General features: G+C 39.4%; 1 protein-coding gene across 8 annotated transcripts; it reads right to left on the bottom strand.

The window, feature by feature from the left end:
• Positions 1 to 46337: 46337 nt before the first annotated feature.
• PCNX1 (pecanex 1) lies at positions 46338 to 210297 on the bottom strand. 8 transcript variants are annotated; one of them, XM_078448070.2, is made up of 37 exons: positions 209934 to 210297; positions 171416 to 171624; positions 160733 to 160838; positions 155245 to 155290; positions 154110 to 154199; positions 144730 to 146439; positions 134366 to 134498; positions 128641 to 128825; positions 116141 to 116231; positions 114370 to 114427; positions 112091 to 112308; positions 105515 to 105668; positions 102886 to 102918; positions 99590 to 99761; positions 98803 to 98913; positions 95610 to 95701; positions 88530 to 88639; positions 88039 to 88144; positions 85078 to 85170; positions 84280 to 84430; positions 78897 to 79038; positions 78007 to 78184; positions 75281 to 75389; positions 74265 to 74394; positions 71440 to 71498; positions 69636 to 69851; positions 63083 to 63336; positions 61139 to 61369; positions 60390 to 60490; positions 59464 to 59614; positions 54116 to 54346; positions 53022 to 53296; positions 51196 to 51401; positions 48302 to 48744; positions 47757 to 47897; positions 47511 to 47547; positions 46338 to 47362 (listed from the first exon to the last, which is right to left on the bottom strand). In XM_078448070.2, the coding sequence occupies exons 1-37, from the start codon at positions 210084 to 210086 to the stop codon at positions 47076 to 47078; spliced, it is 7212 nt and encodes a 2403-aa protein (XP_078304196.2). In that variant the 5' UTR covers positions 210087 to 210297; the 3' UTR covers positions 46338 to 47075. The 8 variants fall into 8 exon arrangements, with proteins under 8 accessions (XP_078304196.2, XP_078304198.2, XP_078304197.2 ...); XM_078448072.2 differs by having other exon boundaries at positions 112091 to 112293; XM_078448071.2 differs by having other exon boundaries at positions 134366 to 134495.
• Positions 210298 to 226928: the final 16631 nt, after the last annotated feature.

Below are 226928 nucleotides of genomic sequence, written 5' to 3'. Positions count from 1 at the left end.
CGTCAGGCTCTGGGCTGATGGCTTGGAGCCTGGAGCCTGTTTCCAATTCTGTGTCTCCCTCTCTCTCTGCCCCTCCCCCGTTCATGCTCTGTCTCTCTCTGTCCCAAAAATAAAAAAAAAAGAAAAAAAAGAAAGAAAAATTGTGGTAAAATAGAACATAAAACTTACCATTTCAAGCATTTAAAATTATTTTTTTAATGTTTATTTTTGAAAGAGAGAAAGACAGTATGAGCAGGCGAGGGGAAGAGAGACAGGGAGACACAGAATCTGAAGCAGGCTCCAGGCTCTGAGCTGTCAGCACAGAGCCCGATGCGGGGCTCAAACCCATGAACCATGAGCTCATGACCTGAGAGGAAGTCGGACCCTTAAGGGACTGAGCCACTGAGGCGCCCCACTTCCCCTTGATTTTTTATGAAGTCTTCATCACAAAGGCAAGATTGATTAAATCGTTGGCCTTTGATAATGGATTCAACCTCTAGTCTCTCCCTCCTCCCCTCCCCAGGTCAAGGGACTGGGACCGAAAGATTCAACCTTTCAATTACATGATTAGTTCTGCAGGCAACCGCTCCCATCTTTGGGTGTGGTCCAAAAGTTACTTCATTAGCATAGCAAGAGAAATCTTTATCGCTCTCATTATAGCACATTCCAAGGGTTAGAAGCTCTTGTGCCAGAAATGGAGACAAAGACCAAATATGTGTTTCTGGTTATAAATCACTATATCGCAGTATTAACTAAATGGACTTTCAGTTTATCGTCCAATTCCTCTCCTGCCCACACTCACTCCACTTTGCAGGAAGGGACACTGGGGACCGTTAGCCGTGCCCACAGCTGGCAGTGGCTCAAGGGAGAATGAGTGGTTTGCTATTACTCAGGGTGCTGCTGGCCAGCATTAGTGCTGGGGCAGTCTCTGCATGCAATTTCCTGCCCCCTCCACGGACACAAGGGTGAATGGGCTCCCCTTGGGCATCTACCCAAGTGACAGGGTAGCGACTGCAGAGGCAGCCTTAGGAGCTGCAATCTTCAGTCACCCCGACCCTATCCCGAACCCCAGCTCCATACCCAGCCTGGAGGGAACAAGACCTCCCTCTCTCTTTCCTTCCCTGCCTTCCATTCTTCGGAGAAGCTGAAAGAGAAATACTAGTCCTATTTCTCTAAATTTTAAGAGGCTGTGGGTGGGTGTCAGGAGGTCCCCCATAACTCAGTCCACGGCCTCCAGCTGTGGCCCGGTGGCTGAAGTCCACATTTCAGCACCTGCCAGGGAAGTCCGCCACTTTCTCAGGTGGGAGAATTGCCCAAAAGCCCTCCTTCCTTTCCAGACTCCAAATACAGGGATTAGGCTTTCCCAGGGGGTGGGGCTGAGAGCAGGAGCCAGCTTCCCTTTTTCTTTAGGCTTGGGGGCTGCAAATGGGCTCTTTATGGCCCATATCCTCTGCCCCCTTGTCTCCCTTCCCAGTTAAACCACCTGCTCTTCTTACTGGACATAAGTGAGACAAGCAGGTAACATACTTTCTATAATGCTTAACATAAATAGTAGGTGCTTGGGAAATGACAGTTTCACTCTTGAGGGCTTTTGTTCATCTGCTGTTCAGGAAGAACTCTGATGCGCGTACAATTAACAGGAGACCCAACCCACAGGCTTAACACACAGGACTCGTGGTCTCACATAACAACAGTCTGAAAGCTCACAGTTCTACAGTTACTTTAGTAACTCCACGATATCATGAAGTTCCCAGGTTCGTTGTTTCTCGCTCTCAATTATCCTTGACAGGTGGCTTTTCATCTGCATGCTGTGACCTAATAGTCACAGGAAGACTGCCACAGGTCCTGCTATGGTGTCTGTTTTCAAGGCAGGAAGAGTGAAGGACAGGGTAGGACCAGACATGTTTTTCCTTCTGTCGGAAAACCAAGAGCTTTGGCAGAAGCCCCCCAGCAGAGCGTCCCGTATGTGTCTGTATTAGTTTCCTATTGCTGCTAACAATTATTACCACCAACGTAGTGGCTTAAAAGAACACATTTATTCTCTTCCAGTTCTGGAAGTCACAAGTCTGAATGGGTCTCACCAGGCTAAAATAAAGGTGCCGGCAGGATTACCTTCCTTCTGGAGGCTCCAGGAGAGAATTCATTTCCTTGCCTTTTCCAGCTTCTAGAAGCTACCCCCCTTCCTTGACTCGTGGCAAGCTACCATGTCCAATCCGGCAACACCTGGCCAAGGCTTTCTCATGCTGCATCCCTGACACTGACTCTGCTTCCCTCTTCCGCATTTAAAGACCCTTCCGACTTCATTGGGTACATCTGGATAACCCAGGATACTCTCCCTATAGGTCCGCTGATTAGCAGCCTTCATTCCATCTACAACCTTAACTCCTCTTTGCCATGTAATCTAACATATTCTCAGGTTCCAAACACTGGGACGTGGACATCTTTGGGAGGTCATTATTCTGCACCACACCGCAATGTCCTTGGCCAAACAGATCTCATTGGCCACCAAGGGAGATTGATATATCAATTAGCCGTAAAAGGGAGCAGGAGAGTCATGGTTGGCTTAGACAAATCATGTTTTGTCACCTGAATCTGTTCAACTTGTTAAATCAAATCAGGGTTGTATTAGCAGGGGAAGGGGGTGAAGGAATGGACATTGGGTTGGCCACTGCCTGCCTGCCGCAGCGAGGCGCAGCTGACTTTGTGCAGACTTTCCTGGTTACACGTTGTGTTTGCACTTTGTAATGAGATGGGATGGGAATCGTTAACGTGGATGTTCCTAGGGTGTGCCCGACTCGGCACACTCCAGCAGGCTGTCAGCCAGAGCTTTCATTCCCTCTCCTTCTCCTGCCCCCAGCCCTCCAAAGAAAGAAACTGCCCAGACAAAATGGTATTCTTGGGCAAGGAAGACCACTTATAATGGGCAAAAGGGAGTGAATTAAAGACATGGGGGAGGCAAGGAAAAATTTACTGGGAAAGCGTGTCAGTGTACCTCATAAAAGTCTGATAGGATGGGGGGGGGGATAAAAAGAACAGGAGTAGAATTAGGAAGGTCTGGAGGTGGTTGAGAAAGTTTCCCAAGGATTTTGAAGAGAGACCATAGAATCTGGGAACCATAGCTTTACCGGGTTAGAAAAATACAAGTAAATATCTTGAGTATTTTGGAATTACGTTGGGTTGGACAGTTGACTGGGACTCCACCCCAGAACTCAACCAAATGGTGGATTTAACATAAATTATTACACGTATTACACGTATTACACGTAACTGCCACACCCCATCTCCTTCCCCCAGTACTGACTTGCTATCAATCAGGGCAAATAGTTCGCACTGACTTCAGAGGCTCATCAGTAAAACGGGTATTTGGACGGGGGTTCTCTGAGTCCCCTTCCAACTCTGATAATTGACGATCCTGTGATCATTACATGGAGTCCAGGTCAAGCTCTCTTCTGTCCCCTCAGCTGTCTGGGGAATCGCTTTCTTGTGTTCTACACAATGGGCTCAGAACTTGGAACTCTACACTCCTAAGATTACCCAATTTCTCTTAGCTTCAGTTTCCTCAAATGCAATCCCTCAGTCATACCCAACTTGGAGTGTTGATGTGAGGAAAAAAGACAACATACGGAAGATGTTATCACACATAGTAGGCACTCAAAGAATTTTTATTCCTAAAAAAAAAAAAAAGGGAAGAAACACAAAAGAAAATGATGGTCTGTGACTCAAGGGAAGAAAAGGTTGCCAATAAAAAATTATCAAGAGCAAACATCTTGGTCCTGGTCCTTGGTCCTGGTCTCAGGAATATTCAATTTTTTCCATTCTATACTTTCTACCCTCAAACTGATGGGTCATCCCTGCATCTGTGTTGGGGAAGGTCATTGAGAGGACATGACCACAGTTGACCTATGAGCTGAACTTGGGCACTCAGAGACCTGTCCCCTGTCCTTAGAATGTGGACTCCACTTGCCTTCCCTGCTCCCAGCGGCTGCTCCAAGAACACGGCCTTGAGATGCTGATGTGCTGAGAACACCTGCACGGTGTACGTGACTGAACCCAGATAAGGTCTCTATACAAACTTTTAAGATTTGGGGGGTGCAGGGATCTACTCATCTTACTGCAGCCTAAGATAAGCCTCATATGTAAGTTCCTTTTGCTTATTAAAATGGCCCCCTAGTGGTGCCTGGGTGGCTCAGTTGGTTAAGAGGCTGACTTTTGATTCCAGCTCAGGTCATGATCTCAGTTTGTGGGATCAAGCCCTGCATCAGGCTGTGTTCTGACAGCGCGGAGCCTGCTTGGGATTCTCTCTCTCTGCCCCTTCCCTGCTCATGTGCGCGCTCTCTCAAAAACAATAGATAAACTTTAAAAACAAACAAAGAGGGGTACCTGGGTGGCTCAGTTGGTTATGCGTCCAACTTCGACTCAGGCCATGATCTCACAGTTCATGAGTTCAAGCCCTGCGTCGGGCTCTGTGCTGACAGCTCAGAGCCTGGAGCCTGCTTCGGATTCTGTGTCTCCCTCTCTCTCCGCCCCTCCCCTGCTCACACACACTCTCTCTCTCTCTCTCTCTCTCTCTCTCTCTCTCTCGAAAATAAACATTAAAAATATTTAAAGACAAACAGACAAAATGTCCACCTACTAACCCGGAATGGCCTGCCCCTCTCTTGGGTCTCTCTCTGTCCTCTGAGTATAGGGATTCATTTCAGATCACACACCCAGGAAGCTCCTGAGAGGGTTGCAAACCAGACTCTGACAATCAGCAGGGTTTCCAGAACACCTCACTGTTAGTTGGAGAGGGGAACACGTGTGCTTGTCCCCTTTGAAAACATCGTAGGGACGCCTGAGTGGCTCAGTCGGTCCTTAACCAACCTCAACTCAGGTCATGAGCTCACAGTTGGTGGGTTCGAGCCCCACATCCAGCTCTCTGCTGTCAGGGCAGAGTCTGCTTCGGATCCTCTGTGCCTCCTCTCACCCCCTCCCCCGCTTGTGCATGCTCTCTCTCTCTCTCTCTCTCTCTCTCTCAAAAATAAACATTAAAAAAATTAAAATAAACAAACACATTGTATAAGATTTACCCGCTCTATATGACCGGGGTCCTGTAAGACCTATAAGGTCTTATGAGACCTATAAGACCTATAAGACCTAATGTCACATAAGATTTGGAGGACTGTTTTTGTGTTCCCAGATTTGTGTGGCCCTTCATTTTGATCCACGATCCTCCAGCCCTGCACTGTCCAATACAGCAGCTACTAGCCACTTGGGGGCCAATGAAATTTTAATGAATTGAAATTAAGTGAAATGAAAAATTGAGTTTCTCAGTCACATTGGTCACATTTTGGGCACTCGATAGTTACAGGTGACTAATGGCTGTCACCCTCAACAGACCAGATTATACCATCATCACCGGAAGTTCTACTGGACAGTGCTGCCCCAGGCTGATCCACCTAGCTTTTAATAAAAATAAACCTAAAAAAAAAAAAAAAAACAAACCCCAGCCTGGCAGTTGAAGGATTAGTCCTGATAAAAGAATTGTCTGCGGCTGTGGCAAGGACCGTTTTCCCATGAACCCACTGCGTGGGAGGAGTCAGCCTGGTCATCTGCAGGTGGGACAGATTTCATAAGGCCCATCTCCCTTCATAAGGGCTTCACTGGGATTGCCTTTCCGTCCAGTTGTGTGCCAGCAGCTTCGAGACGGATAGCTTAGCTCGTCACCGCTCCCAAGGGCGGACTCCATGAGTCATGGCTCAGATCCAGGCCACAGATGGGAGAAGCAGCGTCCAGTCAAAAGCCCCCCCCCCCCCCCAGCACCCTCCACGGGAGCAGTCGGAGGCCTCCGGCTTTCCTCACACTCCTCCCAGGCCACAGATGAGTGGACAGGCACATCCTCACCACCTTTTCTGCCTGTTGGAATCTCCTCGCCCCCTTCTCCACTTTCTCAAATGCCACCTTCTTCCAGGACCTCCCTGACTCCCTGGGATGCCCCGCTTAGCACTTTCTTCATAGATGTCCAAGAGCACTTTTGTATTGCGCCTTCCCCGTGAGGTGTCCGTGATGGCAAAGTCCTCGGGGGGCAAGGCCCGTGCTTGTCACCAAGGCCAGCACGGGGTGCCGTGTCTCAACATGGCAGACATGAACTAGCAGGGCTTGATCCTTGTAAACTCTGGAGGGTCCCTGTGAAGAGTTTTGCCCAGTGGATCTGCCTGTTACACTTGCCACAGAGAAACCCTAATGGTGGCCTCTGTGCTTCGGGGGGCACGGTGACCACAAGCTCAGACCGCCACGGTGTAAGCCCTGCAGCCACCCCTTACGTGCTGGGCGACATTAGGAAAGTTATTCTACCTCTCAGGGCCTCATTTTCTCAGGGGATACAAAGAGTGTACATCTCCTGGAGTTGCCGTGAGAAATAAAATAATATACTTCAAATAGATACAAAAATGTCTGGCAAACAGTAAGCACTCAAGAAACTATAGCCGCGCATTATCATTATCATTCTCTGCAACAGCCCATGTGTCCTGGGAAATAATTTCCTGCCTGTATTTGTGGCCATATTCCTGTCTTTGAACTTCACTTTCCTCACCTCTGTCTCTCCAACCAAGCATCTCCCAGACCCTGCTTGTCTTGGACAGCCCAGCCCCCATCATGAGCACCTCCCTGCTTCCCGGGACGCCCGGCCTCCTCCAGACACAGCCAGCTCGACACTGGTTAACTGGTGTCTTCCATGGGCTGAGGACACTCAATAAATGTTGACTGGTTGGAACGGCTGTTCTCGGAAAAACTATCTCCCTGGAGACGTGTTGGGCTGATCCCTGAGCGCCGGCTTCCAGAGGGCTGGCCGCCTCCACCTGAGCTGGGGGAGTGTTTTCAGGAAGAATGGGAAGGGTGTTCGGAAGATGAGAAGGGTGACACTCTACTAGGAGTGTGTTATCAGGAATAACAAAACCAAAAGTATAAGCCGATTCTGGAAGTTTTCACTATGATGGCATTCTGCGGAAAGAATTTGAAATCCCCCAAACCGTCAACGATCAGAAAACAATGGTGGGCAGTGTTGGCAAGCATGTCACGTCATGGGTATTCTCTTCGTGACGGGCCTTCAAAATGTGGAAAGAGAAGTCACAACATAGTGTCTTGGGCATTTGGGTCCTTATTCTGAGGTCTTTTGGGGCAAATGGCCTGCCATGCCGATATAGAAATGCTTCCCTCATTGCGGCCTGCCACACTAGAACATTCTAGAACGACTACCAGCCCTTAATGGGGCTATGCAGGGGAGCGTCCCGAGCCCGAGTTTTATTAACCGCCGAGAAGTCCTACCTCTGCACATGCCATATGCAGTGCTGAGCAAACACAGATACAGCCCCCTCTCTTAGCTCTGGTTATCAAATACCGTCAAATAATCACACTAAACATTTGCAACTTAAAACTCACCAGTTCCATGGAGGAGAGGAGTATGAAGTGATCTCTGAAATTGTGTGACAACAGGAATGACAGGCTGCGAGCTTTGAGACACCTTCTCTGAGTAGGTGACCCTTGAGGAGGTGAGCAGTGTGGACAGAAGAGGGTTCCAGGGAAGGATTTATTATGTCCCCGGATGCTTGTGCACTGGCTTGTTTGCGTGTGAGCTTCCCCCTGCCAAGAAGGCCCTCACCGGGCCCGGGTCCCACCGCACTGCTGACCAGCTCTGAGACGGCAGGTGACCTGGCCACCCCTCCTCGGACATCTAAGGAACCTACACATCCCATTCCCATCCCAACCTATGCCTCGTCTAGCTTGGATTTCGTTCCAGTCTCTGTCCCCGAGACACCTCCTCACTGTCTCAGCTGCATCCAAGTGGCACGCTGATCCAGGGTACAAGGAGGGTGGCAGCTGGCACCCCACTGTGCTCGAGAATAGAGCCGCGTGGCTCTGTCATCCCCAGCCCCACGCATGCTGCCTTCTGGTCTCAGCAGACTCTCTTCTGCTGCTGCTTAAACACTAGGACGGAAAAATCAATCCTCGGAGCAACGCGACATAACGAGAGCTGGGGCGGGGAGGGCCAGGGACTACCGTGGAAGCCAAAACTCAAGGATGGGGAAGCCTATTCCAAACACCCCTGGGAACCACTTATTTTAGTCAGCGAGCCGCATTCCCGTGTAATTTGGAAAGGAAGAAGCATTCGCACCTAGCTCTTAGCAAACGTTTGCCGAAGGAAGGCCTTAATGGATGGAAGAACACAAGTCCTGCCCAGTCCTTCCTGGAGAGTATCAAGGACGTGGGAGTGGGGAGAGGTGTTGCCCAGCCGGATCCGCTGAGCCCAACTGTGCTGTTACTTGGGGTTGGGGCCTCTCGCTTGGGGAGGGAGTGAACCGTTCGGCATACTCCCCTGGAGAGAGGCTTCTGCAGCTGCTGCTTCCCACCGGCCCCTGAGGCCCCCTCTTCTTGTGTAAACTTCGCTGAAAATTCATCTGTCTCTGCAGGTGGTGAATCCATGCTTTGTTGGGTTTTCCCCTCGGCGTGAAGATATAGATGGTGCCGTTCAACAGACAGTTTGAGGAATAGAGAGAGGACAAGACCCCCCCACGCTGCCACCAACCTAATACCGCCCTCGTCCTCCATGTGTTTGGTCTCCACAGCCAGCCCAGGGCCCTGGGCTCTGCACATCACTGCCCACCCCCACGCCCTCCACTGTTGCATCAAAAAACCCAGCCCCTGTTCCAGGCTGGGGGCCAGGCCTGGGCTAAGGTGGATGGGGAGAGCTGGTCCAAGTGTGAGGGCTTCTACAAAGGCTGCGGGGCTCATCTCCCCCATCCCCCCACCCCACCCCCTATACAAAGGGGAACATAGCAGGCAAAGGAAAGTACTAGATGGAAAGGAGCTGATTACTGGGGGAGGGGCCCCACTGGGGACTGGATGGCTCAGGGTCAGCTTAGCTGCACCAGGTCTGTCCCAGCTGCCTCTACTGGGGTATTCCCCCCGCCCCCAGCGCACACATACAGGGGTGCCCAAACCCAAGCCCTACCGGGGGTGCCTGCAATTCTCCCTCTGGCTGGCTCTACCTCTCATTTCTCAGGTCTTCTGTCTCCCTTCGCGAGGGGCCTCAGACAGAGTTCTGGCAATTTCCAATGTTAGTTCCACCTCCCCTCCCCGGCAGATAGTTGCTGATGGCAGCCCAGGTGGATGAGAAAGGTAGCAATGCTGACCCACTCTCTCTCCAGGGCCACTGGGCCTGGCGGACGCTCTCCAAGAACCTCCTGACTCAGTCTTGGGCCTAGTCGGGGACGGACACAAGGAAGGCTGGAAGAATCCCCATTTGAGTTGGCTGCTCGCTGTACATGGCATGTGCCAGTCACAGAGGTTTGTGCAAAAACAAAAACCAAACCAACCAACCAAACAAACCACGAGGCAGTAATAACAATAACCATAACTCGTACAGATGCAATACTTTATAGTCTACAAAGCTTGGGAATCAGATGGTGCTTTCTAATGAAATGAGAACAGTTAGGAAGGAGTAACATAGCCATGTAACTTTGGGCAAATTATTTAACTTCTCCAAGCAGCAGTTTCCTTCTCTGTAAGCGAGGGATAAAATGTGGTCTACTTGATATTTTCCAAAGAAAGGAACCAGGGTTCCTGGGAGAAACAGCTGGTTCTAGAGCTGGGGCAGGAAATACACCCGGAGCCTGGACTATCGTGTAGTGCCAGGAAGTAAGGAAGCGCTGAAAAGACAAAACACAACCCTGCTCGCCCCCACCGCCCCCCCGCAGCTCACAAAGATGGGGCAAGGGGGCGGTCTGTCAAAGGGACACAGGGGGCAAGCAAAAGAACTCCCAGTGACTAAAGCTGTAACAATCTGAGCAACAAAAGAGAGAAAGTAACATCAGATTATAGCCCAAAGTGCCAAATCAATTTCCATGAGTCCATACTGATATAAAGAAATGATTGGATAAATAAATAAATGGGCAAGAAGAGACACATTTTCCATGCAGAAGAATTCCAGATAATTTATAGAGATGTGCTGCCCGGAAGGAGGTGTGTGATGTGCACTGGGTCTTCTTTCCAAAGAGGACCATACAGAAAGAGGGAGAAAAGTGTAACCACAGTGGAGAAAACTGACAAGTCCTACCTGAGGCCGAGTGACCAAGACTAACACCAACAGCAATATGTCGTATTAGCAGCATGTGCCCTTGATTTGACAGGATTAGAAAGGCACATCTGTGGTCTTCCTCCCCAAACACAGTACGACTGGTCTAATCACAAGAAGAACATCGAATTACAGTAGCGAGATAGTCTACACAATTTCTGAACAGCACTCCTCAAAATCGTCAAGGTCATTAAAAAAACAAGAGAATTCTGTGAAGCTATCATAGCCAAGAGGAACCTAAATGTGATGTGACATTCGAGATGGGATCCTTAAACAGAAAAAGGACATTATATAAACACCGGGAAAATCTGAACAAAGTTCCAACTTTTGTTAATATTATGTATCAATATTGAATTATTCATTGTGACCAACGTAGCATACTAATGTAAGGCGTTAATAATAGAGGAAACTAGCCGTGGCATATACAAGAAGGCTGTGAATTTTCTTTGTCATTTTGCTGTCAATCTAAAACTGTTATAAAATTAAAAAGTTTATTTAAAAAGTATTACCTACCTCGCAGCGTTGTGAGGATAACTATGATAGTGCATGGAAAGTACTTAGCACAGCTCCTGGCAGATATGGTAAGTGCTCAACAGATGGCAGCTGGGTTATTATTAGGTACCAGGGAGGAGAGAAACCAGAGGAAGAAACACACCGGAGACTGCATGAATATGTGAATTACGACTCTTAATTCCCAGTGCTGGCCACAGCACCTTAGCAGCAACTCTGGAGAGCGGCCTGCCTCCCGAAAAGGGCCATCACATCTCAGCACAATATGGTGGCCGAATCTGCACCGCTAGGAAAAGCAGTAGCTCAGGGGACAGGTGGGGGTAGCTGTGTCTGCTGATGCTCGAATCACAGCCAGGATCCACGTATCCTCAGGCCTGCTGATTCGCGCCAAGTCAGAACGAGGGTGTGAATATCAACACCCCCAGAGAGAGGAGATCCCCCTACACAACTTCCAGAGCTGGATGGCACTGGCTCCCCTTCTGGGGTGCACACTGCCTCTTGATTAAAAATGGAGACTGGGGCGGGGGAGGCTCCTGGGGGGTCTCAGTTGGTTAAGCTTGACTTCGGCTCAGGTCATGAGCTCACAGTTCGTGGGTTCGAGCCCCGCGTTGGGCTCCGCGTTGAGAGTGCAGAGCCTGCTTGGGATTCTGTCTCTCTCCCTCTCTCTGCCCCTCTCACCCTCTCTGTTTCTCAAAATAAATAGATTAAAAAAAAAAAAATGGAGACTGGGCAGAGCCTCTGGGTTTTGTGCTCTACTTCAATACTTTGCGAACAAAGGCATCCGTCACACCAGCCACCATGCTGTGCCAGCCACCTGCATGCGGGGAGGTTGTCCACACCAGCTGGGTACCATGGGTCACTCTAGGACTTCAACCTTTGCAGCTTTGGCTCAGTCCTTGCCCCCAAAGTACTGTTATCGGCCAGGCATACACCAGAAAGATCAGGGAAGGTTCTAGTGGGTAGTCGATGGACACTGCAGAAATCCAGGTCTTGGAGGAAGAAACCCAGAGGGAAGAAACCCAAGAGTCAGGGTGTAACCTTGCATACTTGGGGTTGCAAGAACGGGAAACCGAACTCAGCTAGGTTAGGGGTGCCAGGAAAGGACATGACATTCCGTAGAAAGATAGAAATTAGCTCAAACAGTTGGGCCTGGATTAGCGGAATGAGGGCTGCTCCCCAGATCACCTGCTGGAACCAGGACCCCAGTGCTGTCAGGAGGCACTTTCCATGGGCTTCTAGAATCTGCTACCACCCCTCCCCCTCCTGCTTGCTGCTTGTGCTCTCAGGCCTACTTTCTCCAGCCGTAGGCAGCCCCCAGTCCCACCATCACTGTACTTTACCACGGAGAGGAGAAAGTCACCTCTCACCTTCCTCCTCTAGCCATGCTTCAGTTACAAAGTTCACAGGGAAGGACCCTGTCTAGTTCACCTGGACAGACATGCTACCCCCAAATGGCAGGAACTGAGGAGGCGGGGCCCTCAGAGGTCCATTTAGACCACATATGGGAATCATCGCAGTCAAGAGACAAAAACCACATCTGTTATTTGAACAGAGACAGTTCTATAAAAATTTTTTAAAAAATTATTTTAAATGTTTACTATTTATTTTTGAAAGAGAGAGACAGAGCACGAGTGGGGGAGGAGCAGAGAGAGGGGGAGGCACAGAATCTGAAGCAGGCTCCAGGCTCCGAGCTGTCAGCACAGAGCCTGACGTGGAGCTCCAACCTACAGACCGCAAGATCATGACCTGAGCCAGAGTCGGACACTTAACCGACCGAGCCACACAGGCGCCCCTCTATAAAGAACCTCTCATTACGTGTAAAGTTGTTCAATGGATAACTGGAAAGGTAAAAAGGGAATTCAGTTGGATCACGGAGCTACCTACTGCCTGGAACAGCGACTAACCCTCGGGCTGGGGACAGGAGGAAGATGCTGGAATTATTCATGTTTAGGAATGTGGAGAAGGACCCTGGGCGCTGAGACCCAGCCTTTTGAGGAGGGCACCCCATCTCGGGGGGGGACGCAGTGGAGCTGGGTTGGAGAGCTGCAATGGCAGACCCGTGTGCCTCACTGCTGATGGGGCAACAGAACGTGGTGCGTCCACACAATGGCGTACCATTTGACAGTGAAAAGGGGTCAAATAGTGATGAATCAATCTCGGCGACATTTCGTGGAAAGAAGCCAGACACAAGAGGACAGATTAGATGCTTCTATTTTTAGGAGACATCCAGAAAAGGCAGATTTATAGAGATGGAAAGGAGATTGGTGGTTGCCTGGGGCGGGGTGGGGGGGTGGGTAGTGACTGCTCACGGGGTTTCTTTCCGGGCTGATGACAATGTTGTAAGAGAAGACTGTAGTGCTGGAAGTGCAACTGCTAAGAGTGAATTCCCTCGTTTGTAAATTACATCTCAAGAAAAATAGTAGGATGCAGGGGCTCTCTACCCCTCGGGTGGTACTCACTCCGCAGAAGGTAAGTGTATCAAATCAACACGTCATATACCTTAAATTTACACAACACGTCAATCATATCTCCATAAAGCTGGGGGCTGTGCAGAAAGCAGCTACTGGAGCCAGAAAACCGTAAGCAGCAGCAAGTTCCTCCGCCCTCCCGCCCTCCTCCTGCGTCTCAGTGACACCCCCCCACCCCTGCAAAGTCCCCTCTCTGCAGACCTGAGCAAGCAAGCTTTGCAGTAGCAAAGTAGAAATGTGTCTATGGAGTCCCAGCCCCAGCACCCCGAGCAGGGTGTAGAAGGGTAAGTCTGAAACAGAAAGACAGGAAGTATCCTAAGGAGGTGAGTGTTCCCCAAAGGAGGGAGGGTTCTGGTTCCGGAAAAGGGGCCGGAGGAGATGCCAGGCAAATGGCACAATAAATGTCCACAGCCGAGGGCCTGGAGGCTGGAGAGATAGGACAGGCACTCAGCTGTGAAAACACAGGGGAACGGGAAACTAGGGTAAGAGCCAGGTGCCTCGGGGGGGGGGGGGGGGGGGGTGGTTAAAGTGCAGGACGGGAGCTCCTTCCATTCCCCCTGCCTAGATTCCAAGATCAAGTGCTGGCTGGAACGTCTGCTCTGAGGCCCAGACTGGCAAACAGGGAGCATGGGGTTCTCGAAGACACCACATCCTGATTTTCAAGGAGCACGGCAGCTCACCCGTGGGGTGAGTTTGTGAGGGCCTCAGGGTCCCAAATATCCCCTTTAAAGGTTCGTTCCTTTGAGGTCACTCCCCTTCCTCTTACAAAATGCAAATGCACTGAAAATGGGAGCACATTTGTTTTCCTTCTAAAAGACTTATTATATGCCTACTGTGTGCATTTCTACACCATTTCTTCCCCTGGCAGGAGAAAGCAGCAGCGGGTGAGCCCTGTAAGGGTAATTGGGAAATCTGGGTCAGGAAAGTGCTCGAACTCAGTTTTCTGGACACTTAGGAAAATAAACTAGAGGGACAGGAAGTAGACTAGTGGCTACCAGGGGGTGGGGGTGGGAACGGGGAGCGACTGCAAAGGGGCACAGAGGTTCCTTTTTGGGGTGATGGGCATGTTCTGAAATTAGACTGTGGGGATGTGACGCGACTGTAAACGCAGTAACAGTCATTGAATGGTGCACTTAAAATGGGTGGGGTTTATGGTATGTAAATTATACCACAATAAAGCAGTTTTAAAAGAGTGAACGTGTCTCAAAGAAAGTTTTTGTGGACACTTGAGCAGGTAGGGACAAGAGGGTAACCGGGGACTCTGCCACAGGGTCTGCTGTCGTTAACGGCCTGTGACGCTGGCTATCTTCCACCACACCCTCCCTCCGGTGCAGGGGAGCTCACGGAATCCCAGTTGTCACCTGTTTAAAGTCTCGCACAGTCTCTGCCATGCCTCTGGGTGGCCCAGAGGGCACGCGGGCTCAGGGTCAGCCCTCGTGGGCCTTGGCATTCAGCTCTGCCCGCAGCTTCATTTTTCTGTGCAGCCGGAGACCCTGAGTCAGGAGCCGGGTGAGGGACTCGGGCGCTGGCCTCCTAGCCAGTTTTCGCCTCAGCTCTGCAAAGACAGTAAAGACGTTACTGGGTCACAGCTCAGCTATCAATTCCTGTTCTGTGCTTGTCACTCTCGAGGGTGTAACAAATCCGACTGCATCTGGGCACTTCCGGTCTCCAGCCGGGCCCCCAGTGATATCGCCTTAGGACATTCCTGGTTGACGTATCAGGATGTTCCATTGCAGGGGTTCCAAGTTCAGACCCTGGGTCCGCACCGGTGGGGCTGATCGCCTACTGATGAGCCTGGGATTAACTAAAGCCTTGCTTTTCGCACTTACTGCGCGCACGCGTGGCTCAGGGGATCTCCCCGAATGCAGGTTCGGACGCAGAAGGCGCGGGTAGCGCCCCAGACTCTGCAGCTCTCCTCAGCTCCAGGTAATGCGGTGCTGCTGGTCCATGCACCGCACATGGAGTAGCTTGCTTCTAGAACTTCACCGCCTGAGCTGCAAAGCCTCGACTGCTTCCCCTGTAGCATCCAGCTGCAAAGGAAGGCGAGGCCTTTTTCTGGCAGAAGCTCACAGGAGCCACTGGGCTCTCTGGGCGTTCAGCGAGGGGCGCTTGCCTCTGTATCAGGCCCGGCTCCGTGTCCTGGGTTTGTTGCGGACTAGGACAATAGCAAAGGCAGCAAGCAGCCGCCTCCCCCCTCGTCCCCCAGTACAGAAACGAAGAGCTGTTGATTAAGCATGAAAGGACGTGCTCCAGTTATCAGCTGGTTGCCATGGACTCCTACTGTGGGAAAGGACAGGCGCCATGTGTCTCCTGCTCAGCACCTTGGAGGCCCGAATCCTGCACTGCCCACAGCAAACAAGAAAGAACTTGCTTACAAACTAGAAACAGCCAGCCCTGAACTCACTGCTGTTCTCTGAGTCAGACAGCACTTGTTAGCATCACTAGGTGCAAAGCCCTGCCCGGGGAACATCAAGGTGATTAATACCTGGTCTCTGGAAGCCCCTTACCCTGGGGCAGTGTGAAATGTGAATGACCCATGAGACACAGCAGGATGAGGTGCCCCCGGGTACAGAGAAAAGCCGCTTGCGAAAGAGGGAATCATTGCAAGTAGGGAGAAGACTCCCCCTCCCCCCAACGAAGGACGTGGAAACAGAACTGAGTCTCAAAGGCTGGGTGGGGTGGTGACGGGTGGGGGTACAGCCTTGGGTGGGGGGAGGCCGAAGGCGGAAGCTTGGAGCAAAATATCTGGGGCCCGAGCCTTGATACCTCTGACCGCATATGATGAGGCAGAGATGTGTGGCTAATGGTGTCTATAAAGCGTTGACTATGTGACAGACACTTTGTAGATGCTGTAGGGGCTGCAGGAAGCCACAAGAAAGCGACTACGTTTCAAATGCTAGCACATTCGTGCTCTCTAAAATATACAGAAGCCACTGGCAGAGAGGCCACGAGGAAAGCACAGAGCAGTGCAGGGGTTCAGAGAAGGGACCTATTCTTCTGCGCCCTGTCTTTGGACAACTGTGGGTGCACAGGAAACGGACAGGCAGGAGGACTAGCCAATTAACCAGGGCCTGACCTCCTGCTCAAAGCTCTGGAGCTGTTGACAGAAGGGGAAAGTTTGGCCATTTCTCGTTGGCATTCTACGTCCACTGTCAGCAACTCCTCCCTCCCCTGCCTGACAGTGAAGGATCGGTCCAGGGCCCCACGGCTGCGAGGCCATGCCCTTGACCAGCTGCTTTGGCTGAAAGGCTTACCTGACAAGTGCTAAGAAAAACTATCCAGAACCTGGAAACAAGGCCGCGAGGATATCTGCGTGTCCTTTCAAGGCCATGCTGAAATATTGCTCACCAGGCCCACCCAAGGATTATTCACGTTCTGGGAGAACGTATGCTGGTTTGACTACACTATTGACGATTAGTTAAGGGCTCAGGGTTTGTGAAAGTTGGCTGTTAGCTTGTAGAGCTGTGTAGATGCCAATGATTCCTGTCCAGTAGAAAAGATAACCTCAAAGTTTAGGGTTAATTGCCCTGCAGGACATTAAGCAGCTTTGTATCTTAACCTATGCATCCAATATTCTTTCTTTAATAGGATTGTGTGGCCATCAATGCTCTCTGAACCAGCCTTACCATTTATTGTTTCCCTCATTAATGAATGGGTTAATGTTTTTTACATGTGTCCGTTCTATTTGTAAGAAAGTCAGGCTTTTAACTTTCGAACATTATACTTGCCCGGTTGTTAGAATGATGCCCGGGTTCTATGAATTATGAGAGACAAAAGAGTGTGAACGGATCCTGCTAATATTACTAGAACTTCCTGATAGGCTAAGATGCTCCGTACCAGGGTCCAATGTCAACAAAAGGAACCAGAGACCCTGAGAGGAAACGCATCAGAAGGACGAGCTCAGCAGGGGAGTTCGGTCTGTTCCTCCATGAGGTTGGGATTGTTTTTCTCATGAAGTGTAGCATGGGCTAGAAGCCCCCTCAAGACTTGCAAACATGGGCACAACAGTCAGCCTAGGACATGGACCAGGTTGAGTGTCATCCCAGCAGGGCAGGGACCGGGTCACATTGGGCTTTATGGGACCAGTTTTCATCAAGATGCCATGTGGCACAACAGAAGCAATGACAACGAAGACCTCAGTCCTGCTAGAGGCTGACAAGACACCCCACCCTGGTCTCCCTCTGCCTGACGTTTGAAAGGAGGTTAGCCCTTTGGATTGAGCTCTCAGTCCAAAGGACAATTCAAGGCCTCAAGAGGAAGGTGTTAGACTTCCTACGGGGAGGCATGTGAGTGATATACATATTTGTACCCCAAACTGGTAAACTGAGGCTCAACAATCAAATACACATGAGGATATGTAAGCAATTTTCTTTAAAATCCAAATCCATCGCTGGAAAAAAGGAAACATTGGAAAAGTCTGTTCTGCAGGGAGGGAAGGAAAGCCTCACAGAGCATGGGAGTCCTCCAGTAGTCTCTTGGATCATTCTACAGAGCAGACCATGGAGGCTAGGATGGGACAATGTATCAGTTTGCCACAGGACAAACTTGTTCACGGTCACTGGCATAAAATAGCAATCACTCGTTATCACGGATCTGTGGGTTGGCCGGACGCCGCTGGCGATCTGGGCTGAGCTCAGCTGGCATGACTTTGGTCCTCACTGAGCTTTTATGGGCTACTCTGCTCCACCCTGTCTTCAGGAGGGGGCCCAGGCTGAAGAGGCGGGAGTTAGCTATGCAAGAGGACAAGTAGAGGCATCCGAAGGCATCACTTCAATCCGCATCCTTGGCCAAAGTCAATATTTAGGGAAATGCCCTTTGCCTGTGTTAAGGCCAAGACAAGGGTCTGGATGCAGGGAAGGGTAAAGGATTGGGGCCAATCATTCAGTCTGCCCAGAGAAGAGGCTGATGGCCTTTGGAAGCCCACCTCCCGTGTGTCTACCTCTTTTTAGCCTGCCAAGCAGGCAAGCGTCTTATTAGCAGATAAACATCTACCACGTTCATTTTGACTACTGCACAGTACTCCACTGAGCAAATATATTATTCGCTATTTAGTCAGTCTCATACTTGTAGATGTCATTCGGATCATTACTAGGGTTTTACCAATTATAAAAATGCTGCAGCGAACACCCTTCTGCCTACACCATACCTGTGTATCTGGGTGTTCTGGCAATTGCTCAATGGTCTCTGTTAACCAAACCCCTCTGCTTTCTTTGGTCATACAGCCCCTGAATTTTAGTAGACACATGGCTGCCCAGAATAGAGACTGTATTTCCCGGCATCCCTGCATTTAGGTATGGGCATATGACTGAGGTCTAGTCAATGGGATATAATAGCAGGATGCGTGAAACTCTGGGACTGTGGCCTTAAAGGAAAGAGATGTGCCCCCCAGCCCTTTCCTGATTGGTTTTGGCTGGAATGTGGCTACGGTAGGGAGCTGCCTTCCACCACGTGAGGAAGTGAAAGCATTCTGGGATAGAGGAGTAACAAAAATGGAATGTATGCCCCCGATGCCATGGAGTCATCCCCCCACTAACACACACACACACACACACACACACACCCTACCCCAGCCCTAGATTAATCAAGCTGGGCTGTTATGTTCCAGAAGGAAATATATCTCTAATGTGTTTCAGGCACTGTTAGTTTGGGTATTGGAGAAATCAATCCAATATCCTAATTAAAAATAATATATTCACAAGACAAACTCAGAGCAGTGGAATTGGTACATCAAAAATTATATGCATTTAACAAATTGGTCTTTAATGCCAAATCACCTTTCACAGCTATTATACTAATTCGTACCCCCACCAACGGCATGCCAAGGGCCTGCTTTACCACAGCCTTGCCAATGTTGTCCATTACCGGAGTGAAAATGTTTGCCCAGGAATGGAAAAATATCTCGTAACTTTAAAATTTGCATTCATTAAATGATGATGGAAAGTCACAGCCTTTGCTATGTTCATTATCCTTTTTATACATTATCTTCGATCTTTCTTGCACTTCTATAGCGTGTTGTTATTACCCCCATTTATAGTTTCCCTCTAAAATGTTAAGTCACTTGTCCAGATCTCACAGCCAATAAGTGATGAAGCCAGCTTAGAATCCAGGTTGGATTCGCTCCAGCCCAGAGACCAGAGCACTTTTCCCAAGCATACCATTGGCCTCGCCATGGCTGCCAGCAACCCCCCTCCCCCGCCCGACCACCTGTTCATTGACTGAACATGAACTTTCGTCCCAGAAAGACAAACTGGATTCCACGGCCAGGTCCGACTGGGCCCACGGGGGGCCTGTAAAAGAGTACCGTCAGCTCTGACCTACAGTGGCTGGGACTCGTGAACTCCTGCATAAGACAAAGGTAGCTGTGCGGTCTTCTTCTGCCTTTCCCTTCGAGCCAGAAGATCACCAAACTTGACCATCTCAAAAGCATCTTCAAAAAGTTTTTACCTGAGGTTTTGTTTACTATGTATTGTGCTGATGGAGAAAATGATCTTTCCAAGAAAAGGTTGTAGCCGCAGGTCAACAGCCGACATTCTAGGCAAAGAGAAGAGCCTCCTGACCGGAAGGAGAGGCAGCTTTTCAGCTCAGTTTTTTCATCTTTATATAGAGAATAATTATAGCTTTTTATCACTGGTGTGTGTGTGTGTGAGAGAGGGAGAGAGAAGAGGAGAAATAATAACTGTAAAGTGCTTTGCATATAGTAGAAAGTGCATAAGTTGCACCATTAAAATTCTTTTTTGTGTTTATTTTTGAGAGAGAGAGACAGAGCATGAGCAAGGTAGGGGCAGAGAGAGAGACACAACATCCAAAGCAGGCTCCAGGCTCCGAGTTGTCAGCACAGAGCCCGATGCGGGGCTCGAACTCACAAAATGTGAGATCGTGACCTGGGCCAAAGTCGGACGCTGAACTGACTGAGCCACCCAGGCGCCCCATACATTGTACTGTTTTATTATTAGGGCTCCACTCCCTTCCACACATCTTTGCAGCTCACACACATGGGCAGTGTAGTTACAGTCACCCTCTTTTTCCAGCCTCATGCATTTATTCCTCCAGAAAGCATCCGTGGCTCAGTGTTGACATCTTCGGGCACCGACAAGAGGATTAACATACTCTGTCCTTTCCTTGTGCCGACGCACCTGATCGCAGCCACAGCCCTGAGGCCGGGATCCCCACTCTTCAGCTTGGGGAGTCTGAGTTCAGAGGTTGTAGTGAGCAGCACCCCCACCCCAGAGGTAGGAAGAGGGGGAGGTGATGGTCTGTCTGGGTGGACGTCTTCTGCTTCCTCTGACCGGGGCAGGCTCATCACCATTCTCAAACCGCTGCCCTCAGATGCCCCTTGCCATGGAGAATGTCCCAATCACCTTCCCTTCTGGGCCTAGTTCTGGCCTCACCTTCTCCTTGTGGCCTCCTCCCCTCCATCTTCTCCATTCCTGGCTCTGCTGCAGGTATTCACTAAGCCCACACAACCCCACCATCAGCACTGGGAGCTCCCCGAGCGCAGGGATGTGTCTGACTCACTGGGGTACCTGGGCCTTGGTCTGGTCTGGTCTAGTCTTCTAGTTCAGGACGAACCAAGACTGGGGATGGAAGGGCTGAAACTGCGGGGCATGGGGCTCCTTCACGCTCCCGACGTGAGCCTGCTGCAGAAGGAGCTCACCTCCCAGGGGTAGGGGAGAGGAAGAGAGGGCCCGCAGGTGCAGGCCCGGGAGCCCACTGTGCTGTAGGCCCGGCAAGAAGGTCTGCGGCCCAGGGCCCGGCCGAATGGTCCTGGAGTCCTCAGGGAAGCGGAGGCCAACACTGAATGAGCATGAGGGCACAAGGCTGCAGCGGGGAGGGGGGCAATGGCACAGGTGTCTCCCCACTCTAGGAACGCATGATGAACTCCCGGGTCAAGAGGACTAGAGAGAAGACTTCTGCAATGGTGTCCAGATTCTTTGGGTTGTGGCCTCAAAGACGGGACAGAAGGGCTGGTACCATAGCAACCAGGGAGCCAGGAAACCTCGTAGAAACAGGGAGGAGATCTGCCCTTTGGAAGACTTCGGACTCCCCGCTCTGAGTCAGAGGGGAGACCTCACAGGTCCCTCCGACCACAAAGGCTGTGGGATGAAGCACCCCCTGCAGCCCCTGGTCAGGGCTGCATGGAAGAGGAGGAAGGGGAGGAAGATGGGGTCATGTGGTGGGAGGAGAGCAGCAGCCCGCCCCGCCATTGGGCCGTAAGACCTCAAAGGTGACAAGGCAGCAAACAGATCCCTTAGCTGTTTTCTCCAGACTCAGTTTAGGCCGGACACATCTGCCCTGTTAGTACTTTGTGTTTGGGGAGCTGTTTCCCACAGATCATGTCCTGGGACAAGAGAAGCAGGGGAAAGATTGTTCCCAGGGCCCCTGCCCCCAACCATAGGCCCACCACGGATGGGCCACATGTCTGCCTGGCATGTCCAGATCAGAAGCCAATTCAGTACAAAGACGGAAGAGTCTAAGGAACTGCAGTCTGACAACAAATTATCAAGTTGTGATGGTTTTGCCAGGTGTGAACCCAGGTAGATTTCCAGGATCTGGGGGAGGAGTCGGGGCCAGAGAGGAACGCGTTCACGGGGCTTTGACCTCAACCTCCAGCCAACAGCACTGGACCAGGGGTGCTGGTCCAATCAACTGGGCATCCTTTGGGACAGGGATGGAGTAGGACTCTTTTTTGGATCCCTAGCCTTCAGCACAACACATGACATACATTGGATTATTATTAACTTTTCACTGATTGAGTTAACAAATGGCTGGAGATGGACGAACCGAATGTGAACAATTCTAGTGTAAAATGGTATCGTGAGCGAGACCACCCTCCCATCACCTCCTAGTCAGTGACTTGCGCCTTATATTCACACCTTCTCCTTTCCCAGGAATCTGAAGTGCTTCAAGAAAACAGACCACACTCGCTAATGTAAGATGTCCCAAATTCTTCCAACTGACACGTCAGGGAACAAGAGAATTTGCAGGTGGAGGGGCTGGTCTCCCCAGGGCCAGCGCTTCCGAGATGAAATCATTAGGGCTTGTCAGTTCTGGAAAGAAAAATAACTCTACGACTTGTTTCCCAATCTGCAAAACGGGCGTAAAAATTACCACCAGCTCCACCTGTCTCCTGAATTAACGGAAATACTTCTTATAAAGGGCTGAGCCTGGTTCAGAGCACCTAGCAAGCTCCTCAGCAGGTTAGCATCATTGTGGCCGTCATCGCTGGTGGTACAGACACCATTTCAGTGGACTCTAACTCCTTCTACTTTCTGTGTTACGTGAGAGAATGGGACTTCCCCACTGCTGCTCTTGCCTGCTGAGCACAGGTTTCCATCTCTGAGAAGGATAGAGGCCTCTCTCTTTGTCTTTGAGACAGAGGGAGACAAAGCATGAACGGGGGAGGGTCAGAGAGAAGGAGACACAGAATCTGAAACAGGCTCCAGGCTCTGAGCTGTCAGCACAGAGCCCGACGCGGGGCTCGAACTCACGGACCGCGAGATCATGACCTGAGCCGAAGTCAGCTGCTTAACCGATTGAGCCACCCAGGCGCCCCGAGGCCTCTCTCTTTGAAGGACAGAGCCCGGCAGGGTCAGTGGCTGGTAACTGTGTCTCCAGCATGTGTTCAGCCCAGTTCAGGCCGGACTGTGGGGTTGTGCACCCTGGGGAGACCAAGCAGGCAGCTGGGCCAGGCTTCACCTCCCTGCCTGGTGTCTGCCTGATGGACCCTCTGGACTCCCACCCTGCCCCCCTACACACACACAGACACACACACACACACACACACACACACACACACACACACACCCTCCCCGGCCTGAGGCTCTCAGTGAAGGCTCCAGTGGGGAAGGTGCCCTCACTCAGCCCATGAGACTCAGTCAACTCCAGAGTCACAGGGTAGACACTCTTCCAGGCTGTCAGCAGCACCTGTCCCCAGCACGGACCCTGCAGGCCTCCCTATGTGACCTAGGGGACTGGGGTCAAACCATTCAGACAGATGGGACTTCAGGCCTTGACTAAACAAGATACAGGGTAGAGCCTGAGTTACTACCTTCAACGAGCGCGATGCCCACTTAGGTAAAACAGGCCTAGCAGGAGAGCATTTTGTTGTTGAACAAAACCTGGGTTGATCTGTTCTGACCCTCTCGTTTCGTAGTTGAGGGCACCAGGAGCCTAAGCTGTGCCCAAAGTCAGAGAGGGAGTTTGGGACAGAGGCAGGACCAGACCCCAAGTCTGCCCTCATGACTCTACTATGCTTTTTTTTAAGGTCTAGCTTTCATCACAGGGGAATTATCACACCTTGTTCAGGCAGGCAGGAACTTGGAGGTTGGTGCTGCTGGCATCTAGCGGGCCGAGATCAAGGGTGTTGCTAAATACGGTACAACGCATTATTAGAAGCCCCCGCAACAAAGACCTGTCATGCCCAAGATGGCAGCTTGGTTCGCTGTCAGTGGGGGTAGGTTACCATCGAGGCTAATCATTCAAACCTCCAGGAAAAGTGGAATCGCAAGAGGGGGGAACATGGATAGCAGAAACAGGCTATATAATTTGATGATTCCACTATTTGGTGAGAAAACAGTACCTTTTTTCTGACACCAAATCTATGGAGTCTCTACACACGGACAACCAATTCTCTGACAATCAACTGGGCGCCCGGCGATGTAGCTCAATTTGGACACCGCCTGCCAAGCTGGAGTTAACACAGACACCACAGGTTAAGGGCTCAGTCCGACAGAAGAAAATGCACGAACACCAAGGTAAGCAGTGAAACTGTGGGTCATTCTGTGTTTTAGAAATCTGATATTTGCAAACCTGCAGACCTGAAGAGCCAGGGTCTTCTAATGAAAATCTGATACACAAGAGCTATCCAGGCAGAGCCGATTCATTAGGTGTGATGGACCTTCACAGAAAGCCCCAAACCCCAAATTTTTCACATCTAAATTTTGTAGACTTCGTTAGATACATTTTTTTGTTAAGCACTGTGTGAAACAATGGGATTTCTGGTTTCTTTCTCCACCCCACAGTGACTCACATGCAACTTTTATAATGTGCCCATGCCATGGTAGTCCGCTTGCAAGGAAGAATGTGTTAATGAGTCTATTTAGGGATTTTCGAATGGAAGCCCTTCCAGGAATGCAGACTCGCTGTTCTTTTTTGCACATGGAAGCAGGTGAGCTCCAGTCCTCATCCCCAGTCAGCCAACCGGGTGGGAATGCTGCGGTTACTGATGGGGGCAGAACAGAGACAGAGGGAGTCTCCAGGCGAGGACCCATCTTTTTTTAAATTTTTTTTTTTTCAACGTTTTTTATTTATTTTTGGGACAGAGAGAGACAGAGCATGAACGGGGGAGGGGCAGAGAGAGAGGGAGACACAGAATCGGAAACAGGCTCCAGGCTCCGAGCCATCAGCCCAGAGCCTGACGCGGGGCTCGAACTCACAGACCGCGAGATCATGACCTGGCTGAAGTCGGACGCTTAACCGACTGCGCCACCCAGGCGCCCCGGACCCATCTTTGAAGAAATCTCTCTAACTCCTAACTTGACCCAGGTGTGCCAGGGTGACCCAGGTGACCCAGTAAGACTCCGGGTTTGATGGGGAAACAAAAAAACGATCATTTTCTGATTCCCAAGACTCCTCCCCGTCTCTCCAAATTTTCAGTCTGACTCAGCTCCGAGCAAAGCAGTAATGGGTCTGAGCTGATCAGATGGCGAAGGAAGGGGGTATCTTTCCTGGTGCCTGCTTGCATGCCGTGAGAAGGGCTCACGTTGGTCACTCCACCTGTGGCCATCTTTGACGCCGACTGCTCAGCTGGAACCCCAGTTCTGCTGCTGACTAGCGGTGGGACCTGTGGCAAGTTCCCTCACCCTCATGCCTCAGTTTTCGCCTTGTCAAAAGAGGTCATGTGGCAGCATTACTCACGAGAGCCAAAAGGGGGAAGCAACCTGAATGTCCATCATCAGGTGGATGGATAAACAAGACGTAGCACATCCACACAGTGGAATATTATTCAGCCGTAACAAGGAAGGGGATTCTGACACATGCTACCACACGGATGATCACTGAGGACATCATGCGAAGTGAAAAGACAAATCCTGTCTGAGTCCATACACATGTGGTACCTAGAGTAGTCAGATTCATAGAGACAGAAAGCAGAATGGCGGCTTCCAGGGGCTGGGGGAGGAGGGAATGGGGAGTGAGTGTTGAATGGATGCAGAGTTTCACTTTTGCAAGATGAAAAGAATTCTACAGATGGTTGGTGGTGATGGCTGCACAATGGGAATGCACTTAATGCATTCTGTAGTAGATCAGACGTTCTCTACCACGGTGCCCCCCTCTCTCTGCCTTCAACAACGACCTCTCAGGCCAGAATGTCAACAGGTAGGAGGAGCCCTAGTAATAAAGTTCCGGCACAAAGTAGCTATCAGTAATCAGCTGCTGCGATTTTTATTTAGTTTGCATGAATTTATCATGTGCCCGCTCCAAAGGAGACCGTTAACTGATGCGGAAGCACCCAGTTGGGCCACCGGTGACAAACAGGGCTTGAGGGTGAGGCCCGAGTGTCCAAGGGCACACGGCAGTCTGTGGTCATCAGTTGAACCAGAAAGGCCTTTCTCCACAAATTCAGGTTATTGATTTTATATTACTTTATTTTCTCTAAAGCACATTAATTTGGACCGTAAACCGTTCTCCCTCCGGGCAGGTGGCAAATTCAGCCTGTCCTTACCGGTGCCTCCCGCTGCACCCACCCTGGGCAGAGACAGGGCCAGGCTTCCAAGGAGCTCCTCCGGCCCGCAGGCTGCCCCGGGCTGGCCCCAGCGGCCCCCGGAAGGCCTAAGGTGCTGTTTCTGCCTCTCCGCTGCCTGGGAAGCTGTGATCAGGAGTCCCAGGGTTGGGGTCCCAGCCTCCCCACCCCTCATGAGGTCATCGTCCTGTCCTCCACGGCTCTGGCCAATCTGAGCAGAATTCGGTCACAAGCTGGGTGGCAAGCCAGCCTTCAGCGTGGGCCTACCTGGAGGTGGCTCAGGGCACAGCTGCCTGGCCAGGGACTGGTCTGTCCTTTTGGCTCCCAGATCCCCTCCCACACGGCCCGTGGTACCTTTCTCCTTTGTCAGCTGGCTGGACAAGAAGGGCCCGAGGGGGCGTGGAAGGGAGGAGGACAGGGAGGCACAGCGCCTGACTTTTCAGCCTCGCTCCCCCAAAGCCCTTTTGCAGGCGGCCTTTCTTCAGCGGTTTCCCCCCTCCCAGCACGGGCACATGCCCAGGGGTCCCCGCAGCTGCAGGGGTGGGGGGGTGGTGCTCAGAGCTGGAGTTGCAGCTGAGCCAGGCCCTTCCTCCAGCCCAGCGGGTTCTGAGAGCACCCACCTCTTCCCTTTGCTCCTGGCCCGGGGACCGTCCTGTTCCTCCCTCTCCCGCTCTCATCTGCAATGCCCCCGATTACAGTCACTGTGAAACTGTCCAGTGAGGTTTCTAGCTGCTGTCCTGAAGCGGGGTGTGTGTGTGTGTGTGTGTGTGTGTGTGTGTGTGTGTGTGTGTGGCGGGCATGCCTGCACGGTCCCCATCCAGCACACGCAGAGCAATGATGTGTGGACTGTGCTGTCGTCCCAACCGCCCAGGCCCAGAATGATCGTTTTGGAGCTGTTAGAAGACCACCAGATGGTGGGCTTCCTTCGCATCAGCGCGTTCAACTCGTCGCTGTCACCTGTCCGGACTGTCAAGGTGCAACAAGGCAGTTTGCTGTTTGGCCTGCAGAACTTGCTCTCCCCTGAAAGGCTGATGGCCTGCAGACACACAGTGTTCCTCTTGGGTCCCGTGAGAAGCACCAGCCTTACAGCCCCAGGTGACATCTCTCGAGAGGGGCAATGTAACGAAGGACGGAAAGCGCTTTGCACAACACCCAGGTGTTTTAAGAGGCAGTCTTTTTTTTTTTTTTAAAGTTCATTTTGTGGGGCGCCTGGGTGGCGCAGTCGGTTAAGCGTCCGACTTCAGCCAGGTCATGATCTCGCGGTCCGTGAGTTCGAGCCCTGCGTCAGGCTCTGGGCTGATGGCTAGGAGCCTGGAGCCTGTTTCCGATTCTGTGTCTCCCTCTCTCTCTGCCCCTCCCCCGTTCATGCTTTGTCTCTCTCTGTCCCAAAAATAAATAAAAAATGTTGAAAAAAAATTAAAAAAAAAATAAATAAAAAATAAAGTTCATTTTGTGATAGAGAGAGAGGGAGAGCATGTGTGCATGTGAGGGAGGGACAGAGAGAGAGAGAGAATCCTAAGCAAGTTCTGTGCTGTTGTGCAAAGCCCCACGTGGGGGGTGGGGCGCCTGGGTGGCTCAGGTGGTTGAGCGTCTGACTTCAGCTCAGGTCATGACCTCATGGCTGTGGGTTCGAGCTCTGCATTGGGCTCTGTGCTGACAGCTCAGATTCTGTATCTCCCTCTCTCTGCCCCTCCCCTGCTCGCACTCTTTCTCGCTGCCAAAATAAATAAACGTTAAATTTAAAAAATTTAACAAAACAAAACAAAAAAACCAAAGCCCCACGCAGGGCTTGATCTCAGGATCTGTGAGATCGAGACCTGAACCGAAATCCAGAGTTGGATGATTAACCGACTGAGCCACTCAAGAGCCCTGGGGGCAGCCTTGATATTAAGGTTTATGATTGCAGGGCCCACATTTAGCCAGTGGAAAGAACTCAAAGGGGCCAAATGTAAATAAGGACAGGAGACAAGCAATACGTGTGACTCTTGGGAGGCTATAAGAAGCAGCACGTGGCCAGGGGATCTACCAGTGTGTAAACCCCGATTTTAATAGGTTCCAAGAGTCGTGTCACTCAGTTTTTTGTTCCTCACACCTCTTCTGGAACTTCTGTATGTCAGGGGTACCAGCTCCACCCCGATACCAACCCCCAACCTCCCCGCACAGGCTGAGCTCCTGCTGCCATCTTGTGGCAGTTTTTATGAGGGACACCAGACAGGCAAAGGCACTGCTCCCCCCTGGTTAGGCTTTTATTTGCAGATTGGAAGCTTTCTGGACTCAGCTCTTATTTCATTTATAAGCAGAAGGAAAAGCCGCTCCTAGGCACATACTGCCCCTTGACAGGGCCTCACTTTGGATGGAGCGCCCACCCTGCTCCTGCCATGGGACTCGCAACAGTCCATAGTCGAGGGCTCCTTGGAACCCATCCACTGGCCTCCAGATCGATATGACCCACTCCCAGCTGCTTGAGGACCACTCAAAGGCTGCTCATCCCCTTCAGTCTGCTCCCACCTCCTCTCCTCACTACCTGGCCAACAGCTGGTCAAGCCACACCCCCACCTGGCCAAGTGCCAGGTCTGCTAGGGAGGAAAGAGGCTTCGTGTTGAAGGAGCTCTAAGAGCCCATCAGTGCGTACTGGCAGAAGCAAGGAGAATAGATAAGAGACTGGATCTGGAGGGTGCTGAGTTGAGAGAAACAGAATATAAAGTTGGATAAGAGAGTTTATCACTATGAGAATGCTCTCCTATGATAGAAAACTGATACCCTGGCAAAGACCCTCAAAAGTATGGAGATATGCTGTTAGGTTGTTTCCTAAGAGCTTGGAAGAGGCAATAGTCCATACTAAGCACACCAGAAATGCCAGAATCGCCATGGTAAGTGGTGGAGAAAGGAACCCAAGGTCCGGAGAAGTGGGTATGTTAAAATGGGTATATCACCTAAGGTCAGAACACCCCCCCAAAAGAAAACCCACCAACTATGTTCCATGGGAGGGAGGGCCAGAAGGAAGCTTTGTTTAGCAAAACGATAAGAAACGTGTTGGTGATGGTGGCACGAATACTACTGAAGCAGCTCTGTGGCAGCTGTCCTCTGTGGGCCAGCGCTGAGACAAGGAGATACCGTCACAGAACTAGCTTCCCTGATGGCGAAGGGATGATAGAGTCTCAAACTGATAGAGGCTGAGAAGCATACGGCAGCAGAAGCAAGGTGGATGCAATTTTTGTTATAAGGAGCAAAGTCAGCTACGATAGCCGAGCGCAGAGAGAACACAGAAACGGCTAATAGAACAGGGCATTCTGAAGAGCAGCCAACAAGGGTATCCATGCAATCTATACAATCAAAAGAAATCAAGGAGCAGGAGGCAAGTACCCCAATTAAAAAAAAAATCAGAATCTGCTGCCTAATTCCTGAACCTGGAACTCAGTGACTCGAAGGGAAAGCTAGGCCCTCAGAAGGAAGTACCCTGCAATACCACACAACACCTATGACCAAGGCAGTGGGGATATGCCCCCGATAACCAGCTTACAGAAGAGAGGAAAACAAGCCACGTTTGGTTCACAGATGGACCATATCCAGTCACTCACCTTCTGTAGAAACAGAATAAGCCTGAGGCCAGAAATAAAACATAAACTCACGGAAGTGGCAAATGGCTTGGTTGGTTGGCCAGGTGCCTAGAAGGAGAAAGAGGGTGAGGGACAAGGGTAGAGGCACATGGATGGATGGATGGATGGATGGATGGATGGATGGATGGGAGTGGATATGGAGTATAAGGATCTTTGAATGCATGTTCATCGTCACCTGACCGCATCTACTATGGAAGAGGCACCAGCCAACCAAATAGTCCAAATGATTCAGCCAGTTGATATCAGCCATTTCTTCATCAGCCACTCCTGTGCTGGCAAAATGGGTGCATAAAAGGAGTGGCCATTGTGGCAGCAATGGAAGCTATGCAATGGGATTCCATTTACCAAGCCTGACGTAGCTCACGATGCTGCCAAACCTTTAACCCGAGTGTTAACAGAGATCACTGCTGAGCCCTTGATACAATACCCATCCCTCAGGGAGAATAAGCATCCACTTGATGGCAAGTTGACATATTGATATATGTTCTAGGTATGGTTCTTGCCTTTCTTGTTTGTTGGGCTTCAGCACTATGATCATATGAGGGTTTACAGTGTTAGACCCATCAAAACAGGGCCCATGTAGCACTGAATCAAACAAAGGGACTTTACAGCAGAGAGGGTAGAACAGGGGCATGTGGCCGTGGGATCCATGGTTGTATCACATACGGTAGAAGCTGCTGGTCAGATCAAACAATTCAATGGGCTTTTAAAGGTGCAGCTGAGGTACCAGCTTAGAAATTATATCCTGTGAGGGTGGGACACCATCTTTCAGGATGCAGGATATATCCTCAATCAATGGCCATTCTAGTGGTCCTGAGACCCCAACAATACATGAGACTGGGAACCAACAGGTAGAAATGGGAATGGCTCCATTTACCATCTTCATCAATGACCCACTTTGGGAATTTGTGCTTCCTACTCCCACAGCTGTAGGCTCTGGGTCTAAAGAACCTGGTTTCCAAAGTGGGGGAAACTTCCACCAGGGGATACAGCAAGAATCTCATTCAATTTTAGGCTCTGTCACCTATTCACTTTGGCTTCTTTGTGCTAAGAGACCAGTGGGCTAAGAAAGAAGTCACCACCACACTGGAGGTAATTGACCCAGATCATCAAGAGGCAGGGCAGCTGTCACACAACAGGGGCAGGAGAAAACACACCCACAATCCAGGTTATACACTAGGGTTTCTCCTGGTAGTCCTTTACCCAATTCAAATGGAAAAGAGTCAAGTGTAGCAGTCACTGCTTCAGAAGAGCACGGCAGACCAGGGGCTTAGAGCTCTCAAAGATGAGGGAGTCTGGATCACCCCAACTGGTAAACCTAGGGGTAAGAGCAGGGAAGCAACTAGACTAGGAGAGGTGCTAGTCAAGGGAAAATCTCCAAAGGGCAGAAGAAGAGATCTGTGGATATGAGCAGTACAAGAAGGGTAGTGGATGCTGTGGTGTTCTGCCCAGATTCCACTTCAGGATGGGCGTCATCTTACCCCCAACCTGCCAGGAGTGTTGTCTTCCCCAGGAAGTGTGCCCTCAGTGTCTTGTTTTGATTGAGAATATCTCAGAAGGGCCACCCAGCTCCAGATCTCACCCATGGACTTCGATTAAAGCCGTTGCTCTGACTGCATCACAGTTCAATTTCTTCCTCTGTTCAATCCAGCTTCTTGTGCTCCTTCACGTGTACTGTTCCCAAGAGCAAGACCCAATACACTTCCTTGCAAAAAGCAGGCTCAGAGTCCGCTTCCACAGAAGCTAACTCACTACGGCCACCAACTTGGTCCAGGCCAACTGCCTCAAGACTGAATTACCACAATAACCTCCAATGACCTCCTCAAGACTTCCCTTGCAATTCAAACGTCCTGTACACTGCTGGGTGGGGGGGGGGGGGGGGGGGGGAGGGCGAGGAATTTGCCTCCACCATGCCACTATTACATGTATTATCTCAGGTGAATTACTGAACATCAGGTAGAAAACACTTGGATGTTAATGGAAAACTATATGCATAGTCTACAGCACACCCTTCTGTCTTAGATTCTGATTCTATGGGAGTTATTTTATAACTTTATAAGCTGTTGGTAACTGGTAAGACATAAATTCTGTCCCTTCTAATAGAGGTTCAAATTACTCCCTCTCTCTAAAACAAAAAAACTATCTCTAATTTACAATTCATTTCAATGTTCCTTTACTCCCTGTAACTGTGCTTTTTTAGAAAACTTAACTTTGAACCCATTATAACATGTGGTTAGTTCTCCAGATTAAGGCATCAGATAAAGTCTTGAACATGTGTACATTTTTATACCTAGGAGTCATGATTTTATCCTTTCCTGAAAGTTACCTTTGAACCCTTAATTTCAACATATGTAAGATAACAGTAAAGACACCTGGCAGGTTTGTTGTGAATTATCTGTACACAGTAGGGACTCACATCTTATTGCAATCAACCCTTTTCAAAGAAAATCATTATAGCATTATAGAAAGTCCTTTCACTGTAACTTGCAGTGGAAATGGAATGTTATTTTCCAGAATCTTCACTCTGGCAAGAGTTATCATATATCAGTCCTTTGCCATAGACATGCCAGGCTTTTCTTTTCACTGACAGATCTATTGGTCCAATCAGCCTACCGTTGTAATTTATTCTCTGTTCTTGAATATGGGATATTTCCAAGATCAATGTATTTACAACAATCCTTTTCAGGCTAAATGGATACCCATTTTAAACTTCCTTTTTAAAAACACACTTTACTTTTAATCTCTTAAGACATGTATTTGCTCTTAAAGTTATGAATGAGACATTCTTTGAAAAAGTCCTTCCTCTCCCTCAAATTCATTGCATTTGGAGAAAGTAATTAAATTCTTCTTGGTTAGAAATCTAATAAGGTAGGAGTTCTAGTAAATTTATGTCATCTGAACTACAATATAAAGATTTCCCAAACTTAAATTGTAAAACTCACACCTGTAGTTAAGACCAATCCTCCTCAAGGGCAAGGCGTTGCAGTGATCCATTTAAAGTGTCCAGGCAGAAGTGGAATCGGAATGTGCGAGAAAGCTGGAGCCTAGTACAGTCGTATTCACATAGCTGAAGAATATGACAATAGGAGAAATGTGGTCTGCTTGGGAGTCCGGAAAAAGCAAACCCAAAATTCGATAGTATTTCCCACCACAGAATAAAAAAACTAAAACTAACAAACATAAATATCACTAGAAAAGTAGAAAAATTACAAAGCACATGTTCTAAGCCAGGAAGAAAACAAATGATGTTTAGCTTCCTTGTGCTCTAACTCTATGGCCATAGACTAATTTCTGATGGTCAATGTGGCCTATCATCTATCTTCTGATGAAGCTGGGAGTGCCCTGTTTTTTTTAGAACTGTAAGTTAATAAATTGGCATTTTGATCAACATATTTATCTTCTATGTTCATTATCATTAGTTAGTTCTGAAGTCAGGTTCTGGAAAGAACAAGGTTTCCACAAACGTAGGTTGTGACAAAACCAAATTTATGTACTAACTCCTAACAAATTGTAAAGCCAACACTATTTGGATAGCCAATTTACCCCTCCCTAGAACATCTCTAAATTCTAGCTCTTCTGCCAATCTTACTCCCTTAACTAAAACACCCTTTGTGTAACTTTATCTACAAAGTGATGCTGATGACAATTTCACTATGAAAACAAATGCATCCTTTGCATAATCCCCTCTGGTTCCATCCATGTTGTTGCAAATGGCAAGATTTCATTCTTTTTCATTGCCAAGTCGTATTCCATCATAAATCTTTATCCATTCATCAGTTGATGGACATTTGAGCTCCTTTCATAATTTGGCTATTGTTGATAGCGCTGCTATAAACATTGGGGTACATGTGCCCCCTATGAATCAGCACTCCAGTATCCTTTGGATAAATTCCTAGTAGTGTTATTGCTGGTTCATAGGGTAATTCTATTTATAATATTTTGAGGAACCTCCACACTTTTCCAGAGTGGCTGCACCGGTTTGCATTCTCAACAACAGTGCAAAAGGGTTCCCCATTCTCCACATCCTCACCAATACGTGTTGTTTCCTAAGTTGTTAATTTTAGCCATTCTGACTGATGTGAGGTGGTATCTCAATGTGGCTTTGATTTGTATTTCCCTGATGATGAGTGATGTTGAGTATCTTCTCACGAAATAAGTCAGAGAAAGACAGGCATCATATGTTTTCACTCATATGTGGAAGTTGAGAAATTAAACAGAAGACCACAGGGGAAGGGAAAGAAAAGAAATAGTTAGAGAGAGGGAGGCAAACCATAAGAGACTCTTAAATACAGAGAACAAACTGAGGGTTAATGGGGGGAGGCAGGGAAAATGGGTGATGGGCACTGAGGAGCACACTTGTTGGAATGAGAACTGGGTGTTGTATGTAAGTGAAATCATGGGAATCTATTCCCGAAGCCAAAAACACACTGTATACAATGTATGTTAGCTAACCTGACAATAAATTATATAAAATAAATGAACCTTAAAAAAAAAATAAAAAATAAAATTAAATAAATAAATAAGAAAACAAATGCATCCTAAATTTGACTTCATTCTCCACACTATCTAGAAACGTGGGGCTGAGGATCTTGCATTTTTTTAGTCCCAATGCCCAATTTCCATGAGGCTTGCTGTGCTGGCCATGGGCAGATGAGCCAGTGTGTGTGGCTTGGTAGCTATACCATACCATCTAATTACGGGAGACATAGACGCTCTCCCAGTTTCGGTACTTGTCATTTCTTTGGCCCTCTCACCCATGGCCCAGATCACCGGTGCGTTTTCTTTCTGACCTGCATTTCCAGAGGGTGACCTAATATGCATTGCAAAATAGAGCTGTTAACTAGGGACGTGTCAGAACTTGTGGAAGTGGAGAGTTTTCTGGTTTCCAGAAAGGAAAAGTTAATATTCAAGTGGAGCTATTATTTTTTGCCTCCTGTTCTCTGGCCCCATATTTCTAGTCTAAGGTCACACAAAATAAACCATAAGCCTCTAGATGGAGTGGTTTTCAGTAATTAAACCTCTTGATTTCTCCAAACACTCATCCCACCCTGCTCAGAAAAAAGACAGATGAAGTTTCTTTAATTTTGGCCTGAAAACACATTTTAGTGCTTAGGCTACCAATGGAGATGTTGTTCCGTTTAGAATGAATTGAAAAGTTAAAGTCAGGGCTGGAAAAGGACTTTGGCTATCTGTTGTCCCTGCTATTACTGCTGCTGCTATCACCCCAGTGTGTCACTTCTGATACAGGAGGGTCAATAAGGACCTCAGGCCAGGAAAGTAATTGCCTAGAAATGAGAACATGGAAAAACCCACTGTGCCGTGATGGAGAGAAAACACTGATTTCTAAATAAAAAATAATGTGACCTAGTATTTAATCAGAGCCTGCAAGCATGCAAGATGTTAATGAGACCCTGTTTTATCTGAGGTGTCTGGTCTACCTTTAGGATACACTTTGTACTAGATGGGACACAAACTTCAGAAGAGCTGCCACACTCGCACATTCTGAGGCCACCGATCCTATTTTCTCTCAGGTCCTGGTATCTCCGTGAACTCGGTTTATACCATGAGACCATGGGCACTCCAGTCACCACCTCCAACCCTCTCTACCATAGGTGGATACATCTGCAGGTTAGCTAGCAACGTAAGACCAGGCTGACCTTGAAATACCACCACAGGTAAAATCAAGGTAAAGGCTAGCCAAAGTGAAGTAACATAACGCTAGGATATAAAGAGGTGAGTATGCTGGCTGATCATAAGGAGGATTAAAACTTGACAGGGGAGATCCACCCCCGTCCCCGCCCCCCCCCCCCCCCCCCCCCCCCGCCAATAATGGCAAATAAGTTGCAGAGCAAATCTTCAATGAAAAACAATGCAAAGGACTGTATAAAATATAAAGTATATTTGAAGGCACTGGGAGCTACTACCATTAACTTTATAGGCTAAGACCCCAGAAAGGAAGCCCAGAGAGGTATGACTGATATTTGGTGCCACACCTGCCGATTTGAAAGCAGTGGCTGAGAGGCTGAGAAGCTGAACAGAGAGCTTCTGGACTCTCACAAGGCTGGGGTGTCAATAATTGCAATTCAGGACACCCCATGGGTGAAACCCCAGACTTTTAGGTTTGGATATCTGAAGGGCTGTGGCACAGGGGTAAAGGTGAACTAGAAACAGCAGATTAGCCCTCAGGAGACTGAAGTCCAGTTTCCAAAAGCTCATTCTCTAATTTCCAACCTGGTCTGCCAAAAGTAAAAGTAAACCTTCTTGAGGAAGATAATATCTAGGGCCTCAATTATCTATACATTTTCATATACAAGTCCACACCAGAAATGAACATGTACAAGAAGATAAAAACTGAGAAGAGAACAAAGGAAACATGTTCAAGAGATCCAGATATTAAAATCGTTAGACACCAACTTTAAAATAACGGTAGTTCACATGTTTAGTAAATTAAATAATAAGAGAATATGTCAAGAGTTTACTGAAAACTATATTAAAAATGGGAACTGAAGAATACAGTTACAAAACTTGAGAACTCAATAGATCAGTTTAAGAGAAGATTAGATACAGGTGAAGGAAGAAAGGAATAAATGAGGGTAGATAGAGGAAAATAACTCTGACTGAAACATGAAAAGACTAAAGACAGGAAATGCAAAAGAAAATATAAGGGATAAAAACACAGCAAAACTTTTAGGTTTAATATATTTTGTCATTGCAATGTGAGGAGAGAAAGACAATCTGTCAAAAGGAATGTCTGAAGAGACAACGGCCACGATTCAAGGGACAGTAAGAAAACTTTGGCAAGATAAATACGAAGAAAACGACACAGAGGCTACATATGGAAAACGACTAAAAACCACAGATGAAAATGAAATCTTAAAAATAACCAAAGGCATAAAAAGGTACTGCCTCTGAAAAGAACAGTTAAGACTAGAAGAAACCATGGAAATCAGAAAACTGTGGGTAATACTTTTGAAGGGCAGAAAGAAACTGCCAATTCAGTACTCTATGTCCCCCCTGAAAAAAAACTGAAGACAAACATCTTCATACAAGAAAAATAAAAACTCACGGGATTTGTTAGTAGCAGACCAAGAAACTGTAAAGGGAGTCCTTCAGACAGAAGAAATATTATCCCAAATCATGAAAATATAAGCAACAAAGAACAATGAAAAGAGTAAACATGTGGATAAATCTAAATTAATATAAATTATACCAAATAATTATGCCCTTGAAATTTAAAATACATACAGAGTTCTGGGTCGTCTGGGTGGCTCAGTCAGTTAAGTGACTGACTTTTAATTTTGGCTCAGGTCACGATCTCACAGTTGTGAGATCAAGCCCTGTGTTGGACTCTGGGCTGAGTATGGAGCCTGCTTGAGATTTTCTCTCTCCCTCCCTCTCCCTCTCTCTCCTCCCCTCCACTGTCCCCTGCTCATGTTCTCTCTCAAAAAGAAAAAAAAAAAAAAAGGTAAAATACATAACTGAAAATGCATGACAAAACAGCATAAAAGACACAAAGGCAGAAATAGAGTCAGTCCCAAGAGGTGGTAAGGTACCAAGTACGTAGGTAAGCTTTAATTTCAATAATCACTAAGAGGATAATTAAAAAGATATGTAGGTAATAATCAAGAGGAGGGGTATAACAATTCAAATGACTTATTCCAAAATGTGGCAAGAGAAAAGATATACGGGAAAGGTAAGACGAAAAGGAACAAAAAGATGGTAAATTTAAGCTCCCCGCCCACCCCAAATCAGTAATTATCTTAAATGTAAATGGACTAAATACTCCCTTTAAAAGACAAAGATGGTCAAACTGAATAAAAAATCCCAAGTACATAGTGGTTTATAAGAGTACACTCTAAAAATAAGAGATAGAAAGGTTGAAACTAAAAGGACAGATACAGTTAAAATACACAAACTTTATCCTAACATCAGATAAAATAAATTTTAGAGCAAGAGGTATTACTAGACATGGAAAAGACATTTCATAATGATTAAGGGAATCAATTGGTCAAAGCAAATCTTCCAACTTTATACACCTAAAAATGTAGTCTCAAAATATATAAACCAAAATTTGATAGAACTAAAAGGAGAAATGAATCCACAACTATAGATTCCCCCAGCGGAAAAAAAAAATCAGTAAAAATATACAGTATCTCAATAAAAATAACAAAGTTGACTTGAGATATATATATATATATATATATATATATATTTGAGATATATATATATATATATATATATATATATATATATATATATATATATATATAGCTGTCCTAACTGTAAAATACATGCTTTCCCACCAAATGCCCACTGGGACATTTACGAAAATTGAAAATATACAGAGCCACAAAGGAAGGCTAAACAAATCTCAAAGGATTAACAGGACAGTTGCTTTGACATGGTTATTAAGCAATAACTAGAAAACGTTAGGTAGAAAGTCCCAAATATTTGAAAGTTAACCAAAATGAGTCTAAGTAACCCATGGATAAAAGAAATAATGGAAATTGTGCAGAAGGTGTGGGGAGTAAAACTACAGACACCTCAGCAGGAATCAAGGCAATGGCACCAAAGTATATCACTAGCCACTGCATTCTATACGATCATGCACTCACAGGGGAAAGTCAATTTCACTTAAGAATATCCTTGAGGAAGCAATACAAATTGTTAAGTTTATTACATCTCATTCCCTCGAAACACATCTTTTGAGAATTCGATGTGGGAAAATGGGAAGTATTCACAAAGCACTTCTTCAGCATACCCAAATACAGTTTTCTCAAAGAATAGCCCTTTTGTGATTGAGTTATGAGCTAAGTCACTTTTTTTTTTCTCTCCCATGGAATGCCATTTTGACTTGAAAGACTAAGAGACAAACTATACATATTCAGACTTCAGTACTTGACAGATATTTTCTCAAAACTGAAATGAGACTGTTGCTTCAAAGTTAACAACTGACAATATTTGTTCCTGAGGATAAAGCTTAAGCTCTCATTAAAAAAATTTTAGAATGCTTGTATCTGCCACTACAAGCTTTCTAGCTTCCCAATAAAGTTGTATCTAACTAGACTGATGCTGACATAAACAAAAGTGATTTTTTTATAATGCATAATGAAATGTGTTAACATTTGGAAGATCTGCATAACTTGGGAACCATTATTTTTCTAAATAAATGATGTTATAATCCCACACACAGGTAAAAGATCCATTCCAAGTAAGGTACGACAATGGATTTTAAAATAATCCAGTACAAATGGGATTCCACACTGCAGCTAACCTTTAAGAAACTACCACTTGTCTAATTTTAGTGAAGCATTTATGAGGCCAGGCTTTCCTCATATGCTTCAACCAAAATAATATAAGGCAATAAATACACTGTATGTAGAAGCACACAGTTCAAATGTCTTGATACATTTTTTTTAAGTTGGAAGCATAATTTTAAATAAGAATGTTAACAGGTAATGAATTTATTAATTCGTTTAGAAATAACTTTAAAATGTGTTTTAATTTCGAATGCAGTAAATATTGTATAAACTATAAAAACAAAAGATCTTTGGGATGGGGGAGGGAGGAATCCTCAGTAATTTTTTCTGAGTATTCCAAGACCCAAAAGTTTGAGAACTGCAGTTCTAGAAAACCCAACCTACCAAAACTAATAAACAGAAAATCCAAATCCCTAATTGAAAGCTTTTCTCTAAAGATCAATCCAGGTCCAGTTGGCTTCACTGGTGAATTCCACCCCCCACCCCCACCCCCCGCCGCCAATCTAAGTAAGGAAACAATTTAGACGGAGAACAGCAAGAATGTCATGAGATGTAAGGCAGCCCCTAAGAAAAGAAGAGCAAACATCTGGACCTGTGTCTGCCTAAGCTTCTGCTAACTTTCTGCTCTAAATCTGCTACAGATGCAGCTTAAAAGAAACACCTTAATTCTTAGGTGGTCTGGGTCTCTGTTTCTTGAAAACAATACTCTGGAGAGCTATATACACATCTGCTGTGGACATTTTAGTCAACACTTTTATATGCACTATGTAGCAACCTTACAGTTTGGGGACTGGACTCCAGCTTCAAGGCTAGCTCTGATTTGTCTGAGCCAATCAGTCATGGTAATTCTGTTTCTCTTGTCCATGACTGGTTTAGAAAATCAGGACATAGGGACAGGTTAAGGATCTTGCCTACATCAAATCTTACATTAAAGAGATGCAAGGAGAAATACACCGAGGCTTCTGGGAAATTTCCCCATGTGAGAGGTAACTGGAAGCGTTATTTCTTTCTGTTTGATGATGTGTATGGAATGGGGTCCAGAACTACAGCTAGCTAGCTCCAGTCTGCAAAGGAAGGATACATAGCATGCATATGGAGTAGAGAAAATCACAGATAGAGTAACATGAACAAAACAACCCTGAAAGCCCAGTCTACCCTAAACTTTGTAGTGAACCAGTTTCCTGTATTCAGCAACTTTGAAATGGGTTCTTTCTTGCAACTATAAGCATTCCAAGTAAATTTGTATTTTGAAACTATTTAAATGAATACTATTTCATATTGCAATTGTACGAGGAGTCACTCCCAAATGTATAAGCTAGACGGAACCTGCATTCTGTCTAAAGAAAGGTACACCTTCCATTTGGACTACACTGTGGAACATTTGTGGTACATGTTATTAATTGATAGAAAACCAAGAAGTTGTGGGTGGTGTGTGAGAGCAAACCCATTAAGAGTATTATGAACACAGAGGTACTACTTGGTATCTGCTTAAATTCAATGTTATCTTGGGATGTTGATTTTCCCTGATAAAGATAGGTCAAGACTGTGTGCTTCAGAATTGGAATGGAGGCCTGAAGTATTCTCTTTTTTTAATGTTTATTCGTTATTAAGGAGAGAAGGGGAGGGAGAGAGGGAGAGGGAGGGAGGGAGGGAGGGAGAATGAATGAGCGAGCAGTGGAGGGGCACAAAGAGGGAGAGAGAGAATCCCAAGCAGTTCCACGCTGCCAGTGGAGAGCCCAACATGGGGCTTGATCTCAGGAACTGTGAGATCATGACCTGGGCCAAAATCAAGAGTTGGCTGCTTAAACTGACTGAACCACCCAGGTGCCCCAAGACCTGAAGTATTCTTATATGGGCCAATTATTATGTATTCATACAATGTTCTGGGGAACAAAAGGGAGCCCTGGACTAAAGGAAGACTTTTCCCTTTTGGCACAGTTTACTGCATATTGACACTGAATCGTTTTAAAAGGCTACCAGACAAGATGGATTCATCTCTAGCCATTTGCTGTTACTGTGTATCCTATGAAGTTACAAAGCAATCTAGGGATCCTCTTGTACCAAATTACATTTTCCCAAGTATGAAGTTTAGTTATACCTAATTTCCTTCAATAAGTACCTATGAAGGGGGGAATAAAACAAATATTGTGTGTAACAAGTGCTGACTGAATACGTAAGAAACCACCATTTGGGTCATGCCCTTACTTCACAAGGTGCTTTTTGCCTTCCCCACAGGAAAACGCATCTACCTAGTGAGATTTAGTGGCTACAGGTCAGCAAAACTTTGGGATCCTTTCTTTAGTAGGAAAAATCCTAAGTAAACTGCGCTTTAAGAACAATGAAGAACTTTTATGGGACTCAAATTTCATGTCTTCGCCCTTTCAATCTCTGGCTGTAAGGCTGATGCAGCTCACTTACCCAGCCTATTTTCTTTGAAGATGTGTCTCACTTAACCTCCAGGTTTCTTGTCACTAGAAAACAATGTCCTTTAAGACTAAATACTACTACGTCCCCAGTTGTGCCATTGTGATCCTGGACAGGAAGACAGAAAACTGTCTGGGACTCTGATATAGATGGCACATAATCAGCATCCTGATGGTTTTGATTGTTACTAATAGTTAAAATGACTCACTAATGGCTCAATAAGGGTTTTAATCAAGAGTATATCTATTCTCGGGCTGCCTGGGTGGCTCAGTCAGTTAAGCATTTGACTTTGGCTCAGGTCATGATCTCACAGTGTGTGAGCTCAAGCCCTGCATCAGGCTCTGTGCTGACAGCGTGGAGTCTACTTGGGATTCTCTCTCTGCCCCTCCCCGACTTGAGCTCATGAGCTCTCTCTCAAAATACATAAACTCAAAAAAAAAAGTATATCTATTCTCATTCTCAGCTTGCATTTTCTCTTAAGTATTACACATGTAAACAACAGGTTAGTTTGTCTGATTTTGATGACCATAATCCAAATGTGCACTCCTTTTTCTATATTGTAACTTAGTGTAATACAGTGAACACATACACACATTTATTACCCTAGGTTTTCCATCTAATGTTGTATCATTACTATAACATATTCAGATAAATTCAAAAGACATAAAGTACAACCTTTCTACCAAGTATGAAAAGATGTGTTTTTAATATGAAATATGTACATTTCTCTTATAAGCTGAATCATGTTTATAGGCCAAAGCTTCTGATTAAAATGATTATTTCAGAACCAAGTACATGTTTTAAAATATGCTATGCAGAGCTTTATATGATTTACTCTATTTTTTCTTGACAAAAATGGACAGAAGGCAAAATGAAAAAAAATTTATTTCCTCAGTGTTTTATCCACTGTCAATACTGTATTTTTGATGCAATATATTTGCAAAGAAAAAAACAATCTCAGCTTTTATTTTCCATTTTAAACAACTACAATATTTACAAGCTATTTAGAATAACAAACACTCAGACGCACACACACTCACAGACCCACGCGAGTACATATATTCTTATCTCTGGTTTATACTGAATGCTGGTAAAGGCAATGAATACTTTCAGAGCCCATGATCAGAAAAGGGAAACCCATTTTCCTTCCTCACATACACCTTCCTGAATCACTTGTAGTATTCTTCCTTCCATTTCCTCATGCAGAGCTCATTGTATAGGGTTAAGGTAATCAGTTTTTACAATTTATTTTCACTTAAACCGTAAGCTTTAAAAAGCATAAGCAGACAGGATTTTCCCCACGTTTCTGTTATTTTGGTTGTGGAATCAAGCTTCATACATAAAAAAAATCTTGTTCAACCACAGTTACACTAAACCCAGGAGTCATCTGGAGCAGCCATCTCACTTCCGACAACTACTCTGGTTAGAATTCCAGGATGCCCCTTCGCCTGCACAAGTAACACCCAGGAATCCATCCTCGCCACTCTCACACGACCTTTGTTCCTTCTAGCTTGGCTCCACGGAACCATAAATTGTCAGGTGCAGAGCTGAGGCGTAAGAAAAAAGGTATAACCCTACACAACAGGTGTAAGTCTTAGAGCAGAGTCGTCACGTAACCTTGCGAGGACAATCAGTTCTGCTTCCCCCAAAGAATGCTGTGTTGCTTCCATAAAATGGCAGATGATAAAGTTCAGCTCACAAATAGAACTTATTTACTCTACTTCAGAAAGAATATGTGGGCTGATAGGCAATAAAGAGAAATTCTTATCATACATAGTTCTTGACAGAGGACTCTGGTGAGGAGATTCAAAGCAGAAAATATACTTCTGTTTCAAGCAAAATTAACACTCTACTCACATACCTATCAGATCTATTTGTATAATAATTAATTCCTTTCCAGTTACAATTCTTACCTCAACATTTCGCAAGTCAAAAATGACAAGGCCTAAATAAAATAAAATAAAATAAAGTATAATTTTGCTGGATACAGAAAAAAAAAAAAAAAATGACAAGGCCTAGGTATATATCAACCAGATTTTTAAAAAAGAAAAATGAAAAGAGGTTGGTTTTAAAAAACTTAATTAAAAGAAAAAAAAAAAAACCCTGCAGATTTCCAATGTATTATTAAAACTTATGCTGCACAAATGCATGGTCAGAAGACTAAAACAGAAAGTTCAAAGTCCCTTGACAGGTTCCAGGTATCATTTTAGCCTTGATTGACATTATTCTTTCCACTCATTTTAGAATTAAAGGAAAAGCCTCTAGAATAAAAACTGATGTTTTATACTTCACCCGAACAATTTATCACATCAAAGGGAAAAAAATGCACTGGGTCTGTGTCCAGGCAAAGTAATTCTGTATGATTATATTACACTACAAAAGAGAACAAGAATGAATACTGAGGACTTAAAAAAAAAAAAAAAAAAAAAAAAAGGGAAGGGATTGTCTATATTAATGAAAGAATAAGGAAGATAAACACAAAATTAATTAATCTGGGTAGCAGTTTATAGTTTAATAGCTAGTGAACATAAATTCAAAGAATTCTTATGCAAAATTACTAAGGTATCTTTTTCTCAAGTCATATATTTAGAAGGAAAGATTTTTGAAACTAAAAGAAAAAGATAATTTTAGACTCTGGGCAAATCCGTAAGTTTAAAAGATATCTAGTTCTGGACCGATGCAGCAATCCACCAAATGAATTTCTAAGCAGAGGCAGAAGGACGTTGCATGGAAGCAAAGTGGAATTTATTAAGGCTAAGTTAACTACTCTTGCTTAGGTTTGAGGCTGTTTTTTATATTTTGATAGAAGACAGAAAAATAAACCAACCCAAGAAGAAAAACCCATCTTCCTTATAAACTTAGTTTCTACATAAAAACTTCTATGACCTGACATTCGGTACACAGAATAATCTTCCATACCTCATTCAGGATAGAAATACTATCTGTCTACTTCTGTTTCAAGGACTAGTAGAAGTATCTCAGTTACACTTGAAATATTTTTAAAACGACTTCAAATCTAAGGGAAGCTCGCCTTCCAATAATAGAAACTCAAAGAAGGCAGAACACTGGTGAAGACTGTTCATTAATTTCCTGAAAGGTAATTAATCTCCTCTTATCTTAAAAACAGACAGCCTCACCACCTACTCTCCCAAGTCCCTTAAATACCAACATCTTATATTAATCTATACTCTTGGAAAATTTAGATTTCTTTAGAAAAAAATGAACATTTAAACTTCTATCAAGTACTGAAAATGATGTAAAAAAGAGGGCTCACACCAAGTTATAAGCTCGAAGATTAACCAAAAACTTAATTTTGAGTTGTAAAATGATTTTTGCCACTGAATGAGAGGAAATGAGAAAAGACAGTAACAATTTATAATTCACTCCAGGACTCTCTCTCAAAAGAAGGGAAAAAACAAACTCAAACAAGACAAAGACCAGAAAGGTATCAATGAGACTCTGTTGAAGGGAAATGCAGAAAAAGCTAGTGTTTTAATGACATATTCTTACTTTCAAATTATGGAACTCTGAAAGTTTTGGCAAATGTGAACTGAAGACACTAGTGTGTGTATGCTGGAGTCTTGTACACTAATGAAGACAGCTAAGCAGGGAATCTAAATAAGCAGTTCACTATTCTCCAAGGGGGGCTGGGAAAGGCAGAATAAGACATGTATGATCAATTTACTCAATGAAAGCATGTATATTTCCACATAATAATTTAGGTCCAGTTGTTAAGACATGAGTCTTCAATTATCACTGCTTCCTCTGCCGTAATTATTAGAAAAGTATTCTGACTTTTAAAAGACCATCAGGTTTAGACTAAAAAATAAAAACAGGGCTCCTGTTAGGGTTTCTATTCCATAAATTCCCTCAAGGGTTATCTGATAACAAAATTCAACCTGTTTTGAGAAGAATGTCCACAGTTATCATGCCAAATCAAGACCCAATATATATGTTCCATATAAAATCTAGTCTTACATTTTTAGAGCGTGTAATGTGTTTAACAATTGGGGGTAGGGGGTGTGAGGCTAGGAACAGCCCTTCTGACTGAATCATCTGAAGCTCAGATTTTTTTTTTTCTGTGTAGGAAAATGAATTATCTTCCATTTAGGACTGAAAGGATTCCACTTATCTTCCCATCTAGGTAATGACCATGAAAAGATCATATTCATTTCAGAAAGCGAACAGGCAGCAGGAATCATAATTCCTTTGAGAAGATTTTAAATAAATATAGATGGTTAGATAGACAGATCATATATTCGGTTTCAGAAGAGAAACATAAAAGCCTTGGACCTTAATGACGTACTGTAGATTTGCCAAAATGCGGCAAATACAGAATGTAACAACAGTATCAATAGGAAAATACGTTTTAGTTGGTCAATTTAGAAAGGGTACCTTTGTGTAAAGGTTCAGTAAATCACTTGACAAATGTTTTTAAAAAGTACATTTGGCAAAGCGCGAAGTCTGGAAATGTCAGCACGAGGTACACTGGATCCTGAATAACTACGAAAACTGTAAATTAGAAAAGGGCAAAATAACCACACTGTGGAATGGAAATGTAGTCGGATGTTAGTTTTCATTCCATCTACGGAAGTGTTATGCTATACTGTGAGAGCGACAGTAGGGGTTAGTGCGGAAACAGCTTCTCTCTCCTGTCACCTCATCAAAAGATACTTTATACCTGTGCCGTCCAATACAGGAGCCACCAGGCACATGTGGCCGGTGAGTACCTGAAATGTGGCTAGCGCCACATGGGGAAAGAGTAACACTCTGGATGTATCAGACTAAATAAAATACACATTGAAGATTAACTTCACACCTGCTTTCTACTTCCCGTTTGCAGTGGGGTGGAAAGATGGCTGCTCCTAAATGCTCAGGAGATGTATATATATTCTTTGGAGTTTCACACAAAAGGGGAAAGTTTTCGGAAGGATTTAAAAAATGCCGGAAGTTGAAAATTAAATCTAAACCACAGTTTCCACCTAGCCCAATTGTAAATCTGAATTATATATTTCCCTGAATACACGCATATTTAAAAAAAAAAAAAAAACCAATAAAATTTAAGTTATGAGACAACATATTAAGTCAATTTCACAGTTATAAATATTTCAAATTACACCTACACACTATAAATTACAGGAAATAAAATTCAAGTAATAGAAAAAGAAGAGAGGAGCAAAATAAGAGGCGAGGTTATTGAAGAGGGACATAACAAGAACTGCACCATCTGGATAATTTCGTTTGAAAAAATTTTACTTGATTAACTGAACTGCATGTAAGTAACTTCAAGAGCTAATGACTCTGAATAGAAAAGCAATCGATCCTTTTTTTAAGTTCCTGGATGCTCATCTTCTTCTTTGAAAAATAAAAGTATTTGCTTCCCAGAACTGACCCCAGCAGAGCTTGCCCCAAGAGGAGCTGGGGCACACCGGTGCTGGAGCGCCTCCGATGTGTGGACACAGGAGCTGGCAGTGGTGTTCACAGGACCGACGCACTGACCGCTATCTCCAACGATGAAGCTATGTATCTCTTGACCCTTAACGTTCATTTTAGAGAAAATACCCAATGTACTGGCATGGAGTATAGGTTACTGACAAAAAAATGAGCAGCACAGTTCCTGCTATGTACGTTTAAGGAAAGGGCAGGGGTTAATCCCAAAGGCAATTTAAATAATGGTATTTTATTTTTATATATAAATAAATGTTCTGAGAAATCTCAGACTTTAGTGCATTGTTGTAAAAAATTAGTGCAGTTTTCTCATTAAAGTTTTTAGCGCTCAAGGAATAAGATAAATCTATGTCTGTTCATAGTCTCTTTCACTGTACATGAAACTTTCATACTGCTAAACGTCAAAGTGAAGGTTTCTACACTGGTCTGTTTTTAAAAATCAAGGTAAATGGATTTCATGTTCTATGACAAAACATGGCAATTATTTTTGGCAAAGAAATTAGAAAAATATGAGATCGTAGTTTAGAAATGAAGAGTTTGTTGATTTAAAGCATAGGCAATGCATAGGAAAAAAATTTTTGTAAGGATGTAATTTAACAGAACTTTATCCTTCATGCAAAATGTTTTGTCGGCAGCTAACTTAAAAAAATAGTTCAGCTTTATTTGGGGATGGAGACAGTGACAGGAGTCAGGGTGAAGGGCGAAGGAGAGGCGCTTGGCCGAGCCCACTCTACATCCAAGTATCTCCCACACAGGAGCAGAGGAAAACCTGCAGGCGTCTTCTGCGCTCTCCTCTCTTTTTCCAACGTCTCGGAATGGAGAGGGAAGAGAAATGTAGTTATAAAACACTGGCTCACACTTCAGCCCCAAGTTCTAGTACCCCGGTTTCAATTACAGTCACATATTTATCATCAATCTGGACCAGAAGTACTGTCTTGTCGATGTGGGATCTAGTACCTGGATCTCTGCTGCAAGGCACCCATCGGTGAATCACCTAATGATTCAGAATAAAATAAATTAGTGGCAGGGACCTCGGATGTATTTGCAAACTTCACTTAAAATTAGAGATAGTCATTCTGTTTGATAATTCAGCAAAAGGTGCATTTAAAAAAGCATGAGCATCAATTAGCTAAAAACGTGCACACAAGTCGGTCAGGCTACACAAAAAGTGAGAGCAGGGGTCAGCTTCGTAAGAGAACTCACATGGCCTTCCATGCCCTCCTGAGGACTCCAGTCTTTCCAGCTGTTTCTCCCAGCTTTTAACCGGACACCCTCATCAGGCCACTGCAGCTCTTTCCTTTTTGATAGGTTGATCCCATCCAGAACTTGACTGGGATCCACGATCTGTATTGTAAATAAACATGGGTCATTTCTAATTCAATTTTTTTCTTGATGATGACAGATTATATAATCTCAAGTAAAATCTCTTTCCCAGACTAAGTCTCAAGTTCTCCATGGCCTATAACTGGACAAAAAACAATCCGAAAGGCCACCTCCTGAATTCCTTTTAGCCTACAGCAGACCTTACTGCCAGGGCCACGTGACAACAGCTGAGTGCGGAACAACAATCGCCACTGAGAAACTACTTGCCTCCAGTTTTCAGGCTGGCAGAAACTTTTTTCAACATTCAAAAACGTCCTAGTCTTCAGACTAAGTAATATGAGGTATGTTTTCACCAGCATCCTCCACTCGACAAACGAGAAATAAACAAACAGGTGAGACAGTGCCAGAACTGTGGGCTTACTCACTTGGACTCTGTAAATCACTTCCCCCCTTTTGGCGTGTGAATTATTGGCAGGACTTAAGGGGTTGCCCGGCTGGGCGTCGGCGGCACTGCTCTGACCTCCCTCTGTCCCAAGAAAGCCCACGAGAGTGTGATGTTTGCAGGCCGGGATGCTCTGGCTGGAGCTGCTGGAAGAGGGGAGGCCATGCTGCACACAGCCCACGCCGCTCTGACCGGAGGGCTCCATCTGGTTCACCATGGAGAGGCGGGACTGGATGGAGGACGGCAAGTTCCGGAGCGATATCTGACTGGTGGAAGAGCGCCGACAGGGCACGAACCCCGTGGTGGACATCCGGAGAGACGAGTGCCGGCTGCTGTAGCAGTAAGACGACTGGCTGGCCACTGAGGCCCGAGCAGGGGACTGTCTGACCAGGCTTGACTGGACAGAGTGGGAGCTGTGGCTAGTGCCTAGCGAGGGAGAAACAACAGCACTTGTTCCAGATGGCGTGATTCAAACACGGTTCTTTTCTTTTTTTTCCCTAAATCTTCTTCCCTTAAGCAAAATGACTTCAATGTACTGAATTTAACGCTTATATTCAAAACTTTTTAAGTTATCAAAAATAAATATTTGAGATCGGTTTTCTTGGGTGGTTTTGAGAATATCATTTTAATTTGCTAAAGCTTGTCAATTCTTTTTTAAAGTTTATTTATTTGAGAGTGAATGGGGGAGGGAGGGAGAGAGAGAGAGAATCCCAAGTAGGGTCCACACTGTCAATGCAGATCACAAACTGTAAGATCATGACCTGAGCCAAGATCAAGAGTCAGTCACTTAACTGACTGAGCCATTCAGTCAGTTTGCTGCCCAATTTGCCCAAATTGCTACCCAATTTGCTAAAGCTTTTTAAAAATTAAAATTCTGGAGTAAAAGAAAGACACAAATAATTTCAGCAAATATCTGGATTTAATGCTGGGATAAATCCTAAAATATCTTCCACAGAAATATTTCAGAATAACAAGAATAACTCCTTAATACTTCAGAAATTAAGTATCTCATGGAAATGAGACGACGAGAAATATTTACTAAGGATTCATGTGGCAAGATCCATAACTATTTCTCAAGGTCTAGAATTAGTGGCCTTTCAATCCATTCCAATGACACACTACACGGTCTATAGAGAGATGATGATACCACATTGCAATCTTCGTATCCATTACAGGCTTGCTACTATACATGAATTATCAGTGATACTGAATCGCAGGTTCTTCTGTGTCCTTTTTCAAATTGCTTGATAGAATTCCTCAGGTTTGTCTTTTTCCTGACTCCTAACAGTAATGTGAGAATTAGAAAGTAAGTTTTAACTCTAATGAAAAAATTCCTCCATGTACTTTCTATCTGAAAACACAAAGAGCTGATCAAAGAGCATGTAAAAAAGCATACTGAAAGTTTTAACTTTTCACTCAGAAGTTAAAAAAGAACCACAAGATGTTGATAATATACCTATTTAGTCTTGATTACAATGCTATTGGATTTTTTTTTTAACATAAGTAAATGTCTTAAGACTTCATCTCGTTCATAGAAAGCAGCGGGGGGGGGGGGGGAGTAGACAGCACTGAATCAACCAATCAGCCATATGAAAACAGATTAAATCTGATTCCTACTGCATACCATGTGGATTGCAGATATCATGTAAAAGGAAAATTAGTAAAAAAAAAAAAAAAAAAAATACCATCAGTGCCTTGGGATAGGAAAAAATTTCTTAAGTAGGATACAAAAAGTACTAATCAGAAAGGAAAAGATCAGCAAATTGCTCCACACTAAAACCAAGAACTTCTTGTCAAAAGAGAAGCTACTCGGGGTGCCTGGGTGGCTCAGCGGGTTAAGCATCTGACTCTTGGTTTCGGCTCAGGTCATGATCTCACAGTTCTTGAGTTCGAGCCCTGCATTGGGCTCAGTGCTGACAGCATGGAGCCTGCCCGGGATTCTGTCTCTCAAAATAAATAAACTTAGAAAATTAATTATATATATATTTATATAACATAATATATAATAATAATCACATATAAATTAATTTATACAATATATTTATATAATATATAATTAATAATTATATATGCATATATATATATAAAAGAAGGGGAGGCACTCTTCACAGAAAGAGAATCGAAAGTCAAGGGATAGAATGGGAAAAGACATTTGTAGTACAGAAAACTGACAAAGAACTTGAATACAGAATATACAAATAAAATAAAAAGACCAAATAGAAAAATGGGCAAGAGATTTAACAGGTACTTCAAAGAGAGAAACAGGTGATAAACTCAGTTTAAAACCTTTCAATCTTGGGTATCAGAGCAATGCAAATTAAAACAATGAAATTAAAGACCACCCCTTCTCCTGTTCTTCTGAGCAAGCAGGGAACCGATAATACTCCGGGTCAAAGTTTACAGGATGGGCATTCCTTTGTATAACTGGTGAGAGTACCAACTGGTTAAAAAAACAAAAACAAAAACAAAACCTTCCTGGAAAGACTTTTGGCCTTATGTGTCATGAATCTTAAATATTCCCATAAACTTTGATTTAGTGATTGCATTTTTAAAGTCTCTAGCCCAAGAAAACAGCAGTCACAAAGTTTATTTGTAACATTCGAAGAAACCAAATCATTGACCAATGAAAGAGAAGTTAATCACATTATAAACTAGATTATTATTAGCCTTTAAAAATTATACTTTCAAAGACATGACATTTCAAATTTTACATATATATAAAGGGATAAATATAAATAGGATAACATCCAACCAGGAATCAAACAAAATATTTTTTACATATTTCCAAGTAGGTAATCTAGAATTCTCTTTAGACATGCATACTAACTGAGCCCCAGAGCTAAGAGGCTTAGACACATAAGTTTGTTTTCACATTACCTAGTGTTGGAGGATAAGATGTGACAGGTGGATGGGGTCCTGCTCCCGACCCTTGCCCTGGATTTGCAGTGCTTCCCTGGGACACATTGCTATGGGGGTCACTGGCACTTGTTGCATTGTTACTAGTGCAGGAAATTCCACCTCCAGTGTCGGAATCTTCAATATTGCCACCACTGTTACAGCCAGCCCCACACCCTTTCCTTAACCTGGGAACAAACACCAAAGTAAGCAGCATTATCCCACAATCACCTCAAGATAGGGGTTTTATTCTATTTCTAGCTATTCAGAATGTTTAATGCTACTAACATTCACCTTTCAGTCTTTACAGCATAGTCAGTATGAGAAACAAAAAAAGGTCAGTTATGTTTTCAAAGGATGGCCTAAGAACTATCCCCGTTATACTCACTGCCTCAATTCTTCCCAATCTACCTTCACTTTTATATACTCTATCATCTTTTCTGATCTTGCCTTCTTTCCTGAACCATAATAAACTGCACATAACGAAACTGCACCATTAAGATTACAGATGGAAACAGAATTCTTGGCAGTGTCTGTTCAGCGCCTCTGAAGTGTGCACCCCGGAAGACCTCATCTCTGCTGTAGCACACTTGGATGAGCACTGCTGTAATCACTGCCTCGCCCCTGCCTTTTTAATGTGGGGTGACCAACTATCCTGGATAGCCTACAATTAATTTTCTCAGTCTGGCACTGAACGTCTTGCTTCCCAGGAGACCTCTCAGTGCTGGGCAAACCAGGGCAGTTAGGCACTCTAATCTCTATACCATTTCTCTCGGGGGAAGAGAACTCAACCTCTTCAAGGCAATTCCAGCACAACGGATAATTTTGGAAAGAAATTTCTTCGAACGCCACTCTGGTTTATTTCTTCTTTCTTGTATTAAAATGGTGAAACTTTTTTTTTTTCTGAATATGCCTAGAAGAAGATGTCTATTTGAGAGTTTGCCACCCCAATTCCACATCCTGTTTTTAAGTTCTGTTATTTAACGATCTGAACAAAAGCTTGTAAGAAATTGAAGATACTCCGTGACTTTTCTTCACCAGACACCAAACTATGATGTTCCTATACAAAACACCATAATTTACTAGACAAAGGAAGAGAAAAAATTCATGTGCACACTTGAAGACACCACAGATTCGAGATCTGAGTGATGACTGGATTGTTAAAATGGCAGTAGTATCTCCGCATCGCACAAGCAGGAGTTTCAGCAAATACAGTGTGCGCCCCCTACTGCTAGAATGGAATAAAACAAAAGTAATCAGCTTGTTCAGGTTTCCTACGTTTTTCTCTAATTTGCCGTTTGTTGGCTCACACATCCTAATAGTGGCACTATGCTGCAATATAGAGTAAGAAAAGCTAAAGAAAAGGGAACTATTCAAGATTCTACCAAATGCTGGAGGAATGGTTCTTTTTTTTTTTTTAATTTATTTATTTTGAGAGAGAGAGAGCACGAGCAAAGAAAGAGCAGAGCACCAGGGAGAGAATCTCAAGCAGGCACAGAACCTGATGTGGGGCTCAATCCCATGAACAAGGAGATCATGACCTGAGCCAAAATCAGGAGTCAGACACTCAACTGACTAAGCCACCCAGGTGCCCCTGGAGCAGTGGTTATTGACCAGAGTTGTACATTTGATGTACTGAATAAGAGTTTGAAATAGACTACTTCCCGAAGTTCCTGACAGAATAGGTTTAGATTGTGTCATGGCATCTGTATTTTTTCTAGAAGCTTTCCAGGTGATGCTCATGAAAACTGCTTGGATGAAGATGGTCAGGACACACCATCACTGAAATATGCAACCCCATGGCTCACCTGTGCCAGGTTGACACTATGAAGTTTCTGATATTGCCCAAGCTTATAGGTCCCCCAAGGATTTCTTTAAGCTGTTCGTGGCTGTCAGAGTAAGAAGTTGTCAGGGGGGAGACAAAGATTGGGTAGCCAATAGGTTGATCACAAGATGAGTTTATCATGTTTCTCAGAGCTTGTTTTGCATTCTGGATGCTCCCTCTCTCTGGATTACGGTTACGTAGAAACACAAGCTCTTGCTGTTGTCCTGCCCAAAGACCTCGGACACATTCCTTATTAACCTGAAAACCAGAACACATGGGAATTAGGTTAAGGGGCCAAGAATGAAACTCATATAAACAGAAGAGTATAAATGGGAGAGATACAAAAGACCTATGATAACAGTGAAAAGCAAGAAATACAAGTACGTCACATTTGAATAGGAGCTCTTCAATTTTCCATTGTCATTCGTAGGCTGTTAAATAATAAGCAGCCATGGTACTCTCTTCCCTGGTCTGCCTTACAAAAATACCAAGTTTACCAAATTGATAAAGTGTTGCATTTTGCAATCGGGGTAATAAGATATTTTTGATAGAAATGAGCAGTAACAAATATTTAGAGTTAAAAGGATGTTTGTGACTTTGCAGGTTGGTTAAATGAAGTAGATAAAAAGCAAATCGTTATAAACTATTAAAATAAAATCTCAGAAATTAAGCTACCTAAAGCCATGAGATGTTTAAAAAATCAAAAAATAAACAAAAAACAGTGAAAAGTACAAACTATGGTATTATTTTGCAACCTAGGAATCAGATTAGCAATATGGTGCTGATATTCTAAGAAGAGATGCTGATATTCTAAGAAGAGATAGCATATATAATAGATAAGACTGCCACAGAAAGAAAATAAGCAAACATTATAAGACTCTATCATACTTGAGAAAATTTCAGAGGACAGAATAAATTACATTAAAATAAATCAAATTAAGTGCTCATAAATAATGCTAATGTAGTATGGTCATTTTTTTTGTCTATAAAAAGAGTTTCAATGACTTTTTAAAGTTAGGACAAGGTTATGTAAGTTCCTTTCTTCTTTTTTCAGACACAAACACCTCAAAAACTTACCTTAATGACTCTGAAGCTCAGGTATCGTCTATTCAGCATTATGATCTTATATTCATTGGTGCCATCATCCATGACATGCCGCAGAGCAAGCAGGGAGGGAGAATTGGCAAGAACCGCGCTCCGCCACGCAGGGTCCCCTTCATGAGCTATTACGAGGTTCTTTTCATGAGACACAATGGCTTCATAGAGCACAGTAGGGTCATCATACTCATCTGGAGAAGTGAAATGATCCTAAACAGAAATTAAAAATGTGGTTTTTTTTTAAAGTTTATTTATTTTGAGAGAGAGACAGAGCACTAACAGGGCAGAGAGAGAGAGAGAGAGAGAGAGAGAGAGAGACAGAGACAGAGAATCCCACGCAGACTCCACAGTCAGTGCAGAGCCCCATGTGGGGCTCAAACTCATGAACTGTGAGATCATGACCTGAGACGAAGTTGGATGCTTAACTAAGCAATCCAAGTGCCCCCAAAATATGGTTTATAGGAAGTGAAGGACTTCCAGTGTACTGATAAAAGCTTCTATAGTTACTACTCAGTTACTAAATGAAAATTATTAAAAACTGGTTTAATATGAATGTTTCATATCCATACATATTGTTATTATTAGAGATAAATCAGAGATTCTTAAATTCAATCAGACTAGGGATTAGCTCATTACTGCTGTACTACTTTTGTAAATTCTTCAATCCAACCCTATCCTCTAAGTTTTAAATAAATAAATACTTTTCCCATTTTTATGTATTTTCTTTTTCTCTTCATGTTGGGTTTTACATGTCTTCATTCACATATAATTTTTTTCTGTTCAAGAACTGTCTCACTGGTATCAGTTAAGGAAGGCTAAACTACATAAAAATTCCCTCTTACATACAACTCTAATATACATAAAAGTTCCCTCTAATGTAACTCTTGGTGACACTGACACTCCAGAACTCACTCTAGAATTCAGCGGAAGCTAGAATTCAGCTGAAATACAACTTTTGTTTAGCTTCTTCCTTGCTTCTCTCCCTTCCTTACAAATTCCCTGGAGGGCACCCTGTCAATCTCTTGCATAGGAGTCCTGGACTCTGACTCTGTTTCTAGAGAACGTGACCCAAGCCACGTTTACAAATTAACAATACCTCTGTACACCAACCCTCCTAACCTTTCCTTTAAATATTAAGCTCACTTTCTCATATCAGCAGATAACCAGATATCATATAATGCACTCTCTTGTAGCTAATAGTTCCTCTAGGGAAGGAACAGTTCCTTTGTATGGTAGTGTTGGTATAATTTTTGAATGGAAAATAAAAGTGCAGACATAGGGAATAATTATATTCTTAATAAAATGGACAAAGTTGGAAAATATTAGGCATGTCAAAATGGAGTATGTTTAATCTTGTTCAAATATTTCTTCTCATTGGGCTGAATGAATATTGCTTTGGAGGCAAAGTATTTGAAACAAGCAGAATGTCCATGAATACAGAAATTGCTAAGTAAACTGTAGTTAAAAATCATACCCTGAAATACTACAGAGCCATTAAAAATGTGATGTGCCTCTGTATGTGCTGGCTATTCATGTTATATGTATTTTTTAAGTTTATTTATTTTGAGAGAGAAATAGCACACACATATGTGCACTGAGCAGGGGAGGGGCAGAGAGAGAGAGAGAGAGAGAGAGAGAGAGAGAGAGAGAGAGAATGAATATCCTCAGCAGGCTCCTTGATGTCTGCACAGAGCCCAATACAGGCTTTGATCTTACGAATTGTGAGATCATGACCTGAGCCAAAATCAAGAGTTGGACACTTAACCAAATGAGCCACCCAGATACCCCATCCATGTTATATTAAATAGGGGGGAAAGCATATGCCACAGATCATTTTATGTAGCACAATTATATTTTTAAAAAGGCAAATATTTATACATATAGATGGAAATGTCTATGAACTTAGGGAAATCAGAAAAGATATACATCAAATTATTGGCAGTAGCTGCTTCTTGGAAGGGCTGTACAATGGTATGGGGTGATGGGAAGATACTCTTGGGTGATCTTTTTCATTATGTTTCAAATAAAAAGAGCAAATGTTCCCAGTTCTGGCAAAAGTTTTTCAAAGGCGTTTTAAAAATACACTTGAGAAGTTATAAGCCAATGCACAAGATATATTTTTTGAAGATAATGAAACTGATTCATTTAGCATTCATTGGCGGCCAAGCATTGTGCTAAGCAATGATGATGTAAAGACAAATAAGAAATATGGGGCACCTGGGTGCCTCGGTCAGTTGAACATCTGACTCTTGATTTTGGCCCAGGTCATAATCTCAGGGTTGTGAGACTGATCCCCATGTCAGGCTCTCTGCTGAGCAGGGAGCCTGCTGAAGATTCTTTCTCTTTCTCCTTCTGCTCCTCCCCTGCTTTCTCTCACGCACACACTCTCAAAACAAAACATCTTTGTCCTCAATCACAGACTGACTGTAAGATTTTCATCATGTCACTTATAAGCCAAACTGGATGTTGAGACTAATGAAAATGGTAAAATAAGGAGGTAAAGTGTTTTACAAAATGATTAAATAGAGAAGAAAACACATGAACAAGAGAACACATAAAAAAGGCAATTTGCTTAATTTCTCTGAGTTCTTAGTCTTCACCTACCAAATTGGGATTTAAATGATTTTCTGGGTTGGGGCGCCTGGGTAGCTCAGTCAGTTAAGGATCAGACTTCGGCTCAGGTGGTGATCTCACGGTTGTTCGAGCCCTGTGTGGGGCTCTGTGCTGACAGCTCAGAGCCTGGAGCCTGTTTCAGATTCTGTACCTTCCTCTCTCTCTCTGCCCCTCCCCCACTCACCTTCTGTCTCTGTCTCTCAAAAATTAAATAAATAAATGGGTTTCCCCCCCAGTTTACTAAAAAATAGTAACAATAATGATAATTTTCTGGGTTGTGGAGACATCATGTATATAAGAGCACTAATATGCTGTACAACAGTGTAAAATTATAAATACTACACAGATTATAAATTTTAATTTATAAAGTAAAAACATAATACACTAGATTGGAGAATTAAAAAATCAAAAAAGAACTGTAAAGGAAAAAGCATAAATTAAACACACCTACAAAGTACTAAACACACATTAGCAAAGATTGAGAGGCAAGGGTTAAGAGAAACTTTATATTTCTAGCTTTCTGGGAAAAAAACCCTTTTTTTAAGTTTGAAGTAAAAGTTACATGTAACAAACAATACCATTTTAACCATGCAGTTAGAAGCATTTTGACAAATATGCACACCGATGTAATCACTGCTACATTCTAGATATAAAAGTTCTCCCTCATTCCCAAACACTCCTTCCTGTCTTTTGGCATTCAATCAATCTCCACATCCCAAGGGACCACTAATCTGCTCTCTGTGGCTACAGACTAGTTTGGCTTTAGATTTTATATAAATAAAATTATACAATATGTACTCTTTTTATGTCTGGCTTCTACTCTGCATAATGTTTGAGATTCATTCATGTTGTGGAGTCTAACAGTAGTCCATTCCTTTTTATTGCTAGGTAATATTCTATCATGTAGATATACCATAGTTTGTTCGTCTGTTGATGGACAGTTGAGTTGTTTCCAGTTTGAGGCAATTACAATTAAGACTCCAATGCACACATGTGTGTTCTTTGTACAGACATAAACTTTCATTCTCTTAGGTAATTATTTCTGGGTTCTATGGAATGTGTATGCATATCCTCTCTTTTAATATTGTTCGCTTAACATTGCCCATTTTTTGCTTTTGGGAGTTTTCAGGAGTATACAACATACAAACCTTGGAGATTACCTATTTACAGATCTATCTTTTCTTGGCCTGAGAGTCCCTCATGGGCAACCCAAATTCTGTCTCAAAATGATGCTTATAAATGGTTGTTTCTTACCACTGAATGGGTCCACTTCAGCCTTCTCAAAGGTGTGTCAGAATTATGGAATTTCTCCAGGGGCACTTGTGTTCCCTACCTTCCCCTCACCAGCCTTCCGTGGCTCCTGGGTTCCTGATTCCAACCCCTTACCCCCTGCTTGTCACTGTTGTTGTCAGTCACGGCTAATGAGAGTGAGTTTACCCAACTGTGTTGGGCCATCATGTAAGGTAGAGAAACACTGTCACAGGCAATAATGCCACCGCCAAAGGAACATGTAAGGAAATGAACGTGGCAGCAACAGGTAAGAGCACCTGTAGGGAGAGATGGGGGCAAAGACCTATGGTATCAGAAAATACAGATACCCTGTGCCTCAGTTTCTTCTCTGACAAATGGAGATAAAATACTTGTCATAACTTTTAGAATTAACTGACGATCTCTCTATTTGGAGTTGTTAGATAATCATGTTATGTAAAAGAGTATTTCTTACAGAGCAGATGTATTAACCAGTGCCTTTTGAGAAATTCTGAAGTTTTAAAAACACTTTAACCTAAAGTCATTATTTTTTTCTTTTTAAAGACACTGAATTGTCTCAAAACCAGAAAGCCAGTCTGAAGAACAAAGACAACTCTTTGTTCCCAAATGTACATTTTCTCCATGATCCTCAAAATACTATTCCATTTTCAACAGAGACTTTCAAATAATATATCCCTGATCAGTAATCTCCTAAATAATATGGGACATTGACTTTATTCCAGCAGTCTTAGATTATAGTAATATCACTTGCAGAGTAATTCACCCGTTATGTGGGGGGAAAAATATTCAAACAGATTTGAGTATAAAAGATGCATTTTAATGAGGCTTATCAGGCAGTCTTTGTCACCAGATCTGATGACTATTGTCAAGTGGAATGATTAGGGCAGCAAGCACCAGTTCTTAATTTCATAATACAGTCTTGAAATGATCCAGGGCTTTGGAAACGTATTTGGGGGTTACATTTTAATTTTTATTACCCTATTAGGATTATTTAACTAAGGCTAAATCTGTCCTGACCATCTATCGTTCTATATAACTTGCTACACTAAACACAGAGTTCAGTAATAGCAGCACTTACAACTCTGCCGAAATGCTACTCCACTGCACTGGGAGTTGGCTAACATTCAGCTACGGAAGAGGCTTGAATCACATGTGAAATGTAAGGTCAAAACAAGAATTCTAAGGGTGAGGGACCTTTATTTCCAGTTTGTCACTGCTTACAGTTTGCCTCAAGTTCGTGCCCAGATCATTTACTCTTTAATATTAATATTCAAATTTACTCTTAGAAACATACGTTCAGGCTTCTAAGATTTAATATCTTGCCATAAATCATGTTTTTCTGTTTTTCGAATGAAATGTTTCTCAAAAGTTCCCCAGGAACATAATTTGGAAGTGAACAAGCACCATTAAACACCAGTAATACATTATAGTTTTCCTTTTCTTACCTGATGAAGTTTAATGGACATGCGGATCCCCGGGACTACTACTTTCCTTAGTAATTCCATGTCAGCAAAGATCCATTCATCTCGAATTGAAGAAATACGGAAATCTCCCTTAAATAGGGCATGCAGTCCATAGAGGAATGACTCTAAATTACTGTTAGGATTGGAGATAAAAGTTTACACATTTTGACAAAGATCTTCCATCACACTGATTCTTACATGTGGTTGTACATCAGAATCATCTGGGAGTGTTTTGCAAATACAGATTCCAAAGACTGTACTAATGCCAGAACCCCTCAATCAGAATCACAAGGGATATAGGCCTGTTTGAGCTGGGATCCTTGTTTAGTAACCACTATAACAGTGAGTCCATGAAAATCAACAACGAAGAGTATATAAGCTACAAAAACTTAAGGAGGGCCTATTGGAAAACATATAGTAATCACAAAAGAATCTAAACCAGGTAATATTTCTTAATTCTAATTCATTAAGATGCGTATGTCAAGAAATTCAGTTTATATTTATACTCCCTAAATCTAATGTACTAGATTAGCCATATTAAAAGCATAAATGCTCTGGACAAAAACTACATGGATATATGGAAAAATAAAAAGAGGTAAATCATTAGAAAAACAGATATAAAACAGGGGGAGACCAATAAACTTTATGGGGTGATTATTAAAAATGACTTAACTCCATTAAATTTTTGTTACCAGTAGTTACCCACACGTGTGAATTTTAAAAGCCAGCTATTAACCACTTGAGAGAACTCAACTATGTTCAAAGATCTATAAAAAACCAGTATCAGAAGAGACTTTTGCAATAAATTAGCATAGAATAAGCATTCTGAAAAGCTATTTCAGATTTTTCAGATTTATGTTATATAACTCCCCCTACTCTTTTCCTGAAAACAGAAATGCCTTCCTTGCCTGGACATATGGTGGGATGCAGTCCCCAAAGCTCTCCGTCCCAGAACACAAAGTCCATAACAAAGAGTCACCAGGGATGAATCTTTGTCTACATCCAGTGGCTTTAAAAAACAAAGAACATTAGTTATCAGAAAGGTATAAAGGTATTTTAACAAATCAGAAGATATTTAACAAATCAGAATGAAGAACTCAACTAGCATACAATTTCCATGTCTTCAAATAGTTCTAATGAGAAGAAGCTTAGCAAATCAGTATAAAATGAAGTATCAATATGTATGAGGAGGCTCTTTGAAACCTTTAAGTAAAATAGAATACTTTATAATAGCAGAACAAACTTAAAAAACTGGCTGTTTTATAAAGTATAAGGACCTTAGCAAAACATCTCAAAGTATTTACTGGTATACACCATTACTGATAACGTCCTCTCCTGAAAATACAATATTCTATCTATTAATTAGTTATTTCTGGACATAAGCTGGCTATTAGTGACGGCTGTATTACCCTCCCAGTGACTATAACTATAGTAAAGAAAATCAAATTGCTATCTGGAGAATATTGCTTCCCCTCAACCTCTGAGTTGTTTTTTTTTGTTTGTTTGTTTGTTTTTTTTTTAACAACTGCAGATTCTCTTACTCAGATGATCAGGAAGAGGAAGATCTGGAAAAACTGACCTCATAATAACAAACAGGGATAGTCTTTCCATCTCTGAAAAAATAGGCTCAAACAGTTATAAATGAAATAACCTCTACCTTTGCTCTTCGGGAAGAGCAATACTCTATCCAGTTGAGGTAAATCACACAGAAACTCTCCCTGGATATGCCAGCTAGTCGATGGTCATAGTCTTCATCAATGTTTGGATTAAATGTTGGGTCTACATCAACATAATTTCGATCTGCACACAAACGCAGTCCCTCCTGCATTGTCTCATTAGCTAGCCACTCCTCTAGCTTAGAAGAAGTTGTAACATAATAAATGATACCCTAATGGGGAAAAGATTTAAAAAAAAAAAAAATCCAGGTTAAATTATAATTTGGATTAACTCCAATTTCTCACTAAATAAATGCCAACAGTTTATACTGATTGTATAACTTAATATTTTATTCTAGCTCAATACTGTAAGAATACATTTTAGGAATGCTGTAAAAAATGTACCTCAGGTCTTTCTGGATGAACAGTTAATTTAATACTTTAAAAATCACAACCATAAATTCAGCAAGGCAAATTCAAAATAATTCTATTGATTTTAGAACTTTTGAGTTTAGGGTATTTTAAGAGAGGCAGAAAAACTTTACTGTGATGGATTTGAGAAATTGCTCATAGAAAGTTATTAAATCAGCTTGTGATACTAGGTCAAGTTATAGAATTATAATAATAAAGCGACAGAAATATATCTATTTAGAATCAGAATTGGAAAATCCCATATACACATGCAGACGCACAGCATGTAAAAACTATAAAATCTATCTCCCTGAGGTTGGGTTTAACCAAACATTAAATATAAGATTTAACATTCATCCCAATCAGCACAAATAAGGTGATACATAGAGGAAGTAAAACAGATGTGGAAAATCCAGACATGGGTCACCGAAATTTATCACACATTTCCCTCTTGAAAATATTGGCTTTGTCTGCAGGCCGCCAAATCATAGCTGTGCTGTAATCTTGTAAAATCTTCAGCAAAAACAGAATACCGGTGTAGTAAAGAACTAGCCTTGCCCAAAGAGAGGTTTGGTATCTGCCCTTGGGTCCTGGGAAATAACTTCTACTCCCTTGGAATGCTTTGGCTGATTAAGACTCTTTGTTCACTTGGGGCTTAGAGCCATGACCTCTGGAGGAGCTGGAAACTAAGGCTGGCCGTGTGGGTGGTCAGCCACATTTAAGTGACTGCACTCCAATAAAAACTCTATATACCGTGGCTGAAGCAAGCTTCCTTAGTTGACAATACTCTGTGAATACTGTCACACATTTGCTGCCGGGAGAAATGGGCATTGTGTGCACAACTACACCGGGAGAAGACAACTGGAAGCTCATGCCTTGGTGTTTCTGGACCCTGCCCTATATGCCTATTTGCATGGCTGATTTTAATCTGTATCCTTCCACCGTTATAAATCCTAATCAAGAGTATAATGGCCTTGCTGAGTTCTGTGAGTCCTTCTGGCAAATTACTGAATCTGAGAGTGGCCCCTGCAGCTGGTGTCACAAGTGAGGGTGGTCTTGGGGAACTCCCAGATCTTGCAATACTTTTATTCAGTTTATTGAAAGCAGTGCAAAGCAGTGGTCAACAGCAAGGGCTCAGGAGTCAGACAAGCCTATGTTTTAAATCCGTAACTCCACTTGCTAGTTAGAGGACTTGGGACGGGTAACATCTGATTTTTGTTTACTTGTAAAACAGAGATGTGATACTCCCTTAGGAAACTGGGTAAGATACATATATTTGTATATATGCATATTCCTTAGCCTGGTGCCTAAAACACATGAACTACAAATAATAGCTATTATTATTAATAAACAAATGGAGTAAGCTCAACTAAAGAAACAGCAAGACCTTTACAGGTATACTTTACTGACTTACTGGATGCTAGAGAATTTAAATCACTACTTAGAAGCAAAGCACAGGTACAAAAAATATACATACGTCTTTCCCAAAAAAAACTTCCAACTATCAGGAGATCTAACGAGGCACATTCCCTTACCTTGACATAGTAAGTGGTGAGTACTTTCCGAAGATCAAAGACTTGAAGCATAGAAGCAGCACTATTGTCAGTGATGCTATACCCCTCCAGAATATACTTAGTGACTATCACTTCCCAAGCTAGCCAGCGCTGGCTAAATGCAGCATTAAATGAAAGCACATGAGGAATATGACCAGGTTCACAACAGCAAAATCCTTCATCTTCTTCAACGCCTTCAGTAATGGCCTCTACTTCCCGTTGTTGACAGTAAGTACCTTAAAGAGAATGAGAGAGAGAGAGAGAGAGAGAGAGAGAGAGAGAGAGAGAAAGAAAGACACGAGTGAATACAAAGGAGAAAAAAAAATATGAAATAGAAAAATAAGTGCTTCAAAGACACAAGAAATTTAGAAAAAGGACACCTTTTATAGTAATTGAAAGTATGTGACTGATTTGCCCTGGAATCTTCATTAACAAACTGCAGGAAGCTCCAGCAAGTAGACATATTATATATTCATTTCCTGAAGAATCACAACATGCATTAGTGCACTGAAGGTTCTGAAAATTTGCGCAGTAACCTTCTTAATTTTGATTCACTGATCCCAAACTTTTCAAATTTGGGTTTACAATAGCATTTATGTCAAATGAAGGCCAATGAGTAAAGGGACATCTCATGAAGGTTTGAGTTAATTCAATAAGGGAAGGACTGAATTAGAAGTAAATAGTCACAGGACACACAATATAGCCAGACATGCAGAACTCAAAAGAATCTGAGCTCTGTTTATCAGTATCATGTCCGTACTGCAAGCAGGAATATTATGTACATCCTGCTTATTTGGATATATAAACTGTAAAGGTTCATGATAATTTAATCTTAAATACATAATTTTTCTGCTGCCAATTCCAACAATAATTTGTTAGAGTTATATTATTGGCATTTGAAGCTTATCTGCTGATAAAATTTAATTAGTTATGAGATCTGATTATTTGGCACTAGCAAACAATTCTTTGAAGTTACATTCTTTTATACAAGATACCAAACAGGCATTTCCTGCATTAGTGTTACTGAAGGGAAAATACAAAATTGGAATACACAATTACATCCACAGCAATCTAGTGCCAGTAAGATATCACCTGTCACACTGATGTTAATTTTTATCTTATCTTGTTCTGTGGTCTTGCTTCCACTTAATTAGTAAATTCCTTATATAAGGATTATAAGGGGATTACACGTAATTTTATAAAGGCACATATTTAGGCTAAATAACTTATACGAGACTTTACAATAATTTTTTTCTTTAAACAGAACATATACACCATCCAGGTTTGAAAAACACTGCTCTGAGAGAAAAAGATGCCATGAAAACCAACCCGGGTGGTGGTGGTGGTTTTTGGTGGTGGTGGTGGTGGTGGTGGTGGTGTGAATGATAAGGCTGAAGAGGTAGGCTGGGACAGGGCTCAAGAGCCATGTTGTTTATCACTCTAGAACTCTGAACGGCTCTGCTGTTTCATTTCTTACTCAAATACATTGCTGAGTACTTCCGGAATAATGTCACACCGTGGTAAAAAGAAAAACCCTGGCTTGAACCTGACATTAACAGGAATGTCTGCTGCAGCTGACCACCACACACGCTCATGACTACAGATCTATATTCACAAACTTTTTTTTTTCCCTTTTCAGAATAAGGATGTGTGTGATTTTAGGAAGTATTTTTCAGACCAATAAAGGAAATGAAATTCAATCAAAAGTCTCCTAGCATCTTCTGGAACATCGTATTTTATTGTCTTCTCCTATAACCTATTAAAAGATGAATTCTATTAATTTGCTTTCTAATACTTAATTTAAAAAATGAAAATGACTCAACTAGGAAAAGGAACCTGAAAAAAGGAACTCCTGGTTTCTGCTGATTCTGGGTTCTGAAAAATTTTGCATCTATGGCCACATGTGGGTTAAACTAGTTACTTTTTTAGTCAGTTTAGTTGTATTTTGTTATCAGTATTACACTGGCTTTGTAACAAGCCTGGAGAAATTCTCCTTTTTCCATGTGCCAGAATAGGCTAGAGAGGGCAAAGAATTATTCAGTTTCTAGAAGAAACATCCTGAGACTGGCATTTTAAAAGTGTGGCATGAAGCTGGGTCTGTTCCTTAGATTTTATGTTATTACTTCATTTTATTCATTTTGTCATCTTTCTGGAAGGTCTGACTAGACCAAAGGTTTTTAAGTAAAGGAGAGACACAATGAAAGACAGCTCTACTCTGTGCAGATCACTTTGTGAGCAGTATATAGAAAAAACACATGGCAAGAGGGAACTTGGGGATGCTGACATTTATTGAGGAGACAGAATGAGACCCTTGTTCAGAGCAGCAGAATAAAGTGAACTGAGTAACTGCATTAACGTGGGGTGTTTTTACTCTACCATGCAAATCCCAAGAACAGTTCCTACCCCAACATACCCTAGTAATACATTTGGCTTAGAAAATAAAGTCATTAAAAAGCATAGGAATTAATACTAGCAACTGAAAAAAAGAACGCTGAGACCTGGAAAGGGATTCCAGAATACGTTATAAGGAACCCATTACCAATTATTTCCTGGATTAGCTATGTCTTTCAGTCACTTCATAGTGAATATTACTGATGAAATTAAATAAAACTGGCAATTATGAAAAACAGACATGTCAAAAGTAATTTGAGTAAAAACCGAGAGGAATTCCATTAGCATAATACATTTTTTACCTATAAAGTTTGACCCGGAAAACTGTGCTTGGCAGAAGTAACATTTACAAATAAAAAGTTAACACTGTAGAAGTTATAATAATAAAATTTTGGTAGACAAAAAAGTGATTGATAAATCTTTGACATAAAATTTACATGGAAAAGAATATTAAGAATATCAGTAAAATAAAAATGGAAATGAAATAAATATAAAGGGATTTAACCAAGATGTATAGCAAACTGATCAAGAAATCTGTTTAAATGTCACTTAATATTTAGAATCCACTACGAGACACAGTAAAATCAAGGAATTAAATTGGCTTAATGGACTATACCCAGAAGATACATCAAAATGCTCAGCAGATCCAAATATCTTTTTGGCAAAATACTGACACTCTTGATTAGTATTTTGAGAGGCAGTAGGTAGTTGGGACAGGGGATAACACTGTGAAGGAAAGAAAATAACGAAAGATCACAAGATATAGGCAAGAACATAAACAGACCTCATGAGAATTCTGGAATAAAAAGAAAGGAGAAACAGCTATACACTTACTTGATCATTCTACAAAATTAACTAATTATGTATTATATGCTAACTGCTGAAGTAAGTACTGGATACACAGTAATGAATACAGCAGACAAGATTCCTGCTCTTGAGGAGCTTACAACCTACTGCAAAGGTTTGCAAAATACAGCCCAGGGCCAAATCCAAACTAAGAATGGTTTTTGTTTTTAAAGCATTGTTTAAAAAAAAAAAATCAAATAAAAATATGCGACAGAAAATGTGCATGCTTCCAAAAGCCCAAAGAGTTTGCCACCTCTGGGCTAAAGGAGAAATACACCTCAAACAAACACAAATAAAAATGAAATTATAATCATGCTGAGTGCTAAGGAGGTATAAATGGCAACATGAGATAATCATGTGGGCTAGGTGTTTAGAGAAGGCTTCTCTGAGAAAGCGATATTTAGGTTAATGCTTAAAGATAATTAAGGAATTAGCCAGGTGGAAGACTGGTGGGAGGAGGGGGGATGGCTGGTACGTTTTGGGCAAAAGGAAAGGCAGTAAAAAGTCCTTAGTAAAGAACAGCACAGTTAAGACCCTGAAGGCAAGGCCAGTGTGACTAGAGTGAGTGAGGACGGTGGGATAAAGTGGGTTTGGAGAAACTGGCAAAGCCAGATAACAAACAGTGTGGTAGGGCATGCTAAGGATATGAACTCTATTTTAAATGCAGTGGAAAGCCGCTGAAAATTTTAGGTCTGAAAGGTATATGATCAAATTTGCCTGTAAAGAAAAAATCACTGGGGCACCTAGGTGACTTGGTCAGTTGAGTGTCCAACTCCTGATACCGGCCCAGGTCATGATCTCACAGTTCATGATATCGAGCCCTGTGTCTGCCAGCGTGAAGCCTGCTTGGGATTCTCTCTCTCCCTCTCTCTCTCTTCCCTCCCCCAAATAAATAAGCATTTTTAAAAAATCACTATGGCTGAGTAAAGAATTATAGGTATCTCTTGCTATCCAAATCCAGCACAAATTCAGGTAGTAAGACATACTATGTTCCCACATAAGTTTGAGTTTTGTTTGGCAAATAGTGAGAGTCTGAATGGTAAAAAATCTGTCCAAAATTTTATTTGAATCTACTCGGTACCAGAGAGTGAAAGTTGGAAGAGTGAGAATTTGGATCAATTTCTGATTTGGAGAGTTTCTGACCACTATGGTGAAATTAGCAGATCCTAAGAAGGGCCCCCTTCTGACTCACACATACAGAAATGCTAGATAAAATATCCTCCCCACACACATTTGTTTAAAAAAACAAAAAAGTTAAAAAAGAAAGGTGAATTCTTTTTAAAAAGTTAAGGTCATGGCAGTAGTAGGTGTCGTGGTGAGGGGGTGCTGACTTTTGGATGAGTCTAGTTGGGTTAGTTCTGAACATTAGATAAGACTCTAGAGAGATGGAATTAAGGTCTTGGGCTCTGTTGGAGACGCAGAAACAAATCATAAAACAAGAATAGGACATTGTGAAAGAGAGAGATTGGATGACAAACATCATAAATGAATAACAAACATCAACATTTAGTGCCTTAATTTGAGTGTCACACAAGTACAATCTTACTTTCAGTGAATGGAAGAATTTTAGAAAAGCACTTGCTCCATTAGCAAAGATATTACCTAACAAAGGTCCAAACCTTCTGATTCAATACCAGGGTGGAAATAAAGCTATAGGGTATAAACCTGATTTGATCCTCTATCTAGTCAAATGCTTTCTTATTTCCCATTTCAAGTCAAAAGCATGCAAGGCACTTCTTAGAGTAGATCAAAACACAGCTTGGATGTTCTCTCTAAAAACTCTCAAGTTCAAATGTTCCCTAGATTGAAAAGCTACACATTAATATGACTTTCCTCAATTCCTATAAAACAAGTTTCTATTCATGTTTACAAAATATTCAACTTATAGCAGTTGATAACATCAAGTTGGTATGTTTCTGACACATGATTTTCTGTGTAGAAACAGCTTCATGTGTCGTTATACAAAATTGTTGAGGGCTGGTAGGGGAATAGGGAGTAACCGCTTAATGGGTGTGAGGTTTTATTTGTGGTGATGACAATGCTTTGAACAAGACAGAGGTGATGGTTGTGTAGATGGATGAAACGGGGAGACTCCAGGTCCTGAGGCCTCGACCCAACATGTCCCAAAGATGTGGCTGAAGGCTCTTGGTCTTGTCACCACAAAGAATTCGAGGACAGGCACAACACAGCACATGAGCAACACAAGAAAGTTCATTAAAGCAGAAGTACACCCATGAGATTTGAGTGGGCAAATGCAAAAGAGAGAGACAGAGAATGAGCAAGAGACCTGCACCTGCAGGGGGTTGGGTTTCTATCACTTAATGACAGGTGTTAACTTGGGGGAGGAATATTCACTACTTGAGGTGGGGTTTTCTTGAAAGCAAGGTTTCACACTTTTTTTTCATATTTGGTCAGGGGTCACTGGCCTATTTTGTCAGTCATCTTGGGCATATCTGGTTTGTTCGGGCTTCTTGTGGCTTTGTTTTGAGATCCTGCCAGGACAGGCCTCTGACTTTCCAGCCAGCCAGCCCTGGCTTCTTCTTTACTGACCTCCAGGTACCCTGCTTGAACCTAGCCAACTGCCTACTCTAATAGTTGTACAACACTGTGAATGCACTAAATGCCATTGACTTGTTCCCTTTAAAACTGTTTTGATGTTATGGGAGCTTCACTTCAAAACAAACATTTGTTGAGGACAAAGGCATGGTGTCTACCTGAAAGCACCTGGTTGGGTACTCTATGCCTCACACAATACAGCATTCTAGATGCTGCTAGCCATCTCACAAATATATGCAACTTCTCACAAAGAAAATGACAAGACAGCAAGCAGAAAGCAACAGAAACTCAACATCACCAGGAACATAGTCAGTTATACACAAATGATGCTACCTTTACATATTTTGGCATACCACAAAAATGATTCTTCTCTGGGGCACCCAGGTGAATCAGTTGGTTAAGCATCTAACTCTCGATTTTGGCTTAGGGCATGATCTCATGGTTCATGAGTTCGAGTCCTGCATTGGGGTTCTCCACTGACAGAGTGGAGCCTGCTTAGGATTCTCTCTCTGCCTCTCCCCTACTTGTGCTTATATGCATCTCTCTTTCTCTCTCAAAATAAATAAACTTAAAGAAAAGATTCTTCTCTAAATGTGAAATTTGGAAGAGTATCTAAAAATTGTTCTTTTAACAACTCTTTTCATTCCACAATTCTGAAGACTAAGGATCTAATTTTATGCTGATTTTTGATCTGAGATGTAAACACATAAAACCCAATAGAAATAAGAGGTGAATGTCTTACCTCTGAATTCAAGTCCCCGCAGCTGGAAAGTGACTAGCCCGTTGCCTATCTCTATAAGGTGTACTAATGCATTGAGGTAGTCAGAGGCAAGAATGAAACAGTCCCCCGTACTGTAGTTTCCCCACCGTCCTAGGAGCAAATCACCACAGAGACTGTGTTGTAGGGATCTGGTTAAATGTTCATAAAAGATGGAATTCAGATTGTTGTCATCTGATCCTGTAAGAAGGGATTAAAAATGTTACACTTTACCCTACATCTCTGTCACGTCAACAAGATTGTTAAAAATATTAAAGCTAATTTCTAGTTAGGGAAATTTTTTTTGACAAGAAAAATAATATTAATACCCTAACAATTTCTATTTAAAAATGAAACAGGGTAATGAGAAGAAGTTCAGAATTTAGAGTTACAGGGGTGCCTGGGTGGCTCAGTCAGCTGAGCCCCAAATTCTTGACATCACTTCAGGTGGGACTGAGCCCTGCATCGGGGCTCCTCACTGAGCATGGAGTGTGCTTGGGACTCTCTCTCTGCCCCTCCCCTGCTTGTGCTCTGTCTCTTTCAAAATAAATAAATAAACTTTAAAAATAATATAAAATCTTTAAAACATTTTTTTAAAGTTAAAAAAAAAAGCATGCATATTAATTCAGGATTTGGCCCTTTTTAACATACACAATGGCATCATTTGCATCATGAGAATTCCAAGCCCCTTACACAAGGACGTATTCCAAGCACATAGAGCTGAGATGGCTGTTTTATCTACCAGTATGTGGTGACAACAGTCGTTATTATCAAGTAACTAGTCCTACGTAATCCAATTTTAGAGTTACAAAAACCATTTGATTATTAATTAGGTTTCTCAAGTAGACAGAGTATTTGAAGGAATCTGAGAGTCAAATGGATACAAATACTTCAGTCTACCTTTGAGTTAGATTTCTTTTATTAAATTAATACATTGGAATTCTGGTTAACTTCTTACAGTTGGATTAGTGAGATTCACCCTCTATGTGTCCAATTACTAACAGATGGGCTGACAAAAGGATGTTTCCCCAATGACAAAACTAAGGAGCCAGACTTTAGATAATGGTACCACCACCCAAATACCACGTACTGAAGCTCTGTCTTGAATGGTTCCCGCACATGACATCTTTATACACAATAAACTAAATGAAATTAAATGAATATTTACCTAAATATTCAGGGAAGCAGGGGAAGCAAATATATTAATAAATATACCTATTGGTCAGATTGCATATTCTTTGATACACTTGACCAGTTTTACTTTAACTGTTCTACTTTTTAACCTCTGGAAGACAGTATCTTTCAATGGCATTTTTAATTCCTCTGAGCATTCTTAAAGTGCACTTTATAAAAGATGGGTATATACATTGTAGATACTCGAATTCACATATACTTTGCTAAAGCAGAACAAAAAGCAAAGGATAGACAGTAAAACCTTGGACCATGAGTAACTTATTCTGCAAGTAGTCCACAAGACGAGCAAACATTTCTAATAAATTTTAACTTGATAAACGAGAGATGTCTTACGATATAAGCAGTACATGACGCCAAATGTCACATGATCACAACCGAGCCAATGGTTCTTGAAATTCACTCTGATATACAAGTGCTTTGGATCACAAGCATGTTTCTGGAATGAATTATGCTCACACACCAAGGTTTTACTGTATACTCTTTGGGAAATGACAATTTGGAACTGACAGAGGATTCCCAATCAGTTAGGAAGCGAAATATATATAAATAACACATTTCTTAGACTTGCTTCTTTACTCACAAATGGAACTTTTACCTGGATTTCTATCAAGCTGGGAAGCCAATCTGGTATTCGAATGATCCACTCGTTTTGTGCTGAAGAGGGCAAAACAACATTTTTACTAAGCCTTAATTAAAAAGGAGAAAACCATATAATTGAAGTTAAGTATTATCACTTTATGTATATCTCTGAGAAAAATCTATGATTGGCATATTGCTAAAACTCCTCAGTAGTGTAGTTTAGGGGTAAGGTTTTTTACTCTCCCACCTTCATTATACATAAACACAGCAGTTATCTCCTAACATGTTAAATTGAACAGTGGGTAGAAAGACATTAATGAGTTTAATGCAAAAAAAAAAAAATTGATTAAAAATGTGTACCATATATAGTTCTTAGAGATATACAGTGCATGAAACATGTTTGCAAGGGGAAGGTACATCTATTAATGTCCAATGGTACAGTGTTCTTTAGAACAGTCGTTCCTAAAATGTGGTCCACAGAACTGGAAGCAGGGGCCTCAAGACCCTTTCAGGCAGTTTTCCAGATCAAAATGATTTTCATAACAATCTTGAGCTGTTACTGACTTTTTTCACCAGTCGACAAGTGCATTGATGGTGCAAAAAGTAACGGTGGGTATGACTACCAGCACTTCAACTTGAATCAAAGCATTGGTATCAAACTGTATTTTTTACTGCCACACATGCACAAGAAAAAACAATAAACCAAAAATTCACATTTCAATTGAAAATGTCTTTAATGAAGCAATAAAAAAAAATGGTTTTATTAAATCACACCTCCTTAGTATAGGTCTTTTTCATATTGTGTGATGGTTGTCTCAAGGGATTGCATTTGTGCCACTGTTTGAATTGCAAGCTGCACTTGGTACTTTTTTTTTTTTTCATGGAACATCACTTTTATTGTGATTATTCAGACTTGCATACTTGAGAGACATTTCTCAAAAATGAAGAAAGTGAGTCTGTCCTGTTGCCAATAACAAAATTCAAGTTTTTCAGCAAAAATCAGAATTTGGGAAAATGTATATTTACTATAATGAGTTTGATAGCTTACCAACAAACACATTCCTTACACCTCCTTTCACCTTCTTATTAATGATCTTCTCCCCTTTGTATCCTAAGACCCTTACCTCTCTCCTTAGCTCATGTAAGTATCACGCTACATGTCTCTGGAATTTCCACATCTGTGTGGATTCCACATATGCACACTATTAAATTTGATTTTCTCCTGTTCATCTGTCTCATGTCAATTTGATTCTTAGTTGAGCTAGAAGGATCTTGAAGGGTAGAGGAAATTCTTCTTCCCCAACAACAGATATGGTTTTAAGATTCCATATTGCAACTAATCTTTAGGAAACTACCATGTGTCGACTTCTAGTGAAAGATCAAAGAGAAATATCCACAATTGTTTAAAAAGGCTATTAAAATACTTCTTTCTTTTCCAGCTATGTGTCTGTGCGAGGCCAGATTTTCTCCATATAATTCAACCAAAACAACATATTGCAACAACAGATTGGTTGCAGAAGCAGTTATGAGAATCCAGCTGTCTTTTACTGAGCCAGACATTAAAGAGATTTATAAAACTACAAAAACAGTGACACTCTTCTCACTGATTTTTTTGCTGGTATAGAAATTACAGTAATTTTCATTAAAAACTGTTATTTATATTAACACATAATGGGTTTATTGTTGCTATTGTTAAACTAATTAATAAACATTTGAATTTTTCTGAGTTTTGATTTCTAACACAGTAAGTATCTGTAGATAAATCCTGTGTCAACGAAAACTTCTGACATTTCAATAACCGTGAAGAGAGTAAAGGGGTTCTGAGACCAAAACTGCTGCCACAGACAATATTTTGGACCAAAATTAAATTGCCTGAGAACATTAGTAACACAGAAATTCATCAAAAAGAGAAACACCAAGTGTGGTTTTAGATAAAAGACCAGAGCAAAAGCTTCCAATCCACAAGCTATTCCACTGTTTAAAAGGTGAGACCACTATTTTCACCCATTAGGTGCACTGATGTGTGAAAGTGTAGAGAGAAAAGAGGCAGTCATGGAGATGGCCCATAGAATTACAAATTAGTATAAGCTCTTTTTGAATCAATGTCAATACATGTTAAACGCCTTTAAAATGTTTGGGTTCCGTGACTCAGTAATTCCCCTTTTGGATAATCTTTCCAAAAGGAAAGAAGGAAGGAAGGAAGGAAGGAAGGAAGGAAGGAAGGAAGGAAGGAAAGAAAGAAAGAAAGAAAGAAAGAAAGAAAGAAAGAAAGAAAGTAAGTAAGTAAGTAAGTAAGTTTGGAGAGATTACACGTAAGGATAGTTAGCAGGCATCAGATGAAACAGCTAGCCAAAGAAACTAAATCTAAATGGAGAAAATACTTTATGCACAGAGATGGTCATTAAAAAGTTCTGCTCATGAGAAACCAGATGTAATCTATAGAAAATTTAGCTCTACAAATAGATATTTCTCAGGAAACTATGAGATAACTAGTTATGACTGCTATAATGACATAACATTGTATAGCATAAAGTTTCAGAGCTGTATTAATGTGGAACTCTAAGAAATAGCATTAAAAGAAAAAAGACAGAAAAAGGAATATGTTCACCAAGAACTAGGTTTTTAAAAAATCTCAAGAAAAATGGCAGAGAAAATATAGAACAGTTACTCTGACTCTTCTAATTTTATGTGATTTTGAAACTTCAAGAGTATTTATAAAGTTTTAGCAACATATTTCAACAGAAAAATTATTAACCACAAAACATTTATGATAATGCTGTTGATAGTTTTTCCTAGTAAAAAATAGATAAAATTGGCTTTCAAATGCTTTATTGTACTCACTTATAGTCTCTCTCCCAGAATTTGACAGGTCGAACATACGAAGTGATGAATATTGCACTTCCTAGAAAGGGATTTAGTGGAGTAGAAAAAAAGGCCGATACAGCAGCCTGAACAAACAACATGGCTGAATCTATAAAAAGCTGGTTAAGGACTTTAACATTCATTTGAGTGAGCACTCACACACACACAAATACATCTCACAAACACATTGCCATTACCGCAATGAAAACAATGTGAAGTTTGTCACAGGAATACAGAAGAGGGTGTCACTGGACAATATAAGGGGGTACAAGTAGGAAGACAAGCCAGGATAGTACAGCCTGGCATGATGCTTTGAAGGGAATCAAATAAACATCTGCTAATACGTATTTGGGAAAAGTCCATATATTACCCTGGGATAAAGATGCTGGCTTTAATTTTCCACAAGATAAAACTAAAATTTACACAAACAAAAAATCTGTATTTCTATCCACGTAGTCACTAACCTTTACTTTTATTTAGAAAGTACTTTTAAGAAATGATGAGATTAGAAAATTTTAGACATAGTTAAATTACAATCATGATTATGAAAAATGTTTGTAATCTTCATTTAGAAATATTTCTAGGGGTGCCTGGGTGGGTCAGTCAGTTAAGCGTCTGCTGTTAGTTTTGGTTCAGGTAATGATCTCACGGTTTGTGGGTTCAAGTCCCGCATGAGGCTTTGTACTGACAATGCGGAGCCTGCTTGGGATATATTTTATCTTTCTAACTCTCTCTCTCTCTCAAATAAGTATTTAAAAAATATTTCTAAACATCTTGTATTTATTAAAAGTACTCATATCTGTAAACATAAAATTTTAAATCAGCATTAATTATAAAACTTTAATACTGTCCTCATGTTCAGATGATCTGTGGGTGCACCCAAAGCACTGAGAATATTTGATAATTTATCACCTAGTAATTTAAATGTCTATAAACCAACATTCACAATAAGGATATGACCGCCCTTTCTTATACAACTTTTATTGGAAGGATACGGGGTACTGCAAAGGGCTGAGCAAAAGCATGGAAAGCAGAACCCCATGTAATTTGCCATGGGGCAATGTAAGTGTACACAAACTGCAATTTATAAAGGAGTTCCCAAAGCTGTAGGAGGAAAAGAAAAACAATCAGTAAAAAACTTATCAGATATTTGAATTAGAAAATGAAAGACCTTTAAAATGTATTTTTTTCCTATAAGAAAATGGCACTGAAAATATCTGCCATTTGCATAAAAGGAAAAGATAAATCAACTGCCAAAACACTGAATATATACTTAAGTAAAGACAGCTAGCTGATTTATGGATTTGTGTTTCATCTGTTAAAAAAAATTCTATGCCCTCTATTGGCTATATTACTACTACTACAAGCAGAATTAAAAAAAGGTAGGACATTTAGATGTTTGCAAAGCTTAAGTAATTCATACATATTTTTATCCCTAAGACACATTCTCCTCAAATTGTAGTGCTTTGGAAACAGAGTATGTTTTAAATGCAATGTCAGAAGAAATTTGAAACCAGCCAGGCAGGAAATAAAGTTGTAATACAGTTGTCACTGCCTATTCGCCTAAGGATTTAGTAGTGCATATTAGGCATCTGATCATAACCTCAATTGGTATGGTCAATGGAAACACAACACACGTTTTAATTTTACGTAAATTAGTATTTGTTTTGTTGTTGAACACGTCTTCAACACTGAAACAGAATTACTGTGTTTGTCCAAAATTGCCTCTGCATGGCAGGCAATGCAAGGTCCAATTCACAAAACAGACACAGAATCTTAAAAACAAGAGGTTCAGACTAACTTGGTGCCATGATTCAGGCATCAAGCACCTCAATTAACTGAACGATTTCAGTTAATTTGCAAATGAACCTGTTTAACTCCCAATTAAAAAAAAAGAAACCTCAACTTCAACCAATTAGAAAAAGCAGATGAACTCCTGCATTCTTCTCCGTGACTCAAATTTATGCCGGTAATCCTTGATGCTAACGTGATCAGGATGTCAGGAAGTAAAAGCAGTGTGTGTATTATCAAGATGCCATTATTCATGGTCTAAAAGCAGTGATTCAGAAAACTTCAGATTCTAAATATGAAACAGACTGAACTCAAATTTTGACTGTAACACTGAGGAAAAAATGATACGCAATTACATGGATAAGTGGGTAGTGGATAAAAATTTCTGTATACATTCATAGTAATTTTTTCTTGTAAGATTATTAAATTGATGGTGCATCTTACAATGATATCTTAAAAACTATATCTAGAAATCTCTTAAAAATTACTTGCTTACTATCATTGTTAAATTCTATCACCTAACCTTACTAATGCAAACCCCTTAAGGGCAGAGCTTTCTCTATTTTGTTCACTGATGTAGCCTCAGCATCTAGAACAGCTGTGGAACACTGTATGCTCTCAAGAACAATTTGCTTAACAAATGAAAGTATTAAGAAAATCCAAACTAATTCAAGTTAAGACTATTTCAAAGACTGTTTCTATTTTATTGCAACTTTCAATTTTTCCCCCAACAGTATACTAAGATGCCCTACAATTTCCAGTCTAAATATTTAAATTTGTGAGAAACCACATGCTTCTTTATACAAACAATTCTTTGATTAACTTTCTGGCTTCCTCCTTTGGTTACCCATGCTCACTAGAAGAGGAAATAAATGATAAAAATGCATACAAATTAGTGACCGAGCAAACATAATACTGCAATATTCTAGAAGCTACTTAGTACAACATTTAGCACAATATTTTGAAATGGACTATCACTAAAACCTGTTCAGATTAACGTTTTCCACTTGTACTATTCCCATCCTAGGTTAGACCTCTATCACATCTCAATTACTGTCACAGTCTCTTAAACTGTTCTCCATACCTTTGGGTTCTCTCTTCCCCAAGTCATCCCAATGTAGCTGACCAGGCTAACTTGCCTAAAATTGGGCTTTCATTGTGTTTTGTAGCTGCTCATATGCTTCAGCTCTCTGTTACCTATCAAATGGGATAATATATGTCAAAGTCCTTTGTATGTGGTCAGCGTTAACATGAAATCTAAACTCTATTTAATTTATAAATAATCTGATTGCACAACTTATTTCATTGAGAAAGGTAGTAGTATGGTTCAGCAAAAAGATTCTTGGAATGGGAGGCAGAAGACCCAGATTTTGTCATCTCATTTGTAAAAGGACTAAAAGTACCTCTCTTATGGGTGGATAATAAATCTCAGAAGCATTTTGTAATTTTCAGAGTATTCTGCAAATGTCACCATGAAACTAATTTCTGATTCCTCCCACACGGCCTCACTGCCTTCAGTATTTACCATCTTCATTCAGCTATCAGGTTATTTCCTCCCTCCATCTATCTAGCAGCCCACAGCCCAGTGCAATTATTACCCCATCTATTTCTAGGATTATTCAAAACCACATCCACTTTTGGAAGATCCTATGGACTTAAAAATACACAGCTAGTGGTGTTTCTCTAAATTTTCTATATAACTTAATCTTATCTTCCTAGCTATATAGCAAGAAACACGTCTTTTATGGATCATAGTGAGTAACATTGGTTAGGGATTCTACTATGTTTCTAAATGACTGGTTGATTGAAGAAAGATATTACTTAAAAGACAGTGAAGCAAATGGAATGCAAGCAGAATCCTCACTAAATGCTATATTACTTAGGGAGCTACTTTTTACCGATAGGGATATTCCTTTCAGTGACAAATTACCTTGTTGAAGAGTATAGACATGAAGAAGAGATCCAACAACATGGTCTCTGAAAACGCTTCATAGTCGATTTTGAAAAAGAGCACAGTGAAGAGGACTGTGACATACTGATATGTAGGGCTGCTGAAAGAGGATCGTAGCAACTTCAGACCAGCAATGGTGATCATTAAAGCACCTAATCTATAAGTTAAAGAAAGCACAACTCATCAATCAATGGCTGAAAACTTCAGAAAATCTACTAACTTCAGAAAAATCACTATTTCATTTACTATGCTTACGATACATTTACATCCAAAGTGAACTTCTAAAAATGATTTATACACCAAGCAAATCACATCCTAAAATAAACTCTTACATTCCCTTTTAACAATATGTATTATGATTCTTATTTCTTTATATAAATAAGCACACTTAAAAAAATAAATAACAGCATTGCATTTCTAATATATGGTTCTCCAGTTTCTTAATATTTGTATTGCTTTAATAGTAATAGCATTTAGCACATAAAAAACATGTATTAACGCCTACCCAACAACACGTACCTAGTCTAGTGTGTAGGCCTATACGATGACCGTATAGGCGAGTGACCACCTACATAGTCTGGTTTACACAGTACACAAAAACAGACATCTCTCTAATTGACCATCTAATAACAGAAATGAACCTTATTCAATAAATGTTCTCTCATAAAATATTAGTTGACAATAAGATGTCTAGAGTAGTGATATACAAGAGCAGGAACAGATGTTCAGGAATTTCACCTCACTTTTTTATCTTACAGTGCACTGCACTAATGAGACACTCAATTATTTGTTACTTGATCAATGTCTGAAGACACTGCCTATGACAGCCGCTAGTGGTTAAACATAGATGAGAGGAGTACTGTACTTACTCTGTATCCAGTTTTTTTGGACTAGCAATGGTCTCTGCACTGCTACTAAGTTCATTAAGAACAATCAATGGGTAGATGATATTCTTCTCCACAAAAAGAAGCCACACATGAAGTTTCTCAAACCACATCATAGTGGCTGCATCTAACAAGGCAATGTAAGAAGATCACATCATCTAGTGTACAAAATACAGGCATACCTCATTTTATTGAGCTTTACTTTACAGCACTTGGCAGATACTGGGGTTCTTCTTGGTTTTTTTCTTTGTTTACAAATTGAAGGTCTGTGGCAACTCTGCACTGAGCACGTCTATCAGCACCCTTTTCCAACAGCATCTGTCACATTTTGGTAATTCTTGCAATATTTAAAACTTTTTCATTATAACTGTATTTGTTACAGTGATCTATGATCAGTGACCTTTGATGCTATTGTTGTATTTGGGGATAACAAAAACTGGACCAATGTAAGATGGCAAACGTAACCAATAAATGTGTGTGCTCTGACTGCTCCACTGATCCACTGTTCCCCCACCTCTCTCCCTCCTTTCGGGCCTCTCTATTCCTTACGATTAAAATTAGGCCAATAACTCTACAATGCTCTTTAAATGTTCAAGTGAAAGGAAGAATCACACATCTCTCATTTTAAACCACAGGCTAGAAATTATTAAGTTTCATGAGGAAGGCGTGTTGAAAGCCAAGACAGGCCAAAAGCTAGGCCTCTTGTGCCAAGCATTAGCCAAGTTGTGACTGCAAAGGAAAAGTTCTTGGAGCAAATTAAAAGCGCTGCTCCAGTGAACGTACGAATAATAAGAAAGTACAGCCTTATTGCTTACATGGAGAAAGTCTGCGTGGTCTGCATAGAAGATCAAACTAGCCACAGCATTCCCTTAAGCCAAAACTTAATCCAGAGCAAGGTCCTAACGCTCTGCAATTCTGGGAAGGCTGAGAGGTGACGAAGCTGCAGAAGAAAAGTCTGAAGCCAGCAGAGGTCGGTTCAGGAAGTTTAAGGAAAGAAGCCATCTCCACAACATGAAAGTGCAAGGCGAGACAGCAAGTGCATATGTAGAAGCTGCAGCAAGTTCTCCAGAAGATCCAGCTAAGATGATTCATGAAGGTGGCTCCACTAACCAACAGATTTTCAATGTGGATGAAATAGCCTTTTATTGGAAGAAGATGCCATCTAGGAATTTCATAGCTAGAGAGAAGTCAATGCCTGGCTACAAAGCCTCAAAACTCTCTTGTTAGGGGCTAACACAGCTGATGACTCTTAAGTTGACACCAATGCTCACTGACCATTGTGAAAATCCTAGGGCCCTTCAGAATGATGCTAAATCTACTCTACCTGTGCTCTCCAAGTGAAACAACAAAGCCTGGATGACACACTTATTCATGACATAGTCTACTGAATATTTTAAGTCCAATGTTGAGGCCTACTGCTCAGAAAAAGAGATTCCTTTCAAAAATAGTACTGCTCGTTGGGGTACACCTGGGCAGCTCAGTCAGTTAAGTGTCCAACTTAGGCTCAGGTTATGATCTCACAGTTCGTGAGTTCGAGCCCCATGTCAGGCTCTGTACTGATAGCTTGGAGCCTGGAGCCTGGAGCCTGCTTCGGATTCTGTCTCCCTCCCTCTCTCTCTCTCTCTCTGTCTCTCTCTCAAAAAAACAAATTAAAAAAATTAAAAAAAAATACTACTGCTCATTGACAGTGTCTGCAAACAACATCTATTCTGTAGCCCATGGGGATTCAAGGAATAATTTTGACTTTCAAGTCTTATTTAAGAAATACATTTTATAAGGTTATAGCTGCCATAGACATTGATTCCTCTGATGGATCTGGGCAAAGCAAACCGAAAAACCTTCAGAAAGAATTCACTATTCTAGATGCCATTAAGGACATTTGCAATTCGTGGAAAGAGGTCAAAATATCAATATTAACAGAAGTTTGGAAGTTGATTCCAACACTCATGGATGACCCTGAGGATTCAAGACTGCAGTGGAGAAAGTCACCGAAGATGTGGTAGAAATAGCAAGAGACCTAGAATTAGCAGTGGAGCCTGAAAATGGGACTGAACTGCTGCAGTCTCAGGATAAAACTTGAATGGATGAGGAGCTGCTTCCCACGGATGAACAAAGAAAGCGGTTTCATGAGATGGAATCTACTCCTGGTAAAGATGCTGCGAAGACTGTTGAAATGACAACAAAGGGTTTAGAATATTACGTAAACATAGTTGATAAAGCAGTGTAGGATTTTGGAGAACGACTCCAATTTTGAAGGAAGTTACTTACACTGTGGGTAAAATGACATCAAATAGCATGCTACAGAGAAATCACTCGTAAAAGGAGTCAACTGATGTAGCAGACATCATTGCTGTCTTATTCTAAGAAATTGCCACAGCCACCCCAACCTTTGGCAACCACCATCCTGATCAGTCAGCAGCCATCAACACTGAGGTGAGGGCCTCCACTAGCAAAAGGATTACAACTCGCTGGAAGCTCAGATGACGGTCACCATTTTTTGGCAAGAGAATTTTTTTAAAAAGGTATGTACACTGTCTTTTTAGACAGAATGCTCTTGGCACACTTATTAGACTACAGGGTAAACATAGCTTTTATATGCATTGGGACACCAAAAAATTGACTTGTCTTGCTTTATATTGTGATATTCACTTTATTGCAGTGGTCCACAACCAAACCAGCAATATCTTCCAGGTATGCCGATAGTTTGGCAAAGTGACGTGAAAGGAAAATCTTACAGCACAAATTTGTCTCGGCTATAAATAAATAATGTAAGAAATCCAGTATTTCAATCACTTGCCAACTTCTATGAATTCTGATACACGTTCAGTTTTGCAACTTAGATGTGACTTAAATTTAGATGAGGGGCGCTAGGTGGCTCTGATCTCAGCTCAGGTCATGATCTCTTTGTGAGTTTGAGCCCTGCATTGGGATCTGCACGGTCATCAGATAGCCTGCTTGGAATGATATGAATTCCCTTTCTCTTAGCCCCTCCCCTGCTCATTCTCCCTCTCTAAATAAACTTAAAAAATTTTTAGACGAATTTCCTTTTAAATTTTAATTCTTGGGGCGCCTGGGTGGCTCAGTCGGTTAAGCGTCCGACTTCGGCTCATGTCATGATCTCACAGTTCGTGGGTTCAAGCCCCGCGTCGGGCTCTGTGCTGACAGCTCAGAGCCTGGAGCCTGCTTCACATTCTGTGTCTCCCTCTCTCTCTGCCCCTTCCCTGCTCATGCTGTGTCTCTCTGTCTCAAAAATAAATAAACATTAAAAAAAAAATTTTTTTTTTTTTAAATAAATTTTAATTCTTGAAACCTCAGTTTTTAACCATAACTTTTTCTCATTTATGCCTATAACTTCTGGAGAAAAGTTAGTAAGATTATGAGACTGCCCTTTTTCCGAAAAAGAAATAAATGACCTATTAAAATTATCTGTTTTTAAAATCTTAAGGTACATGTGTGTGTACGGGCATATGTATGTGTGTGTATATTATGTACATCTCAGAACATATATGAAAGTATGATATGTTTTAGATTCACACACTTCATAGAAGTCATTGCACTGTCAGTAATGTTTTTTATAATACTTTCACCTTATTTCATTGGGGAAAGTATCTAGGATAAACTGAAAGATTTAAAATAAGGTTCTCTAGCTATCTGAAAACATAGCTGGCTTCAGGAAATGCTCTAATGAATAATCTTTTTCTTTCCATTGCTAAAGTCAATAGAAGTGAAAAGAAATAAACTTTGCTAATACCTAGTGCTTTCAATAAGTCAAACATGTTATACTGATTCAAAATTTATAAAACTTTAGACTAAATATTTTGTTAAGATCAAAAAAGAAATAATTATGATCAATGACTTACTGTAAGGAAAACTGCTCTTCAAAACAAATTGGATACACTTGCTATTTTTTGTATATGAAAGCAATACTAACAGTTCACTATGAAAATAATACATCATTCTACTAAGTTCTTTTCCTGACTGTATGAAAGAACCAGTACAGATTGTCATACAGCTTTATGTCATTTTCTCTTAATTTTTTAAATTTTTGTTTATTTATTTTGAGAGAGAAGAGGAGGGACAAGGAAGGAGGAAGGGAAAGGAAGGGGGGCGGAGAGGGAGAGGGAGGGAGAGAGAGAGAGAGAGAGAGAGAGAGAGAGAGAGAGAGAGAGACAGACAGACACACACAGAGGGAGAGGGAGAGAGAGAATCCCAAGCAGGCCCCGCACCGTCAGCACAGAGCCTGACGCGGGGTTTAAGCCCATCAATCATGAGATTATAACCTGAACCGAAATTAAGAGTCAGACACTCAACCGACTGAGCCACCCAGGTGCCCCATGTCATTGTCCCTTATTAAAAGAACACATAAGAAGTATGCACAATGCCATTACTGCAACCTACAGGTTAATGTTTCATTATCTCTTCAGGATCAAACTGGTGACCAAGGTTTCAGTCCCATGATGCTCTAAGCAATTCTACTAAAAGGCCCGAGAAATTTGCTTTGAAAATGCAAAGTTAAGTTTGTAACAGAAAACTTCCAAAGGCTTCAGAGCTCTCTAAACAAGTTAATTTATCTTCAAACAATTGAAGAATTTACTCTTTATAGTAATTCATTAACTGAAAAAAAGGTTTGAGGAAAAACCACTGGTTTGTTTAATCATTGATATAATGAATGATGACATAGTTATGAACTTTTATTATTTCCCTAAAACGAGCAAGTATGGGATATTGCAAGTCATGGGGCCAATGAAGAAAGACCAAATACTTACAATAGGAAAGACAAGTCAGGATTTAAAGTGGACTGGCCTTCTACCTCTTTCTGAGTCATTTTATGCTTTACCCCAAAATCTGAGCAAGTAAGAACAATTACAAATGTTTTAAATTTCTTTTCATCTCATCAACTCTTTCCTACCTTTCTCTGGTAGGACATAGTGTCTCTGGTGGAAAGAGGAACAAAATTCTCTCTATTCCCCCTATGCTTTGAGCTAAAAATATTTCAAATAGAAATCTTAAGGAGGACTGGGTTGCCTGTACATAGAAAAGATGTAAGGAAAGGGTAAGGACTGGAAAGAGAAGCCACAAACATGCACAGAAGGATTTGTCAATGAGAGGTCTATGAAGAACAATACAGAGAGGAAGTAAATTTTATTCTGTGGAAGCCGGGATGGTAGCATTGACATTTATCCTTCAACTGAAATTAAAGCATCCTGAAAAAGGTTTGACTCATCACAGCTTCAAATATAAGTATAATAAACACAAGCCACAGTGTTACTTAATGATACTTATTTAATGGTCTCCGTTAAAGTGTAAAAAAAAAAAAAAAAAAAAAAATCCACAATATTAAACAGAGGAGTATTAATGAAATACTTACTCCGAACTTCGTATTGATTATACTCCACTGTCTTCAGCAGAGGGTGAGAAAAACAGTGCCATGGTAGCTGTTTTCTAACTTGAGGCAGCACATAATGGGTTACAAAACCTACAAAGCCGACCAATGCATATAACACATACTTGAGAGCAGGCTAAAAGAAGAATAAAATTGAGAAAATTAAAAGTGATTTTGAGAACCATAGAACTCCTAATGTGTCAGTCCAATTTCTACTTATTAATAGAAAATAGCAAAGTCAATTTGAGAAGGTAAGAACTAAAATCTGTCAACATTTTACATTGTTTTATTATGTAGTTTTTCTGAAACTTGTACCAGCGTTGCCCCATACGATCCACCGATACAGAGAAAAGTGGTGGTATGTCACATCCGACATCAATTACTAAATGATGTCTTGGGCTTTCTCTCTCTAGGATCACTGGCTCTGGGGAAAACCAGCTGCCCTTCTGTGTGGATACTCAAGCAGCTAATGGTAAGGGCACATGGAAAGGACCTTAGATCTCTGGCCAACGATCAGTAAAGAAATAAGTCCTACTAACAGCCTCAGTTGATGGCAGCCCCAAATGACTGCAGCATCATAACATATCCTGAACTAGGACCATCTAGCTGAGCTACAATTATAATCAGATTCACGACTCAGAGAAACCATGAGAAAATAAATATTTGTTATTAAAACCAAACAAAACATCATATATTTCAGCATTATGGACAAATATTATAATCAAAAAATTAGCCTAAACAAAATTATTTTCCCCCAATCAAAAGATCAAAATGATTCCTTACCTGCAACACTGTGAACACCGTGCTTACATGAATAGCAAAATATAGCACACCAATTACAATGCATACTACTAGGTCAGATTGTAAACGCTCACTCTGTGGAAGAAAACAGAATTAGCCAACAATTACATAAAATTTTAAAAATATGTATTTTTTTATTCCCAACTGGCAAAATATAAGAAATAATTTTTCATTGACCCTATTCTTCTAGATAGCTCTTATACATAACAATTGGCTATAAGTCTTTTCTTCAATTTCCTGATATCTTGGTTTAATACTGCAATACCAAGGAAATTAAGCTAGTTCCACACATGGAAGGAAAACTTCCAAACTCTTTCTATGAAGCCAGCATTACCTTGATTCCAAAACCAGACAGAGACCACACTAAAAAGGAGAATTATAGACCAATTTCCCTGATGAACATGGATGCAAAAATCCTCAACAAGATATTAGCCAATCGGATCCAACAATACATTAAAAAAATTACTCACCACGACCAAGTGGGATTTATACCTGGGATGCAGGGCTGGTTCAATATCCACAAAATAATCGATGTGATACATCACATCAATAAAAGAAAGGACAAGAACTATATGATCTTCTCCATAGATGCAGAGAAAGCATTGGACAAAATACAGCATCCTTTCTTATTAAAAACCCTCAAGAAAGTAGGGATAGAAGGATCACACCTCAAGATGATAAAAGCCATATATGAAAGACCCAATGCTAATATCATCCTCAATGGGGGAAAACTGAGAGCTTTCCCCCTAAGGTCAGGAGCAAGACAGGGATGTCCACTCTTGCCACTGTTATTCAACAGTGTTATTCAACAATTGGAAGTCTTAGCCGCTGCAATCGAACAACACAAGAAATAAAAGGCACCCAAATCGGCCAGGAGGAGGTCAAACTTTCACTCTTTGCACATGACATGATACTCTATATGGAAAACCCAAAAGATTCCACCAAAAAAACTGCTAGAACTGATTCATGAATTCAGCAAAGTTGCAGGGTATAAAATCAATACACAGAAATCGGTTGCATTCCTATACACCAACAATGAAGAGGAAGTGAAATCAAGGAATCAATCCCATTTACAATTGCACCAAAAACCATAAAATACCTAGGAATAAATCTAAACAAAGAGGTAAAAAACCTATACACTGCAAACTATAGAAAGCTTATGAAAGAAATTGAAGACATATAAAAAAAAAAAAAGGGAAAAATATTCCATGCACCAGTATAAGAAGAACAAACAGTGTTAAAATGTCAATACTACTCAAAGCAATCTACATATTCAATACAATACCTATCAAAATAACAACAGCATTCTTCACAGAGCTAGGACAAATAATCCTAAAATTTGTATGGAACCAGAAAAGACCCTGAATAGCTAAAGCAATCTTGAAAAAGAAAACCAAAGCAGGAGGCATCACAATCCTGGACTTCAAGCTGTACTACAAAAGCTGTAATCATCAAAACAGTATGGTACTGGCACAAAAACAGACACACTCAGATCAATGGAACAGAACAGAGAACCCAGAAATGGACCCACAAGTATATGGCCAACTAGTCTTTGACAAAGCAGGAAAGAATATCCAATGGAATAAAGACAGCCTCTTCAGCAAGTGGTGCTGGGAAAACGGGACACTGACATGCAGAAAAATGAACCTGGACCACTTTCTTACACCATACACAAAAATAAACTCAAAATGGATGAAAGACCTAAACGTAAGACAGGAAGCCATCAAAATCCTCGAGGAGAAAGCGGGCAAAAACCTCTTTGATCTTGGCCGCAGCAACTTCTTACTCAACATGTCTTCAGAGGCAAGGGAAACAAATGCAAAAATGAACTATTGGGACCTCATCAAAAAAACAAAGCTTCTGCACAGCAAAGGAAACAATCAGCAAAACTAAAAGGCAACCAACAGAATGGGAGAAGATATTTGCAAACAACATATCAGATAAAGGGTTAGGATCCAAAATCTATAAAGAACTTATCAAACTCAACACTCAAAAAACAAATAATCCAGTGAAGAAATGGGCAAAAGACATGAATAGACACTTCTCCAAGGAAGACATCCAGATGGCTAACCGACACATGAAAAAATGCTTAACATCACTCATCATCAGGGAAATACAAATCAAAACCACAATGAGATACCACCTCACACCTGTCAGAGATTCAGAAATATCCTACTATATTTAACATGAAATGTCCTTTGACAACATGGAAACTAAAGCCAGAAAAAACTGAATTCTATTGTGAGGCAGTTTTGTACTTCTAAAGTTTTCTGAAGAATGTGTTAACAGCTCAAGTTCAGTAAAGGTAAGTAGTATAACTCATGACTGATATAAATACAGTTTTTCACAAATGGAAATAATCTAAAATAACAGAAAAAGAATGTTTTATGCTATCTCCATAAAGCTGATAATTACTAATACATAAATTCACTAAATTAGAAAATTTTTAAATTACCGTATTTTCTTAAATATATTTAATTAGTACAGATAATTGCTCTCCCCTTCAATCTGAAAAATAAACACACACACACACACACACACACACTTTTCAGGTTGCTCTTGAGAAAGAAAATACACTAAATGAGTAGCAGATGATTTACAAGGACATAGTTTTTAACAAGAACAACACAAAATCTGATTTATGTTAATACTCATCTTTCAAATCCCAGTTTAACCTGAATAGGATTAAGAATTCTATAAACAATGAAATTACTTCATTTCACCTAATCTGAAAATGAATGCTTAGCACACTGTTTTAATTACATAGAAACAAACTTGGAGGAATGAGCATTTCATTAACAGGTTAAAATCTGACATAAAGGTAATCAACAACATACAACTATACAAACATTTTCTCCCAGTTACAAAAGGCCTTCATGAGACAACATGATGAACTGTCTAAACTTTACATATTTCAGGTGATTGTAAAAAGTTAAGACTTACAACAGAATTTCTAAGTTTTTCAGGCAGTGGATCTTTTACTTCAGACAGAGGATCTTCTGGATTTTTCTCTTCTGTTTTTGGAAAAATCTTAGATTGCACCAAAGAGCTTGAAATTTTAAAAAATGAAAAAATAGTAAGAAATACATTCATAACTTGAAAACCAGTACTTAAAGGCAAATGAAACTTATGATAAAAAATGAAGTGTTTCAAGTACATTTAGTCATTAGCAAATGAAAATGCCTAAAAAATTTAAGATGTTATAAATAAGCATACAATGAGAATTTTTATTAAAATATAGTTTTAATACTTTTTAGGAAAGAAAACGCTAACAAATATTCTCAGCCAAATTGGCTAGAATGTTCCAAAGTTAATATATTTGAAACTTAATATAGATTAAGTGAACGGTACTTTGACAAGGCAGTGGGAAAGTTAAACTTGAAAGAAATGTGAACTTCTATTTCTTTAATTCGGTAACAATTGATTTTACTTACAAAAGTACAGAGGGATCACTGCTTTGTCGACTGAGATGATAGGATATTGCCACTAATAAACCACAAAAAATGGAGAAAAGTACTGGAATATGCTGGCCATCCCAAGAATCCTGTTGGGGGAAAAAAAAAAGTTTCACAGAAAAATCTGCTTCTCACTTATCATCTATCATACAGTCCTTTTATGTCAGTATTTTGGAGGAAGATAATTAAATTCAACAGAAACTTGTCAGCTATATTATTAATTGCATTTTATTCCACATAAATTTAGATTTATTATTTTTTAATGAGCTAGAATCTAGCTAACTAGATCACCTTCAGATAGGAATAATACATTTGCTTCTGATATGTCCTGCTGTCCAATTCTTTCATATTTTAAGTGGTATTAAGCTTATGGTAAGCTATGTTCTCCCTTTAGAAATACCAAGTAACTTGGTACACCACATGTTTGATTATATATAATAATAAATCAGGGAAAAGGCAACAGATGGTACAACACATTAGGTACAGAAGAATATTCGCACTGGTGTGCTTTTGTCCTGATACCTTTGCTCATAATATGCCATTATATCTTCCAGAAAGTTGAGTAGGCATTCAGTGCTCTTGAATAATGAACTCCATATTCCCCATAATAAATAATGCAAAGGCTAGCTTCTAAAGCCAACCAAACGTGGATGTGGATATGTCATGTCATGTCTGCTCACTGCAATTATCTCTGGAGTCTACTGGCATGGGAATTGGCAGACAGTAGATAATACTGATAAAAGGAATAGTTAGAAGTTCTTAAGTATGGCCTATGATGTAAACAGCACTCTATTCCTTCTTCTTTCTCTGGGGATTCAAGAAGGGAGAATGGTAGGAGTGGAAATCCAAATTGTATTTTATTATACAACTTGCCTCCCCCCACCCCATTTAATAACAGTCTTGAAAATTATTACATATCATAACATACAGACCTTTTTTTAATGGCCACATCAAAATATCATTAGCATCATATTGAACATTATGTGTCAAGCCCCATTCTTAGATCTATGCTAAGTATTTCTTAAACAATTCTCACTACCATCCTTGAAGATATGTTCTATTGCTCCCCAATTCATAGGTGAGAAACTTAGGCACTTCTAGAGGATACAAGTAATTTGTTAAGTGGTAGAGCCAGGAACTGAACCTCCAGATTCTGGATTTGCTGAGAAGGAAGTTAAACAATATAGAAGAGTTTGAGAATGAAAGAGAGATAAATACTAAGGAAAAAAAGAAAAAGAGAAAACAAAATGTTATGTAGGCATAGCATTTGCACAGTGATAATAAGGGAAACATATGAGGTGTACAAGAGAGATGAGGAAGACCATAAGGTAGAGATGTGGGGTGAGAAGTGAAAGATAAGTTAAGCCTACAATGGCCATAAAGCACAGTCCATGGGTAATACCTAAAATTTGACAAAATATAAGAAGTGTGAGTTAGTTAATTAAACATAGGGAGGTAAATACCAAAAGAATCAGCTCAAAGAACTGAAAGTGGTAACTCTGAGGCAGGGATAAACAGGTAGGAGATTTTTGTTCCTAGCGATAAGTCTTGTAGAAATACCTGACTCTTTGAAATATATACAAGAAAAACTTTACTAAACATTAAAACTAGGGGTGCCTGGGTGGCTCAGTCGGTTGAGCGTCTGATCCAGGCACCCCCAAATTTAGCTTTTAATGAGCTAGAAAGTTCAAGGAAAAATGGAAGAGTAACACAAGGAAGCAGAAATCAGAAAATAATAATGTAAAAGTCCATATTAATGAATAGATAAAAAGGAAAACCATTTCTAAAGGCATGCAGTGATGTCTCCCAATGTGTCTAACTGCCTAGAAGCAACTATTGTTGTCAATTTCTTGTATATTCTTCCATAATTATTCTATGTCTATACATACAAGTCATTGGTGTGTGTGTGTTTTAATATTTTTTAATGTTTATTTCTGAGAAACAGAGCACAAGCGGGGGAGGGGCAGCAAGAGAGGGAGATACAGAATCCGAAGCAGGCTCCAGGCTCTAAGCTGTCAGGATAGAGCCCAACGCGGGGCTCAAACTTGTGAACTGTGAGATTATTACCTGAGCCGAAGCTGGACACCAACTGACTGAGCCACCCAGGCGCCTGTGTGTGTTTGTGTGTGTTTTTAAAGCACAAAGGAAACATCCATTATGGGGCATATACTTTCCTTCTGATTAAAAGAAATATATTACCTTCCTTTTTATTGAAAACACACACACTCAAGAAAATGTGATATATATATATCAATCACACACATTCAGGAATATTATTCAACCTTAAAAAGGAGGAAAATCTTTTCATTTGCAACAACATGGATGAAAGTGGATGGCATTATAATAATTGAAATAAGCCAGACAAAGGCAAACACTGCATGGTGTGTGTGTGTGTGTGTGTGTGTGTATTTTTTTTTTTTTAACCAGAAAGTGGAATTTATAGAAACATAATACAAAAGTGGCTGCCAGGGATTGGGATGTGGGGGAAATAGGGACAGGTTGGTAAAAGAGTACAAATTTTCAATGAAGGTCTAGATGGAGGGTGCCAGAAATGAGTGCAGGTAAAAAGGTATGAACACTTCCAGTTATAGGGTAAGTCATGAAAATGTAATATAAACCATGGTGACTGTATTTAATTTTTTTTAATGTTTATTTTTGAGAGCGAGAGAGACAGAGCATGAGTGAGGGAGGGGCAGAGAAAGAGGGAGACACAGAATCTGAAGCAGGCTCCAGGCTCTGAGCTGTCAGCACAGAGCCCGACATGGGGCTCAAACCCACGAACCATGAGATTATGACCTGAGCTGAAGTTGGATGCTTAACCAACTGAGCCACCCAGGCACCCCTGTGGTAACTATATTTAATAACACAGCATTGTGTGTTTGAAAGTTGTTAGGAGAGAAGGTCTTAAAAGCTCTCATCAGGATATACATTAAAAAACCTTTGTAGGGGCGCCTGGGTGGCTCAGTCGGTTAAGCGTCCGACTTCAGCTCAGGTCACGATCTCGCGGTCCGTGAGTTCGAGCCCCGCGTCGGGCTCTGGGCTGATGGCTCAGAGCCTGGAGCCTGCTTCCGATTCTGTGTCTCCCTCTCTCTCTGCCCCTCCCCCATTCATGCTCTGTCTCTCTCTGTCTCAAAAATAAATAAACATTAAAAAAAAAAAATTAAAAAAAAAAAAAAAAACCTTTGTAACTGTGTGCTGAAAGATGTTAACTTGACTAACTGTGGTGATCATTTCACAATACATACAAATATCAAATATACATTGGAAACTAATATAATGATATATGTCAATTATACCTCAATTAAAAAACTAAATAAAAATAAACAAAATCTTTTTTTAAAAAGGATAAGGTCTAAGGCTCTACTGTGTAACAGGTCTAGACCTGATAACACTGTATTATATAATTGAAATTTGCTGGGAGTAGAACTTAAATGCTCTCACACACAAAAAAGATATGAGGTGATAAATGTATTAATTAACTTGATGAGAGAAATCCTTTCATAATGTGTATGTGTATCAAATATCACATACAATTTTAGTATCTTACAATTTTGTCAATTATACTTCAATAAATCTTGAAAAAAAACAAATGGTTTCTCTTGAAAATCATTCCATATTAGCACCTAAAACTCTGTTTTAAATCTGCAGGTTTATTGTAATGGGTGACACCTAAAAGTAAAATGTCTAATGGAAACACCACATCCAATAACGAAGGAAAATAATTTATCTTCCTGCCTGCCTTTAGGATACAAGGTTCTGGTTTGCAGTTTTCTAATTGCTAGATAATTATAGTTAAACAGCCCTTTGTGCACTGGGCTAGAAAAGTTATCGCACTGCTGTGACTGCAACTTCACAGTTGTAGTCAGTTTCCAAAACGACTCAGTTTCCAAAACAGGACTCAAAGCACAGATCTAAAACCTTTACACCAGGATGGTTTACAGGCAGTACACCTGGGAGAAGCTTGCATTTGGATTTCCTTGCCTCTAATTGCTTCCTGGGATTAGCCCCATCAAGTATTTCCCTCTCTACTGGGTTTTCCCTCTCCCCTTATAAATGTAATCAAGTCTTAGATCTTTCTAAAAAATAAAAACTTGAGGGGTGCCTGGGTGGCTCAGTCAGTTAAGCATCCGACTTTGGCTCAGGTCATGATCTCACAGCCGGTGGGTTGGAGCCCTGCATCAGGCTCTGTGCTGACAGCTCAGAGCCTGGAGACTGCTTCGGATTCTGTGTCTCCTTCTCTCTTTGCCCCTCCCCTCAAAAATAAACATTAATATACATAAATAGCCCCTCCCCTCAAAAATAAACATTAATATACATAAATAAATAAATATAAAAACTTGGAAACAACCTCCACTATGTAAAAATTTCCCAACTATATTTTAGAAAGAGTATCTTACAGGGCACCTGGGTAGCTCAGTCGGCTGAGTATCCAACTCTTGATTTCAGCTCACTTCACTGATCTCAGTCTGTGGGATCGAGCCTCACTTTGGCCTCTGTGCTGAAAGCAGGAAGCCTGCTTGGGATTCTCTCTTTGCCCCTCCCCAGCTCACATGTGTACGCATTCTCTCTCGAAAAAAAAAAATTTTTTTAAAGCTTTTAAAAAGTATCTTACCTTAATCCTTAATATTTTGCAAACTCAAGCTTATATTAATCTAGCTTCCTCAGCCAAAACACCAAAGAAGCTGTTTTATTGAAGTCACCCATCACCTATTAACTGCCAAATGCAATAAAAGCTTTTTTTCAGACAATATTGCCTCTGAAGTTTCCTTTGTGGGATTCTGTTCTATCCATCACTTAAATACCGGCATTTCCCAGGGTTCTATTTGCATCCATTTCCTTGTATCAATCCAGGTTAGCAGTCTTTATTTACACTTTAATGAATTCTAAATCTTTTAACCATTACCTCAAACCTCTCTACATATCACTTCCTACTATGCATCTCTAGATACCCCATAAATATCAACAAATAAATCTGTCCACATACATAAACAACCACCTTCCTTGCTAAACTCAAAGATTTGTAATCTTAGGCACAAGTATCTCTATCTAACCATTTGTTCAAGCCAGATCCTACCCAGAAGTCATACTGGACCCTCTTCTTTCTTCTCATTATCCATAGAGTCCCTAAATATATTCACTAAATCCAATTTTAGTTAGGTCCCTCTTAATTTCAAGATTGCAATACAACTGACCCACTTCTGATCCTTCCTGCTTATATTTCAATCTCCTTCACACCAGAGACCAAGTAATCTCTCTGAAATGCAACACTGATCATTTCTTTACCTTACCTTGAATATTCGGATGGCCTTTCATTTCCACCCCAAAATGTTCAGGATAAAAGATATTTCATAATGCAGCCATTGCTTTCCTTTCCAGCCTTACCGAAGCCATCTTTCTGCATGTACCCAAACCTCCAGCAATTCCAAATTATTTGCTGTTTCCTGTACATAACACACTTTCTTTACAACTCCATGGCTCTTCATCCCTTGTCTCAACTAACAAATTTCTATTTGTCTGTCAAATTATTAGCTAATTTATATTTGTCTGTCTTTGGAAAATTATCTTTAATCCCTTTTGATTGAATAAGGTAGTATCTTAACTTCTGTACCTGTACCACTCTGTTTTCATAGCCTTCCTCATCCTCTACTGAAAGTGCTGGCTGACTCATGAATCATAGCTAACATATAAGCAACTTAAAAGCAGGAAATGGTGTTTAGCACAGTACTGGGCACATGGTAAATACTCCCTAAATGCAAATGAATAAATGATGCAAGAAAGGATACCATGAGGCACTTTTCTTAGTCCTTGCAACCCTATCATTCTCTGATTATCTTGCATTAATTATAAAAAAAAATAATAATAATGCCATGGGTTACGAGTTGTGTACAAGAAATCTGGGGCACCTGGGTGGCTCAGTCGGTTAAGCATCAGACTCTTGATTTCAGCTCAGGTCATGATCTCACAGCTCGTGGATTTGAGCCCCACATTGGGCTCTGTGCTGACAGTGCGGAGCCTGCTTGGGATTCTCTCTCTCCCCCTCCCTCACTGCCCCTCCCCCCACCTCAAAATAAAGAAACTTTAAAAAAAAATTTTTAAGAGTTGTTTACAAGAAATTTAAATTTTTTATGTTTACAACTTGGTGATAATCTTCATTTAATTTTATTTATTTTGAGAGAGAGAGAAAGAGAGAGCATGAGTACACAAGCAAGGCAACAGCAGAAAGAGAGGGAGAGAGAGAGAATCCCAAGTAGGCTCCTCAGTGTCAATGCTGAACCTGATGCGGGGCTGGATCTCACAAACCATGAGATCATGACCTGAGCTGAAATCAAGAGTCCAATGCGCAACTGACTGAGCCACCCAGGTGCCCCTGATGGAGCTAATTAAGGCTCATCCAGATCCTTCTAAACCAATAATGACATTAAATCTCGCTGCATAAATTTTTACTGGAATTATCTTAAATTGCAGTCCTCGTGCTTGTGCCTACACATTTTAAGAAATCTTGATATGAACAGTAGTTACATTTTGTATTTTGTTATTACCATGCCCACCTCTACCCCAGACCAACCTAGTTCTAATAATGTTTCGAATTTTGACCTATAATTACCGTGTGGAAAAGGATTTACTTTTTTTTTTTTTTTTTTAATAAATGTTTATTCATTTTTGAGAGAGAAAGCATGAGCTGGTGAGGGGCAGAGAGAGAGGGGGACAGAGGCTCTGAAGTAGGCTCTGCGCAGACAGCAGTGAGTCTGATGCAGGGCTCGAACTCATGATCCAAGAGATCATGATATGAGCTGAAGTCAGATATTCAAATGACTGAGCCACCTAGGCGCCCCCAAAAGATTTACTTTTAATAATGGGTAACTATGAAACTGCTTTTGAATTCAAAGTAAATGAGAATGAGAATAATATCCAACACATGAAGATCATGGAAATTAATGCTAAAGTGGTCTGAGGGAGCATGGGGAGAGGGAGGCTTAAATCATTATTAGTCAATTTAAAACAATCTCCATAAAGAAAAATAGCCTTAAAGACAAAATCATACTACAATGTACCACTCACCTTTAAAGCCCCGTAACACAATCCATACAGTAAGGCTACCGCCACAATGCTACAGATAAAACTGTAAAGTGCTGCAAGCAAGCTTGTAGTGGCTAGAGGGGAAGGGAAAAAGATTTAGTATTTTATAAACATTTATGGAAAACACATCTGAAAAGGTCACTGAAAAATATTTAAAATGGTATAATATTGACTACAATGAAATATCTACTCATTTCACTTTTAAAAATTCAGTTAGGTCATCTTATCCTTTCCAGAGATTTTGAAATGACAAAGATGTACTATCCACAATTTTTGATACAAGACAAAATATATTCACCTTGTAAGTAATGAAAATTTACACATGGCAGAAGAAACTGGACCTATATTATGCTTCAAGGATGTACCTTATTATTTACAGAAGTATGGGAAAATGAAGCTTGCAGAGGCCTAAAAAGGAACTGGTGATAGATTAGGTATTCACTAAAACTATTAGTCTCTGTAAACAGAATGTGCATTACCCAAAGAAGTAAATTTATACTCTCATGTGTTAATTCTCACAAAAAAGTACAGATATGACTAATTACTAACTAACTAACAACAACAACAACAAATAGATCCACCTCTTCAATAAGTGGTGCAGGGAAAACTGAACTAAGTGCAAAAGAACGAAACTGCGCCACTTTCTCACACCATACACAGAAATAAGCTCAAAATGGATTAAAGACCTAAATGTTAAGATATGAAACCTTAAAATTATAAAAGAAAACATAGACAGCAGTCTCTTGGACATCAGTGTTAGCAATATTTTCTTGGCTCTGTCTCCTCAAACAAAAATAACAGAAGCAAAAATAAACAATTGGGACTACATTAAACTAAAAAAGCTTTTGCAGAGTGCAGGAAACTAACAACAAAACAAAAAGACAACCTACTGACTGGGAGAAGATATCTGCAAAGGACATATTCGATAAAGGGTCATTATCCAAAATATATGAGGAACTTATACAACAGAGCACAAAATGGGAGAAAAAAAAGAAAATAATTCAATTAAAAAGTGGGCAGAGAACCTGAAGAGACATTTTTCCAAAGAAGATATACAGATGGCCAACAGACTCATGAAAAGACATTCAACATCACTAACCATCAGGGAAATACAAATCAAAACCACAATTGGGTATCACCTCACACCAGGCAGAGTGACTAGTATCAAAAAGAAAAGAAAGAACCAGTGTCAATGAGGATGTGAAGAAAAGAGAACCCTCGTGCAACTACTGATGGGCTATAAATTGGTGCAGTCGCTAAGGAAAACAGTATGGAGGTCCTATAAGAAATGAAAAATACCATAGGATCCAGTAATTCCACTTCTGGGTATTTACGCAAAGAAAATGAAAACACTAATTCAAAAAGATATATTCACCCTTAGGTTTACTGCAGCATTCTTTACAATAGTCAAGATATGGAAGCAATCTAAATGTGCATTGACAGATGAATGGATAAAGAAGATGTGTGTATGTATACTATGGAGTATCATTCAGCCACAAAGAAGAATGAAATACTGCTGCTTGCAACAACTTGGATGGATCTACAAGATATTATCCTAAGTGAAATAAGTCAGACAGAAAAAAACCAAATACCATAGGATTTCACTCGCATATAGAACCTAAAAAACAAAACAAACAAAACACTGAAACAGACTCGCAAACACATAACAAACTGGTGGTTGCCAAATTGGGGGAACGTGCAAAATAGGTAAAAGGGATAAAGAGACAAACTTCCAGCTAGAAAATAAATAAATCACAGGGATGAAAAGTACAACACAGGGAATATAGTCAATAATGTTGGATAACTTTGTAGAGTGACAGATGGCAACTGCGTTTATGGTGGTGAGCATTTCTCAACATACATAATTGTTAAATCACTGTGTGGTGCACCTGAAAGTAATATAATATTCTATGTCAACATACAACTATGCTTCAATAAAAGATTGAAAATTTTTTTTTAAATTCTGTTCTTACAAGTGGAAAAAATAGGTCCAATGGAATTACTAATAATAAGGACTAGGGAATGGCTAAGATAGCTATCTTTTATTTTTAAAATATAGATAAAATACAGATTTTTGTTAATAGTGATTTTACATGGTAAACATTTTTAAAACACCTACAGGAAAAACTTTTCTTTAGGAGATATTTAAAAAACTAACACCTTGCACAAGTTTGTAACTGACCATATAATGACTACTATAAATTACCTACTTGAAGCCCTCTCCATACCCTAAATACTGAACTGTCTTCCACCCATTAAGTTCTGCTGAAATTCACACTCCTTCAAAAACTTTTCGAAAACTTAAAAAATGCCCTAGATACATATCAACATAGGAAATGCTTAGTTTCTATTTAAAATTTAAGCCACAACAACATTTTATCAACATAAAGAAGTCTGAAGAGAAATGGACCATAAAAGTTACAGTAATTTCTTACCCTTTCAATATGTTTTCCCTAGTTGTCCACTCATCTTTCAAGTAAAATTTTAAATGGTTAAAATAAATAACAATGTATTTTAACCACAGTGTCTGCCAATAAAATTATTTTCAAGTTCTGCAAACCATTACCTATTTCAGAGTAATACTGGCATGGTCTTTCTCATTTTCAAAATAAAATATAAATGTAAGAGGGGAATAAATTTCTAAGTATATCAGTTCACAGCCACATATTCTACTCTAAAAACAGATACTTCTAAAAATCCTATCTAGTTAAATACTTTTACTAAAAGCAGCTGGTTTTGATGTTCCCATTCTAAAGAAATAATAAAGCTCTGAAACCATACTCAGAGACATACCAAATATATACACTAGTTCAAAATCCAAATACATTGGCATGTGTCAGGGGTCAATCTATTTGGGATAGATAACTTTTAAATATTTCATACATCTATACAGATTCTACCTAAACTCACTACAGCTTCTAGTTTTTGACAATAGAACGCCATCACTTCTTACAAAGTAACTCCGCTATTCCTGGATCTTTCAATAAAGTGGCAGACTTTCCTTTTTTCTATCTACAAATTAATTCCTGCTCAGTCTTTATCAAATAAATGCCTTTTTTCTTTCTAATTGAAATTCTAAAATGAAAACTGGAAAAGTATTTTAATGTTCAGTTTATTACTTAATGACCTGTAAAAGTAATACTGTAACCTGTTGTGTTTAAAAGGAAGTACTCACCATTACCACCAAAGATATGAATATCCAATTGTTCACAAAGGTACATAACAAACGTATTCACCTGAGGCAGGAGACCAATGAAAAACACTATTGGGAAACAGAGTGTAAACACTACAGAAGAAAAGAAAAGCATATTAAAAACAGTATACACATCCATCCTTCTGTTCATTTTAAAATCATAAAATGATTTAAAAAATCCAAAATGAATATAAACTACTAAGCAATTTTTAAAAAGATACCATTTTAAGTTATTTCTCTCTGCGTAACTTCTTGGATTTTAAATAATTTTTTTCTTTTATTGAAATGTTTGAGAGAGAGAGAGAGAGAGAGAGAGAGAGAGAGAGAACGAACCCCCGAGCAGGCTCTGCATTGTACACTGTCAGTGCAGAACCTAACACAGGGCTCGAACCCATGAACCAGGAGGTCATGACCTGAGCTGAAATCAAGAGTCAGACCCTTAACCAAGTGAACCACTGAGCCACCCCTAATTTTTCAATGGCAAAGAACAGCTTTTAAAGTTATTTCAACCATTTTCATATAATAGTAACCTGCAATACAGAATCCAAAGGAAACCTTCCATTGCATCTGTTTCAAGAACAAAAGAATTACTATAATATGTGTTCATCATTAATTTTTTTCATTCATAATAGCCCTACAGTTTTGTTCCTCACTGAGAAAATTATAATAAACAGCAAAGTAAGCTTATTAAAACCATTTTACCTATTTATCAGGGAACTGTTTGTATACAAATAAATTAGTGTTAAGATCTGAAATAAAGACGACTCACCTATAACTAAATCCCTGGCTGATATCAGCACCAGTGGATTAGTGAAAGTTATTCCATATAATTTGAACTTGGTTGTAGTAAGGTTTCTGCTACCATAATCCAAGAGCCAAATAAGACCACAACACAAACAGAAATAAACTGGTCTACTGTAGGCAATGATACGATTATGGCCCTGAAAATGATACAAAAACAAAGTCAAGTTAATTGATTTTATGAATCACAACCAGCTAGTGAGATCTGTGATGGCTTATATTCTAAGGATTCAAAATGCATCCATATGGAAGCCAAGTTTCTGACTGTGGCAGAAGGGAATTACAAACATGGGAAGGAAGAAGAATCAAATGAACCCTGTGATACTGGGCTGAAATTCGAGGTATCAGTATGAACTTATTATTATTTTTTAATTTAATAGTATTTATTTATTTTTTTAATGTTTATTTTGAGAGACGGAGAGACAGAGTGCGAGCAGGGGAGGATCGAGAGAGATGAGACACAGAATCCAAAGCAGGCTCCAGGCTCCGAGCTGTCAGCACAGAGTCCAATGTGAGCCTCAAACTCACAAACCGTGAGGTCATGACCACAGCTGAAGTCGGACACTTAACCAATGAGCCAACCAGATGTCCCTGAAGTTATTATTTTTAATACACACATAACTAAGATATAAGATGTGTGTATACATGTATGCATGCACATATGTGTATACATAAATATATTTCCTAGCTTTATCCAGAGAGGACCTAAAAGCAATGGCATTCAAGTAATAAAAATTACTGGCATCAAGATCTTAGTTAAAAAAAAAAAAAAATTAATGCTTATTTTTATTTTTGAGAGAGAGACAGAGACAGAGACAGAGCGTGAGCAGGGGAGGGGCAGAGAGAGAGAGGGAGTCACAGAATCTGAAGCAGGCTCCAAGTTCTGAGCTGTCAGCACAGAGCCCAATGTGGGGCCTGAACTCACAAACTGTGAGATCATGACCTGAGCTGAAGTTGGATGCTTAATCAACTGAGCCACCCAGGCACCCAAAAATCTTAGTTCAGAGATAGCATTATTTGTTAAAAAACAAAAACGAAAAACCAGGCCTTCACAGAGAAAAGGCTGATTTGGGGCTAGGGTTAGGGAAATTATAAGATAAGCCTGGAACATATTATTGTGAAAAGGAAGGAAGTACTTAAAGAGTGATAAAGATATGTCAAAGGGACAGAAAGGGCAGGTTGGTGAGCTCCCAATGGCCAGATGAGGAACAATTTGTGCATCAAAATAAATAATGTTACTAACATTGTTGTCCACTGAATAAAATATGAATCCATGATTCCATACCAATACAAGTAAGTAAAGACACAAGGGAAAGTTCTTACAGTAAGAAGTCCACTAATGTGGAAGGAATGATGGAATTAGAAAACTACTACTTGGCAACCATCAAATGATAACTGATTCAGACAAGAAATATCAGTAAGATGTTTACTGAAAACAAGCAGGTGGAAGTTTCCAGGGCAAGGAGACATATATAAAGTCTCTCTATGAGACACATATTAACTCTAGAAGAAAAACAGTAACATTATAAGAAGAAGTGGTTCTCAAGGGAATGGGAGGAAATTTTGTCCTTCAGAGGCAAAATTTGTCCCTAGAGGACATTTGGCAATGTCCAATGACCAATGTCATTCTGGTTGTCACAGGTGCGGAGTGTGCTACTGGCATCTAATGGGTAGAGGTCAGAGATAATGCTATACATCCGATAATGCACAAGACAACACCCCTCCCTCCCACCAATTCTCAACAAAGAATTATCCAGCCCCAGATGTTAACACTGCAGAGTTTGAAAAACCCTGAAGATACTACCCTTAGCCAAAATATGAAAGCACACTAATGCTAACATCACTAGTAAAAGGATAAATGAACATCAAGTGCTTCCTGATACGAGGCACTGAGAAGAACGTATCATTTTCATAATTTTCCTTTCAAAAAAGCAAGTCCTATATCTAATCAAGAAGAAACATCGGACGAACTCAAATTAAGGGATGGTCTACAAACTAACTGGCATGTACTCATCAAAAGTGTCAATATCGTGAAAGACAAACACATACTAAAGAATTGCTCCAGATTAAAAGAGGCTAAAAAGAACAAATGCAAAATCAGGCATTTTCTATTGCCAACCGAGTCAACAGGAAACACCGGAGTAACATCTGTAGATTCGTACATAGTATTCTATCAATGTTTAACGTCCTGATTTTAATAATTATATTGAATTAATAATATAAAGGAATGCCTTTGTTTCTAGGAAACATACATGGCAGTATTTAGAGGTAAAGGGACGTGTGTCTACAATTCACTCTTAGAAGTGTGTGTGGAGCCAGGGGGGTGGGGAAGGGATGGAGAAGAACTAGAAAGAGAGTAAGTAAATATGGGAAAATGTTCACACAGGGATCTGGATAAATGGCATCAGGAATTCTTTGCATAATCCTTACAACTTTTCCCTAAATTTCAAATTACATCAAAATTTGAAATTAAAAACAATGCTGCCATATATCAATACACTTCAAAACCATTCTTACAAAATACTAAACAATCAGTTGAAAGAAAACCATTTGCCTCCTTGTTTTGTTCACCTACACTCTATTAAGTATTCCAGTGTATGGGTAGAAATAATATTCAAGAAAGAAGCATTATCATAAACCGTTCTTGGAGTCTGTTTTTGAACTACTTTAAAGAGAATGCCCTTTGGACTTTCTAAGTATTAAATAAATACTCTATGGTGAGTTCTAAAATTGGATCATACTTCACAAAAAATACTGTATCAGCTAATACTATTTTTCTAAAGTCACAAAGTGAATAATAAGGTTTTTAATCTCCTCCGAGTCCACAGGTCTAAACACCAGATCAACGTATTACTTCTTTCTTCTTCCTCCTAATGGCTACCTAAGCAAAATAATGTACAGTTCCCCCTTCTTCAAAATTCTATTTTTTAATACTTACTCATGATTTATTCTTCAAAATTTACTAAATGCAAGTTATGAAATAACTAAGAGTTTTATGAACCATGTCGACCTGATTATCTCCTCCTGAAACAGGCTGTCAGAAAATGAATTATTATGCTCATTTTCAAACTAGATTCAGAGTCCACAATTACAATGCCATTTTACTTCATGCTAATACATCGCCTATATTTCTAGTAGAATGTCAAAACTTAGATGAGAAAATAATAACATAAATCTTAATTCAATCTGACATATAACAAAAAAAGGGGGGGCTTTGATAAATGTTAGGAAATTACAAATGACAGGCATATTAGAATGACTTACATGTCTGGGAGAAGAAGAATCTGGTTGAACACTCTAAAAATGAAACAAAAGACAGATTATAGTACTGAGGTCCTGATAACTTTATAAGCAACTTTCAAAATGCATGAAATAATTTCAAGTAAAATATTCCACAGGTAAGAAATGACCTATATTAATTCTGTTGAAATATCAACAGCAGATGAAATATCAGCTCCAGATACTGGTGTCACTGTGGTGTCAGAAGAGATCTCACATCTTTCCAGACTCTTAAGCTTATTGTGGTTCATTAATAATTTGCGTCGAGCTTAACATTACTGAGATGGCATATGGTAGACAGGTCCATCTTACTCCTTGGCTCATTACCACACTTAAGTATAGTTAAGGTACAATGCTTTCTTATATGACACCACTCCATTCAGGAAATAAGAATTCTTATAAGAATTCTAGCTCTGTCCACAAGTTCCAAGCTTACTAAATAATTCCATAGTATTTGTATTAAGCATATTATCTGCATTTTCAAAATCATTTTCGTTTTCAAAATCAAGTTAAGCTGTCTCCCGATAAGAGATTTTATCAACTTTCCATAAAAATGTTCAAAAGGTATTTTGCAGCTACTTCCCAAATCAGGGCTTTTCTCCCAAGTTCCAGTTCATTTCCAATAGCATGCCAAACAATTTCACTAGGATTATCTCTTACCACCCTACAACTCTACAATGGACCAAGCTCACTGAGTTTGCCATGGCCCTTGGTTGGACAGGACACCAGGTAAGCTCTAAACTCTTTCAATTCCAACATCTGGCCTCTAAAAGTCTCTGTTCCAGTCCTTCTGTTTATGGTATTACTATGCTTCTAGTCAACAGACTTTTAAAATCTAAAACACTTTAAAATCTCAGTCATCTTTTACCTTTCCATATCTAACCAGATTAACCTGAGAACAGTGAGCAAAGTTAACGCGGGACAAGAGACACTGAAGCAAGAATTTAAATAGTTTAAGGCAATAAAGGGATGGATTATAATGGTTAGAATGAGAAGAATAAAGGCCAGAAATTTTGACAGAGAATCACCAAATTTAATCAAAGGGACTTGGTTACTTGTTATTACAGACTGAGGAGTAAGGGATAGAGGCTTTGGTATTTGGAGTCAGTATACTATTGTCAAAAGCATAGGAGCTGGGAAAGAAAAACATTTATCAGAAGATGATGATGTGCTATTTTTAAAATGTGCTCTTGGGGTGCCTGGGTGGCTCAGTCAGTTAAGGGGCCAACTTCGGCTCAGGTCACGATCTCAGGGTCCATGAGTTCGAGCCCCGCATCAGGCTCTGTGCTGACAGCTCAGAGCCTGGAGCCTGCTTTGGATTCTGTGTATCCCTCTCTCTCTGCCCCTCCACCACTCATGCCCTGTCTGTCTCTCCCTCTCTCCCTCTCTCTCAAAAAAATAAACACTGAAAAAAAAATGTTTTTCTTAATGTGCCCAAATGCCTCTTAGTATGCCGAACTAACGCTTGTGAGAAGGATGAAGACAGTGACACATAAATCTAGACATAATCCATTCAAAGGGGTAACAAGGTAATAAAAAAGTGTGGCTTCACTGGCAAGGAGTTGCAGGCTGAAAAGAGGGCCAAATAAAACCCTAAAAAATTCTCATAAACTAAGAAGTAGTCCAAAGACCAAAGAAGCATCAACAAAGGTAAATAAAGTTATCTGAAAAGTATGATGATCATCAGAGTAGCATAAAATCACAGATCAACAATGAGGATAATATAAAAATGGAAGATATTATTCACAAGGTACTAAATGATACAGCACTCACAAAGAATGAACAATGAGAAAGGACATAAATTTGGCAATTAGAGATTATTAACTCATACAAACTGTAATAATTTCAGTAGTGCAATGAGGAAAAAAGTATGGATGGGTCTTGAAGAAATGGAGCAGTTGACACAGGCAGCTTATTCTAGATGTCTGTCTATAAACAGAGAAAGTACAGCTGATGGTATAGACAGAGCTAAACAAATAGTTTTCAGGACGGGGGAGAAGTTCTGCCTGTTAGCATATATTGGGCAAATAACCAATACGAGCAAGGGTTTTTCCTAGCTCAGAAAAAAAGCAAACAGTCCGCATTGACAAAATCCACATTGATTTTGCATGGAAGGTGAAACATTAGGTATTTGAGGCTTCCATTTTTAGAAAACTTAAAATTAATAACATTTGGCACTTTAGACCTACTGTTTAAATAGCAAAGGGATATCAATCTTCTGCTTTCAGTGTCCCAAAGAATATATATACTAGTCTTGGCATTTCTCTACCTAACCGATGATGGATTTTAATAAATTTCACCTACAGAAGACTTAAAATATTGGGAGAGGTGGTGTTGGCATTTTTAAAATGAATTTCAAGAATGCTAATTCTTATTTTTAACAAATGACCAAATATTTTAATACCCTTGCCAAAAAAATAGTTCAAGGATGCTTCATTTACATATCATTATTTTTTAAAGTTCGTATGTCCTTTGGTTCCCTATCTGATGTAAACATCTAGGGAAAATAAATTTAAAAATTAATTATCTTACTATAATGCATGAATGATACAAAACCTCTGCCTTTTATCACAAATATCACTCCCTAGTCGGAAAACAAGAGAGATGCTGGTACCTTAAGTAGCGAGTATTGACAGCTGGCTATCACTAGGCAGAACTGGAAGACCCAGATATCTCTGAAGAAGCCTTGTATGAGAAGAACAGATCCCAAAAAAGCCACAAGAATAGCCAGGATGACAGCTAACACATTTTCCAGAATCTCACGATTTCTGTGCACAGAAAAATATACAAGTAAGTACATCATCAATGTAAGAAAGTAACTAGAGCGAAAAAAGGGAAGACCTCAATAACAAGTTGATACTGTCCTTGCTAACATGTTTTTTTGGTGCTGGTTTTGAATAAAGTTTTGGATCACACTGAAAAAGAAACCAGTTTGTGTGGAAAATTAACACAAAATCTTATGTGCAAATAAAGCATGCTACAGTAAATTGTGAAGTTCTAATCATAATGCATAATTTTAATTTCTATTTTAAAAGTTTACGCGTAACATCTGTCACATTTTCTGCTACATTTGTTGCCAAATAACTAACCAACCTGAATAGCAAATAAAAGGAGACACACAAACAAGTTTGAAAAACAAAATCTCAAAACAGTCTCTAGAAAGTTAAATTGAAAAGTCGTTTTATAGGACAAAGTTTGTAACCAAATTTTGACACCAAGTGATTTCATTTTCCACATCTCGAAATCATCTGAAATAATCTCAAAACTAATTTACTAGAATTACTTCTATACAAGCTATTACATATATTGAGAATGAAGACAGTAATAAAAACCACCAATGCTGCCTCTATCAAACCTGCTGAGACAGTTCCAGATTTTATTAAACTGATGCTGCAAAGAAACAGTATGATGACCCAGATACTATATATAGCAATGGAGAGGATTTTTATATGTCACAGCAAAAAAGAAGAATCTATCTCAATTACTTCTTGGGGAAATTATATTCACAAAATGTTAAATATTTACTAAGTCTTATTTTTAAGAATCATTTACTGACATGGGAACAAGCTCAGTACATTTACTATGCAAAGAAAGCAGGACACAAAACTTTATGCATAGGAAGATGTACGCTGTTATTTAAAAGAATACACATATGGGTTAAAAAAGACGATATATCAAAATGACACTACTAACAATGGTCTTCTCTGGGTGGAAGGATTATGGTTTGCCCTTGTTGTCTTAAAATCTTCCTGCATATTTCATTTTCTAGAATGGGTAAAGAAATATCTTTATAATAAAAAAATTTTTTTTTTATTGTTTTTATTAAGTCAATGCCATATTTAAAATCAACTGACCTAAAAAAGTTAACAAGTATCTCTGTACTAGGTTTGTTTCATAGTTCTCTCAGATTAAAACAAGTTCAATAGTATTTTCAAATCAATAAACACTAGTATTTTCATTTGTTCTTATATGGCAGTTGTGGAATTCTAGATTTGTCAAATCCAATGATCCTTGGCCCTTCCACTACATTACATACTGTTTATAGTTCTCGTCACTCAACGTGTGCTCCCCTTCAGTCTCTGCTAGTTTTAAATTTTGATGAATCCAATTTACCAACTTACTCTTTTACTGTTTTTGGTGTCACATGCACAAAATTTTGCCTAATTCAAGGTCACAAAAATTTTTCTTCTACTATGTTTTGTTTTTTTCTAGGAATGTCATTGCTTTAGAGTATACATTTAGACCTAGGATCCATTTTGAGTTAATTTTTATAATTTTATAATATGGTACAATGTAAGTATAAAAGGGTTTTTTTTCATATGAAAATCCAATGGTTACAGCACCATTTGTTGAAAAGCCTACCATTTCTCCACTTAACTGATTTGGGATATTATTTTGATGCCATTTAGGCCTGGAGTTTTCTTTGTGGGCAGGTGTTTATCTACAATTTCTATTTAATAGATATAGTACCATTAAGGTAATGTACCATTCAGAATGAACTATGATGATTTATATCTGTCAAGAAATTTGTACATTGTCAAGTTTATTCACATACAGCTGATCATAATATTCTATTATCCATTTAACACCTGTAGAATCTATAGTGATATCTTATCTTATTCCTGTTGCTGGCAATTTGCACTTTTCTTTTTTTCCCTAATCAGCCTTGCTAAAGGTTTATCAATTTAATTGAGTATTTGGTTTCCTCCATTTTTCTCTATTGCTTTTGTTTTCTAGCGGATTTCTGCTTTGTTCTTTACTATTCTCTTTCTTCTGCTTACTTGGGCTTAGTGTATTCTTCTTTCTCTAGTTTCTTAAGATGGAAGGTGAAGTCACTGAATTGGCCTTTCTTCTTATTTAGGGCTATAAATTCTTCTGAGTAATGTGTTACTGTCAGCCCCAATACTGTGACATGTTGTGTTCATTTTTATTCAGTTCAAAATACTTTCTAATTTCCCTCCTAATTTCTTCTTTGATCCATGAGTTATTCTGAAGTATTATTTAGCTTCCAAAAATATTTAGGGACTTTCCAAGGGTCTTTTTGTTTTTAATTTATCGTTAATTCCACTACAGTCAAAGAACACACTAAGTATGACGTGAATCCTTTTAAATTTGACCCTTATTTTATGGACCAGAATATGGTTTATCTTGGTAAATGTTCCAGCTGCACTTAAAAGAATATACATTTTGGGGCGCCTGGGTGGCTCAATCAGTTGAGCATCCGACTTCGGCTCAGGTCATGATCTCACTGCTCAGGAGTTTGAACCCCACATCAGGCTCTGTGCTGACGGCTCAGAGCCTGGAGCCTGCTTCGGATCCTGTGTCTCCCTCTCTCTGTGCCCCTTCCCCACCTGTGCTCTGTCTCTCTCAAAAATGTATAAACTTTAAAAAAAAAAAAAAGAATGTGTATTTCATTGTTCTGAGTGGAGTACCATAAATGTCACTCAACTTAGGTTGGCTGCTGGTATTGTTCAAGTCTGCAATGTCCTTGCTGATCTTCTACATATTTATTCTAATCAATTATTCAGAGAGGGGTATTGAATTACACTATAATGTGAATTTGTCTATTTCTCCTATTTGTCTTTTTTTTTTTTTTTTTTTTTACCTATTTTGAGAAAGAGAGAGAGAGAGAGAGAGAGAGAGAGAGAGAGAGAGAAAGCGCGCGTGCGCACCAGAGAGGAGCAGAGAGAATCACAGTCAGGTTCCATGCTGTCAGGGCAGGGCCTGACATGGGGCTCGAACTCATAAACCATGATCTTGATAGATCATGACCTGAGCGGAAACCAAGAGTCAGATGCTCAACCGACTGAGCCATCCAGGTGCCCCTGTTTCTATTTCTATTAGCTTTTATTTTGAAGCTCCGCTTTAAGTGTAAAAACATATAGGATGATTGAATCCTATGAATGAGCTGACCCCTTATCTTTATAAAAATGACTTTCTTTATCCTTAGTAATATTCTTTGTTCTAAAATCTACTGTGTCTGACAATAATACTGCTATTCCAGCTTTACTTTGATTAGTATCAGCATGGTGTATCTTTCTCAATTCTTTGACTTTTAACCTATTTCTGCCTTTAAATATAAAGGCAGACATTATCTGCCTTTTGTTGTCTTTAAATATATAGACAACAAAGTCGGGTCTTGCTTTTTTCCCCCAATTCAATTTTTGACTTTTTCTATCTTGTCATTTATTTTCTGTCAATATGTTCTTGATCTCTTTTCCTTCTTTTTCTGCCTTCTTTTAGGTTAAAAGAGTAATTTTTATGATTCCATTTTATCTCCCTTTTTAACTTCCTAGCTGGAACTCTTACATTTTAGTGGTTGGTTTATTAGGATTATAATATACATTTTATGGCAGTTTGCTACAAGTGATGTTATACCAGTTCATATACTCACATAAGAAACTTAACAGCAGTGTGCTTTTATATGTCCCTTCCCAGCCTTATGGTACTGTCATGCACTTTACTTTTACTTGTCATAAATCACACAATACATTGTTATTGTTTTTTTTAATATCCAATTATTAAAGGGACTGAATTAGCAAGAAAAAAAATATCATATATTTAGCCATGTAGTTAACTTAGCATTACCAGTGATCCTTGTTCCTTTGGGTAGGTCTGTATTTCCATTTGGTATTATTTTCCTTCTGCCTGAAATATATCCTTCAACATTCTGTAGTGTGGGTCTGCCTGCAAAAATTCTCTGTTTTTTGCAGTCTGAAAATGTCTTTATTTCATCTTCACTTTTAAAAGATACTTTTTCTGGGTAAAGAATTCTAGGTTGACAGTTTTGCGGGTTTTTTTCCTTTCAGTACTTAAAAAATGTTGATCCCCTTTCTTCTTACTTGCATTATTTCCAACAATAAATCTAATGTCTTCCTTATCCTTATTCCTCTGTACAACAGTCTTTTTGTCCTCTTGCAGTTTTTAAAGATTTTTACCACAAGTTTTGAGCAATTACGTGCTCTGGTGTAGTTTTCTTCATGTTTCATGTGCTTGGGGTTCATGAACATTTTTGAATGTGTATGTTTAGCATTTTCATCAAATTTGGAAAGTTTTCCAACTCTTCTTCCAAATTTTTTCTCTCTTCCTGTCTCTTGAAGTTGTCTCATAGCTTACTTTTATTTTATTTATATGCTCTTTTCACTGGGGGACAGGAGTGGGAGAGGACTCTTTTCTCTGTTTCATTTTGGATAGTTTCTATTGCTATGCTTTCAAGTTCACTAATATTTTCTTCTGTGATATCTAATCTACCATTAATCCCATCTGTTTTATTTTTCATCTCTCAGACATTGTAGTTTCATCTCTATAAAAGAATTATTTCAATAAGTTTGTTCTGGATCTTTAAAAATATCTCTCATGTCTCAACTTTTTTAACACAGGGTACAATTAATACTTATTTTTTACTTATTTATTTTTAATATTTATTTATTTTTGAAAGAGTGCAAGGGGGGAGGGGCAAAGAAAGAGGGAGACAGAGAACCTGAAGCAGACTCCACGCTGTCAGAGCAAAGTCTGATGTGGGGCTCAACCCCACAAACTGTGAGATCAGACATTCAACCCACTACCCAGGTGCCCCTTGTTTTAATTTTTTTTCAAGTTTATTTGAGAGACAGAGAGACAGAGACAGAGAGAAAGGGAGGGAGAGAGACATAGAGAGGGACAGGGAGAGGAAGTGCTTGTGTGTGTGAGACCAGAAAAGAGACAGGGAGAGAGAAAGGGAATCCCAAACAGGTTCTGTGTTATCACAACAGAGCCCCATGCGGCTTGATCTCAGGCACTGTGAGATCATGACCTGTGCTTACATCAAGAGTCAAATGCTTAACCAACTGAGCCACCCAGGCATCCCCAATTATACTTTTTTTTTTATGTCTTTGACAGCTAATTCTAACATCTGTGATAATTATAGGCTGGTTTCAATAGATTCATTATTGCCCTCATTATAAATCATGTTTTACTGCTTCTTTGCATGCTTTGTTATCTTTGGTTGGATGCCACTGTGAAAAGTTTTAGGTGGTTAACAATTTTTAGATTTCTGTTAAGTCTTCTTAACCTTTTTATGCTACTTGGAAACAGTTTGATCATTTTAGGTCTTGCTTTTATGACTCGTTTGGTGGGTCTGGAGCAGTGCTCATGCTAGGGCTAATTACTGCCCACTTTTCAGGCAAGACTTCCCTGAGTACTCTACACAATGCACCATAAAACTTGGATTATGAGTTTTTTCATTCAGACAGGTGGGAACAGACACTATTCCTGTCCCTGTGTGTCAGACACTGTTCCTCTATCTCTTTCACATGCTTCTCCCCTGGCCTCAGGTAGTTTCCTCACATACACTCACGTATCAGTGCTCTGCTGACAGCTGTGGAGACCTGCTGTGGAACTCAGAGGTTCTCCCCGTGAACAGCAGTCCTCTTTTTGACATTCTGAGCTGGATGCCTTGGTCTCCCTGGACTCGTGGCTCCATTTCCTCAACTCAGGAAGTCTGCTGGGCTCTATTTCAGTACCTCCTCCCCGTGTTGCAGCCGGCGACGAAGCCTGGAAACTCCCTTAAGGCAGTAAGCTGGGGCAATTGCAGGGCTCACATAACGTGTTTCATCTCTTGGGAATCACTGTCCTTTTTGTTGTACCTCCGATGCCTTAAAAACCAAGGTTTTGTGCATTTTTCTTCTCTTTCATTGTTTCAGATAGGAGAGTAAACCCAGTCTTTTTTACTTCCATCAACAGGAAGCACCAAGTTTTAATAGACTAATATTGTTCATTAAGACTACGAAATTATTAAGCATTATTATATTATTATATTATTATTATTATATAATATATATTAAGTGCTACGAAATAGGGAAATACAAAGAGTGCTCTAATACCTTTTATATTTAGAGTCATATTACCTATAACCGTGTGATCACTAACACCTCAAATTCTCTGGCTTTTAAGTAGAGTTCCATGATTCTTATTGACAATAAAAAAGATTTCTTGGTATAAACATATTAAAACTGCCACAAAAAAATTTTTAATGAATTCAAGAGAGTCAATGTTTGCAAGCCCTATTAAGTTAAATTTTATCTCAAAAAGGACCAAAACAGAAAACATTTTCCAACTTGGTAACCAAGTAAAAACTTCAATGGGTAATTGGGGACATTTCAATTTAAAAATAAAATCTACATATATCTTTAATATCACACCACATTCTCACCTATCAAACAGGGCCAAAAGTGTGAGTCTGTCAAAGTTAATGCCGATCCACAGCTGGGGTAAGATCCAAAAGCGGTAATAGTGTTTAACCTTTTGAGCAGCTTCTTCGGTTGGACCATAAGTCGCTGCCAAGTCAGGGCTGAGGTCAATGTCTTGCTGCTCCAACAAATCTGTATCGATCGTCAATAGTCTGTTCAACCGAATCTGTGGAAGAGAGAGCTAAAAGAAAGTCAGCACTGAAAGGCTTAAAACATCTTTACTCAAGTCATGATTCAAGGGCTACTTAATCAGCTTGCGGATGATCTAAGCCCCCTCAATTCTCTACACTCCTTATGGATATTTTATGATCATTAAAAACTACAGAAGGTGATAACAGGACATATACTTAAAGCAAACTAATCAATAGGTTTTTAGAAAAGTTGTACTGGGAAAAATATTCAGAATCTTTACATATTATGACTGTATAGCCAGCGAATCTATAAAAATCACTTACAGTGTATCATTAGTGGCTTCCCTTCTCCCTGTCACGTTTGTGGCCTTGTCTCATTAAGCTATACTAAATCTAAGCTCCTCTGAACTGGATTCATTTCTTCCTACAGTCTCTATCACTGTAGTTTTCAAATCCCTCCTACATCTCCTTCACTTTTGTTTTGTTTTGGTAGGCTGCTCACCTGACGCTATACAGGAAATTACCACATTACATCTCTTAGCTTTAACTCGTCCATTCAACAGTTCACCAGTTTTCCCTTCCTCTGAAAGAGTCTAGGGGGTCCCTGGGTGGCTCAGTTGGTACAGTGCCTGACTCTTGATTTCAGCTCAGGTCATGGTCTCACAGTTCATGGGACTGGGCCTCCCACAACGTGCTCTGCGCTCACAGTGAAGAATCTGCTTGGGATTCTCTCTCTCCTTCTCTCTCCGCCCCTTGTTCGTGCGTGCTCATTCTCTGTCTCTCCCAAAAATAAATAAACATTAAAAAAATTTTTTTTTAATTAAATTAAGGGGTGCCTAGGTGGCTCAGTCGGTTTAGCGTCTGACTTGGGCTCAGGTAATGATCTCATGGCTCATGAGTTCGAGCCCCATGTTCGAGCCCCTGGAGCCTGCTTCAGATTCTGTGACTCCGTCTCTGTCTGCTCCTCCCCTGCTCACTCTCTCTCTCTCTCTCTCAAAAATAAACATTAAAAAATGTTAAAAATAACATAAATAAAAATAAAAATGAAAGCGTCTAAAATTTCCCAAATGTAGCACAGCCCTAGTCAGCACTTCACTATCCCAAAGATCCCATACTATTTAACAGTGAAAAACAGACAAAAAAAATAATCATATCCCTATTCTTTACTTTCCTATGAAGTTTCCTGGAATACACTCCAGCAAAAAAGCAGAGACAACCTTTACTTTTCAAACACATATGCGGGAAACAGTAAAGAAAATTGGCTTCCTATAAATAACGTAGCCATTTTTATCTCTAAACACTGGCAAATACCTTCCCGAACACTTTTTTTCTTATCCTCTATGCCAGGGTTTCTCAACCTTGGCACTACAGGTATTTTCAGCCAGATAATTCTTTGTTTTAGGGGCTGTGCTGTCCACTGTGCGATGTTTTATAGTATCAGCATTTCTCCTATAGCTGTGACAAACGGAAGTGTTTCCAGACATTGCCAAATGTTCAAAACCACTGCTCTATGCCAACTCACATCTATGGTCTTAGAACCCAGCTCACAACTAATCATCTCCAGGAAGCCACTAATAATTAATCCCTTTGGCACATTTATTTATATGTATCTCTTATGCGTTCCACATAAGAATTTCATCTGTTTTGTCTTTTCTAAGTTCGATATAAACATCTTGAAGACAAAAGCAGTGTCATCTTTTTAAAATATCCCCACTGTATCTCACACGGCATATTTTTTTTACACAGTGATACCATCACTAAGCTTGCTACACACATACTGGCATGTGAATAACAGTTATGTCAGATGATATTCAAAATCATAATTTTCAAAATGAAGTTTTAAAATGGCACAGATTATAACACTGGTCAGTAAATGAACCTTTATATAACCTCAAAAGTGTAATTACTGATTCATACATAGCTAATTACATTTCATGGTGTTTTAGGTTTGTTTACTAACAAGGGACTTACAGGAAAAGATCCACGAGGAGACAGCAAAGGTGATTTTGCCATAGTTTACAACAAAATTGACATTTTAGAACTTCAATTTTTCTGATTTGTGTAACTAAATCTGAATACACATCGTTTTCTAAAAGTAAAGGAAAACCTACCACATCATGTGGATAAAATCGAACTGAGGTAGAACTGGATACATGAGAATCCGTGTCACTAAAATAAAATGAAAAAAACTTCAGGAAATAAACAGCTTGTCAAGGAATAGAAGGAAAAATACATCTTTTAACAATGAGATGACATTTATATTCTTCACTGTTCCTTGTACTTCAAAATGCGAAATAGCATTTTCCTACAGATGTAATTAAGAGCACAGCCTCTGGGCCAGACTATCTATATTCAAATCTCTTCATCCGCTAAATGAGATCTTGGACAAGTCATCCAGCCTTTTAAACCCCTCAGTTTCCGCATCACTAACACAGGAGAATAATGCCTCTGTCACAAAGTTCTTATGGAGAGTGTTTAAGAAAGCAATTAACATATTTAAGCTATAATATAACAGCCTAGAATGTGACAAATCTGTTACCACATTTATGCTGTAAGGAATCATTCTTAAATTATATTAAACATAATTGTTTCCATTGCTCCATCTTTCTATTGTTTCTACTATTACAAAATCACCTAACACTCCAAGCTGGTCATTCTCAACAGGATCAGTTCCAAAACTGGACTAAAGGAGCTGAGTGAGTATAGTTTTCTACATGTTCTATCTTTTCAGTGGATTAAGCTAAGTGACTACAAGATCCTATTGCTTTAAAAGACCCCTATGGGGCACCTGGGTGGCTCAGTTGGTTAAGCAGCCAACTTTGGTTCAGGTCATAATCTCACAGTTCGTGGGTTTGAGCCCCGCGTTGGGCTCTGTGCTGACAGCTCAGAGCCTGGAGCCTGGTTCAGATTCTGTCTCCAACTCTCTCTGCCCCTCCCCCACTCGCACATTCTCTCTCAAATGTAAATAAGCATTAATAAAAAAAAATTAATGGCCCCTAAAAACTTTAAAAAACTAAGTGAACTGCCCATACATACATGTGTAATATTTAAACAGCTGTGTCCCATTATTAAATAAGTCCTAAAATAGGAATCAAATGACCCCTGTGAAAAAAATGAGCTAATCAGTCACTAATGTACCTCAAGGCAGCAACCTGAATAGATGAATCATATTAGAGTTTAAGAAAAAAATCTAATACATTCTATATTAGAACTGATTATGCCATCAAGATTTCTAGTTCTTATTTGCTTTTCTCCTAATTTCTCCCTTATCTTACAGTGTAATTTCTTCCTAAGGGAAGGAGAGAAAAGAAACTAAATATAACAGATGACCCATGTTTTAAGAAATTCCTCTTTCTTATTGGTGATAAATAAATTTCAAAACACAAGGAAAGATGATCATGTAAAAAGACACGATCAAAAAACCCTTATGAAGAAATAAAATTTTTCAATTACAAAGAGACCTGATGAGTTTGAAGTTAGTAGTATAATTATTTTCCTAATAAGCTTTAAGAAGCTTTTTTATACATCATGCAGTGTGTGTGTGTGTGTGTGTGTGTGTGTGTGTGTGTGTGCGTGTAGCATGAAATCTAGAGTTAAACTTGAAATTGTGGGAAACCACTATCCCACTGTAAGATCCACAGGGAATTCTTACTTAGTTATTTAAAATACAGAACAGCTTTCATTTTAAGAATAATGCTTTCTTTTTTCCAGAGTAATAAATTCTACCTTACATCTTTGGAGACAAATACACAATGACAAAATTATTTAAGCCAATATGAACAAATATTTTCAAAAGCACTTTTCCATCGCAAGGCTCCAAAGCTTTAAACATGGCAAATATATGCAAGTACATACGCTCTCCTAATAGGACTTCACACGTACCAGATATTAGATGCTCTTCTTGCTGCCGGTTCAAAATTCACAAGTGACATATCACAGCCACCAGTCTCATAAAGCGTAGAAGAGAACTTACCTAGCAAATAAATGATTTTTTTAAAAAGCCATTAGAATACTCAAAACTTTTCCATCATAAAACACTAAATTTCAAACTTGTTACAATTTAAGAAAATGTACTGTAACCTTTTTCCAAAATATTCTAAAAACAATGATCTGCATGTAATTCAGCATGATGTGAACTGAAAAGGAATGCTGAACAGTGGGGCAAAATGTCAACATACATAATCAGGTTTTAACAGTAAGGGATTTAAGTCAGCTTTGCAATCCAGTTTCCTCTTTTCTCCTCTCAGGGCATTCTCAATTGAAGTAATCACATGAATGAATTTAACGTTGTTTAAAAGTCACCTGACCACTTTGCAAGTGGTGAGTAGCCATTTGGAAAGCCGCTTAAGTTTTAAGATCACTCAAACTGCAAGACAGCAAATTTCTGAGATTACCTTCACAGAGTTTTGGGTTCGTTTCTTGTTTTGGGTTTTTTTTAACTCAACATACAATGTAATATTAGTTTCAGGTATAGAATTTAGTTTTTCATCACTTACATACAACATTCAGTGCTCATCACAACAAGAGTCCCCTCCTTAATACCCATCATGTTGTGTTTTTTAAGAAAAAATGAAGTGTCCAAATGGATCTAAGAAGTTCAATCAATGAAGTATAATGTTGGTAATAATTAAATCACAGTATTTAATGAACATTACTGGTTGCATGAGTCTACAAGAACTCTCTGAAAAAATTTAAGAACACCATTAGCTGTAGCCAAATATCTCCACAAAGCCAATAAAAGGTTTGGAAATGATATTGGTTGCAAAGGAATGCAGGTTTAAAGAACTCTTAAAATGAACTCTGTAAGATAAAATGATTTCTGATAGTGAAATTTTAAAAATCTGGAGACTGTCTGAAATGCATTTCTCACCTTGACAACCTATGTCAGCCCTCTCAGTAGTGGGTAGGGAGCAGAAATAAATGAATATAAATTTCCAGTAGGACAGTGAAATGAGGTATAGAACCCTGCAACCATTTGGGACTTAGTCCGGGCTGCATCTTGATTGTTTATAAATAGGAGGAATCTTCAGGGCAATTTCAACTAGATGGCAGGGCTAAAAGATTTCTCTTCCATGACTACAATGTAAACAAGGTATGACCATTTTTATGTAAGTGAAATGCCTGAAAAGTAACAATAAAAGACCCCAGGATGTACTAATACTATAACTAAGGGTTTGCAAAACATCTCAACAATCACTTCATACTTGAAAAGGATCGGAATCTGAGAAGTTCTTTATTAAGTAGGATTATTTGAGTGCTTTCTATGGATCAGACAGAATATGTATTTTATTATGGTGTTTTCTGTAGCAGCATTTTTTTTTCTCAGAAAAATATATTCTTACGACAAATGAGAAAAAAAGCATTCTGTGAAATGTTTATTTCATTTGCTGTTTTTCAAGGGAGGATTATTCAGCACGTGGATTATCTAAAACTCTGCTTTTTGTCACCTCCATGTGCCACCCTCATCTTCTAGTCATGAATCATTCACTCAGCACTTCTAACACAAACCAGACTCAGCAACTAAAACGAAATAATACAAGCTGCCATCTGGCTTCTTCTTAGGTGTCTTGCTGAAATACTTTTTGAAGTGGTACAGTGGCTGTAGAAATTGTTAGCGAAGAAAAAACCTAAACAAAAATACTGGCTTGACCGAGATCTCAAAATGATTTTTAAATTGTAATTTTTTATGTTGTGCTCTTTCCTCATTTATCATGGCAAATGAAAAATTGGCTGTGCTACTATAAATAGCTTACATTAATAGGAAAAAGAAACATCAGATCAAAATTACACATGGCATAAATGCAGAATAATTATAAACCCATGCAAGTGAGTAAATCACAGAGTAACAAAGAGCTAGGAGGGCTTGGAAGCTATGTGTGAAATCCAGTAAGAATGGAATGGATAAACATAAGTATTTATGTCATATAATGTGTATTTTACAAATAATATTATATTCAATAGAATTTAAATTATTGGAATATATTCTGAATATATTTAAGCATTCCGTGGAATTTTTAATAATACAAGTTCTGTTTTGGGAATACTGAATATGACATTTATATGCAACTGAAATCAACTAAAGATATTATTCTTTGTAATTATCAAATGGAACAAAGAACCTTAAGTCATTATACAACTATACTCTCCTTTATGTATAGATGTCTGTTATAAAATGTAAATAGCTGCACATTAAATAAATAGAAACGTAAAAAGAAAGCACGCCCTTCAAAAAGCTCTTTACACAAAGAAGGCTAGAAAAATTGAGTAGTTTTATTACTATATAAATCAAGAACTCTGAATGCTTCTTTACAAACCAATGACTAACAAGTTATAAATTTTAGAAATTTAGCAAAGCATAAAACATGTCTATGAAAAAGGAGGCTATAATTTTAACAAATGTGCAATGACTTCAACTTTGATTTATTTCCCCCCTAAGAGGCTTTGTCTACATACTAATTTTAAGAACACGTTCAGGTCAAAAAAAAAAAAAAAAAAAAGAACATGTTCAGGTCAGAAAAGGCTGACAGTGTATTAAGGCTTCCTGGTATTTTTCTAATGTAACTCCACCAAAATAACAGATTCTAGGTCTCCTCTTGTACCTTTGGGCCTGGCAACTAAGCCCTTGAAAAGAAACAAATTTTATTCAGAGGATAAACAACTCAGGAAAAATTATACTAGAAACCGTTTAGCTTAAGGTCTTGGTGAAAAACTTCGTAATATTTTAAGGTATAATAGTCTACTAAAAGCATCTTCAAAAATAACCAAAACAGAAATAAGTATATATTACTATTGGTTAAATAAAGATTAAGAATATCCTAAATCTGTACGAAGATCCTCAGCATACATATCAAATTTATATATATCTCATTTAAAATCAAAACCATGATGTAGTTACCCTTTAGGTCCAAAGTAAAATGTGCCCTTATTAATAATCCTATTTTTATAGTATCCTGTATCAAGAAAAATACTGTAAGTATTGACTTTTTCTGATGAATATAAATTGAGAAGAACAACAATGAAATGTGTCCTTCTCACATGAATTATGATTAAAAACTAAGTCATCTCAACATATTCAACTCCCAGGTAATAATTAGTTATATCTAACAGAATGGCTCGGTCATGATTTTAAAAGAAAACAATTACTTTCTGACAAAATAAGACTGGCGGCTGGAATTTTAGGCTTAATGATATTGGCCATGAGATAGCATCTAGAGATTAAGGGGGGGAAAAAGTTAACGTACCTGGTATTTCTCAGTTTTGAACATTGAATTGATTGCTATTGCCTATAAAAATTACATTTTATTACACAAAACCATTTTTTTTAGGTAGGAGAATTTCAAATAACCAAAAATCAATAAATAAGTGATGAATAACAGGAAGATGAATAAAACGAGATACTGATTTAAAGAAAAGGACCCTTGAAACACTTCCCTGAAGCCATGAATGGTGCAGCAGATAAACTCAAAATAGACAGGGGCAAGACCCTGATAAAAGACATGAGAAATTAATGGTATTCTCTAACTCCTAAGTCCTTGCTACACAGCACAAAGTGTATAAAGATTGTTCACTCGACAAAAAAACTCCTGTTGCCTTCTTGATGCTACTCATTTTACTCATGTACCTTGCCAAGAGGTAGTTACTAGGACAGATCTTCTGTAGGATTCTTCTAATCCTCCCAGTACCAACAACAGAGGCCTTGGAAATTTCTTGATTTCCTTCTGTGGACCCTCCTCCCACTAGGCCTAATCCTGGTACACTGTTAATTGAGGTCTCTCTTCTCAAGTATTAACTCTTAGGGCAGGCAAGGGCTATGAGAGCAAAGCCAGACACAAGGGAAGCAGCTTTATAAAGTGCTTTTTTAGAAGGCTCTTGGAGGACCACATGCATCCACATGGGTAAGTTAAGTGCTCTACAGAAAGTGCTTATTTCTGATGTGATGAGTACTGTGTTCACAAAGCTATCTCAATGAATGTGGTAGAGAAAGACTTTTAAGACTAGTGCCAGTTTCTTGGATGGTGCCACCCTTATTATCACGAGTGGTACCTATGAGTCTCTGAGAAAGCGTGAGTTTTCACCAGACAGAAATGATTCATTTTATTTCTGCGTATAGTACAGGGTGGGCAAACTTTTTCTACACAAGGCCAGAAAATAAGTATTTTAGGCTTTGTGGGTCAGACAGTTACAACAATTCAAGACTACCACTGTAGCATGAAAGCAGCCACAGAAAACCTGTAACATAAATATGTATTTATTTTACTTTATTTATATCAACAAGCATCAAGCTGGATGGATTTCCCCCACAGGCCATAGTTTGCCAACCCCTCTCCTGGACCAAAAAAATGTACTAGAATGGGATCAAGGTACTATGCTACTTGTAATTAAAAGTTTCAATACTGAGGGGTGCTAGGGTGGCTCAGCCGGTTAAGCTTCCAACTCTTAATCTTGGCTCAGGTCATGGTTCGGGAGATCAAGCCCCATGTCACACTGACAACACAGAGCCTGCTTGGGATTCTCTGTCTCCCTCTCCCCGTGCACATCCCCTGCTCACTCTCTCTAAATAAATATTAAAAATAGACTTAAAAAAATAAAAAATAAAAATAAATGTTTCAATACTGAGAACCAATCCTTCTTCCTGGGATGTTCACCACTGTGCTAGTTTTTTGTTTTTGTTTTTGTTTTTGTTTTTTTAAACAAGAGAGTACAGAAAAGAACAGGTATGAGAAGAAAAGTTGGTTTAGAAGAGAGGTTTTGAGAACTGGTACGAAAAGACCAATGTCTCTACTGCTCAGCAACAATAAAATAGGTGTACATACTGGTCTCTTTTACTGACGTGGCCAATGTCCTCTAGTTCTGACTTAACGCCACATGCCTTCATTCATTAAGTTTCACTCTTACTGCCTAATCCCCAGATCAGGTGAACCTTCCAAAAGTGAATGTACAAGTTCATATTCTGCTATGATTTCATCATCTGCTCACATTTTCTTTCAAAGGGACAACCTCATCTTGGTAAAATCTACAACAGGACAGTGATACTGATGACATTACAAATGACAAGGTAAACAAAAAGGCAAGCCACAGAATGGGAGAAAATATTTGTGATTTGCATCTGACAAATTAGTTATGTCTAAAATATCACAAAAACTCTTACACCTCAAAAATAATACAACCAACCCAATTTTAAAAGTGAGCAAATTATTTGGACACGCATCACAAAAAAAAAGATCAATAGTCATAAGAGAAAATGTAAATTTAAAACCACAATGAGATACAACCATTAGGGTTAAAATTTTAAAGGCCAGCAATAGCAAATGGGGACAAGAATGGGAATGAGCGCAACTCACATACACTGCTGGTGTGAATGTAAAACCACTTTTGAAAAGTTAAGTTTTACTAACAATGGCCAAAACCTGGAAATAACACAAACATCTATCAGATGAATGGATACACAATATACACACACTTGCACAATGGAATAATATTCAGCACAAAACAAGAATAAACTAACCCATGCAACGTGATGAACTAAAAACATTACTAAGTGCAAAAGGCCACATTACAACTGCATGTATATGAACTTCTAAAAGAGGGAGAACTATAATGACATAGAATATGCAGTGGCTGCCTGTGGCCAGGGGCGGGGGAAGGATGGGCTGCAATGGGGGCAACAAAAAATCTTTTAAAGATGATGAAATGTTCTGTATCTGGATTGTAGTATTTCACAGGTGTGCACATCTGTTACAACTCAACCAACTGTACATGTTAAATGGATGCAATTCATCATACCTAAATTATATATCAAAAAGTTGATTTTAAAACAAAGAAGAAAAAAAAGACTGGTCAGGTTAAGAGTCTAAGTAGATGGAGGAACGTGAGACAGCATGTAATCAGTGGAATTTCTACAAAATATAAATCAAGAGTGAGTGATATTTGTTGTTTCTTTTTGTGGTTCATTTAAAAAAATACTACACATCAGATTCAAAAGTAGTACATAAAATGAAGAAAAGTTCCCTACTCCCCCAGAGACAGCCACTGTGTTCTTCTGAACAATTTTTATGTACATTTGTCCTAAGACAATTGGATCACTCTCCTCATACACATTCTAAAATTTACTTCTTTTGCTTACTAACTAGTTTAACTTTTCATGTCAATAATAAAGATGCAGACGTTGCCTTGGTGGCCCTGTCCATTAAGCCTCTGAATTCAGCTCAGGTCATGATCTCACAGTTTGTGGGTTCGAGCCCCATATCGGGTTCTGTGTTGATAGCTCAAAGCCTGGAGCCTGCTTCGGATTCTGTGTCTCCCTTTCTCTCTGCCTCTCCTCCATTTACACACACTCTCTCTCTCTCAAAAATAAATAAACATTAAAAATTTTTGAAAAAATAAAGATGCATCAAGTTCTAAATATTATACTGTTTATGTACTATCGTTTCTTTTAGAGGTTCTCTAATAACAAGAGATTTAGACTATTTAAAGTTTGTCAAAATTACAAACAATGTTATAATGAATATCCACGTACATATATCTTTTCAAGTTCGCAAATTTTGAGTACTAAAAGCTATAGGCATTTTTGGTCTACAGTTCTAAACTGCTCTCTAAAAACATTCAATCTTCAGACTTTTTCCAATAATAGATACATTACACAAAGATGAAAAAGATCTCACCTTGTTTTTAATCTGCAATTTAAAAAATTATGAGTACAGGCGCCTGGGTGGCTCAGTCTATTGAGTGCCTGACTTTGGCTCAGGTCATGATCTCACAGTTTGTGGGTTCGAGCCCCACATCGGGCTCTGTGCTGACAGCTCAGAGCCTGGAGCCTGTTTCAGATTCTGAGTCTCCCTCTCTCTCTATCCCTCCCCCACTCACACTCTGTCTCCCTCTGTCTCAAAAATAAATAAACATTAAAAAAATTATTAAAAAATAAAATAAAATAGATAAATAAATTTTAAAAAATTATGAGTAAACTTGAACTGTTTGTGACTGTATTTCAACTAGTATTTCAACTTTTCTAGTTACTGATCTTTATCTTATTGATGTAAAGTGCTTAATGTAGCAAAGACTGATGACTGACCTCCAGTATTCATCCTTTCCTTATTCCTTGTATTAATAGGACCTTCCCCTCATTGAATTTCAGCTGGGCCTATGTTCACCTAATTAGAGACATTTCCTAACCTCTCTTGCAGCTAGAAGTTGCCATGTGACTATGTATGGGCCCAAGGGAAGTGGGAGAAAGTGACAGGCACATTTCTCAAGTTGCAATCTGAAAGATAAAGACTAACTGTCCTTACTTTTTAGCAACACCCCCCGCCCCCCTTCCTGCTTTTCAGACAAATGACATTTGTTGACAACAAGTGGAGCAGCCACTATGGACCAGCAGGGAAGCCACACATGGAAGATAACAGAACCAACCCCCCTGCTAGGGACAGCTCCTGTGAGACTGTTAGAGAGATAGGTAAACTTCTCTTTTATTTTAGTCACTGATTGGTGAGGGGCTGGGGGAGGAGGGTGTCCTCCATTGAAGAACCCAACCTATATTTCAGCTAATGCATATATTAATCAACTTTAACTTAAACTTAGCTTAACTTAAACTTAGTTTAAATAAACTATAATTACATAATAATGTTAATAATGATGATAGCAATGATTATTTATGTAATTGACTTATTATTGCCAGGCACTGTTCTAATTGCTTTGCACATTTTAATAGATATGATCCTCACTATAGACCTATGAAGTAGATACTGTTATTAATTTGATAAATTAGGGAACTGACGCACAGGGAGAAAATAACTTGCCCAAGGCCACACAGCTCATAAGCAGTAGAGTGTGGACTGGAAGACATGAAGTCTGACTGTGGACTCCACTACATCCTACTCCCTTTCATGGAGATTTCAGAGATAAAATATTATGCCATCACTTACAAACAAGTTAAAGAACAATTAATAACATGAATAAATAACATACATGCTAAGTGAAAAAAGCAAGATACAAAACTCATACAGTAGCACCAAGTCACCCACCATGATCCCAATTCCGTTTCAGGAAAGTATACAAAATGTGTGCATTAAAAAAGACAGGGAGGAAAAAATTATAAAATTTCAAAACTGAGTATCTCTAAGTGATAAAATTACAGATCACTTAATTTTCATTATAGTTTCTAATATTTCTAAACTTGTATTTCTGTTACAAGAATGAGAAAAATACATTCTAATTTATCAAAATGAAGAAAATATACCCAAACTTCACACTTCTTCCTTTTAGATAATAATAAAGGATCTTTATTGCTTCAATAAAAATAAACATTTTGCTTTCATTTGTATATATTTTGTGTCGCACTCCCCTCAATAAAAAACAAAATGCAGCTTTTTTTTGTATTCAAAAATATCAATAAAAGATCAAGGCCGCTGCAAAAAGAACATAACTTTTTGGTTAGATGAATGAAAATGATCTGCCATAACATAGGGCACTGACGTATAAACTCCAAGGTCCCATAGCCCTCTGATCTCTGTATAGTAAGAAAAAGTATCTGTAATGTAGCACAAAATGTTAAGGCATACAACATAAGACATATAACATATAACAAAATGCATAATACATATAACCCTTTTTAAACACCAAGGCTAACTCTAATAAAAATCATGAAAGTATTATAGATCATCTGAGCCTCGCTTTTTAAAGTAAAAAATTTTAAAGCCTCCAAATCATATTTCTGCTTAACAACGCATAGCTGCTATAAGCCGCTTAATAAAAAGGCCAATAGGGAGGGTAGGGTACTGGCAGATTTAAGTCTTTTTCTAGAGCTGACCACATTTTCAAGTTAATAAATTCTGTAGTAAAGCAGATTATCTCAAAGAATACCTTCTTTGTCAATCCTTGCATAGCAATGAAATAAAAGAAAGCCTCAGAAAAGTAAGTTCAGTCATCACTTTTTAAACCTCGAATGCATTAATGAAATTAAGAAAACATAATCTGTCAGAGGAATATCACCTATGATTTTTATATATTTCATATTTGCATTTTAAACATAGATACAAACTTTTCCTCATTTCTTATTTTTTACATGAAAGTTTGATGTACTATTACATATACTTTTTCAAAGCATATCTCCACCAACGACCACCACTAATTTCATACACAGAAAAAAAACACACGTAAATTTTCCTGTTTTACCAGGCCTTATCTAGAACGTCTCCTCTGAGATGTGCCACATATTAAGCATTTAACTATCAACTATAAAGGCATCATTACATCAATTTATTAGTCTAAATTTACAAGAGAAAGCTGAGTTTAGCATAAAACTGAGAAGTGATTGCCAAGTTTTATAGAAAAAGCTTGATAGATTAAAAAAAAAAATAGAACTTTAAGGCTACGTGAATTCAGAGTCCCTCATGTGACTTATCTGGGCACTAAGCACAGCTTATTTTATTTAGTGTAACTGCAATTTAATTCAGAATATAGTAGGAAACCAACTGCAAAGAAAGGAGTCCCCTAGAAGACTGGTGAGGAGGTAATTTAACCCTTAAGATGTGGTTAAAAAAAAAAAAAGTGGTATGTTACACTGAAGGATTTGAGAAATTCTTAGATACTAACTGCCTTTTCAAAGATGCTAACTTTAAAACTTATCTGTCACATCATTGGAATCTTTTTTTTTTTTTTAACTAAGTTTGCATGGAGGTGAAGTCTATAAATAAGAAAGAAAACCATCCAAATTTTTCCAACTAGGTTCTAAATTATATACTTATAATTCAGCCTTTAAAATTAAATATGATTAACAATTATGCCTGCTGAGTACCTATGATGAAAATACATTTTCTTCTGCTGAAAAAGCTACTAATAAAATCCTTAAAATACCACCTCCGGTGAATTTTTCCACCATGTCTAATGTTACCTGGTAACCTGACACACTAGTTAAAATTCAACAGAGAAATAATGGGTTTATGGGTTTACGGCTGTCGTTTATAGTTGTGGTTATCTAGTATGATACCACAAAGTAAAGATGTAGAAAACAGTTAAGGAAAACTACCTAGGCTTAGAATTAAACAATGCCTGACTGCAAGTTTCCTTTGATCCAAAAAGGCTGTTCCTCTGTTTAAAGTAAACAACCAAGTATTATGTATATATGTGTACATATGCAAACATTTATATGCACTCAAACATACATATGTATGAATGTATATGTATGCTTGTATGAGTGTTTTATATAAATGCATTATGTGTACACATTTTCATATGTAAATATTGTACATTAAAAAATTTTCAACTGAAGAAGCTAAATTTGGAAGGAAACAATCCTTTCTAAATATTTCATATTTTTAGGGAATATCATGACTCACTTTAACATATTTGAGTATACAGGACCCAAATTCATTTACCCAAAGTTATTTTACCACTGTTAATTATAATCATGAAGAAAATTAAACTATGTAACAAAAATATTCTAGTGGAATATATTATAAAAATCAGTATCTCCACCAATACCTTTAAGTTCAACTGTAGCTCATTTTCAGGATCTTTTTTGGCCAACTTTATATGCTATGGAACAAGTATACACTGTCCACTGATTGCTTGTTTTGTGCTAATTATCACAATACATTCAATTTGGCCGCAGCCAGGTCCCACAGGCCAGTAACTAGCTATTAGAAGGCAGGTAAGAAAAAAAATCCAAATTTCAAGACAACATCCTGAATATTCACCCACAGATGCTAAAGTCACTCCAGACTTTACCTTTAGAACTGTCCAGTGAGTTCCTATGTACATATTTTTAATAATCTGCAAGTGGATTCAGAATGGGATTTTACCATTAAGGCTTTCTTAGCAAGTTTTTGGGCAAATTAGGTTTTACAGAGAAAAGTCATCTACCGCATCATTTTATGTTTGATTTGGCACAAGTCTAAAAATCCAAAATGGGTCAAAATTAAGCCTTTTATTTTCACAAAGCTGCTACCACAAACCGAATGGGCAACAGTGATGGCAACTGTAATTTCATATGCACAAATTGACAAATCCTCTGTTCAAAGGGCTTTGAGTGAACCTGAGAGAAATAGCGATAAAAAGATATCAACTGAGTATCATTTGTAACTAAAAAAGTATCACCATTCTAATTCAAAGCAAGTAACCAAATTGAGGACCCTCCTAATAAACTCCCTTGCTTCTTCAAATTGTAAACTCAAAAGCAAAAGCACTCTGAAATTAAAATGTTTTATTGCCTTCTCTTTTTATTTAGAAATCACTATATATGCCAATGTTATAAATATCTTAGATGACCATTTTCAGGTTTCTGTAAGATTTGCTAACAATAATTATTTTCATCAATATGCTTGTCTAATTGTTAACTTTCTATAACTAAGGATTTTTACAAAATGGGAAATGTCAACAAATGGCATATGAAACGTTATTATATCTAATTTGGGCATCTTATACCACACATCCTTCTAGCCAAAGTGCCAAGTGGATTATCATCTCTATAAATGAAACACAGCTATAACAAAACAAAATCACTGGGAGCAAATGTGGTGCTTTCAATTGTGTATTTTTTAATAACAAAATTCTCTTCATTGTTTTTCATTTTCTTGTTACTAATCTGCATTCTGAACACAAGATAGATTATACAGAGAAATAGAAACCAAAGAATAAAATACTCTATATTTTATACACTTTGTATATATTTTACATACAAAGTATAATATAAAATACTGTCTGTAAAGTACAAAAGAGGTATCTGAGTGGCTATGCATTACTGAGGTTTGAAACTACACCACCCCTCTGAGAATAAACTACTTAATAACTTATATTAATATTTATAGGTATATTAACAGGAAAAAGAAAAAACTTGATGAATTTATTGATATTAGTATAGAGCCATGGTGTCCTCAGAGTACTGCATTTAGGATGACGTAAGTCTATCTCAGGTGACAGACACTGAAATGAAATACAGAATACCCAAAAGAAAGATTCCATAGCAACAGACCATCAGAAAGTATTTTTGCCCTTCCTGCAGCACATTCAGCAAATGCAAAGAATTTAAGATTTAATCAAAATCATTCTTCATAAAATCAGCATTTCCCCACAGAGTACAAGTGCCAACGAGTAACAGGACTGCCCGAATCATTTTAAGAGAACACTAAAGCATGAACATTAATACTTTTAACTATCTACCAATAATATGCTAAAAACAACAAAACAAAACAAAACAAAACAGTAAAAGTTGAGAGAAACCGAAAAGGGAAAGCAAGTCAAATTTTCCTCACACATAGGACAAATCCTATAAAAAAGTGCTCTCATGCATAGTTGCAAATGAAGCTGTCTCACAGAAATTGCAATCATTGTTACCCATCATCTGCTGTATTACAGTTTTGTATCACCAAGATTACATAAGGCCTGCATACCAAGTTCATCGTGCAAACTGCTGCCGCCTACAGCAGATGCATTGTCATGTGATGCTTCTAAGTGGACACTCCCATTTCTCACCAGCAAGGAGGCACTAGCACTGAGCACTGCAGCCTGGGAAGGGGGGCGGGACTGGACTTTGACCTGGGCTGTGGACTGCTGGCCTTGCTGACCATCTTGAAGGCTAGGAAAAAACATGGATTGGGGAGACATTACAGGGAAGAAAAGAAAAAAACAACAGCTAGAATGAAGTCAATATAGAAAATGGATTTCAAAATGTAACCTGATTTTTTCAATGTAACCTAAGAAAGCTAACAAACTTTGTAACATATACAGATTACACTGCTGTCTTAAATCTTCTGGTCCTTAGAAAACTGAATCATTGTGATGAACACAGCAAACATTTAACGTATATGTAAACTAACCAATCTGTGACTTTTCCCCACCCCAAGCCAACAAAATTCTAGTGTAAGGAAAAAGAAAGCAGCAAAGAAAAACAAGCACATTAACTATATATGGGGGTTGTAGCTGGTCCCCAAGAGATAAATCCTCTTTGTCAGTTTAAATATGCACTCTTCTTTATAACCTTTATAATTCTAGAATTGTTCTTTCAAATATTCTGGCATCTCGAATTCACAATAAAACAAAGTTTCTATGCACCTGAAAACCAAAGAATCCTTATCAAATGCGACCAAGGTGACAATTTTCAATCAAAAGAAAATCACAAACTAGTGCAAGAGAAATGGAATAACAAACATCGACTCAACCGAGTGAAATACAAATGACTGCTGGGATGCTGCAAGTATGATTAATTTATAAAGTATTTTTTCTATGAAAAGCCTGCATATTTTTTAAATAAAGCCACACAGGCTCTGTATACATGTTATTACCTTCTCCAACCCATTTCATCATTTCATTAACAAGGGCCCATCATTTTAGAAAATCTTAAAAATATTTTGGAAACCTGTAATTTCTCAAGGGATATTACAGTCTTTTTTAAATCTTACAGAATTCTGTTAATATATTATTAGTATTTTGTTATAGACTTGCCATTTATTAAAACTATCAAATCTAAATATCTAAACATTACCTATAATTAAGAAACTCTATTATATTCTTAACTCATTTTATATTTTAGATGTTTAAAATACTATGAATTTTAATGTGCTTAATACTCAAATTTAAATCAATGAAACTCATGAAAATATTTTGAGTATAATTATTATATGTCATTCTCTACATGATGTTCAAAGTAACTGCATTGTTATTAAATTAGACCTTTGAGTAAACAACAACAACAACAAGACTGCTGCATAGGATGGCCTTATTCAGTTATTTTATCATTTTTTTGAGTACCAACTTCTTTCTAATGTTCTGAATTCAAGGCAATGATTTCTCTGATGCCTATAAAATAAACTCATCTTTATGGGCAGTGAAGAAAGCTGCAATTTAAAGCAACCATGTAATAAAAGACTAGAAAACACTGCTTATGTTGCTGAAGCCTGTGGTTATGGCAACAGAATACACTTTGGAATCACACTGTCTGATAAAGTAACCACATGTGACTATCTACACTAAAATTTTAGTTCCACAGTTCCACCAAGCTCATTGCAAGTGCTCAAGAGCCACATAAAGTAGCTAGTGGCTGCCGTAGTGAAGAGCTACCGGAGTGGGCAAAAGCTAGTAGTCAGTGTCCACCACACTGGACAGTGTTGATTACATAGATCTTTCTACCGCCACAAAAAGTCCTACTAACCATTACTACCTGGAACATTCATAGTTCAGGCTTCTTTTAGAGCCAACAAAAAGTATACACTCTAAATAGAGCAGAGGAATGTGTGGAACACATGAAAAAACCAAGTCCACACAATGTTGACTTGTTGATGCTTACTTGCATTATTTTTTTAAGCTGTAACTATAAAGGTATTCGTTTAATAACTCCTTTGGAGTAGATGTTTGTACAATTGACATAAATCAAGAGATGATCTTGGGAATTAATGGAATCAAACATCGTTGTATTTTCCATACATATATAATAAGTCTGTTACTCTTCCTCAAAATCCAAAGTTATTTACAAAGCTTACCAAAATGACCAAATCTTACAAGGGAGAAAATTCTGACAAAAAAGGTGTTTCAAGTAGTTCAAGTGCTATGTCCCTTCCGATTCTGAATTGGAAGACAGAAGAATTTTATACAATATGTACTCAACAAATCTTTCTGTCCTTTTTTGTTTTTACTTAAAGTCAAAAACAAAGGTGCTATATGGCAGTTAGGTGTATTTTAATGTGAACACATTTGAGAATACAATAATCCTCAACATACCCATATATACAAAAAGGTTTCCAAAGTATTAGGCAATGCATGAAAATCGATTCCAGAATAAAGAAACAAAAGAAACTAGTGAAAATCTATGTGGCTGTCAAGGTTTTGAACATCAAAAGCTAATCATAAATGTTTATGTCCCTTGAATTCCTGTTTTGAAAATCCTTCAACAACAAAAAAGCCTCTCATTTTTACAGAAGTTGGCAGGAAAACTATTCCTGGATGTTTGTACTTTACCTAACTAATAACCGACAGGAGCTAATGTTTTTTAGAGTATCAATTCTCTATCAAAACTACCAGTTTGAGAAAAGGTAGCAACTATTTTACAACATAGTAAAAGGAAAGATAGAAATTTAGGTCTAACTATTGGCTATCAATAGCATCACTGACATGCAATCTTACCCATTAACATTTCCAATTTAAATGGCAGAAAAACGGGGGCCTCTGGGTGGCTCAGTGGGTTAACTCTTTATGTCAGCTCAGGTCACGGTTAGTGAGTTCAAGCCCCCACATCTGTCAACACAGAGCCTGCTTGGAATTCTCTCTCTTACCCCTACCCCACTAGTGCTCTCTTGCCCCCTCTCTCAAAAATACAAAAATAAAGTTTAAAAAATAATAAGGAATAGCAGAAAAATATAGTTGGTCTTGGTCTTTCTTTCCTCTGTACCACTTATTTAGAATTTGGCACCTTCTGCCTTATATCGTTGGTTATTTTTATTTGTGTCTCCATGATGAAAAAGTAAACTCTAAGAGTATCATCAGATTATTCTTATGAATCTGCAGATTCCAGAGAATACTCAAAGGAATGCCTTGAACACAGTACACAAACAACAAATATTTGGTGGATTTTCCTGAGTACCACAAAATGATCCCTATGAATTTCTAATCATGTATTCTGTTACTACTATGACTTTATTTGATTACAGAGCTTTCAATCTTCTAACACTTTAAAAAAAAAAAAAAAAAGATCTAAGAATAAGATAAAGCTTTTGTCCCCTCCCCAAATGCAACTAATTTTTCATTCCAGTCCATTAACCAGAGTTCTAAAAGATACCATATTTGGGTTGATAAAAATAGATAAATATGGAACTCTTAATACTAGTACTATAAAATTTTTAAATATTAATCTTTGCTTTTCTCTCTAGTAACTGAGAACTGGCAAGGGCCTATCGAAGCTACCTACGAGCCTAACTTAATGAAAAGGACACTTAAAAATAATTCTGAAACAAGACATTCTAACAATTATTTTAAAAATCTGCATTTTCCCTTCAGGAAGAAATTTATGATTCACTCACAATCCTTGAAAACATACAATTTACCAAGTTGCTTTTGACTGTCAATTACTTGAACTATTCATTAAAGTTTAAAATAAGCTAGTACATTTTACTGGTACTTATATAGTAATTGTAATTAAAGTACTGTCACTCCTATTCCATTTCCTTTTGACAAACAAGTTTTCAAGTTTTCTATGACCATGCAATCCTATATTTACTTAAAGATGAGAGTATTATTATGTAATTCAAACAGAATTAACACCAATATTTTCTACCTGAATATTTTTGCAATTTAAAAAAGATTTTATCCATTGGTGTTTTTAATTTCTCTAAGCTAAATTGTATCTTATTTCATCCATGATGAAGTCACCTATTTAAGATACATGTAAAGTTTATGCTGGAAATATCCTAGAATCTTAACAAAATCTGCACACTGACTACTAGAAGATTACCTGCCAAAAATTCTAAAATGAGTGCTTTACAAGTAAGATTCACGCCATTATCCTCATTTGAACGGTGATGTATTTAAAACCCTACAGAATTCTACATGATTGGCTGGAGTTAGAACACAGTTCTTTAATATTCCACCAGGCAAAGAAAAAAGTAATTTGTCTGCGTTTGTTGGGTAAGTGGGATCCAGCAGGCTTATTTGTGGCAAAGAATGAAAGGGTTTGCAAAGACCAAAAAAAAGAAGGTTAAAATAAAAAAAGGGATTAATAAACAGCACCATGGAGTAAGAAAGCAAACAGGTCTATGGCAAGTGTTATTAAAGGGGCAAAATGAAAAGGTTAGAAAAAACAAAACAAAAAGTAAAATGAAATGCTGAGCTCTTTCTGCAGGTTGGGGCTAGACCCCAAATCCATCAGCAGAAAGAAGTTAATTCAGGGAGCAGAAGGGGAGGGTTCATAAAAGGCAAAGGTGCTCAGAAAAAGGTTTCTAGACCAAATGTTTTTTTAACTGGTGCCTTCCCATTTTTATATTTTCAGTGTTGGTTTAACTAATCCATACTACTTCTTACAGAATTATGTATTACTGCAGGATTAATTAGGAACATGACCCACAAAAGGTGAAGCTCCTGATTGTAATGTAAAACCCCCAAAATAAGCAAGTCTTAAATTGCAGGGAAACGTAAAGAGAAAGACTTTGTTACTCTCAAGAACAGGATTTTAACAAGGGAAGGGGGTCAGCTCTTCTGATCTACCATGTATTCAACAGGAGTTGTTTCACTAAGTGTTCTTTTTGAATTCCAGATTAAAATGTAGGAAAATAATTTGGTAATGGTGACTTTCAACAGAGATTAATGAGAGTATATGGTATTTTATGTGCACTGCCTAAGCAAGCACATGTAAAGCATTTTTGTCCATATTTGTATGAAAGCATAAGCATAAATGTTTTGATGTGTAAGACATACTTGAGAATAAAACACTAAAAGTTTAATGGAAAACTATTCCCAATATTATAAATAGATGTTTTCTTAATTAGGAATATTGGGAAATGCAAAAAATGTTTTTCTTCAGCACTAGTAAAAGTGGAGAAATTCAACACAGATATATACAAATATATACATATATATCCAATTGACTGTACTTTGCCATAGAGTATTTTCGTCCCATGTCATTTCCAGGTTCTACTGATTATGAAATAAAAGATACAAATTGTTAAGCAATACAAAATATATATTTTAGTGAAATGAAATAAACTGGCTTATCAAGCTGAGGTCAGTTATCTGTATTCCTCAACAAGCTCACCACTCAGCCCATAACTGTTCCTATTAAACTGATCAAGATGTTGGGGAAAAGATGCTGCAATAATATTAATAGGGAGTAGAAAAAAAAATGAAAAGCTGACTTAAGGCCTCTATTTACATTCATAGAGCTGCCCTAAAGTAATTTTGCTATTTAAAATGGACTAACCCAATCTGATCGTTTTGTCTAAACAGTGCAACGCAAGGCATGCAGAATGCAGCAGGCTCGTGGTCACATGCAGAGAAAGCCCAAAGAGCTTAAAACTATAGGAGAAACTGGAGGGAAAAGAAAAAGCAATTTGAATGCTTTCCTGGCACTGACAGAACAGGTTAGAAGGTCTGTTACATGCATGCTAAGCTTGGTGGAATTTTAAAATACCATACCTGAGGGGTGATCCGATGAGCAATGTAGGAGGGGTAGGGTTACTCCCTGCATTGTGCCGGCGCCGTACTGCCTGGCGCCTAAATGTGCTGCGTTCACGGCGAAATGACACTGCCTCCTCGCTGGCCTGTGCTGCTGTATCAAGATAGACTTAGGTCAAATAGGAGCCTAGGTCAGAGATGTAAATAGCAGCTGAGCCTGCCTCTCCCGTCTTCCCACCCTCAAACGTAAAGGGAAGCTATCTGCTTGAACCCAAGGGCTTTCATACATACACTGTTAATATGGCGCATCAAAGAATACACAAGACATACACATTGTTTATTTAAAGATAATTGGTTCTTTAAAAATAATGCTTTTGATATATCTGGCCTCACCATCTTCTCTTCAAACTCAATTTCCTATTTTAATATCTCCATTGGTTTAAACCTTCATCTAGGGGCTCCTGGGCGGCTCAGATGGTTAAGCTCAGACTTGATTTTGGCCATGCTCTCACGGTTGGTAAGTTTGAGCCCCCCATGTCCGGCTCCAAGCTGTCAGTGCAGAGCCTGCTTGAGATTCTCTCTCCCCCCAAAATAAATGAATAAAAAAACTTTGAAAAAATAAATTTAAAAAAAGAACTTCGAAAAAAAATACAAATAAATCACACACTCTTGAATTAAGTCAACTTCACAAGTGCAATATTTGTTAGTTCCAACTAACAGGTATGGGGCATTATTTTCCTACTGTCAAGAGGACAGTAGAAGCAAACAATAATACTGCATTTTTTAAATATTTATTTTGAGGCAGAGAGAAAGAAAACACGAGTGGGGGAGGGGCAGACAGAGGGAGAGAGAAAGAGAATCCCATGCAGGCTCCACGCTGTCAGTGCAGATCCCAGCACAGGGCTCAATCCCGTGACCGAGAGTCCATGGCTTGAGCCGAAAACAAGAGTCAGACGCTTAGCTGACTGATAATACTTCATTTTTGATGCCAGAGGTAAGGAAGCTATTCATCCCACGCTACACTGTGGCATAACTTTGGCAGCTTTTTAAATGTTTAATTCAAGACAGCATGGACATATCTTAACTGTGAAGTAGTGAGCTGCCATGAAACTTTATTCAACTCTACGCCAGCAGCACAGGTCCCCTCAACATTAGGAAGCAAGTATCAGCAAGATGGCAAGTACAGAAATTCATAGTTTAATCCAAAAGCGATAAAGTACAAACTAAAACCAAATAGGCAACAATGACAAATACACAACCATGGCTTAATAGAGTCACATAAAATTTTATAAAACCATTCTAATTGACTGATTTCAGTTTCTAGAACAAAATGCAAAATGATGCTTTATCTATGTGAATTTAAAACAATGGTTTCCTAGTGATCTAAATATTTTAGGGATGATTTTGACTTTGACAAAGGGTATCTGCATACTAAATATAAATAAACACAAAATGTAGTACAGAAACATTCTTTCAAAACACTTTTTTTCTATTAAGTATTATGAAAAAGATTACAAATTCAAGAATGTTGCATTCAGATTTCAGTTCTCTTGCAAGTTTTCTTGACATTTTAAAAACGTTACTAATTCTCAAATAGTTCTTCTGCTTAGCAACAGCCATTTCCATCAATTTGGATGTTGATTTTAATAAAGTATTCTTTTTAATGTTTACATTCTGTACCCCTTCCTCAGACTGCACTGGTGGGTATTAGATTAGGAATATATGCACTACCTTCAAAAGGATAACTGTCTCTATGTAGCCACTTTCTTCTACTGCAGGAATGACAAACACAACTATTTCACCCATCTGGCAAGCTTCCGCCAGTAAAAAGTAGAAGTCACAAATGACAGAACGCCTACTTATTTTTCAGCTCACATACTACAGTGATATTCTGAGTTAGGCAACTAAATAAGAAGTTAGGTTTTGCGGCTTTGGCTCCAAATCAGACTGGACTCCTAATATTTCTTTTCTTTTTTTCCCTCCAGTTTCACTGAGATATAATGAAAAATCCTTTAAATGTGAAAAAGCTGTTACTTGTGATATAAAAGCTCATGTACACAAAAATTACATGTGACCTGTGAGAACAAATGATCATTAAACCTGGTCATCTAGAACTGTGCTGTCCCCAACACGGTAGCCACTAGCCATATGTGGCTACTTAAAATTAAATAAAATTAAAAATTGAGTTTATCAGATCCATAAACCACATTGCAAGTGCTCAAGAACCACATGTGCCTAGTGGCTACCAATATTGAGAACATTTCCATCATCACAGAAAGTTGTACTGGACAGTGCTGATCTAGAAATTCAAGGACGCCTTTCTGTCACCACCATCTACAAAGCCTACTGTATGCTCTGCCTATTCCTGACAACTATGATTTCAGTAATGGGAAACTGCAACCAGCACTGTCACAAAGGAGAAACCGTACTGGCAGGCAGTCACTAGATAAAGGATAAAACAAGCCACTTGCAGGAAGAAATGAAAACTTACATGAGTGACTGTTAATGGCTCTTGGACATGAGCAATGTTAACTGAGGTAATGGAATTTAAAACCACTCCTAAAACTCAACTCAAGACACTTTGTGAACTTATATTGAAGATTTCCATTTTACTGTAACAAACTACTACTCAATTTACAGGTCAATTCACTTCATTAAGAAACTTTCAAACATTCTCTCTAGTTTTAGATAACCAGAATAAGAGTAAAATTTACCCAGATATAATTTAAGGAGAATAATTCAATCCATAAAATGTACTAAAATTACTCTGAAGGATTTGGATAAAAGCAAAATGTAATCATTGAAGACTGAGAATAAATAGAAAGAAGGGAAATAGGAAACATTTTCTTTATTATCTTCCTTCTACTGAAGACTTAATGGTGTTAATTTTAAGTAAAAGCTAGTTATTGCATAATACTAAGAAGAAAACACAACTGTTAGTGTCCATTTATAGTCACAATGTCCTTTGGCTTCTTCAGAAAACTTTTTTTTTTTTTTTTTTTTTTGCTATTATTGCACTATTCATATTTTGTCCTCTGCAAAAGAACTACATAATACTACTTACTCTCTTAATAAAATAGTTTTAGAAACACCCTAAGATGAAAGTTTAGACATCCTCTGAACAATGTATTAAAGTGGAGTTATGATTACTGCCTACAGTGTCCTTGTGATATTCAGGGTGTAAATATCTAATGCTAAAAGAATTTTCAATGTTTACTGTAACAATTACTTTAACAATAGCTAGGATCACACATTCAACTGAAAACACTAGGCCATAATTTATGGTCACAACAAATAAAACTAAACCGTGCCCCCTGAAAAACGTACTACTAAATCAAAACATCTCTATTTGGAAGAGGGTCCAAAGGGGGTCCAGTTCTATTAGCGCCAAGGAAAGAAAAGTGTCTTTAAAAAAGCTTAAAATAATTTGCCACAAGCATATTCAATCACATTAGTTATAGCTACACTTGCTGAAAATTCACTTCTACAACCCAATTATAATAAACTTTTTGAATCTTTTAACTTTGTAAGAGAAAGAAACAAAGCGCACACACACAAAAATCTTTGAACTAAGAAACCAAACAGGAGGGAGAAAACACTTTAAAACCTGGTTTGGGGGGCATGTGGGTGGCTCAGTCAGTTGAGCATCCGACTTCAGCTTAGGTCATGACCTCACAATTCCATGAGTTCGAGCCCTGCGTGAGGCTCACTGCTGTCAGCGCAGAGCCCCCTTGGGATCCTTTGTCCGTCCCCCCCCCCCTTCCCTGCTCATGCTCTCTCTCACAAAAATGAATAAACATTAAACATAAATAAATAAACAAAACCTGGTTTTGAAGTTGACACTGCTTTTGAATTGTGACACTGCTTAAAACTCAGTATCTTCTGGCAAAAAAAAAAAAAAAAGAAATTAACTAGAATAAGAGCATAAAACACAAGTAAGAAAAATTTAACACACTAGGTCCAACCAAATTTAAAGCATGTATAGGTATAGGAGGGGGAAAAACATTCAATGGACTCAAAAACCATGAATAACAAGAAAGATTTAAAAATACTTTCAAGGACATATACTTAGACAATTGTGAATTTTTTAATGTATATTTTTAAAATTACCAAGTCTTGACTTTTTAATCATTTCTTTGTGTTAGCAAACTTCAACAGACTGAATTACAAGCCCAGCAAGTTTAAGAACCTTGGATCATGTAGCTCTTTACTTTTGAGGTAGTAATACAATCACTCAAGTAAGTTTAAACATTTACAGGGTACCTAAGGGCAATTCCTGTACAAGGCACAGATAGCCTAAGACATTTTAGACAGCTGTGGTATGATCTATTCTTAAAGATCAAATAAAAAACAAAATCCACAATACATATACCTCCCACCTCAGGAGTTACTTCTCAGTTACCTAAATGAGTTAAGGAAAATTCTCTAAATCCTATATTGAATTGTTTTAGTACGATTATTTATTTTTATAGTGAGGATACTGAAATAGACTATCAGTTTGTTTTACTCTGTGAATGAAAAGAGGAAAAGCATTAAAGGCAATGAGTAGTTTCACAATGGCAGGGAGGTATATTGTAGCCGCTCTGGAAAACAGTGTGGAAGTTCCTCAAAAAATTAAAAATAGATCTACCCAAAAAAAAAAAAAAAAAGATCCACTCTATGGCCCAGCAATAGCACTGCTAGGAATTTACCCAAAGGATACAGGAGTGCTGATGCATAGGGGTACTTGTACCCCAATGTTTATAGCAACATTTTCAACAATAGCCAAACTATGGAAAGAGCCTAAATGTCCATCAATGGATGAATGGATAAAGAAATTATGGTTTATATACACAATGGAATACTACTTGGCAATGAGAAAGAATGAAATATGGCCTTTTGTAGCAACGTGGATGGAACTGGAGAGTGTTATGCTAAGTGAAATAAATCATACAGAGAAAGACCAGATCCCATATGTTTTCACTCTTATGTGGATCCTGAGAAACTTAACAGAAGACCATGAGGGAGGGGAAGGAAAAAAAAAAGTTAGAGAGGAAGGGAGCCAAACCATAAGAGACTTTTAAAAACTGAAAATAAACTGAGGGTTGATGGGGGGTGGGGGAGAGGGGAAAGTAGGTGATGGGCATTGAGGAGGGCACCTGTTGGGATGAGCACTGGGTGTTGTATGGAAACCAATTTGACAATGAATTTCATATTTAAAAAAACAACAATGGCAGGGAGGTATAAAAGAGCAACACATGGCAAGGTAGGAGGTGAAGGTTATCCATATTCTATCTCAAATATTGGAAAGTTGTAAGCATCAGTATGTACAGAAAAAGACGCCACAAAAACATGTCAGTCATGCCGCTGACTGCTTAGTGAGAGGATTCATAGGTGAGAAGTGACTTTCTAGTCCCTATGCACAGTTGTGGCTGGCCTCTTGTGATGGCTCGATTGCTATTAAATAAATAAAAATTTAGACAGAAAAAAAACTGCTCAAGAAAGGTGTTATTTTCAGTGGGGAGTGTTTATTAGAGGAAAAAGTAAATATGAGAAGACTGCAAATAAAAAGTTGTGTTTTGGTACCTCAAACAGAAAAGCAGCAAATGCTAGTAGGAAATGAGACATGAAAGAAAGGCGAAAATACACACAAGTATATGTACATCTCAGAAAAATAAAAGATATAAGCAGACATCCTGAAATACACTGCCATTTGATCTAAACGTCTCTCCCCCTCTTACTTCCCATGTCAGCCAAGGATGATGCCAACACCGGCGTGCCAAGGTTTTGTTCTAAAATAAAACGAATACTCATCAGTGTTATCTTCTGGGAGGCCAAAGCACACCGAGAATGTATGGCACAACCTCAAAGCATTCATTCCACATTAAACAATTCCAAGCTGTGAACATATTTCAAAGGACTAATCTACTTTTTGATAAGTAAACCAGCACACAACAGCAAGCAACGACAAAGGATTAGCTGTGTCTTGAGTGAGAGAAAATCTCCATGTCCTACTGGTATTTTCCACAATCCCAGACAGCCAAACAAATACAGATGGGCAGACAAAATGCTTTCAAGAAATTAGATGATACACTGGAGTCATGATTCACACACAACAGTTCCTAAAAGAGTTTCAGGATTCCTTATCTCAGAGGTGGCTCCAAATGTTTTTTTTAATCCTTTGCAAGTGGGATGAGACATATAGACTCTCTTCCAGAAAACTGCACTCAAACTATTTTGCATATGTTTTCTGAGATTCACCTAAGAAGGGGTCATTAGTGAAGAATATCTATTTGAAGTGACATAGATTTGAAAAGGGAAACTTCCTTACAAATGACTAAAAGGCATCAGTGTCTTAGTTCTCACACTAAACCTGTAATTTACAGAGCACTTTTACAAATCTAAGCTCACTAGAATCTGATAGTTAATGCTGAGACAGACCTAAACAGTTATTCCTGTTTTACACCTGAGAAAACGGAGGCGCAGATTTAATGACGTGCCAAGAGTATCCAGTTAATAATTAGAGGTGGTATTAAAATGTAACTGTTTGATTCCTCACCCAGAACTTCACTGCTACCAGAAAAAATACATATATATAGTGTAATGTCTGCCCCTACCACACAAAATCAGGCATGGGCTGGTTCAGGAAATTCTATACACTAACCCTTACTTGCCTCATCAATAAAATACCTCTTCTTCATACTGCTTTAAGAGAAGACAACTTTTCCAAGCACATGAAGTATCCAAATCGGTTCACTACACTGAATGAGCATCTTTCTCTGTGGTTTGATGTCTAAGCTTTCTTCTCCGCATAGACTGATAGAGCCTTTCCCTTAAGCGGGGCCAGTCACATGAACACTTATCACTGCGCCTACTACAACACAGTGTTAAGTTAGGATCCCACAATGCTCTTCAACACTATCAAATTCCAAAGACAGTTTACCCCTGCATTTAATGACCCACCCGCTGTGTTCTGCTTGGGTTTGTGTGGTCATTCCAGCTTCTCCTTTCATGTTGGTGGCGCATTTCTGTGGTTGTCATTACTTTAGCTTCTCCAAGCACCAATTCCCTTCTACTACTTTGCTTCTTCTCACTTGCCACATGGAGTGACAGATGAGAAATTTAATGTATTGGAATTCAGAGTCCCTCTGTTTAGTAAGGTACAAAAGCTTTAATTCTCATGTTCTTGTCTATTCAGGGGTCTTTCTAAGATTCAATGATATTTGGATTCAAAATAACTGACCTCCAATTTACACAGATGGCACAAACTCTCATAAATTATTTACGGAGATTTGGTTTTTCTTTGAGTAAAGTGATATTTCCTTAACAAAAGATTACCTTTGGTTCCCAAAAGAAATATAATAGGATCCTATTTCATGCTTATAGAGTAGGGGCTCAAACATGACATTTGAAATAATTTTCTCGAACAGAAAAACAGAGGTTAAGAAATTCAGAAAAATATTACGAAGTATAATAGAGCAAATATAAACCTTTCCATTCTGGTTGTTCTTTACAATCTGTTGAATCATGCAGTAAATTAAGGGACGCAAAAGAAAATGGTTTTTAAAAGTAATGCAGGTACCAAACGACACTTCTATCATATAGAACTTAATTGTACTTTTTCCTTTAAATATTCACCATCAGTTATTAAAGACATGCTTTATCATTATAAAAGAAGAATTAAATGCAAAAGAGATCAACACAAAAGGCCTTAGCTTGCATCTAAAACTCTTCTCCCACCTAAGCAGAAAAACTGATGAAATCCAATTTTAACCAAAGTACTTGATTAATGGTGACAAGTCCTATGAAAACAATCATTTGCTATGCAACCGAATATACCAAGAGAGAAGTTATAGGATATATTATGGCCAAAATAAGATAAAATCCATATTACTAGATTACATGTTCATGTTTTTCTGCTGGTATTATGTAAGAAATCAGATATTATGTGTAAAAATTCTTACTTTTACTATTGCTGAGTCTCACAATGGCACGATTAGAAATCTCTAATATATTTCTATATTTCATCATTTTCTTCCACTTTAAGGAAAGGACACATTTGAGTAGCAGAACAGCGGTCTGTATAATCGAAACAGTAGCACTATTACGCATTTCGTGTGGGCCAGGCAGTGTTCTAAGCATCTGACATCTATGAATTCCTTCCATCCTCACAGCAACCCTGTGAGATGAGGAGGCTGAGGCTACAAGAAGATAGACAGCTTTCCCACAGCGGAGCCCGTGTGCCAGCACGGGTGTCCAACATCATGTCATTATGTTAAGTCACCTCCTATGTTAACAGTATTTCACTTTAGTACTTTAGAGTACATTTTCTAGATCTCGTCCTTCCACACTGCCAACTCCACTAACTACGCTTAAAAAGAAAACAAAATCATTGGAGAACTCATCAACACCTCCAAGTTCATTAGAATAAAATCTATTTGTGGCTTACGTACAGCCACATGAACGGTCAAGCAGTGTCCTGTTTTGTTGACATGTTTCAGGAGTGTAGTATGTAGGAAGAGATAGCCCAGAAAACTGTCTTCTAAACTGCTAAAAAGGACTGTAACAATTAATGTCGATATAAATAAATCTTTAACAATTATTTGAGATTTTATACAATTTTTAAATGAGAACCAAAACATATCCCCTCTCTCACTACCTCCAATCTTCCAAAAAGCCCAAACAAAACCCTAATGAAATGTGATCAAACCAATGAAACACAAACCCTTCACACATTTAAGCTGTTTAGTTTTACTCTTATTTTATTCTAAACATAAATGAAACTCAAATAAAAACAGCCCCTACAATGTTCTTCCTTTGGCAAAAAAATGTTTTTTAACAGCCCGTCACGTCAAAGTACATGGAAATTTTTAGTTCATTACCTGCTTCTTATTAACATTCAATGACTTGTTTTTTAAAAATAAGAACACAAACAAAAGAAGACAAAACCTGAATCTGGAAAAGCATGAGCTCATAGCAGTCAAAGATCTGCACCGAAAAGCAAATAAAACCTTTCAGGTAACTTTTCCTAAAAATTGGAACACCTCATATTCCCTGTGAAAAAGAAATGGCATTTTAAATTCAAAGACATAGAGACTTACTATAGCTCTTGTACATATTTTTTAGTATTTACATTTCAACAGTATTTAGAACAGCAGTATTTTTCTATCATAGCATGCTCACTGTTAAAATTTATTTAATGACACCTTGAAAAATTAAGCTCTATTTTTAAACCCAATGGTTTCTTGTAGGTCATGAACATATCTGACATGCTTTGTGTGAGAAATCACTAAAAGCATTTCAAAAGACTTTTTATAAAAAACAGAATGATATCCACACGAAAGGCTTAAGGGAATTTAATTACTATGCTGTCACCAAATGGTTATAATCACTTCAGATATAATTAGTTCTCAATACTTAAGTTTGATAGACTGTTTTCTTCTTTAGGTACTAAAGATCATTTTTTTGGATTCTCATTAGAAATTAGTCTTTATCAGAAATGGTATCAAAGGAAATAAGAGAATGTTTTACAAGATACCAGCCTGAATACAGGGGATGGGAGTGGAGGATGAAAAAGCTATGGTTCCAGCAACAGAAGACGTCAGGATTCTTCTGATCCTGCTCAAGAACCAGATTCCATAAAATCCGCAACAGAATGAACTGACTATTCTGGGTAGGAGGAAACAGGAAGAAACACCTCCGAAAGAAATAAAACGTCCAAAACACACTGGCAATATAAAATCACCCACTGAATTCTGCACAATATACCATAAGTCTAAAGTAAATAAGCTATCACTTTAATCAAAGACCATCAGTGTTATCATAGGGAGCATCACGTATCCACTAATGGATACTAAATGCCAATATAAACTACATTGATTTAATAAACTTGAAGTGTGAAGCTAACGGAAAAAAAATAATTAATGCCTGAAACTTGAGTAAGGGAGAAGTAAAACCAAAGAGACAAACGAGGCACAAGTTTTCACAGTACAGAGTCAGAGATAAAGTAATATTTGGCAAAATCTTACTGGTTGAGGTATCTAATTCTGAAAGCTCAGTGGCACACACTGTATAGGAGATGATTAAAAATGGTTTGTGATCTAATACATTTCTACATTTTGTTGTTGCTACTATTGTACAATGAAAAAAGACAACCAATTTTGGTCAGTCCTGGTAAAACATTAAGAGGTGGCAACTGACTTTGAAAAACCCAAGGCCAAGAAAAAATTGAAACCTTTTCTGACATAAGCATCTCCTACACAGAAGAAAGTTTACCAACACAGCGGAAGGAGGGACAGTAACACAAAGCCTATTTTATATATTTTAGTAAATACCACTCTAATCGATAGTACCCACGACCGCAGTGACTCTCAGGGAACTCCTGACTCCTCCAGTCATTTACTTACCTCCACTGCCCGCATCTTGCTCTTCGCCTTCAGGAAACGCAACCTGGCTTGGCAAGCTATTCCTAGACCGAGTGACCGTCTCTAACTGGGAAGCCCGGCCCAATAAAGATAGCTCATCTAGCACCTCTCCCTCTTTGGCCTCGAGATCAGATTTTGAAGTGGTTAAGGGTTTTATACTTTCGGGTGCCATCAGCCTATTGGAGTCATTCAAACACGCTACTGTGCCACTGTCCAGGCTCAACACTCGGGCCCGAGTCTTGGCACTATTTGTGCTGGAAGTCCGACGTGTCGTCCGCTTTTTGCAAGTTCCTTCGGGACCCGGATGGGCTTTGTGTGTGTGCTCGGAGTCAGTGCCCCTTTCTTTCGGGACGTGTTTGGTCTTTAGAGCACTGCATCTGCCCTCCGGAGACTGACATGAATGAGAAGTGGTGCTGGAAGAGCTATCGCTGCTGACCTGGTGAGCAGACTGCACACTTGATGCTCTGCTCAAGTCACTTTGGTCGCTAGAGTCCTCGTCATGACAGAATATAGCACTATGTGGCTTTGTGCCAGCAACACCTCGGAAGGACACATAGTCCCTATGCCGACTTGAATCAAAACTGCTGGCCCGTTTTTTTCCTGTCCGTCTCCGGCCTGACTTATGGGCAGAGGCTGTCCGGTGGATCAAGCTAGAGGATTTAGGTCGTACATCCCCTTCCTTTTGCTTTCCACCACCGTCTTTACCAACTTTCGAGTCCACTGAGACAGCTGACTTTTCACTCTGCTCGTCTTTGGGGTCAGCGGTTTTCCCAAGCGGTCTGTCCCCCTGCGAAGTAAATTCGTTTGCGTGGGGATTCTTGTTGGCTTCTTCAGATGCAGAGGTGCTGAGACCTTTCTGATTGTGCATATCATCAGAGGTACTGGGATCCTTGGCCTCTTGAACCCCACTGTTTGTACTCACTTCCAAGGCAGTCTTCTCACTGTTAGTCCTTTTGTCGCTGGTACAGCTACTCTGGTCCTCTGGGTCAGCACAGCACTCCTCTTTCTTCCTACCGCTTTTCTTTCCTACTTGAGGGGACTCCTCATGCTCCGACAAGATGCTCTCTATGTGAGTCGAGCTGGTCTGCTCACTTTTGTAGCTGCTGACAGTACTGTTGGTGTCACGGTCCGTTCCACTGCAGTAGCTCTCTGTCGACCCACTGCTCCGCGTGCTCAGGCTCCTCAGGCTGTCCACGCTTTTGTCTGCTTTCAAAGGTTTGCTCCTCCCACTTTTTGTAGGTGGCTGAGAATTACTGTTTTTCAGCTCACCAACGAGCTGAAATTCCCCAGATAGACAAGAATTTTCCACCAAGGATTCTTTGGATCCAGAATGAGGCTTGGAAGATTCTAACTCGCTAACCGGATCTAACCCCCGTCTTTGCTGATAGAGAGGGAAGTCGTTCAGTGAAGTGTCTGGAAAAGCCACAGCAGAGCTAGAAGTCCGTGGTACCCCTCGTGGCCGGTGATCTTTCCTATAAGAGTGTGAATGTAAAGGGACAAGAGAAGCCACTTCTGTGTCACAGGTGTTGGACAGAGACTGATCGATGTGGTGGTGGTGGCCATGACTCGGCAAGCTCACTTTGTCACTAAAGTCCCTTGGTAAGTCCTGTCCACAGGAGGATAAGGAAGGCTGAATGGAGATGAAGGAATCATTGGAGACCAGACGGAAGAGCTTCCGATCAGTTGCCAAATCTGTTTCAAACACATATTTGGAAATGTTAACACGAATCTATGATCTGCTTATATAATGTTTAACAATGGAAAGAACTCACAGCATACAGTAACTTGAGGAAAAACAATTTCCCAAGTAGTTCACTGAATACAACAAGTTGGCAAGTCATTCCAAAGAGTTGGTTTTTTATTTCACAGCTGGACAAAGAAAGCATTCTATTTACAGAATGAACTGAACTTCCAAATCCTCGAATGGCCTGAGAAAAGGTTCCATACACTATCAACAATAAGGGGCAACATAGGATTATATTTAAAACAGCCCTGGATTTTTTTTTTTTTTTTTTTTTAAGATTTTATTTGAAGTAATCTCTACACCCAACATGGGGCTTGAACTTACCACCCCAAGATCAAGAGTCACATACTGTACCGACTGAACCAGCCAGACACCCCATAAAACGGCCCTGGACTTTTATGTGAAGTTGGTCTCTAGCTTACTAACTGGATAGCTCTGGTTTCCAGGGCCCTGGTTTCCTCATCTCTAAAATGAGATCTCACTAAGTAGTACCATGAAATAATGGAGTTAATGTGCTTAGCACAAGCATTTCTTAGCATAATGCCTCGCACAATGAACTGCAGCTATCATTATTTTACCTCTCTAACACAATACAAAATTTTTGAAAAACCAATGTGATTATCTTACAAATCAAAAAAAACCTAGAGTATTTTGAAACAAAAAAATCAAAAGGCTGACCAATCCATAAAGAAGATGCAAAATATAATGATGTAAGATGTCTTGCTGTTCACAATGACCAAAAAAATTAAAACAACAGTTGTAGAACAAAATACTGCATTTTCTCTTTCATCATTCATGCAACAATTACAAAATGCCTCATGAAAAACTACATATCCCTATATATCTGTAAGACCATTCCTTTAACACTCCACTTAGGGAATTACCTAAGTACTATGGAATAATGACTGGAATTACCATATGTACTATGTATACAGATATAAATAAATCCACCTACCCACCTACACTGCAATTTATCTTGAAATACAGTTTGGCAATTGAACAGTACAATAGCTGACTTTTTATATACCTTTTGACAGACAAGGATGACTGAATCTGCTATTGGCTCAATAAAAAGAAAAACTATCTTATTTGTTATAACCGCATAGAAAAAATACAATTAGTAGATTCTATAGTTGACTCACACTCTTCCCAGGCAATCTCAATAATAAAAGCATACCTTCCCCCCTAAGATTAATATAAAATAAAAATGAATTACTAGAAATGTGTATGTACTTTTAAAAAATCTAAAGGTAGGGGTGCCTCGGTGGCTCATTCGGTTAAGCATCCAACTTTGGGTCATGATCTCACAGCTCATGGGTTCCAGCCCCATATCGGGCTCTGTGCTTACAGCTCAGAGCCTGGAGCCTGCTTTGGACTCTGTGTCTTCCTCTCTCTTTGCCCCTCCCCCACTCATGCTCGCGCTCTCAAAAATAAACATTAAAAAAATTTTTTTTTTAGAAATCTAAATCTAGACTAGATTTAAATTAAAAACTTAGAAACAGCCTCTAGAATCTACCATATAAATTGATTTATAAATGACCTATTAGGCTTTATCTTATGTTTTAAACTCTTCAACATAAGTATAAAATTCATGTTCTTTATCATTTGTCCAAAACAGCTGTCACTGTATTTGGGGTTCTGATATCTCTAAATATCAAAATAAAAGTTAGCATTGTATTTACTTTTTTGTAGTATTAAATTGTAAAGTTATTTCTAAAAACTATAATAAGCGATTATGAAATAGGATATTCGCATTTCAAAGTTATGAATTTTATAGAACGAAAACTTAACAAGTAACTGAAAATCACTAACTCTAAAATATGAGAAAAGACTTAAAAAATGCTATCAAAACCAATTCCAAGACATTAACAAACGAGAAACATATTTTTCATTTAAAAAGACACACGCAAACTTACTTTAAAAGTACTTTACGTGTACTTTTTCCAATGTTGCTAAATATACCATAAAAAAATCAAATCTTGTCAGGAATTCTTACGTGGTTTTAGGAGACTTTCAAGTAAATACGCTTTCTTAGATATTTTTCTCACTGGTAGCAATATGGTCTAAGACAGGCTCAAATCAACACAAAGAGGTACTATTTTTCATCTAATCAACCTTTTTACCAATAATTGCTACCAGTGGCATTTAGGATAAGAAAGGCACACCCACATACTGCTCATGGGGATGCACTGGCGTAATCTTCTATAAAACAATCTAGCAATGTGGCCAAAAGCCTCACAAGTGTGTACATACCCACCCATGATCAGTAATCTATTTCTAGAAATCTATTTCTAGAAATTGCTGCCAAAGGATAAAATCACCTATGTATATAAGGTTTTAGCAAAAAATTGTTCATCTCAGGTTGTTACAAAACTTCTTAAAACATAAAAAGTATGAAAATGTCCAATAAAAAAAGGTCAAATAAATTGGATTGTCTATTAAAACATCACACAGGCACTAAAAATGTTTTCAAAGATGACATAATGAAGTGAGAAAATACTTGAGTGAAAATGATGGCACTATATAAAAAGTATGGTTCCAATCTGTAAGAGTTAAAAAGAATATTAAGAGTATATTTGCATATATGTGTAGGAATATTAAAAGTAATATACCATATTTAGCCATAAAAAGGAATAAAGTCCTGTTATATGCTACAACATGCTAAGTCAAGGAAGCCAGACACAAAAAGCCACCTATTATATAATTCCATTTATATGAATGTCCAGAAGAGGCAATAGAGACAGAAAATAGACCAGTGGTTGCCAGGGGCTGGTTGAAGGAGGAAATGGGAGTATCGTGGGTATGGGTTTTTTTTTTTTTTTTTTGTGGGGTGACAAGAATGTTCTAGAATTGGACAGTGGTGATAAGTGCACACTAACTACTAAATACTAAAACTCACTGAATTGTACACTTTAGAAGAGTGAATTTTAAAGTACATGAATTATATTACATTACAAAAATAATTTTAAAAAGTGATACACCAAAAAATAAAGTTATGTCAGTGCCAAAAATGTGAATTATTTTCTTCATATTAACTGTCTTTTCTAAAATTAACATATGTCACTTTTATAAACAAAAACCACATTTTCCTCCTTTCTTCTGGATCATCTCCATCAGTTATAAGAAACAAGCTGTTATTTCTCTTACATGTCCTTAGAAAATCCAAATCTCTCCTTTATCCTCACCTTCCCCTGCTGGCTTTCACCCTGAGTCACTGATCCCCTTTACACAAATTCACCAAGAGTAGTCTGTATTCACTCTTTTCAGTTCTCCTCCTCTAATTCTCTCCTACATGTACTCTGACCCCCCTCCATGAATGTGCTTATCAAGGTCACCAACAATCCAATGGCCAAGTCTCAGCCTCGTATCACCTGACCCATGGGCACTGTTGGACAAAGCTGAGCACTCCAGTCTCCTTGAAAATCCGGGATACAGCACTCTAGGCCTTCCTTGCACCTCACCCGCTGTTCCTACAGGGTCTCCTGCACCTATTACACCGGACTGGCTCAAAGCTCAATCCCTGGAACTTTTCGGTTTTCCATATACACTCCCTCTTTTCTACATCTCATCCAGTGTTCTGGTCCCACGATAACTAAAATTCAGAAGTACTTGTAATTAGCTTCCTCCATCTTTTACCCAGCGCCCACATTCAGATGGGAATAGGGTAAAGTACTGATCTTGGGTAGGGAAAAAATGGGAGCGGCCGGAGAGGGAAATTGGAGATAAGCCCTTCTTAAAAGCAAAAAATGAGAGCACACGTCCCCTCATCCTAGTTCACTCTCAGTCACATCCATAAAATGAGTGCCAACTAATCAATAACTGCTAACCAACTAAATGCTGCTGCCCTGTAAACCCAAATCAGCCAGAGAGCTGGAAGAGCCCCAAGTGATAATTAAGCCAGAGTAAGCAACTGCCACTAGGTGGTGCCAAATCGTGGCCATGACCAACAAATTTGGATCAGGGAGCCTGAACTCCATGCAGGCTTGCCAGTTACTTTATGAACTTCATGATAACCCAACCCACATTTAACATGACACCCCCGCCCCCCGCTTTTTTTTTTTTTTAATTTATACACTGAAAACTCATGAATTTAAAACCTCAACCCGGACTTCATACCTGAAATCCAGACCTACCCTAATTAACTACTAATTGTTGCCACTTAGAGGTCTAACAGCATCTCATACCTGATATGCCCAAAACTGAACTCCCCATCTTACCCTCCTCCTGCTCTCCCTACTCCTAAATCTGTTCCTTCTCAGCCTTCTCCCTTTCCATCCTCCCTGTCACTTAACCCAAAAACCTTACCGTCATCCATGAGTACTATTTCTCTTACAGGATATATCCTAATCCATCAACATCAACATATCCTGTCCCTAATATTTTCTACACACCCAATCAGACTACTTCTCACTGTCCTGCTCCGTGCCTTGGATTACTGCAATCATCTGGTAGCTGAGCTTCTGCTCCAGCCTCTGCCCCTTTTAATCATAGCCACAGTGATTCTGTTAAAATGTAATTCAGATCATGACACTCCCTCTGCTCAATACCCTTTAGCAGTTCCTAATCTCACTGGGAATTAAAACCACAATTTTTTTTTAATGTTTATTTTTGAGACAGAGACAGAGACAGAATGCAAGTGGGGGAGGGGCAGAGAGAGAGGGAGACACAGAATCTGAAGCAGGCCCCGAGCTGTCAGCACAGAGCCCGACACGGGGCTCGAACTCAGGAGCTGTGAGATCATGACCTGAGCCGAAGTAGGACGTTCAACCAACTGAGCCACCCAGGTGCTCCTAAAACACAATCTTTAAAATATCTTACAAGACTATACAGTTTGTAGCCTCACTTACTCCACACCAGCCCCACTATTTCTCAAACCTGACAGGCATGTTGTTACTTTAGGACTTTTGCCTGTGCTGTTACTCTTGCATAGAGACAGCTCATTTCCCCCCGAATATCCTGATAGCTCACTCCTTCACCTCCTTCAGGTCTTTGCTCTCAGCGAGGCTTTTCTTTGACCACTCCATTTACACTTAAATCCTCCCAACCCCCACCACTCCATATATATTTGATTGATACTAGTATGATTCCATACTAATAAGTATGGAAGCCACATAAGAGTAGAATTTTTTGTCTGTTCACTGATTTATGTACGGTACTTAGAATGGTGCTCAGAGCGTGTAATAAGCACTGAACAGTATCTGTTAAATGTTATCTATGTGTGTTATCTATCTGTCAAATTTTCAATGTTGTCATATTAAAATGTTACACGATAGATGTTACAAAACTATATACAAGCGGTGTAACAACAATTAAAAGCATGATTCAAAACTAGATTTCAATTCTAGGACTGCCACTTTGTAGCTGTGTGACTTTAGTCAGGTTTTTTCTAACTTCTCTTTTCGCCATGATATGTCCATCTGTAATGTGAGAATCACATTAACATCGAACGCTTACAGTGAAGATTAACTGTGTGAATGCGTATGAAATGCTTAAAAGAAGACCTAAACCAGAAGTTGACAAACTAAGACCCATGGAGCCAATTTGGCCTTCTGCCTACTTTGAACAAGGTTTTAGTGTAATACAGCCATGCTCACTCATTTATGTGCTGTTTATGGCTCCTTGAGCTCTACAATGGCAGTTGAGTAGTTGCAAGAGAGACCATATGGCCTATGAAGCTATCTGACCATTTACGGGAAGTCTGCTGACTCCTAGTGTATATTAATAGTGTGCGCTCAGTGAACGTTAGACATCACTATCTATGTCAGTATGTTATCTGCAGAGTAGGTTTGTGTGCATGTAATTGCCAACCCAACAGATTACAAAATTCTTGCTCATGCATGGTACTTCCCAGATACAAAACAAAGAAATATGACCCATAAATGCAGCAGCACTAGCCCCTCTAAGATCATTACCTAATTTTTGAGACGTTCTGATTACATATCACAGAAAGGGATACTGTAATTCTCAAACTGATCAATTCGCCTTCACCTTTTATAAGAAGATAGTTTCTTTATTATACAGTATGTTTAGAAAGTTTAGAGGGGAGGGGTATGTTGGGAGGGATAGTCCACAAAAGCAAATAAATGATGGGGTACTGCAATTCCAAAAAGCAGAGTGACAGCATGATAAACTTACGTTCCAAGTACAGGAACAAAACACACTTGTAAGAACTAGACCTGGGTAAAACACTAAATTAAGAGGAAAATGTCATAATTTGGTGATCAATTTGTAGCTACATAAATTTCATAATTTAAAATATATTTTCTAATGTTTATTTATTTTTGAGAGAGGGAGAGACAGAGCAGGAGCAGGGGAGGGCAGAGAGAGAGGGAGACACAGAATCCGAAGCAGGCTCCAGGCTCTGGGCTGTCAGCACAGAGCCCAACACGGGGCTCAGACTCGCGACCTGCAAGATCATGACCTGAGCTAAAGCCAGACTCTTAACCAACTGACCACCCAGGTGCCCCATCATAATTAAGAACAGGAAATTTATCAGCTTGCCTGCCTTCTGAAAATCACTCATAGACTAATAAAAACAAAAGGCTGGAAATAGGAAAACAGGTTTGTGTCTGATTATGTAACTTGGGATAATCTCCATTTGAAAACAGGATAACATATCCATCCTTTCATGTTTGAAAATTAGTAATGAAACATAAAAATGTGGCAGTTCTTAAAAAAAAAAAAAAAACTCCATTAAATCCAAAATACTCATTTATAATGAAATTGAACAAAGGCAGGGAGAAATCACTTAAACCCCAAATTTCTATTAAAAATCTGCTACAGGAGGCACCATGTTGGAGGCAGACATAGTTTCTCTGTAAGTCCAACAGCAAATTATTTCTCTACCAAAACATACTGTTAGGCAAGACCTGAAGCAATTGACAATTAGGGGTCACACTAGATGGAAAACAACAGTTTCACAAGTAGGTTACTAAACCAGGCAAGAAGCTCTGACCCACTAGACTAGCAGATTATCTCCCATCTCATACTCACTCCAGGGCACATGCTCAGAAAATTTTTCCCTCCATGTCTACTTGGCAGAACACGGGTCAGTGAATTCCAGAAAGCAAAAAGTACTTATAGGGGCGCCTGGGGGGCTCAGTCGGTTATGCGTCCAACTCTTGATCTCGGTCTATTATGCATCCAGGTCATGATCTCACAGTTCGTGAGTTTGAGCCCTCATCGAGCTCTGCGCTGCGTAGAACCTGCTTAGGATTCTATTTCTCTCTCTCTCTCTCTCTCTCTCTCTCTCTCTCTCTCTGCCTGTCCCCAGTGCATGCATGCGCACTTGTTCTCTCAAAAAATAAACGATTTTTTTAAAAAACCTTTACAAAAATTAAAAAAATAAAAGTACTTACAACACTGTTTTACTATTCAAGTTAAGAATTTTATTTTAATTCTTCTTCAAAATATCATATTAATTTGTTATAAACTTATTACATGTTCTGAGTACCATTCTAAGTACCGTAAATAAATCAGTGAACAGACAAAAAATTCTACCCTTATGTGGCTTCCATATTGTTAGTATGGAATCATACTAGTATCAATCAAACATATTCTACAAAGTCATCCTGGACCCCATAATATATGGTATCAGTGTCAAGTATAATGTTCTTACCTTGTTCTTCACTTCCTTCCTTACAAAGACTAGAGCTCTGGCCCAGACTTAAACTAATATCATCAGAAGTCTTAGCGGTGTCTGTGTCTCCTACAAAATTAAGAGAAACGTGTAAGCACATTATATTAAAAGCAAAGGCTGTACGGTGTGGCATAACCAGAAAGGATGTCAACTACACTAATTTCCTATGTACTGTACTGGTACATGATAGCTACTAGAGCAGTTTTTGTTTGTATGGGTTACAATAATGGAAGATCACTGAGCAGGAAGCATCACAGACTATCAAACCACATCTTTATTCTCACAGCACTATAAGGCAAGTAATAAGGAAACCTTCACACTGCTAATAAAACTTCCTTTAAAAAGAAGCAATTTTCGGGGCGCCTGGGTGGCTCAGTCGGTTGGGCGTCCGACTTCGGCTCAGGTCACGATCTCGCGGTCTGTGGGTTCGAGCCCCGCGTCGGGCTCTGTGCTGACTGCTCAGAGCCTGGAGCCTGTTTCAGATTCTGTGTCTCCCTCTCTCTCTGACCCTCCCCCATTCATGCTCTGTCTCTCTCTGTCTCAAAAATAAATAAACGTAAAAAAAAAAAAAAATTTTTTTTTTAAATAAAAAGAAGCAATTTTCTAAAAGAAATGTAAAGTTTGTAATAACAACTTGAAACAATATAAATTTCCTCCCCAGAGATAATTATAAAAAGTCCCCTAAAAAAGTATAGGGAAAAAATATGAATTTACCTGAAATAGATGTATGTAATAGGTATATATAAAAGACTCTCCCTCTTTTTTACTGTCTCATTTGTGCCCAATTTAAAGGTTTCACATAAAATTACTTAGTTTTCCACACCTCACCAAAACCCATGAAAGTATTGTCCTTCAAGGCAAGGAAGTTTCTTATAAAGCAAAACTTACAATTCATGCAATGTAATGCAAATGTTCAAATATGTTTGTGAGATTTGGATGATGAAAGGAGAACCAAATTTAAATCAAGTAACCTTTAATACAAGATACATAACTGTATCTACAAAATAATTTCAAGAATTTTTCATTACATGTAAATACACAGTACTGTTATCTTTATTACATCCAAAAATGAAATGGAAAGTCACAGGCAACTTTCAACTTAGATAATGTCTACCTTTAATAGTTGCTGCTGTTCCAAGACGAGAGGAACCAGATCCAATCTGAAAATATGATATTAAAACTAATTAAAATGCTATATATCATTATCAATATAGACTAGCAAATTATCAAGCAAAACTTTCATATTATTAAAACATGCTATCAGTTACTTTTATCAATATTAAAAGATCCCCGCTGGGCATGTTCTATCAGAGCCACATAACCTATTTGTTGTAGCACATTCTGCATATATATATTACAGATGTGCCAGGGCACTGATTGAATCCCTCTGCATGCTTAGAATTGATGGGCCCACAGACCAGGATGCCTCCAACATCAAGCAATCTATGTCATACAATTACCACCATTTTTTATATTGCATCATGACATGTTCATATTATAAACAAAAGCAAAACTGGGTGTTGAGTCTACCTGAAACAAATGCCCTTATCAGGGTATATAAAAGGAAGGTTCTGGACAAAGCATTCACATATGCTACAAAGAGCAGCGTAAATCTTGTCAACTTGTTAGTGTATCAATATGAACTTTCCTGAGTGCTAGACAAAAAGTAAGTAGTACTTCTTTGTAGACTGCTACTAACATCTTTAAAAAGAAAAAAACTAAGGAATCCATGAAAAATGACTTTTTAGCACTAGTTATAAACAGAAAACTAAAATCTATTGAGTTTTTAATGCTTATATTCCAGATGATAGAACACTCCTCTAAAATCTCAGTCATCATTCATTACACTACCATAAAAATCATATAAACAAATACCAAAAATTCCATAAACACATTAGGGAAACCAAACATAACAACATGACAGTTACTAAATCCGCAAGTCCTAGCAACTTTCTATAACCTGTTTTTAAGAGATATTAAAAGAACATAGTCAAGCAAATTTAATATTTTAGAATAAAATTAAGAATATTCATTTAATACTTTGCATTTTACCAAATCTTTCCTTTCAATGAATCAACTGACTAGGCGTGTAAAATAAGAAATTTGCTCAAAATGTAAGTCAATATTGAGTTTGAAAGGGCATGAGAATGGCAATTAAATGGTGTATATGTATGTAAAAACCCACTGTCCTGTACACTTAAGAAGTGTATACTATGCTGCATAATAGTTATATGTCAGTGAAAAAGTAAGTAAAAAAAAAAGCAAATACAAACAGGTTAGAACTACTAATTCTTGATGTGGCCAATAAAAAAAAATAAGTTTTGCAACATTTTTAAACAATTTATTAAGCTTGAGTCTCCTGATTTTTCCTTATCTTTGTTTTCAATTAGCCATAAAAAGCTCTGCAGTTAGAAAAAGATGTGAAAAACAAAGTTTCATTCTTACCACACCCGCTAGATAAGTTATAGAATTCATATGTTATTTTCAACTAGAGTAATAAACACATTATTCCCTAGATAGAAAAACAAGTAATAAACAAAAACCCCACTTTATGCACACCCTTCTACAAATTTAAACTTAAAAAAAAAAACTTTTGGGGGCACCTGGTGGTTCAGTCACCTTGAGCATCCAACTCTTGATTTTGGCTCAGATCATGATCCCAGCCCCATGTCAGGAGGCTGCTTAGGATTCTCTCTTCCCCCTGTCCCTCTCTCCCACTCACGCACACGCTCTCTCTCTCTCTCAAAAAAAAAAAAAAAAAAAAAAAAAAAGCCAAGTCAAGGTTCACATCACCTCTTTCTATTAAAAAAAACAAAACTTGAATATGATTATGGTAGTCATTTGGTCACAACCACAGAAGTGTTCCCTTTTGTTTTCTTAACAAGATTCCCACTTTGCTCAGATGCCAACTATCCATCTTTTGATCTCTGAGAAGGGGGCCCAGTCTCCAGTCTAGGGGTACGCCTTGGTTCCTGGTCAATGAACACAAGCAAGAGTCTGCGGGAGGGCTTCAGGGAAAGATCTCTGCATGTCTGAGGAGACAATCGAGGACAACTCTGCGCACAGTGCCCCCTGATTCTTACTTTCCAGCAGGGTCATAACTAAAGCTGCTGTGCTCATTCTGCAACCCTGAGGGAAAAGCCAGCCCAAGTCCTAACATTACTGAGCTGAACAAATGCCACACAGCCCCCTCCATACCTGGATGACAAACATAAACTCTTATTTAAGTCACTTAACTAGGTGAGTTCTATTACTTGCTGGCTTAATGGACAGAATGGATGATTATATTTTATTCTTCTTGTTTTCCTGCATTATTTAAATTTATCCCCCCAAAATATAAGAATTGGGACTATTTACATATGAAACAGGGGATTGAGAAAATGAACATCCAAATAGGAGTACATCCAAATAGGAGAATGCATTCCCCAAAATGTCACTGTAGAAAAACACTTAATGACATTAATATTCATGATATAGTCAATAAAGAAAATCAAGTTCCAAACAGCATGCATACTATAATCCCACCTTTTTTAAAAATGGTTTTTGATTATGACATTATGGATGATTTTTATTTTCTTCTGTTTGCTTTCCCTCACTAGCTATTTTTGTAAAAATGAACACATTTAGAAAATGAAAAATTGAAGGGAAAAAAAGTAGTCTGCACAAACCAAAAGGGTCCGGTTGTTTCTTCTCTTTTATAAATGCCATAGGAAAGGTCAGGAAGGATTATGGGTGTCTGAGAAAAAAATTTCTTCCAATTAAAGAACAATCAGGCAAGGCCACCTCCTCCGTGCAGACTTTGCCCCTTCTTCCAGCTGGAAACAAATTATTTTCTCCCCTAAAATCATTATCCCCTTTTCTGTACCATTCCTATGACAATTATTACTTTGTATCTTATATTTATATTTCCTTGGTAACATATGTCATGTTTCTGACTTTGGTTATTTATGGCAAATCTACTACGAAACTGTCAAGTCTGAGGGTAAGACCCCCTCCCCACTCCATTCAAGTAAACTGACTTGAAAGGTATCTGGCACTAAAATATATGAAGGAAGACCAGTGACAAAAGGAAAGAGAGGGAGAGGGAGGTAGGGAGCAGTAAAAAAAAAACAAGAAAAAAGAAAGGGAAGGGAAACAGAGGGTAGATGATGGAAGGGAGACAAAGGTAGAAGTGGCAAGAAGGAAACAATGATAATAACAACTGAGATAGAGCCACTACGCTCCAGTTCACTACCTAGTACTGAGGACATTCACACAAATAACTAAGATCAGGTGTAATAAATGCTACATAATATGTACAAGAAATATAGTATGTCTTCTGGTAATATGGCTACCAGTATACAAAAAGGCGGTAACAATAATTATGCCAACCATTCCTTTTGTTAGGATAATACTAGAACACCAAAATCCATGTAGCACAATAAGTTCCAATATTTGCCAATTTTTATTCAAGAGTTAATGCTTTAAGGAAAACCAAATCAGGCAAGCCATGCATTTGTCTGCAGACAAGCTTTAATAACACTCAGGATGGGAGTCCCTGCATAAATCATGGTAGAGTTACTGAAGACGGCCGTACCCTTTCAACTGTCGTGCTGAAAGAAATGATAAAAAGTTTGGCTCTCCAAAAGATTGTGGGGAAAACACAGGCTCGCTCCCTAGTAATCTTACATTGCCAACACGTGTTAGTATGAACAAAGGCCAGACTTAGTTAAGCACAGAAAACATGCAGCCATATTTAAGGGCTAAGTCATTTCATTTCGGAAAGAGACACAGAAAGCCAGGCTAACCAAGAGAGGGTTAAGGATAGCAACATTTTTCTTTAAAACTGGTATTGTAAAAACCGAAACTTGAAAGGTATGAACCTAATTAAAATGTCACAGTCCTTTTCCATAATGTTCTGTGTGTGTGTTTAACTCTGACATTTCCCATCTGCTTGTTACAGAAAGAATTCAATACTACACTACATTCAATCACAACTAAAACTGCAACCAAAAATTCACCCACTTGGAAGTTTAAATGGTGAAATACAATTCAAATAGAGGCAAATCTTCTACACAAGACCCTATTCAAGGTTTTTTTGATTCACAGAATATGGTGTTTTTCCTAATACTGTTCTGAGATAATGTAGGGTTAAACAATGTGGAACAGCAGAATACTGTGGGGCAGTCAGGATAATTAGGTCTGCTACTTGTTCCTTTCTTAAATGAACAGCCAGGTCTGATTCTACCTCTAAAGTTCTACTATCTATGTAGATAAAGATAATTAGCACCTATTCACTGAAAGTCAACTCTGCACAAGGCGGTCTATTAGCCAGGGGAGGAAAGAAGACAGTCTGCTCTGTAGAGGCTTACAGACTGCCACATATGATCACATACCAAATCCCAAGTGCTAAATAAACACATCAGTAAGTGCTCCACATGCAAGAGACAGAGGCAATACCACAAGGTCTCTGAAAATCTTGAGAAACAGGGGATGGCTCTAACAAAAGTTAGAGTTAGTCCGGGAAGTTAAAACAAACAAAACAAAAACCTAAGTCTGTGGAGCAGAAAGGAGGAAGAGTGATTTCAACCCACAAGTAGAGTAGTAGAACAGCACAAAGACTGAAATGAAAATCAAGAAGTGAGATCTAGACCCTAATACAAATCCGCGGTCTCTTCTTCTCCATAATGAAAAGGCTGACATAAAATAATAACCTACTACAACCCATAGTTATCTAAAGTTCTACTACGACAAGACTTCGAAGCTTCTGGCTAAGTTTCCCCTCTTATGCTTATGCAGTGTTACTCTAGCTAGCAGGCTCGTCTGCTGAGAGGGCAGGCGGGAATAAGTAGGACTTGGATTAATGTGGGTGACGTTTAGGATGAAAGAGAGAAACGCAGCAGCAAAGGCCCGGCCGGGGTTACACACAATGACAGTACAGCAGGCATCAGTCACCCTTTGAGAGCATACTTTCAGAGTTACTATTTTAAGTTAAAAGTTACAGAATGGAAAGACATTAAAACTGGCAAAAGCAGATCTGTATTCTACATCTCACTCTACCACTAACACCTTGAACAGCAAGATTTTGAGAAAGTTTTTTTATTAAGTATAATCAACATACATTCTATCTCTTTCAGGTGTATGACACACTGATTCAACAATTCTACACGTTACTCAGTGCTCACCACGGTAAGTGTAGATTTTTTAAAATTTAATTTTTTTTTTTTTTTTTTTTTTTTGCCATGTTTAAGCTAGGAATAACCCCAGACATCTATACCCTTCCGATATAAAAAAAAAAAAAAAAAAAAGTGAAGGTAAATGAGACTGTGAAAGCCAGGACCTGATTTTCCTAAGGGCACTCAGCACAACTGTTGTGCTCAAAACTACTGCAGGCAATGGTAGTTGCTGAGTAGTTTTGCTGAGCATGCTGCATGCTCAGCAAAAATGGACTTGATTAATGTGAAAATTCAGTTAAAAATAAGAATACTAACAAAAGATATTAATAAACAATCAAAAATGTATTAATCAGCAAGATAAACCCCAACACCAATGGACTATTACAGACAGAATTGCTTGAGACCACCCTCAGGAGGAGGGAAAAAGACAAAACAGCAGGTTCCCACCTGGTTACTTGGATCTAGGCCAGCATAAGAATTTCTTGAACTGCAACCAACTGGGGGTGTGGCCTCTCGAATGAACTCAGACATTTCAATCCCTCCACCAGGATCGCTGTGGGGAACATTGAGAAAAAGAGAGTAACTGTCATTATTCTGCCACCAACGGTTTTTTTATTATTTTTAAGTTATTATACCTTTTTCTATAAAACTAAACTATACTAATTTCTAACAGAGAACATAGCAATTTAAAAAAAGATCATTCTTCATTCCTAAATCTTATAGTCTGAACTATTTTATAACCACATCACTACTTGAAAATCTTTAAAACTCTCACCCAATCCAATATTAGAAAGCAGCCTTAATGACAATTATAGACACTAAATATAGCACGTATTTTATGACTTGTGCCATAAAACCACTCTAGCAAAGACACGATTTGCCTTTTGCTCCCCAAGAGCAAGGAGAAACCGGCCATGGCAAACCCAGAAAGTAATCACATCTTAGACTACCAATCTCTAAGAGCACAGTCTCACTGAGCTGCAAGATACTGATCAACACGCAAAAGAACAGTCAGCCTTGTCAAACTACCTCTATCTGTAGTTTTTAAGTTAACAGCATTTAACTGCAATACTAACTTATTTTACAGAAGTAGAAAGCTAAGATTTTAAGTTTTGTATAGAGTTAGAAGGCTTAAGTTTAAGAAGTAAAATGATGGGGCACCTGGGTGGCTCAGTCGGTTAAGCATCTGACTTCGGCTCAAGTCATGATCTCACAGTTTGTGGGGTCAAGCCCCGTGGCTATCAGCCCAGAGCCTGGAGCTTGCTTCAAATTCTGTGTCTCCCTCTCTCTCTGTCCCTCCCCTACTCTCACTCTGTCACTGAGTCTCTCAAAAATAAATAAACATTAAAAAAAATTTTCTAATAATAAATAAAAATAAAATGATGTGATGTGGTAAAACAGGTATTAGACAAGAGAGAAAAGCACTAAGTTCAAAGAACTGAAGAAGTCTACATACAGTACTTAAAGACAAGAGGATCCCCAAATTAGGAAAAAACATCACACCAAATTTCAAAAAGCTTAGAAAGTTTTATAATAAGGTTCCTTAGGAACATAACTTTTAGAACAACTCAGGCCCCTAAGTTACCATAATCCTATTTTTTGCCCAAAGTTTTTTACTCATTCTACTTGGTACATACAGAGGAAACACTCGATAAACTTTGAAGTTATTATTATCAAGGATGAAAGTTCTAGTATTTTATAGTAGATATAAACCATCCTGCCATCCACCATCTAGTTCAATCATCTGGTTAACAATAACACCAAAAAACAACCCAAAATTCTTCTGGTGAGCCACCTCATCCCAAACTCTCATATGGTTTTGGGTAATGTTAACCACGTACTCTCAGGTTTAGGGGGGGGAGCACCACTGGCCAAAGTCGATCAGCACGTTCCGTTCTTTTGCTCACAGAACTTAGTTCCAGAATAAGCACAGGACCCAACTCAGGTTAGTATGAATCAGGCCGGGGTTGGTGGGGGGGGGGGGGGGGGGGGGGGGTGTTCTACTGTTAAGAGAGGATATTTCTCTATACCTGCTAGTCTCAATGCTGAGATGATTTAAGGCCTGGGGCTGCTGCAGCCATTTTATAACCATAAGGGGAGATGCTAAGAAACCAAGTGAACAAAAGGAGCCCAGCCTGGTAAAGATAAGTCAGGTCATGAAGTGACTGAAACTGCACCTTGCCAATTTGAAGACACCCCTCACACGTAGACTTTTCAGTAACATGTGCCATAAATCCCCATAAGCCTATTTCAATGAGGTATTCTGACAGCTGCGATCAAAAGATACAGGCAAAACAGAATTCACTAGCCAGTATACCTTCCATTTAATAAGTATTTATCGCTACAGCTGTTTAAATTCTAGCAAATTTTTATTAATGGTCTCATAACCATCCTGTCCCTGGTTACTTAATGGGTTCCTAACTCTATCATGTTCACTAAAGAAAATTAGCTTTCCAACTTGCTATCCGTGTATAGAAATAAAACATACCGGAACGCAGATACAAAGGTGACAGCCAATTCAGCACGCAAACATCCAGACATGGAAAAAGTGAAACGTGCTCAGCTTTGTTAGCTGTTTGGTGTCAATCCATACAAGACATGTAGGCCAGAAGGAGAAACCGCTAACTGGGCAACATCGTAAGTGGTTTACAGACCGCTATCACCACCCTGAATGAGTGGGGAGGACTAACCAGCAACCACTGTTCTCTCCACCAGAATCCATTCTCTAAGTCACATCCCACGGAAATCAGAAGATGGAGAGCAGATGGAAATCATAAGGTGAGGATTAAGGAATAAAATATTCAACCCCAGAGAAAGGTTGGAGAGCCCTCATCTTGCCCAGTTTATATACATCAACTGTACCGGTAAACAATTCACATTATCATTCAATTCATCCATTTAAACTCTGCAAATCAATAGTTTCTAATACATTCATCAACTTATACAACTATCACCACAATTAATTTTAGAACATTTGTATCACCTTATTAACAAACCCCTTCACTGTTACCTCCCCACCCCCCCTTCCCATCCACCCCCAGCCTTACATAGCTAGGAATCTGTTTTCTGTCTTTCTAGAGTTGCCTATTTTGCACATTTTATATACATGGAATCATAATACGTGTGGTCTTTGTGACTGGCTTATTTCACCTAGCATAACGTGTTCAAGGTTACTCCAAGTTGTAGCAACTATCAGTACTTCATATTTTTATGGCCTAATAATACTGCATTGTTTGGACAGGACACATTTTGTTTACTCATTCATCAGCTGATGGACAATATTACTTAGTTTTATATACCACTTCTGACAATAGATACAAAAGATTACAATCTGAAGTTATTATAAATAACAAATAAAAGCAAATATTTACTAAGTACTTAATACATTCCAGTCATAGGGGCACATGCTTTATTTGCATTTTCTCACAGAATATCCTCCTAAAATCTACAATATAAATACGATTATTCTCATTTTACAGATGAAAAACTGAAAACCAAAAGGTGTAAAAACCTGTCAGAGGAGTAAACGACATAAGCTGAGTCACTGGTATATGCAGTTCAGGTGGGAAAGGAGGATACAAATAATATTTACACAGTACTCTACAATGTGTTATATCTGTTCTTTTCCCCCCACACACCTTAATGTAGGTTCTCATGGCCAGTGAGAATTAAGACAAGATCTGAACATCTTGTCTGTATAGCTTTGAAGTCCACTCGAAGACACCAATACTTGCCTTTCAAAAAACAAGCACTGAAGTTCTCTTTCCAGTTCAAAGCCAAAAATGAACATCACTGTCTAAACAAAGATTTCTTAATCTCAGCACTACTGACATTTTGGGCCACTTGGTTCTTGATTGTGGGGGACCATCTTGCGCACTGTAGGACAGTTAGCAGCATCCCTGGCCTCTACCCACTAAATGCCAGCAGCATTTCCCCAGTTGTGATAAACAAAAAATGTCTCCAAATATTGCCAAATGTCTCCTTAAGGGTAAAATCGCCCCCAGTTGACAAACAATGATCCAGAGCAAATGCCCAATGGCCAACACAGAGAGAGAAGCAGGAATTGAAGGGAGCAAAAAGGATGAATGAAAAAATGGACAGCAATTTTTGTAACAAAATAATCCTCTAGCAAAATTACTATACCTCTCTTCTCTACAAATTCAGAAGTAGAACTTTTAGCCAGCTGTCGCTGTCCTAAATATAGCTAAACACACAAAACGGCTGAGTAAGAGTTTTCTTTATTAGCAAGACTTGCAGATTTTCGGCAATGGCAATTTCAGCACATACCTGGAAAGTATAGTAGTTTACAATTCTCACAGAGGCAAAGTGGTCTACTGCAGTAAGCAATACACCAAATTCAGGGAATCTCTACCTTTATGCCTTAATTTCCCCATCTGTTAAAAAAAAAAAATACCAGGTACACGGAGAGGCAGAAAAGCAGAAGGGGTCTAATCTGAATTATAAAGGAGACTTCACAAACTAATTTGTTGGTTATTAGTATCATTAATTGCTCAGGCTTTAATCAAAAACTTCACAGTACCATTTCAGTACTAAATTTACAAATCTAATCTAAATTACAATGATGTTCATAAAAATATAATAAAAACAAAATCCTTAAACAAAATAAATTTTCAAACACTTTAGCCTAAAATTTACCTACAGTTTAAATGGATCCTTAATTTCCAATATTTGAAGCGTTACGGCCATGAGAAACAGAAAATATGGTCTCCAATATATTTGTATTCCAGTCCTGAAATCGTATTGGAATCCAATGCGAAACATTAGAAGTGTAATACAAACATTAATGACTTTGACTCTTTTTCTAAGATAAAGATTTAATAAGCATTTTGAACTGCTGTCCCAGAGCCAATGAAAACCATAAGGCTCAAGTAGTCCTACTATCTTCATTCAGTCATGCAACAAATTGACAACTATATTGTACCAAGCACAGTGACAGGCTCTGGAAATAAAGTATTTTCCTGTTCATTTCTTCTCTTCAGAACAGAATGTGAAAGTCCCAAGTGGGAGGGTGGGGAAAACATGTCAAGAACAAAAATCTACAACAAAGATCTCATTTAATGGTGAAACTTTAAAAACACTATTTAAGGTTAGAAAAAGACAAGGATGTAAGCCAATACTATTTCATTTTAACAATGTGTTAGAAATCATAGTCAATGTAAAAGTTAAATAGGGAGTGGCTCAGTCAGTTGAGCATCTTAACTTTGGCTCAGGTCAAGATCTCACGGTTCATGGGTTCAAGCCCCGTATCGCACTCTGTGCTGACAGCACAGGATTCTGTGTCTCCCTCTCTCTCTGCCCTTACCCCACTCATGCTCTGTCTCAAAAATATATAAACATTGGGAAGAAAAAGTAAACTGCTATATTTAAAAAGGTAATTATAAAGGAGTTTTATAATAGAAAAGCTGTAAAATAATTTGGCAAATTTAACAAAAGCTATGCAAGCCTTTTAATGGAGCAATGATAAATCTTTATTGAAAGATATTAAAGAAGATTAAATAAATGGTGATCTTCTATTGTAAAGATGATTCTCAGCAAAAGAATAAAAATCTTAAGTTCTTGTAGACTTTGCCCAGCAGACCATACATTTTATTTCAAAAACAAAGAGCCAAGAATAAAAGTCACTCCTGAAAAAGAACAAAGTAGGAGGTCTGCCCCACCAATTATCAAAAGTTATATTATGAAGCTACAGTAACTGGGATAGTGTGGTAATGGCACAGCATAGAGAACCAGATCAACAGGACAGAAAAGAGAGGCCAGAAACATACCCACCATATATGGAAATTTAACTTATGACAGAGTACTGCAGATCACCAAGGAAAAGATAGTCTGCTTAACAAATACTGATTAAACCAGTTATTCATAAATAAGTCTTGAATCCCTACCTGACACTACCAATTAAAATAATTTGTTCAAATGAGAAAACAAAAGAAATGTAAACTTTTAAAGGAAAATATAAGAGAATATATTTCTGATCTTCCTGTAGGAAATAAGTTCTTAAGACACAAAAGTGCTGGTTACCAAAAAAATGATAAATCTTAAAGGATATATGATAATCTTAAGACTCCTTAAGGAAAGCAAAACAGCAAGCCACAAAGTGGGAGAAGATGTCTGTAATGTATGTAACCAATAAAGTAGTGTACCGTGAATATATTTCAAAAGCTCCTAGTATTCAATAAGAAAAAGACAACTCCAAAGAAAAATGAAGCAAGGTGCGAATGGACAATGGAAAGAACAGAAAAGCTACCCGGACCAAATATATATGGTAAGATGTTCAACCTCATTAGTAATCAGAAAGTCCCAATGAGACACCTTTCACACTTACTTGAATGGCAAAGTTTTAAAACTTACTAATATCGAATATTGATGAGGATATGCAACAAGAAGGACTTTCACATATTAATGGTGGGAGAGTAAACTGGTACAAACGTTTTGGCTAACAGGCTGGAATTATCTACTAAAACTGAACATGACAATACCCTATAAACCAGCTTATGTTCACTAGATACATGCATGTGTACCAAGAAACACACACAATGTGTTTTCAGAACACATGGATAAGTAAAATGGATAAACTGTAGTCTATTCCTGCTTACTAGAGTATGCAAAAGCAGGAATAAATGACTATAAGCATCCACATGAATAAGCCTATAAAACACAGTATTTGGCACAAAAAAGCCCCTCCCAGAGAAAGATATATAGTATTATACACTTTAGGATATCCCAAACTGGAATCCCAATTAATCCCAAATTAATCCCTAGATAAAATTAATATATGTTTAATAATATCTACAAAGACTACACAATGATAAAGAAACTCAAGGGAATTATTAACACAAAATTCAAGATAATGGTCACTCTTGAAGGAATAAGAATAGAATGAAATGGGAAAGAACTGCATGAAGACCTGTATGGTATTTGTATAATATCCTATTTCTTAAGTTGTGTGGTGGGGAATCAAGTAGTCACTTAATTATTATTCCCTAAATTATATTGAACAATATGACTGATAAAGTGTTTAGAAATATATACATTTCACAAAAAAATTTTTTAAACTAAAAGAAAATGGAAAAATAATTCATTAACAAAAGGAATTAAAAACATATATCCAGAAAAAATAGGAGCTAACAATTACTGTATCAGGAGCTAACTGTATCAGGAATGGTTCTAAATGTTTTACATATATGATCTTTCATTCATTCTTCATAATAATCCTATGATACAGTACTGTTATTTACCTCATCATTCAGATGAGAAAACCAAGGCATAAAAAGCTTAAGTCAGTCCCCAAGGTCATACAATCATGCAGTGATTCAAGCCCTGGCAGGTTAAGTGCAGCTTTGTTTATCCATAATACAAGGTTACGCATTTCCTAATAGAATAGACTTAAAAAATACATACACCCCAAAAGAAAAAATACCAAGTTTTATGAGACATAAAAGGCAAATGAAAAATTGGACGTATACACCATGTCCCTGATAAGTCTTCATATTTTAAAGGCTGACTTCTCCCTATATTAAATATACTTAACAAAATTCTAATGGAATTTTCTGGAGGCTGAGCACACAAGGGACATCTCACAGAAAACCTAGTACCGGTGAACCCTGTACTTCACAGGTTTGAACTATGAAGGTCCACCTACATGTGGATTTTTTACATTTTACAGTACTATAATTGTATTTTTTCTTATGACTTTAATAATTTTTCTCTAGCTTACTTTATCGTAAGACTATAGTACATAGCACATATAACATACAGAATATGTTTTAGTTGACTGTTCTCAGTAAGGCTTCCAGGGAAAGTAGGCTATTAGTAATAAATTTGCAGGGGGGTGGGGGAGTAGGGCGGGTGTGAGGGACATCAAAAGTTATACATGGATTTTTGACTACATGAGGCAGGATGTTTAGCGCCTAAACTCCCTCGTTGTTCAGGGGTCAGCTGTATATGCATAAGAACCAAGATAACACTAAAGTAGAAAAATACCAAGGGGGCATCCGGGTGGCTCAGTCAGTTAAGTGTCCGACTCTTAATTTTGGCTCAGGTCAGGGTCTCTTGGTTGTGGGATCTGAGCCCCATGTTGGGCTCTGCACTGAGCACAGAGCCTGCTTGGGATTCTGGGATTCTCTCATTCTCTCTCTCTCTCTCTCTCTCTCTTTCTGCCCTCCTCACTCAAAACAATAAATTAAATTAAAATTAAAAAAATAAAAATACTGAAAAGGGATTCATGCCACTAAATATTAAGCATATTAGTAAGTCATAAAAGCATTATGGCATAAACAAAACAGAAAGAGAGCAATGGGGCAGGAAACAAAGCCCAGAATCTGACATAAGTATATATAAGTATACTAATGAAAAGGAAAGCATTTAAAATTACTGGGGGAAAATGCATTATTCACTCAACAGTGTTGGGATTAACCTAAAAAACAAAACCAAAAAAAAACACCAGAATTTTTTAGCTTGACTTCAATTTAAGAATGAAAAATAAAATTATAAAAATGCTGAAAGGAGGGGCACCTGGGTGGCTCAGACGATTACATGTCCAACTTCAGCTCAGATCATGATCTCGCGGTTCATGAGTTCAAGCCCCACGTCTGGCTCTGTGCTGACAGCTCAGAGCCTGGAGCCTGCTTCAGATTCTGTGTCTCCCTCTCTGTCCCTCCCCCGCTCACACACTGTCTCTGCCTCTCTCAAAAATAAATAAACATTTTAAAAAGAAAAATGCTGGGGGCGCCCAGGTGGCTCAGTCAGTCGAGCATCTGACTTTGGGTCAGGTCATGATCTCACAGTTCGTGAGTTTGAGCCCCACGTCGGGCTTTGTGCTGACAGCTCAAAGCCTGGAGCCTGCTTCAGATTCTGTGTCTCCCTCTCTCTCTGCCCCATCCCTACTCATGCTCTCTCTCTCTCTGTCTTAAAATAAATAAATAAAACATTAACATTAAAAAAACTAAAAAAAAAAAAAAAAAATGCTGAAAGTAGACACAGGTACACACTTATGTTATATGGAGGAAGAAAAAATGTTCCACAACTTGATATCAAAGGCAGAACTAATAAACATTCACAGAAGAGACCACACAAAAATAAATTGTGACATATAAATTAAAAAAATGCTATAAACTGAAAAAAGTATCTCACACAAAATGTAAAGAATGTCCTTCATAAATATTTTCTCCATATCAATAGTAAGAAACTAACCACTAATAAAAAAGTATACCAGTCACACAATATAAGTGGCAATAATAACATAGGAAAAATACCTCCATTTAACTAGTAAGCAAAAAACTTAAACAATGAGATATCTACCACAGTTTTGTATAAATACTAAATACTCAATGTTGTCAAAAATGCAGAGAAAGCAGCCCTCAAAGTGCTGGTCACAGTAAGTATAAAGTAAAATCTTTGGAATTTGACAATATACAATGAAAAACTTAAAAATGGAGGGGCGTCTGGGTGGGTCAGTCGGTTGAGCGTCCGACTTTAGCTCAGGTCATGATCTCACTGCTCGTGAGTTTGAACCCATGTCAGGCTCTGTGCTGACAGCTCAGACCCTAGAGCCTGCTTCAGATTCTGTGTCTCCCTCTCTCTGCTCCTCCCCCGCTCACCCTGTGTCTCTCTCATTCAAAAATAAACATTTAAAAATTTTTTTAAAAAATATTGCAAAAGAAATGTTTTCACTACTTCAAATATTTTCTAAGTACAGTGACAGGCTCTGATTTAGAACCTGAAGTTCATAAGAAAAACAAGGCCCCTACCTTCAAGAAGCTTACAAATGCAAACAAATGATTAAGTAAGGCAATTTCAGATAGTGATTGGTGCTATGAACAAAATTATTACAGAAGTAAAATATCTGCTCAATGAACACACAGGATAATCATGTTGGGATAGAAAATGTAACTGAAAAGGGATAAACAGGGGCACCTGGGTGGCTCAGTCGGTTAAGCATCTGACTTCAGCTCAGATCATGATCTCATGGTTCGTGGGTTCGTGCCCATGTCAGGCTCTGTGCTGACAGCTCGGAGCGTGGAGCCTGCTTCAGATTCTGTGTCTCCCTCTCTTCCTCTGCCCCTCCCCGCTTGCGCTCTGTCTCTCTCAGTCTCTCAAAAATAAACATTTAAAAAAAAATTTTTTTAAAGGAATAAACAAAGGCTTTCGATGCACTGGAAAAGAGAAGCATCACCTTTCTTAAAAAACGAGTACTCACTTTTCATATTATACTGAGTGGAAACATGACAGATTGGTTAAAACATGGACTTCAGATCTGATTCCCTGGAATATTTAATCTTTCACACCCTAGTTTCTACATCTAAAAATCAGGAGTAATAAGAGCACCTACCTCAGAGAATTGTTTTGAGGACTATTACATATGTCAAGTGTTCATACACTAACTGTTTTTTGAAGACCTAGATTAGTGGTACCTATCATTTCTATGAAGTCACAATAACCTTTTGACTGTGGATAAAGTAAATCCTTCAGTCAACACGAGAAAGGGGATGAGGCCAAGGTATTGAAAAGAATGTGACTGAGAGCCATAGGAGGAATACTGAACTGGGATGGAGAAAGAAAACCCCCAGGAGAAGGTGACAGCTATACAAAATTGAATCCTAAGAGGTCAGTTATGAAAAGATGGAGGGAAGAAACAGCTAAGTTGCCACGGTGAGAATATATCATTGAAAAATATTTACAATAGATTAAGTAAAAATTGCAGATTATAAATGTCAAGGAAAATGTCACAATTTGCTTAAGATATGTATACATTTAATTTATATATATAAATTCAATATAAATGCTAAGATTTACAAGCCATGCTTTATTATTTCCTTACACTGTTTTTCATTGGTTTTGGTCTTTGGTGTGAATAAAATATTTTACAGTTATAACTGGTATAGCATGCTATTAGTAATAAGGCCATATTTAATCCCCCAGATATGCCAATTAGCTTTGCTGGGGTCTAATGCGACAATCTGTACCTGTCATTATACCTCTAATATAATGGGAAGATCTGGTGGTAAGATCGAACACTGCCTTAAAACCACATATCAGAGCAGAGGCACAACACAATCATCACATCACTGTACACATGCAGTGTAAAAACGGAGTGGCAGGAGTTTTCCTCACCTCGGTCCATTACTGTCTTTTCTCCTGGTTGAACAGTTGCCTTGCTCAGCTTTGGCTCGCTGATCTGGGAACTCATTCGCACTCCTATCTATAACTTCTCCGGCATCAAGTGCTCTGTGGAGTCGATAGTTGACCATCTTCAGAACAATGAAAACAGCAGCTATCACAGGACAATAAACTGCTACTATAATCATTGAAGAAGGAAGAGCCTTGGAGAGAAAGAAAATAAAGACAGGCATTTAAAAATATTGTATATTTTATTCAATTAGAGAAATCTGTAACTAAAATGACACACACAAAGCAACAATTATGTTACTAGAACTAAGTTGCAAAAGTATAAGACGGCACTGCCCAAAACCACAGCCACCAGCTACATGCAGCTACTGAGTATTTGAAATATGGTTTGTCTGAACTGAGATGGGCACTAAGAATAAAATAGCAATGGACTTTGATGATTCAGTATGAGAAAAAAGAATGTAAAATATCTCAATAATTTTTACATTGGTTACGTGTTGAAATAACATTCAGATTATACTAGGTTAAATAAAGTACATTATTAAACTTGTTTTCATCTGTTCCTTTTTACTTATTTTTAATGTGGCTACTAGAAAATTTTAAATTACATATGTGGCCTGCGTTACATTTCCACTGGAGAGCGCAGTATAAAGTCCATGCCAAAAAGCTTATGATACAATTGGAGAGTTAAATATCACATTACATAATACACGAGTAAGACAGGAATGTGGTCCAGATATAGAAGCCCTGTTTATGTGCCCTCTGTAACTCTGTTTAGGATATAAACATTCTTTGGGCTCTACAAAGCTATTCTAGTTATAACTGTTAGAAGAAAAACCTTTGAACTAGGACTGTAAACACAGATAAGACATGGGAGACGTGCAAAATCCAAATAGGTTTTCTTTTAATACACTTAAAAACTGTAGCCTGACAAATAAAAGAATACAGAACAGAATCAAGCAAAAAAACAGATTAACTGAAAAAACTCCAATGCTTCCTGGGCACGAAGACTGCAGACCTGTCAGACTTGAGGATCCGCTGGTGTGGACCTGTCTCCAGGGGTGACAGGTGCGGAGGCCACCCCACTTGGGAGGCATGGCCTCAAGAGTCACTGCTGGCAGAGACTATATAATGAGGTTCTACTTATGCCCACTTAAATGAAACACAAATCACTCTGGCGTCTGTAGCTCTAGATTTTATAAGGTTTAACCTCAGTCATCTGACAACATGGTTCCAAACTTGCTTAGAAAGATAACTTCGAACTGCTTGAGATGGTGAAACTAAAAAAGGTCCTGGTGAACCAGGTAGGTTTACAATACAAACATAATAAAAGTTAAAAAAAAAAAAAAAAAAAAAAAAAAAAAAAAGTTATTTGGGGTGGGGAGAGAAAAGGAAAGAGTGTGGGATGTAATTGGGAAAGGAAAATAAAAGTAAATCAAGCCCACAGTATACTACTTTTGAGTTGTAAATGGGCATAATAGGTATAAGTTTGGTATTTTTAAAACTTGGAATAAGAAACCCTTCATTTTAGCATATCTATCTAAAAAAATTGAACCTGTGATCCCAATTTAAATGTCACTGAATGACTGATTTAGGCTTATAATTTTTTTAAGTGTGTTTGTTTGTTTGTTTGTTTATTTATTTATTTTGAGAGAAAGAGAGCAGGTGAGGGGCAGAGAGAGAAGGAGAGAGAGAATCCCAAGAGGGTGGTGCAGGGCTTGATCCCACAAACTGCGAGATCATGACCTGAGCCAAAACCAAGAATCGGACACTTAACCAACTGAGCCACCCAGACGCCCCTAGGCTTATGATTTTAAGTTGAAAAATGTATTTTTAATGTTTGTTTGTTTGTTTATTTAGAGACAGTGAGCCCGTACAAGTGGCAGAGAGAAAGAGAAAGAGGGAGAGAGAAAATCCCAAGCAAGCTCCATGCTGACAGCACAGAGCGTGACTGAGGATTCGATCTCACAAACAGTGAGAAACATTGGACGTGAGCCAAAATCAAGAGTGAGATCATGACCTGAGTTGAAATCAAGAGTTTAACCTACTGAGCCATCCAGATGCCCCCATTAAGTACAATTTAAGTTAAAGGAGTCTTAAGCTGTATTAAAAAAAAAAAACCAAACTCCCAAACATAGTTGTTAAAAATGGGTTCAATTTGAGTGTGAAACTGTTTTAATTTATAACTTTAATAAATCTAATTATTTTTGTAAAAAGACAAAAAACAAAAAATCCCGAATAACCTTTTTCTGAGCAGAAGATACACATACTTAAACTGACAAAACAATTTCAAACACAGAAACACATACAGACACATAAACTACTTACAGTATTTACAAAAGTTCTGCATAACGCTGGTTTCTATACAAGATGTTCACATAAGAATTATAGTTCTTGCTAATCATTTAGTTTAACACCTTCATTTTCAGACAGAAAATTGAGACCTACTAACTTTGAAAGACTTAGCCAAGATTACTCATCTTAGTAACAAAATTAACCAAGACTTCTCATGCCTGTGTCACTGCATGTTTAAGTATACACCAATACCAATTCCATTTTAAATGTAAAGTGTCAATGCAAAGTAAGTCAGAATTCCATCATTATTCATCATAGCCCAAATTAAGATAAAAATTATTGATTATATTAATTAAGTGGATTGAAAGAGAACAAGTTCACGATTGTTACTCAGAGTAGTAAATTCAGTGGAAATGTTAATGGCCCCTCCAAATGGGAAAAGAGAAAAGAGATACCTTAATACTGAATGGTCTATTGTGTCTGCCTCTACAAAGAGTCAAAGACTACGACTGCTAAAACAGATTGAAATAAACTCTCCCTACTATTATACTGCTAACAGTAGCACATGACTGAATGCCAAAAAACATACTAAATGTACAGGATAAGGACAGAATTTCTTTTTAAAAAACACTGAACAGTGAAAAGACAAAGTGAAATAAAAATTCAAGTGACCATTTCATACCAGAAACCAGTATCAGATAATGAACACTTGTACTTTCTACTCTAACTACAAAAGTTATCCATTTATTTTACACCTGTGGTTTCAATGTTTAAGCCCCATCAATGGTTACGCTGGAGGCTTCTAGGTGACAGAGGACAGCTGTTCTATCAGTTCCACTTTTCCCAGGAGGGATAAAAATGCATGGACACACACTGGGCTGTTGTGTGACTTTATGTAAACTTTTTCTTCTACTTAACTTAGATTACTTCACTGGGCTCTCTGCTGACTCCAGCCCAGCGGACAGTATCAGTATGATCATAAATGTATCATAATATATTTTTTAAATATTTTAAGTTTGCTTTTTATTTTATTTTTTATTTATTTAGGTTTAAAAAAATTTTTTTTTTACATTTATTTTTTTTTGATAGACAGCACAAGTGGGGGAGGAACCGAGAGAGGAGACACAGAATCCGAAGCAGGCTCCAGGCTCCAAGCTGTCAGCACAGAGCCCGACGTAGGGCTTGAACTCAAGAACCACTATATCGTGACCTGAACCAAAGTCGGATGCTTAACCGACTGAGCCACACAGGCGCCCCTTTATTTATTTAGTTTTTAAAGTTGGCTCCACACCCAACATGGGGCTTGAACTCACCACCCTGAGATCAAGAATCACATGCTCTACTGAATGAGCCAGCCAGGCACTCCTGGCAGGTACTTATTGACTTAAGATTAATTATGTTTCATAACAAACAAAACTTTAATATTTTCAAAGGTCATGTTTCGTCCTAAGTTAGACTATTTTATCACAGATGTTATCTTCAAGTTAATGCTGATGCAACCAAGCCCATTAACTGCTCTCTGATAATAAAAGTCTATTTTATGTTCACTCCAAGGTCTATCTCCAAGTATAAACTGCTTACGTGGGAAGGCTGGTTTTACTTCTTCCTTAAGATACCACAAACAGTGGACAGCAGAAAATGAAGATGGGGTAGCAGGTGGCATAACACTGATGGATAAACAAGGCCCTCACTGAATTACCAGAAAGTCACAGCCCTGCGAGCTCACGATCAAGACCTGCCCAGTCATCACGGACTTCAGGTGCTCTTCCTATACATCTTCAGTGTCTCTGCAGCTCACACATTTTATGTATTGAAAAGTTGTAATATGAAAACAGACAAGCTGGGTAGTTTTTCAGTTCTACTATGCTATGATTAACTTCTTGTTTTGAGGGATTTGCTTACTTTTGTAGTTGCACTCAAGTATTCTGACCAGTTCAGCCGGAAATCAGTGGTCTATAACTAAAAAGGTTATCAGAATAGCAGACTATCACCCACAACGGAGGTCAACCAAGGCTGTGAAAAAAAATATTTTAACAAATCTCTTAAAATAGCTATCATTAATGTAAAAACACTTTCTATGTTTATTTTCTTTTTCCACTATTGCAACTACCTTATTAAGACAATGTTTACCAAACTTTTGGCTTCACAGCCTTAATGGGTATTCAAACATATGAACTATGTGTTTTACATAGAGATTCATCACATCTTAAGTTCTTAAACTGACAGATTAAAGATTTTAACATAAAGAGCAAAACTTTAAAAATTTTAGAATATAAAAGAAAATCTTTATGACCTTAGGATATTTCTTAAGCATGATTCTCAAAGTATACACTATAAAGGACTGATAAATTAAAATTAAGAACTTCTGTTTGAGAGACACTATAAACTGAGTGAAAAGACAAGCTACAAATTAGAAGATATATTAAAACATGTATTATTATGTAGGCATGCGTATGTGTATATTTATGTATAAGTACATATGTAATATATAAAGAATAAAGATGTATAAAATCAGTAACAAAGAGGCAAACAAACCAATGAAAATAAAGGACAACAGACAGACCTAACACAGAAAAAGATATGATAAAAACAACACATGAAAACATGTTCAACTCCATTAGTAATAAGCAAAATAGAATTTAAAACCACAGTTTAGGGTGGCACCTGGGTGGCTCAGTCAGTTAAGTGGCTGACTTCAGCTCAGGTCATGATCTTGTGGTTCATGAGTTCAACCCCCACGTGGGGCTCCATGCTGACAGCCCAGAGCCTGGAGCCTGCTTCAGATTCTGTGTCTCCTTCTCTCTCTCTGCCCCTCCCCCACTCACATTCTATCTCACTTCCTCTCTCTCTCAAAAATAAACTAACATTAAAAAAAATTTTTAAGCCACAGTTTAGGGACACCAGTTGCTCAGTCAGTGGAGCATGGGAATCTTGATCTCAGGGTTGTGAGTTCAAGCCACATGTTGGGCCTACAGCTAGCTCAAGAAAAAAAGAAAAAAAGAAACCACAGTATGTCATTTAACATCCATCTGTATAGACAAAAATTAAGTATGGAGAACCAGACCTCTAGTGAACTACTGGTAGAAATACAAATTGAAAAATAAATCACTGAAGATCTAGCAATTCCTAAGTATAAAACTGATACGAACTCTTGTACATGCAATCCTAGAAGACTTTTATCCCCAAAATGGAGCAAAACCTCAACTGAAAACCAAGAGGAAAATGGAAAGCTGTAGACTAGTTACCAGTGTGGAGCAGGACAATGAAAACTACAGCCAAATGCAGCAACATTAATTATATAAATACAGTATGTATTATATTCCAAATATAAACTTGTGCTTTGCTATATCTTCCTGATTTTTTTGGTAATGATATTTCTTTTATAATTAGAAGAGCTAAAATTTTAATAGTGAAAAAAAGTTTTCATATTAGAAAAAGAATATATTAGCTTTCATCTTTTACACAGACATGATCTATATTCATCTCAATAATGGATGACTTAGTAATACATCAAGTTCCAATCGAGGCAGTTTTTTACCTTACTCCTTATCTGTAAAAAAGTATTTTAACTCTCAATTACACATCCCGAATAATGGCACAAAGTATGAATGGCTGTGAGATAGCTCTAGGTATTCAAATCAAATACAGACCCAAAAGTTGTGGTAAGCCTCCTATGGAGAACTGTGTTAGATACTTTTAATAAGATCACCTCTCTTAAAAACTGGATGGATAAAAATGCTAAAAACTACAATGGGGGCAGCTGGAGGGCACAGTCAGTTAAGTGGCCTACTCTTGATTTTGGCTCAGGTCATGGTCTCAGGGTATGTGGGTTCGAGTCCCACACTGGGCTCTATGCTGACAGCATGGAGCCTGCTTGGGATTCTCTCTCCCTCTCTCTCTGCCCCTCCTCTGCATGCACACCCTCGCTCTCAAAATAAATAAATTTTTAAAACTGTAATTATCATATTTGATCTAGCAATCCTACTTCTGAGTACTTATCCAAAAGAATTAGAAGCAGGATCTCAAAGAGATACTTGTATACCCATGTTCACAGCAACAATATGCACAATAGCCAAGAGGTAAAAGCAACACAAATGTCCATCCACGGATGAACAGATAAACAAAATGTGGTCTATGCATATAATGGAATATTATTCATCCGGGGCTCCTGGGTGGCTCAGTTGGTTCAGAGTCCAACTTCAGCTCAGGTTATGATCTCATGGCTTGTGAGTTCGAGCCCCACATTAGGCTCTGCACTGACAGCTCAGAGTCTGGACCCTGCTTCGGATTCTGTGTCTCCCTCTCTCTCTCTGCCCCTCCCCTGCTCATGCTCTGTCTCTCTCTCTCTCTCTCTCTCTCTCAAAAATAAACAAGCATTAAAAAAATTTAAAAAAAAAAAAAAAAAAAAAGGAAGGAAATCCTGTCACAGGCTACAACACAGATGAACCTTGAGGCCAATAAGCCACGTGAAATAAGTCAGTCACAAAAAGACAAAATACTGGATGATTCCGCTTATATAAGGTATCTAAAGTAGTCAGATTCCTAGAGATAGAAACCAGAATGGCGGTTACCAAAGACTAGCAAGAGGAAGAAAGAGGGAGTTATTTAATAGGTATAGACTTTGTTTCATAGTATGAAAAAGTTGTGAACATCCAATGCACAACAATGTGAATATACTTAACATTACCAAATATACTTTCAAAATGTGTAAAGTGGTAAGTTTTATGTTAAGTGCATAGTTTAATCCCTTAAATTTTGATAGTTTATGCTTAACATAAAAAAAAAACGATTAATTTCAGTCACAAGTGATAGGTTCAAGCTATTCAAGATGTCAAATATATTTCTGATGGGACTCTTGAGAAAGCCACTTGGAATCACAGAAATAGTCATACTAGATTTTCAGGCATGAAGTAAACTTATCTTACATTTTATCTTACATTTTATTTCAAAAACTCAAGTGAGTAATTCTCCCCTATGGCTAGCATAATGCATGGTAGAAAAGCAATCTTTAATACAATGCTCATTTTATGTGCAGCAATGTAAAGAAAGACATGTACTATCTATGCTTTGTGTTAGATTCCTAATTTTCACTATATTGAACACCACTGAATCAAGATCTGGAAGCATATGGTTAACAAATGAGTATTTCCTTAATATATTTGTAGCTATTTTCAATCAGAATTTCAATGCATATTTTCCAGTTCATGTTACAAAGTGATTACCAGCTACATAACACTTAATGACAACTAACATTTTATACTTAGATATCAACTGACATCTAATAGCTAGTGATGACCATGGGCCAGGCACATTTCTAAGTGCTTTATGTATATTAACTCATTTAACCCTTAGGATCACCTCATGAAGTCAGCACTGTTACTCTTCTAATATTACAGGCAGAGAAAGTGAGACACAAAGAGATGAGTAACTTGCCCAAGATCTCAAAATGAGACATCAAGGAGCCGCTTGACTCCAGAGTCCTCGCTCTAAATCATGACATCTAACTGCCTCTAAATCAAGGTTGGCAAACTTTTTCTGTGTAAAGCCAAACAAAAAATATTTCATACTTTACAGGTCACAGAATCTGTCGCAGCTGCTCAACTCTGCTGCTTGAAAGCAGCTCCAGACAATATATGAACACATGAGCATGGTGTTTTCCCATAAAACTATTTATGGACACTGAAACTTGAATTTCATATAATTTTCACACAGAATGAAATATTACTCTTGTTTTTTTTTTTTCAACCACTAAATATGTAAAAAAAAAAAAAATTCTTAATTCATGAGCCATACAAAAACTACATGGGCCACATTTTGCTATTATCTGCTCTGAATGAAATACTCTTTTCTCGGGGCGCCTGGGTGGCTCAGTCGGTTAAGCGTCTGACTTCAGCTCAGGTCACGATCTCGCGGTCCGTGAGTTCGAGCCCCGCGTCGGGCTCTGGGCTAATGGCCCAGAGCCTGGAGCCTGCTTCCGATTCTGTGTCTCCCTCTCTCTCTGCCCCTCCCCCGTTCATGCTCTGTCTCTCTCTGTCTCAAAAATAAATGAAACGTTAAAAAAAAAAATTAAAAAAAAAAAAAAAGAAATACTCTTTTCTCCTTTAACCACTAAACCAAACAAAACATCATCATGTACTTCTCCTTCATATATGAGAAGTATGAACCTATAATCCCCAACATCACCAGTTTCATCCAACTGTGAAACAAAGTAGCTGCTAGAAAACAATTGTTCTTCACAATGTAGGCCCCCAAAATCAAGTCACATTCAACAGTGTCATTTAATAAGAAAATTCTGGAAATCACTCATCTTCCTTGCTCTCCAAGCAAAACTATTATTAATGTTAAAAAGGAGGTCACAAGTTTTTAAGCATATAGTATACCTGTTTTTTTAGAAGACATGACATTTTTGAATAATGCCTGTTTTTGGTATCTGCTCTTCAATGAGAAAATTTATTAATTTGTAGCAGAAAACACTGGTTTGGGGCAATTGTGGGAAAATTCCATTAGTTCCATAGAAATCACTGGAAAAATGATTAAAACTTCAACAGCCTGGGGGTGCCTGGGTGGCTGAGTCCAACTCTTGATTTTGGCTCAGGTCATGATTTCACAGTTTGTGGGATTGAGCCCCACCATCAGACTCCATCTGACAACATGGAACCTGCTTGAAATTCTCTCTCACTCTCTCTGCCCCTCTGCTGCTCACGTTTTCTCTCTCTCAAAATAAATAAACATTAAAAAGAAAAAACCTTCAGTGGCCTTTTATAACTATTTGACAAAGTTACGTGACAGAAAACTCACTAGGGACTAGAGGCCGAGGGCCCATCAACACAATAAAGGAAACTTTTTAGGGGCGCCTGGGTGGCTCAGTTGATTAAGCATCCAGCTTCAGCTCAGGTCATGATCTCAGGACTTGTGAGTTCAGGTGCTGTATCAGGCTCTACTGTTAGCACAGAGCCTACCTGGCATCCTCTGTCTCCCTCTCTTTCTGTCACTCCCTAGCTTGTGTTCTCTCTTTCAAATATAAACAAACACCAAAAAAAAAAAAAAAGAAAGAAAGGAAGAAAATTTTGTTTGTTTTTTAAGAAAAATTTTAAACAGACACAAACACGAAGACTATATCTGTCTCTCTAAAAACGTAGGTTAACTGTAGAGAATCACTGAAAGTAAAAACTGGTTTTTTTGGTCAGTCTTTAAAAACACAAATACATGTATGGAAACCAATTTGACAATAAATTATATTTAATAAATAAATAAATATAAATAAATAAAAATACAAATACAGGTCACATCTTTACACAGCTTCCTAATTTGGTATGTATTTCACATTAAATGTGAAAATAATAAATGTGAAGACATTGTATTAGACATTTTCCTCAAAATGTTTTCACTATAAATTCATAACTAATAAATACAACTCTCATTCCTCTGAGGCCTTTCTTTGCTGCCTTGTGATACCTTTAGCTCAATATCCAGCTATAAGAAAAAGTTGAGTAGCAGTTTTGTTTCCCAATTCAAAACACTACATTCATTCCGATTATTCTTTTTAAATACATGCTTCTCTGCTTGTGTGGTCTGAGATCTTTGAATGTTGCCAACTACCAAAGTAGTTGGTGCTTCTAGTAAGTTACAACGGAGACAATCACTGGCATATTTAGAGAAAAACTGAACCTAAATCTTTCCTAGCTTGAATGTTGTCCGCTCTGCCAATCTCCTGTAGAAACGAGAGTGAAAATTAAATGACAGAAAAAAATATCTGGCAAATGAAAAGTTTGGCATAATTTGAAAGCAGTACTCCTCACAATCTAGGCGGAGAGAGGAAAAAAAAAAACAAAACCCAAACCCACAGGTACTAATCCCGTCCTAAACCGTAACTTCCATCCGTCAATAACACCTGAACTAACTTTTCTTCACACTTTTTCAGAAGGAAAACTAAAGAGTTGTAACAATAAGGAGCGCTGCCTTCTTCCCACAGTCTGCCCCCAAATCAGTCCGTGCCACAGCTGTTTCGGCTGGGTCCAAATGACCAACGGGACAAAGAACTAAGAACCACTTTTTGTAAAGCTCTATGAGACAGCCACTCGGCCCGGGGTTCGAGCTTTCCTACTGACAGACCTGAAGCTGGGCAACCTGCTTCTGCGTATGTACTCTGGTGGAAAATCCCTTTCGGCTTACTGACAAAAAGAGTATCAATGGATAAGCTAATTCCTCCAACGTGCAGAACCGTTCCACATCTGTACCACCTTTCGTTTCTGGCAAACAGAGAAAATGCTGGCAACGAGGGAGGAAGAAGGAAGGGCTCAGCAGAAAATGAGTGCCCATTAGGGTAAGGAGAGAGGTCAGATCAGAGAGGAAATGAATGGTTTTAAGCCTTCCAGTTTTCACATACAGGCTGCCCCAAAGAACTTTAAAAAGGCCTTCATATCCCAATCATGGCTCTAGGAATTCAGGCCTCTTGCCACAGCCTCCTTTAGGGATGGAGGTAATAAAGCATTCCAGGCAGGTATTTCATTTCCGAAGAGAGGGCTGAAGAGGGAAAGGGACAAGCACTCCCAGGGCTGAGAGGCAAGCACACTTTCCCGTAGAAAAAAACACAAAAATAGAATTTTCTGTAAATCCAACTACACAGTAAGTCGAAGTGACTTCAGAGGGCCAACTGGGAACCTCTGCAACAAACCCAGAATACACCTTCCCCAAAGGCAACTAACTGACTTACAAGTGAAAAATCAGAAGCTGAGCCAACCCATATTTCTGCAGAAGTTTACAGTTTATTTGTAAATATTTTAATATGAATAGAATCATTAAAAATAGTAGATACTATCTTTTAGATCTGTTTATATTTGTATTTTATATTTGTCACTCTATATTTGTATTTACATTTTTAGCTACAGTTGAATGCTATTCTTAAGGAGGTAACATTCAAAATGCATTGCATACTACCCAGATGAAAAGGGACCAGAGTAATATAGTACATACAAACTCATCATCAACATATATGTACTAGGAGCTAGAGATGGGCAGCTTAAAATACATATGAAAAAATAGGGCACAGATATGAAAAGGAGAAACAAAAGTAAGGATGCATAATGATGGACTACAATAGCCATAGACATTTTATAGGAATTTTCCCATACTTTCATTTTTCCCCACAAAAATATACATATATACATATAACAATGTATAAATATATATACAGAATTATAATAAACATATTTAGATTTACTATTTGGGAATATATACTCCCAAATATGATTATCCAATAATCTAAACTATATAGATGGAATTAGTAATTAGTGATTCACAAAAATCCTTTCCAAAACTAATCCATCCTCTTATCCTCTCCTATGTGTTGAAATGGGTTTTTATCTATTTTTTATTATTTATTTATTTATTCATTTATTTCTTGAGAGAGAGAGAGAGAGAGAGAGAGAGAGCGAGCACAGGGACTGAAGCAGGCTCCATGCTGTTAGCATGGAGACCAACCCTGAGATCATGACCTGAGCCAAAATCAAGAGTCGGACCCCTAACAGACTAAGCCTCCTAGGCACCCCTGAAATGGCTTTCTAATGAGATTAAGGTACCTATTCCCAAACCAGCAAATAGCAGCCAACCTAAAATGAAAAATAACTGATACGTCTGGAAATTTTAACTGGCTATTAAACTATGTCAGAACAGCAAATAAAAATGGAAAGGTAGAGATATTTACGCCTCTACATGAAAGAGACTGGCACAGATTTATCTTTCAACATTACCCAAATAGTATTATCTAGAGACTGAACTCCATTCTTCACCAAGATTCCCCAAATGAAATCTGAAAGAATCATCACGTAAGAACGTAACCTGAAAAGCACCAATAATGTTTTGATTTGCAAACCTTTCTCTGAGTAAACCTAACCATCCCAGAAAGAGAATAGGATATCTCATGCTGAGAACAATTTTGATTCGTATTTCTTTTTGTAAACTGGTAACTTGACATCGTGGTGTATAAATCATTCTTTTATCAGTTTAACCAATCGCTTAACTTATTTCTTTATTCCATTTGTTTCTGATATATTTTACTGAAACAATTTTTCCAGGATTCATAATAAGTGAAAATAAGAATTCATTAACAAGGTCTGTCAACATGACTTTGCAGTTTTGAAAAGCAGCAGCTAGGTTATTACCTCACAAAATGTCAGCTGAGGATATATTCAATAGGATTACCTTTAGGCCAATATATATAAAATAACGGGATTCTTCTTGCACTGATTTACTATACTCTTATAGATGAAGTACACTGTACAAGCACAAAATAAATAATAATACAAGAGTTCAAATGTAAGGCTTAAAAATGAAAATAACTCCATCAATAACCAAAGTATTAAGCGAAAGGAAAAATCAAACTGTGAAGGAAAAAGTAAGTTTTTATTTTACTTATTTTTTTTAAGTTCATTTACTTGTTTTTGAGAGAGAGATGGAGAGACAGACAGAGAGAGCACGCAAGCTGGGTAGGGGCAGAGGAGAAGAGACAGAGAGAATCCCAAGCAGGCTCCACACTGCCAGCGTGGAGCCTGATGTGGGGCTCAAACTCACAAACTATGAGATCATGACCTGAGTCGAAACCTAGAGTTGGACGCTTAACCAACTGAGCCACCCAGGTGCCCCAAAAATATTTTTAAATAAAAAATGAATACATGCCAAAAATTAGGTTATTGTAAGTTATTTGTGTTCTTTCCTGTCTCACTAAAATTTAGTGGCACAAACTGCAAGCTGAGATACTAATATAATGCAAACAGGAAGACGTATAAATTAAAAGCATATTAGCCCTCAAGAATGTTAACAGAAGCCATATATCACTTTGGCCTAGCTCGCTGAATTGGCTTGAAGCAGAAAGATGGTACTGCATGTCACAAAATCCATCTCTGCCCTTAAAAGAAAACGCTAGAGGCGCCTGGATGGCTCAGTCGGTGGAGCGTCCCACTTCTGCTCAGGTCACGATCTCATGGCTCTTGAGTTCGAGCCCCACATCGGGCTCCGCGCTGACAGCTCGGAGCCTGGAGCCTGCTTCGGATTCTGTCTGTCTCTTTGCCCCTCCCCTGCTCATGCACTGTCTCTGTCTCTCTTTCTCTCAAATGTAAATACACATAAAAATTAAAAAAAAAAAAAAAGATATGGCCCTAGTTCTTTAAATAAATAAGTAAATAAATAAATAAATAAAGTAAATGCTAAAATCAAGCAAAGTATCAACACACTAGATTTAAGGTGAGGTAAATATGCCTAACAGAAAAAATGAATTAAGAAGTGAATACAGCATACTTAATACCACCATTTACTCAGTTTCCATAAACGCAACTCTGACACAACTTAACTCATTGAATATGAGCTTTGTTCATTCATTCAACATATATTTACTAAATACCTATTAAGTCCCAGATACTCTTCTAACGAATGATAATACTGCAATAAACAAGATCTTTTTTTTTTTTTTTTTTTTTTTTTTAAGGTCTATTTATTTTTGAGAGAGACAGAGACAGAATGCAAGTGGGTTAGGGGCAGAGAGAGAGGGAGGCACAGAATCCAAAGTAGGCTCCAGGTCCAAGCCATCAGCACACAGCCCGACGTGGGGCGGGGGGGGGCTCAAACTCACAAGCTGTGAGATCATGACCTGAGCTGAAGTCAGACACTCAACTGACTGAGCCACCCAGGTGCCCCAATATCATTACTCTTCTCGAGCTTCTCAGAAGAATGACTAATTTCTTGTTCAACCCAGCACCAGGTACTTTAAATGGATTATCTCACAACAATCCTTTGAATAAAATACTATTATAATCTCCATTTTACAGATAAGAAAACTGAGGCAATGAAGTCATCTGTAGGCAGCAAGCAGTAAAAACAGTCTAAGTCCAGTGGTAAGAATCTGAGGGTTTTTTAAAGTTTATTTATTTTAGTAATCTCTACGTGTAACACGGGGCTTGAACTCATGACTCCGAGATCAAGAGTTGCATGTTCTTCCAAGTGAGCCAGTCAGGTGCCCTAAGAATCTGCATTTCCAACCACTAACACCAGGCAGTCTTCCCCCCAAAGCAGTGTTTCACAACTTTTTTTTTCATTATCGTACTAAGGAGTCTTTCCAGACATTTTTTTCCTAATCACTCCTGTGAAATAATAGAAAATATATACATTGGTTTCTGTCCCTGGTTCCTGGCACAGAACTCCTAAAAAACCCTTGGAATTCCTTAGTGATAACACCTAAGTCCCTTGGAATTTCCTGGGTGATAGGAGTGTCTTTGTTCTAATGAGGTAACTGTTGGTGGGCTCCTGGATGGGGGCTGGTTACCAGAAAGACCAAGCCATGATTAGAAGCTTGGGATTTCCAGAGGAGAGGGGCTGGAAATGGAGTTAATAATTGATGACGCCTACGTGATGAAGCCTTCACGAAATCCCAACAGTATGGAGTTTGGAGAGCTTCCAGGCTGGTGAACGTGTGGAGGTGCCAGAGAATGGTGCACCCAGAGAAGACATGAAAGCTCTGTGCCCCTTCCCACACATCTGCCTTACATATCCCTTCTTGCTGGATGTTCATCTGTATCCTTTATCACATCCTTTTGTGATAAACTGGTGAACAGTAAGTAAATTGTTTTCCTGAGTTCTGTGAGCCACTCTAGCAAATTAACTGAACCTGAGAATGGGGTCATGGAAACTTCCAATTTGTAGGCAATGGGACAGAAGCATAGGTGACAACCTGTACTTGTTACTGGCATCTGACCTGGGGGGAAGGAGACAGTCTTGTGGAACTGGCCCCTTAACCAGTGGGATTTGAAGCTATCTCCAGGTATTGTCAGAACTGAGTTAAATTGTAGGATATTCAGCTGGTTACTCAGAAAATTGTTTGTTAAGGGAAAACCCATACACACCTGGTAGCAGAAATGTTAGGAGTGTGGAAGCAGCATGAGACTAAACGAAAACACATGGAAATGTAGGTTTCCAAAACACTCCCCCTCATGAAATTTTACCACCACAGACACACTACATCTGTATGTCCCCTACGTACAAGTGGACGTTACACATAAAAAGATTTCTTTACCACCACCACCACCCACCCTCCCCTATCAAGTAAGTTATTTTCACCTCCTTGAGGGCAAGCAACCTCATTCTTACTGAAAATGCATGATCTGGAGCAAAGCTTCTTAACCCAGCAATGCCGGCATTTGGGGCCAGATAATCCTATGTTGTTGGTACTGCCCTGTACTTTAAAAGTTGTTTAGCACCGTCCCTGGCCTCTGCCCACTAGAAACCAAGTGGTAACCGTGACAAAGCTGGATTAAAATCTTCTAGCCCTAGAAATGCAGGTAAGTGGCGGCAACTGCGTCTCTTGCTGCTCTTTACACAGTCTTAAGAATTACAGCTCCTGACTTTGTTCACAAAAAACCTGGAATGGATGGGATATAAGCCGGCTGCAAATGCCGGATCTCTGTAGCCGGCATGAAGGAGCACATGTAACAACAGCCATGGCAAGAAGGAACTAGTATTTGATATAATCATAGCGGGGAGAGAACCCCACATTAGACCAATAAGTGAAAGGACATTAAATTTTAATAAAATCCATTTATAATAGATGCCACATAATAGGCTAAGTAACCCCTCCCACCAAAATGATGAGTGAGACAAATTACCTCACTTTAAGTATAGATGAGAACCATAACAAAATCCCTAGGAGAACATTGTGTTTTATAATGGGCTTCCATTGTAGTCATACACTCTGCGGGTCAAAAGCAGCCAAGATTAAGGATATAATTAGATGATGATGGGAAGGGCAGCTCCAGATTCAGAATACGCACTGAAAAAGATCAGGGGACACTAAACTCGTCTCAAATCCGTCACAGGTTGGCTTTCAGGAGATTAATCAGAAAAGCATCTTGTGCGTCTGTGTGAGGAGGACGCTGAACAGTGATGTGGTGGTGGTCCTGGGGTCAAAGGGGAAAAAAGGCAAGGCGACACGCATGACCCTGAAGCAGTTTCCTCAACTGCAAAATGGGATAACAGTGTCTTTATTTCACAGGGCAGGGCTATGATGAAGATTAAGTGAGAAAATCTGAAAATGGATGGTGCATGGGCATGAGGTAATAGCACAATAACCACGTGATGTTTTTAATCATGTTTAAGCAACGTGGTGGCAAAACTAAGCTAAGCAAACAAACAGAAAGACCGCTGAATAGAAACAGTTCAGAGGAACCAAAGATGAGCTACACAAAAAATGAGCTAGATAAGACTTGTGAGATCTCAGAATACCCGGTGGTAAATATTTAGTCTGACAGTGAACAACCAGAGTCATTAAAAAATATAGAGAAATATTGGGGCGCCTGGGTGGCTCAGTTGGTTGGGCAGCCGACTATAGCTCAGGTCATGATCTCGTGGTCTGTGAGTTCGAGCCCCGCGTCGGGCTCTGTCCTGAGCACTCAGAGCCTGGAGCCTGCTTGCGATTCTGCGTCACCCTCTCTCTCTGCCCCTTGCCTGCTTACTCTCTGTCTCTCTCTCTCAAAAATAATTTTTAAAAAATACATATTTTTTTAAAATAGAGAAATATTTTTGTATCACAGTAAAGAAAAAAAGAATCTATACTTCAAGCAAAAAATATATTGTGCTTAATGGTAAAACACTGGAATGACCATTAAAGTAGGGAAGCAGGGAAGGCTGTCTATATTGCCAGCATTATTTAATACAGATATGTAAAGTACCACGCAGGCAATTATACAAGAGAAAAAAGTATAAGAATTGGAAAGAACTTCAAATTACTTTTTATAAACATGATTGCATATATGAAAATCCTTTTAAAACAAAAATTATTAGAAAAAAATGAGCTAATTCCATAAAGTGTGTGACTGCAAAATCAATAAATCAAAATCAATTGTTTTAGATGGCATCTTGGAACAGCAAAAGGACATTAGGTAAAAACTCTAAACAAATCTGAATAAAGTATGGACTTTAAGTTAATAATGAGATATCAAATATTGGTCCACTGGTTGTGACAAATGTACCACAGTAACCCAAAATGCAATCAACAGGAGAAAATGAGCGGTTATGTGGGATATCTTGTACCACCATCTCTGTAACTTTTCTATAAATCTACAACTATTCTAAAATAAGTTATTTTTTTATAAAAACCAATAGTTTCCTTACATGGCAGCAATGACCAGTTAGAAACAGTGAAAAAAATGGTTCTATTTACACTACGTTAAAAACTAAAATCTAAGAATAATAATCCTAAGGGAAAATATACAAGGCTAACATTTAAAAAAAAAAACTTAAAAACAAAATTCTCTTTAGGGACATAAAGGGAGAGATCAACTTAATTCAATATTATAAAGATGTCAAACTTCCTTCCCTGAAATAACCCACAAATTCAATTTCTTTCAATCACAAACTCAATGACATCCCTTAGAAACTGAACAAAATGGATAAAGATGCAAGAATAGCTATAAAAAAAACTAGTAAGACAGACTAACAAGACTACTACTATGAAAGAAAAATCTATACATATATAAAACAAGGGTTACCAACAAAATTTAGTATACATGTAAGAGTAGACACTGATAAAACAGAACCAAATACCCCAGTGGGAACTTAAATTATAAAAAATATGGCATTTACTCTACTAAGAAAAATAGGAGATGGTTTAATAAATTAGGTTGATTGGGACAACTGCCTATCTAAAAAAATTTTTTAACTTGATACTCACACATTGCTTACAGCAAAATAAATTCCAAATGGGCTAAACTATAAAACTATTAGATGTCTGCAATTATATTACAAAGGACTAATCTCCTTAATATATAACAGTGCTTAGAAATCAGTAAGAAACAACCTAGGAGAAAATGGATAAAGCACATGAATTCTTCACAGAGAAATTAAAAAAAAAAAAAAAAAAGACACCTTAAGCTTAAGAAAAGCTGCTCAATCCCACTCAAAGCAGGAGATATGCAAATCAAAACCACTCTAAGATACTATTTGTTACCTATGAAAGGAGCAAAACATGTGAGCACAGACACTCTCATGTATTGCTTCCAAACATGTAAAGTGAGTAACACAACACCTCGGAAGGGCAATTTGGCAGATCTTTCAAAATTACAAAAGCATTTATCCTCTGAACAAGCAATCTCATTTCTAGGAATTTATCTTATTACTATACCTGAACACACCGGAGACGATGTTTATACAAATTATTTACCCCAGTATGGTTTGTGTTAGAAGTTGGCAAACAAATTAAATGTCTATCAGCAGGAAACAGGTAACCACACAATGGACTTCTATGCAACTATTTAAAAAAACAGAGCCCAACAAACAAAAATCCAAGACCAGACTGCTTCACTGAATTCTACCGAACATTTGAGGAAGAATTAATAACAATCTTTCTCAAACTCTTCCAAACAACAGAAAAAGAAGGAACAGCTCCAAATTCATTTTATGAGGCCAGCATTACCCTGTTGCCAAAACCAGACAAGGACACCACAAGAAAACTGCAGACCAATATCCCGGATGAATGCAGGTAAAAACCCTTAACAAGATATTAACGAACCAAATTCAATCACATTAAAAGAATCCAACACTATGATCAAGTAGGATTTATTCCAGGGATGCGAGAATGGTTTAACACCTGCAAATCAATGTGACAGATCCCATTACCAAAATGAAGGATAAAAATCATATATGATCAGCTCAATAGAGGCAGAAAGAGTATCTGACCAAAGTCAACATCCGTTTATAAAACTCTCAATAAAGTGGGTATAGAAGGAACATACCTGAACATAACAAAGGCCTTATGTAAGAAACCCACAGTTAGTACCAGACTTAACAGTGAAAAGCTGAAAGCTTCTCCTCTAAGATCAGAAACAAGGCTAGGATGCCCACTCTTGCCACTTTTATTCAAGTCCTAGCCAGAGCAATGGGGCACCTGGGTGGCTCAGTCAGTTGAGCGTCCAATTTCAGCTCAGGTCATGATCTCACAATCCGTGAGTTCGAGCCCGCGTCAGGCTCTGTGCTGACAGCTCAGAGCCTGGAGCCTGCTTGGGATTCTGTGTCTCCCTCTCTCTGCCCCTCCCCTGCTCATGCTCTCTGTCTCAAAAATAAATTAAAAAAAATAAATTAAAAAAAAAAGAAAGAAAAAGAAATAAAAGTCATCCAAATTGGAATGGAAGAAGTATAACTCACCATTTGCAGATGACATAGTATATTTAGAAAACCCAGGGGCTCCTGGCTGGCTCAGCTGGAAGAGCATGTGACTCTTGATCTCATTCAAGTCCCACGTGGGGTGCAGAGATCACTTGAATAAATTAAAAAACTTAAAAAATAATAATAGAGAAAACCCCAAAGACGGTTTAAGCCAAAACACCAAAAAACTGTTGGAACGAATAAACGAATTCAGTAAGTTGAGGATTAAAATTCAATATACAAAAATCTGTCGTGCTTTTATACACCAATAACAAACTATCAGAGAAATTAAGAAAACAATCCCATTTACAATTGCATCAAAAATAATCAAATACCTAAGAAGAAATTTAACCAAGGAGGTAAAAGACCTGTACACTGAAAACTATTAAACACTGATGAAAGAAACTGGAGGCAAACCACAAATAAATGGATAAAATGCTCATGTTTTAAATAGTTAATATTGTTCAAATGTCCATACTACCTAAAGCAATTAAAGACTCAATGCAATCTCTATCAAAATTTCAATGTAATTTTCACAGAAATCTAACAACAATCCTAAAATTTGCATGGGACCACAAAAGACTCCAAAAAGCCAAAGCAATCATGAAAAGGAAGAACAAAGCTGGAGGCATCACGCTCCCTGGTTCCAAACTACATTACAAAGCTATAGTAATTAAAACAGTATGGTATTGGCATAAAAACAGAAACAGATCAGTAGGACAAGGAGCCCAGAAATACACTGACACATACATGGTCAATTAACTTACAACAAAGGAGCCAAAATATATAATGGGAAAAGGACAGTTTCTTCAATACATGGTTTTCAGAAAACTGGACAATCACATGCAAAAGAATCAAACTTGGCTACTATCTTACACCATACAAAAAGTAAACTCAAAATGGATTAAAGACTTAAATCTAAGACCTGAAACCATAAAACTCCTAAAAGAAAACACAGGAAGTAAGCTCCCTGACATTAGTCTTTGCAAGGTTTTTTAGGGGGTTGACACCATAAGGCAAGAGCAACAAAAGCAAAAATAAACAAGTGAAACCACATCAAACTAAAAAACTCTGTACAACAAAGGAAACCATCAATGAAATGAAAAGGCAACCTCCCAAATGGGAGACAATACTTGCAAATCCTATATTCGATAAGGGGCTAATATCCAAAATATATAGAGAACTCTTACAACTTAATATCAAAAAACTAATCCAATTGAAAAACGGGTGGAGTGGGGCGCTTGGGTGGCTCAGCTGGTTAAGTGTCCGACTTCAGCTCAGGTCATGATCTCACGGTTCGCAGATTCAAGCCCCGCGTTGGCTCTGTGCTGACGGCTCAGCACAGAGCCTGGAGCCTGTTTTGGATTCTGTGTCTCCCTCTCTCTCTGGCTCTCTTTCTCTCTCTTAAAAATAAATATTTTTTTTAAATGGGTGGAGGATCTCAATAGACATTTTTTCAAAGACATAAAGATAGCCAATAGGTACATGAAAAGGTGCTCAACATTACTATCAGGGAAATGCAAATCTAACCCACAAGGAGATATCACCTCATACCTGTTAAAATTATTATCAAAAAGACAGGAAATAACAAGTGTTGCAAGGATGTGGAAAAAAGGGAACTCTTGTGCACTGTTAATGGGAATGTAAACTGGTACAGCCACTATGGAAAACAGTACAGAGGTTCCTCAAAAACTTAAAAATAGAACATATAATGTAGCAATTCTACTTCTGGGTATCCAAAAGAAACAAAGCACGACTTTGAAAAATACAGGCACCCCTCATTCATCGCAGCATTATTTACAATAGCCAAGACATGGAAACAATCTAAGTGTCCATCAATGGATGAATGGATAAAGAAATTGATGAACTGATATATACTGTGTGTGTGTGTACACACACACACACACACACACACACACACACACACACGAGTATTATTGAACTATAAAAAAGAAGGAAATCTTGCTATATGCCACAACATGGATGGACCTTGAGGGTATTATATATGGTAAGTGAATTAAATTAGAAAGAAGGAAAAAAAAAATACCATATGATCTCCCTTATGTGTGGAAACTGAAAAAAAACAACTGACCGTGAAACAGAGAAAACTGGTGATTACCAGAGGTGAGTGGGGTGGTGGTGGTGACAGACAAAATGAAGAAACAGAGTCAAAAGGTAAAAACTTCCAACTATAAATAAGTGGGGAGGGGGGAGGTGCCTGGGTGGCTCTGGTGGTTACCCAACTCTTGATTTTGGCTCAGGTCATAATCTCATGGTTTGTGAAATCAACCCCCGTGATGGGCTCTGCGCTTCCAGTGTGGAGCCTGCATAGGATTCTCTCTCTCCCTCTCTCTCGCAAAATAAATAAGTAAACATTTGTAATTAAGTCATGGGGATATAATATACAGTATGGTGACTACAGTTAATAATACTGTATTGATATCTGGAAGTTTCTAGGAGAATAAATCTTAAAAGATTCCATCACTCACACACACACACATACACACACACACACAAATCTAACTATGCATGGTGACAGATGTTAACTAGACTTGTAATCATCTCACTATATACAAATATTGAACCATGTCCTATACCTGAAACTAATATGCTATATGTCAAGTATATCTCAAGACAAAACAAAACAAAACAAAACAAAACAAAACAAAACAAAACACCCAAACTGAAGAAGCCCTTTTGGTACTGATGCATGTATGTTTAATATGTATTAAGTGTGAAGAACAATATATAGAATATTGTGGTGGAGGAATCTGAATCTGTAGGTTGTGGTGAGAGTCATACAGGAAGTGCAGGTACAAAACTGGGAAGATGGTGGGAAGGTAAAAAAGGGCAATTTTTTAACCACCTTTTTTTTTTTAAGTTTATTTATTTATTTTGAGAGAGAAAGAGGCTGTGCAGGAGGGGCAGAGAGAGAGAGAGAGAGAGAGAGAATCCCAAGCAGGCTCCACAATGTCAGTATGGAGCCTAATGCGGGGTTTGAACTCACAAACCACGAGATCATGACCTGAGCCAAAATCAAGAGTTGGACGCTCAACCAATTGGGCCACCCAGGCACCCCATCAGCTTTTAGAAGTGTGTGTGTGTGTGTGTGTGTGTGTGTGTGTGTGTATGAGAGAGAGAGAGAGAGAGAGAGAATCTAACTATGCATATTTATTCCCAATTTAAAAGTTAAATAAAAACATGATTTTTTTTTTTAAACAAACCTTTTACGGGGAAGATCTTCATAAGCATGAAGAAAACTAGTAAACATGACTACTAAAAATGTTAAATTTATATGTCCAAAAACCCAAACATAAAGTTAAAAGACAAAGTAGGCAGATTTAATATACGACAAAGCTAATTTAAAAAAAAACTTTTTTTTAATGTTTATTCATTTTTGAGAGAGAGACAGAGCACAAGCAGGGGAGGGGCAGAGAGAGGAGGAGACAGAATCTGAAGCAGGCTCCAGGATCTGAACTGTTAGCACAGAACCCGACGCGGGGCTTGAATCTATGAACCACGAGATCATGACCTGAGCAGAAGTCAGACACACCCAACCGACTGAACCACCCAGGTGCCCCACAAAACTAATTTTTATACGTAAAAAGTCTCTCAGAAATCACTAAGCACAACAACATGACTGACTTTCAGAAAAAGATAAAGCATACAAAAAGCAATTAAAAAATATAAATGTCTACCAAGCATATGAAAAGATACTCGTGGGGCAGCTGGGTGGCTCAGTTAAGCCGCTGACTTCGGCTCAGGTCATGATCCTGCACTCCGTGAGTTCGCTCCCCATGTTGGGCTCTGTGCTGACAGCTCAGAGCCTGGAGCCCGTTTCAGATTCTGTGTCTCCTTCTCTCTCTGCCCCTCTGCCTCTCATGCTGTCTCTCTCAAAAATAAATAAACATTGGGGCGCCTGGGTGGCTCAGTCGGTTGAGCGTCCGACTTCAGCTCAGGTCAAGATCTCACGGTCCGTGAGTTCCAGCCCCGAGTCGGGCTCTGTGCTGATGGCTCAGAGCCTGGAGCCTGTTTCAGATTCTGTGTCTCCCTCTCTCTCTGACCCTCCCCCGTTCATGCTCTGTCTCTGTCTCAAAAATAAATAAATGTTAAAAAAAAATTTTTTTAAATAAATAAACATTAAAAAAATTTTTTAAGAAAAAATATTCAAAGAACTTATTAAGAAAACACAAATTAAAATGAGATGCCATTTTACACTATTACACTGAAAAAGATTTGTAATAACCAATGTTGGTGAGAACAGAGGCAAACACGTCCTCTCACAAAGGTGAAAATATAAAATGGCATCGCTTTTTTGAGGTGTAGTTTGGCAGCAACTAGGTGAATTTTAAATATGTAAATTCTGACCTAGCAATTTCTTTTCCAGAAACTCATGCTATATACTCCCACAAATAAGATCTTACATACACAAATGTGCACCACAGCACTGTTTGTTCTTATTCTGGTCTTTTACTTTAGAACATGTTTTTATTACAGACTGTAGATACTCATACAGTTTCTACAGATAATGTTATTTTCATGATAAAAGTCTAATAGTGGTTTTTTTAACTGGAGGGTGAAATGCTCGAGGAATATTCCACACTGAGTAAAAAGTGCTATCTTACATGCCAGTACTTACTACTGGTATTATCAGTAGTATAAAAGTTCCCACTACAGCCCGAATCAAAATTATTCAGTAATTTATTCACTGCTGAAAAATGCAGATGACCTAAACCAACAACCTCGTCAGGAAACAATAAGGTATTTTCAGACATTCACAAATCAGAGACTAATACCTCCCGAGCTAGCGTCTGTTAGCCTGAGGTGTCTAACAGAATCACCTATGGGCTTTTCTGTTGGTACATTTAGGGGAAGTTGCTTTTCAAAATACACATGTCCAGAATCTCCCCCCGGGTACCGATTTATTCATATGACGCAAAACAGGACCTCAATCAAGCAAGTTAATTCCCAATTATTAGACGGTGGGTTTAGGGTTGCAGAAAGGCAGTGACAGCTCTGCCCCAAGCCTGTGTCCTGTGCTCCAGGCCAGCAATTCTCGAGTGGAGCATCAAGACGGATACCACTAAGAAACATAAAAAGACTTTCCAATAATCTCCCAAAGCTGCTCAATAACTTCCTATAAAAAATTAAATAAAAGGCAGAGATATGTTGGCCTCACTCTAGCCCATGCTGTGATACGCATTTTGCTCCAGGAGAAGGAGAAGAGATGAGCGGTGACTCAGAATGAACAGAGTATTGGGGACACAGCTTGATAATGGATAATTCTAATTCTCCTCAACCTATTAGTAAGCAAAAATACATAAAGTTATAATTAGTTGAAAGCCAAATGCCAAAATAGTGGGAAGAACTATGTGGTGCATTCTGTGATTTTACAATTGCTTTGACTTTCCTTATTTCCTTCTTTTCCTTACTCCTTAAAGACACACAGATATGTCTTTAATAAGGAAGAAAGCCAAAAGACACATAATGAAAGCCTGAGTAACAATGACACTGCATAATGATATGAACAAAAATTATGGCAGTAAAATCTGTCAGTAAATATGAAAGATTCCCAAATCAAAGGCAAAGGAACAATGAAAGGGAAATTTGCAATACAACACTACTCATGTTAAATATCATGCTGAAATATGTAAATTCTAGAAACTCTAACTTGGGACAATAAAATAAAGTTTAAATTTACAGGAACTACAGGGGCACCCTGGGTCACTCAGTCTGTTGAGCGTCCGACTTCAGCTCAAGTCATGACCTCACGGTTTGTGAGTTCGAGACTCACATCAGGCTTTGTGCTGTCAGTGGGGAGCCTGCTTCAGATCCTCTGTATGGCCCTCTCTCTCTGCCCCTCCCCCGTTCGCACTCTCTCAAAAGTAAACAAACATTAAAAAATATGTACTTTACAGAAACTACAGAGACTAGACAGGAAAAAAAAACATGACACCACAATTAGACAAATCCATAACGTAGACATTCTATAATTAGCCTAGACTTTTTAAAAAGTCAATTGGATGGAGAAATGATTAAACCCTAACTGGAGCCCTGGCTTGGAAAAACTAGCTATAAATGATATTTTGGGGATAACTAGGGAAATTTAAATATAAACTAGGCGTGAGATATAAGAGAATTATTAATCATATTCAACATGATAAAGGTGTTACAATTATGAAGGTGAAGCCTGAAGCACTTAGAGGTGAGGTGTCATGATGTATCATGTGTGCGTGTATGTGCAAGACAGAATGTGTATATCGATGTGTGTATGTGCAGATATATATCTTACATTAGTACATAGCTGAAGCAAATATGATCTTTTGAAAGGTTCATTATCTTCGAATCTAAGCAGAGATCATGTATTATTCTTCCAACTTCCTTGTTCATGCGAAAATCCTTCATATTAAAAAATTACGCTTATTCTTCCATAGCACAATACTGCATCTTTTAATATTCCTGTGGCACAGGGACTGGAAAAAAGTAAGACTTTTTGATAATACAGCATAATATTTTGAGATCAGCTAAATTTATTCTCACTTTTTAAAAATCTTTAAGTTGGGGATTTCCTTACTAAAATGCACCCAAAAGCTCTCTTTACTCCCTTGCAAAGTTCACTAGCGTTCTGTCTTAAAGGTCTGTGATGATTGTGGAAATGATGTGCAGGGCTTCATCTGCGATGTATGGTGTGGCATAAATGAAACAGTACAAATGATAACTGGTTTATCTGCTTTTTTTTTTTTTTAAGTTTATTTATTTTCAGAGAGAGAGCATGAGTGGGGCGGGGGGGGGGGGGGGGGGGGCGGGGCACAGAGAGAGAGGGAGAGAGAAAATCCCAAGCAGGTTTCCAGCATGGAACCCTATGCAGGGCTTGAACTCAGGAACCATGAGATCATGACCTGAGCTGAAACCAAGAGTCAGACGCTTAACCAACTGAGTCACCCAGGCACCCCATTTGGGTTTTTATTTCTTTTTATATCCTTTCGTTTAACAATTCCAGATACTTATTGAGAGACAGTAATATGCATAAATGATACTGTGAGAAGTTAAAAATGTAATTCACTGGGGCACCTGGGTAGCTCAGTCAGTTAAGCTTCCAACTTCGGGCCTAGGTCATGTTTTCATGGTTCATGAGTGCAAGCCCCACATCAGGCTCTGTGCTGACAGCTCAGAGCCTGGAGCCTGCTTTGGATTCTGTGTCTCCCTCTCTCTCTCTCTCTGCCCCTCCCCACCTCTCAAAAATAAATAAATATTTAAAAAAATTTTTAAATAATAATTCACTGAGAAAGACTTAATATGTTGGATATGTTATAATAAAGTACTTGGTAGCTGAACAAATCACTACATTTAAGAACATATTTTCTTTTAAAGAACAGTTTTTCCCCCCAAACAAAAATTTATTTGCCTGCTGGGAAGATTATGAGAAACACTGTTCCAACTCAAATAACCAAACTTATAAAGGTCCCCCACCATAAAACCTACCACAGTGCCCAGCATACTGTAAACGTTTTGAATAAAGAATTATCCTTTGCATAAAGCCTTCCAGGAAATATTTGCATCCTCCTTCCAATTCCTGAACACTGTATGACACATAAGGAATTAGTCATATTTATACCTTGTAACCTGGGTATGAATTGATCTCATGGGCTCTAATTTATAAATTAGGAAAAACAGCATTATATAGGAATGGACCGTCATCCATTCTGCATGAATGATATCTGAAGTCTTTATCGTCTTTAGGATTATTTCATTTAATTTTTCATATTTGAAACATCTTAACTTTAAAATAGCCTAACACAGGTTAATGGTCAATGCAAGATTCAAAAATCATTTAGGATACACTCCTCTTTTGTCCATTTCAAATGTATCGATCCCAGACATAAAATCTTCTACTAATTGTTCTTATACAATTTGATAAGTTGTTATGAATTGTAAAATTCCTTAAAAAATAGACTCCCAGCATGGTAAGGGAAAGCAGTAAAAAACCCATATTAAAGATGATGATACTAAATGCAATTAAGTATCCTGGATTGGATCCTGAAACAGAATAGGAACATTAGTGGAAAAACCAGTGAAATCCAAATAAATTCTAGAGTTTGTTAATAGCACTGTATTGTTACTTTCTTTGTTTTAATAAATGCACCATGGTTATGTAAGATTTTATATTAGAGGGAGCTGGGCAAAGGGTATACAAAAACTCTATGCTATTTTTGTAACTTTTCTGTAAATCTAAAATTATTTCAAAATATAAAGTTTTAAAGATAACTTTAGTGGTTAAATCTGTTTAGTTTATGTCTAGACAACACACAGGGGGCGAGGAGGGGTAGGAAAAGGAAAACACCCAGATACATAATTCAAGCTTCTCAAATCTGTGACTAAGCTTCCTGCCTATTCTCAGCGCAGTTGGCACTCAGGGTTCTATTTGGTTTGTACAAAGCTCTATGGAATAGAACTTTTTTTTGCCCCTAAAAACCTCAAACGGAAATGGCTTGCTTTTCCCTAGGTTTTTTCTTTCTTATCATAACACAAAGCAACGGAGACTAGCTAGCACCAACAGTGTAAGTTAAAAAAGATACAACCCCTCGGGTTCTAGCGATAAAGGAAGATAAGAAAAGTCTGACCTGTTTTACAATCCTACCAAAGAAAGCATTTCACCAACTTTTTCAGGAAACAAGCAGAGGAACCAGAATCAGTAACTACTAATTTTACTGTGATTTAGCAAAATGCACCTCTATATTAACGAAGAGCAGTAGGAAAATATTTGTTGTAATCTGCCCTTTCCCATTCCATTACTCAATGCGATTCTTGTTACTGTTCCAGGGTATCTCGGGGCGTCATAGCCCACCTACACAGTAACTCTCTGAACTCCCCAGTTATGCAGAGACACAGGAAAACCATTTGATGTAACTCAAATAACAGAAAAAAGCAACCGATCTCTTCTCAAGGAAGCATTTCTGCTTATTTATCAGCTGCCTGCTATGAAAGTGAGAGTACAGAAAAAAATCAGATAAAAGATGTTATGTGATATATGTTAGTGCAGTAAGCATCCTTAATTTGTACCAAGTTTGAATTAAAAAGTACTTCAAGGGAAACTGTAGCAATAATCAAAACAGAGTATTACTGAAATGGTTTTATATGACATTCCACTGAATAAGAAATTTACAACAGTAACACTGTTTGGGAAAGTGCTGAGCGGAGGTGGGAGGTACTCTCAACACTGGTGATGAAAAATTAGTACATCCTTTTAAGAGGGCAATTTGTCATTTTTGACCATTTTCTCCTTTTTCAAAACACTCTCTTTCTTTGGCTTGCGTAACAGGTTCCTCTCTTCCATTTCCCTCTTGCCTTCTTGTCTCCTTCACTGATTTTAACTGCTGTTAGGCCTTGGAGTTCTGTCCGAACCACCTTCCTTTTAATGAATTATACTTTCTCTCCAGATCTTGTCTACTTGTGGCTTGGAGTTAGCCACTGTAGGTGACAGCTATGCAAAGGTGGTAACTTCTAAATAAATTTTACCCCAAATTTCTCTCCTGAACATTCCTCTACAACACTCTGAACTCATGTTCCTCAACTTCAAAGGCATCCTCAAAGTTGCCTGGCAACCCTACCACCCCTTGCTCATCAGTTCACTCCCCCACCCTCTAAAACTTAGGACAGCATCTCACCTTCTGGAAATCCTCCTTAAACCTTGAATGCCCTCCTGACCTCTCCCCTCACTCCCAACAGAAAACACTCCACACTTCAAGATTATCATCAAAATAAAAACAGATCTCCCTCAGCTTTGACCACCAACTGTTCATCACTTCTTCTCCCCACATCCCTCCTTTCTGAGGATGATCTCTTACTGCCTGTGCTCTTTAGACCACACAGTTATCTTGCCTTCTCAGGAACCCTGCGTTATTATCCATCATTCTTTCATTCATGCTCTCTCTCAATATAAGGATTCACTCATAAACTGAACAATTATCAAACACAGATATGCATATCCCTTGATTCACCAAGTCTACTTCTAGGGATTTATACAAAAGACTAGCACAAAGATTTAACTGCGAGAATATTCACCCTAGTGTTTTCTAAATAGCTAAAAAATACAACCTGTAAAATAGCAGGAAAACGATTAGATACACCGTAACACATCTATACTAGGACCTACTACACAGCTATTAAAACTGTTACTTTTCTTTCCTTACATGGAAACATTCACAATTTACAGTCAAACAAAAATAGAAGGCTTCACAACAGTACAAATTTTATGAGCCCATTTTTTTAAGAAAGCATAATACATATTTATAAGCTCCAAATACACTCTGGTTACTAAAATGTTCAACTGACTGGGTGAATGGGATTACAAGAGGTTTTTACTTTCTTCTTTTTACTTATATATAATTTTGAATTTAGCAAAAACATCTATATACATAAAGATTCTATTGAATTCAGAGAAAATCTAAATACTAAGCAAATACAAGACTACAAAAACTGAACTAAGAGAATAAGGTATGCAATTATCATTAATGTATTTTAAATTAAAACATGTTCTTATTTGGGGAGAGAAAACGTTTTTGATATTTAATGAAGTTTTCCAATTTCTTCTGAGTCCCGATAAAAATTACCCTCACGTTGGAGTGATACCTTTTACATAAAGCCAAAAGAGGTCCTTATCTACAGGAGACTAGATAAAGATGAACAAACTTTAATATATTCATACAAAGGAATACTGCTCATCAATAAAAAGGAACAAGTTAATGGGGCACCTGGGTGGCTTAGTCAGTTAAGGGTCCTACTCTTGATCTCCTCTGCCCAGGTCATGATTTCATGGTTCGTGTGTTCAAGCCCCTTGTCAGGCTCTGCGCTGTGTCAGTGCAGAGCCTGCTTAGAATTCTCTCTCTCCCTCCCTCTCTCTCTCTCAAAAATAATAAACTTAAAAAAAAAAAAAAGAGAGAACGAACAAGTTACTGATATATACAATATGGATAAATCTCAAAAACATTATGCTGAGTGAGAAAGACTTACACAAAGAATATGCTACATGACTTCATTAAAATGAAGTTCTAGAATTAGATAAACTACTCTACCATGGGAAAAAATGAGAATAAGGGTGAGAGGGTTGACTGGGAAGGGCAAGCAGGAAGTTCCTGGAGTGACATTAATGTTCAACAACACGATGGTGTTGCACTACACAGGTGTGTGCATTTATCAACATTCAAACTCATCCAACGGTTCGCTTAGGATCTGTGCCTATCATAACTCTAGCAGATGGTACGCGTGCAGAAATGTTTCAGGGTGATCTATACTGATGTCTGCAAGTTACTTCACAAGCATCCCCCTTAAAAAAAAAAAAAAAAAGGTTAATAATTCTCTCTCTCTCTCTCCTTCTGCCCCTCTCTCCCACTTGTGTTCTCTAAAATAAAAAAAAATAAAACAAAACCAAGGTCTTAATAGCTAGAGGGATACATAGACATATAATTAAAAAAGTTATAGAAACCAGGTGGTGGGTATAATTCTTCCAACTTTTTTATTCTCATTAAAAAAAATGTTGGAAAAATTTAACTTTCAATAAAGTCAGCTAGCAAAGGCAAACTACCTAGTTAAATGTATGCATTTGAAAGCAGGAAAAGAAATAGAAGAAACCTTCCTAGTTTTTCAATTACCAAATGATTTTACAGCTTGGAGTAATTTCTCAAATGGCAGAAAACATCCCATCTTTAACAAAAGACACTAAAACATTTTAGCAATCAATTGCCATTTCTATAAAGTCACAAGCATTTCTGCACGTTGACAAATATGGATGCTTTTTGGGAACTTCATTTGTAAACCATCTGTGGACAATGACATAATAAAGAGATAAGAGCTATATCTATGTCATAACTAATTATGGAAACAATTACATGAACCTTGATACTAACTATTGAAAATACTGGTATGAAAACACACAGGATATAGGTCGAAACAGACCACCAACTATTCATCAAACTTTTCCTAAAGGACACAGAAAATAATAAATAATGTTTAATTGCTAACTTATAATAATGTTTAATTGTTAACTTATAATACAATAACTTTCCTAATTAAACATTTTAGGAAATATAAATTATAAACTATGACAATTTCAGTTTCAGTCATCATAACAAAATCTTGTTTACATTGATCTTTAAAATTTTTTTTTAATTTTTTATTTTAATGTTTATTTATTTTTGAGACAGAGAGAGGCAGAGCATGAACAGGGGAGGGTCAGAGAGAGGGAGACAGAATCTGAAACAGGCTCCAGGCTCTGAGCTGTCAGCACAGAGCCTGACGCGGGGCTCGAACTCACGGACTGCGAGATCGTGACCTGAGCCGAAGTCCGCCGCTTAACCGACTGAGCCACCCAGGCGCCCCTAAAATATTTTTTTTAACGTTTATTTTTGAGAGAGAAAGGAGAGCATGTGCCCTCAAATGGGGGAGGGGGGAGGGGGAGGGGCAGAGGGAGAGGGAAACAAAGAATCTGAAGCAGGCTCCCTACTGTCAGTGCAAAACCTGAGTGGGGCTCAAACCCATGAACTGTGAGATTATGACCTGAGCCAAAGTCCAACACTCAACTGACTGAGCCACCCAGGCGCCCCTAAAATATTTTTAAATCTTTGCTAAAGAAAATGACATGAAGCCCTCAGAGAAATCCTTACTAATAAAGGACTTATTCTGTAGATGATAAACATCAGCTATAGAAGATACAATAAAATCACCTGGAAGAAAAAAATTAAAACCTTCATAAATTTGTTATGAATATTTTAGTTTCTGAATATAATCTATTGATTTTACAGTATACGTTACTATATATCATGCGTATATATATTTGTGAAGTTGCACATACAAAAAAACTATATATGCTACACTTTGAATGATTTAAGGTAAGGGTTTTTCAACAGTCATTCTGCATTTAGTTTTTCAATAATTCTATATCTTATTTTTGTCACGCACACAGACACTGAACCTAACCCCCACGTACGCTGTAACTCCACCATATATATAATACAACCTACCACAGTAATTTCCCATCCCTCCAAATTCTCTACCAGTTATGCTGATAAGTCTAAAGAAGGTTCACATATATTATAAAAGATTCCTTCAACAAATATTTATTCAAAGCTTAATATAAGCCAAACATGAGAACTGACACGGGATGTACAATGACAAATAAGTCACGTGACCCCAGCTTACAAGGTAGGGACGGAGGGGAATGAGAGATAGCAAATAAGTAAACAAAGACAAATATATGTGTTTATGGACAGAACTGTGAAAAAAAGTTACAGGAGGGAATGATGTTCAAAAGAGAGAGAACCTGCTTATGGTTAGCAGGTCAGACCTCTGTGAGGAGATGATATTAAAGCCCAAGTCCTGATGACCAAGCAACAGCAGGCTTTGTTGTAAAGAGCAGGAGAGAAGAGTATCCCTTCAGGAGTCATAGCATGTGCAAAGGCCCAGAATGAGGAATGAGCTCAGTAGGTTGAAGTAACAGAAAGGCCAGTGTGACTACGGCACAAACTGCAGACAAAGGTGGAACTGGTTTCAGGGAGGGCTTAGTAAGAATGCCGGAGTTTATTCTAAGTGTAAAAGAAAATCAGTGAAGAATATTAGAAAGGGAGAATGACACAGAGTCTTTTCCTTGGTAGAGAAGGAGTTGTAAAAGAAAGAATGGAAGCTAAAGTAGTACAGACAAAAAAAAAAAAAAAAAAAAAAAGGAAACAAAACAAAACACCAGGGGAACTAGGAAGTGGAAAGGAAGGCCTGAGATATTCTGACAAGAGAATCGGTAAGACTGGCTCACAAGGCAAGGGGGAGGGAGACCGTATGAACAACTGCACACACGATGGTGCTATTAACAAGGCTGACAGAGTAAGAAAACAAGTCTGGTCCTGACGGTGAGGGGAAGGTTTAGCAGGGAATCAAGAACAATTTAGACAGGATACCTTCGAGATGCCTGTAAGACAGCCAAAAGGATATGATGAGTTAGGCAGCTGGATTTAGGTCAGGGGATGGGACTTAGGGGCATATTGATCGAGTTCTTTAAACTGACCTGGGTGTCCATAAAATACAAACAAATGGGCCACACTCCAGATCTTGTGCATCAGAATGACGAGTACATGCACATTTTTAACACGGTCAAGTGATTCTGGTGTCAACTGGAGTCTGAGAAGCACCTGTGTAAATAGTCTAATGTTATAGTTCATCACCTAGGGATATAACTCTTTGCAGAAGAAAACAATATGTCGAGCAATAATGGTTTGACTAATCGAGAGTTATCTCATCTCCTCCAGACACACAACATTATAGAGGAAACACTGTTCTAATTAGCCATTCTTTCAAATGACATTTACTGAAGGCCACTCTGAAAGTGAATAATTTCATTTCCTAAATATTTCCTTACAAAATACACAAGAAATGGCTCACGAGTAAATCAAGGTCCAGAAAGGTAGGGTCTCTCCCAAAGGACACACAATCAAGAAGAGCCAAAATTCACAAATCAAGATAACACCAATTCCAATCTGCTTTCCACCACACAAAAATGCCACAAAGCTCATGACTATAACATTCACCATCTGTCACATGTCATGTGCAAAAATGATTACAGTTGACCCTTGAACAAGGGTTTGAAGTACATGAGTCCACTAATATGTGGACTTTTCTTGATAAATACAGTGCAGTACTGTAAATATTTTCTCATGGTTTTCTTAACATTTTTTCTCTAGCTTACTTTATAACACAGTATATAATACATATAGCATACAAAATACCTTACTTGACTGTTTATATAACCAATAAGGCTTAGGGTCAACAGTAGGCTATTAGCAGGCAAGTTTGGGGGGAGTCAAAAGATATACGTGGATTTTCCACGGAGTAGGGGTTGATGGCCTTAACTCCCATGTTGTTCAAGGGTCAAATGTATAACAAGACAAAGTGGGGTGAGTGCCTTAAGAGGAACAGAAAGGACAATGAAAGTAAGAAGGAAAAAATTACTTTTTCATTTTCACTACTGAAAAGTTTCATAATTGCAGAAGCTATAAACTCTTACCTTTCAAAGCATCCACAAAAGCTCCTAGTAGCAAAAGTGTTTTACTCCTATACAAAAAGCACTAAGACTCTACCTAACTTAACCTACTACCTCTTCATAGACTTTGGGCCTTTAATTTAAAGGAAAAAAAAAAAAAAGCTACCTATACAATGGCTACAAAGGCCCTGTATAAATCTAGCCCTTTAATTGCTAGATTAAACAAAAGGTCACAAAACAGGTCATCCACGACTAAACTCAAGTGTCCTCATCAGTTAAATGAGAACACAGTGTTTGGGATAAAGAACCTATACACTTGGGGTGCCTGGGTGGCTCAGTTGGTTGAGCGTGTGACTTCAGCTCAGGTCATGATCTCGCAGTCTGTGAGTTCAAGCCCCATGTCAGGCTCTGTGCTGACACCTGGGGCCTTGAGCCTGCTTCAGATTCTGTATCTCCCTCTCTCTCTGCCCCTCCCTCTCTCTCTGCCCCTCCCCCACTCATGCGCGCGCTCTCTCTGTCAAAAATAAACATTAAAAAATTTTATATAAAAAAAAGAACTTATACACTTAAAAGTCACTATCATTTATAGTTATTATTGGGAGAACATACACATAATAATCTATAACTGTTAGAGATTTTATGTTTTTCCATCTTTTTTTTTTTCATGTTTATTTATTTTTGAAAGAGAGACTGAGCATAAATGGGGGAAGGGGCAGAGAGAGAAGGAGATACAGAATACGAAGCAGGCTTCAGGCTCCAAGCTGTCAGCACAGAGCCTGACACGAGGCTCAAATCCATGGACCGTGAGATCATGACCAGAGCCAAAGCCGGACACTTAAGTGACTGAGCCACCCAGGCGCCCCCGTAAGAGATTTTATTTTTATGTGAAATGTTGAATTTTGCTTCAAGTATATACTTCCATCTATCTCAATACTATACAACTAGTAATGTTTCTTCAAATGCTGGCAAATCCTCTTTGCTGACTCCCCCTAGACAAGAATCAATCGTCTGACTCGAAACTCAGGGCCACTCTGTACTTACCTTTTCACAACAGTTCTAATGTTTGTCAACTATTCATTATCCCCAAGCTAGACTTTAAGTTCCTTGAAGGCAGAAGCTGTGTCTTGTTCATTTCTAATCATTCAACACCTGAGCAGTTATTACGTGTCTTGCACTGATCTAGGTCCTGACAACAAAGCAGTGAACAAAATAGTCTCTGCCCTCCTCAGACCATATACTCCAAAGAGATAAAGAAATATTAATATAGGGGCACCTGGGTGGCTCAGTTGGTTAAGTGGCCGACTCTTGATTTCGGCTCAGGTCACAATCTCATCATCGTTGAGATCCAGACCCATGTCGGGCTCTGTGCTAACAGCAAGGAGCCTGCTTGGGATTCTCTCTCCCTCTCTCTGCCTCTTCCCTGCTGACATACGTGTTCTCTCTCTCTCTCAAAAATGAATAACACTAAAAAAAGAGATACTAATATATATCAATTAGTAATAAACATTATTAAATAAAGGAGAAAACGAGGACTAGAAATACTGTAGGAGCTACTCGGTTGCTATGTTACATTGGTTATCAAGGAAAGCCTCACATATAACTGAAATCTGAATAGGTGGAGAAAGTCACACAGATATCTTCAGGAGTCATCCAGAGAGAGAGGGAGAAGAGCAAGTGCAAAAGCCCTGAGGCAGGAACATAGTTGTTCTGTTGGGAAAATTCTAAGAAGGCAAAGTGATGGAGTATAACAGAGGGCAGGCTCTGAGGGAAGAAGAGTGCCATGATCTGATTTATGTTTCAAAGAATCACTCAGACTCCTGTAACAAGAATAGAGAACACAGAAGCAGTGAACCTCATTAGAATCCTGCAATTATCCAGAGGAGCCATAAATGGTGGCTTGAACCAGGTGGGCGATGACGAGGACTAGCTGGATTTTAGTTAGGTTTTCAAAACAGAACTCACAAAATTTGATGAACTGGATGTGAAAAGAAAGATGAATCAAGGAGAGATTTTAAAAGATGAGGAAGAACAGAATTACCATTAAATAAGACAAGAAAGTCAGAGAAGCAGTTTTCCCAGAATCTAGCAAACTGCCCAGGACATAGTGGACGCTCAAATATTTGTGAATTAAATTCAACTGAATAAACTCCCAAAATGAAACAGTAAACTCAATGTATTGCTCTCTATTTATGCTAATTTCCTTTAGTAATGTTTGCTGATTACACAGCGACTTAGCCCCTAACACAGCTCAGGTGCTCACATGGAAACCTTACACTGCAACACAGCAACTAATCCTTGCATCTGAAGTACCAGTTTCAGTTTTAAGTTCACAATTCTCTCGGATGTAAGAGAAATCTGCCATGAAAGCTCTGTGACAGCCTGAGGATTCTTATACCCAAAGTAATTAACCTGTTCGTTAATGATGTCATATTCCTGGAAGGTAGAGCAGTGCAAATAGAACCCCCTAGGGCAGAATTAATTGAAAATTATAACACTTCACGACAAATTTTCAGAATGGGACAAGACTGAACAAGTCCCCTAAAAAAAATTATAAAATAAGAAGTCATCAGCATTTTTTAAAATGTCCTTTTTATCTGCAGCAATAAGTCCCTTCAAAACAATTTTGATGTAAAACTAAAATCTGCTTGGGAATATAAAATTTCGCACGTCTTCCCCCGAGCAGGCACTTTCCTGCCAATCAGTGAAAAGGAGCTTCACTTAGGAAAGGATCGGGTGTTCTCACTCATTACAGCACTTCTCAGGCATACTCCCAGATTTTCTAATCCATCGCCTTTACTATAGCTCCATAAAGAACCACAAAGTTAACAGAAATACATTAAAAGGAACGCTCCTAAAACAAAAAAGTTATCATCCTTTCCTCCCTTCCGGTTACTTTAAAAATTTAACCAAAGCTTAAAAATATTAACTGAAGTTTAAGTATCATCTCTCTTCCACATTAGTCACCCTAACGCCCCACCCTAACCTAATGTGTTTAAAAACACAAACAAACAAAACAAAACATGCGTACAACTTTCAGAGGAAAGACAGCGTAAAAACAAGCCCAGATCGTTCGGAGAGGCTGATCGTACTGAATTTAGCAACAGGCAGCACTTCCTTTTTCCTATCAGTAAACGGCCTTGAACCAATCCAAACAAATCTGAAATGCCAGCCAGATTCCCCGTATCTCCCCCGCTCCCTCCTCCCCAAAGCTGGCCTGGAAACACAGCAGCCGCTGACCACAGAGCTGAACAGAAAAGAACCAGCACAAACAATGATTTTTGGAGGCAGGAAGGTCAGGAGCCAGGTTTTCAAACACCACCTGGTCGCGAGTTAGAGCCCGGCCGCCCCGCAATTACATTCCCCACCGAGCGGCACGCACTCCTCCCCCGCGCCGAGGGCCCCGCACGCGGATTCGAGGCGAGGTGGGGCGCGGAGAGAGAACCGCCTCGGGTGAAGGGAGTGCCCAAGGGGTGCCCGGGCGCCCGCGGAACGGAGCGCAAATAAGCACGCGTGCCAAGGATGAATGCGGCGTCCCTTAGGAGCACAGTGCTCGGCGCCTGCCACAAAACGCGGAGGGCAGGGAGCCCCAGTCGGGCTTTCCTCCCCGGGTGCAACGGGCTGGAGGGGCTACAGGTTCAGGACCCCTGAGAAGGGGCCCCGGAGGCTACTACTTCCCCGTAAAAGGGTGGGGCGCACGGGGACGCAGGTAGGGGCTGCTGCTACTGCTCCGTCCCTCCTGTCATCACCGACGTAGGGGCACCCTAAAGAGCCGAGGGGGGGGGCTGGGTGGGGGAGGGGAGCACTAGAGCCAGCGGGGCAGTGGGCCCGAGGGGGCGGCGGGCGGGCGGGCGCGCGCGCGCGCCGGGGCGAGGAGAAGGCGCGACCCCGGCCCGGAGCCCGGGAGGCGCGAGCAGCCGCCGGACTGCGGAACGCCAGCGCTGCCCGGCCAGCGACCAGGGGAAGCGGGAAAGGGGCCACCCTCCTCCCCGCCCCCACCACACTCACCATGTAGAGGGTGAAGGGCAGGCCGAGCAGAAAGAGCCACAGGTAGAGGTGCAGCGCGTTCACGAAGGTGGCCTGGTGCGGGTCGTAGTACCAGCCCCCGCTGAGCGCGGCCCACACCCCCTGCCGGAGGATCTGCAGCGTCTGCGACCCCATCCCCACCCGGCGCCGCCGCCGCCGCCGCCGCCGCCGTCCCCGCCCCGGCCCCAGCTCGGCCTCGGTCGCCGGAGCCCGCAGCTGCCCCGTCTATCCCCCTCCGGAGCTCCGGGAGAGCGGGCCGGCGCTCCGGCGGTCGCTAGGGCTGCTGCAGGAGGAGGAGGAGGAGGCAGCGAACGAGAAGGAGGAGGAGACCGAGGAGGCGGCGAGCGGCGGGGCGGAGGAGAGTGGAGAAGAGGAGGAGACCAGCCTCCACAGCGCCGCCGCCATCTTGTCTCCTAACACCCGGAGCCGGAGCCAGGCCCCCGTGCCCGCGGCCCGTCAGCGCCGCCGCCGCCGCCGCGACCCCCGCCGGCCGCCAGCCCTGGGCCCGGCGGAGAGGGAGGCCCGGCGCCCGGGAGGGACGGGGAGCAAGCCGCGCCCCCTCCAGCCCCTCCTCTCCTCTCCCTCCGCCCCCCGGGCCGGCTCTCCGCGGGTGCGCGCAGCGCCTCGGCTGCGGCGGGCGCCTCCTGGCGGCGCCCGGGAGAAGCGCGCGCAGACGCGGGCCGGGCCCGGGACTGGGGCGGGGCGGGGGGAGTTGGGGTGGTGCTGGGCTCTGGGAGACTCTTTTCTGCCCCTGGCAAACCACCCTGCCAAGTGCCTTGACCAGTCCCCCCAAACGGGGACCGTCATACTCCCAAACCTTGTCTTTAGAACCATGTCAGCATCCTGGCTGACGTTTTATCATGTTTATTTTAGTTAACACCTGGGAACAGTGAGGCTAATATCTGCGATGCTTAGTTGAAGGCCATGCAGAATTCAATACAGCTGGTGACTAGTGAAAAGTCACCAAGGCGCTCAATTTGAGCAAGAACTGTGTTGGCCCTTGGAGGGAGCTGGGGGCCCTCGGGTGAGAAAAACAGCCACGCCAGGATTGCGAGGATTTACTACTAACAAAGACAGATAAATTAATAGAAATTTCAAGAGACGTAACAGTCTAGGGTAGACAGGTTTATCATTCTATACACGGTGATTTTATATTTTCATGTGCTGTAACTTGTAGCCATTTTTATTAATAGGCCAATCTAAACTGTGGGTCTTATAGCTCTCTTACTGCTGTAGAGACTGGGAATCATTCTTGCCTCTTTGGAACGTTTGTAAGGTATTTCTGATCTCATTGAATGAAATTTTTTTTTAAGTTTGAAGTTTGAGTTTAATTATTATAGCAATAAAAGTACTCTATACGCCTGCATTAAACCTGCTGGAATTAATCAGAAATGCAAGAGAGCCAAAAGAAACTGGTGCTATTTTAAGAAAAGTATTGAAAAACCATTGCAATACCTCCGGGGGCCATACCACTTTACGGTTCAAATATGTTCATTCCCATTTCATCTGACCTGCACAACGCTAGGGGAAGGACACACAGAAGCTATCCTTATTTTATGCATAAGGAAACTGAAGTGTAAAGAAACTGTGTCCTCGTAAGTAATGGTGGTTTGAGAAGACCTCTGAAACCAGCAGTCATTCTAACTGCTGCAACTGAAATTTAATGTAGAAGTTTATTTCTCAGCAATCCACCTCATCCATTCAGACAAGAATTTGAACTGATCAGTACTGCTAGGCAGCTTTTGGTTACCTGTGGCCAGTTTAAACATATGACCAATGGCTCTCAAGTGTATTCTCAGGACCAATTGTGTCACCACACCTGAGAACTTTGTTAGAAATGCAAAGTCTCAGGCATCGCTCCAGAGAAACTCTGGGTGTGGGACCTAGCCATCTGTTTATTTATTTTCAGAGAGAGAGCACAAGTGGGAGAGGGACAGAGAGAAGGAGAGACAATCTTAAGCAGGTCCCCGCGCCATCATGGCAGAGCCTGGTGTGGGGCCCGAACTCAAACCATGAGGTTGTGACCTGCACTGAGATCAAGGGTTGGAAGCTTAAGTGACCGAGCCACTCTGGCCGGTCCCACAACAATCTGTTTTAACAAGCCCTCCAAAAGATTACAATGTACCTTAGAGGTTGAAACTACCATTGTAGAACATTGTCCCCAGCCTTGATTTGTTTATTTCCTATGACCACAAAGCCATCAAGTTCCAATAAGATGCCTTCATATTGTGAGACACAAATGAACACTGGCCAAAATATACTTTAAAATATATTAGTATGTCTGGGGGCACCCTGGTGGCTCAGTCAGTTAAGTGTCCAACTCTTGGATTTGGCTCAGGTCCTGATCTCACAGCTCGTGGGTTCAAGCCCTGCATTGGGCTCTATGTGGACAGCACAGAGCCTGCTTGGGATTCTCTCTCCCTCTCTCTTTCTGCAACACCCCTCCCTCCCACTCCCGCTCCCTCTCTCTCTCTCTTTCTCAAAAATAAATAAACATAAAAATGTTTATGTCTGAAAGCACAATCAAGTTTAAATAATGTAATTTGACAATGAAACTAGTGGTCTTGAGGCTTGGTTTTAGACATAAGGTATTGTCAACTGTTCATTTGTTTCTCCTAAAAGAGACAGGAAAGCTCTCTGAGCAGGTTTTGGAAGTGATCCCAAGCACTTCCAACACAAACAAAGATGTAAACAAGGATAAAATTCCAGTACCACATCAGTTTCCACACCAGCGAATATCTGCTTTCGTTTAATGTAAAAGGATTAACTGTAATAAGGGTGAGGTAGACTGGAAGAAGCGGAGACCAGACCTAGATACATCATGGAATTGGAGGCAGACCCAGCTGGCGTGATGAGCAGGCAACCGGAAGACAGTATCTGAAGGGTAGGGCACAGGCAGCGGCCAGGAAAGCAGCCAGCATGACGCTGGTTCAACACAGAGAATGCAAGTGTTGTAAGCCAGTGGGCAGCTGGAACACAACCTTGGGAAATCCAGGAGCAGACAAAAAATTGGGAAATTGTGGCAGGCGTTAAGAAAATATGTTGCTTGTAGCAAAGCCCCAGCTTCAGTGCTGTCTTCCAGGTCTGGATTCCTCTCCTTATAAGGAATTGATGAAAACAAATAGAATTCAGGTCTTTGAGATAATGTACTAGACAAGCTTGCAGGGCAAGGACTTGGGCTCAGGGTGATAAGACAGGTATCCAAAGGCTAGATGTGGCAAAGGGAGACATAAAAACAAAGCAGGAACTTCATACCCAGAACTGAGACTAAATTTCACATTGATCACGGTCGCCTTGTACTGAGGTCTCAGAATGTTAATACAGAACTCTCATTCCCTTCCAATGTGGCTGGGATTGATCCAGGAGCCTAGAGATGAGAATCGACTGACAACCAGCCACTGAGTGAAAGGGGGCCAGCAGAATAAGCAGGCCCAGAAGGCAGGGAAGGCAGTTATAGACTACATTTTTCAGCCCTGGACTGGCAAACGCCTTTTAGAAAAATGCTTATTAGCTAAGTTAGCCATTGAAAGAATTCAATGAAATGGATGACCTTTTTGAAAGACTGACTCAGTCTTTGGAGTGGGGGTGGAAGGAGAGAACCCTACAATGCTTTTTATCTGGAGCTTTCAACATGTTTATGAATGCTGCCACAATGAGCTTTCTATTTTATGGACAGGGAGCCAAGGCACAGAGAGGTTAAATGGTTTGCCCAAGGTAATATACCCTAAATTATAAGAGCAGGACAAAAACTGAGGAATCTAATTTGCTAAGTGTTAGTCCTCTGAGCCCTGCACAAAAGCTATTAACAATGATACACTTAGCATGTCAAAGCGGCAGTGACATACTACCAAACCACCACCTGACTTTTGCTCATCTTTCAGCTAATTCTATTAAAATTATACTTCCTGACTTCATGGGCCCCTTGAGGACTGGGGATGCTCTGCCAGCGTGTGCTTCTCTCCTGCCTGAAAGGAACAAAGCTGAGTGTGCAAAACCTTCTAATAACCCCCACGCAAGCCCGCCTCGGAGCAGAGGCAAACAAACCGCAGCTCTGGTCCATTTATGCAGCAACAATTACATACCTTGGACGTTATTGCCCAAGTGTCCCGCCAGCAACCTGAATGTAGCAGGTATCCATGGTTTCTCCCTCAACCCAAACCAGCCCTTCTTCTGATGTGTTTCTCTTCATGAAACCGGTATTTTCCAACTAACTCCAACCTGAAACCTCACATACCCTCCCCCGTGGGCTAAAAAGTAAAGCACCTCATCCTTCTTGGAAATCTCAAGAAGATTTTTTTTTAACTTTTTTTTTAACTTTTTAAAAAATTTTTAAATATTCATTTATTTAAGTAACCTTTACACCCAACATGGTGCTCGAACCCACGACCCTGAGATCAAGAGTTGCATGATCTTCCATCTGAACCAGCCAGGTGCCCCGCTACTGGGTTTTTTAAAATATCAATTCCATGTGAGGAGGTTTTGTGTCATCTTGAGGGGATCTTTTGATATATCTCAAAATCCCAATCCACTATTCTTTTTTTTTTTTTTTTAATTTTTTTTTCAACGTTTTTTATTTATTTTTGGGACAGAGAGAGACAGAGCATGAACGGGGGAGGGGCAGAGAGAGAGGGAGACACAGAATCGGAAACAGGCTCCAGGCTCCGAGCCATCAGCCCAGAGCCTGACGCAGGGCTCGAACTCACAGACCGCGAGATCGTGACCTGGCTGAAGTCGGACGCTTAACCGACTGCGCCACCCAGGCGCCCTTCCCAATCCACTATTCTTAAGCTCACACACAACACTTTTAGGGCAGGACAATGAAAGGAAAGGGGAAGTGTATAAGATATCGTAAAACTCCCCAGATGCTGGTAATCCCTGAATTAGAAACAAAATGCACATGTATTATTTCCCATCTTTTCACATTTAAGGATTCTTCTATCTCAACGGATGTCTGATGTGTTTGTACCATATTAAAGGTCTTGCTTACCTTTCTGTTTCAGCCACAGTAGCGTAATGCTGGCGGGACCTGTTGGACCAAGTGATCTCGCTGGGTGATTCCCTGAAGAGCTCACCTGATTGGTAGCCGTCAGTGTCATCTAGAACACCTGCCTGTAGTTACGCAGAAAATGAGAGTTGTCACCTCTGGAGGCTGGATGTCTGGTTCTTCTGGCAAGAACATTCCTTGGTGGGAAGTGGTGGCCAGTAGTGGAAATATTACGGGGTGTGCGATCAACCTGTGTTTCAATTCAGAGTCATCTACTTTCTAAGTCTGTCCTAGCCCCAAATCAAGAAATCCAAGCAGAATTGAAGAATTCTGGGAAATTAGGGGCGCCTGGGTGGCTCAGCCGGTTAAGCGTCCGACTTCAGCTCGGGTCACGATCTCACCATCCGTGAGTTCGAGCCCCGTGTTGAACTGAGCTGAGCTGATGGCTCAGAGCCTGGAGCCTGCTTCCGGTTCTGCGTCTCCCTCTCTCTCTGCCCCTCGCCCGTTCGTGCTCTGTCTCTCTCTGTCTCAAAAATAAATAAACGTTAAAAAAAAAAAAAATTCTGGGAAATTCAATGTGGCGGACTCATTGCATTTAGTTTTGATAGTTTTTTATTTATTTTTAGTTTTTCGTTATTATTTTTTTAAGTAGGCTCCATGCCCATTGTGGGGCTTGAACTCACGACTCTACTGACTGAGCCGGCCAGACGCCCCTCAATTACTTTTTCTAGCAGCAAAAATAAACAACGATGTAATAAAAAGATCTGTCCCTTGGAGATTTTCCATAGCTTTCTTTATGGAAACCTCGACAGCACGTGGGAATGTATTTCTTATGAATTTTGTTTGTTCTTTTGGCTTTGTTTTTGGTTTTGGGTTTTATTTTTGTTTTTGCTTTGCCTGTTGTCACTGGGATTCAGCAGCTGTTAATATACATCACCATTTTCTAAATATGCACAAATAGTGTATTTTGTATATATGTCCCAGGGAATGATATCTTCAGGATGAAATCTCCCAATTAAATCAGTAGAGATCATGATGCAAACTAAAAGCTCCCAGTCCATCCAGTTTTCTCTTTCTCTCAGTATTTCCATTGTTTAAACTCATTTTGCTCTCACGTCCTGTGACAAGTGTTTTTCAACATGTAACCCATGAATCCCGCACCCCCAAATCACAATCTATTAAGAACATTCCAAATTCTAGTACATCTCTCCGCAGGGTATCGAAAAACTCCTCCAGTGTTGGCAATCCCTGAAGCAGAGAATTAATATGAGCACCTATTGTTTTCCATCTTTTGCTATCAAAAGATAGAATTCCAAGCAGTCAATAGAACATTGAAGGGGCTTTTAACAAATGATATGGATTGATCTTTAAGATATACGGTTAAGTGAAAAAAAGAAGTGTAGGACAGTGTGTATAACATGCTGTTGTTTGCATAAAGGGAAAAAAAAGCATATTTTATATGGGATTATGTATTGAATGTCCCTAACAGAACATCTGAGACAATGGCAGCAGGAGTTGCCACAGGGGTGAAAGACTTACTTTTCATTGCATGTCTTTTGTACTTTATGAATTTCATGTCACATGCATATTACTCATTTTTAAAAAATAATAAGTTGGAAAATAACGCAGATCCCTAGGTTCCACTTAGGTCTCACTAACTTGAAATCTCTAACACGCGCCCCAGAGATCTGCATGTTAAGGGCCCTATCCTGCAAACCTGTATTGAGAACCACTGTCCCCAACCGTTCTTTTTTTTTTTTTTCTTTAAGTCCTTCCTTCTTTTCTTTTTCCTGACCCCCCCCCCCCTCCCACCACCACCACCACCTCTCCTGCCCTCAGTTCCTCATCTTGTGTAGGGGTTTGCAATGCAATCATTCCAAGGCCGGTGCTTTTTTCACTCCTTTCCCTCCCACTCTTACCATCCACCACACCACAACCCAGGACGATCTGCCTCTTCTACCTTCTACCTTCTACCTTCACACAGGCTAACCTCCCAGGTTCTAATCTCAGCTGCCACCTGGATTCTTCCTGACAGTTCTTTGGTTCCCAGTTATTAGCTGTTTCACCCCTCGTAATGACTTTTAAGAGCTTGCCAAACCTGTTGGGATGAGCACTGGGTGTTGTATGGAAACCAATTTGACAATAAATTTCATATATTTAAAAAAAAATAAAAAATTAAATTAAATTAAAAAAAAAAAAAAAGCTTGCCAATGTTCTCAAGACATCTACGCCCCTCTCGCTCCCGTAGGCACAAAGAAAATAGAGGATATCAGACTGGCATCTCTCAATTTCCTGCCCTCCTACTTCTATATTTATCTACACATGCATCCATCTTCCCTTCCCTCTTTTTTTTTTCCTTCTCTGAGTGGAACAGGAGTCGTTCTGCCTAAGGAACTCGCTCCACCTGGCTCTCTGGATCCCCCCCCCTCCCGCAATCTCTGAACCATACTCAACCTGTTAACCTTGACTCCTTGGGCACCAAAAAGCATTCTCATTCTACTGATTCTTTCCTTCAGCCTACCAACAGGCACTGTCCTCCATAAACCTTCTGCTTGCTCCAGCATCCACCCTCCTTCTCCTCTGCTTCCCAGCCACGTTTCTTAAGACTGGAAGGATGCTCCTCACCTGCCTTGAACTTAACTCTGGTCACTGCTCTTGCCCCAAGTCACCAGTGATTTCCTGGTTGCCAAGTCCAGCAGACACTTTTCGGTCCCTGTCTTATCTAACCTTTTTGCTCCTGGGTCATTGCACTCTCTTCCTGGTTTCCTGTCACCTCCCTCCCTGATTATCCTAGACTCGGTCTCCTCTATGGAGTCCTCCTTGCATTCCTCAAAGGTTGTCAGTGGAGTAAGAAGGGGAAAAAATGTCCTATTGCCCACTTCCAGGGGATGCTAAAGCCTCCCACCCTGAGTCCTGTAGTGACCTCAGCCTGTGGAAAGTACCAGAAAGTGAAAACCGAGTCCATATGAGGGGCGGTTAGAAACACATCACCTCCAAATTATTGGTGCAAATTAGTGTCTCGGGAGCAGAACAGTAAGGTCTGCTGTAAGTATTCCAGCTGTGATCTATATTTGCTTTTGGGGTTTCATTTTAAATCCTTCACTCCTAATAGCCTCAGGCTACTAGGAGTTCTTAAACTTCTAATCTCTAATTTATGAAGAGCGTTTTATAAGCATTTATTTATTTAGCCTTCAGGCTTGTACTTTGAAAACCTGACCTTAACTTATTGGGATTTGCTTGGCCCAGCCTCTCTACCAATCTGCTTCCAAGTGGCCTTTTTGGCTGGTATTTAGTTTTTCATCATAAAAAAAATTTTTTTTTTTACTTTTTTTTATCAGAGGAAATATAGAAAAGGGAGATAAAACTCACCCAGTAGGTCCCCTACCCAGTCACAACCACAGAAAATGTTGGAATCCTTCTCTGTCTCTCCACTCCATCCCCCTGGCTACTTCTGTACCATATTCTACTCGAAGTTCAGAGCCTGATTGGGAAAGTTTCTATGTCAACACATGCCATGTGCCTTGGCAGTTTGCTAAGTCTGAGAAACTTCAGGAGGTATTTTTTCCTTCTGACTTACCCATGTGTTTCATAGATTCTTGGAAATACTCCTCTGTGACATGGGTATTAGCCTACAGCTTCAAGTAACAGAAAATTGGATTCAAACTCACATAAACGATGAGGAAAAGTGTTGCTTCATACCGCTGCAAGCCCAGGAGGTAGGGCGGCTTCAAGGGCAGTTTAATGTAGTGGCTCTGGATCTGTTTCTCTGCAGTCTCCTGACACGACCTCCTCAATGGGTTGGCTTTCACCTAAAGCTGCTCCCTACATGGAGGCAAAATGGCTGTGGCGGTGACTGGTTCCACCTAGAAATGCCATCAATTTAGGCGCAGTTCACCTAAGAGCAGGGGCATGTCTTTCCCAGGAGCCTCTGGCATTCTTGAGTCAAGCCTTGTTCTCAGGGCAGTGATATACACTGACTTTGGCCACAGTTCCTGAACCAGTTCCTGGCTATGGGAAAGGACTTGCCCTTAGAGCAGCCAGTCCCAGATGTAGACTGAGACACAGGGGGTATGTTGGGAGTGGTAGATGCCTAAATAAAACTGGATTATGTTAAGAATCAGGGAGAAGAAGGGTGCCTGGGTGGCTCAGTCGGTTGAGCGGCCCACTTAGGCTCAGGTCATGATCTCGCGGTCCGTGAGTTCGAACCCCGCGTCGGGCTCTGTGCTGACAGCTCAGAGCCTGGAGCCTGTTTCAGATTCTGTGTCTCCCTCTCTCTAACCCTCCCCCGTTCATGCTCTGTCTCTCTCTGTCTCAAAAATAAATAAACGTTAAAAAAAAAAATTAAAAAAAAAAAAAAGAATCAGGGAGAAGACTGGGGTGCCTGGGTGGCTCAGTCAGTTAAGTGTCCAACTTCAGCTCAGGTCATGATCTCACGGTTCATGGGTTCAAGACCCTTGTCGGGCTCTGTGCTGACATCTCAGAGCCTGGAGCCTGCGTGGGATTCTGTGTCTCCCTCTCTCCCTGCCCCTCCCCTGCTCGCACTCTGTCTCTCTCTCTCTCTCAAAAATAAACACACATTAAAAAAAATTTTTTTTAAATCAGGGAGAAGGAATACAGATGGAACAGGTAGACAATCACACATGGGTTTAGAAACTTGGCCATTTAATCATTCAATTTATGAATCAGATTAATTGCGTTTAATTAATTACCATCAGCAAATTTTGGCCTATTATTACTTTGTATTTCATTTTTGAAGTTTTCATAGGTGATACCTTCACATAGTTCAATGGGTAGGAAATACCAAACACCAAACAAAAAGTATACACAGTGAAACATCCTTTCTATTACTGACCCCGGATCCTCTGTCTCCCCCTCGCTGTGTGCTCCCCCACCCCCACCACTCTTGCATGCTCTCTCTGTCTCATAAATAAACATTTAAAAAGTTTCATTTAAAAATTACATAAAAGTGGAGCTGATGCCAAATTGCTCTACCTACTGTTGTGCCAATTTATACCCCCCACAGGCACAGTATGAAAGTGCCCGTTTCAGGATACCCTTATCCACAGGGCATGTTATCAGATTTCAGGGATCTATGCTAACCTGATGAATGAAAATTGTCATCTCAGTATGATTTTAATTTAAATTAATTTCTTCTGTCGTGAGTGATGCCGAGCCACTTGTGTGTGCCTAGGATCCACTTCTTCCTCTTCCAGCCAGTTCACATGCTTTGCCTATGTTTGTATTACACCATTAGTCTTTCGCTTTCTGATTCGCGGGCGCTCATATGTTAAGGGAAATTAGTCTTTGGTCTGTAATACAGCTGCAAATGTTTCCATCCAATTTGTCATTTGCCTTTTGACTTTGCTTACGGTTTTTTTCCTTGCAGCAAACTTCAACGTTATGGGATTGAACATACCAATCTTTTCTTCCACGGTTTTGAGTTTCATGTCATAATTAAAAAGACCTTCCCCTATTCCGAGGTGAAAAACTCTGTTTTAGTTTCTTCTAAGAGAGAAGATGGCTTCATCTTTATACATTTAAATATTACGCGCACTTGGAATTTATCCTGGAATAATCCAACTTTTTTCCCCATTTGATTGACTTTAATTTTATGCGGTTACATGATAATGTCTCTTCTTGCTTTATGACACTGAAAGTATTGCCAATATTCTCTGTAAATGTTTTAAAACATCTCAATTTTCATTGACTCTAATTAGCAAAACAATAACTCAGAGGGTTTCTGTAACTTACCCTAGGCCATGATATGGGTTGGACGTTGGGGAGACAATGGAGTAAAAAGGTCTTGAAATCATACAAGGAATAATGTTTGTGGCATATTCATCCAGATGGCTACTTGCAAATGTCCTTGCTCGGGACATGAACTCACAGGATAAACAATTGAAAACAACAAAGTACAGCTTAAGTGATTTCAGTCACTTAAACCTGACACGTTTAATGTTCTCTTTATTAATTTAGGTTCTTTGTAGGCATGGCATGATTAACCTCCTGTAGAATTAGGCCAGGTAGCTTGCTCCTGGGTGCACTATAAGATGCTGCTGAGCCCCCAGAGTCTTAATCAAGAGGCAGAACACGGGGTATGAAACCCCCTCCCAGGCTACCCAAGGACAGGGGAGCTCAGCAGGAAAGGCAGAATGGAGACACATGTTCGTTTCTTAAGTTATGGATTTTAGCAGTGGGGTTGGCCAAACCCCAATACCCAGGGACACTTACTCAACTCCCTTCTACTTCAAGGAGGATGAAATATGCATTGTGATTCTCTGGTGGAATAAAAACTAACATCTATCCACAGCAACAGAATGTCATGGTCACTGCTGAGTAAAACTCCTTTGGCAAATCCAGACGGACTTCTGCTGTAGCACTGTCACATCGCATTATAGTTATTTGTTTATGTCTCTATCTTTCCCAGGAGACTGGGAGGCTTTTTTTTAAGGGCAGAAATTCTTGGTCTCCTTCGAATCCCTATAGCTTAGTACACTCATCCCTCTCCATAGGAATGTGTTTATTGCATGCTTTCGCTGCTTATATATCCCACACTTCAATACTTGCCATTCGCCCAACAGCTACGTGTCAGCCGTTGAGCTATAGAACTCCCGGTGCGTTGCCTTTTTCTTTTTCTTTTTTTAATTTTTTTTTAACGTTTATTTATTTTTGAGACAGAGAGAGACAGAGCGTGAACGGGGGAGGGTCAGAGAGAGAGGGAGACACAGAATCGGAAACAAGCCCCAGGCTCCGAGCTGTCAGCACAGAGCCCGATGCGGGGCTCGAACTCACGGACCGTGAGATCATGACCTGAGCTGAACTCGGACCCCTAACCGACTGAGCCACCCAGGCGCCCCTGCATTGCCTTTTTCAATGCACACAACGGTGCTATGAGGTGGGTACTATTATGTTCCCCCTTGTAATAGTGAGGAAACAAGAGACAGAGAGGTTAAGTAACTTGCCCAAGGTCACACGGATAAACGTTGGTGGAGCCATGATTCAGATCCCAGATGGTCTAACTCCATTAAATCTAATGGCCTATTACCACTAAATCTAATTTTTTTAAGTTTTATTTTTTTTTTTTAATTTTTTTTATTTTTGGGACAGAGAGAGACAGAGCATGAACGGGGGAGGGGCAGAGAGAGAGGGAGACACAGAATCGGAAAGAGGCTCCAGGCTCCGAGCTGTCAGCCCAGAGCCTGACGCGGGGCTCGAACTCATGGACCGTGAGATCGTGACCTGGCTGAAGTCGGACGCTTAACCGACTGCGCCACCCAGGCGCCCCTTAAGTTTTATTTTTAAGTAACCTCTACACCCGACATGGGGCTCAAACTCACAACCCTGAGATCAAAAGTCACGTGTTCTACAGCTGATTGCCACACGGTGGAATAGAACCTCTAATTTATTGGGAAGGATGTGGGAAGGGGATTCAAAGAGACTGGGTTCATTTCTGGATTGCAACTCACTGACGGTTGCTTAAGAAAGTGCATCTGTTTCCTCGTCTGTGGAATACATGATAAAATGACCCCTTTGTCTCGGGCTTGCTGGGGGGATTAAATGAGGTTTAAAACAATCTGCTGTAAATTGCTAAACAAGTGTCAGTCGCCATCCACTCCCTGCACAGTACCCTGTAGGCGTCCAGCTTTTTCCTGCTGCAAGTCAGGAAAACCTTCCTCCGTCTTGCAGCACGTACATTACTTTCTGATGGTGAAAAAGTAATTTCTCTACTTTGGGGTGAGTTGAAATCCTTTTCCAACCCAAATGTCAGGTCTGCTTAAGCAGCTGCTAAAGGAAAAGGATTATCCCAGCTCCTGCTTGTGGCTGCTCCCACAGAGTCAAACCTCAGCTCAGAGCCAAGACTCTGACACCAGCTCCTTTCCCAGCATCATAGGCCAGTATCCTGATATCTGACATTAGCCATCAGGAATGTCTTAAGTGGTAGCTGACTGGGAAAGGCAACTGCCAGTGCTAAGGAAATACGTTAAAACTCATTTTGTTTTTACAGTAAAAGTCACAAAGATAGACAAAGATGCTGAGTTGACTCATACCCCTCAATACAGAGTAGTCATCTTGATGGTGATACTCATCCTGTTGATGCTGAACAGGTGGCCTACTCTGTCAGCCACGGGATCCAGAGCTTCTGGATCACAGTGTGTATCATTATGTCATCTGTGAGGGGAAAAGTGGATGAAGGCTCCAAGATCCCAAGGGTTTTAGTTAATAGGAAAATTTGATTCTGCTGTAGTCACTAAACTAATAGAAGGGAAATAAGGAGTCAGAGTGATAAGGGTGGGGAGCATAGACAGGAAGCATGTAGGAAAATGCCCTATAGGCTTGTGAATGGCACAAGTACAAGTCAAGGCTGAATTAGCTTGGAGTCTGAAACAGACTCTTAGTCCCACACACAGAAGCTGGGAGCTCCCTCCCCAGCCATTCTGATCACATTCTCCTCTTGTCAAGCAAACTCCACTTCCTTTCTCTATGTTCCACTTTCTAGCTGTTCCCCTAGTGGCTTCCCTTACAGGAATGAGGGGCTTAACTATTCCTGCCTGGGTTGGAGCAGGATGGGGAAGGTATCTCAGGAGAGTTCTTACATTCTTTTGTCCACCCTCACGAGCATCTAGCCCCCAATGCCCAGAACCTGTTCTTCCTTGCTTGGAAAAAATTCAAGCCATCCCCCAAAGCTCACCTCTCCCATGAATCTGTCCTTGACTTTTCCCTTTTCATAATACCTACAGCTAGTACACAACAGAGTTAATGGGCATACAGACATATTCTTCTCTGATGTGTGCTGATCTTTTGTTCCCAAATAGATTATAAACTCCTTGAGGACAGAACCACATCTTAAACTTCTTGAAATCACGGGCCTGATTCTAGGATTTGGCAGTTAGTACAGTTGGGAACATCTGAGGTGCTCGAGTGTCTCTAGTCTGGGGAATTTAAGGAGCCCAAGGCTGGTTTCTTAAGAGAATAGCATCAGATCAGCCTTGTGTTGGGCCTATACCAGACTTTCCCCTGATTCTAGTAGCTGGTCACCTGCCTGGAGATTAAGTCCCTTTTCTGGGACCCTTGCTGTATCCCATTTGTTCTAGACTGGGTGTGTACTCTTCTTTGTCAATCCCCCCAAGAACCCAAATCCCACCGCCATGCTTTCTAAGGCACAGTCCCTCCTACCCACTACTCAGGGCAGCTAACTGGGGTTTCAGACTGCCCAGACCTCTCTACCATGTGGGCTGTGCCCCACCCACCTGTGGCTCCTCTCTCACCCTCCCTGGCACTAACCAGCTAGCCCGTCTCTCCATCTGACTCTTTCTGCCAAGACCTTCTGGAAATGCCTGACTTGCTCCAAGGTTTCTGGCTGGTCTCTGAGTCCTTTCCATTCTGCCATCAACTGAGCCACCATTCCAAGACTTTAAAAAAATATTCACCTCGAAGTTGGAGACAAACACACACACACACACACACACACACACCCATATCCACAAGTTCATTTATCACTTGAGAAGATTTCCACTACCTTCCTAAATGAATACTCTCTCTCTTCAGGCATTTCTCATCATTGCTGAGTCTTCCAACATCCAGCTTGGAATTTTCTTTAAATCAAAGGAGATCATTTACTCCAACCCTCTTATTTTATCCCCAGTCTCTTATTTTACTACTCTACATTCATGCTTATTTAGAAGCCAGTGGCATAAGATTTTTGCTATGATGACTTTAGCAAGGGATTCTCTTTGTCCGTTAGTAAATCGCCACGGTGCTAGAAGACTTTATAGGAGGTCTCAACTTGGTAATCAGTTACCATCAAAATGCATTTATCCATTGCTAAAATGAGATCATTTTCTTCTCAACCTCAGAAAGGAGACACACAGAAGTTCTCTCTCTTTCTCTCTCTCTCTCTTTCCCAATGTGATCAGCCAGCTTTCTGTCTGGAACAATCAAAATACCTCCCAGCTGGAATGACAGCATCATTTTATTGACACTGAAATAGGAGAGTGATAAAGTAAGTCTCAGCAGACACAGCAGAAATGCACTGCTTTTATGATTCGTATTTCAAAACTGATGCCATGAAACCAAAAATGCAAAGCATTTTGTGTTGGCAAGAATGTAGTTAAAGGCAGTCACCTCAGTCGAACCTTTCACACTCTAGAGGAAGTAATCCCCACCCCCTACAATCCCTACAATCCCTACAATACCCCCCCCCCCCCCCCTCACTGCGAGGTTCCAGTGGACAATAGATTTCCTGCAACGGTTCCCTCACTGTTCTCTATGCTGCAAGCTGGCTAAGAAACCTGGGGTATTTCCTACATGGTGATCTTGCTATAGCTTTGGAGGTACTAAGGAGAATTGCCGTGGAAGCAGCATCACCAGGATTATGCCTTGCCCAGCCCTGCCTCTTGACAACGAGCTGAATCTGTCCACACTCTCCAAACCCAGAATCCACAGGGTGTGTGTGTTACATCACTCTCAGTGTCCCCCCTGTATAAAACTCCTAGGAATCCCCTCCCCCTGCAGGTTTCTATAGCTTCTTTCCCACTTCTTACTTTGACTTCTCTTTTCAGACCCAAGTAAGGAAAATGACGCTGGCTCATTTTATGAGCCACGTAACTCTAGGACAGTGCCACTGAAGGGAAACAGGACAGAACTCACAAAGGATGAGCTGGAACCCCGGGACCTCAGTCAGATCTTTGCTGTCAGGGTATTACAAACCCTCCTTCTTGAAAACGTTTTTCAGCTCACGGCATCTACGGAGCACTCCTCCTTAAGCAGAAGCTGCTGCTTGCATGTAAACATCACTGCATCTGAAGTCTTATTCCTGGACATTGGTTATGAGTCAGTGAAAAACCCCAAATGATCTATGTATCAGCCTGCCCTTTCAGTTTACATAACAAACAAGAAAAAGGGCTGAGCTCAATTTGCTGGAATCTCCCTCATGACAGTTCATGATTATTTTGAAACAACTGTTGGTAAATGTTAATGCTAAAGAAGGGGCTTACAACAAATAAGTAGAAATGAAAGCAGAAATGAGGCCATTCACGCAGCCTCAGTTTCCATGACTCTACAAACGTTCATCAGTCAACGACACAGCTCAAGCAGGAAAACCAATATACTTTGTTATGGGCAGAATTCTAACATGGTCGCCCAGACATCTGGTGCCTGGTATGCTCAAGCCTTCTAGCTGGTTGGTCAAACACTAACCTAGGCCCTGCTGTGAAGAAATTCTGTAGATGTAATTAAGATCCTAAATCAGTTAACCTCAAGATAGGGAGATTGTTTGGGTGGTCTTGACCTCATCACATGGCCCTCTACATCCGGATCTAGAGGTCAGAGACAGAAAAAGTCCAAGATATTTAAAGTCTGAGAAGGATTCAACAAAAGGGAGACCCTCCATTGCTGGCTTCAAAGATGGCAGGGCCAGGAAGCTAGCAAGGCAACAGTCTCTAGGGGTGCTGAGAGCCGGCCCCTGCCTGACAGCCAGCTGGGAAACAGGGATCTCAGTCCTCTAGCTGCAAGACACTGAATTTCAGGACAACCCAAACGTACTTGAACAAGACCTCTGAGCTCCAGGTGAGAACACAGCCTGGATGACGCCTTCATGAAGCCATGTGCGAATCTGAGCAGAAAGTCCTGCTGTTCCCAGACACCTGACCCATGGAATCTACGAGACAATAGTGGGTGTTGTTTTAAGGTGCTAAATCTGTGATAATTTGTGATAACAGAAAACAAATACAAAACGGTTTAAAACGTTTTTCTCCAAGGGGCGCCTGGGTGGCTCAATCAGTTAAGTGGCCGACTTCTGCTCAGGTCACGATCTCGTGGTTTGTGGGTTCGAGGCGCGCATCGGGCTCTGTGCTGACAGCTCAGAGCCTGGAGACTGCTTTGGATTCTGCTCTCCCTCTCTCTCTGCCCCTCTCCTGCTTGCTCTCTCTCTTTCTCTCAAAAATAAATAAACATTAAAAAAAACCTCTAAAAACAAAGATTTTTACCCAAGACCA

The sequence above is a fragment of the Panthera onca genome, chromosome B3 (assembly GCF_046562875.1).
Source record: "Panthera onca isolate mPanOnc1 chromosome B3, mPanOnc1 haplotype 2, whole genome shotgun sequence".
Classification (NCBI taxonomy): Eukaryota; Metazoa; Chordata; class Mammalia; order Carnivora; family Felidae; genus Panthera; species Panthera onca.
This window is presented reverse-complemented; position numbering and strand designations above follow the sequence as displayed.

Bases quoted from the DNA above. Each gene is read 5' to 3' on its own strand.
- PCNX1 (XM_078448070.2), bottom strand. From the start codon at position 210,086: ATGGGGTCGCAGACGCTGCAGATCCTCCGGCAGGGGGTGTGGGCCGCG. The intron at 171,625-209,933 runs GTGAGTGTGGTG...TTTCTCTCCAAG, and splicing joins TGCCCTTCACCCTCTACATG to GCTCTTCCTTCTTCAATGAT. The intron at 146,440-154,109 runs GTAAGAACATTA...TGTTTGAAACAG, and splicing joins GGAAGGAAGTGAAGAACAAG to ATTTGGCAACTGATCGGAAG.